This window comes from Pan troglodytes, chromosome 1, assembly GCF_028858775.2.
Source record: "Pan troglodytes isolate AG18354 chromosome 1, NHGRI_mPanTro3-v2.0_pri, whole genome shotgun sequence".
Taxonomy (NCBI): Eukaryota; Metazoa; Chordata; class Mammalia; order Primates; family Hominidae; genus Pan; species Pan troglodytes.
The window spans coordinates 41850079-42138436 of record NC_072398.2 but is presented as its reverse complement, the minus strand read 5'-3'; the positions used below and the strand labels follow the sequence as shown (position 1 = coordinate 42138436).

Genomic DNA, 288358 nt, shown 5'->3' with positions numbered 1-288358 from the left:
AAAAAACCCCATAATTTCTTTATGTAGCTTAATTTCTCTCTTTTTTTGTGGTTCGCAAATTTAGATTTTCTTTTTTTTATTTTGTTTTAGGTTCCAGGATTACATGTGCAGAACGTGCAGGTTTGTGACACAGGTAAACGTGTGCCATGGTGGTTTGCTGCACCCATCAACCCACCACCTAGGTACTAAGCCCCACGTGCATTAGCTATTAGTCCTAATACTCTCCCTCCCCCCACCCCCCCCAACAGGCCCGGATGTGTGATGTTCCCCTCCCTGTGTCCGTGTGTTCTCATTGTTCAGCTCCCATTTATGAGTGAGAACATGTGGTGTTTGGTTTTGTGTTCCTGTGTTAGTTTGATGAGGATGATGGCTTCCAGATGTAGCTTAATTTCAAACCCTAAACCCATAATCTGATTGATAAAAGAAAACAAGTTACCTAGTCACTTCTAGGCAAGCTCAGCCCAATTCAGTGATCTCTCAGTCACTTCACTCCAGATTTAAAATTTAGCCTCATTATGGAGTTCCCTTCCTTTTTGTCTCCCTTCTCTCCCCTGGGGTCCAGTCTGGAGAGAGCGGTCTTGGGTGAGGGGGTGGTCAATGTTACTGCTGAGGCAGTGAAAAGGGGTGGCCCATTATTATTTTGGTCTTGCTTTGTCACGATGCTGTGCTGGCCTTGGGCTCCAGAAGGAAATAGTTTTGTCTACTGAGATGTGACTTCCCCTGCTTGGTCAGTGGGCTTTGTCCCTGCTCATCCTGAGGGTTCTGTGGTCCACACTGTGCCCTCCTAGTCCATACACTGAGCTCCCTGGGGTGGGTCTTCCAGGCCCTCAGCCTCTCCTTGCCCACCTTGTGGGTGCAGGGTGAGTTTGGCTGATCACAGACTCCTGAGGCCTTTGGGAGATCCTGTGCAGCAGAGTCACATTTTCCCCCAACACTCTTGTAACCTCCTGTGTGCCAGTGTTCCCATATAATTGGGGGTACAATGGATATCAGCAAGACTGTGGACCACCAAAGTTCTCTACAGGATGGGCGAAGGTGAGGGCCCCTCAATCTGGAATTTTCAAGCCCACCTGGATATCTCTATCATTGTTAATCCCCTCTCCCCTACTGTAGCCTGGACTCTGCCCCATGGTGGTGGGTGGGAGGGCACCAAGACACATCAGTAACTAAGCTCTCCTTTTTACTCTTCAGCAGTCTTTCTCCTCCCCAGTTCTGGGGTTAATGTCTAGCAGGAGGATGCGAGGGGAGACAAGATATGCAGGTGCAGAGAAGAGACAAGCCTGGTTCTGTCAGATTATAGCTCCTTTCAAAGGATTCCCGATTTATACCTCTCTCCATTTGAACTCAATAGTCAAAATATTTGTAGGGTTTGTTTCTTCCTTCCCAAAGCAAGAAATAAGTTGTGTCCAGTTGTCCAGGCTGGAGTAGAAGTCAAGGCAGGTTCACAGAACACTAGTGTAGAAATTTAACGAGCGAAGGCTTGCAGGGAGGAAGGGGAGAACACTCATTAAATCATTTCTTCTCATGCTGCCTTGGTGGGGGTGGACAGGTTGCAGATTTCCTTCCCTGCTTTGCTATTTCATGATGGTGGGTAATTTACTAGATCATGTCCTGCTGCATGTTTTCAATAGTCTCCAAACCTGTCTTAGCTGACCCATGTCAGACACACACACATACACATACACACACACACACACACACACACACACACACACACCCCACATACCTGGAGCCCACTGATCCTACTGATCCAGTTTACAGAAAGGGGAAAATGAGAAGTAGAGCCCTGGGAAGAGGCAGGGAGTCAAAAATCCTACGTCCTATTTTGGGCTCAGCCACACGCCGGTGGTGTGATTGGACTCACTTGCTTCCCCTCTCGCACTGTGGTTTCCCCATCTGGAACCCAGTGGCCCTAAAATAGTACTATTTCCCAGCCCTGGGGGAGGAGGGACAGGCCAAGAGAGTCTATTGCCCAAATCAATAATAATGATGATAACAGCAGTGATTATACTTTCCAAACTTACAACACTTCATCTGCTCAACCCTCCCCGCTTCTTTTAAAGTAATCATACAAGAAAATATACCAGCAGAAGAACAGCTTCTCACTGGACTTTCCTGACTCTGGGACTCAGCATAAGTCACTGTGGAACACCTTTGTTTTGTTCCTGATTGTGCCTCTAATTGCCGAGTGACCTTTGCCAGATCACTTCATCCTGTAGGTCTGCAGGATTGTTTGTTCCATCAGAGGACAGTGCCAAATTGTTCCCAAGGCTCTTTCAGTTCTAGGATTCTGTGCTTTGGTTGAGCACTGTATTAGTTTCTGACAGCTGCTATAACAAATTAACACAACTTTAGTGGCTTAAGAAAACAGAAATGTATGCTCTTTCTGTTCTGGAGACCAGAAGCCTGAAATCAAGGTGCCAGCAGGGCCACCCTCCAGGCTCTAGACGATAATCCGTTGCTTGCCTCTTCTAGTTTCTGGTTGCTGCTGACATTCTTTGGTGTTCTTTGGCACGTAGCTATGTCACTCCAACCTCTGCCTTCATAGTCACATTGGCTTCTGTGTATGTCTCAAATAACTCTCTGTTTCTCTGTTATATGGATGGTATGTAGGGCCCACCCAGCTAATCCAAGATGATGTCCTCATCTCAAGATCCTGAACTTCATCACATCTACAAAGACTCTTTTCCAAATAAGGTCACACTTCTGGGCTCCAGAGATTGAGACATAGACAAACCTTGGGGAAGAGGGGTGGTGGTTATTTCTCGGCCTACCGACCATGACAAGCTCAAGGTCCAGGGAGATTTGAGACATGCAGGAGAGTGCACCCCTGTTCCCCAAGGGCAAGTAGTCCAATTGAGAAGTCATCACTCACATGCAATACTGTCAAGGAACAACACAAGCCAGGAGGTAGCAAGCATAGAGAGCCTGTGTAGCCTTGGGAAAAGAGCAGGGGCTCTGGACCTCGACGCCCTGGGTTCACATCCAAGCCTTACCACCTGCCAGCCAGGGAACCTTGAACAAATTATTTAACGTCTCTGGGGAAAATTATACTTACTGTATAGGTATGTTATAAAGATTAAGTATAGGCCAGGTTCAGTGGTTCACACCTCTAGTCCCAGCACTTTGGGAGGCCAAGGTGGGAGGATCACTTGAGGTCAGGAGTTGGAGACTAGCCTGGGCCACATAGCAAGACCCAGTCTCTACAAAAACAAAAAAATTAGCCAGGTGTGGTGGCACACCCCTGTAGTCCCAGCTACTTGGGAGGCTGAGGTGGGAGGATTGCTTGAATCCAGGAGTTGCAGTCTGAAATGAGCTATGATTGCACCATTGCACTCTGGCCTGGGTGACAGAACAAGACCCTATCTCCCCAAAATAAAAATCTAAAAAAAGATTAGCTATAATATGTTCAGTGACTAGCATCTAATAGGTGCTTATGATTCAGCATCAAATAAACGGGACAGCAAAAGGCAAGTGTGTGTGTGTACATGCATACGTGTCTGACACTGTCTGCTAAGACAGTTTTGGAGACTACTAGCAGCATGTACCAGAACATGATGGCGTAACTAGAGTGATTCTCCACTGAATGATGAAGGACCAAGAACAGAAAAGTGAAATGACTTGCTCCAGTTTGCACAGGAGGTCATCATACAGATGGGTCTAGAACCAAGGTTTTCTAGAAAGCATTTTCCTCCACTTCCCAAAACTTTTGCTGTCAGGATGAACTTTTTGGATGATATTTCTACAGACAGCAAGGGACGTCCGTTTACACCCTTGGTTTAGCCAGAGAATATTGGAGATGACCAAGCCCACAGGTTCACACAAATCCAACCCTTCAGGCTGTCTTTAGCTTGATGCTCCACAACCATGGGTTGACACAATCACCAACAGAGAAAGGGAAGCTAGATAGCCCTTCTTCACTCTCCACTGCTCAGCGGGCATCCCTCCACATGGATGGTTCCTTTGAGTGTGGCTTTTGCCATAAAAATGAGATAAGAGGGACAGAGGAAATGCTCTTTACTGCCAACTCTCTGCTCCTATGTACAGATCTTCACCTGAGTCAATGTTTAACCCCTGACTGGAGTCAATGTTTAATCCCAGGCCAGCCAGCCCTGCAATCCAGCATTCCTCATCTAGCCTAAAATACAGAGTCATTTTAGAATCAACCACTGAAGAATAAAATTGTGACTGAATTTGCCAAAGCTAAATAAACTCTCCCCCTTTTTTAGAGGATACTGGCTGTTTGGAATTATTCATGCTACCTGTTCCCATTAGCAGATAGTGGTATGGTGTTTGCTGACCCTAGCTGTCACTCAGTGGTAGGAGCACAGCGTTTATTCTTCCTGTTTCAGTTCTTCCTTTTGGGCTGGGGGAGAAGAGCATTGGGTGGAGACCACTGCCCTTGTTACCCAGCTGGCAATGCTGCTGGCTGGCAACATGCTTCCTTGTGAAGGCACTACTTGGAATCCCACTAGGGGAGCTGGAACTTGAATGTTCCGGTTGGCTGCATTTAGGCATGTTTTCTGGGAGTTTCTGAGCCCAGATTTATGTTCAAAGGCCTAAACCTTTTCCCAGGTGAGTCTCCCTATTAAGGGGCAGGTGGGAGAGGGAAAAGTTCATTAGAAAGACCCTGACTGTTGGTGATTCTCTAGGGGCTTCCTAGAGCCCTTCCTAAGGAGCTCGGGGCATATGGCATCTACAAATGCGCAACATTGTGTCAACTCTAAGAACAACCTTAATCAGGGAAGTCAAAGGATGGCAAGCTGGGTGGTAGCGTGCAGGGACGTGAAGAGGGAAGGAAGGCCGCTGTCAGATTAGCAGCTCTAGTCTTCAGTTGGTGTTGGAGAGGTGACTCACTGGCCAAACGTGTGCATGCAATGCTCAAATCTTTTCACTTTCCTCTATGAACACACTGAGGCCCTGCCTTCTCCTTGACCACCTGCCTCCCTGTGTCACTGCCCTGATGTCCCATTCTTCACTGTTTTCCTAGCTCAGCTGCCTCTCAGTCAGAAAGTGAAAACAACATTTCTTCTGGGGCTCCCAGAGTGGGGAGGTTGTTGGTACCCTTTCTCATTTTGGCTGGTGAAAGAGTGAAGGTAGAAACTGTGGTAAGAGCCCCCTGAGATTGCCTGTGTCCAGCCCTGAGGAGCCTGCCGTGGGGAGCGGGGAGTGAAGTGGAACATAAAAGGCCCTGGAGGCTGGGCCTGGTGGCCCACACCTGTAATCCCAGCACTTCAGGAGGCCAAGGGAGGCGATCACTTGAGGCCAGGAGTTCGAGACCAGCCTGGCCAACGTTGTGAAAAATACTCTACTAAAAATACAAAAGTTAACCACGCATGCTGGCGTGCTCCTGTAATCCCAGCTACTCAGGTGGCTGAGGTAGGAGGACTGCTTGAACCCTGGAGGTGGAGGTTGCAGTGAGCCAAGATTGTGCCACTGCACTCCAGCCTGGGCGAGGGAGCGAGAGTCTGTCTCAAAAATAAGTAAATAAATAAAAATAATTAAAAAAAAAAAAAGAAAGAAAAAGGCCCTGGAAATGGAAAGTCAGCCATGGTCCAAAAGCTCTCTCAATTCTTCTTTGGGCCTAGTCCCTACACTCCAAAGAGCTTTGATTCTCTGTTTCTGAGAGGCAGGGACATATGAGCAAACTTTTTTGAGGTTACCCAACCATTGTCCTATGTACTGTTACCTCCACACCCTGGCTAGGGAGAAGCGGAAGGAGGAAGATTTTTGGAGTAGACATCCAAAGTCAATAGGTGGAGTGTCAGGTGACAGGGCCCAGCCCCTCTCATAAGCCACTGGGGTCCTGCTGAAGACTTGCTGTTTCCTTGTTCCTGGTCTGAGCCTGGCTCTCGGCCCAAGGCTTGCCTGACAGGCAGCGATTGGAAAAATAGCCCCTGTAATCCCCTGCAGCCTGTGTTCATCTGAGCCTCAATGTTCCCATCTCTAGAATGGGAGTATGTTTCTTTTTGGTGATGTATATTGTAATTAATTTGTAGTTGTCTGTACTCCACTGGCAGAGGTAGGGAAGGAAAGTGCTGGCCCCGTAAAATGTTTAGATTAGTTGCATTTGCTAATCAGTCTGATCTTCCCATGCCAGGCCCTAAAGAAGCCATAGTCTGAATTCTTTTTCTTGAACTCTTGTCTGAAATGAAACACAGTATCTTCAGACAAATTAGAGCATTCTGAAAACACCTTTGGACACAGTAGTCCTAGCTTTCTTCCTCTTCTCTAAAGTACTCAAGGTTAGGAAGCCAGAAGTTTGCCACTCAGGGAAAGAAGTAGCCTTTGTTTGACCCTCTATGCTGACAGCAGAACTGGTAGATCTGGATAGAGGTAGCAAGTAAGTGAGCAGTGGGAACAAGGCCAGAGGTGGCAGAGGCAGAACATAGAAGAGTTCAGATCCTACTCAGCAAATGTGTGTCTTTTTGTTGTTGTTGTTTGTAGAGATGAGGTCTCACTATGTTGCCCAGGCTGGTCTCAAACGCCTGGCATCAAGTGATCCTCCTGCCTCACGCTCCCACAGTGCTGGGTTTACAGGCATGAGCCATGGTGCCTGGCTTCAATCAATGTCTTTGATGCAATGCATCCAGGAGGCAAACAGTGGTCTGCAGGCCAGGGGCATTGGCACTGGTGATCACCACATGCCTGTAGAGGTGCAGCATGGGGTTCTCTCCTAAGGCTGCCGCTTCTCTGCTGCCCACATGGGTTTCAGCTGGCCCCTTAGACAGTAGGCAGTAGGATGACAGCTCATCATACTGCTGACAGTGAAGGGAGCAGGCTGGCCCGGGAAGGCCAGCACCTGTAAACCAAGCTGTGTCACCGTATGAAAAATGAAGAGCTTGGTGGTGCTGGACCCTGAATGCAGGGTTTGTTTCTTTCTGAGTAGAATCTCCATTCTCCATTCCACATTAGTCATGCTTTCAGCTCTGGGATATCTGTACCAGGTGAGCACAATCAAATAACCTGTGTCTACTTGGCTGAAGTGCGTTATGGGTCTCTCTGTGGAGGTATCTTCCCCTAGGGCCTGACTGAGGCTGTTATTAAACTGATTTTTTATGTCTCAGACCACAGTGGGCTATTGGAGGAGAGGAAGAAACCTCCAACGTATTAGCAGAGAGCTCTCGAAAGTTGGCTTAGAGTCATGCATTTGCCCCGAGTAAGCTGAGACAGATGGACATCCCCACAAATAAAGATCTGAGCTCCTTTTATACATATGTCAGCAAGGACCTCAGGGCTGGTGCCTGAATTTTTAGCTCTAGTTCCGGCTCTCTGAACTTTTTTTTTGTAATGTCTCATTAGGCCAGGGTTGTAATAAACTAGTTAGGTGACTAAAGAGAACCAATTCCTGGAAATGATTATGAAACCTTCCATGCACGAGCCTAAGAAAGAGAGAGAGAGAAAGACAGAGAGAGGGAGAGAGAGAGAGAGAGAAAGAAAGAAAGAAGCAAACCTTTAGAGCTTTACACAGGAAGGGACCTGACCAGATACTCAGACTATACATCCAAGCAAGGGGGAAGGCAGGGGACACAAAGATCGAGAATGCAGCTGTGGAGGTGGGGTGCTTTGCATGAAGTCCCAGTGTGCCCTTTCCTGAGTAGTGTAACTTAACTTCTCTGGTCCTCAGATTTCCCATCTATGAAATGGGAATGATCACACCTACCTTACAGAAATGTTACTGTAACTGTGATACACAATGTGAAAACACCTAGGATAGTGCCTGCTGTGCAGAAACACGTTAACAAGCAGTAGCAGCATTAGTAAGTAACAGGGTAAAGAGAACTGCAGAAATGCACCCGAACCTGAGAATCTGCTTGATCTTGTGAAAATCAATGGTCTCCCTGCATCCTCGATTAGATTCTAATCCTAAGTTAGAAATCCCCAGGGAGGCTTCCCTGATTCTGGCCTAGGGATAGATGTTTGCCTGCCCCTCATCTCAGTGGTATAGGCATCATGCTAGCCGGAGGTATAAGATGAAAAACAACAGCACTGACAATACCAAGTGGTGGAGGTGGCCTCCTCTGCCAGTTTGGCCTCTGGCCCTTTAAATCAACCCTCCTGACTACTCCATGGATCAGTTAGCCCATAAAGGAGAGCTGTGAACACTTGGGGCTTCCCCGCTTCTCTCCCTGAAAGTTCTTATTCAGATCTTATCTCTGCCCCCTCCAAACTCTTGGCCCTGGGACTCTAATCTGGCTCTGCCCTGGCCTTTTGAACTCTTACCAGCTCCACCTCTGGTGGAGCTTAACTTTCCCTATAATGGCCTCCCTGCTAGAAACGCTCCTGGCTCTAGCCACGTGGCCAACACTCTTGCTGGGCTGGTTGTCTCCTCCCTCCCCTTCTTCCCCCAAGATGGGGTAGTCAGACAGAACATTCTAGCTGCTGAATTCCACAATGAAAGTATTAGAGCCGTTCGGAGGAAGGAGAGGTCCTGGAGAAAGGTGGTCAGGGAAGCCCTTGAGGAAGAATAGGATCTGATCTCCAGATCCGAGTGGGAACAAAAGAGTCCTGTACAATTTCATGGCTTAGTCCAGGGATTGGCAGATTCTGGCTCAAGGGCCAAATCCAGCCTCCCTCCTGTTTTGGGAAATAAAGTTTTGTTGGAACACAGCTGCGGTCATTTGTTTCTCGATTGCCTGGCTGCTTTTGTGCTGCAACGGCAGAACTGAGTAGTTGCCATAGAGACTGTATGGCCTGCAAAGCCTAAAATATTTACCATGTGGCCCTTTACTGAAGAGTTGGCCAACCCCTGGTTTAGTGCATCAGGCTTCCCCAAACAGTGATGTGAGGAACTCCAGCCCCTTGGGACTGCTTCAATGAAACACAATAATCCAACACATCTGGGAAACACACATAATGTCCCCATCCCGAGGTGTGAAAACCCAGGGTGTTTCACAATACACCTTCATAAAGCAAAGGCTCCAAAAGATCCTGCATAGAAGAATGTTTGTGGTTTCCCAGCATTTCCAAAACTTCATTAATCTACCAAACCTCCTTTTCCTCAGAACACCTTTTCACATCCTGAGAATCTAGCATTAGAAACAGTCTGGGTGCTGGGCCCATCCCTGCCACAAATGAGAACCAATTCCTGGAAATGATCATGAAACCTTCCATGCACGAGCCTAAGAGAGAGAGAGAGAGAGAGAGAGAGAGAGAGAGAGAGAGAGAGAGAAAGAAGTGAGCCTTTAGAGCTTTACACAGGAAAGGACCTGACCAGATACCTAGATCATAAATCCAAGCAAGGGGCACGGCGATCCAGAACATAGCTGTGGAGGTGGGCTGCTCCGAGTGGCCTTTGCTGAAGTACACACTTTGCAGAGCCTGCTCCCTCATTGGTTGAATGGGATCCATGATGTCTGTCCTATCTCCTTTACAGGGTTATTTGGGGCAGGTCATTGAGAAAGTGAACAGGAAAATAGTCTCGAGGGACGACTGCGGTATCCTTGATTTTTGACAGTGAGTTTTGCTTTGGTACAATGCTCAGCAATGGTGAAGTGAAAAAGGCCCTGAACCAAGGTCACGAGTTCTCTTTGCTAGTCCTCACAGTGCTATAACTAACTGGGTTAACTGGGTGACTTTAAACAAGCGCCCCCCACCTGTACCCTTAACCCTGTTGGGCCTCAAGTCCCTCTCTTCTAGAATGAGGGTATTAGACTAATCTCTAAAGATCTGTTAGCTCTGAAATTCTGCGATTCCATGTGGTTAGATGTGTGCAACTTCCCTACTTATCCAAAACAACAGGTTTCTCTTATAAGCCATAAAACTGGCATCTCCTTGATTTTCTTTGTACAGTGTCTGTGTTCAGAACCAGATATGAGGAGGTATTACTGAAGGATTTCTGTGCTGCTGACAGCTTAGAAGGCAGGACTAAGCCTTCTGGAAATGTCTACCTGCCAATTCTCAACTCGATATTGGTGCCTATTTTTCCTTTCTGCCTCCACCGCTCAGGCTGTTCCATCCAACAATGGAGCCCAGACAGTTTGCCAGCAGATCTGGCAAAAGAAAAGAGTGGATGTGATTCCTGGAAAGGCAGTGGGGCCTAGGGTGGAGCGAAAGTTCCCTGACAAGCATGAGGTGATGTAGTTACAGGGCAGAATCCACATAAAATTCCTCTCTTTTGTCTCCCACCTCACCCCCAAAAACCATTTTCCAGCTTCACCAACAGTCCTCCATATCGAGGATTTATAAGCAGCTGAACAAGAGGGCCTTTATGAAGAAAGCAAGAATCTACTGAAAATACCCTGCTCCTCCATGAATGTAGGAAAATCCCAGAAAATCTTGGCCAGGTCAAAAGGTCTACGGCACAATAAGCCTGGGTCCAAATGGGGCGGGATGATGTGAGGAATGGGTGTTTGCCCTTTTGATCTCAGCGGAGAAACCAGCTGCCTATGGGGTCATCTAGGGGACTCCCAAAAGGAGGGGCAGAAGCCCAGGGGGACCCAGAGTTCTTGCAGAGGAAGGGTGCCTAGAGGCCACTGAGCCCCCAAGTCAATCAGACACAGGTATTTATTGGAGTCCTACTGAGTTGGAAGTTCTCTGGGGGCGTCATGAGACAGATAAAATGCAATTACTGCCCTAAAGGAGCTTAGAATCTACTTGAGAAGGCAAGGCTGGTACACTTAAATATAATTACATGTGAGTGGGAGGCTGAGTGCTAACAGTAGTCAGAAAAGGAGCCCCCAGCAAGGGCTGGGAGTGTTGATAGGGGATTTGTCACTTTCCACACTGATTGGAAGCCTCTTCTATTTTCAAACATTCAGGAATGGAAATTTCACGCTTTTCCTAGGTGACCTCTTCCAGTGTTTCGTACACCATTCTTGAAGTCTCCTTTGAGTCATCTTGTCACCTTTGGACGTGGATAATGCTTGACTTTCTTGGGCCCAAGGACAGCCAGCCTTTCTTCCATGGGTGGAGCACCAGCTGCATCAGCTTCTCTTCCCACAGGTGGAGGAAGGATGATGGAAAGAGGCTGGGGTCCTGAAGGCCTTTGATCTTGGTCCTTCTCCCATGGTAACTGAGCAGTTCATCTTTCTGTCCCTCAGGGTCCTGGATTTCTCTCTGGGGCAGTCAGGCTGGCCCCAGCAGGAAGAGAGTCATCCTGGAGCATCTTTCTTTCCACATGGGGCAGCTGGTCTGGTTGGGGGTTCACTTCCAGAAAATGTGTCATCTGAATTAGGGTGACCCTTTCTGCCTCCTGAGCTGCAGAGACACAGAGCAGACTGTGAGGGTTCTGGGTAAAGACAGCACTGACTTTGATTTCCTAAGAACCACTCCCAACCACTGCAAGTTTTCAAGAACTTTCTGACACAGAAGCAATGGAGCCCTAGTTGGCTAGGCTAAGCCAGCCTAGCCCCTGATAGGGCTTGGACTTCGGGGCCTGGGTCTGAGAACCTTAGCCTCCTCGACTTGCTGCCAGAAAATCTCACCCTTTCTTCACTACGTGTACATATCACAGAGCCCTCACTCTAAGAGTACTTAAACCTGGGCATGTTGCTCTCAGAGAATTTTAGCTGGGCTTTGCCGAAGGGGGAAAATGCAAGGTTTGATCCCAGGTCTGGGCCCTGCACTCCTGCTCTCTGCTGCGAGGGTTGCTTATGAGGCTTATGGTTAACATAGGCATCACAGCCTTTGTAATCCTCCAGGAGCTTCTCCTTATGCTCTGGGATGCCATTGACACGTAAGTACAGAGATAATTTCTAATTTTATTGATTAAAAACCAAGGCAGTTTGGGCAGAGTGGCTCACGCCTATAATCCCAGCAATTTGGGAGGCCAAGGATCACTTGATGTCAAGAGTTCAACACCATTCTGGCCAACACAGTGAAACCCCATCTCTACTAAAAATACAAAAATTAGCCAGGCATGATGGTAAATGCCTGTAGTCCTAGCTACTAGGGAGGCTGAGGCAGGAGAATTGCTTGAATCTGGGAGGCGGAGGTTATAGTGAGCCAAGATCACACCATTGCACTCCAGCCTGGATGACAGAGCAAGAGTCCGTCTAAAAAAAAAAAAAGAAAGAAAGAAAAGAAAGAAAAAAGAAAGAAAGAAAGAAAAGAAACCAAGTCCAAGAGTGGTTAAATGGCTCAGCCTAGAATTTAGCTCTTCTACATTGAAAAGTCCTGGCAGGACTCTACCCCTACCCAGCCCTGAGGGTGTCAGATGGGAACCAGAACTCTTCTATCTAGCCTTGGGGCTACCCAACTCACAGGTCCTCCTTCTCCAGAGCTTCCTTTGCAATAGAACCAGAGCCATAAGCATAAACAGGGCCAGCATGGTAGAGACAGGAGCCAGGGTCCGAGAGCTGCTTTCATCTTCTGGAAAAGTGCTACAGTGGGGATGGAAAGAGCACAGGGGAGAGGAGGTTGGAGCTGGGCAGAAGATTAAAGACCATTTACCCACACCCTTACTTTACAGATTGGGGAGCTGAGGCCAAAGCAAATGGGCAGCCCTGGTTCCCATGGCTGGTTAGTGTCAGAGCTGGGGCTAGAATCTCTGTCTTCAGGCTTCCAAGCCTGAATCCTTTTCCCTCTTCCACCCATCTGTGTGTGGGCCCTGCGATGCCTCCCAGTGAGAAAGAGGACTAGGTGGGAGCCAGCGACTCCAGCCTCAGCACTGGGCTCTGCCACAACCTTTCCTTGTGGCTTCAGTGCATCACCCCCTCTCTCCGGAGCGCCTATTCTTTATCTTTAAAAACAGAAAGTCCTAATGAAGTTTCCAGCCTAAATATTGTCTTTCTATCATTTAGATATCACTTGAAAACCACATGGAAATACTCAGGGAGCGTTCTCACAGCAAGGCCCCTTGGGTGAGGGAGGGCATCCGATGTGTATGTCACTGTCTTGTGGGTACAAAGGGAGAGAAGTGAGCAGAGGGAGAGGGGCCTCCCTTGCATGGCAGGGATGAGGCAGATGTGGGGCCCCCCAACCGGGAGAAGGTGCCTGGGGTTACCGCTTCACGGAGGACTCCTTGCCAGGGGGTCCCCAGGGTCCTACTGCCGGGGCCTGGCTCAGTGTTGCTTGGGGACCTCTGTCTCCAGTGGCAGCATCTAGGTCCCCTGCAGCGCTTCCTTCCCCAGATGCTGCCTCCATGCTGGTCCACACATCTGCAGCTGGAGTTCCCAAGATCCACACATCTGCAGCTGGAGTTCCCAAGGTCCACATGCCTGCAGCTGGAGTTGTTTCTCCAATGGAACCCTGAGATTGTTGCTTAGAAACCGGCGTTGCTTGTGGGAGGATTTCCCAGGCCAAAGTGTCTGAGACCAGAGCTGGTGGCCCAATGGTTCCTAGGACCTTTTTGGCTGCATCAAGAGCTATCCTGACCCCCTCTATGTCCTCCCTTGGCCTATCAGCCTTGGTAGTTGTCATCTCCCTCCTGTCCTTGCTGACTCTAGCCCTGTTTGTCACCGAGCTTCTGGTGCCCTCCCAAACACCTTCTGTTGTATTGGACATGCTTCTGCTCTTTGAAGGTGGACTCTCTGGAATCGGAGCTGGTGCTTTGACAGAAACCTCTGACCAGCTGCCTGTCCCTGGAGCTGCTGGCCTGGTTGCTCCTGGGGTTTGTCTTCCCTCAGCTGAAGCTGTAGTCATGCTGGTTCCTGGAGTTGAAGCAACTGTGTCCCATGCTGTCCCCTGTCCTAAGGTCTGGGTGGTTCCTGGGGTCCATCTGTTGGCCACTGGAGATGCTGTTCCATAGGATCTCATGGTGAGCTCCCCAGCAGCTGGAGTGGCTGTGGGGAGGGTGCTGGCGGGACCTGTGTGGACAGCAGAGGGAGGCCACATGGGAAGGCTGGCAGGCCACCTACTGGATTTGGCAAAGGACACCAGGTTTAAAATGTCTGCTAAGTGGAATGCAACCTCACTAAGAGTTGCAGTCTTTGACCAATAGGTTGGATAAAATAAAAAATAGGAAAATGTTTCATTCTCCAGTTTGTGGCAAACATTCTCTTGTCTGTGGCAGACACTGACATGTTATACTCCTATTTCCTTCTCCCATGCCCACATATTTTCTATCCAGCTGTCTTGAATTCCCAAGCTGTTTTCTCCAGAGGCCCACCGCCCAGCAGGTATTGTTCTTCAAAAAAGGTAAAAGAAACACTCCACTTCTAGCAGAGCAGCCCGTTGCAGCAGGCGGCTGGAGAGCAGCATCTAATAGAACTAACCTGCTTTCAGGCTGCCTCCTGTCATGCTGTCTCCTCTGCCAAGTGGCCTTTCACAGCCTGGAGGCCCTTCCTATGCTCTGGGTGCCTGACTTGGGATCAACAAACAGAACCTGCTGCAGAGGGCCTAGGCCTGGGAGCTGTCAGATGTCTGCTGAGGGACTCAGCAAGAGTCTGTGTGAAGGACAGCCCAGTTGCAATTCTTCTGTCCTGCCTGTCACACCTCCTCTGCAGTGCTGCCGCTTCTCTGCATGTCTGAACATGCAGCTATCAGGATCCTAAGAAGCCACATTATCCCATTCTTGGAGCCGTCTCCAAATATATATTTCATGACATTTGGGGGACACAGGTGGGAGAGTGTACGTGCATTCACTGGGGAAGTTTTTCCTAAAATCTTCCTTTCTTTTGAAGGCAGCCTTCTTCTGAAATGAAAGCCTACTTCTTAAAGTCTTTGCCTTGCCCCAGCTTTTCATTGTCACTTCCCTAATGTTTCAAGCCCTTCTAGGTCTCTGAGGCTTCTCTCCCACTTTCTCCTTCCTAGAACGTGCTTCACCAAGCTTGGCCCATCAGCCATCAGCTCATACCTGCAGAGATGGTCAGATTCATGCTTAAGAACAGCATGTTGTTTTCACTTCCAATGCCGCAGAGGTAGCATCCGATGTCATCCGGGGACAGTTGGGACAGCCTCACCACAAACAAGCCTCTCTGTGGAAAGTCTGTGAGGGCCACACGGTCACGATAGCGATGGTGAGTATACTGGTTGGTGGACACAATGGTCTGGCAGATCCATCTTGGGGGCCCCAGACGGCACCAGTACTTCCTCTGGTGCCTGTTGACAGATGAGGGGGCATAATGGCACTGGATGGTGACAGCTCCTCCAGGCTCCCCTGACACCAGCCTTGAGCCCTTCAATGAATTTGGAGCTGCAGACAGAGAAGGAAGTCAAAGGAGAGGAAGTGGTGAGCATAGTCACTGTTTGGGGACTCACGAACTCTGAACTCTGCCAGAATTAGGGGTCAAGTCAGAAAATACCACTGTGAACATGGAGCAGAATCAATATAAAAATGGCAGAACTCAGCCATTGGGAAAGCAGATGTTGTCCCAAGGTATGGAAGATGAAAATGTAATCATAATCTTACCCACCCTGATAAGCTAACACTTATCCTGAGCTATCCTGGTCCATCCAGAGCCTGGGTTCCCCTGTGCTCCAATGCAGATGTTTAAAAAGATGCCATCTAAGCACACATGAGAGGGCTGAGGCAACATCTGACACTCACTCACTCAGTCACTCCTCACTGTAGATTTAGACAACACAGTCCAAACCATGCCACCAATGATAACATTAAATGGTAATCTATCATCAAAAGACAAAAATATTCACAATTATAAACAAGGACCCTTTCAGGACAACAGTGATGATTCCCTGATAGAAGGGCTCTGGTTTGCATGGAATGTAAAAGACAGATGCTAAGCAGTAAGAACATATCAGTGTTCCTTTCATCTGCAAAAGACGGGGAGTCCTGAAACACAAGAATCCCCTTCTGCTTGGTGGGTACCTGTCTGGACCAGTGGTTGCAAAATTTTTCACACTAGTCACTTTTCCATAGAAACAGAAACAACCAAATGCCACCATATAAGCACAGATGAGCAGTACTGTGAATATGTCTGCTTGGCAACAGGCCTAAGGACAATTCGTAGTTGAACCACATATATGGCCAGCTTCCTGGATGACTTAAATGTGATGGGGTGCAAGCAGAAACAAAGTTCATTCTTTCTCTCACTGCCTCGTCATACCTTCTCCGTGGACATCTCTGATCCTTGCTGAAATTTCAGGCATAATCTCATGTATGGTAGCTTTCTTTCATAATTTCTCATGGATAATAAAGAGCCCCGCCTAGTCTAAACTTATACATCCGGTCCAGTCCAGTGAAAGATCACAACTCCAATCTTTTGCCCAGTCAAAACCCTTTCCTTTCTCCCAGCTGGGCTTGGAGTCTGTCATGGAGGAGGGGGGCATGGTTGGGGTCTCTTGCTTTGCTCTATCCCTTCCCCTGTTCAAAGCTTCTGTTTGGGGATCCCTCCAGAGTTGGGCAGAGTCGGGAGAGGAGAGGTGAATGAGACAGTTGTGATCTGCCCTTGGTGCTTTCTGGGCATGGCAGATGACCAAGGCTGCCTCTTTTTTGCCTACCAGATGTATTTTTAGCATATATGGCTGTCGTTCTCTCCTTATGAGAATTGCAGGTTCTTCTGCTGGCCATTAGTGGCCACCACCCACAAGCCTATGACTTCTGGCTATCTGCCCTGCTCTGTGGTCATAGTCCCCTCTGGGTGGCCCTCTAGGTGGAGGCCCTGCATTTAACACAGGAAGTACACCTGTGTCCTGCGGTCAGAAGAACCTGGGACAAGGGGCATGCTTGTTGAGTGGCTTTCTGGAAGTTCCTCCTCTTACTTGGCTTCAAGTGAGGAGAAAGTGATGTCTCCTGTCCCCTGCGACAAGTGGAGGGGACCACAACACAGGGACATCTCTCCGACAAAGCCCTCACAGTGAGCTCTGCAGCCGCTGATGATTCTCTCCCTCCTTCATTTGGCCTGGACAGCTTCCCGCGGGGCTGTTGCTGGCACCAGCTCTATGTGTCTTTCTACAGCCCTGTACACGTGGTTCAACATCTTGCGGTAGGATGTGGATGCCTGGCACCTATCAGTTTGTTCTGTCTTTAGGACGTCTGAACCCCAGAAAGTTCAGTTTAATATCCTTGATTTGGTTTGGATGTTCGTCCCCTCCAATCTCATGTTGAAATGTGATTCCCAATGTTGAGGGTGGGGCCTGGTGGGAGGTGATTGGGTTGTGGGGGAGGATCCGTCATGAATGGTTTAGCACCATCCCCTTGGTGCTAAATGAGTTATTTCTCAGTTCACATGAGATCTGGGGCCTCCCCCCACCTCTTCTCTTGTTCCCTCTTGCACCATGTGCTGTGCTGCTCCTGTTTTGCCTCCCCTGTAAGCAAACGCTCCCTAAAGCCTCACCAGAAGTCAAGCAGATACCAGCACCATGCTTCCTGTACAGCCTGCAGAACTGTGAGCAAAATTACACTTCTTTTCTTTATAAATTACCCAGTCTCAGGTATTTCTTTATAGCACCGTAAAAATGGCCTAATATAATCCTATTGCCAGGAACAGTTAAGCAGTTTGTGGGTGCCAGAGCAAAATGAAAATGCAGGACTTCTTGTTCAAAAGTTATTAAGAATTTCAACATGGCAACAGCAGAGCATTAAGCCAAGAACCTTCTGAGTATGGGGTCCTGTGTGACTGCACAGGCCCAGGAAACCTACCCTGCCTATTATGTGTGTATTCAGGTCTAACTGCTGGAAGAGTAGAGGTCATAAATGTTATGGCTGTACTGATACTCACTGTATGTTTCATTAAACAACACACCCCAAACCATGCCACTAATGGGAAAGTTAAATTACCATTTAAATTTACCAAGTTGTGCATATTTGCAATATTCACAATTACAGACAAGGACCATTTCAGGACAATAGTGATGATGCCCTGATAAAGTGTGCATACCCCAGATTTCAGGAATTCCCCTGATCTGTATGTGAAACACTTGAGAGGAGCAGGGTTCCACTAATCAGCAGGATGGGGTGGTCTGACTTCACAGTAGAAAGCTGATTAAGAATCCTTAATCAACCCTTGCAAATGCACATAATTTTTTATTAATACCAAAGTTAAGAACCAATACCTTAAGGATTCATTTGATAGATCACTGATCAATAGCTCTTTGTTATATACAATAATTAAGGTTTGGGAAATTTTATATTAACTACCATAAGAATTCAAGACCAGGCCAGCATTTTAGGGTCAATGTGTGCCCACCTGGGGGCCCTGATGCCAACTCCCTGCCCATCCATGGAGGTGGGTGCCCTGGCTCTCATCCCCTCATTGTTACTCAGCAATCGTCTATTGCTATGGCTTCCATTAGGAGAGGCTAGGGCGCCTATAGCTGTAGGGAGCCTGACTTGGTCTGAGAGAGCCTGGGAAGTCTGAGGTCCATGGTTGAACAAAGGGAGGGTAGAGGTTGTACCTGCAAAGGAGCTCTCCTCCCGCCAGCAGAGGGGCGAGGAAGGCGTGAGTGTTCCCATGGCCCGGAGATGGGTCCTGGAGGGGAGAGAGCCCTCCCACAGCCATCTCGGATGGGGTCTTTTTTGTGGAAGGGCGAAAGAAGAACCTGCAGCAAAGGAAGGAGATGGGTCATCAGGGGGCCATCCATGTGTCCACAAAGGTACCTACAGAGGAAGAAGCAAACAGCCAGTTCCAAACCCCTGCCAGGCCAGATAGCTCCAGGCCATCCATCAAGTAAGAGCTGCCTGCCCTCCTGCAGCTTCTCCCTCCCACTGCTACCACCTTGCTGGGGTCTCAAGCAGCAGCTGCCTAGATTGGGAGGAGAGGGGTGGAGAAGAGGGAAGGCAGCAACCACACTCCCTTCCTGGACTGCAGGCCTTGAGGGGATGAGGGAGTATACCTTTAAATGAAGATTAAAGTGCTGACCAAAGTATTTAACTGGAAACTTTAAATGATCAAATTTAGAACATTTGAGACTTAAAGCAATTAATTTAGGACTATTACTTAGCAGAAAAATCATGGGCCTGCCTGAGTTGTCGTTTACTGAAAAATTTTAAAAGGGACAGCAGGAGATTAAAGAGGTGGTGTGATTTTATCACGCAGAGTGCTTACTCAAATATTGGCTACATTTTTTGTTTTTGTTTTTGTTTTTGTTTTGAGATGGAGTCTCGCTCTGTTGCCCAGGTTGGAGTGCAGTGGCGCGATCTCAGCTCACTGCAACCTCTGCCTCCAGGGTTCAAGCGATTCTTCTGCCTCAGCCTCATGAGTAGCTGGGACTACAGGTGCGTGCCACCAGGCCTGGCTAATTTTTGTATTTTTAGTAGAGACAGGGTTTCACCATGTTGCTCTGGCTGGTGTCGAACTCCTGACCTTGTGATCCGCCTGCCTGGGCCTCCCAAAGTGCTGGGAGTACAAGTGTGAGCCACCACGTCCGACCTTATTGGCTACCTTTGATTCATTAAAACTCTGATTTGTTTTTAAGCCAGTTGTTAATCCTTTTTTTGGTATTATGATGGAATTTCCATTCATTCATTAATTTATTCAGTCATTATTTATTAAGCATCTACTTGGGACTAGATTCTAGGTACTGGGTACTCTTGGCGCATACTCACTATGTTCCTCAATGGTTCCCTATTACCATCAGAATAAAATCTACTACAGCATGGAGATGGAGCCATTTGTCATCTGAGCATGGTTTATACCTGGACAGTTTTACCATACCAGCCTGTGAGGACCTTTAGGGCAGCCTGGAAGACTCAGGTCTGGTTTTGTAAGCCCTGAACCTGGGCTGGGTTTGGGACTCACCTTGTAGCAGGCACAGTATGAGGAAGAGGGGCATTTTCCATCCCGCCCTCCTGCTGGTGACCTGCAAAAAACACTCTAAATGAAAAGAGGCCTGAGAGAAGCTGGGTGAGGGTGGTGGGACTTGAGAGAACAAGCATCTTCTGGCTTTGGGATCTCGGTTTGCTCAGCGCAGGGGCTGGGTTGCAGATATCTGAGAGTAAGACAAGCACTTCCCTCCCTGAGAAAGCATGACTTTATCCTCACACTCCTAAGCATGCACATTTTGGTCACGTCCACGAGGCCAAAATGTCCCTTACCCTTGAGGGTTCTGTGTTCAGAAGAGGTGAAACTCCCTCTGTAGGATTCTAGCCTGGGCACCCACTTGCCAGCCTGGAGCTCTGAGTTTGTGGGGAGCACCGTGTAGTGGAAAGGCCACATTTGAAGTCCAAACTCTAGTTGGAATTGTGGGACCTTGGAAGGTTAGTCTCAGGGATTCGATTCCTTTTCAGGAGAATGAAGGAATCTGCAAGGGGTTGTTGTTACACAACTTACGTGAGATTGTGGTAAAGTGCCAGCAATGAGCCTGGAGTAGTCCACTTCTCTTCCTCTCCTCACCACTTCCTGTTTGCAGAAAGGGAATTGGTTTTTTCAAGGGAAGATTTCTGTTTCACTGTTAGTATGCCTCGGTTAGTAACAAGGAGTTAAAAATTAAATCTCAGACCAAGTAGCTCTCTGCACTAGGGTGCTATTCTGTTTCTTCTCCACAACTTCTAGAAAGCCCTCTCTGTCCCCCCATCCATACTGACCTTCACCCCACTGTGGTCTCTCCCACTGGCCTGGGGAGCTTCCAGAGGGGACGGCTTTGTATTTCATCCCTCTACCATCATGCTCTGAAAGGGGATCTAGCACATTGTAGATGTGAAATGCACAGCTATTGTGAACAGTAACCCTCCTCTTTTAATGGACACCATACTGATCACTACACAATGGTCTTTTACCGCTTGCTGGTGAAAAAGACAGAGATTGTGGCCGGGCACAGTGGCTCATGCCTGTAATCCCAGCACTTTGGGAGGCCGAGGCGGGTGGATCACGAGGTTAGGAGTTCAAGACTAGCCTGACCAACATGGTGAAATCCCATCTTTACTAAAAAATACAAAAATTAGCCTGACGTGGTGGCACATGCCTGTAATCCCAGCTACTGAGGAGACTGAGGCAGTAGAATTGCTTGAACCCAGAAGGCAGAGGTTGCAGTGAGCCCGTGCCACTGCACTACCACTTGGGTGACAGAGCAAGACTCTGTCTCAACAACAACAACAACAAAAAAGACAGAGATTGTACATTACACTTCTCTTGTATTCCCCAGAGGGTATTCATGGATGCTTTTTGATGGATTAAAAATCTACTCTTTGAATCTATCTATTGCTTCTGTTTCTGAGACCTATAGATTTTTGAAAAAGCAAACTAAAGTTAGCCGTTGAGTTTTTCTTCCTACTCTAATACGTTCCTCAGTACTGTTAAGGACAGGCGCTAACAGTCAATGGTTTGGCCCATGGGCAGAAACCCCCTCACTTCCCAAACAGTTTAAGCCATGCAAAACCACTGGCCAGTTTGGGACACAGGCTGTGCAGAAGGGAATCACAAAGAGGAAAACAGGGAATAGGGGAAAAGAGAAGGCAGAGGAAGTAGGAGAACAGGGAGAGAAAAGGAGAGGTAGGAGGTGAAAGAAGGGAAAAGGGAAGAAAGAAGACAGAAGCAGAGAAAAGTAGAGAGTCCATGGGGTGGCCCTGAGCTTGTTTTCCTGCAACTAGACTTGGCAAGTTGTCCCCTCAGCTTGGCTCTGCCCAGCCCTCTCCACTAAGGCCTTTCCCTGCTCTATCCAGTTTGAGCCCCAAGAATGGCCAGATCTTTAAAAGTCCATAGGCTCTTTATGCATCTTTCTGTGCCTTCGCTGTAGCAAGTCCCCTAGCTTGGGCACTGCGATGGCAGTCTCAGACCTTTCCCTGCCTTACGAAGCTTCCTGTCTCCACCTGGAAACTCTCCTGGGGTGTTTGTTCCTGCACCTAACTCATAATTTCATTAATATTCACCAAGTTCTGGCTGATTCTGGGGCTGGCACCTACACTCCCCCGGGCGAATTTTTCTAAAGCACTAAGTGCTGATGCAGCACATGTTGGGGCCAAAGTCTCTGCATCATACCATCCAGTTCCTCTGAAGTCACCGGTGCAGCAATCTCTGGGCTTCAGGGAGAAAAGCCGGCTCCGTGGGGCAATGAGGAAGCAGGAGTGTGAGATAAAATGTTTCCAGGGAGTTATCAGCTTTGATTGGAGGCTGGGAGGATAATACTCAACGGAATGTCTCCAAGTCACCCTCTCTGCCAATGACCTTCAGAAATCCTTTCTCCAGGAGACAGGGGGCCATAATTCAGTAGCCTGGGGCCACAGGCTTCTGTTACTGCACACTGCATTTTAGGGGATGAGACCATATGAGGGGACTCTCTTGTCCCTCTCATCCTGCTGGGAAGGGCATGCACCTCACCTCAGCTTCAGCACAGGCTGCTGCATGACTTCCCAGATGCCTACTGGCCCTCCGAGCCCCAGTTCACTCCTATCCCCTCCCCACATCCCCTGGGCAGCAGATAAGAAGGGAAGGAGTCAGTGTAGTACAGAGGAGAGAGCACAGAACCAGGACTCAGGAGGGGCTGCAGCAGCCTCAGGCTGCTGCAATAACTTGGCCAATGTTCTGTTCCTCTCCTCTACAAAAGAAGAGCTTTGACCGCATGTTCTCCGTGTTTCTTGTCTTTCTAACGTTTTTTTGGTTCTAAATTACCCAGGACTTCTAAGGAACCATGCACTCTGGTGGGTGTGAGCAGAATAATAGGGAGCTGAGAGGGAGCCCCTATGTTCTGGACTCTAGAACCCTTACCTGGCCTCCTGGGAAGGAGCCCACCTGCTCTGGGAAGGGCACTGAGGAGCATGTGTGATAGCTATGGCTGCAGTTCACCCCCCACATTCAGAGGCAAGATCCCAACCTCCAGGAGAAAGCGTCATTTCACCTTTTGTTCTCCGGGCTTCACTGTGGCCTCTCCATCCATCTCAGTCCAGAAACAAGATCCAGGTGGACTTTTCTTCTCCTTATGAGATGCAGGTGTTTGGACGACTTCTAGTTGCTCTTCCTTAAACCTGGAGACTGAGAAGTCAAGGTGGTATTTTGGAAAGCAGCTGGAGCTAGCAACGGAAGGTCGGGGTGCAAGGCATAGCTCTGCCACTCACCTCAAGTCACTTCTCTTTGGATTTTATTATTTATAAGAGGAAGCCAGTCCTAATCCCTTGTCGTTCTTACTGTCACTTATTCCTGAAGAACTTTTCCAGGGGTGGTAACAGTAGCTTCAAGAAAGAAAACACTGATCCATGTCCTTCCTCCTCTTGTGTCCCCTTCAGGGGTCTCAGACTATTTAGGGTGCCCCAGCTTACCAGCCCATTCAGGCATCTCCCAGACAAGTGATGCAACAACTTGGGCAGGAGGGCAGGGAAAATTCAAAATTCAGGAGAGGAATTCCCCTGCCATTTGGCTGGCAGCTGGTGCCCTCCAGCTGACCTGGCCCCTCCAACTCTCATAGAGAAGAACTTTGGGCAGCTTGGGTCACTGACTTCAGAGTTGCATGAGCTGGTGGTTACTAATTCACGTCCCTGACAAAGCATAATACAGTAAATGAGACGATCTTCATGGAAAGAGGACACTGAGAAGTGTGGCTTACCCAAATAGATGACACAGTTGAAAAATACCCCAATATTTCCCTTTGGAAAATAGTTTATGGGTTTTTTTTTTCCTTGTAAAAGATGTGATCTTCCAATCTCTGTTGGTCTCAAACTGACATTAAAATGGCTTGTACAGCTGAAGCACTCAACAATGAATGGGCACAAGGGGATGGGGGGTGCTGCAAGCTGTAATTAGGGACCTTCACTAGGACCCCTGATAGATATGATAATATGGCACCTCTGAGCCAATTAGAAAGGGCAACTCTTCCTTAGAATAAATTCAGTTGGTATATTGTTGTGTAATTTGCCATAGCCATAGATGGCAGCATGTATTCTCGATGCATTTCCCTTTCCAAATTTGAAGGCAGATTGAGGGTAGAAATTGAGTCACTGAAAGCAACAGAAGAGGAAGAGAAACAACTCTATGGGGTACTTGGAGTTTGGCCATGACAGGACAATTGTGCATAGTGTGTGCTGGTAACTGTGTGCACAGCTGTGTGTGCTGCTCTCCCAGGACTTGGTCAACAGCTTCCAGTGCTAGAGCTCCAGATCTTCACCTCCATCTATAGCCTCTCATATTAGTTAAAATACATCTACAATGTGAATGGTATCTCCTTAGTAATGGTGCTCTTGAGCAGTGCACAACCTGAAGAACTGTATACAGTGGCCTTGCCTTCCGAGACTGGTTTCCAGAAATGAGTGACCTTCATGTAGGTGGTAGAGAGGTAGCTAATGCCTGGCCAGATTCTCCCCTTCCCCTCCTCATGGAGCAGTATAGTGTCATGTTTGATCACATAGACTCTGGAGTCAGACTCCCCCCTCCTCTCAGTTAAGATCTCAGTTCTACTTTTTACTGGGAAAATGACATGGATCAGGTTACTTTTTCTCTTTAAACCTAGTTTTCCTAATCTGTTAAACAGGAGAAAATAGCACCTATCTCATAAAGTTATTATGTGGATCAAATGTGATAATCCATATAATTCAAAGTTCTTAGCATGCAGTTAATTTTCATTAAACATTAGCTGAGAATATTATTAGCTTGGCTTGTAGCAAAGGAAGCAGGTGTTTTATCATGATCAAACTCTCAAAAAAAAAATGCCTTCGACGGTTTTCTTCCATTCAAGTGTCCCCTCCCTCCCTCCCTCCGTCCCTTCCTTTCCTTTCCATTATTTTGGCATTTGAAAGATAAAAAATTCATCAATTTGTCTAGGGACACTTCTGAATTAAATTTATATTCTTAAGTAAACATTTGTCAAATTTTCACTATTTTGTAAATGTTGCTGCCATTTGCATCCTTAAGGTCATATTTTTCTGTTTTACCTACTTCTGAACACTTTGAAGACTTTTTGATTACAGAAACCAAAAATTATAGTAAAGTACAACTAATTGTAATGCACTGGTCCAGTTTCCAGAGCACCTTCTCAGAGCCATGAAGTCCCTTCTCTGAAGCTTTATGGAGGAGAAAACTCCATACTGGCTTCTTCTCTTGGGGGTACAATTGAATTTGCTTATCCAGCACAAAGCCCCAGGGGCTCCTTTACATATATATATGACACTATAACCTGATTTTAGGACTTAGACTCTGGAATCAGGCTTTGACCAGACATCAAATCTGGGAAGAGCTTTGTCCATTCCCTGTCCTCCAGCTCCCACCTCCAATCCCCCAGTTTGCAAATGACTTTGTTTGTTAAACATACACACATGAGAGTAAAAACCAGTAAACAGAAGGCTAACCCAAGAAAGAAAAGCTACTTGTGCTGTAAAACAGTCCATATGGATCTCTTTCTTCTCCAAAATGTGCTTTCTAATGTGTGATGAAGAGCAGTGGACAGAGGTGCTTTAGGTTCCCATGTGGCTCACCCAATCCTGTCCCTTTCCTTGGTAGTCAAGACTTATCCTCCTTATATGTTGTGGTAGCTTTCTGCTCGCTGTACCCACTTTGTAAGCTTTTTCTACCCTTGTTGGCTGCTGGAAAGGCACATTTTCCCTCCTAGCTCAGGTAGAATACCAAGTATTGAAGAAAACATTATTTAAAAACATCTGCCTTTGTACAAGTCCTCGATTACTTACTTAGAAACTCACAAAGGAAGGTGAACTATTAGACTTGTCAGTCCTCCAAATGACAACGGAAGAAAGTATTTGTATAGCACAAATAATCATTTTATAATGGCATTTAGCAAGCTTTTATAACCTCAACCACCATTTACCTGATAGCAAAGCTTGCAGTTCAAAAATATTCAACCCCTAAACACAGGAGGCATTCCAAAGGCAGTTAGTTGAGTGCTGAGACAGTTTAAGTTCATGTACAGACTATTGGCAAAAGCACAGAGTAAAGAATCCCAGGAGATTATTTCGTAGAGGGGAGCATATTAGCCTAAGACTTTAGCTGTAGCTCATTCTAGAATGTTGGTATGAATTGCTGTTGGAAAACATGATCAGCACCTCTTAGCATAATCTTTCTGGAGTGACTTGAGTCTGGAAATGGAAATGAATATGTTTCTTACTGGTTAAGATTATTTGGTTAGGATGCTATTTTGAATACACATTCTCCTATGATAATGAACCTCTAATGAATCTCTGGTCCTTGCAGGATGGAGGTGCCCCAAAAAAGTTAACTTGCCACTAAGGAGGCTATTGGTCTCTGTCTCCTCAAAGAATGGTGCTATTTGCGGGGGCTCAGTGTTCATCTCTGTTGCTGGTAGGTTGAATGTTTGATAGCAACAGTAACTAACTCAGCGTTGATTAGTGGGAGGCTATACTGCTTGCTGGGCCCATGCATAGCCTCTATCCTTCTGACAATGCACCTTCCTTAATGTGTCCGCTGCATTAGCACCAGGGTGGCCGATGGCTGAAGCTGGCTGATGTCAGAAAGCCAATCCATTCTGTCAACTTGGCAGTTAGTGGTTCTTCCATGGTGGATTCTCTCTGCTGAGCTTTAGCACATGATACAAAGATCTTCACACTTCCTGCCCGCTCCCTTGTCCCTCCATGTTCCACTACCCCCACCTTTCACTCTGTATGTATTCTAACATCAGGCCATTTTTCCTTTCACACAAAATAGATGACCAGGTGCACTGTCCAAGCTCTGTCCCTTGGATGGACTTTCTCCTGACTCTGTCTTTTAAGATCATTCCTTGTAGTACACCTGCTATCCACTTTCGAGTCGAACCAAACCAACTCATCTATAAACCAAGCTTGGGGTTTTCACCTGTCTGCCATTAGCTATCAAGTATGCTCTTCTGTGGCCCTTATGAGCCTGGGGAGGGGCACTTGTGCAACAGTGGTAGTTATTATGAGGGTCCGGGCTGCCTGCTTATGCAGCTTGCTGTGCTTTCAGGTTCTTGTGCTTGATCCCAGCTAAAGCACTTATAAGTCATGATGAATTGCCTGACCTTATGACTTGGTGGGTGTAATAACTCTTAGCTCATGATGGGTAGTTCCAGATGCATACTCATTTGGTATCCTGTGTTCAGGTACTGTGCCTCAACTAGGACTCAGTATCACACCAGGAGTTATTTTTCAAAAGGCACGTGATGCTCCCCTGCAGATGCCATGGCCCTGCAAAAGAGTCTTAGGGGACCACGTGACTAGGTAGTGATTCTTCCACTAGGGCTTGCCATAAGCTCTGCACAGCATCTTTTCCCACCACCTAGACCTCTAACACTAGTGAGTGCAGGGCTGCTTACAGCTAAGCCTGGACCTGCTGCAGAGGCTTTTCCTGCTCTGGGCCCCACTCAAAGGTAGAAGCCTTTCATGCCGCTAGGTGTATGGGCCAGAGCAGTATTTCCAGCTGTGGAATATGCTGCCTCCAGAACCAAAGAGGTCTATCAGATGTGTTGCTTCCTTCACTGTGGTAGGAGGTGCAAGGTGTAATGCCTTGTCTTTTACTTTGGATGGGGTTTCTTGGCAGGCTCTTTATCACTGGACTCCTAAAAATATTACCATGTGACAGGTCCCTGAATCTTCACAGGTTTGCCTCCATCCTCTGATCCACATGTCTTACAAAGGCCTCCAAAATATAGCCACTTCTTGTTCATGTAGCCTGACTAGCATGAAAGCATCAAATAATGGGTCAATGTGACATTTTTTAGGATATCTAGATGATGTTGATTCCTTTGGACTATATTATGACAGAGGACAGGGAAGTTAACATAGCCCTGGGGCGAAACTATAAATATGTATTGTTATTCGACTGTATAGATGCGGATGGTTTCTAACTCTCTTCTCTGAAGGGAATAGCAAAGAATGCATTCACCAAATCAAGGCTGCATGCCATGTACCTGAGGCTTTGCCAATCTGCTTGTAGCAGGTAGATAGACACAGTGGCTGAAAATGGGGTTACTCTTTGGTTGAGTGTGTGGTTCTTTACTGTCATCCTGCAGGGTCCACTTGGTTTCTGCAGGGGACAACTATTGAATTAAATTGAGATATCATGGGAACTGCCATTCTTGTATCCTTTCGATTCTTATGGGTGATACTAATATCCAGAATTACCCCCAACACACGATATTGTTTTATATTCACTATCTTGGCTGGGGATGGGGCAGTTTCAGATGCTTCACTTGGTCCTACTGTGATAGTTCTGAGCCCACAGGCCCAGGATCCAATGATCCAAGTAGCAAGTATATGAATCCCAATTACGCATTCAGAGACTGGAGAAATTACCACTGGGTGTAAGCTGGACCTTGGCCAGGACTTTACTTATTACCTCGCTCCCACATGCCCCACTAGTTAGAACAGTAGCCATGAGGATGCTTTGATTCTCTGGGCAACATGCCAGCTTGGTACAGTTATCTGGGTAAATGATCCTGGGTCCCTTTGGGAAGGGCTTATGGAATCTTTACTTTGTATGTTTGCTGGGGTGTTGCAGGGTTCTTTCTCCCAGAGACCTGACTGAGTTAAAGTCTGAAAACTGGTTCAGATCCAGAAAAGGCCAAAGGATCATGACATTGTATTGGGGCTACTGCTTTCAGACTCCTTGTTATCCATCCTTGACTTCTTCTAGTGGTCTAAACTAAGAAACACTCTTGTTGGTTGAGTATCCATTTTGCCTCTAGGGGAACAGTGTTCCTTTAATCATCTCCGTAACTCTGTGGGTCAGGCCTTCTTGGCTGCCAATCCAACCCCATTGTTCATTGTAATAACTTCATCCACCTGGCTTCTGCAGTTAAGTGCCACCACCTGGCTTCTTTAGCTCTGGGCCTATCATCACCATTGGTATCATTGAGTCAAATTCTCTACCTGGTTGGGTGCAGTGGCTCACGCCTGTAATCCCAGCACTTTGGTAGGCCGAGAGGGGCGGATTTCCTGGGGTTAGGAGTTCGAGACCAGTCTGGCCAACGTGGTAAAACCCCATCTCTACTAAAAATACAAAAAAAATTAGCCAGGCATGGTGGCATGCACCTGTAATCCCAGCTACTTAGGAGGCTGAGGCAGGGGAATCGCTTGAACCAGAGAGGTGGAGGTTGCAGTGAGCTGAGATTGCACCACTGCACTCCAGCCTGGGTGACAGAGCAAGACTCTGTCTCAAAAAAAAAAAAAAAAAATTCTCTACCTACCTTTCTAATCATCAATCCTGGCTTACCAAGGAGATTCCCAACTGATCTTTTCAGTCATGCTATTGTCCTTCTCACTAGATCATTCCTTTTGGGTTTTGTAAATGGTATAGTCTCTGGCCCTTCTCATAGAACGGAATCATCTGGTAGGCCTTCCAGCCTCATGGTGTGTCCACTCTAGCATGCTGACTTCCCTGAGCTTTTTTATTTCTACGTCTACTCTTTGCTGGGGTAGTGCTGGCATTTCAATCACATCAAGCTTGGGCCCTCACTTTCTCCCTGCTTTCAGGAGTCATTTGAGCAGGAAGGCCACATCACCTCCTGGGGTCCTTGCTAGGGTGTCAAATCCTGTATCTCTGGAGAGTGATCCCAAATCAGTAAACTCTTCCCTGTCCTACCTGATGCTCCCAGCTCCTTGATCCAGCATCTTCAGGATCCAGTCCTGCTTGAACTCCTCTGACTTTTGCTAGTGTAGGCTGGCTAGGACTAGCAGCTCATTTGAGGTCTTTTCTTCCATTATCAGACCCAGCACATACTCAATTGGGTTATGCTATGACATACCCCTAGTTATAAACCTAGTTACAAGGAGCAGAGATGGTGGAGAGAGGCCTGTGTATTGTCTTCAAGTAAGGTGGGGGAGGGAGTGTTGGGAAGGGAGAGAGTAGTTAGCTCTTAATAGGAACAGGTGGGCAAATCCTGCAGGATCAGAAGATTTAAAAGAATCTGGGAGTACAACATTTGGGGTTCGTCTGCTCAGATGTTCCCACCCAAGTTCCAGAGTCCGAGTGCCCTCCAAATGTCTCCATTATCTTTAGACTTAAGCCTGTAAGTGTCCATGAAATAGAAAGGGCAGAGCCAACCTTTCTTTATAGAGAGATTGTTGTGTGCCTTGCCCAACTTGCCTGAAATCACACAGAAGCCAGTAATAAGGGGGTACTCAAGGACCATTTTCCTACCAAATACTGAAAGAAGCAAATCTCCAGATTTGCTGCAATGGGACAGGCTCCATAATAATGAAGAATTTCATCTTGATTTAAGTTTAAGTTATAAATAAGTGCGTTTAAGCACTACATTGACAAAATTGCTTAATTTAAGAAGGCAAAATATCTTACTATCTTCAGAGATCATTATGCTTAATCTTTCACTCACTTTTTAAAATGGATCATACACAAGAATGCCCTAGGAAATGATGAAGTTCCACTCTATATTTCAAAAGCTGACACATAGGATCCCCAGTGTTCCTGGGGTCATCTCCTTCCTAACTGTTCAATTCATGGAGCTGAGCTTCATATTGAAAGAGAGAAGAGAAAGGGATGTTGCAGTTCCACCTACTTTGGCATGGGAGTTTTCCTCTCTAAAAGGAAGACCTTCCTTTCTCTTTAACAAATCTTTATCAGGCACCCACAGACTACAATGCTAGGAATGTTAGGAAGTGTAGTAAGACATATGTACATAGTTACTGTCCTCAAAAAATGTAGTACCTAATTGGGAAGGAATAGGAAAATTCAAATATCAAAGCAGGTCTCACATATTCAAAAAAATAAAATCTCCAAAGAGTGAGAGAAATTAATGGCCCAAAGACATTAGGAAAGGGTTCTCACGGAATCGTAAATTCTCATAGAATCACAAAGTAGGAGACCTTAGAAGTGACCTAATTCAAGTCTCTACTGAATACACAGTATCTTCAGAGACTTCTTTTAAAAGTAGGCATTCAGTCTTAGTTTGGTTATCTCCAGGGACAGGGAACTCACTCAAGTTAATTTCATTTTCAAATATTTCTAATTTTTAGGAATTTCTAATTGAGAACAATCTAATTTCTTTTAATTCCTGCCTATTGGAACTACTTTCATCTTCAAGGAGAAATACAGGATTAAATCTACTCCCGCTTCTCTCAGTAGCCTTTGAAATAGTTCTCCAGAGTCTTCTGTTTGTTCACCTTGTTAAATCAAGTTTAGCCTAAAGCTGCCTCCTTACATATTTTAAGTTTGGCCTAAGGGTTTCTCTGTACATTGTGAACTCTAACAAGTGGAAGTGTAAACAGACAGTAGCCTACACTTGTGCTAATTACCGACTTTTGGCCAATTAAATGTAGCCAACTGTTTGAACCGCGTTCAAATAAGGCAAACGCTGAGCTGTAACCAATCCAGTTGTTTCTGTAACTCACTTCCATTTCCTTGTATATCACTTTCCTTTTCTGTCCATAAACCTTCCGCCATGTGGCTGTGCTGGAATCTCTGAGCCTATTCTGGCTCAGGAGGTTGCTCGATTCACAAATCGTTCATTGCTCAATGAAACTCCTTCAAATTTAATTCAGCTAAAGTTTTTATTTTATCAACCTAAACATTTCTCATACCTTTGAACTAAAATCATAGAATATTATTGATGCAAATAGCCATCCTTTATTACATTTTCTATTTTCTGCCAATGCCCATGCCTGCCATGATCTCATTTAGGCATTGCAATGACCCCATAAGTCAGATGGTATTACTATCCCTATCATATGGATAAGAATTCTGGAGCCTCAGGGAAGTTCAGCCTCCTCTCACCATCTGAGTTGTTCCTTCTAGATGAATTTGTCAATGTGTCTTGAAAGCATCTGGGAACTGAGCCTGTAGGTAATGGTTTTTTGAGCAGGATGGTGGCGGTAGACAAAATGTACTGGAAGGAAAACATTTGGAAAAATGAAAACCTTTTAAGAAACAGTGAAAATAACCAAAGGTGATAAGGTTGGGATGGCAGTGATAAGTAGCACAAGGTCAGGTTGATTACTCTAGTGTTGGGGAGCAAGCGGATGGTGGGGTAGAGAATGAGAAAAGATAGGGGGATTAATTTAATGAGTCTTCAAGTATTTATCAAGAAGGTACTATGCACTAGGCACTTTGCTGGGCGCTGGAAAGGGATAGTGAATAAAACAGACACATCCCTTGATTGATAGTCTGCTGGGGGAGAGGAACATTAAGCCAATTAGCACAGCAAGAACTATATACAATATAAGTGATTTAGAAGTATTGGTAGGTATTAGGAAGGGAAAGAATAGGGCTCTAAGGAAGCAATCTGGGATCATTCTGGAATAGGAGAATGTGCTATGTGACCTTAAGGTTAGTTGGCCATTCTGATGGTGAGAAACCCATCTCCCAGTTCTAAGTGATACGCTCCAAGTTTGGCCAACTGTCCAGCACTCACCAGCTTCTGACTGGACTCAGAGTGAGAATCTGGTTTTAGATGGCGCCTGACTTGAAGCACCCTCTAGTGTTAAGGAAAGGAAGGTAACAGCCTGAAAGAGAGGGAATTGGGGAAAGACAAAAGAAATGAAATTGAGACTTGTTTTGGGAACAGGTGGGCTGAGGAGAAGCCCCAGAGGCCTGTGTTAACAGTGTTGGAGTTGGGCTTTACAGAGTGTGTCCCTGCACCCCAGCTGAGAAAGCAATGATGAGCCAGGAACAATTCCACTGATCTACGTGGTTTTACTCATTTACTCTTATGAGAAATTACTGGTAGAACCCTATACTACAGGTCTGGAAACTGTGACACAGAGGCTAAATAATTTCTCTAAGGTCACATAGCTTGTAAGGGGGTAAAGAACAGAGCCAAGAACCAGTGTCACTATGAAAAATGGCCCTGGCAGATCTCTCTATCCCAGTGCAGGTTTGAGATGATTTAGATGTGCTTAGCTGAGCTTTTCTTTGCAACAGCTTGCCTGGGGGCTGATAAAGAAATTCAAACAGATGTGATAAGCTGTGCTACCTGTTGCTGGGCTGATGCTGTAGACAAATCCTAATGTCTCAATGGCTTAGCACCGCAGACTTTATTTCTCACTCAAATGAAGTCCCATGGGGGGTGGCAAGGGCTCTCCAAACCACCTCTCAGGGACCAAGCTTCCTCCGTCTTGTGGCACTGCCCTCTCAACACTTGGCCTCCAAATTTACTGAGTCAGGGAAGGAAGGGAGGGAGGAGGTACACTGGCTTCATCCCAGAATTGTCACACCAAACTTCCACTGTTAATTAGCCTGAATTAGTCACATGGACCCAACTTAACTGCAAAGGATGGTGGGGAAATGGAGAGACATGGATTATTAGGAGAGCACTAAGGGTTCCCTAAAATGGGGCTGACTCCAGAGCCCAGCAGCAGACCAGCAGAGGCAAGGAAAAAGTGGATGAGCATAAGCAGTGGTTCATTCCCTCCCCCACCCTGGAAAGCAAGATAATACTCGTCGGACTGTGGGAGAACACAGCCTGTCCTTGCCTTGGGTCAGCCTGTTTTAGCTTTTCCACTCCGCCCCTGTCCCAGGGAAAAAGGAGGAAAGTTGGGAAAAGGGTCACTCCACAGAGCAATGAGAAGTTGCGCTTAGTCTCTGAAAGGGGAAGAAAAAATAATCTTTCATCTCTTGGATGTGTGGGGAGACAGTGACTGGGGAGAGAGCAGAGACACTTGAGCCCCTGGAAGTTCAGTCTGAAAATCTAATCCCTGAGGAATTTGCTGTCCTTCCTCCTTGTGGGGTATGGCTCCTGTGGTCCCCACTTTCTGGTGTTTATGCCCCTGTGTAGTCCCTTTCTTGGGTGTTGGTGAGACCTGTGACTTACATTTAACCAGTAGAATACAGCAAAGGTGATGAGAAGTCACTTCTGTGGTTAAATACAGAATGAGAAGATTGTAATGCCCATCTCTTGCAAGGAGATTCTGTCCTTTGCTGGCTTTGTTGAAGCTGGCTGTCATGTTGTGAGCTGCTCAGTAGAGAGAGTCATGTGGCAAGGAATGGAGGGCAGCCTTTGGCCCACAGGCAGCAAGAAACTGAGGCTTTCAGTCTGGTCACCCACTAGGACCTGAATCCTACCAATCATCACATGAACTTGGAAGTGGATTTTTCCCCAGTTGAGCTCTCAGATGCAAACCCAGACCTGGCTGACACCTTGACTGAAGGCTTGCAGAGGACCCAAAGCTGTGCCAGGACTGTTGACCAAAAGAAAGCAGGAGAGAAATGTGTGTTGTCCTAGGCTGCTGACTCTATGGTAGTCTTGGTATGCAGCAATAGATAAGTAATGCATGGGGGTCGGAAAGTGTGAGAGGGAAGCACATTGGTTTCCTAGGGCTGTCATAACTAAGCACTATAAACTGGGTGGCTTAAAACAGCAGAAATCTATTCTCACAGCTCTGGAGCTAGAAGTCTGAAATCAAGGCACTGGCAAGGCCATGGTTCCTCTGAAGCATCTAGGGGAGGATCCATCCTTGCCTCTTCCACCATCTGGTATCTCCAGGCATTCCTTGGCTTATGGCAACATCACTCCAGTCTCTGCCTCTGGCTTCACATGGCCATCTTCCCCGTGTGTCTCTGTCTTCTCCTTTTCTTATAAGGATATCATATGGGATTAAGGGCCTGCCGTACTCCATGTCACCTTATCTTAATTACATCTTCAATGATCCTATTTCCAAATAAGGTCATTCTGAGGGACTAGGGGTTAGGACTTCATCATATATTTTTTGGCACATTTCAACCCATAACAAGAAAAAATAAATAAAGAGAGAGAAGAGCTGACAATTGAAGAATCATCTGGAAAACAAGCACCTTCTTGATGGGCCAGGTGAACATATCCAAGCAGCCTGCACATTCAGCGCAAGGATGAGGGTCTTTGCAGGTGAGGATCTCAGAAACTGCAGGGAGCGGACCCTTCCCTTCTCTCCAGGAGCTGCTTGAAATTTGTGAACAAAAGCCTAACTTCACCAGCTGAGAGAATACCCATCCAGAGAATGGCTTTCCCCACAGCTGCCAAAAGGGTTGTGTGGCCTGCCTCATGGCAGGGGGTGGCCAAATGATCCTGTATTCTAAGTCCTTGCATTCTAAGGTACTCTCATTCCATAGTTTGGTGCTGTATTTGGAAGCCTGTCCTGGGTTAATGAATGGACCCTTTTCTCTGTCTCAGATACCGGAAGGGCCCAAAAGCTACAATACGTTTTCAACTATGGGCAGCTGCTGCCACCTTGTGCCAGAAAGACTCCATGGCTAGAGTGACCAGGGACCTCAGATCAGGACGCTACGAAGGGGCACTTCTAATAATTGTTCTGGGGCAGCAGGTGTAAATCGGGATTGTCCCAGGGAAACATATGGTCACCCCTGGGGAATGCAAGGGAACAACAGGATTTGCAAGGATTTTCCCAAGAATAAATTTGAGTTTTCCAAAATGTTCTACTTTTCTACATTTACTCTCAGCATGAAGCTTCCTATGTCACCTATGGTGGCCATCACACCTCATGCGAGGTTAACAATACGTGAAAGAGTTCTGAATTCCTCTGGCACAAAGAAGAATGAATTTCCAACTATGCCTACTAAGAGAAAAAAGTCTCTTTCTACATTGCTTTTGAACACAACGTACCCCAAACACATGTAAAGCTTTGTTCTGACTTTAAGGATGCATTTTAAATCAATAAAGGAACAAAAAGCCCAGAAAAGGCCTAACTCTCTCTCTCTCTTTGTGTGTGTGTGTGTGTGTGTGTGTGTGTTTGGTGCTTTCAAAATTGACATATTACTCAGATATGGAAAAATAAAAGTAAAATTTTTGTCTTATAATTGTTTAGTGTGGGTGCTAATTTCTGTTGGTAGCAGGGATGAGGTGACATTGCCAAGATATTTTACATGTACCAATTAATAGAAAGTTAATCTCCATTGCTCAGATCTGTTTTAGGTAAAGCAGCTAATTCAAAACTCAGACTCTAGACAGCTTGAAGGGATCTCTCCTACCCCTTCTCAAGATGGTGTCTGGGTGCAGTGGTATTGCTCAGATGTCCTTGATTCTCCCTACCCTCTGCTGAAATGCCCCTCATTCTTCTTGGTGATGAAGATGCCACTGGTTTGATCTGGTCCATGGGCATCATAGTGGCATCTGCCCCCTACTACGCATACACACGGGTCCTTGCCATTGCCTCTGGTGACAAGAGCTCCATACTCTGAGCTTCCTTAGGAACTTGGGTCTTTTCTGCTCTCTCAGCTATCATGCATCTCAGTGGGGTGCCAGAAAACTCTAGATTGCTTTCTCTCCAATATGCTGTTGTGTGTGGACCCTTGAAGTCTGCCTTCAGCATGTGCCTGTAATTGCTAGTTCCCCTTTCTTGGATCATGTTGGATGCAGCATCCCCTGCGGTGGAGGGTTTCTCCACAAAGTCTATGGTTTCCCCAAGCTCTGCCCAGTCTGTGAAGGACAGCAGCTCCTGAAGTTCTTAGACTGTCCCAAATTTATCTTGGGGATGGTTTTATCCAAGATGCACCCTCCTGCCCTATAACACCTCTTGTTAATGTTCCATCCTGGGGTGAGAAAGGGAGCCAGAACATTTCAGGTCACTCTTTGCCCCTTTTTTCCCCCTCACCCACCCAGATCCTAATCCCAGCATTAGAAGGAACTTCTTCCTTCCTCAATGGTGAGGGCTTCACTAACATCATATTTCATGTTCTTCTCTGATCAATGGTCAAGAATCTGTTCTATGATTAGTTCTCTAGCTAGCTGAAAATCCTCTCACTTTTTTTTCAACGTTCTCAAGATAGCCTAGAAAATGAAATAGGAGCTCCCCTATATTTGATGGTTCTCCCCTCCCCATGAAGCTCTGGATGCCATCAGTTCAACATTTGGGGGTCACAGGTTAATCAGAGTCTAGGATTTACCAGGTTAATATCTGAAAACATATTATTATTTTACAGTGAGAATTGCGTATTTGATAAATGTCATCAGATAGTATTAAAGGAAAAATAGTCTTAGCTAGCAATTTAGAAGATAAATTGCTCTGATTAGTTGCTAAAAAAATTCCAGATGGATTAAACAATTGAAGAAAAACCAAATTATTTTTAAAAACTAGCAGAAAATGGAAGTAAATATGTATCCTATCTCTAAAGGAGTAATTTTCTAAGTTTTAAAATCATATAAGAAAGAACATAGGAAAAGAGAAATTAAAATACTTTTTAAAATTTTGCCCCTCAACAATATATAAAAAGGAAAACAAAAGACTTGGAAAATATTTCCAGCACATATGAGTCAAGGAATGTTACATGGTTATATAACAGAAACTGTTATTCATTGCAGATTACACTGATGCCTTAAGAAAGCAATTTGTCATCTGAGCATGGTGGCTCACGCCTGTAATCCCAGCACTTTGGGAGACCCAAGCAGGTGGATCATGAGGTCAGGAGTTTGAGACCAGCCTGAACAACATGGTGAAACCCCGTCTCTACTAAAAATACAAAAATTAGCCAGGCGTGGTGGCACATGCCTGTAATCCCAGCTACTCAGGAGGCTGAGGCAGGAGAATCACTTGAACCCGGGAAGTGGAGGTTGCAGTGAGCCAAGATCGCGCCACTGCACTCCAGCCTGGGCGACGGAGTGAGACTCCATCTCAAATACAATACAATACAATACAATACAATACAATACAATACAATACAATACAATACAATAGAAAAGAAAGCAATTTGTCAATATAATCCAAGAATCTCACTATTTGGAATTTATCCTAAGGAAATAATTTTAAAATAGGCACAAGTTAGCTATGCTTTTTATAATCACATTCATGTTACATTGTGATGATCATTAGACACATTTGACTCTCCCACCAGACAATGGGACATTGTGTTTTTTTCACCTCTGAATCAGCATGCTTAGTCTGGAGTCTGGCATAATTGTAGGTGGCAAATAAATGTTGCAAAATAATTATTTCATTGTAGTATTGATATTATACTTAACGATTGAAACAATCTTAATTTTCAACAATAGGAGAATGACTAAATAAAATACAGTGTTGTCACTTGATGGAGATATTGTCAACTAAAATAATAATGAGTTTTCAGACATGGAAAACATTTTATATAATTGTAGCAAGTACGAATCTTAGAGTACATACTCAGTTGTAGCAAAAATGTAACTTTCTTTAATTTTCTTTAGTAACATTTACATTCCTTTTCAAGCCCCATTTTGACTAGTGGTCCACCCCGGTGTGTGTCCTGTTATGCTGATTCTGGGTAATCTCAGGCAATTCAAAGTCCTGTTGCCATGCCCTATTCCCAACTGCTTGCGTTTTCCCTGGGGTAGTACCTAGTAGTTTGTCATTACCTGCTCCGATGGGCATCCACCAGGATGGGATGTCTATTGACTTCTTTCTCTTTGACCGTTGATCCATGCAGGACCTGGATTGTCCTCCGTTCCCTAATACAGAAGTTTTTCAGGCCAGCCTCTGACTTAGCCACATTCCATCTGCATCATCACATCACCCTGGCGCTGCGGGGAGTTCTGAGAGGTTGTCTTGGGTCCTCAGGTCCTAGCTGGGTCACCTGTAGCCTTTGCTGCTCTCATATGGTGCTAAGTAGAAGGATCTCTGTGACACATGTCATTTCCCTAGGCTCTTTTCATGGTGGGAGTTTAGGCCATATCCGTGGGGTTCCGGGGGTGCAGGCCAGGTGGGGAATGGACCCCAGGATATGCTCTTGCTCTTCTTTCTGATTCTCTGCAGCTCTTCCCTAGTTGGCAACTTTATCAAGGCTTTAGGGGTGAGGAAAGCTGGCTCTGACTGTTCATTTACTTCCAGATGCCTTTGTCTTTGGCCTGGATCTCAGCTGTGAAATTCATAACCCAACATTCGATTGCTTTATTATTTGGTTCTGTTGTAACAACCCTCCAGAGACAGTCTAGGCAGAGCTAAGATGTGAAACACAACAGCAGAAGCCAAAATAAAAATGGAAGCCTTGATAAATGTATCAAAATATTAGTCTACTATAAAATGCAAAAATAAACAGAACCTCAGAACTTTGTTATAACTGTGTGAACGTTAGGTATACGTATGGGCAAATACATGCAACAGGGAAAATCTTAAGTTAATTGTGTTAATCAAGAGAGAACGTGGATTTTTTTTCTTTAGCAAATTTCCTTCATATTAGTTATGTGTAAATACCAGCCATGTTGTTTGTGAAAAAGCTTAATCTATTTTACCTCCAATAATATAGCGCCTTCTTAGCCCCCTTATTGCCCATCTAATCTCCCATCAATCCCTGATGTGGCTTTTTCCTTCTAGTAAGGCCACTTCTCTTACTCACAACCTGCTTACACCATCTTCCAAGACTTTGTTTAACCCAGTGGTTCTCAAACTTTAGCTACATCAGAATCCCCTGGAGCATTTGTTGAAATACAAATGGCTGGGCTCTGCCACCAGTTTTTCTGATTCAGTAGGTCTGGGATGGAGCCCAAGAATTTGCATTTCTAACAAGTTCCCAGGTGATGCCAATGTTGCCAGTTCAGGGACCACACTTTGCAAACCACTGGCTTAGCCACACCTTTTACCTGAAATGTTCCTTCTATTTGCCTTCTTCTTTCCTCTCTCCCTTGCTTTTATAAACATGTCATGATAACCTAACATGCATAACTGGCTTGAAGCACACCTTGAAGAGCTTTGGATAGTATTAATCGATTTATTCACGTATTCCATCCTACCTTTTTCTCAACAAAGTCTCAGAACTCTGATTATTTACTCTGCACCACCCCTACTACATATATAATATAGTCAGTGCTGTATTATTTTGGATTTATCAAAGCATACGTTTGCAATTATTTCATGCAATTTTTCTCTCCCTAATCAGCCCTTTGAGGCTCAAACAGGCTATCGTTCTTTTCCTCCGTAGCAGGCACAGAACCAATGTTTGCTGATGGGGCTCACTGAAGGACGGGCATATCATTTATTAATAGAGCACTGGCTACAAAACCTGTCCCATCCAGCTGCTCTGCTCCACCCTTACTAGTCTTATGGAGTTTCCCCTCACCCTGTCCTTGTCGGGCAGTTTGCCTGTTCTCCTTTTGCAGTGAGTGAGTACCTCTCCCAATATATCCAAACCCAGAGACAGCTGTACAGAGATAGGTGCAAACTACCATTTTAAAATGGATTTCATTATAAAGGTAATAATATCATTTCACAGTTGTATATTCAAAAATACACAAAAACCAAAGAAGTAAATTTAAATGTACCCATAACCCCGCCACATCAAGACACACAGTTTTAATATCTCAAGGTTTACGTCTCACACATATTTTCCCACTAAATTAGACCAATCTGTAAGTACTGTTTTTCAACCCATGTTTTTTCATTTCCCAATATATCAAAGCTTATTTACTGATGTCATTAACCTTCTTTAATATCACTTTTAGTGGTTACAAAGCATTACATCATATACAGAGACTATAAGTTATTTAACAAACTCCTTAGTGGTTAATAACCAATCATTTGCTAATATAAATAATGATTCAGTGAATATCCTTATTCATTCCTCTTTGTATACCTGGCAGTGTTTTTCCCAAAATCACATTTCAATGGCTTTGATGCGTATTGAAAAATTGCCAGCCAAAAACTTTACACTGCTCTCAGAGGTATATATAAAAGGCCTCTGTAAACCCTCACACGGTGCTCTCAAACTGTGGGACCTTGCCAATCTTATCAGTGAAGATGGCGTCTTCTTTTAATCTGAATATATTTCATCACTTGGGGAATGAATTTCAAATGACTGTTGATTATTTGTATTTCTTCCTCTGTGAATTGCCTGTTTTGGGTCATCTGCTTGGTTTTCTATTTTTTGTTTTTGTGACAGCAGACTAAGTTATATATTTCAATATGATCACCAAGACACAAGAGATAAATGACCCAGAGTGAGATGAGAGGCAGATATGCAGAAAATTCTACAAAGAGAGCCAGTGAGGTGACTCTCTGCACTGAGGATGAGAGAGGGTGGTGGGTGGAGATTGGGAGGTGGTAAGGCAGATTTCTTTGCAGAGAGCTGTGCTGAGACTGGCCTCCCTACCCCATTGAAGGAGGGGTGGTGCTTGCCCCTTGCCTCAAGTCTAGTGAGATGGGCTTCAGTTGACTGCTTAGAGAGTGCGTGTTCCCTGCCGCTAGGACAATAGCTAACTCCCCACTATGGTCATTAGGGAGGAGATGAGGCAGGTTACCTAGCTGCTTTGGGAGTAGTGTGAGCCAACCAGAGTTGCTGTTACCCTGAGATTGGCCTGCATCTCAGATTCTATCCAGGCAGAGAAAGTGAGCTTCCTGTGGACCAGAAGTGGAGGTGACTGGTTCAGGAAGGGGAAACACACTGGAGCCATTTTCAATCCCACCCCAAACAACTTCTGCAGTAGGCAGAATAATCGCCCCCAAAGATGTTCCCATCCCAATTCCTGGAACCTGTTGATATGTCACCTTACCTGGCAAAAAAGACTTCCCAGATGTGATTAAGAATCTTGAGGTGGGGATATTGTCCTATTATTGGGGTGGTCCTGATGTACTCACAAAGGTCCTTAAATGTGGAAGAAGGAGGTAGAAGGATCAGAGAAGATTTTCCCATAACTTTATTTTATAAATATTATATGATATATACTTACAAATTTCTGCTATCATATTGTATTTTACAAGAACTTTGTCTTGTTTTCTAAATCTCCCTTCAAAAACATGTAACATTCTATTCTTGATTCATAGTTGCAGTATCTCCATGTTTCCAAGGATATTAATTATAGATTTTTAAAAAATTATACAGTTTTCTTGTAATTCCTGCATCATCTCTATTTTCTCTGAGTTCCTTCTTCTGGATTCTTTATTTTGATCTCTGGCTTTCATTTTGGAGGCTTTCCACGAATGTCTAGTGTTCCTAGTATGTGTGTTCGTATTTCAGACCAAGGCACCTAAATTTTGCTTGGGTTGTGCATATATGCAGAACTTGTCAATCAGCAGGCTTCACTGTTGGGCTTTTGGTTTTGGTGCTTTGGCATTTTTTCAGCAAGAACCCAAGCCATTTCATCAGAGGAAACCCCCAAATTTAGTACCAGCAGTCATTTTCTCTGGGGTTAATTGGTTTCCCTAGAGAAGCTTCCAAAATCTTCCAATATCCTGCCTGGGGGTGTTTCAGAGGTTGGGCGTTGGGGGTGTCTGAGCCTCTCTGCTAACATTTTTGAAACCAAATGGAGAAAGAAGCTGGAGATTTCACTATTCAGTGTAGACTACCCACGAATCCTCCAGTTCTCAGCTGAGGCCAATGTTTCTGAGTTTGGAGTTTGAAGTGTATCTGTTGTAAATTCCCCTTGGGTAGAAAACGGCTTCCTCCTGAGGTGAAAGGGAGGTAATCTTCTCAGTGCACAGACTCGTAGTCAATGGTCTTATTTTAAGCTGTGTCCCTCAGGCTCACCTCTGCGTACCATGGTCCTCTAATCCCGGAGCCTTCCATGGCTTTAGCAGCTCAAACACTTGCTTCTCACTGAATTCCTCTCCCTGCAGGCCTGGGTTTCCACATCTCCGCCCTGCTTGGTCAGTTACCCCTCATTTCACCTGCTTCTCATTTTCCAGTATTTGCCAGTTCTCCTTTTGCAGTGAGTGAGAACCTTTCCCATCTCTCATCTGCTATCATCCGCTTTTCTGTTTCCTCTGTCCTTGTGAATTTCTCCTTTTTTTATAAAAAATGTTGGGACTTTTTAATGGGATTTGAGGACAAAGTAAAGATAAAATATTATATCTAATACACCATGTTTAAGTAGAACTTGAGATTTTTCTAGATGAGAACAGTTTTATTATCTTGCCATGCCATGGCTAGTGATGAAGAATTCTTGCTGTCTCTCTAGGCCAGTGTTGGGGCTCATACGCCAATACCCCAAAATGTGGTGCTTTGACGTGCTGGACCAAAGAGGCAGCCTTAACATGTCTTTGACCTTCCACCTCACCTCATCTTCTGTCTCTCCCAAAGCGCAGAATCAAGTTGTTCTCTGAAGTCTCTTTATCTACCTAAAAGCCAAACCTGCCAAAGAACATGTCTACCGTCCCTGAGTTTTTATGAACTTAACTCATATAGTAGGAAAAAAACCCAAAGTCTGTTGATACTTGGATAGATGTTTGTTGCAAACAACTGTTTGTTTCGAGGGCCCAAAAGACTTTGTCCTGGGCTACTGTATCTTCTTCAAGTCCATTCATTTTCCCTTAAAAATCATTTTTTACTATCTCTCAAAATACCACGTTTCCTCCATCTCTCCTTCCCCTGTGAAGAAAGGTTATATAAACATCTGTACCTCAGTGGGTTATTGGGTAATCATTCTCCTGCCATTCCCCCATGCTATGCAGCTTAAAATAAAGTTGTGTATACCTTTTCTCCTGTTAATCTACCATTTGTCAGTTGATTTTCAGTGAACCTTCAGAAGGCAAAGGAGAAATTCCCCTTCACCCCTGCACCAGCAATCATTGTTAGCTGTGGGGTTTGCTCCTGGGATCCAAGAGCATGTGCTTTCCTAGACATTAGAGGAGGCAGGGTCCCAGGTTATCAGCTTCTGCAGAAATGGTACTTAGCTGCCACACTTTATAGTTGCAGGTTGTTCTAGAATTTAGTAAATAAAATAATTCACTTCCGGTCATTTATTTAATCTTAGGATTAGACTTTGTTTTGTGAGTCTTTGAGAAGATTTAGTAATATACTTAGGGCACTTAAAAAGAAGACTAGGGAATCATTGTCCAATAAGTCACTTGCATTCAAAAACACACTGATGAGCGGTTAAATTTTATTTCCTAATCCAAACATTCAGTTTAACCTCATTTACAAATAAGTTAATAACTGGTATATTCGTTTGCCTAAGTTGCCATAACAAAGCACGACCAACTGGATAGCTTAAACAATGGAAATGTATTTTCTCACAGTTCTGGAGGCTGGAAATCCAAAATCAAGCTGTCGGCAGGGCTCTGTTTCTTCTGAAGATGTCAGGGAAGGATCTGTTCCAGCCCCTTCTCCTAGCTCTGGTGGTCCTTGGCTAGTGGCAGCTAACTCCAACCTTCACATGAGATTCTCCCGATATGCATAACTACCTGTTCAATGGGTGTTCTTTTTTTTTTTTTTTTAATAAGAGCATCAGTTATATTGGATAGGTGTCCAGCCTATTCCAATGTGATCTCATCTTAACTAATTACATCTCCAGTTACAGTATTTCCAAGTAAGGTCACATTCTGAGGTACTGGGTGTTAGGACTTCAGCATATGAATTTCAGGCATGCACAATTCAATGTATAACAAGTAGAAATGTTGAAATTGTAAAAAAGAACATCTGGCTAATAGAAAATAGCATGCACCCTGGAGACCAACTGGATTGGAATTCTGGATATGACACTTATTATGTGTGTTTAAGCAAGTTGCCTAACTTCTCTGTGCCTTGGTTTTCTCACCTATTCAGTAAGAAAAGCGGTATTCCTCCTGAAAGGTTGTTTTGAGGATTAGCTGAAATAATCAATTAAAAGCATCTCCAGAGCACCTGGCACACAATCACTGTGCAGCAATTGTTGCTATCATTATTTTTCTACCTAACTTTGGAAGAGTATCTGAGTGTTTCTCCCCTACATAGCTATTGTTTACTGGGGGTCTCCAAGTATTTATAATTATGCACCTCATGACCTAAAAATTTCTGAATATGCATGTGCTTTGTGTATGTACACAGAGATATACACACATACATACATATACACTTTCTACTTTCCTAATGTATTATATGCATTAGAATATACATACAAAGCAAATAAAAAGAATGAGATAAATGGAATTTTGGACATTTTCTCCCATTACTCCAGTGGCTCTTTCTGTGAACCCCAGTGGGTTGACCACTCTTGACAAGGATAGAGAGGCCAGCACCTATCTGTGTGATCTCTGCTCTTGTTAGACACCAAGTGACTACTGGTCAGCTTCCCCACAGTCCATGCAATCTCAACCCAGTTCACTCTACAGAGGCAAGCCCAGCAGCCTGGGCCATGATCTCTGGATGTCCTGATAAACTCAAAGCTCCCAATTTTTTTTTTTTTTTCTGCAGTGGTGCCATCTCAGCTTACTGCAACCTCTGCCTCCCAGGTTCAAGTGATTCTCCTGCTTCAGCGTCCCGAGTAGCTGGGACTTGACAGGTGAGTGCCACCATGCCCGGCTAATTTTTTGTATTTTTAGTAGAGATGGGCTTTCACCATGTTGGCCAGGCTGGTCTTGAACTCCTGACCTCAGGTGATCCGCCCGCCTTGGCCTCCCAAAGTGTTGAGATTACAGGCGTGAGCCACTGCGCCAGGCCTTTCTTCTCCTTTTTCATTTTCATTTTTTTTTTCTTCAACTTTTATTTTAAGTTCTGGGGTACGTGTGCAGGATGTACAGCTTTGTTACATAGGTAAACATGTACCATGGTGGTTTGCTGCACAGATAAACCCATCACCTAGCTGTTAAGCCCAGCATCCGTTAGCTATTCTTCTTGATAGGCCTCGACAGGCCCCAGTAAGTGTTGTTCCCCTCCATGTGTCCATGGTGTTCTCATCGTTTAGCTCCCACTTATAAATGAGAACATACAGTGTTTGGTTTTCTGTTCCTGCATTAGTTTGCTGAGGATAACTCAAGCACCCAACTCTAACGGACTGTAGCTTTGGCATAACAGTGGATATAGGACTTTGTCCTGGGTCACATTTTCCCAAAGTCTTAAGGATAATATTAGACTGCTTGAATCCTGCTTTTTGCTGCACACCTTCCTCCTGGAGCCCTGGAATGTCTTGCTCCAGTAGGTATTATTAACTCACAAGACCTGCTGCATAGCTGTCACCTGGGGCACCACTGTTTTTCTGAGTGAGGGCCACTGTTTCCTGGGTCCCATGTTTTCCTTTCCTTGCCTCTCTCCCATATTTGCTGTAGCACATTGTTAATGATTTACTAACCAAAGAAGTTTTGATAAATACATTTCTCCAGTCTTTGCATTTCTAAAAATATCTTTATGACTAAAACAAGGTTGACCTAATGGACATATATTAAATATTTTACTTCACTAAAAACAAAACAAACAAACAAAAAAAAACCCACGCACTCTTTTAAAGAAAAACTCCAAATTTTCAAGAATTGGCCACCATCATATGCCATAAATCAACTTTCAACAAATTTCAAAGAATCAGTATCAAACACATCTCATTATCTATTGCAAAACAATTATGTTAAAATTCAATAACAAAAACCTATTTTTAAATAGTGACATATTTGGGAGTTTTAAAAAAGACCTTTAGATATATCGAGGATTAAAATATAAATAATAATATAAATTATAAAAATATTTAAATTAAAAAAATACTGTTTCAAAACTGAAGTAGAAATTTGTGGGAAATTTATAACTTTATATTGCTTGTATTAGAAGAGGAGAAAGGCTGAACATGAAGTAATTAAGTTGGATTAAGTATCCAAATAAATGGTGGCTCATGCTTGTAATCCCAGCACTTTGGGAGGCTGAGGTGGGCGGATCATGAGGTCAGGAGTTCGAGACTAGTTTGGGCAACACAGTGAAACCCCATCTCTACTAAAAATACAAAAATTAGCTGGGCGTGGTGGTGGGCTCCTGTAATCCCAGCTGCTCAGGAGGCTGAAGCAGGACAATCGCTTGAACCTGGCAGGCAGAGGTTGCAGTGAGCCGAGATTGTGCCACTGCACTCCAGCCTGGGCGACAGAGTTAGACTCCGTCATAAAAAAAAAAAAAAGTATCCAAATAAAGATGTTAGAAAAAGAATCACAGAGGAAACCCAAGGGAAGGAGAAGAATGAAAATATGCGACAATGCTATAAAAAATGTCTTAGATAAGATATGTAAGACAAGAACAACATTTATGGAATAGAAAAAAATGTAAAATGAGAGACCCAACAACATCAAAGTAATTAATAAAACTTTGACAAAATCATTCAAATAAGGAAAGCAAAGGTACCCACAAAAAGTGTCAGGAATGAAAAAAGGGGCTAACTAATGAGATAAAAGATAATAGGGGAATGTTATAAATAACTTTACACCAATAAACTTGTATTCTTAGGTGAAATGGACAAACTTCTAGGAAAAAAACCTGGCAACAATTGCTTCTATGTGAAATAGAAAACTGGAATGGTTTTATAGCTACTAAAGACGTTGAATCATAAGGAAAACCCTGTGCCCAAGCAATTATACAAGTGAGTTCTACCAGGTGTTCAAGAGACAGAGGTAGAAACTCCAAATTTACTCAAATTCTTACAGAAGATAGTGGGAGGGGTAATATTCCCAAATTTATTTTATGAGGCTAATGGAACATGGATCCCTAAACTGTATAAAGACTGTCTGAAAAAGAAAAATTACAGATCAGTCACATTCATGAATATAGAAGAAAAAAAAAGAACCTAAAACATTCTGGATATAATCCAGCCATGTTTTAAAAAATTAATATATGAGCTGGGCAGGGTGGCTCACACTTGTAATCCTAGCACTTTGGGAGGCTGAGGTGGGAGGATTGCCTACGCTCAGGAGTTCAAGACCAACCTGGGAAACATGGTGAAACCCCATCTCTAAAAAAAATACAAAAATTAGCCGAGTGTGGTGGTGCACACCCGTAGTTCCAACTACTCAGGAGGCTGAGGTGGGAGGATCGTTTGAGCCTGGGAGGTTGAGGCTGCTGTGAGGTATATTTGCACCACTGCACTCCAGCCTGGGTGACAAAGCAAGACCCTGTCTCAAAACAAAATTAATATATAGGTCTATTCTTGAAAGTTATATTGAAAACTGTATTAGTGTAATTTATCCCATTAAGAGATTTAAAGAGATAATCATCTCAGTAGGTTTATAAAAAGCATTAGGTGACATTTAACATTTATTTATTGTTAATAAAAAGCAACTTCTTAGTAAACTAAACGTAGAAAGTAATTTCCTTGACCTCAGCAAGGAAATCTGCTTTTAAAAATCTACAGTGAAACATCGAAAGTATTCTCATTAAAGTCAGGAACAAAATAAAAATTGCAGTGGAGGCTTTAGCCAGCTCAACAAAGCAAGAAAAATAAGAGAAACGGTATAAGAATTAAAAAGGATAAGATAAAACTCCCATTATTTGCCAATGATGTGAATACCCACATAAGAGACCACAAATGATCTACAGATTTATTATTAGAATTGTTAAGGTAGTTTAGCAAAGCCCACAAATATAAAATCAATATACAAATATTAATTTCATTTCTACACCAAAAATAAGCAGAAAAATACCATTTTAAAGTTTTTCAATTATAAAGAAAATGATATCTAGGAATGACTCTACCAAGAGATATGCAGGTCTTTCACATGGAAAACAATACAAATTTTGGAAATTTATTAGCGAATCTTTCTAAATAAATAGAAAGACATAATATATTTGTGGGAAAGGGAGATCAATTTGGTGAATATGTATGTTTTCTCTGTCTTAATTCTATAACATTACAGAAATTCCATTCAAAAGCTTAACATGGTTTTATATGGAATGAGACAAGCTTACTGTGAAGTATGCTTAGAGGAGCAAAGGGCCAAGAGTATCCAAAACCATCCTGAGGAAGAACAAGATTGTTGGTGACTGTAGGACAGCATGTTCTCTATGACATCAAGATTATTGTAAAATTGGCCGGGCGCAGTGGCTCATGCCTGTAATCCCAACACTTTGGGAGGCCAAGGCGGGTGGATCATCTGAGGCCAGGGGTTCGAGACCAGCCTGGCCAACATGGTGAGACCCTGTCTCTACTAAAAATGCAAAATTTAGCCAGGCGCAGTAGTGCGCACCTGCAGTCCAAGCTACTCAGGAAGCTGAGGAAGGAGAATCACCTGAATCCGGGAGGTAGAAGTTGCAGTGAGCCAAGATTATGCCACTGCACTACAGCCTGGGTGACAGAGCAAGACTCCATCTCAAAAAAAAAAAAAAAAAAGATTATTGTAAAACTAGAATAATTAAGACAATGTGATATTAGAAGAGGATGGAAAAATGAACAATGGAAAGGATAAGAGAGCCCAGAAACAGCCCACATATGGATGGAAACTGTATATGAGAGGGGTGACATTGATGATATTTGTGCCCACAGAGGAAAAAAAAATTAAGTCCCTAATCCACACCATACACAAACACAAAATTCAGGCCCCTTCCATCATGTGAAGACAAAGTGAGAAGGGACCATCTATGAACAAGGAAATGGGCCGAACAAGGAAATGGGCCCTCACCCCACACTAAATCTGCTGACATCTTGATCTTGAACTTCACAGAGCTGTAAGAGGTATATTTTATTGTTTATAAGCTAAAAAAAATCCAGATGAATTAAGAATTCGAATATAAAAGACAATAAAATTAAACATTTAGAAGAAAATATGGAAGAAGTTTATGGCTTCAAGGCAAAGAAAGGTTTCTTTAAAAGGATAAGACACAAATCACAAACTAAAGGAAAAGTTGGATACATTTTAATACATTAATACATTGTATATTTTTGAATACATTGAATAGTTTTATACTGATTCTGAAAGTATACCATGAAGAGAAGGGGAAGAAAAGCCACAAATTGGGAGAATATGTTTGTAACACATACAACTGACAAAGGATTTAGATCCAGAGTATAAGAAAAATACCCACAAATCAATAAGAAAAATAAAAATAAACCAAGAAGAAGATTGGTAAAAGACATCTCACATTTCACTGAAGAAGAAACCTATATGACCCAGGATCATAGGAAAAGATGGTCAGTGAAAAGAATAATCAGGAGAACACCAGTTTAAAAACCACAGTGAAATTAATGCAGGAACAGAAAACCAAACACTGTATGTTCTCACTGACAAATGGGAGCTGAACACAGAGTACATGTGGACACAAAAAAGTGAACAATAGACACCCAGGCCTGCTTGAGGGTGCAGCATGGGAAGGAGGCGAGGATCCAAAACTACCTATCAGGTGCTATGCTTATTATCTGGGTGATGAAATAATCTGTATACCAAACTCCCTTGACACGCAATTTACTCACATGACAAACTTGCACGTATACCCCCTGAACCTAAAATAAAAGTTGGAAAGAAAAAAAAAAAGCAGATTTAAAAATAAAATAAAATAAAAAACAAGAAAACAATTCTTTAAAATGCTACTTAATTCCTTAAAATAAACAATTGTTTAGAAAAATATAGCAGAAGATAACATGGAGCTTGGTGTATATTTTGGAAGGGCTAATGAAAAGAATATATTCAAATTTCCATTTAACCTTGTATTGATCATGTATAAATCTACTGTTGTATAGGGATTCAAATCACGAAAAGGATCCTATTGAGGCTATATCTAACTAGATGGAAGAACAGAGTGTTGGCCATAAAAGTTAAAAACTTGCTAATGTATTTCTTTATCTCCTTCAGTAAAGTGTATAAAATATTCAAGAATGTATCCAAACCTTGCACGGACTTGCTTATGTTTCTGGTTTTACCACTTATTAGAGTGTAATTTGGGTAATAGGCAATATAAGGAAAGGACCACAATAGTAAAATCAGAAGATTCAAATTCTGGTCTGAGATCTGCATATTGTTTGTCTAACCTTTGGTAGTAACACCACACTCCGTGCCTCAATTGCAAAGTTGTAAAGAAGTGACTACCTTATTTAATTCATGAGGCTTTCTGAAGCTCTAGTAAGATAATACAGGTAAAAATAAATAAATTAGCAAACAAATACCACAATGAGAGAATATTGCATACTATTACATTAGCCAAGATTTTAAGAAATTTGATAATGTCTCCAGTTGGAGATTTAGAGAAACAAAAACTCTTAAACACTAAGGTTAGAAGTGACTAAGAATGAGACTTTGAGAAACAATTCCGTATTCACTAAGAAAGTTTAAAATGTGCTTATTTTATGACCTAGCAATCCCACCTCTGAAGAAGCTCTTTTTTTTTCTTTTTTGAGATGGGGTCTCACTCTGTCACCCAGGCTGGAGTGCAGTGGCACTATCTTGGCTCACTGCAACCTTCACTTCCCAGGCTCAAGCAATCCTTCACCTCAGCCCCTCCGAATAGCTGGGACTACAGGAACATACCACCATGCCTGGCTAATTTTTTTTTTTTTTTTGTATACTTTGGTAAAGACAGGGTTTTGACATGTTGCCTGGGCTGGTCACAAACCCCTGAGCTCAGGCGTTCCACACGCCTAGATCTCCAAAAGTGCTGGGATTACAGGCATGAGCCACTGTGCTCAGCCTAAAGAAGTGCTTGATCCTCTATACCAGATGACCTGTAGAAGAATATTCGCAGAAGCATTGTGTATAACAGCCCAAAACTGGAGATAAACTGATGTCCATCAATCATAGAATGCATTTTTAAAATGTGGTATATACATAAAATGGGTAAACAATAGTCACAGGCATCCACGTGAATGGATCTCAATGGGTAAACAATAGTCACAGGCATCCACATGAGTGGCTCTCAAAACAACATTTGAACCCTCTTATGTTGCTGGTGGGAATGTAAAATGGTGTAGCCACTTTGGAAAACAGTCTGGCAAGTCCTCAAAAAGTTACACGTAGAGTTAATAATTGGCCCAGCAATTCTATTTCTAGGTATTCTCCAAGAGAATCAAAATATATATTCATGCAAGAGACTGTAATGTTCATAGCAGCATTATTCATAATAGTTCAAGAGAGAAAACAACTCAATTGTCCATTAGCTGAAGAATGGATAAACAAAAATATAGTATATCCATATAATGGAGTATTATTTGGCTATAAAAATGAAGTACTGATACATGCTCAGTATGACTGAACCTTGAAAACAAGCCAAGTGAAAGAAGCCAGACACAAGAGGCTACACATTGCATGGTTCCATTTACAGTCATATGTTGCTTAACCATGGGTATATGTTCTAAGAATTGTGTTCGTAGGCAATTTCATCATTATGTGAACATCACAGAGTGCACTTACACAACCTAAATGGTATAGCTTACTACATACCTAGGTTGCATGGTATAGCCTATTACTCTGAGGCTAAAAACCTGTACAGCATGTTACTGTACTGAGTACTGTAGGCAACTGTAACACAACGGTAAATATTTGTATATCTAAACATAGAAAAGGTGTAGTAAAAATACAGTATTAAAATCTTATGGGACCAATGTTGTGTATGTGGTCCATTGTTGACCAAAATGTTGTTATATGGGCACATGACCACATGCAAAATGTCCAGAATAAGCAAGTCCATAGACCCAGAAAGTAGATCAGTGGTTGTCAGGAGTTAGGCTGAATGGGAGTTAGGGAGTGACTGTTAATAAGTTTCTATTTGGGGGTAATGAAAGTATTCTGGAATTAAATGGTGGTGATGGTTACATGATTTTGTGAATATACCAAAAACCATTGAGTTGTATGCTTTAAAACGTGAATTTGGGGCTGGTGGTGGCTCACGCCTGTAATCCCAGCACTTTGGGAGGCTGAGGTGGGCAGATCACAAGGTCAAGAAATCAAGACCATCCTGGCCAACATGGTGAAACCCCGTCTCTACTAAAAATACAAAAATTAGCTGGGTATGGTGGCACGTGCCTGTAGTCCCAGCTATTCAGGAGGCTGAGGCAGGAGAATCACTTGAACCCAGGAGGTGGAGGTTGCAGCGAGCCAATATCACGCCACTGCACTCCAGCCTGGTGACAGAGCAAGACTCCGCCTCAAAAAACAAACAAAAAAACAAAAAGGTGAATTTGATGTTATGTAAATTACATCTTAATAAAACTGTTATTTATAAACAATGTTGAGTGAAAAAACATGACACAAAATAATACACAAAGCGTGGTTTCATTTATATAAAGATCAAAAATAGAGAAAATCTAAACAATGCAGGGCTAGCTACATATGTGAATGAGTATAAAGAAAATCGAGGGAATAAATAACACAAAATTTGGGATAGTGGTTACCTTAGGAAGAGGGAGAGATGTGGTCAGGAAGGGCCACAGGAGAGTCACAAAGATGGCACAGGATCTGCTAATATTCTATCTTATGCTTGGTGGTGGATGGATCAACCAGTTTTCGTAGCATTTTCTAACAGTACATATTATTCTTTAAAGTGAGTTTAAACTCTCTCCCTCTCCCTACACACACACACACACACACACACACACACACACACACATGATGTATATATACAGTGAGTCTATCATCTATCTATTTGGATATACACATATTTATTTATGTGTATATTTCTTAATTTCCAAAAATTAAATCTCCTTCTTCATTTGGGTTTCTGTTCTCTGTTCATCCGTTGTCACTCCTCCATTGGTTTCATTCCTTTCAAGCATTTGTTGACATCTCCCGTCTGTTGATAACCTCTTTACTGGTCTCTTCATTGCTTGGAGTTGATATATTTTAATCCTGTTTAATTTGGAGGGAATCTTTGAAGGGAGAGGAGAAAATGTGTACAGCAAATCCATCATTTTAAATCAGAAATTAGGTTATCTTTCAAATAAAATTAATAAGAAAAAGAACCAAGGCTTATTGAATACTAACTAAGGGCGATTCTAAGAACTTTGCATGTCTTATTCTGTTAATCTTCACAACAACCCTATGAGGCAAGAGCTTTTATTTTTTCCTGTTTTACAGATGAGGAAACTAAGAGACCAAGATGGAAATAATTTGTCCAAGATATCAGAGATAAGCAGGTGGTGGAACCGGAGTGTGAATACAGTCAGTCTCAATCTAGGAAATATGCTCTTAACAATCAGGTGACATATGTATGTGGAGAGAGTCATTCAACCCAAAGGTCCTACAAGCAATGGTGGTAGGTGAAAGAGCATAAAACCTGTACCCAGCTGAAGAGTGAAAAATCAGCTCAGAATGAAGATATAAAGAGCAGCCCTGCTGTTAATCAAGCTGGAAGGACAGACACAGATAAAGCCAGCTGCAACATTAACAGAAAACATTGTTTCTCCTAAAGTCACGCAGCAGCTGCAAAATGTCATGAAGCCTCCCTTTTTGAGTGATGACTACTGCTGTCTTAGCAATGACGCTTGTAGGCCCACTTTGCTCAAATGGGTCCTATTATTGGGGATATCCAATTGCTAAACTGCCCTAGCTTCATGACAGCATCCAATCCCTAGTAATTTCCATATATACTAATCCTGTGTCCGAAATGGCAATGAATTCAGAATGGATCCCCACTTCCCTGAGACTCACCTCAAAATCCTACAGCAGGACACCAAACCTTACATGAGATGTGTCCCTGCCTTACTCCTGCTGAGCATCATTCTACCGTTCCTTTGGAATGCCATCCCTCGCTGCATTGAGGCAATATATCTGATTTTGTTGGATTTCAGGTGTGTGCCTGGTGGTCTTATCTCAGGAGCACCGGGCTGGTGGAAGAGATGGTGATTGTTATCAGATGGCATGATGGTGACAGTGAGGGGGAGGCAGACCCAGGGCTTGAGAAGGACAGAGGACAGGTGAGCATTTCCTCACCCAGGACAGGCCAGACGTGCTCCCTGAACTGTTGCCTGTGCTGGGTGTTTGCCATCAGCCATTTTTCCCTCTGATTTTATCACTTCCAATATAGGTATGTGCATTAATGTAGGTATGTGCATTCTTAGAGATTCACTCCTTTGGCTTACACTAACGACTTTTCTTACACAAAAGACCTCAGTGAAACTTGGGAGAGAAGGCAGTTCTTGGGGAGGAGAAAGATTGAGACTGGGAAGGCACATGTAGCTGCTTTGTATTTTACCCTCTGGTTGGCCTTAGTACCCTCTTTTTGCTTGGTCTCTGGGCACTGAATCCTTCTAGGAATCTTCTCAGTTTTAGGCACTGGTTTTAATCCTGCCTGAGGCAGTTGCAACCACCTTTTCTGAGCTAACAATCTCCACCCCCTTACCTAGGAAACACCTGCAACTTTAGTCAGATGGAACTTCCGGGTGTCTCACCTGGGAGAGAGAGCTATGTAGCCCTTAGGAGGAGTTCAGTGTTGTTAACCTAGTGCAGCAGAATTGTGAGTGGGGCTGAGCCTCTGCCTCAGCCTCAACTCCATTGGGGCTGCGGACAGGAGGGAAAATTGGGGGTGGGGAACTCAGCCTTGCTTGTTGGAGCACTATTTTCTAGTTAAAAAGTTCTCAGGGCTTTGATGGCCACAGATGAGTCACTATGGATATAAGGTTTATTATTATTATTATTGATATTATTATTAATGCTCTTTTACATTGGTATTGTGTTTTTAGCTTTTCTGAGAACCTTCATCTTGATTTTCTTTGTCTCCTGTGAGGTCTACATAACAGGAGTGATAATTTCCCCATCTCATAGTCGAGGAAACCAAAGCCCAGGGAAGTTATGGGATTTGCCCACATTGGTGACAAAGTGAAAGTCCAAACCAAAGTATCTTGACCCTAGCAACGAGTAACTCCAATTTCTCACACCAGAAGAGGAGAGTGTTGAATAGTGAGTGTTGGGAATCCATCTGATCCTAGTATGTTTGAACTGTGAATATGGCCAAACTTTAGACCATTGGGTCTTAGTGGGTGGAACTAGAGGAACTGGAAACTGGTTCTTGTTTCTCCATCTATCACACAGAACCTACCTATTAATCCCATCCCCAGAAGCCACCCAGCCCCAAAGAAGCAAATGGAGCAATGCCTGGGCTCAGGTTATGTAAGCAGAGGCTGGGCTGCCGCCAGCCCTTTGGGCAGGAAGGGGTGGAGGAGGGCCCTGCCTCTGCCCTTCAAAGGGTGAGTGTGAGACAAGAATGTGGAGAGGCCACTCTCAGCCAGGCCAGGTGGGTCTTGGCCTTGGAGCCAGCTCTGAACTGACAGGTTCAAACCAATCTGTGGCTTAGCCTGCACTTCAGAATGGGGTGGTGGTTGAAGGTTTGTTTATTTGTTTTGGCCTTATCCCCACACCAAACCAGAATGTCCCATTGAGAAGGCATAGAGTGGATAAGACAGGATGCAGTGGGTCAGGACCAGCGTGCATCAGGAAGTCAGGAAGAGAGGGTGCTCAGAACTGGAGGGTGCTTCTGCCCCTTGGAGCACAGGCCCCTGAAGTCATTTTCAGGCCCACACTCTGGAGTCTTTATCGGGAGAGTTTCAGGCATCAGTTTCCTGTAACTCCATTCTGTTCTCCTGCATCACCCTTGCTCTTTCATTTTTCTTCACACAGCAGCCAGAGTGAGCCTCCAAAAACACAGACCTGATCATGTCACTCCCAGGCCTAAGATCCCTAATGGCACCCCACTGTGCATCAAATCTGGATTCCTCAGCAAGGCCAGCAAGGCTCGAAGCAGCCCGCCTTCAGCCCCACCTTGCCCCCTCTCCTGGCTGCTTGTTAAGTTCCAGTTTCTGAACAGGGCCCTCTGTTCTCTCACCCAGGACTTTTGCACCCTGCTGTTTCCACTGCCTGCCATTCCCATTGTCCCCTTCCTTAAGCTCTTTCCCCTCTCTATTCCCACTTAGGTTATTCAGATCCCGAGATCTGAGCTCAGGATCTTCTGCAGAGAAATCTACTCTGACACAGTAGCCTGCATTAGGTTCCCTCATGGGCTCTCAGAGTACACTATGCTTTCCCTATATTGCATGTATCACAAGTGTAATTTACAATTACTGTTGTTACTGTCTGTCTCATTTGCTGGACTGAATGCTCTATGAGGACAGAAGCATTTTGTAGTTCTTTTTTTTTTTGAGACAGAGTCTCGCTCTGTCATCAGGCTGGAGTGCAGTGGTGCGATCTCGGCTCATGCAACCTCTGCCTCCCGGGTTCAAGCGATTCTCCTCCCTCAGCCTCCCAAGTAGCTGGGGCTACAGGTGTGCGCCACAACGCCCAGCTAATTTTTTGTATTTTTAGTAGAGATGAGGTTTCACCATGTTGGCCAGGATGGTCTCTATCTCTTGACCTCGTGATCTGCCCACCTTCACCTCCCAAAGTGCTGGAATTACAGGCATGAGCCACTGTACCCAGCTTGTAGTTTTATTCACTGTAATATCTTCAGTACTGTGGATGAGTGAGTCAATTTGATTCAATTTAATAACTAACACTCAGATTCAGCAAAGACTTGCTGGGCACCGGCAATGTGTCCAGCATGGTGCACTTCCATATGAACTCTTAATTAATTTAATTTCCACAAATTTGATGCTACAGTTTGGAGTCCCAGGGCTAAAGTTATCACATTAGATTATGAGAATTAGATGAGCTCATATATGTTGAAAAGCATAGGCCTGGCACAAGTAGGTAATCAACAAATATTTATTCAATGGACAAATGTGTTAACAAAGCAACCTTCTGATAAAGAAGTTAAATAATTTCTTTTCTTTCTTTCTTTCTTTTTTTTTCTTTTGAGACAGAGTCTTGTTCTGTCACCCAGGCTGGAGTGCAGTGGCGCGATCTCAGCTCACTGTAACCTCTGCCTCCTGGGTTCAAGTGATTCTCATGCCTCAGCCTCCCGAGTAACTGGGATTACAGGTGTGTGCCACTATGCCCAGCTAATTTTTGTATTTTCAGTAGAGACCGGGTTTCACCATGTTAGCCAGGCTGGTCTCAAATTCCTAGCCTCAAGTGACCCACCCACCTCGGTCCCCCAAAGTGCTGTCATTACAGATGTGAGCCACCATGCCTGGCCAAATAATTTATTTTAAAGCTGAAAAACATAGGATTTCCCAAATCACATAGGTTATAAGCGCTAGACCTGGGATTTGAACCCAGGCCTAGAGGTGTGAGTCCAGATCTCATCCCGTCACCACTGAGCTCTCCTGGCCTGATGGGGAACTCAAAGAGGTAAAAGACCTTGGTTTGTTTTCAAGGAACAGGCCGTACAGTTGAAGAAGATAGGCACATAGGAAACAACCTGAAGACATAGTTTCCTCTGATTTCAAGCCAAGGAAATTGATATGGACAGTGAGTGAAATTGGAAATCAGAGAAGAGAGAGATCCAAGGAGCAGTGAGGGAAGCCTCCAGGGAAAGAGAGGTGGGAAAGGACATTCCCGGAGGATGAGATGACAGAAGCAAGAACAGAAAGGAGCAAGTCAGTATGGATGGGTACGCCACCTACTGGACGATGCACGTTCCGAGTTAGGAGGAGAGGAAGCCTGGGGAGGAGAGGTGGTGCCAGGAGCCACAGGACCTGCATGGCAAAGAGAGATGCCACTGGGCTTGGCAATGGGAAATCATTCCAGATTTCTGACCAAGGGAGCAGTCTGGTGTGAGTAAAGTTCAGGGAAGATCAGCCTGAGAGTGTTGTGTGGGATAAACCGTAAGAAAGAGGAAATAAAAGGAAGGCAGGGGAAGCGAAGAGGGAGGAAGAATAGAAGAATGGAGGGAAAGAATAGTAGCATTTGTTGTCCACCTTGCAGGTCCTTTCCAAAAGACAGCTTGTTTAATCTTCTCAACTACACTGCATGGTATGTATTATTATCCCAGTTTTGCAGATAAAGAAGCTGGAGTTAAAAGAGTTGATTAACTCGCCCAGGGTTACTTATCTAGATAGAAATCAGAACTAATGCTTGAGTGTTTTGCCTCCAGATCCAGCAAACTTTCCTCTATATTTCAAGGTACAGCTGGCAGGGAGCCTAGTTAGGAAGTTACTGCAGCAGCAGGGAAGTCATAGGGTGGTGGATTTGGGTACAGAGACTTTCCTGAGCTAAAGTAAGTATGCCCACCTCCAGGGCCCAGCTCTAAAAGCCTGATGGTGGGCACGTTGAGGTGGACTTTGCTCTAACAAGTCCAGCAATGAAGTCAGGAGCAGTGAAGGGTCCATCCTAGGAAAAGTGTCCAGTGTGGAGCCACGTGGAGAGGAGAATCCAAAGCAGAGTCTCAGGAGATGCAGTTAGAGCCGGGGAAGCAGCCTGGGCGGGAAGTCAGGGCAGCTAGGTTTTAGCCCTGGAAGTACCACTCTGGGACTTTGGGTCAGTCACTTAGCCTCCAGGAACCTCAGTCTCCTCATCTGTAAAATAACATTTAAAATCTAATCTTCCTTATCTTTTTCGTTTTGAGACCCAAATGAGATTGTGACTATGGAGGTGGTTTTTTTACTCAGGAGTTCTGGGCTTGTGGAAGAGATGGTGATTGCTATTAGGTGGCAGGATGGTGACAGTGAGGGGCAGGCGGACCCAGGGATGGAGGAGGACAGAGGACAGGCAGACATTTCCCCACCCAGGACAGGCCAGATGTGCTCCCTGAGCTGTTGCCTGTGCTGGGTGTTTGCCATCAGCCATTTCTCCCTCTGACTTTATCACTTCCAATTAATTCGTTGCTCACTTACGAAGTTCCCACTCTCCTTAAATCACTGAGATGAGCAATTCTTATTCCAATCTTCTGAATACCCTTCCTTTTACCTTTCCTCTTCACTGAATATCCAAAGAGCTAGTGAGATAAATCCATTGTGCCTTTGGCAAAAAGTGAGTTACCAATATCCAAATATGAAGACATATTAAAATTCTTTCACATTTCCCCCAGCCCCCAGCCTATTTCTCTTCTCCACCAAATTCATCACCTGTGACACATTTGTGTCATCAATTATAGGTGTAGCTCATCCAATTCAGTTGTAGAAAGAAGAAAAAGGCACAAAAATGTTTATGCTGCTGGTTAAGTTAATGTGAAGCATTTTACATGTTGTGGGGGAGGGAGTACATTGCTATGCATTGGCCGACACAATGGCTTATAAATTTACTTATTGCAGAAAATGCATTAGTGGGTATAGCTATTTTCATTTATTTGTACCAAAGTCTCTAAAGAAAAATAAAAGAGCCAGTGTGTTGCTCAAGTGCATGTGCCATTCTTACAAAACACAATGACCCCTAGGTGTCTGGATGTACCAAATCCATCCTAGGCATAAATGCCATCTAAGGCAATAGTGCTCACAGGTGTCTTTGGGACATGTGTCCCTACAGATGAGCTGGGGATGTTCACCTTCCACCTCACTGTCTGTTGCCTGTGCACACTTGTTCAGCTCTGAACACTTAGGAAATACTATGAGTTTCTCTGGAGATCAGGGCCAGAGAGGCCAGTGTGGGGCGGATCCTAGACACAAGATTAGGCCCATGATATGGGGGAAGATAGAGGGGAGACAGAGAGGTTGAAACACCGAGGGCTGTCAGAGAGGTGGGAGAGCAGCAGCCCACATGGAAAGACAGCCCCAGGGGAAGACCAAAAGGGACGTTACCCTGGGCCCAGAGATGAGGGTTTTACTTCGTTGAAAATGAGACACACTCCAGGAGAGCATTCTAAATACCCTTGACTCTCCCATTACTGTAGCCGAGTTGCGTACTGTCAGTTTATTTGGGATATTCTCTACTCCTTGAAGGTGGGGACTCTGGGAGATGACAGAAAAGCTGAGCTCTCCCAGGGCAGCCAGACATTTGGACAAGTGGCTTATGAGTAAAGCACTCCTTACCCTTGTATGCTAGGAATTCGCTCTTGGATTAATCCCACATGAATTTACTGAATTCCTGAGCAGAGAACAATGAACCCAGTCATTTGTGATGAAGCCACAGAAGGGATCACTGGGACTCCTGCCAGCCAAGTCTATCTGGGGCTGGACTTGAGTGACGAATTGGGGCTCGGAAGACTTCTATTTCATGGATTCTGCATTTGTTTTCTTTGTTTATCGGTCCGTTTTCATGCTGCTGATAAAGACATACCCAAGACTGGGCAATTTTCAAAAGAAAGAGGTTTATTGGACTCACAGTTCCATGTGGCTTGGGTGGTCTCTCAATCATGGCGGAAGGTGAAAGGCACGTCTCACTTGGTGGCAGACAAGAGAAGAGAATGAGGAAGAAGTGAAAGAAGAAACCCTTTAAAAAACCATCAGATCTCATGATACTTATTTACTACCATGAGTACAGTATGGGGGAAACTGCCCCCATGATTCAGTTATCTCCCACTGGGTCCCTCCCACAACATGTGGGAATTATGGGAGTACAATTCAAGATGAGATTTGAGTGGGGACAGGGAGTCAAACCATATCAAGGGGCTTTGCCTTTTTAAATAGTTTTCTATATAATTCTCTGGAAATAATTCTCTGGAAATTCTAGCCTTAGCTCAGCTAAACCAATGAGGAAATAAGTATAGTCTACACTTGGTCAGGGGCCCCTAGAGGGCAGGATGGGCAGAGGCCAGGCATGAAAGTGATGGTAGCCATCCCAGAGTACCAGGACAGAGGTCAGGTGAGGAGCTGGGACCATTAGCCCTGGCTGGCCTGGAGTCTTTTGCTACACCTCCTGGGTTTGTACCTCCATGCTTTGGATGTTTATACCTCCATGCTTTGTACCTCTGGATGCTTTGTCCAATGGCTGGCAACAGCCCAGAGGGTTGGAACTGGACATAACAGAATGCTTAGTGGTCGTCAAGGACCCCCAGACTCTCTCTGCCTTCAGTGAGACCATCCCTCTCCCAGGCAACACAAGGCTCCCCTATCTCCCATCTGGGATTGGCCACCTTGTCTAAATCCAGGCACATGTGCTGAGTCCTGATGCCTCTGTATCCAGAAGGAAGCTGGGCACAGGGCAGTGCTGAGGCAAAGGAAGGGGGCTGGTGCTGACACCAAAGGGACAGGGAAAGGAGCACATTCATTTGTTCCTATACGACTGAGAGATTTCCCCTGTGGCCCTCCTTCCTATATCCTTGGCCCCGGCGGTGGCAGTTCTTCCCTAACTCCTCTTGACTATATTTGACTTTAGCCCCTAAATATTCCTCTGCACCCCGTTAATAAAATCCACATTGCCCAAACAATGGCTGATAATCTGCAATACAGTTTCTCCCTCTTCCCAGAGCCATTCTTGACCAATTACTCCTGAAACTAGCTGAACTTGGCTGACCCCCTCTCCTGCTAAAGCCTAGTAGGAAATTCTTCTCTCCTGCCCCAAGTGAGAAGGGAATAAAGGCTCTGCCAACAGTGCTCTGGAAGATTTTCTTCTGCAACGGACTCTGCTGACATGGTGGGTGCAGCATTGCTGTGAGGGTCCATGACTGGCCCTGCTGGCTTCCTTGGGATAACATGGCCCAATCCTGGAGACAGTGTTCTATCTATCCCAAGAAAAATATCCAGGGGGAGAGGGTGGGTGGAAAACATGAAGAGAGAGAAAGGGGAGATCCTTCTGGAACTCTTAGAGGGATCTGAAAGATGTCAGGGAGGTCAATTCTAGAATCGTGGGAGATGGGCCTGCTGCAGTACCACATCCAGGAGCTGCCCAGGATCCTCTTGCAGCTTCCCACCGCTGTGCCCTCACCAGCCCTCTTCAGCCATCCGTACGGAGGTGGCTTCATCTTCAGCATATTGTGCCCGTGTCTCAAGCCAGCGCGCCTTACTCAGTGCCACCATTTTTCTGTAGAGCTGCCCAACATCTGTGTCATTTTCTCTCCTACCTTCTACCTTGGTAAGGCATCTGAAAAAACAAGGGGTTCCCTATTAACTACTGCTTCCTGTTCTTGCTTTCCCTGAATGGAATCCAAGCTTATCTGCACAGAGGAAGAGTGTGCCAAGGCCAAGGTCCTATCAAAGGGACTCTGTTCCCTGAGTTAAACATTGGTCCTTTGTTACCTCCCTGCCTGGATGCTTCCAGAGGTGGGAGGCCTCCTAGAGCCTCCAGTTTCGGTTTGAGGCCTCTGAGTGCAATGGTTCAGGAAAAAGGAAAGGCCCAATTAATGGGCAAGAAAAAACCCAGGGACAGGTTGATGTGATGCATTTGCTCAGGGCTTCCTGCCCGGGGATGAAGGATTTTACATTTTCCTTCCTCCCTTGTACACCGAAGCCTGTTGAAGAATGCTTTCCCCCTGCTTCCCAGATTAAGCACACCATCCTTCAAAATGGAGTTCAACATCCTTTGGTTTCCATCAGCTTCCTTTGATCAGCTCCTTCAGCACTCTATTCCTCATCCCCTCAGTGATTATGCAGCCATCTGCAGTGCGTTCATTTGCCCTCGTCTTTCCGTGGCGTTTCTTCTGCGTGCTCACCTCTGGCACTGGAATGCTTTCCAAGGGCGCAATGCCTGTCTTCTCCATTTGACTGAGAGCTCCCTTCTTTTCTACTCAAAGCCTGAATACACAGCACACCTTGTTCTTTAAATGTTTGCTACACACTGATTCTAGCCAAGCCTCTCCCAAGGATAGTGTTTGAAAGGTCTCTGTGCAGGAGATATTAACTCAGCAAAAGGAAGAGAAGTTAGAAAGTTAGAGAGGCAACTCCCACTTTCTCTCTCTCTCTTTTCTTTTGCTCTCTCACTTTCAGGATTGGAATAAGTAGCATGCTATTTCACATATATATATTTCACCTATAGTTCTGCCTTGGCTATAGTAAATGATAGAAAATGAGTTTGGTTGGATTCCTCCAAGCCCCGAAGGCTATTGCCTGTTGCAGTAAGGAGGAAGGGTTTTTGAACCTAATTAACCACCTCCTCTCCTGACATCCCAACTCCTGTTACTGAGAAGTGAACACGTGGGAGGAAGAGTTTACCCTCGGCCCGTATACTGCTGTCCAAGCCCCAGACTAGTTTAACACTGACTCCACCGAGGAAGGACAGCCTGTGCCCAAATGCAGGCCCCTCTACATTCCTTTGGGTCCTTTCTCCATTTCCCATGTTTTCTACTAGGTACAAAACTCCCACATATCCTCAGCCTTTCACAGAGTGTGCCTTCTACCTCCCATCCTGATTGAAACACACCTCCCCAGCCCTCCCACCCCACCTATGTCAAGGGGCTGGGCTGACACTGGAAGGCAGTGTCAGCTCTCCCTACCCCAGGCCATTCCAGAACATGCCTTTTCTGCCCCTGTAAGTGTAGCACTGCTCCTCAGTGCTTTGAGAGAGTATCCTAGAGTTCCTTTTGAGCATCCTTCAGGTACTGCCAGCTCTCCCAAGTATTGACTGGATACTGGAGTGGTTTTCACAGGTTCGGGGAATTAGCAAGGATGCGGCAAGAGCTGTAGGTTAGCTTAATCAGGCAAAAACTGGGGCAATTGTTCAGAGCAATTACTTTCTGTTGAGGATGTTTTCATATAGTAGCTATAGAATGGTGGATGAGGCAGCCCTGGTTGAAGGACCAGGGACTGAGATAACTTTGCACTCCTCTGAACCTGAATCAACTCAACCTTCCTTTTTCTGAACCTGCACTTTCCTGAAGAACATATAGGTGTCTTTGACCTCACTGGGGCTCTCAGCATCACCACATATTTTTTCTGTCATTGTTCCAAATTAACTTTATTTCTCATCCCTTCCCACAATGGCTCTTCTGTACCTTCTCTTATTAAGCTCCTTACCCTACCCTCTCCTTGCTTTCACGCTGCCTCCAAATTAAAAGGGAAGATGCAATCTATTAGGAGGGAACTTCCTCCATTTCCCACCCTTTTCCCACAAAGGTTTGTTTTTTGTTTTTTTTTTTACATCTCTCCATCCTTTCCTTCCTTTTGTCTTTTTGTTTTAATTTTTTTCTTTTTTTTTTTTTTTTTGAGATGGAGTCTCACTCTTTCACCCAGGCTGCAGTGCAGTTGTACGTCTCAGCTCACTGAAACCTCTACTCCCTGGGTTCAGGCAATTCTCCTGTCTCAGCCTCCCCAGTAGCTGGGATTACAGGTGTGTGCTACCATGCCCAGCTAATTTTTGTGTTTTTAGTATAGATGGGGTTTTGCCATGTTGGCCAGACTGGTCTCAAACTCCTGACCTCAGGTGAACTGCCCGCCTCAGCTTCCCAAAGTGCTGGGATTACAGGCATGAGTCACTGCACCTGGCCCATCCTTTCCTTCTTCTCCCCTGACCTGGAAAAGTTGCTGACCCTCTTTCCCCAGAAGAATTTATTCTTGTTCATTAGATCTTGTCTCCTCTACTTTTCCTTAGGAGCCTTCCTCTATATGATCACTTTTCCTATATATTTAATTTTTTCTCTATGGACGCTTTCCTTCTAACATATAGTCATGCTCGAATCTATTCCATCTTAAAGCAAACAATAAAAAAAAACCCTTCTGTACTCTTGTTCACATTTTTTTATTCAATTTCCCTAGCTTTCTTCCCTAGCTAAGCTATAAAGGGAGGGAAGTAGATTTAACTACACTCACTGTCTTCACTTCCATTGACTCTACAACTGGCTAAAGTTGGTTTTCATACTCGGTTCTTCTCTGAAATTGTTTTTGCTGAAATTATTAGTGACCTCTTAATTTCAAAATCCAATAGAAATGTTTTAGTGCCATCATATTTGATGTGTCTGGAGTACTTGGTATTGTTGACCAGGTTCTTTTCTAGAAACTCTTTTTTCCCCTTAGCTTTCAAAATCTCTCTCTGAATAGTGGTGAGTACTATGCAGAGAATTCAAGAGTGGTACTTCATAGTACCACATAGGAAAGATCAAGTGTCATCTTTAGCTTCATCATTCAGCAAAGGCCTCTCAGAAAATCTGAAATTTAATCTAAAACGTAAAGGATGAGAAGGAACTAGCTACGTAAAGACGAGGAGAAAAGAACTCCAGGAGAAGGAACAGCCAAGATAGAGTCCCAGAGCTGGGACAAGCTTGATGCATTTAAAGGAGAACATGAAGACAGATCTGAGAAGGGGGCACAGGAGAGAGGCCTGAGGCCCAAGAGGATGAGAAGGCAAAAGATCCTGAGGAGGAGTACACGGTACCCAGGAGTCAGTGTTTCAAAATGAAGGGAGTCGTCAATTGTGTCAAATGTGCAGAGAAATAAAGTAAATGCGAGTAAAGCAGACTACTGGATCTGCCAACATGGATGTCATTGGTAACTCTGACAACATGGTCTTGGGGGCATGGAGGGGAAAGATGCTTGGTTGAAGCGGGAGGAGGAGTGAGGTTCAGGTGAGAAAGGAGAGGTTGTGTTTATTTCAAGGAACATTTCCAGAGGGGAGCAGAGAGATGGCTAGGGTGCTAGAGCAGTGCTGTCCAACACCATAGCCACTTGCCTAATTAAAAAATGTAAGTTTATGTTAATTAAAATTAAATAAAATTAGACATTTAGTTCTTTGTCACACTAGCCAAATATCAAGTGCTTGAGGGCCACATGTGAGGAGCAGCTACTCAATTGGGCAGAGCAGATAGAGCATAGTTTTATCATTGCTGAAATTTCTGATGGACAACTCTGCTGTAGAAGATGTGGGGTTAAGGAAGGTTTTAATTTTTTTGTTGTTGTTGTTAATTTTTTAATTTGAGAGATACTAGACAGAACAGTGATCAAGTAGAAATTGGGGGTGCAGTTTTCTCATTGGACTTCTCTTTATTTACCTCCCTTTAGATGTCAGTGTGCCCCAGAGATCCATCCATGAGCTCTGTTCTTCTTATTCTACCCATCCTCCCTAGACAGCCTTATCCATGTTCATGATCAACTGTCACCTACATTTAGTGGCTCTGTTATCACTTCTCCCCCATGAACTGCAGACCCGCAGTCTACCTGCCAGGGGCCATGTCAACTTAGAAGTCCCACAGCAACCTCAAACTCCGTATGCCCCAAACCAAACCTCCCTTCTTCCTGGTCCTACCCCTATAGAATATTCATGAATTCTGTCTACTTGTTCAGACCAGCAATGTGGGCATCATTTTGAGCTCCTCTTTCTCCTTTAGTCTTTACATCCAGTCAGTCACTAAGCTGCTGGTTGGTTTGTGGGCACATTTAGAATTGTGCACCACCTCCATCTTCACTGATTTATTTAAATTCTCACTTGGACTGTTGGGAGCATTGTGGATTAGCTAGCAGAAGACTCACATCCACCCCTTTCTCCTAGGCTGGCCTCTATTAGAGAGGACAAGACAGGCTTTCTTACAGCTAGAGATGGCTTGTGATGTAATTCTGGTCAATGAGACAGAAAAGAAAGTCTGTTCAGAAGTTTCTGGGAAAGACTTTGCTTTCTTATTTAAAAAGACAGATATGGATGCTCCCAGTATTTTTTCCCTTCTTAATCCTTTGAATGCCAGCAATATGACTGGAGCCACCATCTTGCAATTGCAGAAGGAAGGCAAAGAGAATTCCTTTGCCTCTGCCCTGAACAATGCCCATAGCCACCTACCCTCATATTTCCCAGTATGGGAGAAAAAGATAAATCCCCTTTTATTTAAGCCACAGAGGGTTCTGTTACTTGCAGCCAAAAGCATCTTTGACTGATAAAGGCTTCTAGCTGGTTTCTTTGTTGTAGTATCATTGCAGTATGTTCCATTATCCACAGCCTTGGCCAGAGCCTTTACAAAATGCAATTTTGACCTTGCTACTTCCCTGCTTTAAATCTTCCATTGACTCTCCACTGCTCACAGGATAGAGATCAGACTGTTCTGAATGGCACATAGGCCCTCCACAGTCTCCTGTTGCCTGCTCCTCTGGCCTCATCCCTGGGCACTGTACATCACAGACAGTTCTCCAGATACACCACACGTCTTTGTGCTTTCTTGGCACATGCTGTTTCCTCTGTCTGGAACACCTCTTCTTTCCAGGTCTTTCCCCTCCTCTTAGATCCCTACCCTCTATGGTTCTATATCTTTATATCTTGAATATAATCATACCTTATTGTCTCTTTCTCTTGCTAGACTACGAGCTCCTTCATTTTCTGGGTATGTCTTATTTCTCTTTGTTTTCCTAATATTGGATAGAGGGTTTGAACTCAGGAAACTGAGAAACGAATGAGTGTGCTGAACCAGGGGCCGTGATTCTGTCTCTAGTTTTGCTTCTTGTAACCCCATGAGCTCTCTGAAACTCATGTTCCTCATGTGTAAAACATGGGTAATTCTATCTTTGTTGTTTGAGGTGTCAATGAAATTATTTTTATATGGCAGATTTGTAATAGCCAAACAGTACTGGCCTTGCTGAGAGGTCAACCCAAGTTCAAATCCATGACTCCAATAATTACTAACTTATGAACTTGGGCAAGTTGAGTAAACTGTCTGTGTCTTGGTTCCCTAATTGACAGAGAGTTATATAGAAATGTGTGGGGCTGTTATGAAGCTTACTTGAGATACTGAATATGAGAATTCTTGGTTCTAAGAGGGACTCAATAAATGTTTAGTTGAAGTGGACATGGAAAGAGGGGATCTTCAGTCTTGATAAGATCCTACTTGGGATGCCCAGTTCCTGGACAAGAGCTGTGGTCCCCATGCTGCTGGGCAGCCAAAGCCCAAACCTGTGCCTGCCTCCTTTCACTGTGCAGACAGTAGGCACCATGCCAGCAGCTCCATGCAGAGCTGCACTGGGTCTCCGTCCCTAGGTTGGAGGAATAAGAAGAGTCACGACCATCTGCACAGCACTGAAAAGATTTCCCGATGCATCCATAAATATATATCTCATGTACGTCTCGAGCATTCAGCAAAGGCTTCTCAGAAAATCTGAAATTTAATCTGAGACTTAAAGGATGAGAAGGAACTAGCTATGTAAAGATGAGGAGCGGAGAACTCCAGCAGAAGGAACAGCCAAGGTAGAGTCTCAGAGCTGGGACCAGCTTGATGCTTTTAATAAGAGAACATGAAGACAGATCCTTCAGGAGCCCCTGCCTAAAGGATGGGGGCAGGAGAGTCACTCAAAGAGGAGATGACAAATATTTCCTCAGATCCAAGCAACTGAACAGAGCCGGGAACTAATCCAAAGGAGGCCTTCACAGAGTCCTGCCTACCCACTAAAGCAGAGTGTGGCAGGGTTGGTGTGAGCTGGAGGAGGTGTTGATGTTGCAAGTCAACTTGTGCTGTAGCCTCAGTCCTACTTTCAGGCATGAAGGCCCAGGAGGTAGAGAGCACTGTACTCTCAACATGTCCAAACACAGACCCATGCAGGGGACTCCCAGATCTGAGCCTCTCGCCATGGTCTATGTCTCAGTGAGTGGTATTAGTATCCATCCAATCACGAAGGAATGAAACCAAAACATGACTCATGACCTCACCCTCTTCCTCATCCTCAGTAATAGGTCCACCAAATCATGTCAGTGATGAACATCTTCAAACCTTCTTTCTTTTCTTCTTTCTGCCACCACCACAGCTGCACAGTGCCACACTGCCTCCCTCCCAGACTACAGCAGTAGCTTTCTAACTGTTCCCTTCACACCCATCCCAGCCTGTCTCAGTCCCCTCCCAACCCAGCCACCAGAATGATCTTTCCATCTGTAGAGATGTACAGAGTTTGGCGCAGCAACTCTCTTCACGTAAGAGGAATTTTTTGAAAAGTCTCTGGGGGTTGACGCTCAGATCCTAAGAGCCCTCAAGTGTCGGGTGGAGGTGAGAAGGATTTGCTGGTTGTGCTATAAGTTGGAAAAGAAAAAGAAAGGGTGGAAGGGGAGGTGATGTGAGGCCATGTGGTTGTGATAGGTCCCCCAGCATCCCCTACACTGACCTTCAGTAAAAAACTCAGAAAATAACAAACTGCTTAACGAAACCTGATTTCCCATGGGAATCAGTGAAAGGCCTGGGCTTTGGGTCTAGACCAATAGTGAGCGGAGACAGAGACGGTGGCTTGGGGACGGCAGAGTGTGGATTGGGAAGGAGGCAGGTGTGGGGAGGCTCCGAAGCAGCACACACAGATGCAGATAGGACAGAACTGTAGGAGGCTCTTAAAACTGGAGGAGGGCTTTGACTGTTTCAGTTCTGAGGAATCTAGGTGCAGGCTAAGATTAACCAGTCCTGATGGGGGTCCCAGTTGGCATCTGAATTACATGTCTATATGATAATAATATGAATAGACACCATTTATTCAGCAGTGTGCTATGGTTTTTTTTATATGTAGTATCTCATTTGATTCTATTTTCATAACAACTGCAAGGGGTAAGTATTATTATTGCCTTACTTTACGAGGTTCCATCCTGTTATAATCTAAGTTCGTTTTTTCTCCATTTTTAAGATAAACAATAACTGTAGGGCAGCATAAAGTTCCCTGAACCACACAACAAAGAAAGTTAAAAGATGCAAAAGGTAATCACCGAAAAGGAAACTGAAGTGCAGAGACCCTGGCAGCCTGGCTCCTGAGCCTATGCTCTTGGCTACTGTGTGTTCTCAATCTCTCTTCCCTCCCCTCCTCTTCCCTCCTTTCCTATCTTCTTCCATCTATCCACTCATCCATCCATCCATCCATCCATCCATTCATCCATTAAGCCTCCATCCATCTATCCAACTATATTTCTGACCATATCTCTCTCTATATATACATAGTTGGAGGTAGATATAGATATAGATATAGATGTAGATATCTAAGTTGACATGCCAGAGGCCATGTCAGCTTAGAAGTCCCACAGCAACTTCAAACTCAGTATGCCCCAAACCGAACCTCCCTTCTTCCTGGTCCTACATGTATATATATATATACATATATATATATATGTGTGTGTGTGTTTATTTCTGACCATAGATATAGATAGGTAGATAGAAAGAAAGGAAGAAGCATATGTATCTCCAACTATAGAGATAATTCCTCTTTAGGTGGGAGGTTGAATTACAGAACCTAAAAGTTTCCTTTCCGTTCTCAAGTTCTCTGAGGTTTAGTTTATTTTAGACTATATTTTGGTTATTTTTGGCAGGTGTTGATCTTCCTAACTTGTTTGGATTTACCGAAACATACATTTCAGGGCTAGCATGGATCTAGGAGAAAGACCAAGTCCCTCATATTGAGAGTGAGAAGAAGTGACCCACTAAAGCTCACCTGGTCCAGGCCTCTGCCTGTTTCACATTATTTTGAATTCTGGATACGTGGCAAGTGGTGATAAGGACAACAATCCAACTAGGTAATGAGTAAGAGAGAATGACAGCCTGGAATTAGAGTGTAATCTGTTTTTACCACATGTGTATGCTAACAGTCAGTGATGATTTTGACAGTGGTCATGACTCCAGCAATTCACAGGTCCCTATACCTGAAGAGATTTAGAGACCTCATCCAATGCACTTCTTGCCTCCTGATAACTAATGCCTGATTCATTCCAGAGATGAACAAATTTAAAAGAACGTGCTATTTAAAAGAAAAAAAAGGAATTTTAAAACCTTTTCTAGCTTTTATTTCTTTCTGAGGAGTTCCCTCCTGTTATATGCTTATTTTTTTTTACCTTCATTTTAAAAATAAATAACTGTAGAACAGCATATAGTTCTCTGAACCACACAGCAAAAGAAAGTGAAAGGAAGCAAAAAGAAGCTTGCTCTATGGTCATGGGCAGTAAGAGACTGATGATACAGGAGAAGTTGGATTTGAGGATATGAAAGCTGGAAACAGCTGGTTCAGGCTGCACCAGAACACACACATTACACCCATGCCAATTGCTGTCTTTTCAAACTCCAGGAAGCCTGGCGTGGGTGAAGCTGAGTCACCTGGAGGCTGTGCCGAAGCCTGGTTGTGCCGTAAGTTTTGTGTGCAGCAGGCTCTATCTTTCTCTCAGAAGTGAGTTGGGTGAGCCCTTGGTATCCAACCCTCCCTACAGTCACCTGCTTTGAGAAGAAAAAAATAAGACCCAGAAGGTAGTATTATCATTTATTGAGTAGCTACACTGTGGCCAGAACTAAGCTTTACATGTTTTACATCACTTATTTATCTCAACAATCTTGAAAGGATGGTATTATTTTCCCCGTCTTATAGGTGAAGACTCTGAGGTTCAGAAAGTTAAAGTGATATCGCCAGGGTTCCTGACTGGTAAGTGATGGAGGCTGAATTTGAGCCAGATCTATATGCTCCATCATCACTCTCCTGGGGAAAAGAGCCTAGATGTGTTCTATCTGCATTCCTGCTTAGATTCTGCATGACTTCTCCTGTCCATCCCCTTGGCACCCTCTCCTCTGGTCCATGAGATTACAGCTTTGCACACTGACAGGAGGGTCCTTCTTAGCCTACACATACAACCAGGTGTCAAAGGATGGAAGGGTTCATCTCACACACTCACAGACCATGTAGACTATTCAATCTACACCTCCAGCTCGAACTCAGAACATTGACGGGAACCTGCTCTTCAATCTTTCACCTTCCCTTTCTCCATGAAACGAACGTCAACATTCACACAGCAGCCCATCCCCAGCCTACAGGGCGGCCCCTGCCAGATCATGCTTCCCACTGTGGAAGAAGTCATGTACGAGTGAGTGGGCTCATCGGTTGACCTCTGTGTGAGATGGCACGTGGTCCTACCCTGCAGAGTCAGAGCGCAGAATTCCAAGTGTAGCACAGGTATGGCAATTCAGAAGAGCAGCTGTCAACACATCTGAGGGCACAGACCCCCCTATCATGCCAGGCTGGGAGAGGCCACTCCTGTATTTGGCAGGTGGCTTGTGCCCAGTAGCATCAAGGCTATGGCAGGGTATAGCAGAGATCTAAGGCCAAGTGGAAGTAGAGCTGTTGCTTTGATTTTGAAAATCAAATGAATGGCCTTTACAAACTTCCACCCACAATTCTTTGAAAAGGGATGAGTAACTCTGACCCTACTCTTACCTCCCTCCCCATCAATTCAAGCTGAATGAAGAGAAATCCTATGTGGATACACAGATACAATGACCTCAGCTCTGTCTAGCACCACTTTCAGGGAGGCGGATGTCCTCACTGGGCCCTCTTGCATCTCTTCAAAATGGGAATGACCAAGTTTGGATTTATTATTCTATTCTTGAATCCCAAAGACCATCCTTAGAGCAAAATATGCTCCTTGAAGGATGAGGATGTGGAGAAGCACGGTATCTTTAAAAAACAAGGGAAGGGAGTCTCAGATTAAGAAAACTGGAGAAATGGGCATGTCAGTAGGATGAGGATGCCTAGTGGCAGGTGCAGGATGTCTGTGACTTTGTTGTGTGTGGGAGAAATGACCTTTCTCAGGATGTGGGAATATAATAGGCTGTACTCCTGATGACCTTGACCATCCTAATCACACTTGTGTGATGCCAGGGCCCCAGGTTCCACCCAAGTTTTACTTTATAGCTATTCCCAAGTTTCCCTATTAATCAAGAAAATTAATGAATAAGGAATAAGGTGATCATTCTTCAGGTTATGGGTTGAAATAGACACAGAAATCAACTCAGCTGAATATAGCATGTGGAATCAGTCCTCCAGAAGGCAGCTTTCTCTCTTTCTGGGGGTGTATAATAAGACATAACTTGGCTGGTTGTGGGAGTCCTCATCAGCCGTGACAGACCAAGTCCTCACCCATGGCCAGGAATGAGGCACAGGCTTTTGGATGTGCGTGTATGAGCAAACGTACACAGAAACCGCCACACCCACACCCCACATACCATGACAGGGTGGAGTATTTGTTGTCCTTATGTTAACCTTGTCACCATTTTCAGAAATTCTGGGCTTTGATGGTGCTGCGTCCATCAGGACACAGTCCAGAAATTCTCAGCAGCCTTAAAAGGCACCTTTCCAGCAACATTCCCTTCATCTGCCCCTCACATCTGGGCATCCTGGACTCCAAGCAGTTCACAGCCATAAGTAAGATTTACTTCCTAAGGGGAAGCAGGAGTCATGTCTGGCCATGTCTCACCTCCAAGCTTGTATTTGCAAGCCCACACCACCCACCCATAATACCCTCTTTCGGCATTTGCTCAAGCTGCACAACTTGGTCAGGGAATTTGAGGGGAGAGGTGTTCTGGTTAATGATGAGTTACCATATAGCTATCTTCCAAAGATAAAATTAAAAGCCACAGCAATAACTATTAGTTTGAACAATATTTAATCTCTGATGCTTCAGAAGGCACTTTGAGATCTTGAAGGGCCTTAGGGTTGAGTCTTTGATGGTGACTATGGCTCCTTAGGGTGCTGTGTGGATGTACAAGAGCACTGGCTAAGGAGAGGTGGCAGCATGCAACAAGGGTAAGAACCTCAGCTCTTTCCCTAAATGGCAGGCTGACCCGGGGTTAGTCACTTCCCTTCCCCAGCAGCACTGCGTCAGAGCTTCTCTGAGGCCCCTCTTACCTCTGATATTCTATTAAGACTGGCAGAGGATGTATTGTGTGGGTTTTCTATCACTGGAACTGAGAAAAATTTAAAACTACCTGCATCAGCACAGAGAAGATCTGAAACGGTTCTTGGGTGTTTATAAAGCCCATGGGCTGGGCTCCCATCTTGATGTCAGCCCAGCCCTGGGGTCAGTGCAGACTGAGATACAGAGCAGGAAAGCAGGAAGAACGGGAGTAGCAGAGTCAGGGACCACAGCACAGTTGGTGATTGAATTTATCAAGCCTGTGGAGAAGGACTCTCCCTGGTGGAGGTAGTGGCATAAATATGTGGTCACTTATCCTGCCTTCTCAGACCAACAAGAGCTGTTCTGCTATCAATCAACCGAGAGATTGGGTTACAGGGACGTATCCTGTCTTTGGGACTGGTGATACTGAGAGGGCAGTGGGTGAAGAGATAACGAATCAGCTCCTCTTAGCCTAGGCCTTGTCCAGAAGGCTGGAACTGAGAGAGGGATCTGGCAAGGTATGAGCCAGTCTCCATCCACTGTAGGGATTCCAGGAGGCCCATATTTCATGTGACCCTGCATTTGCTGGATATAACTTTTTTTCAAGTCATTGACACGTCCATTGTCTCATTTGACTTTTCGTCTCAGGCATGGCCAGCCCCTTCACTCAGCTCTCGCTAGGCTGGACTCTACCCAATGTAAGAAAACATCTAACAAGAGCAGAATTCTGAACAGTGACTCATTGTGTTATATCAATAGCTTCAGTGATGTATCCAGCGGCCCCCCTTCACACAACACCAAACACACACACACACACACACACACACACACACAGCCTCTTGTGGAGATCACCTTCAGAATGATCCACATGGGAACTCAATGGCACAACACTGAATATAAATGTATGCTTGGACTCAAATCTCTCCCTCCCATTCATCTTGAGCCCTGAGTTGCGTGGTGGCAAAGGATCCCAAGTGGAGCATGTGTCTCTTCTTGTTCAGCCAGGACAGGGTCTGTACTGGTCGCAGAGTCTACTCCTTCAACAGTCCCAGCTTCTTCAGGGCCTCCCTTCTGTGTTCATTGGGGACACCCTTTGGGGAGATCTTGACACTGACACAGGGGGGCCGAGGAAGCTTGTCACGGCTCTGTCCTTGGTAGGACAGGTGCTTGGAGCTCTGCTCCTGCTCCAGGTCAGCCAGCTTGCCTACCTGGATACCTGCAAAATCTTTCCCCGTGCCCAGGGAGGCCGGGCGGGGCCGAGAATTACGTAAGACACTGGGCGAGATCTTGTCCAAGAAGGAGCCCTTTCCCAGAGAAGTGCTGGTTTTGGGGCTGGCATCTTTCTCAGATGAAAGGTAGCTGCTCAGTCCCACCCCTGAGCGCTCCAGAGTGTTGGACTTGAAGTTCATCTGTCTCAGGCCAGGGGTGTTGCTCTCCTGGAGAGTCAGCCCTGACTCTGGCTTTGGTGGAGTCAGGGCACTGTTTGCCCTCGGGGCCTTAGGGATAGGAATTGGCATAGATTTGCTAGCTGCAACATTGCCTGGAGCTGGAGACTTCATTGGCAAAGGTCCCTGAGCTGGACCTGGAGCTGGAGCCGGAGCTTGAGCCAGAGCCTTCCCAGCAGCAGGAACAGCTGCTGAGGCCTGGGCTGGAGCTGCAGGCTGAGCCAGACCTGGAGCTGGGGACAGATGCTGGGCCCGTGTCTCCTTGGGTCTGATGGAGCTGGTGGGCTTACTTAAGTGGAGTCCAGGCTCATCTTGATCCTGGGGTAGCCCCAGCTTCTCTAGAGCTTCTTTACGTGCTTTTCTCTGCTCTTGCAGTGAACAGGAGATCAGGCCAGAATCTCCAGGGGCAGCCTCAGTGTGGCGGGACAGCCAGTGCTGGGGGTCACTGTGGAAACTGCTTCGGCTGCTCTTCAGAACAATATTAGGTGGCAGCTTCCGGGGCTTAGGGGTTGTGAGGGGAGCTAGTCGGCTGTTTGGGTCCTCCCCTGATGGGAGGGGAGCATCTTCAGCTCTTGCATTCTGAGGCAACCCTGCAGGAGGAGGCTGGGGTTGTTGTGTGTACCCGGTTGAGCCTGTTTCCTTGGCTTTTTGGGACATGGCTTCTGAAGGAGTCTGCTCTCTTTCCTGGGAGCTGGATGGTGTGTGGAGCTGGGGTGTGTGGAGCTGGGGTGTGTGGCCCTGCTGTCCTGGCCCCTCAGGCAGGCTGGCTTCCCTACACTGCTCTGGCTGGATGTCCCGGAAAGCTTCTGGCGGAGGGATGAGCACCACGTCCAAGTCAAGGGCAGCCTCCTGGGGGCTGGCAGGTGCCTGCCTGGGTTGGCTGCTCTGGCTGACCTGTTCTTTCTCAGGCTCTGGCGCAAGCCTCCCCGGTTCTCCAGGGGTGTGACTGCTAGCCTGGGTGGTGCTTTTCCTGAAGTTCTGGCTTCTGGCAATGTGGATATTCCTAGGGAGGCTGTAGGAGCCTGACCTGAGGCCTAGGCCCTGGGGCTCAGGAGGATGGGATGAGCTGGACTCAGTTACTGTCCTTGGCGCTCGTCCTTGCTGAGTGATGGTCTCCTCTGGACCTCCTGTGAGGGTCAGAAAGAACATAAAAGAGTGGACAGAGGTGAGGGCCCTGCTGCAGAGGGGAAAGCAATGACTTCCTGAACTCTGATCCCAAACTAGCAATGAATGGGTTTTATTTTGTCTTGTTTTCTTTGCTTTTACAAGAGCAGCACTTTTGTCTGGATATCATTTAGACTAATAGATCAGTAATAGCAGATCCAGGGCCAGGCGCAGTGTCTCATGCCTGTAATCCCAGCACTTTGGGAGGCCAAAGCAAGTGGATCATTTTAGCCCAAGAGTTCGAGACCAACCAGGGCAACATAAGAGACCCCCATTTCTACAAATAATAATAGCATATCTTTTTTTTGACTGAGAATTAATTTTTCATGATGGGCGGCAAGAGAGTGACCCCTGATTGCTCTAAGTTATTGACTCGACCTCTCCCCAGTTTTCTACAGAGGCACCAGGGTTGGAGATAAATTTGGGACAGTTCCTTCTAGCTATTTTGGGCCTCCCAGATAACTGAGCCCAGTGCAAGCCTCTGAATAAGTGATTTGCTCTTGATTCAACCAGGCTTCTGCCTTCTACTTGCACTTTCTATGAGCATGTGGATAATTCTGTAATAGCCATAGTGTCCCCACACCAGAAAGTGACTCCTTTCCTTCCAGTGAGCTATGCAGGTACATCAGGCCCCCTGGGCCAGTGAATCAGCCTCATGGAGCAGGAAAGCCCTACGTCCCCATTTATAGCTCTAGCTCCAGGGAAGGTCTAACTAATTGTTAATAAATATTTGCTAAATGAAACAACACAAAACTGCAGCCCCAATACCAGCGGGACTGTCCTCAGGAGTAAAAGGCTTCTCACACCCTGGGACATGTGGCCCCACACTCATGGCCACACTTGTGTGTTGTTTTGTTCCCCTTCTGCTGAGCCTGAACACCACTGGCTTTCCACGCTCTCTAACGAGGGCCTCGAGGTGCTTCCCACTGCAGCTGGGGAGCCCTTCCTTCTCCTTATCTCTCCTACCCTTGTCCTCTGTGTCACCCAGATTAGCTCTCTAGACTGACTCAGTCTCTCCAGAGCCACCCACCCAGCCCTCCCTGACTCCCTCCCCCGCCTCTGCGGTCATATCTCTTTAGAATTTTTCCACAGGAGAATGGGAGCTGGTCAAACCCCTTTCCCTTCTAGGGCTCTGATACTTCATAGACAGACATAGGAAGCTGGCTTGCCAGGGGTCCCTCCTTCCCTCCAGGGACAAGGCTCTGTTCTAGCCAGGAGAGTGGTGAGGAGTGTGGCTACACCTTCTTCTGCCTGTGACCCTTGGGGTAGAGGGCAGGCGAGGTAGAAAGTGGCCGGAGGGGACATATTGATTTTCTGGGTTTTGCTGGGGTTCTACCCCAGAGGGTCTGCCTTACCCCGGGGAGTGGGTTGGGTTATGGGCAGTGCTCGGAAACCTCTGGGAGTTGTGGCTGGCTCAGACTCGTCAGTGGACAGTCCGCTGTCAGCCTCCGTGTCCAGTGAGCCAATGGTCTCCTCCAGGAAGAGCAGACACTCCTTCTCTTCAGCGGACAGGAAGTCGTAGCTGCTATCACTCTGTTGGGTTTGGGGTTGAGGGCGGGGGCGGGGAGGCGGGGGGAGGGCGAGAAGAAGAACAGGAGAGGGAGAGAGAGCTGTGAGAAAGCGCTCCCTCCGCAGAAACTGGCGGGGCCTGAGAACCACCCTGCAGAGAGGAAGGAATGCTGAAGAGCTGGAAACCTTTCCCTCCTGCTACTCTGCAAAGCTGCTGGAGTTGCCTCCTGAAACTGTAGGCACCAGGCAGGACAGAGTCTGTCAGGAGGCTGGCCCACTAGCGCCCAGCTCTGGAGCTGGGCAGGCACATGGCAGGGACATTTCTTTTGCTCAGTCCTGGCTTGAATGCGTAGGGGCACAGATTAGAAGCAGTCCCAAGTTTCAATGTTTGACAGCCTTTGTCAAACATCTCACTTTGAGCACCTCTGATTTAGCTCCAAATAAGAAGTGCAACATAACAATTTGACCTGAAACTTCAGTGGTATTGCTTTTAACTTTTAAAAGTACTTCTGCATACTTGATCTGGTATGTCAAGGACAGTATGAGGAAAAGCAGGAAATGCAGCCAGCTATGAGCTGCCAGGCCAGTAGGAACTGTGGCATGACTGGCCACAGATAAATGTACTAAATGATTTGTACTTGACTTTGAAATGCATTCCATACGGGAATTTTTCCCCTTGTACATTTACTTTCTTGATGACATTTGGCTCTGGCTAATGTTCAAGTAAGTGTGCATTTCTAAAGCAAATATTAACTTAAAGGGGGAGGTTGGTGGAGAAACTGGATGGTATGGGAGGAGGGAAAAGCAGCTTAGTATTAAATATTAAGTAGATCTTAAAGTAGATCATATTCATTATGAGAGAGTACATAGAGGTTTTTGGAAGAAAATAATAATGGTCATCTCAGACAGTTACTGTCTATGTTGTATGGGGCTAGAAGTTTGCTGGAATAGTTGCTCTTCCACAGAGGAGGTTGAAGGGAAAACAAAAGGGCAAATTGGAATATAAGAAATTTGGGCCAAGTCTCTTCTTGGCATCTCCACCCCTTTTCCTAATATTTGGGACACTTCAGAGTTGTATATTCTTCAGGCCCACTCAGATGGCCAGGGAAGATTTTGAGACAGCTCTAAAAATATCCTGGAGGGAGGGGAGAGGGTTGCAGAATAACCCTTCCAGTTGCTTCTGGAACTTCCTTTCGCATGTGGGCCTACATGTGAAAGGAAGCCCCAAATATAGCCCCTGGAAGCTCTGAAGCTGACTCCAAGAGTTTCTTGAAGAAAAATATCTTTATTGTCCTCTTCCTCCTAAAATAGCCTTGCCAAGGATAAGCTGACTCTGAGTTTCTCCTTCATGAATGATTCACTTTGAAAACCTTTAATCCCTGTCACATTCTGTGTCCAGTGCTATGTGACTATTCACGTTGGCCTCAGCCTAAAAGACATAGAAAGACGTCTCCACAGCCCCATTATCTAGGGTCAAAATGAAATTTGTATGATTGTCTGCACTTTGGATTTGTGCATGTGTGTTTCTTTCTCTACTCTATTTTTACATATCAAAATCCATTGGTTGTCTTAAACATCTTGACATTCAGTAGACACCCTTAAATTTTCAAATACCTCTATAGGATACAATGCAAAAAAGCATAAATTCTCCAGGATTCTTATGTATGTGACAAGCATGAACAACAAATGTTTGCGTCTGGATGCAGCACAGATTTACTCTTTCACACCAGCCTCACAACAACTGAGATTTAAATTCATGCCCAGAAAAATTACAGTTTATTAAATGCCACTCACAAGTAGCTAAACAGAGTGACTTTGGAAGATTCTCAGTCTCTGCTCCTAGAAAGGCTGACTCTTTTCTATATAGAGGCATATGCTAGGTGCTTTACCTGTATCTCATTTACTCCCCACAAATTGAATTGGGTATGAACAGTAACTATCCCATTTGAAAACCGAGGAGGCTAAAGCTTAGAGAAATTAAGTAATTTGCCCAAGGTCATACAGCTTATAAGTAGAGAACTCAGATCTGTTTGGTTCCAGAACCTAGGCTCCTAATTACCTGTTTTCTTTGATCTTTGTAAGAGACTAAAGTAATGCTGCTCATTGCAGAGAACTTCAATAATCCATGTGCTACAAGAATCTATGTTCTGGTTTCCACCATGACCTCAGATTACAGGCCTACTCTCTCTGCTCAACCCAACCCCCAACCTAATGAAAATCGGCGGAAAAAGTCTCATTTGCCCAGTTGCTCTCTAAGGTCATCCCATCCTATTCTCTATAGAGCCAGGGCTGACTCAGGCAGAAAGCACCCACTGGTGTTGTGAATCACTCCCCAACAATGAAAGAGAAGGTGCAGTGAGCCAGGATGGGTGGCAGGAAAGGATAGGGCAGGGCAGGGCAGGGCAGGTGTGCAGAGAGCAGACCAGGTTGCGGGAGGGAGAGTATTACGTACAGATCCAGAGCGGGTGGAGGTGCTGCTCATCATGCTGTCACAGCTGCCGACACGGGTCACGGGTTCTGAGCCAGGCCCCGCTGGCCACAGCTCCCTCTCGGGCATCGCCCGAAACAAGGCACAGGGATGGCAAAGGGGGCTCCTAGAGGGGAAGCGAGCGGAAGTGAACAATGTCCCAAGCCGGGCCTGAAAAGAGAAGAATCAAAGCCACACGTGAGCCGAGGCTTCGGCAAGGCTCTGCCCAGGCCCTGGGCGGCATGGCGGGAAGGACACCAAGCAAGCAGAGAGCTGGAAGGGGGGCATGAACAGCCACTGCCTGACACCCCCGGCCTGCATGGAAGGACCCTGAAGCTGGCTTAAATACATGCAGAAGGACAGACTTAGTTGGTGGAGAGGCAGTCTAGTCAGAAAGAAGCTTCTACTACTTCTCTTACATTTTTCTCTGAACCAAGGAGCTTAATCTACATTTTCATTACTATAAGCAATAAATATTACAGGCGTCAATACCTTGGGTTCTGGAGTTAGTTGGGTCTGGGCTCAAATCCCAGTTTAGCCATTTACAGTTATGTGACTTGGGGCAAATTACTCTGAGTCTGTTTTTCCTCATTAAATAATGTTAGTATAAGGATTAAATGAGAGAACAGTTAGCACAGTTTAGTTGGTAGTAAACACCCTAAGACCTCATGAGTCAATAATTAACTATTATTGTTCTTGTAACAAGAAAAAGACAAGATCTATCTAGGATCAAACTAAATTGAAACAAGAGAAACAGGATCTCAGAAAAGAAGGATTCTGGTTTGATGGGAGACTGTAGACTTGAGAGAAGAAACAGGTCCCTTAATAATACCTACCTCATGGGGTTATTGTGAGAACATGTAAAACACTTTGCACAGAGCAAATTGTCACCTGCTATCACAGTCAATATCATCAACATCATCACAACCACCTCTACGATACCCATCTTTAACTCCCTAGCCTGGAGGCATAAACAGGGCACCTGCAGTGGTTGACACAAACCTATTTTCTTTCTAGTGAATCTCTTTCTTTCTAGTGCCTCTGTTGTTGCACATATTCCCAATGAGATTCCCTAGCCTATGTCAAATGAACAAGAGAAATGTCCCATGTAGCTTCCTCCCAACTCTAATTCCTTAGGGAAAAAAAGTTTCAATGTCATTGTAACAATAGTAGTAGCAAAGGATGGCAGTGCCATCTTCCCTCTGAAAGTCCCAAGGATTTTGATGTGGCTGTTTGTGGGAAATACTCCACTGGAGATGGCAGGCCAGAAGTGAGTCTGCTATGTTAAAATGAAATTCTAAAAGAATTAAGATGAAAAGACAGTTCCAAGATCAAACAGAGAGTTGGAGGAGAGCCAGAATTAGAATAAAGTTTGTCTGATTCTAAATCCATATTTTCCTTATAATGCCATCCTATATTTTCTTTCATCTTTCCAACCCTCCCAACACTAGGTAAAATGTCCTAGAAGAAAACATGATCTATTTGAGATCTGGAGGCTTGGGCTTTGGATGCCAGGGCAGATGTTCTCTTGGCCTCTGGTAATAATTGCTTCCAGTGCCAAAGTCAAGTTTGGGCTGGGTTGGGTAAGTCAGCTTTCCATCCCTATAGAGCTGGCAAGTATGGAGCCCCAAGGAGCTCCTCTTCTGCTTGGGAGGAGTCTCTTAAAAGGGGCAGGTAGGGAGGGGCAGAACACTGGGGGGAAAACAGGAGAGATCCCTAGTGAGCCAGACATCTGGTTCATAGGGGTCCAGATCCTCCTAGGAGATAAGGAGGGGACTGGAGGGGCAGAGACACCAAAGAAGCCCAATGATAAATAAATGTGGGGTGAGGAAGCTCTTAGCGTTTTTTCATGAGGTTAACTCCCCAATACCCAGAAGCTCAAAGAAACAGGAACATGAGAAATCATGTGGATGAAGTTCAGTCATCTCAGCTACCCACTCCATGAATGATGCCCAAGTTCAGGGAGGACTAACCCATTCCTAACATTTTGTAGGGTTGAGGCCACTATAGCAAAGGAGTTCCATCTCTGTGAGTCTAGGCACACAGAAAACACTCAAAAAATGCCGAATGAATGAACTTGCCATCTGTTCTAGGGTCTATTAGGTTGAGCTTTTGGAAGGCTTCTTCTTGGTTTCTAACCTATTACTGTGAGCTTTTTCTTAAATATTTAATTTCCTAGATAATATATGGCTCAGTGAAATTTGGGCAATGTTTTCAGTTAAACTAACATTTATGAGCACCTAATAATAGGCACTGGTGTTACAAAACTGTATAAGACAAAGGCATTGTTGTCAAAAAGTCAGTGTAGATCTAAGGGTCTAGTTTTGGGTTCCAATTTTCTTCTCTGTAAAATCAGGGCAGTAAATATTTAAAGTGACTCACTGTAATTAACATCATATTCTCTATGAATGGGTGAGCCGATGCTGCCTCTTACTTTCAGAGAAAATTACTACCCTTGTGCTTCTAAGTATGCTTTAGACTTTACAGAGATTTTCTAGTCTCTCTTTCCTACCAGGGAAGCTTATCACACTTTTGTTTCAGAACCTAGGATGTCTTCAAGTAGCTGGAAGAGATAAAAGTGGTAGGAAAAGCACTGCTTCACAAGAACACAGCATGCCATAGCTTGCAAAGTACTCTCAGATATGCTAATTCGATCTTCAGCATAATCTGGAAACATAGGCAGGATGTGACGTTTTCTTCATTTTACGGGTGAGAAAGTTATGGCTCTTACCACTAGCCCTTCCTAAGGGAAACAGGGAATGACCTATACATGCATATACAGGGCAGCCCTCCACACAGCATTTCAGGGACTATCTGGATGCAAGAGGGGCATGCCCCCGAGAATGGTTACTAGCCACCCCTGACTAAAATACTAAAAGCCTTAAAACCCCCTTCTCCTTCTACTTCATACCTTAAACCCTGCAAATTATCTGCTTCAGCTTTATACTTCCAGACCAGTGTATTGCCCCAACAGCAGATATTTCCACAGTAAAGAAATGACACCAACTGCCAAGGAAGATCATGTCTTTAGGGATTACATAATTCCTGCACAGAGGAATCTGAACCTGAAACCAAAGCTGAGTGAGGCGCTGTCACCTCATCTCCATACCTAGTTTTCTGACCTAAAGAATCTGAATGGTGAAAGCTGCATTTCCTTTCACCGACTTCACAACCTTGAACCTTGGGGCTCTTTCAGGGCAGCCATTGAAACCCTGATAAGAAGACTGAGAAACAAACAAAACACTCAAGGTGAGAGTTTGGTATCTTTTAACCCTTGACCTCTTTGGGAACTTAACGGGAGGAGGGAATGGGTTAAGAAATATGCAGCACCTATAATCAGGGCCACCCATCCAAAGACACATTAAATATTAACTACTCCACTGACTAAAATACTAAATACTGACAAGCCTTGGAGGAGAGGAAATAAAGAACAGTTCAAGTTCTGGTATCTGGAGACGGTGGGGTGGGGAGAGGGCTCCAGCTCCATTCCAGGTTGGCTTGTCTGTACCTTCTAATCAGACCCAGGTCCCTCTCATCCTCCTCCCACGAACCCCCCACATGTCCTCCAAGAGCTTTGCCTCTCTGCCTACTAGTCAAAGAGGTTTCCTGTCTTTCAATCCAGGTGTCTTTGCTTCTTGTTGACTACCCAGAAATGTGCCTTGGGCTGGAAAATATCCTAAGAAAAATAGCAGAAAGACTAAAACTTGCACAATTTGCATATCCGTCTCCATGAACACATGGGCAAGTTTCTGTATGTGTTTAGGCAACATTATCATCTTCCCTTTCACCAGTGGGTTTGAGGGAAGGAGCAGGTAGAAATACCCTCTGCATAGGAGAGCTTTGTTAGACACTGCCAGTGGTCTTTATTCCTAAATTCACCATCTAGGGCAGCCCTCAGTCTGTGAGTGTGGGGTGTTGGCTCTGTGGTGTGAGGTGAGCTCAAGCCTAAATCTCCAGTTGCCAGGACTGGAAAACCCATATATTCACTCAGGGCTGCGTGTGCCAGGCCCTTGAGCCTGGCACTGAGGGCTTCCCACTTCCCTCTTCTCTGCAGCAGGAGGAAAAGAGTCAAAGTTAGGGACCAAAGGGTTAAACCCCCCAAGATGGATAATGGAGAGGCAACTTGCTACTCTGACTCGACTCCTACATCTGCCTTCCTTCTGCAGGTAAATCTGCCACACAAACTGCCAACTGGGACACCTGCAGGAAAACAAACAAAGCCACCACCCTGGTCTGCTTCTCTGTCTGTGGACTCTGCCACACTACCTTGGCTTGAGCCCCACTTGGAACTCTAACTAGACTTGACATGCAGCCACGAAATATTCATGTGGGTGAGGCTCGGCACAGCCAGGTAGCTTTCTGTTTGCCAGTCTCTGTGTCTATTAACAGGCAGAGTCAGAAAGTTAATTGAGTAGAACCCAAATAAACTTGACTTTGCAGCTAGATTATCCATGGGTTTTCCAAAGATGAGCTGGTAGCTGGAGTTGAAGTTTTCTCCATGTGCCCAAACCTCATATCCCTTTACAAACAACCTAGTACAGCTCATGCCTAACACACCTGTACACAGAGAGCTCCATTATCACACGAGCATGATCAAACACACACACACACTGCACCCATTATTTAAATAAAGATCGACACCAAGTTGGTAAAGCCACGGGAGAATTTCCTGTTACAGTCGCTATGGAAAACCAAGATACTCTCCCCCATTTTGACTCCCTCTATTTCAACTGTTCTTTTCTAAAATCACAACTCAATTTCAATTGTTCAGAGATGGAAATTTCCGAAACAAATCTATTTTTTTTTCTTGTTGTTTGCACAATATGCCTATCCAACCTAAAGGGATAAATGAAAAAGAAGGTGCCTCCCAGCCCCAGTCTCCACAAAAATACTACAATCTCAAGTTGCTACCAACCTGATCTGATCCCAGAATGGACTCAGAGAGTTGAGGAACAGAGAGGAAATCTCCCTAGCTGGGGTATAGAGGGACACCTCCCCTCCCCTGTAGCTCTGATTTCCCATGAAACCCCTTCCTCTTGCTATAGGATAAGCAATAGTTGGTTAGTGATTAACTCACCTCCACTGGGTTGGGGGCTGAAGAGAGAAAAGAAATACCCTTTTGTTTCAAAGGGCAGAGATGGAGACAGAGGCTGCTTCCCCTGCCTCCTACTGTTTTCTTCTCCTTTTGAGCTCCTCCTGACTTACCGAGACAGGTAAATGCTTCATCTGTGCTGCCTGGCCCCCACCCTGCCACTGACTCAGCCAATCCTAGCCTCCCCTCCCTACCTCTCATTCCAGCTGTTTCCTCAGGGAGGGAATGGGAGGGGAATGAGCAGGGTGGTGCTGTTCCCTCTTAGCCAATCATCTCCTACCCTCCCCTTTCCTGTTTAAAGCTAATAAAGAGCTCTTTAAAAAACGAGGGCTGGAAGGAGGAGGAGCTGGTTTGGGCTGAGACTGGAAGGACAGGTGGCAGGGAGGGAGTAGGCAGAGATAGTATATATATTTAATGTTGATATAAAGGAAAGCAGACAGTCCTCTGGGCAGTGTGCTTTTCCATAGGTCTATGTGAAACAGGTTTTTCATCTAGAACTACCTTCTTCCACTTGGAGCTTAGTTTTCCCCTGAATTCTCTAAGCTAAACTCATTTGTGTTCAGTTTTGCTGCTAGCTTTTCTAGATGTTGAAAGTCACTTTCTTCCCCAAGCCTACTCCTAGCTCATAAGCCTAGCAATTCCATTCATGTCCACTGAGGAAGGTGTCCCCAGGCTAGGGATGCTGTAGTTGGGCCAGTCTCGCCCCAGTGCTTGCCAACAATCTCCTTGGCCTAATTTATTTCTGGGGGAAATAAAACCATTCATCCCCTAAGAGGTCCGTGTCCTGATGAAAGAGTGACTGGACAGCTTGAAAGGAGAGAGCATGCACTCTGTCATTTGGTCCTCTGCTCTCTTTTGGCTGTTCACGGAAGGTGGCAATACATATTATGAAATAAAAACAAAACAAACTACCAACCAGTTTAGCAACTCTTGTCTCCTTTCATGGACTGATACTTGGAATTCGTAGGGAGAAGAGAGTAGGTAGAAGAATCTACTATTTTTGGGAAGAAATTTCCCACCAGGTACAGAGACCACTCTTAACAGATACGATTTTTGCCTGGAAGCTGGTTTTTCCTACAGGTAGATTATCCTTGATAGGTATCAGGATTTGAGGTATTCCACTTACTAGCATTAAAAGGTCAGGGAGAAAATTTAAAATCAATGTACACAATAATTGCCAAAATGTATTAAGCTCTTGCTATTTGCTAGGTATTGTGCTGAGCATTTTCATGTATCTTTTAATTTAGTCTTTAACTTAAAAAAGTAGGCATTTGTTAATATCTAAATTTTACAGGGAGGTTAAAAATCTTTTTCAAGGCCATGTAGCTAGGAAGAGGCAGGGCAGAGATTTTAATTCAGGCAGTATAACATCAAGGTTGCTATGAATCAGCATAATGCCAATCCGCCTCTATTTTGGAAGGAATCTCAAGTGGGAATCATGAAATACACAGATAATTTGCAAGTGTAATTCTAGCAATTAGATTCGTCCTTTTCTGTTTCATTTCCTACTTAAAGCTATTAATATGTTTTATAACAAGATGACACATGGCTTTCATCTTTTCTCTTTCTGTGATCATGGTTGGATAGGAAATAAAAAGGGCAGTGATCCTGGGGCCAAGGTAAAGATGAAGTGGAGCAGGACTAATGGATGGGAAGGAGGTTGGAGGAAGCCTGGGATAACCCAGTACCCTATCAGCAGCCTATGGATATCACAGCTGAATGAGCACTTCGGGCTATGACCTCTCTCCCTGGTGTGTCATTCAAACATATATGATGTCATAATACTAACAAAACAGGAAGGGCATCTCCAAATCAGCAGTTCAGTGCAACCAGAGTCACACCCATGGATGAAGTCAATGAAGTTGATCTAGCTCCATAGGTGTGTGATTTGAACATTTGCTAAAAAAATGAATTGACTTATGAGAATTAACTTCCAAGAGGATAGTAGGCAACAGTCTTATTTGTGAACAGACACAGTTTTTCAGTTATAATAAAATTAGGATAACTAGGAGGAACCCCTATCTTTTACCAGGTAGAAGCAGGGACATAGACAAAAATCATCTTTCTCTTCCTCCCTTTCCTCTCAAAAACGTTATTTTTTTTGTAAATTATGAAATATTTCAGATACACTGACATAACAAACATAACCGTACCTAACATCCAGTTCAGGAAATAAAACATAAACATCACAGTCGAAGTTACTTACAAGCCTTGAGCCTCCCCTCCCCGCAAACACATATATGTCCTAGCTGAAATAAATCACTATTTCAAATTTTCTTTTTCCCATTCTCCATGTACTTAAATGTTTTCCCTGGAATTCATATTGTTTTTGCTTTGTTTTATTTTTGCTTAGAAATATACCAAGTCTCTAACATTCCAAGAGAGTTGGAAAGGAGGCCTGGACTACAGAAAAGGGAGGATTTCCAAAGTCAGTCAAAAACCTGAAAGAATAAGACTTCCTGGTTGATATAGGTCATCATTTGAGGGGGGTATGTGTGTCATTGCTCTTAGTATGTAAATGCCTGTTTGATGACCAGACTCTGTGGAAACTAATTATAGCCCAGCTCACCTGACTCATCTGTTCTCTCCTTCTCCATTCTTGCATGCTGTTGTGGTCATCTCTTTGACTGTCAGAGGCTAGTTTATGATTTCCTTTCTCAGTACAACCTCCCCACTTAGGCACCTCCCTTCCCCCTAAGTGCACATGCAAGGTGTGTTAGTCCATTTGCATTGCTATAAAGGAATACCTGAGACCTAGTAATTTATAAAGAAAAGAGGTTTGGCTGGCATGGTGGCTCATGCCTGTAATTCCAGCACTTTGGATGGCCAAGGCAGGGGGATTGCTTGAGCTCAGGAGTTGGAGACCAGCCTGGGCAACATGGCAAAACCCTGTCTCTACTAAAAGTACAAAAATTAGCCAGGTATGGCAGTGCACACCTGTAGTCCCAGGTGCTCGTGGGGTGAGGCGAAAGGATGACTTGAGACCGGGAGATCAAGGCTGCAGTGAGCCATGATTATGCCACTGCACTCCAGCCTTGGTGACAGAGCAAGACCCTGTCTTAAAAACAAACAAACAAGCAAACAAACAAAAAAAAACAAAAAAAGAAAAGAGGTTTGTTTTGCTCATGATTCTACAGGCTGTACAGGCATGGTGCTAGCATCTGCTAAGCTTCTGGTAAGAGTCTCAGGAAGCTTACAATAGTAACAGCAGGTAAAGGGAGAGCAGGCAGTGTCACACGGTGAGACAGGGAGCAAGAGAGAGGAAGGAGGTGCTAACATGCGTACTCAGTATACATTTATTAATATTTATTTTATTTGCTATAATGACTCATTATTAACAATAGACAGGGCCATGGAACATACACTTATCACATAGTACGTTAGTCTGTTTGCATTGGTGTAAAGGAATACCTGAGACCTAGTAATTGATACGGAAAAGGGGTTTGGCTGGGCATGATCTCATGTGAGAACTTAGAACTTACTCATTACAAAAGGACAGCACCAAGACATTCATGAGGGATCTGCCCCCATGACCCAAACGCCTCCCATTAGGTCCACCTCCAACTTTGGAGGTCACATTTCAACATGAGATTTGGAGGGGACAGAACATTCACACTATATCACATGGCAAAAACTCTAAGCATGGCAGACTGAATAGACTGTAATCGCTTGTCTCCTACCTGCTGGTGTCTTGGTTCCCAGAAATGTCATGTTTAATGGTTGACTCCACATGTCAGCATTTCCTGCTCTTGCTTTTGATTTGGTGTTACTGGATTCCTTTGAGTCACTAACATCTTTATGTTGATCGCATAACAGGCAGATTAGTACCACTATAAATTCATGAGTAACAACCTCAAATGGGTACTTTATACTTCAGGCAATTACTACTTTTCTCTAGGAAGCTGGATTTCCCATTTTCTGAGACCACTCTTTTTCTCTCTCCATAAACTGTCTACCTCTCTTTCACTCCATTTTCATATAACAACTTTGTCACCAATTTTGAAAGCTTCAGTATGACAACAGTAGTCAAGAGGCAGGAATGCCACATTCCCATCCCCAAATTTACAAACCTAACTTCCTTTGCACCCATTTTCTTCTTTTTCCCTGTCGGTACAACAACAAAAACCATGTTTTTCCTATAAAATCCTGTCATCCATTATGTGTGCTCTGAATCTCATTTCACCAACTCTATCCCTGTAACCTTCTCTCCTGCATCATCATTTTGACCTTTCTCCTAAAATAATTCCCATCAGCTTTTTAAAATCTGCTGTCAGTTACCACACATCCAACTGCTTGTTAACTAATTTGTTAAAAATTACTTGAAAGTTAGCAGCTTACTAACTTCCGAAATGTTGTCGCTATTATTTACCCCACTATCTCTTTGTCCTTGAGTGTAATTCCATTACTATCATTTTACTGAAGTTTTGGGAGAGTGGAGGTTAGTGAATATGTTCAACTTGTTATCTTTAACCAGACATCCCTATTTACTCTTCAACTCATTTCTATCTGGCTACTTTCTCCTTGACTCCCCTAAAACAGATCATGCTAAGGTCGTCAATGAACTCCAGTTTGCCAAATCCTATAGACTGTTTGAATTCTTCTCTATCTTGTCTTTCTATAACATCCAACACAGCTGGCCACTTTCAGTTTTTTTAAAAAACTATTTTCTCTTGAATTCCATGACATAAAGTTCTCTTGCTTCTCTAATCTCTCCTGAACCCTCAGTTATCCTTGGTGGCTCTTTCTTCAACTAACTTTTAAATGCTAGTTCTTCTTCCCTTACCTGGCTCCTTAAATGTTGGGAGTTACTTGCAGCTTGGTGCTGAGTCTTCCTCCCTATATACACTCTCTCTACCTTCTCTCTTCCATCCACACAGCTTTTATCTATAGGTCAACAAGTCCAAAATTTAGGTCTTTGTCTTTAGATATATCTTTTGAACTTCAGATCTGTAGATGCCTACATGGTCTCTGCTTTCACATGATTCACAAACATCTCAAACTTAACATGTCTTAACTCTTTTCTTCTCTATTCTCTCCAAATACTTCCCCCCTTCATCTTCCATGAATCAGTAAATGTCACTTTTTCCTACCAGTTGATTGAGTAAATATTATTCCACATCACCAAGTCTTGGAGATCCTATCTCTAAATTATATCTTACATCTATCCTCTTCTCTTGACATCTACCTGGCCCAAGCCATCATCCACTTATTAGCTGTTTGTCCTTGAGGCAGTTTAAACTTTATAATTCTCAGTAATCATATCTATAAAATAGAGATGATAATAATAGCACATAACTTATAGAGTTATTGTGAAGATTACATGAGATAATACATGAAGAGTGCTGAGTATACTGTGAGCACTCAATAAATGCTAACTATGATAATGCTCACCGTCATCACTTCCATATGTTACTGTAGTAGCCTCCTCCTCACTGGTAGTCCACTTCCACTCCGCCCTCTTCAATCTCTTCTCCACAGGGCAGTTACAGTAAATTTTGAGGAACATCAATCTGATGCCTTCCTTAAAATGCTTGAATATCCTCCCAATGATCTTAGGATAACTTTATTCCTTTACAGGAATAAACTTCATTGACTTTGTTCATTCACATGTTCATTCATTCAACTATATATCGAATGTCTATTGTAGATCCAGCCCCTTATTAGGTGTTAGGAATACAACAATAACAAAAGTCACAACTAGTTCCTGCCCTTGTGGAGTTTACAAAGTAATTATGGGCACAAACATAAAATAAGCAAATAAAGCCTGTTAAATATGAATTCGAGGAAATGCTTAATATAGCTTATAGATGCTGCAAATCTGGATCCTTGCCTGCTTCTAATACTTTATTTCATGTCCCCTTCTCCTGTTTATCATACTGTGACCAGACTGGTCTGAAAAATATTTCATTTCCTTCTGCAACATCATGTTTGCAAATGCTGTACCCTCTATTTGAAATGATTTTAGTTTTCAACTGATTAGTTCTTATTCATGCTTCAGATTTCAGCTTAAATGTCACCTTCTCAAAGTCTTTCCCAGATTCACCAATTTTAATTCGATTCTCCCACCCAATTGTTCTTTTCATAGCATCTGTATTTATTTTTCACATCAGACAGGTGATGTGCTGATGTCATAACAAGGTTTGAGAGAGTCATCACATCCCACACGTAAGTGCAAAACCCCAATCATCACACTTATGAACTACAAAAGGATCTCATAGCACTTGTATTTTTATTTCTTTGTAGTGTTGTTTTTTCTTTCCCTCCAAATTATACCCACCACCTAGGGAAGTTCCTGGCATGACATTAGCATTCAGAAATGTTTATTAAATGAATTAATATTATTGCAATCTTGGGGTATTTGACACCATATTTTGCAATAAGTAAAAGCTCAATGAGGATTTGTTAAACCATTTAACAATTTTCCGAGATAAATTATTACCTTAGCTTTTCCTAGCCAAATTCAAGATCATTTTCTTGATCTTCATTGTAAGAGTAAGAAAAACAAGGCTAGATCTTTGGATGTTAAAGGATGAACCTAATGAGAGGGTAACTTTGGCAGTATGTCAACATAATGCAAAATCTGCTCCTTAGTTTTGTAGGTTTAAAAACTCAAATTGATCAATGTACTCCATAATATTAACACTCTAGGAGAGGTAATTCAATCCAATAAAATTCATTAGAGAAAGAGTTATCAACCCCAATACAAAATAGTTAAGTCATAGTGGAAGAAAGTTTGGAATTCCAGTAACTGTAAAATTTTGTCCATAATTAGGAATAGTAATTTTATGAAATGTCCTACATAACAGACTCTAAAAATAGATTCTTATTCCATAAAAAGGACATTTCTATTTAATTCAATATAAATATCCGACAGAATGGAAATGAACTGTGTTAGAAAAATGTTTATGGTTACTTGATAAAGTGACTTTTCCTATTGGACAGTTCTAAATAAACCCTGACAAATTCTTACGAAACCCTTCTTTCCTCCATTGTTGACAGAAAAATTATTACATCATTTGTTTCATACCTGATATTTCCAAGATTACATCTTTTAAAAAAAAAAACCCACGCTTTTATGGTAGTTGTTTCTTGATTATCTTAGAAAAGGTGCTGCTGAGGACTTCCACTTCCAGGAATGCTGGACTGGGTAATTCAGACAAACTCTCCTGCTGTTTGCAGTGTAGAGCCAAAAAGATAGTGAAGAATTTGGCAGGCACTAAGGACACAGGCCTGGATCAAGGTGAGGATAGGTCTGGTGTGTTGTGTCCAACATTTGAGGCCAGTCACTTTTCCTCTGGAGACATTTGTCTGTTCCAAAATGGGTGGCTGAGATGCTGAGAGGCTGAGTGGTACTTCTGACAGCTTAAGAGAACAAGGAGAACAGGCATCAGAGTTCAGGGTCCACCAATTAATGTGCTCTAGTGAGCCACACTCACTGCAGGTTGGGACCTCAGAGAGCTGCACCATAGGAGTGAGCATGAACTCTTCCAACACTAGCGTGGGGACTAGCTGTGTTGGACTTATAAGTTATGGTGATGTCTATACACTCAATGAGATAGGTAAGGGTTATTGGGAATAATTTTGTCTACATTTTGTACTTAACTTCGGTATTGATTTCAAACCTGACTCCTGAGTCAGGAGCAACTCCAAACAACTCCAGATTAATAGCTTTTCGGCTTATTGCAATGATTCAACAGGGCCATCTTTAGGGTTTTAGAACATGGCCAAGTCATTATGACATCTGCTCCAATACCTCAAGATTCACTAATGAAGTCCTCCAAGTGAATACAGAGAAATGCCACAGGAATAAGATCAGAAAACTTCACTTCGTGTATGGAAGGAATTCTAGGAGGTCAGAGGGCAGAGAAGTTAAAAGAGTGGCAGCTACTAAAGCAAAGAGAGAGAAGGCTATTCATTCTTTGAGAGCTATTAATAGTTTCTTAGGAATTCTTGAATTCATTTTATGAGGAAATCATAAAAGTTTCAGTGGGCTTAGGGGAATATGTTTGTGTCTTGTTTTCGTCTGGTAAATATCCTCAAAATTTATAAACAAAATAGAGACAAAGACAATCCAAGTCAAAACAAAATAGAAAATATATTTGAAATGCCTGCTTTTCTGTTCTTGAATGTCTCATTCAGGCTTAGAGATATAAGATAAGCATAGATACTTACCATCCAGTAAGTATACACTTTGCCAAATACATGTCCTGCTTTGTAGCCTTCACCACATAACTAAGAGCACAAGCCACTCTTTTTCTAAGCTCTAATGGGATGGTAAAGAGGACAGAAAAAAACTACGTTTTACTTTTTGTAGTTATAACTAGCATTTAAAACAGATTTTTTTTTTTTTTTTTGAGACAAGAATCTCGCTCTGTCGCCTAGGCTGGAGTACAGTGGTGCTATCTTGGCTCACTGCAAGCTCCGCCTCCCAGGTTCACGCCATTCTCCTGCCTCAACCTCCCAAGTAGCTGGGACTACAGGCGCCCGCCACCACGCCCGGCTAATTTTTTGTATTTTTAGTAGAGACAGGGTTTCATCGTGTTAGCCAGGATGGTCTCGATCTCCTGACCTCGTGATCCACCCTGCCTCGGCCTCCCAAAGAGCTGGGATTACAGGCGTAAGCCACCGCGCCTGGCCAGATTTTTTTTTTTTTTAATTATACTTTAAGTTCTGGGATACATGTGCAGAACGTGCAGTTTTGTTACATAGGTATACATGTGCCATGGTGGTTTGCTGCACCCATCAACCCGTCATCTACATTAGGTATTTCTCCTAATGCTATCCCTCCTCTTACACCCCACCCCACTGACAGGCCCCAATGTGTGATGTTCCCTTCCCTGTGCCCATATGTTCTCATTGTTCAACTCCCATTTATGAGTGAGAACATGCAGTGTTTGGTTTTCTGTTCCTGTGTTAGTTTGCTGAGAATGATGGTTTCCAGCTTCATCCATGTCCCTGCAAAGGACGTGAACTCATTCTTTTCTATGGCTGCATAGTATTCCATGGCGTATATGTGCCACATTTCTTTATCCAATCTATCATTGATGGGCGTTTGGGTTGGTTCCAAGTCTTTGCTATTGTGAACAGTGCTGCAATAAACATATGTGTGCATGTGTCTTTATTGCAGAATGATTTAAATCCTTTTGGTATATACTCAGTAATGGGATTGTTGGGTCAAATGGTATTTCTAGTTCTAGATCCTTGAGGAATCGCCACACTGTCTTCCATAATGGTTGAACTAATTTACACTCCCACCAACAGTGTAACACGTGCCTATTTCTCCACATTCTCTCTAGCATCCGTAAAACAGATTTTAAGATGATAGGGACCTAATGACTTCTAGCACTATTTCTCATGCAAAAGACTACCTCCATTACTAATGTATTTTGATAGCTTTCATTTTCATTCTTGTTAGGTTTTTAATGTAAGTTTACTTTGCAACAATATCTATCCTTTTTTAGTCTGAGTTCTTTCCTCTAGGGCCTCAGAGAATAAATCTAATTCATCTTTTATACATGTCCCAAAATTTGAAGTTAGCTAACATGTCAATCTCTTCTTTTCCCCCTCATTTCTTCAGCCTCCACGACGGCCATCAAACCTGTTTTTCACCACATTTTACAGGTAAAACCCACATCCAAACCTCCAATGCAACATGACCAACATTAAGACTATTGCGGCCAGGCGCAGTGGCTCACGTCTGTAATTCCAGCACTTGGGAAGGCTGAGGCAGGCGGTTCACGAGGTCAGGAGATCAAGACCATCCTGGCTAATGTGGTGAAACCCCATTCCTACTAAAAATACAAAAAATTAGCTGGGCATGGTGGTGGGCGCCTGTAGTCCCAGCTACTTGGGAGGCTGAGGCCAGAGAATGGTGTGAACCCGGCAGGCGGAGCTTGCAGTGAGCCGAGATCACCCCACTACGCTGCAGCCTGGGCGACACAGCAACACTCTGTCTCAAAAAAAAAAAAAAAGAAAAAAAGACTATTGCTTCCTTTTTCCTGCTCTTTCAAGTATTAAAATGCAGCTATTTTTGCAACCTAAGCCATAGTACTCTATTCGGATCAGAATTAGAATTAAGTACCATTGCTTCATCTTTTGTCAAACCAACTATAAAGCCAGGTTTTCCCTCATGCTGAACTCACATAATGGATTGTTTAGAATTCAAGGGCAGGACTTCACATTTAGGAATATTCAACGTTAGGATTTTTTGGCTTGTTGAGATTTTTGAATTGTCATTCATTGTTCTACAAATCTTCTCTGGATTTACATTATCTGTAAACTTAATAACTGTAAGTGGTGAGTGAAAATGAATTGCATGAGGCTAAGGACATAAAACTGGTATAAGCCATAAGAGATCTCTCACAAGTTGATTAATGGTTCATTTAAACCACCATGGTGATAGCCACGATTCCCAAACTTTTTTTTTTTTTAAATCATGCATCAGAATCGCCTGGTGGGCTTACTAAAATTGATTGTTGGGTCTCATCAATTTCTGATGTCCTTCTGAGCACTTGCATTTCTAACAAGTTCCCAGGTAATGTGATGACCAACTTTGGGAAGCATTGCTTTATGGGCACAATTAATTATTCAATAAGCTTCCATCACACAACCCAACCGATTCTTTATGAACCTTGTAATGTGAAGTTTGGCTTGACTTATTCTTATGTTGGATGTATGCTGACCCCCAGAGATATATTTTATGCTGCTGTACAAACTGATTAGATATTATTATACTTCCACGTCCATAATTTTAAAGCTTTCAATGAGAAAGAATGGGTTAAATAGTTTAGTTTAGTTAGGGAACCTGAACTCTGGCCAATTGTAATAGCCACAGGGTTGCTTCAAATACATGTTTAAATGTTGACATTGCCAAAGATGAAATTAAACCCTCCTATAGTGATGTTGCTGTTTTCAAACAGATCTAAGTTCACAAAGATTGCAGTCTATTAGAAAATAAATATTAAGCCTTTCCACACTGACAACTTGTCAGCAACAAATATTGAATTACAACTTGTAGGATTGGATTTAGAAAAAAATTTAGTCAATGAATGGGAATTTCAACCTTTCGTTGTTAAGGAGAAATACCTTAGTTTCTCCTGTCTCATTCATTGAGTCCGCCTAAAGGGTGATATTTGGCAGATTTTGGTACCTTAGTTAAAGATTCGGTAAGCTTTTGATAATATGTATATTGAGTAAAATAGCCGTTCAGTGGCCATATCTGCCCTGATCCCAAAATATACTCAAACAACGTTTTCACTTCATTTATTCCTTTGAAACAAGTCACTTAATACAGCATTTAGATATTTAAAGTCATACACCTCATAAATAAAATCAATGCATCTTAATGACAATGGCAAAATCACATAAGAGTTGTAGAAAATGAAGTTAGACATCTTCCAGGTAGCAGCAGTGCATTACTTCAAAAAATGCTGGCAAGTAGGCAAAACATTTTTAAAACAAGAAAACACTGTCCATCTGCATTAAGAAAAAATATTTTCTTATGCTGTTTTGCCCATCCCTACTTTTTCAAGTCATATTCTAAAGCTCTAATTTGACGGTCTTTACTTGTGGTTTTCTTTTTGTGTTAGGAACCTCTGTCTCTACTGCATTAATACAGAAACTATAGGAATATTGTTGTTCTCTAACCCTTTTCACAAGCTATTCATATTCATTCTGTATTTAGGCTGAATTCAAATTTTTTTCAAGGAAAAATACTATTCTGCTAAGTACATATTTCCTGTAAACAGCTGGAGTCCTGAATGGCACCAATGTGACTGGAAAACTGACAAAAATTAGGTCCCCTGGTCCTTTAAGTAACTTACGGGCTAATTACATAGCCTATACCAGTTTATAAAGTAGACTCATGTAATTATATTAGAAATTCTGAGCCTAAGATGATCCTTTCTGTTTACCTACAACTTAATCAAATTATATCTTCACCATTCCTAAACTCCTATATGTTGGTTAGTACTTTTAAAAACATATGTATAAAAGGGCATCATGGCAAAATGCTTATAATTCATGGTTTCATACTTTAATGATAAGCTTTTTCACCTATGGCCATGCTACATTCTATGACAAGAAATGGGGAAGAAGGGTTGAGTTGACACAAAGGCATTGCTTTAAAAATGTTTGGAAAAGCGTAATTCATGACTAGGAATGCATCTATTTGACAATCTCTTCTTTATCAGTGGTACTTTGTCCTCTTGGCCCTTTTCTCCCTTCACTCTACCATGAGGGGGTTACCAACCTCCTTTAAATGTGTATGAATCAAGACCTAAATCAGCACCCTACAATTCAACATCAATAATAATTTTAAGTCAAATATTCAAAGCACTGTAAGCAAAATGCTAGATAATTTTGAGAAAAATAAACACTCTCCCACAACCAGCGACACTTAATATTCTTTTTATGTGGAATGAAATGTGCTGAAATACTGTAACATAAGAAAACAGCTTTAGTTAATAAACTAGCTTATTCAAATCAAGTGTTTCACTTTGGACTTAAAATGATGCCACTTGTATAGGACACGTTTAAGGCCTCTGACTCAAAAATCAGCTTCCTTATAAGTCTGCTTGGAAACAAGTTTTAAGGATCAAATCTTTTAGAAATTATCAGTCATCTCTGCACTACAAGGACAAATTTGAATACTGCATTGTATAATAATACAAGATATTCACATTATAATAATAAGTAACATTTTTAATGCTAGGGCACAGACCATACTCCTAATAGTTACTGAAATTGAGTTCTACTGTTATCAAAACACCAGAATGTTGTGCCAATAGATACACTCTACACTGATGGCAATCTTTGATTAAGAAGAGCTGATGGTTAGTAGCTCAAGAATTGTACTTTAATGTCCTTAATTAGATCCCTAGAGGGCCAACATGTAAACTTTTATTCCATATATATGTTTTAAAGTGCTGCAAACAAATGTGTCTCCACACATGAAAGAACATAATTCTTAGTATGTTTAGGAAGGCCACCTGATTTGTCAAAAAAAAAAAAAAATCACTGTTGCTTAATCTTGCATACTTCCCATTCCATTTTTTTTTCCAAAAAGATGTAAGAAAACTATGTTTAGCTTAGGGCAACTTGCAACACCCACGTTTTAATCCCTCCACAGAAGGAATAAACTAGAGAAGCAAGTTAGGCATGGGCATTTAGGGACACAGACAAATTAGATAGATAACATAATGTTAGTTAATTCCTCATTATTATTTTGCTGGGACTTCATGGAATAATCAAGCGGCATGACTACATTAGTTGTTAAAAACAGGGTCAAACTGACCAGCAGTCAAGCGTCAAGGGTACCACTTGACTATGCTAATTTCATGGGAAACAATGAATAAATCAACCATGAACCATTAGCAAAAGATGGAACACACTAATGTCTTCACTTGGCTAATACATCACAAAATTTCCAGGTATGTTAAATTTTAGCTTCTGAAATCACTTTATTCAGGAGTGAATCTTCATAGTACTACACCTGACCTTTAATCCAAAGACGAGTAAGAGAAAGGAAGAAGGGTGGGGTGGGAAAGTGAGGTCTTTATTCACTTTGCCACTAATATAAACTGTCATTTTAATTTTTAAAAAAATTCCTCTATGGCAGGCAAAAACTCAATGAATAGGAAAGATTTCATTCTGCTCTAGTACAAAACTTAAGACATTTAATCCTCCTGAAAGTTGTAAGTTCATAGATTTTCAAAATTCCCAAGATGAGAATTTACTCCCTTTAATAACTAATTCCAAGAGTTTAATAAGCACAGTAAAAAATGAAAAAACAAACAAACAAAAAGCAAACCCCTGTAAATTCTGTGAGGCTTAAAAGCTTGAGTTTAGAATGAGCAAAGGTTTAGGTTTTTAATCCTCAATAATTAAATCAGATGGTCCACAAATAAAGCTTCACCTTGAATTTTCCAGGATCAGAACACTAAAGTACTAGTGCTAAATTTCAGCAGACTAAAGAGTCATTTTTGAAAGGAATTTGACAGAGTATCAGTGTCCAGCCGGTAAATGGACAACCTAGATAACAGATAAAATAGAATGAAATAAGATCCCCTGAATAAGTACTTGACACTTAATATGTAAACAAAGCCCTTACAATGAAGGGGTTTAATTCTGTAAAATATCAGTGTTCTATTCCTTTCCATTTGTTAAATTTACCCACTGTAGAAAATATATACTGAATTTTAAAGTGACAGAAACTTATGTTGGAACATATCAAACCATATGACAGAAACATATCAAAACATGCCTGGCACAGTATAAATTACTCAATAAATATTTGTTGCATGAATAAACTTCTAGATCTAAAGCTGTAGTAAGCAAATGTCAACTCTGTGTCCTGAAGTAGCAAAGAAAGGAAGGCAGGCTTTCTGAGTAATGATGCATAAAGCTCAATTTGATAATTGTTATCTAGTGGTATATTCTTAATTTACAGTTTTAAATTTAGTATTTTCTGGGAGAAGTAAAAAAGATACAAAACTAAAACCATCCAGATCAGATGAGAGTCAGGTGTGGAGAGATTTTCAATCCCATTAATTTGAACACATTATGATTGCCAAACATTAAGTATCATAAGCTCATCAGTGCTATTTTTAAGGCTCAGTAAAATAGAAAACTAAACACTTTTAAGTTATGCTGACCATAACAGCTTATATTGTCTAAAATAACTATGCACACAAAAGGTACTCAAGAAATGTCATCTGACGATTTCAAACAAACTTTGTGAATTGTTCCTTAAAAGTTCTTTTCTTTTATATTGTTCAAATGTTCCTTAATTTTATATGGCCACCTTCACCAAGTGAAACTGCTAAAAATAAATGTCAATTTTAAAACATTTGCTAGGAAGATATGCTGAAAAAGATCCAAGTGCTTTAAAGTATACCACTGAATTTCTAAGTGAGATACTTAATAAAAAATGAGACCAAAATAACAAAACTTCACAACATTAAGCCTCTTCACATTATGTGAGATAATACATAACAAATTATAATTTAGCATCCCTGATCAGAATAATTAAGAAAAGAGGTAGAAAACTTTTATCTGGAAGATCTTGTAGTGAAGCTAAGTTTTAGAGGGTGTGCCTTGCGGATTAGTCCACTAAACAAATGGCTACACATCTAGTACTAGGAAGAAGCAGAATTCTGAGAAAGCTGCATAAGGCAAGGATTTACAATTTTTTCTATTTTGGAAGTGAAACTAGCTCGTTCAACAGTATTACTCCAATTACTTTAAAACTTCAAAAATCCAAGTAAAAGATTGCAGATAAGCAAAGTGCTAATTTGCAGAAATGTGAAATTATTTAAAATAACTTTAGTGGAGGGATAAGGCTAGCACAAAAGCAAACACTCTTTAGGTGTGCAAAAAATCTTACAAAAACCAACCCAAAGCAGAGCATTATTACTTGAAAAAAAATTTTTGGAGGAAGTGCTCTTAACAAAAAGCTGAGAAAATTAAATCCCCCCGTTAAACTTTACACAAATGAAGAAAAAACTGAGGACTCGAATTTCAAGGAATTTCAATTAAAAAAGTACCCTGCTTAACTTTAAAATGTTATCCGATGTGACAAAGACCAATACATGAATTGCATTAAAACACGAGGCCAACGGTCTTTTAAAGCTTCAGGAAGCTGCTCAGGCACCTTTTCCCTCATACATTCTACGTTTTATATGCTAGAGATCTTAAACAGGGCACAATCAGTTCCTGTTTTGTGATAACATTCTCAAGGATGAGACTCATCCCTGTAAAAATTGCTTGTGATGTACTTATCAGTGGTTAAGCACACATTTATAATGTCTACCAAATTGCAATATAAAATCAGTTTGGACAATTCTGAGTATTTTCATTTGATGAATCAATTCATAATTTAGAAACTTAACTCATTCAGTTTTTAAAAAGACTCAGTTACTGGAGACACTGTGGTAAATGTCCAGTGGACTCACAGGAGGCCTTCCACATTACCCAAATTGTGATGCTTTCTTCTTCAAGTTAAAGCTGCTGGGTGCTAGTTTATAATACTCAATCTCAACCTTCAGGTCAGTGTCAGTAGGTGGCAAGGATCACCTATTCTGTCACTCCAGCAGAAAGAGGCATGTATGTACAGTTTACCACTGTAGACACACATCTGTAAACTTGCACACTAATTTTAATCTTAACAAGGAATTTCAGTGTCTTAGTGGTTTTAAGTTAAAAGGATGGTTCAAGCATTGTATCCTTTGTTCTTTAGGGTTACGATAGCTTATTGGAAAACCCAGAGCCTTCTGGATGTGTGAGGTAGTAGGCTTCAACCCTCATTCATACATAGGTCACACTTCTCCAAAGTTGGTATGGCCTGTCTCCTTGGCATGTTCCCTTGCTTCTGCTTGTCCAGTTAATCCTTTCTGACATACCATGCATCTCAGGGTGAAGCGGTTGACATCAGTAAACTGTCTCCTTCTTCTAGCTTCATCTGCTAATTCCAGTGCTTGTACAAGAACAATATCATCATTAGAGGAGAAAATGGTCAGAGGAGGTGTATCTGGATCAGGGAAGTTACGTTGAAGTGGATCATAGTGGATGCCATCATAAATAAGCAGAACCCTTTTGGTATATCCTGCATCTTCCCCAAAACGATCAATTCTTACTGTCTGTGTATCCACTACACATATTTCACATTGGTAAAACTTGGACAAAATCGATATCTCTATTGCTCCTCCCCAAGTGTCATCCCTTTTGATCCAGTCACAGTACTCTTGATTTGTTTTTCCCAGTATTGCCTCACTATAGAAGTCTGGATCGCTTGCTACAATTTGTGCTATGAGGCGTCTCATCTCAGGGGCACAAGCTGGATTCAAGACTCCTCCTTCGACGACATAGTACACACTGGTAAAGAGGCAAGAGTTGTCTGCTGGGACCACGGTTCTGGTAAGGACAGGCAAAGTTTCCCTGACGTAACTAGAAGCACCACGTTTAGTAAATGCAGGTGAACTTCTGGGCCTGGTTTGGTCTTCTTCAATGATCAGCATGTCACCTGTTAAAAATAAAACAAATCCAGATCTGCAAAGAAATTACAGAAGAAACCGAGTGTTCTCTAGCCAAGTCTGTAAATTACAAACTGAAGGAGTTAAAGCATAAAGTGGGGTTACTAAGGAGAATACAGTTTTGCAAGTAAGTTACCAGTAACAATCTTTGTTCACTGAATTTTCATAAAGATGAAAAAAGAACAAAAAACACTTGAGGTTGCATCCCAATTTAGTGAAGGGGTCTGGAGTAAACAACTTCAAGCTTACCTAAAAAGATACATTTCAAAAACAAAATTTCCTTTCCTTATACAGTATTTTACAGAAGGTGCTCACTGCAGAGTAGGCCGCTAGGGGGTTCTCCTTCTCCGGAAACTTATCTACTCTATTGAGTGTTTACAACATCCTTGATACAGCAACTGAAAGCTTTTAATTATAAACACTGATGTTCAAGTTTTGATATGGCACAGAAATAACTGCTGCTGGTTAGAAATTGAAAGAGCTTTCAGTGGGTGTTTTAAAAGCTAACTCGAAAATGAGTATGCCTGTCAAACGAAGTATCTACGAAGGGGACTGCAAAAATGAATCAAGAAAAAAAAAATCCTGCACCCTTGAGATCTCATCGGTGATATAGGGAAAAAGAGACATAAGGACAGAGAAAATAGGCCCTACTTCTTTATATTTTTGTGGACGCCGAGGGAAAACAAAATGGGATAGTTTCAAAGCCGACCAGAAAGCGGAATGGGGAAGGGGGTCTTCAAGGCTTTGGGTTCCCTTTCAACCCTGTGTCAAGACAAGGAGTTGCTAGACACTTGCCCTGGCCCCCGTCAGAGCTCTCTGTTCTTTGATCTATCCTCGCCCCTGGCCTCAAAGCCCCCCCGCCGACCCACAGCCACCTTGCCTTGACTGGTGTTCTGTTCTCTCTCACGCCCCTCTCCATCCTCCCGGGACTTTCCCTGGCCCCAGCCCTGATTCCTTACCAGATTGGATGGGCAAGTCTTCCAGAATGGTATCCCCATTGCTGAGATCCAGGCACTCGGGAGGGTATCCGACGAGGATTCGCTGACCGCCGGGGGCGATCCCGGTGATGGCGGCAATTTGGCCCTGGAGTTCCCGCACCCGGGTCCGGCTGGACAGCCCCTGCAAAACATGGGTGCCGTCCTTGGCCTTGCAGCGGAGCCGCCACATCGTGTCGGTCCGGCTGCCCATAGGCCAGGCACCCGCGGGGCCAGCTTTGGTCCCGGCAGCCTGTTGGGAGACGCCGCCGGGTAAACCAGGCGCCGGGTGGACTCCAAAATGGCGACCTTTAGCGTGGCCAAACATCGCGAGAAGTTGCGAGTGGTTGCAGTTCTCGCGACGCTTCGGTGCGGCTTCTGCCTTAGTACCTTAGCAAGCGCGAACTCTTTTAAAGTGACAGCTGATTTTTCCCCCACCCTCAGAACGAAGATGTAAACCTCCGTATTCCTAAAGGACAACGGGTCTTGCTACCTATAGAGCGAGTGAGGTGCCCTCCGCGTGGGTAGCATATATGCTCAAGAAAAGAGGGCGGGGGAAGGAGTTCCTGAATGAAGGTCTGGAGATTGGAATGTGACCTTGCACTTAGTGAGGTCGGAAATTATTAAATTGGGGCTTCCACACTACACCCAGACTACACCAGGAGAAACAGAATCATAGTTCACAACGCAAACGAATGCCAGGAATGGTCAGTGAGTCAAAGGACCAGTCAAAAACAATCACACTTGTGACTAGACTCGTGGCTGCATTAAACATTGACTCATTGGGGTTCCAGGGGCCGAAAGACTGGCCTTTCTGCCTCCCTGGGACTGTGCTTGAAAACGTCTATTTGCCACATCAGAAAGCACAGTATGAGGTCAGCATCTGGGCCCAGGGCGGCTGCCTCATTCAGGTGGTGGCAGTGTAAGGAGGAGTCATGTAACGCGTGTCATCAGATTCCAGTTCAGTTCCTGGGCATACAAATATGAAGACTTCATTCCTGCCTTCATTGTAACAAGTATTCACTGCAGTTGGGAGACAGGGTGGGGTGTGAGACACACAGCCACTGAATTTCAAAGCAACGTGATAATGCTAGATTATCTGTACCTTTTCAAACGTGTATGCCTAGAACCCAGGACTGTGCCTCGCAAATAAAAAGTGTTCAACAAATACTGGCTGAATGAATAAAGACAGAGTTGTATAGACATAGAGAGGGCAACTAGAGCACTCTGGGAGTTGTAAAAAGCCTTAAAGAGGAGATAACTGTTTGAACTTTTGGAAGAATTAGTTTAATTCCCAGGCGAAGGAGGAATAAAGACATCCCTGAATTTATATCTCTCTTTTCCAAGAAATCCATACTCATTGTTCTTTATCCAGCCGGGATCCAGACAGCAAGTCCCACTTGCCAAGAGTGGGTTTATCAAGCATCAAACGGGCCCGCTGGGGCAACTATGAAAAGTGTAGTTCACTTGGTGCAAACTCACCTCCACTGTAAAAGACTTTGCTTCTGAATAAATTATATGTAATGTTTCCATCTTTTCACATCTTTCATGACTCAATTTTTTTTTGCTGGTGCAATTTTCCTCCTTGGTTCTTCAAGACGACTACAACGGGTGATACAGTCTGGGTTAGGGGGTAGGTAGGAGGGAAGGTAGGAGTGGTTAGAAGTCCACCGGGGTGGCCGGGCGCAGTGGCTCACACCTGTTAATCCCAGCACTTTGGGAGGCCGAGGCGGGTGAATCACCCGAGGTCAGAAGTTCGAGACCAGCCTCATCAATATGGAGAAACCCCGTCTCTACTAAAAATACAAAATTAGCTGGGCGTGGTGGCGCATGCCTGTAATTCTAGATACTGGGAGGCAGGAGAACCGCTTGAACACGGGAGGCAAAAGTTGCGGTGCCAAGGTCGTGCCATTGCACTCCAGCCTGGGCAACAAGAGCAAAACTCCATCTCAAAAAACAAAAACAAAACCAAACCAAAACAAAAAAAAAAACTCCAGTGGGGTGTATGGGTGGGTCCAGGGAAGCTTCTGGTTCAACGATGAGAGTGATTGATTTTCTTAGGTTACAGCGTCTGACCTGTGGAGCCGGGTATGTATACACCCTAAGGCATAATTAGCTCAAGTGTTGTGGTAGTTTATTCTAGCAAAAACATCTTTAAAGCTTACGTTCCCATTTATGGATCTAATGAGGTTCTGCTGGGATTCAGGAATGAGAGCGTTAATCTTTGCAGCATTTTCTCGTCACCCGGCACACCCCCTCTCAAGACGCCTACCGAATAGTCTACTCTCGCGAGAGTCAGAAAAAAGTCAAGCTTTTTATTAACACCGCCCCCAGCCCTATTAGTTACCAAGCAACAGTGCCACCAGGCTCTTCGGCGCTGGGAAACTCGGGAGCTTGTGATCTCTCTGGTTCCGACTTCCAGCCGCCTTCCCGAGCCAGTTAGGCGATTGCGACCCTGCCCCGCCCCCTGGGTCCTGCAGGCGCCCGATTGGTGGATGATTCTCTCCAGGTGAGGACCTACGCGCGAGGGGGCGGGGCCAGACGGGCTCACATGATTTGCCGGCGACTGTAGCGCCGGCCCCGGCCACAAGCTGTCGGCTCGATTCGGTCGCGTTACAGGGGAGGCGCCGGGGCCAAGGCAGGGAGGGATCTTAGGAGAGATCGTAGGGTGAGCCACAGCTGCGCAGCCCCGGGTAGGGTCTAGCGGGGCGGGATGTGGGGGCTGCGTGCCCCCGGATGAAGTGCGGGGCGAGGTGCTGGTCCCCAGGCATGGCAGGCAGCGCGGACGTTCTGGGACCGGGAGCCACAGCCTGTGTTTGGGTTGGAGGATTTGTGTGGACAGTAAAGGAATCGTGTAAGGCTCTTGAAGGCGCAGGATCTTCCGTCCTCACCAGCCCCCTGTTGTCTGAATTGGGGGCATGAGCTCAGGACTTTCCCACTCCAGTTTGAATCAGGGCTTACCCCTCTTCCTGAGGTGACCTTGGGGAAGTCATTTACCACCTCAGCGCTCCGGCGTTCTTTAGACTGAGTCCCGGGGGTAACTAGGGAGAGGGCGCGGAGCAGGGCTTGAGAATGCACTAGAGGAGAAATGACGACGTGCTAGGGCTGTCTTGGGGTCCAGTTACTGCTTTTCCTTCAGGGAATATGTTCGAGATTTTCCCACGTCCCTCACTTTTTTTCTTTTCTTTCTTTCTTTCTTTTTCATTTTTCCTTTTTTTTTTTTTTTTGACAGTCTCGCTCTGTCGCTAGGCTGGAGTGCAGTGGCGCGATCTTGGCTCACTGCAACCTCCGCCTCCCGGGTTCAAGCGATTCTCCTGCCTCAGCCTCCCGAGTAGCTGGGACTACAGGCGCGCACCACCACGCCCGGCTAATTTTTGTATTTTTAGTAGAGACGGGGTTTCACCATGTTGGCCAGGATGGTCTCTATCTTTTGACCTCTTGATCCGCCCGCCTCAGCCTCCCCAAGTGTTGGAATTCCAGGAGTGAGCCACCGTGCCCGGCCTCACTGTTTGCAAAACTGAGTCCTACCGTTAGATTGGAGTTAATTTCCTGGTAATGAACTTCGTCTATACATAACCCACCCCACCCCAACTGCTGCCACTACTCTGCCCAGATTCTTAAAACTAGAATCTGAGGTCATGAAACCTTGAGCAGGACACTTAATTCGATGAATCTCAAATTTTCAATCTGTAAAATGAGAAGAAATAATGGTGGCAAAATCTGCCTAATTACAAGATTATTGTTAGGACTGAAGAAGATAACGTCTGTAAATATAGACTCGTAAGTCAGAAGATAAATGTAAGGTTCTAGTGCAACTCTTTTTATAGGTGAGGAAACAGAGGGCTAGAGAAGTAGCTGCTAACTGGGAGAAACAGGACTGAACTTGCCTCTTGGCCCAGGGTGTTTTTAGTTATACCACACGGATCCAATGCACTGACTTTTTTTTAAGTTATGTCTTCTTTCTTCCCCTTCCCTTTTTTACATTCTACTTCTCTGTTTCAGACATCTGAAGAGCTGCCATGTCTGGGGCATCTTCCTCAGAACAGAACAACAACAGCTATGAAACCAAAACCCCAAATCTTCGAATGTCAGAGAAGAAATGTTGTGAGTTCTGGCAGAGAGGAGGGACTGCTCTCTCTCAGCATTTTATCTTGGGAATATAGTTATAATCCTGGACTCTGCTGCTTGGTGGGAGTGATAAATAATTATTTGACATGGAAATTTAATGCAAAGTCTCCAGGGTGGAATGTCCTGTCTAAAACAAGTAGACTTAGTGAAATGTCTGTTCTTGGGGCTTGACTACTGGTGTAGTCCAGCAGTTTCTTACTGCTTTCTTAAACTGAATCTCTGTCTCCTGGGATGTTTGCACACTGGCTTGCTGATGGAAGTTAGAACTAACATTATTGTACACACAATGAGTAAGGCACAGTTGCAGGTGCAGGAATTACTTGGAGCTGGTAATGTTACCAGCTTTATCTGTTGGGCTGAGTTTTGGGAGAGTGCTGCTCATTGTAGAAATTGCAGATGGGAGCCAGTGCTGCTTGGTTTCCTTCCTACAGGCCTGAGGGGAATGAGCCCTGACACTTGGCTTCTCACAGTGTCTTGGGCATCTTACTTTCTCACAGGTTTAGCCTTTGTACTTTGTAAACTATTTTCCCTATAGGTTCATTTTTTTGAGGACAGCTTTCACATGAGCATTTTCATTTCTATGCCTGTCTTTTAGATAGAAACAGCAGGAGGGTTTGCGAGGAGATGAAGCATCATTTCCTGTCCCCATGCATCTGTATTTCTAAGCATCATAGGCTGCATAGCTTCCCAAAAGATCTGGGACTCTGTTCCCCACATATTTTGGGGAACTTCAAGGAATGCTAACTCTTGCCTCTGCTTCTGGATGGCACCATTCCTGCAGAATCCTGTCAGTCAGTTCTTCTCACTTCAGTGGTTATATATATATATATATATATATATATATATATATATAACCAGTTAGTCAAGGAATATATATATCTCAGCAGGTGGAAACAGCCGACCAGCATGAGACCGGGAATTATCTCATGTTCAAAGCTTTTCCCAGAGCCTCGACCTTGATGTCATGCCCTTGTCAGTTTCATGATTGACAATGATAATCTCTCTTCACCTAGCACCCATGGAGCCTGCTGGACAGAAGCAGCTGGCTGGATGTGATACTGGGGTTGGCAGAGTTAGGGTCTACAATTAGGGTCTCTTTTCTCTGCCAGGGCAAGAAGCCAGGTGCTAAGGGCAGAATACCCCATGAAAGATAACTAGTATAGCATGATGTTTGAGTATAGCCTCTGGAGTCAGACTGCCTGAGTTTGAATCCCGGGTTTATGATTTCTTAGCTCTTGAACAAGTTGCTAGTTCTCTCCGTGCCTCAGTTTACTCCTTTTAAAAGTGGGAGTACTAACAGTGTCTCCCCCAAGAGTGATGTGAGGATTAAATGACTAAATGTAGGAAGGCGCTTAGAAGAGTGTTGGGCATATATCTAATGTGTGTTATTTTTCACAGGTGACTCAATCTGCCTGTTGTATTTATTCCTGAAATGTTTATATTGAATCATACTCAAATGCTGTATTGGAAGCTCACTATTTAAAAGAGGGCTGTGAATAATTATTTTTTCAGTAAAAAATGTTTTCTTCTCTTATTTGACAATATTGTAACCCAGATTTGGGGATCTAGGATGCACCTCTTACAGGGAGGTACACTCATGTTACTAGGGTGCTTGATCCAAAAGAGAGCTGGGGCTGGGGGGCAGGATTGATAATTGTGGGAGTCTCTGACTACACGATGCCCTGTGTCAGTCCTTCTAGCTTTGCTTTTTTCTCCATGGTAGGAATCTCTTCTACCTGCTTTCCTAACTCTTCTGTAGTTCCTTTGCCTTGAGGGCTTTCAAGTCAGGGAAGCAGTAATCCCTGGTTTCTTTCCTGTCTTCTAGACTCTAATTCCTGCTCTGGGCTCTAATCTCTTTTTTTCCGTACTCTAGTTTCTCTAAATGCCTTTTTCTTCTCTAAGAAGAAGAAGGTGTCCTAAAGCCACTGTGATTTATTTACCCTATTCTCTAATCACGTCACAGTCGGGCTGTGAGACTGTTGCAGACATAGTCAAAGGAGAAAATAAAGTTATGAGTATATGTGTTAACTTACTTCCTTTTCCTCTGCTATAGAGCTGTACTTTGGAGCTGGTTCACCTGGCAGCTTAGTGTTCACATCAGCGGCTGCTTTATTAATAGCTTAACCGTTGTTCCCTTGCTGCTCATTACACCTGTGTTGGCTAACTTTGACTCCGGGAAGTGACTGGGCTTGAGGATTTCAGGGCTGAAGAATGACTTTAGGGAGCCAAAACCTCCGAAGGAGCATTACTGGGACTTCAACTGCTCCAGGGATGGGGCGAAGAGGGGCTACTGGCCGAGGTGTCTTTACGGTGCTCAGAGGACTGGTTTCAGGGCTTATGAAAGCAGAAATGGAGGGCCGGGCGTGGTGGCTCACGCCTGTAATCCCAGCACTTTGGGAGGCCGAGGAGGGCGGATCATGAGGTCAGGAGATCAAGACCATCCTGGCTAACACGGTGAAACCCCGTCTCTACTAAAAATACAAAAAAAAAAAAAAAAAAAAAATTTAGCCGGGCGTGGTGGCGGGCACCTGTAGTCCCAGCTACTCGGGAAGCTGAGGCAGGAGAATGGCGTGAACCCGGGAGGCGGAGCTTGCGTGAGCCGAAATCGCGCCACTGCACTCCAGCCTGGGTGACAAAGTGAGACTCCATCTCAGGGAAGAGAAAAAAAAAAGCAGAAATGGAGAAATCTACATGCTTTTTTTTTCTTTTTCTTTTCTTTTTCTTTTTTTTTTTTTTTTTTTTTTTGAGTAGTTCTGGAACAGACAAATTCTTCCATGTACCTTTCCCTAAATACAAAAGCAATGTATGTTCATAAAAAATTCAAACTACAGAAAGGATTTAGAAAGCGAAAAGTAAAAAACTCCTGTTTCTTCTAAGTTTGATTCTTCTAGACATCTTATTCTGGTATATCCTATTAATAAAGGTAGGTTCATATTGTTCATATTCTGTTCAGCTGCCATTTCCTTTTTTATTTTTTTAAACAAGTTACTGTCTTGTGGACATCCTTTTAATGTTGATAAATGCAGATTTACCTCATTCTGCATTGTATGGATATGCCAGCTTTCCACGGATAGGCATTTAAATTGTTTCCAGTTTTTCATCATCACAAAGAGTGCTGCAGTGACCATTCTTACATGTACACCTTTGCACATTTGTGACAGCAACTTTTCCTACAGAAATAATAGAAAAGATAGACACATTGGAAATGTTCATCAGTATTACTAGTTTGCTCTCCTGAGAAGTTCTATATTGTAAGCTGTTTTCAATATTTTAAGATATTTGATGGAAATTGGGCAGCATCAACTATAGCCATAGTGGTTAACTGAAACATCAGCTTTCTTAGTGTTTGACCGTAGTTATATGAACTTGGTTATTTCATGCGTGTCAACGGGCAGGAGATAATCAGCAGTTCTGACTTCTGATGAATAAAGATAAAATGTCACTAATGAAACATGCTTTATGGGCAGCATATTTCTAAATATTAGGCCTCTTTAGAGCCAATAAAAGAAGACGACCTGGGTCTTGAAAAGGCTGGGAACCATTGCTCTCCTAGACCATCCTTCAGGATTAGAATGGAGAGCAAGTTGTGTTTACCGTGAGGGTACCTTTGTCAAGTGCTGACATGAGGCACAGGAGCTGGCAGCTGGGACTGAATGGGCAGTCATGAGATCAGGAGACTGGTCAGAACCCTGACCTTGACTGTCTATTGTGGGACCATGGGCAAAGCTCTTAATTTCTCCAGGCTTGAGTTTTTCTATTTACATGAGGGAAGTTATCAAGTCCTCATTTTTTTTGTAAATCTTTTTTTTAAATACATTTATTTATTTATTTTGAGACTGGGTTATGAGACTGGCTAATTTTTATATTTTTAGTAGAGATAGTGTTTCACCATGTTGCCAAGGCTGGTCTCAAACTCCTGGGTTCAGGTGATCCACCCACCTTGGCCTCCCAAAGTGAGGATTACAGGCATAAGCCACTGCGCCCAGCCTCAAGTCTTCATTTTATCTAAGCAAGTTTATGAAAGGAAAATGAGTTTAAGTTTGAGAAAAGGAGTTGAACCTGGCTTAAAGAAGGTGGAAGAGAATTTCAGGATTGAAACAGTTTTCCATTGTCTATCAAGAGATGGGTTACATTGTCTCTGAAATTAATCAGGTGGCAGTGGCAGGTGGTTTTGTTTTTTAACAGGCAGGACAGAATGTTCCTACTTTTGCCAGTGTGGTAATTTGAGATAGGAAGTGTGGTTTAGTTTTGTACTCCAGAAAATGAGAAGCCCTGGTTGTAGCAGGTGTGCTTAAGTGTATTCTGGACAGAGGCGAGAGGTGCGTTGCTGGAGGGCTCTTGGGAGGTCCCAGTGGATGCAGTTTTTTTTGTTGTTGTTCTTAGCATTCTCTGTCCACATGGGTAAACAAGAGCAGCTGGTTCCCTGGTTGCCTTCAGAGCAGCTCCCAAGTATCAGTTCATTTTAAACTTTAGGGAGGGTAATAGGACCTTCGGGGGAAGTGCCTAATGGGCTGGAAGGTGCAGACAAAGCAGGCCTAGAAGTGCAGGTAATGAGCCAAATCATGGGGGATTGAGAGCAGGCATTGAGCCGAGTTGGAGAAAGTGAAGACTCAGGGGATTTTACTACTTAAACCTGAGACAGCTGATCCCATGCAGAGGCTATCTGCTTGTTAGGGGCCAGTGATCAGGGATTAATGCCAGCTGAGGCTTCAGGGTACAGTTTGCTTGCCTTTAAGCTCCCTATTTGAACACAGATGAAAATCACTTATGTTGCTCCTTTACCTACCTTGGAGGGGCTCCTGCTGAGACTCGGGAATTTTCCATGTGTGCAGTGGGTAAAGGACTAAAAGCCAAGCCCTCTGACCCCAGGTCTGGGCCTCCATTTCTCCCTCCTCACCACTAGGGTCACTCTGAGTACTTCTTGCCAAACACCCTTAGGAAACTTTTCCTTCCGAGGGTGGTTCTCTACCTGGGCCCCTCCTCCCACTTCTCCATTGAGATCTTTCTACATTTATTTCTCAAAAAATGAAAGTCATATTTCCCATCCAAGTACCTCCATTTTACAGAACTGTTTCTTAATCTTACAAGGTCCCTTAGTACCAGGCAGAGGGGCAGCCGCAACTTGCAGGGCACCTTCTGGGAAGCAGTGGTGGGAAGTGGGAGGTGAAGGTATTTCTTCCTTTTTCCTCCATCCTGTGCAGGGCCTTCCCTCATTGGAGCCGGCAGAGCCTGAGCTATCCCAGATGACCTCAGTGTGGTTTTTGGCCCCGGGACAGTGGCCGGCAGCAGTTCAGGTCCTTCTCCCACCTCTCCTCTGCAGCAAGATGGGCCGGGAGGAGCCAGCCCCTGTGAGCAAAGTGATGAGGAACCTCTTTTTATGGAGAAAAGCTGCAAGGAAGCACAAGATCTGTGTTCTTGTGCCAGCTGTACCCTTGACTCATTATGTGTCCCTAGACAAGTCACCTGTCCCCTGAACATGTAGTTTGCCCTGCCTGTCCAGTGAGACTTATCTCTGCAAATGAGCATTCCTGAAGTAAGTTAATTTACTAAGGAAGGGTAGACTGAGGACTGTTAATGCTTCTCAATTGTCTTGCTTTTACGTGGGCCATGGTGGCAGATTGGCCCTGATGCCCTTTGTGGGCTGGCTCTACCCTGAAGCTTCCTGAGGTCTATTCAGAATGTGTATCAAGTAAGCTTTGCCAACTCAATCTCACTATGGTTTAGAAATTCTGGCTTAAAGAGGAGCTCATGACCTGAGTGAAAAGGCCAAAACAGCTTGAGGCAGGGCTTTTTGCAGTGGGCAAGCTAATTCTTGCCCATGGTTCTGAAGGGATGAGTGGGATCCTGGAGACAGAAACTCTGTTGGACCTATTATAGGAGCCAGCTCAGTTCTGCACTGGTAGAATCTCCAAGCATTAGACCTTCCTTCACGGCTCTGTCATTTTTATATTTCTAGGCATTCTTATGTTAAGGATGATGTCATTGTTACTTTTCTTTCTTTCTTTCTTTCTTTGAGACGAAGTCTTGCTCTGTCGCCCAGGCTGGAGTGCAGTGACGGGATCATGGCTCACTGCAACCTTGAACTCCTGAGCTCAAGCAATCCTCTTGAGTAGCTGGGACTATAGGTGCACACTCCCACATCTGGCTAAGTTAAATATATATATATACACACACACATACACACATATATCTTAAATATTATATATTTAAGATATATATTAAATATCTTAAATATTATATATTTAAGATATATATTAAATATCTTAAATATATATATTTTATATATATCTTTATATATATCTTTTTATATATATATATATTTTTTAAGAGACAAGGGTCTCTCTATGTTGCCCAGGCTTATCTTGAACTCCTGGCCTCAAGTGATCCTCCCACTTCAGTCTCCCAAATTGATGGGATTACAGGCATGAGCTGTCATGTCTGGCTGCAGCATGGTTATTTTCTTTCTTATCCTTGCTACTTTTTTCCTCTTTCCACCTTGGGTACTGCAGTGAAGACCTCAGACATGTGGGAAAGGCGTATCTTGGTTTGGGCATTTTCTGGAAGCCTGCATAACCTTTTAACTCTATTTCAGGAGGCCTGCCTGATATCGCCTTATTTGTCTTCCCAGACTTGCTGAACCTTTGCTCCACAGGTTTATGAAGATAAAATGAGATTATGACTATGAAGTTCGTAGCTCAGTGTATAAACCTTACTAGACCCCAGCGGGGCTGGGTGCCTCACGCCTGTAATCCCAGCACTTTGGGAGGCTGAGGTGGGTGGATCATGAGGTCAAGAAATTGAGACCATCCTGGCCAACATGGTGAAACCCCATCTCTACTGAAAATACAAAAATTAGCTGGGCATGGTGGCGGGCGCCTGTAGTCCCAGGTATTCGGAAGGCTGAGGCGGGAGAATCACTTGAACCTGGGAGGCGGAGGTTGCAATGAGCTGAGATCACGCCACTGTACTCCAGCCTGGCGACAGAGTGAGACTCCGTCTCAAAAAAACAAACACCAAAAAACCTTACTAGGACTCTAGTCATTTCGTTTTATTTTGTTTCATTTCCTTCTAGCATGGGCCTCCTACATGACCAACTCCCCGACTCTGATCGTTATGATTGGTTTGCCAGCCCGGGGTAAAACCTACGTGTCCAAGAAACTAACACGCTACCTCAACTGGATTGGAGTCCCCACCAAAGGTAAGTGTGGCTCATTCCCTAGGAAAGACAATTATTAGTTCCTGGGCCTCACAGGTCTCTGGGAGACTTATTCTTCCTGGCATCAATGCTATAGGGTGCTTTTGGCAGAAATAGCAGTTGCTTTCTGGTTTACTGGAGTTATTCTCTATTCCCAGACTTGTCTCCTCCTGGCGTGGGTGGATTGGCCTAGTTTTGAGGGAATGCCTTTGATAGGACTGTTAAGATTTAGATGAGCATAGGGCTGTACCTTTTCAGAAGCCTTACATGGACATCATCTTATATAACCCTAGCAGTGTCTCTGTGAAATAGACAGAGTGGCTGAGGAAATTGAAACCTCAGACAGCTTAAGACTTGTCCAAGGTCTAGAAAGTCAGGGCTTGAACCCAACTCTTTTGACTCTTAATCTGATATTGTTCCCAACCTACCATGCTGCCGCTTTTTTCATCCCCTTGGTCACTCCGACATTAGGCCAAGAAACAAATCCCATTTGGTGGGGCCATCATATTATTTTGCTGCTGAAGGATTTGGGTGTCTTCTACAGTGTTTAATCTTGGGGTGTATCGGCGTGAAGCAGTCAAGTCCTATAAGTCCTACGACTTCTTTCGGCATGACAATGAGGAGGCCATGAAGATCCGCAAGTGAGTCTTGTTTAAGGCCTGATCTCCAGGTCAGCTCTTTCTTGGCCGTCATGAGACTTGGTGTGACACGGCTTGGTTTCATCTCAGTAAATATCTTATGGGGAAGTTAAATGGAAGTTATCTGATGGGCAAGTGACCTTGGGCTAGGGTGGTCAGAAGAACAGGGCTCAGGGTGATTGATACCTGTGTGCTTATAGGAGAAGTCTAAAGAGGGCTAAGATCTGTGCATTGGGGCAGGGGCAGGAGGGGGTTATAGGATGGTGTGAAAACCCTCAGTGAGAAAGTTGAAAGATCTAGTTAGAGAAAGGTTTTGAACAGTGGGAAACTAAGTGGGCAGGGATGTGACTTCTGTAGCCACCCAAATGTTTGTGTCTCTGACTGTTTGAGCTTAGCTCTCCTTGCTGGTTTCATTTGCTCTTATGGCAGACAGTGTGCTCTGGTGGCGCTGGAAGATGTTAAGGCATATCTCACTGAGGAGAATGGTCAGATTGCGGTAAGCTTTATCTGCTGCTTCTTCTTTCTGGTCCCCACCCTTGCAGCAGCCTGGCTACCCAGCCCCACCTTGAGTCTGCCCTGGTGGGGTTCCGTTTCTCTGTTCCTGCTCATTTACCTTGTGTACTTTCTTCACAGGTGTTTGATGCCACCAATACAACCCGGGAGAGGAGGGACATGATTTTGAACTTTGCTGAACAGAATTCCTTCAAGGTAGGATCTGACTCCATGCTGGAGGAAAAGGGATGAGTAGAGGTGGGGAGTCAGGCTACGGGCATGGATCTCTCACTCTAGTGGGTGAGGATAGGATGGGATATCTGAATCTCTTCTCTCAGAGCATTCCCCCAGTCCTTGAGTGTTTTCATTCAGGTCCTTTCTCAGACTGTTAGCCTGTATGTTTGAGGCCCAGGGGCTGTGGTAAGAGCTATGAGGAGGACTTGAGGGCCACTTTCATGAAGAAAATCCTGGGAGATGTGGTGGCTGGGTGGGGTAGATGAGCATGTGCTCTTAATTAACAGCCTGGCATTTTTGACTTGCTTATCACTGCCTTCTCTCCATGGCCAGGTATTCTTTGTGGAATCCGTCTGTGATGATCCTGATGTCATTGCTGCCAATATTCTGGTTGGTGACACCCCTACATATCATCTCCTCTTCACCTTTTGTGCTGTGTGTGTTGTGGGGTGTGTGTGTGTGTGTGTGTGTGTGTTGTTGGGGAGGGGTGTTTTCGTAATGAAAGAGAGAAATAGACATGTTTAACATCACAAAGAGATCTTTTCTATCTGCCAGAGCCCCATCTGGTACTTCTACACTCTTCTCTTGGGAGAGGAAACTGAGGCTTTAAGGAATCAAGTAAGAATTAGCTGTTGAATTGAAACCGGGGTTTAGGTTGTAGGATTCTTGGCCCTGTGCTCTAGGTATTATCTGGATGTTGAGACCTAGATGTTGGAATAGATCAGCCGGGCACGGTGGCTCATGCTTGTAGGCTCAGCACTTTGGGAGGCCGAGGCAAGTGGATTGCTTGAACCCAGGAGGATCACCTTAGCCTGGGAGGTTGAGGCCACAGTGAGCCGTGATTGTGCCACTGCAGTCCAGTCTTGGTGACAGAGTGAGAACATGTCCAGGGAGGTTGAGGCTGCAGTGAGCCATGATTGTGCCACTGCAGTCCAGTCTTGGTAACAGAGTGAGAACATGTCTCAAAAAAAAAAAAAAAAAAAAGAATAGATCAGACTCTTCATTTCAGGACTTACCTACAGGAAGGTTATCTCCCCAGCAATTGTCCAAAGTTCTCGTCAGTGTTCTATACATTGAGCTCCTTATTCCCTGTGGGGTCACAATGTAAGCCAGTCCCCATTGGATGGGTTGTGCTCTGCTGGACCGAGTAGATATCTGAACATGGTCTTATGCAGGTGCTCTCCCAGCCGTAGGAACTTGGGATCATCTGAGGAAGAGGCATCTGGTCCCAAGTCAGGCACTGGGGTCATGCACCCTATTCTGAGTGGTAATAGGGAAACATTGGAGCCTGTTCTGTTTTCTCAGGAAAGTACATAAAGGGATTGGGGCCCAGGAGCAGCTTTGGCTGCGTGACTGCCTCTGTCCTTCAGCCAAGTGCAGGCACATGACTCCCCAGTTGTCTTAACTTTTTTGGTTGCCAGGGTCACAGGACGGGGCGGGGCGGGGTGGGGGGTACTCAATGAGTGGAGTGCCAATGTTCCAGTGAAAGGCGACATTTATGGACTTCTTTTTCTTTTTTTTAGCAGTGGCTATTTGTAGGAGGACTGTTACGAGCAGACCTCTGATGAGGCCTTTACTGGTTCCTATGATTTCAGGAGGTTAAGGTATCAAGCCCTGACTATCCTGAAAGGAACAGAGAGAACGTGATGGAGGACTTCCTGAAGAGAATTGAATGCTACAAAGTTACCTACCGACCTCTTGACCCAGACAACTATGACAAGTAAGGTTTAAGGCCATGGTTTGAAGGGCCCAAGGCAAAGGTCTCATCTGGGAAAATAACCTTTCTCCCTGAGTTCTCTAACTTCCTTCTGATAATCTAGATCTACAGTGTTAACATCATCCCAGAGAAATAAGGTATGGATTTGTGGCTTTTATGTGGATTGCATCTTGTACATGAAAAATTGAAGTGGTTGGTTTTGTTTTGTTTTGAGACAGGGTCTCACTCTGTCACCCAGGCTGGAGTGCAGTGGCAAAATCAGGGCTCACTGCAACTGCTGCCCCCGGGGCTCAGGTGATCCTCCCACCTCAGCCTCCTGAGTAGCTGGGACCACAGGTGTGCACCACCATGCCCGGCTATTTTTTTTTTTTTTTTTTTTTTTTTCTCTCCAGTCTCTAGAGCATGATTTCCTCAATCTCAGTATTATTGGCACTTTGAACTGGGTAATTCTTTGTTGTAGGACCTGTCCTGTGCATTGTAGGATGTTCAGCAGCTTCCCTGGGCTTTGCCCGCTAGATGCCAGTAACACCTCCAAGCTGTGACAACCAAAATGTCTCCAGACATGGCAGATGTTCCCTGGGGGACACGGTCATCCCTGGTTGAGAATCACTGCCTCATATCTGAATGGGGGTGTTGTAGGATACCCTTTGGAGATGTGTCATCAGTTTCTAAAGTTTATATATATTATATGATATTTTACATATATTAATGCTTGTGTGTATATCATGCATATTATAGCATAACATATATATTACATATTGCATATTTTTTATATCTGTCTCTCTATCTCTGTCTATATATATATAACATGCAAAGCCCTCAAGAACATGCCTGACTCAGAGAAATGTCTGATCAATACCAGCTGTTGTTACTATGGAAGCATTTGTTGGCAGTATGGTGTAGACTATAGATTAACTTGTCATGTGTGAGGTATATGAGCCATAGCAAAACCAAGTCCATGTTGAAGAAAGATGGTGTACACATGGAAATCTGCAAGAATGTGGCCTCATGAAAGAGCATGCATTCAGGGCAGTTAACAGCTCTATTCATATAATACAGACCTGCAGCCAAGCAAATGGCACATTTAATGTGCATGGCACACTTAATACAGTGGTCTGTTTAATGTTTTGAGCCTTTCAGTTCCTTCAAGTGGGTTTCCCAGAATCCCCTTAATTCAGAGGCTGAAAACCACCTCTAGATATGGCATAAAGTATTCTTCAGTTGGAACAAAGTCCCACCTAGAAAAACATACAGAAGATCTACATATATATACATGTGTATGTTTGTATATGTTATCTCTGGTAGTAGGGTGATGCGTGATTTGCACCCTTCCATCATTTTTTCTGATTTTTTGAATTAAAATAAGCACTTATGACTTTTTTTTTGAGATGGAGTCTCTCGCTCTTGTTGCCCAGGCTGGAGTGCAGTGGCACGATCTCGGCTCACTGCAACCTCCCCCTTCCTGGGTTCAAGCAATTCTCCTGCCTCAGCCTCCTGAGTAGCTGGGATTACAGGCACCCGCCACCATGCCTGGCTAATTTTTGTATTTTTAGTAGAGATGGGGATTCACCATGTTGGCCAGGCTGTTCTCAAACTCCTGATCTCCTGATCTACCCACCTTGGCTTCCCAAAGTGCTAGGATTACAGGCATGAGCCACCACGTCCAGCCACACTTATGACTTTTATAAAGAGAACAATCTCATGTTGGCCTCAAAGCAAGCAATGTCTGAAAGTGTCTTTGAGAGAAGCATGATTAGGTAGATGCAGGGAGTATATAGACATTTCTGTCTGTGCTTCTGTTGCCTCTTCCCTTCCCCTCATTGCTCATCATGCCATATTCTGGCCAGGTCTTAACTGCCTCAAAAGGGGCCTATTCTTCTCACCAAATTTTGGGCTTAGCAAAATCTTCAGGTCATCTAGTCTAGCCCCTGATGGGAAGGCTGAATTCTGTTTATCCTATTTATCTACATTACGTGTCACACTACAGGCACTGAGGAAATGGTACAAACTTACTAGAAGTTCAGGAAATTGTACTTCATCTTGGTTTTAAGGAGTAATTAATCTCCTACCATTTGGTTCCATAAACGTGGGTGTGACAGAGGAGGGGAGGAAGAGCAGCTGTGAGCCTGCAAGTCCCTATAGAAATCCTTTTCCCTCTGATTCTTATTCTCAGATTTTCTTACCTAGGGAATTTTTTTTTTCCTTTCCTGTCCCAGGGATCTTTCTTTCATCAAGGTGATAAACGTGGGCCAGCGATTTTTAGTCAACAGAGTCCAGGACTACATCCAGAGCAAGATAGTCTACTACCTCATGAATATCCACGTCCAGCCTCGCACCATTTACCTTTGCCGGCATGGAGAAAGCGAGTTCAATCTCTTGGGGAAGATTGGGGGTGACTCTGGCCTCTCGGTGCGGGGAAAGCAGGTGAGTAATTATTCAGCACACTGGATTTTCTATGAGTAATTATTCAGCACACTGGATTTTCTAGGCTTAGAGTTAGAAGGGCATGGCTGAGGTCATATATTTTGTCTCCTTACTTAAATCCCATTTGGACGTAGGCTGTGGTTTCATAGTCAGGCAAGTGCTCAAGGTGTGTTCTTGCTCACTGCGTCTAGCTCTGTGTTAAAGAGTAGATAACTTTGACCCATTTCTGCTGTGATCATTCAACCATCAGATATTCATTGGGCACAACTTGTGTACTTAGCAATGTACAGGGTGCTCCAGTTAAAGTTCATTTCCTTTTGGGTTTATATTAACTATGTAGTACCTTATGGATTTTGACCATGGTTATGCACGTTGTCCCTTACAGGCCAAGTTAGCAGGCTTTGTGTATGTGTGTGTTGAGTGTGTGTGTGTGTGTGTGTGTGTCTGTGTGTTTTCTTTTTACCCTTAATTTTCATGTTTAAACCCCAGTTTGCCCAAGCTCTAAGGAAATTTCTGGAGGAACAGGAAATAACAGACCTCAAAGTGTGGACAAGCCAGTTGAAGAGGACCATACAGACTGCTGAATCTCTCGGGGTGCCCTATGAGCAGTGGAAGATTCTGAATGAGATTGATGCTGTGAGTAGGAAGCTCTGAAGGCCCAGAAAAGCCAACAAGAGTCTCGTCTTCAGGCAGGAACTCTCAGAAGTCACTATTTAGACAGTTTTATCTAGGAAACTACAACCAACAAGTAAAAACTCTGAGGAAGCTGACTCTATGGCCAGCCCGGGGGCTCAGGGAGGACAATTGCACCCCTAATCAGGGGTTTCCTGCCTGATTCAGTACCTGTGCCAATCATGGGACCTAAACCAATTTTTGAGCCAGCCTTTCTGGCACCTGGGGAAAGTAGGGCTAACAAGGACTCATTTTGTTCCTTTGTATATTTGCCTCCTGGGAAAAATAAATAGCTAACAACCCACTTCTTTGCTTTCTGCTTAGATCATTTGGTCAGCTATTCAGGAAAAGTTTTTCCCAAAATTTCTCTTGGCTTTCTCTCTTCTTGAGTACAAAAGTAGACATTTCTTTCTTTCTTTCTTTTTTTTTTTTTTTGTGAGACGGAGTCTCGCTCTGTGGCCCAGGCTGGAGTGCAGTGGCGTGATCTTGGCTCACTGCAACCTCCGCCTCCTGGGTTCAAGCAATTCTCTCCCTCAGCCTCCCGAGTAGCTGAGATTATAGGCACCTGCCACCACGCCTGGCTAATTTTTGTAGTTTTAGGGGAGATGGGGTTTCACCATCTTGGCCAGGCTGGTCTTGAACTCCTGACCTTGTGATCCACCCGCCTTGGCCACCCAAAGTGTTGGGATTACAGGCATGAGCCACCGTTCCCGGCCAACATTTCTTTTTCTTTCCTTCCTTCTACCCTTTTATTTTTCATGCAAGGTCTCCAGTCCCTTCAGTTTCCCTCCTTCTCTGCTTCCTGTTCCTTTTAGCCTCTTGACTTTCTTGACCTGTAAGTTCCCCCCAGTAGTAGGAGAATGTGGTAGCTTGAGCTAGAGAAGTTGCCTCTTTCCGGCAGTGGTCCTCACCCGGTGAGTCACAGACACTCTGTGACACTCTGGTCACAGGCAGCTGCAATACATGAAAGGACCCAGCACAGTGCCTGGCACGTACTAAGAAACTAGCATTCTTCAATGTCATCTTCCTTATTTGGGATGGGGCTGGTGTGGTACAGTCTATCTCTTCAAGCCAGCTTCAAGTGGCTTTTTGCAGGGTGTGTGTGAAGAGATGACCTATGCAGAGATTGAGAAACGGTACCCAGAAGAGTTTGCACTTCGAGATCAAGAGAAGTATCTGTATCGATATCCTGGTGGGGAGGTAAGATGCCCCTGTCATGTGAAGTGACTGCCTAGACCCTTGCTGAGTGTTTAACTTTAATTTGGGGGAAGGATTGAATGTGATTTGGAGGGTCTAGGCATCATTTATCTTCCTTCCCTTGGGTCATTTTGGTTTCATTCAGCTTAGACAATCGAATGCCTCATTAATTGTTAAGATTCCCAGGGATAAGGGTGACAAGGCATCCTCTGTTCAGTATGTTTTAGAATCAACACAATCATTTTTACTTCTTTTTTTCCTTGTACTCTCTCAATCCCACCCCCACATAAGTAAGTGGAGTCACCAAGTAAATATATGGGATAGGAATTATTTCCCTATCATCTTGAGTGTTTTAGGCTATTTCCTTGTCTAAGTGGTTTCCATACTCTAGGGATGTGTGAGGCAAAAGTAAATAAAACTGAATGGCAGAGGTACAGGAAACCCCTAGGAGTCTCTTGTCTCACTGCCTGTATTAATCTGTGGGAAGAAAAAACACACACACACACAGGTTGAACTCACACTTCGTCTTCTTAACCTGTAGTTTTCTTGGTCTAAATATTGCTTTTGAAAGATCTGAGTTTTCTCAAGAGATACCAGGGCTGGGGGCAGTTAGCAGGTGATGTAAACTCACTGAGCCTCCAGAAGGAAAGCCAGCTGAGGAAGAAGAAGTGGCCCTTAGTCTCCAAGGTCCAGCCACTGACTTGGCTGCCAGCTTGCACCTGGGCTCCTGCCAGTCTGCCCCATTTCCCTCCACAGTCATACCAGGACCTGGTGCAGCGGCTGGAGCCTGTCATCATGGAGCTGGAACGTCAGGGCAATGTCCTCGTCATCTCCCACCAGGCTGTCATGCGCTGCCTCCTGGCCTACTTCTTGGATAAGGGCGCAGGTGCCTTTGAGGGAGGGGCTGGGAGACACATCCAGTGGGAGAGGGCTGGACTTGCAGTGGCACCAGGATTCCTGGGAAACAGACCTCCCTGTCTCCGCTCAAATTAGAGTACTTTCTCCAGACAGCAGTGTGGGGCTCCCAGCAGCCACTGAGTCAATGACTTGCTGAGTTCACTCTGCTGCTACGAAAGCTTCCAATGGAGAGTGGCTGCTGCTGGTGCTCCTTGATCCTGCCTGGCTCAAGGGCCAGTGTCATGCTGACACTCCTGGCAGCATCAGGACAGTGGTTGAATATTCCCAGCCTGCCACGCTGCCTACTAGGAGGGTGGTATCTTAGGAGCAGCAGTTGTTTCTGGGTAAGGGCAGTAAGAAGGTGCCGTTGACTTCTTCCATACTTCACTTCCCGATCTTCGGGAGCTCCTGGGAAGCCTGCATTGTGGATGCTGAGCTCAGCATCCTGAGCTGCTGGGAAGCTGTTGTGGTCAGACCTTATTGGCCTTTGCTGTACCCAGGTGACCCCCTTCCATTGGGCTCTCTGGCTACAATACTTCCTGTTTTTGCCTGCATGGAAGGATCTAAGATGGCCTTTTTTCCTGCCTTAGCCACTCAGAAGTTTGGGTGGCTTTGTGGTCTGGGGTTTAAGGGAGGAGTTGTACAACTCTAAGAGGTGGTCAAAGTAAGGGAAACTCATTATGAGCTCTGTAGATTCTTTCTTCCACTAACTTGACCTTACTCCATAATACTAAGAGACTTCCTTTGCCTGGTCTTTCTGTTTTCAGATGAGCTACCATACTTGAGATGCCCTCTCCATACCATCTTCAAACTTACTCCTGTGGCCTATGGTAACTATGCACATAGGGGCTGACGGGAGCTGGGAATTGAGGAAGGTCAGAATTTTCTCTGAAGTTTGTCTAGAGTTCAGCTTCATTATCCCTATATACCAGGGAAGCTCCATCAGTGCCTTCTGTTTTGAAAGGGATGTATGCATGACTGTGTGTATTGCAGAATGCGTATATTCCTTTGTGGTATACTTTCCCATAACTAAGGAATTTTCCATTGAACCTTTTTCTTTAAGTCCTCTCTTTCCTCTGTTTTCTCAGGGTGCAAAGTGGAAACAATTAAACTTAACGTGGAGGCTGTGAACACGCACCGTGACAAGCCAACTGTAAGTATTTTCCCACGATGAACACACCAGTTTCCCTGCCACCTTGAGTCTTTGAAGCTTTGACATCAAGAGTCTGGGGTTTCTTTTATGTACAAAAGGGAAACAGATTCAGAACTTACGTCCAAACGTAGTTTGCTACGTCTGAAACTGATGTTGGAATTATTTTTTTTTTAAGTTAGTACCCCTTTCATGAGTCTTAACCTTGAATGTTGGCTCCTGGAAATCCAATTAAATATGGAAAGTGTTTGGCTGAAGTGAAATGCAAATTACTACCCCCCTCCAACCCCAAGTGTCCCTTTAGAAAGCAGAGTCCAGAGGAGCCTATAAGGTGGGGGTCAAGAGGTGTAGGTTTGTTCCTAGGTCTGTCCCTGGTAATCTGTGTGGTCTTCAATAAGCCCCTTCCTTTCTTTGGGTCTTTTTCCTGCTTTGGAATGTTATGCTTAAGGAGCTTCTCCCTTTTAGCCCCCTGATGCTAGGAGGCCAGGCCATGGGCCATGCCCTGTGAGGGACCCTGTGTGCAGAGGAGCAGCAGTGAGGGAAGCTGTTGTGGTTACAAGCGCATTATTAACCTGTATGAGTGAGCTTTTGGCTTGGCTTTCATTTGTGTGGTGTCACTCCATTTCCAATCAGAACAACTTCCCCAAGAACCAAACCCCTGTAAGGATGAGAAGGAACAGCTTTACGCCTCTGTCCAGTTCGAATACAATAAGGCGTCCAAGAAATTACAGTGTTGGGAGCCGGCCCCTCAAGCCCCTCAGCCCTCTCCGTGCCCAGGACATGCAAGAAGGGGCCGACTAGCCGAAGACCCAAGTCAGCATTCCGGTGGTGTAACTGTGTGTTTCCCTCCAGCCCTGGCCTCCTGCCCTTGTCACTAATCACCAAGGAGTCATTAACTTCCTCCCTCTACGCCCACCCCTGACACTTCACCATTAATCTTAACACAGAACATGAGGTTATGTGTTTATAGGACAACTTAGGCTGTTCTTCAGTTTGAAACATCTTTTCACCCAGGGGCAAGTTAGCAAATTGAGTCTTTTAGGACAGATTCTCAGATGGGATGATCTGGAGGAGGAAAAAGATACACTCCCTTGGGGCTGAGCATGCCCCACACTCTTGGATCTTCTCTCTGTTCCCTGGTGTCTTCACTAATGTCCTCATGTTGGTGAAGTGTTGGGGGATGGAGGGCGGGTGAGCAGTTGGGGGACAAAAAGTCTATTTTTCCTTCACTTTTGTCTCTTCAATGTGTGTTTTCCTCACACTCCTTACCTGACTGCTTTCTTCCCCCACTTTCATGTCCCCTCTGGATTGTCCAGTGTAATGCATGGCATTGTGGTGTCTGTCTAGGAAGGAAGGGGTGATTGACAAGAGACAAGTCTGGCCCAGTTGATGCTTTCTGAAGAGGGTCTAAATGGATCTGGACTGGAGGAGTCTTTCCTTTCCTTTCTCCCTTCCTCTCCAGCCAGGTCCTGCAAGGGCCAGCCCAGGCTACAGAACATCCACAGAATATTCTGGAGCTTGCAAGTAGACATAGGGTGAGAGTTCTTGCCTCCTTTCATGAGAAACAGTCCTAAGTCTTCGATGCCCTGGGGGATTCTGGCTCTGAGCATGTGGGAAATGTCTTGGTTTTTATTTTTAATTTAGAGTCAGGCCTGGGTCTTTTGAGGTCTGCAGAGTGGGGTTTAGGAGAGTAGGGGGGGGCTCTAGCTCTTGCAGGGCTCTTAGAGAGCAGTCATGTCTTTTCTCCCATGGCTCTCAGGTTCTTTGCCAATCACAGCAACTTTTCCTGCCAAAGCCAGTATCCTCTGGGGCTGTTTAGAAGGGCAGTTAGATTCAGGAGTCACCACTGATGTTTGAGTTGCTCAAGGCAAGAGGCAGAGAAGAGTTCACTAAAACTGCTTATTTTTGAATAATTTCAGCACACTGTCCTTAAGAAGAAAGAAACATCAAAACAAAATAGTTTTTACATGAGCATTTTTTTTCCCAAATGTGGAAAAGCTTGATGATGAATTTAATCTCTCTCATTGGAGTATTCTTTTGTTCATAAAGAGAAACTATCTCATCTTGATGTCCAGAGAAGTCCTTGGAACCCTGTGGGATCTAGCTCGTAACTGTTTGTATTTCTCTATTCACTTCTGTCATTTCATTTTCTTTGTAGGGTTAAACAGAAAATCTTTAGGGAAGAAATTCTTAGCCCCTTGATGACCATGATGGCTTATTCTCTTTCCCAATTTTGCATGCAAAATGTACGAATATATGTATGTTTTTCTGAGCGGCAAGTTTAGGGTTCTCATGGGATTTTAAAAAGTGATAGGTGACTCCCCACCTTAAAGTTATCTGCTGGTCTTTTAGAGGTAACCAGTGAGAAGGAGTTAGCTATTTTCCAAGGGTGTTTTCATTTGGTAATGGAAGACTTTTTGCTGTGGTTCTCATCCAGGAGTATTCCTTAGAATCCCCTTTAGAATTGTTGAATCATAAACATGCCTGTGTCCACCTTATGCTTAATACTGACTCAGAATCTCTGGGATCTGGGTCTGGACATGCATGTATTTAAGTAGCTTCCCGGATGATTCTGATTCATAGCTCGGGTTAAGAACTCCACCTTAGGAAGTTAGGTGGAAAAATACTGGATAGTAGTTTCTCAGACAAAAGTGTCAGCCTAGGAATTCTGAATTCCTCATAGTCCTGAAAGGACAGTTCTTTGGGTTTGATGTTTGAGCAGATCATAATGTTAAATGATATAACCCCCTGGAAGGCAGGCTGCTGTGTTTTAGAGGGTTATTCTAGGTTCTAGTCCCATCTTTAACCCTTTACATTGCTGAGTGATGTAGAACAAATCACTGAATTAAATAATTGTCTCTAGATAGCAGCTGGGGATTTTAAGCACCCTGGAGAGAGGTGCAGACCCTGCAGGATGATAAAGATTGTCATCACTGGCAACTGACTCCTGACCCCGAGTCCTTTACTCATATGTCCCAAGTAGGATACCATAGCCAGCTTCTAAAGGCTGCTTACCTAGATTCTTCTCAAAATTGTGTCCAAGATGTTAAGTAACCTGCTATTCCTGTTTAGTGGTTACATAATATGTACTTAGTGTCTTTGTGGAGCTTTGGGCTGGTGGGGGCAGGGATAGGGGAAAGATAAACAGAAGTAGAAGAAAAGGTCCTTGTCCAGAGGAAGGTTATTTTAAGAGACAGGACATGTAATTTATAACAAATGGACATTTGCAATATAGCAACAGTCTGAGTCTAGAAGTGTTCAACCATCACATCGCTTCTCCTGACTTTTCTGTTGTCCTATGGCTATGAGACTACAAGGATTGGGGGATGGGGATGCCCCCACCACCACCAGTGTGAGAATGAGATATGGTTGGGGAGGCGTGTTTGGCACTTTTACAAGTTTGCATTGTCCACATTTGCTTGGATGGTGGCATCTGTAGCCCAAATGGGCATTCAGTCTTTTCTTCTGCTGTGAGGTGAGAGTAATTCAGACCTAATGAATGAGAAGAGGGAGCACTTTGATCCACAGACTTTGGATTAACACTGTACCCACTCTTAGCAAAAGGGGACTTCTCTAACAAGCTAGCATTGTGTTAACCTGTCATTAACCCAGCATTAGAGACAGGTCACTGGGATGTTCATTCTGGCTCTCAGCCTGCCGTTATTTCCCCACTCTCCCCTGTGCTAGTTCGCTTTCTCCAGAAGACGAGCTGAGGTGGTCTTAGCCTCAGATAGGACATGAGAAATTGGAATTTGGCAAGCAAGGGCTTCAGCATCCTTTAGTTTCTAAAGCAAGATCCCTTCAGAGAAGTCTAGCAGGAAGAAGCCAGGAGAATGTAGAATGGAAAAGAGCTCTTACTCCAAATTTTAGAGAAGTTTCAGCTCTACTTCTCATCTTTTCTCTCCTGGTCTTACTTGAATGCATGTTGGTAATCTGTATACATTACTATGACTGTGTCTATCACAAGTCCTACAAAATAAAAATGGACTTAAAAGTACTCTCTGCTGAGGCTGTAAGTTTTGTTTTGTGAGAAATAGGTAAAGACATTAGCATTTAATCTACTGGAATAAGCTGGTTGCTGTGGCTTATACCTGTAGTCCCAGATACTTGGGAGGCTGAGGCAGGAGAATCACTTGAGACCAGCCTGGGCAATATAGTGAAACCTCACCTCTAAAAAAGTTTTTTATAAATTTACTTGTCTAAAGTGGGGAAAGGGAAATTATTCTGTTTTCTTATTCTTGCTTCAAGACTATGACAGATTTGAAAGATAATTCTAAAGCAGATTTAGAGAACCTACTTCTCTTCTTATCTCCTAATCCCTAAATTGTAATTTAGCTCTTATCTGTATTGTTGTTTTGTTTTGGTAAAGGGATGATTTTTACACTGAGTTTTAAAGTAGAATAAGAAAAGCTTCTAAAAACTTGCATTGTGCTAGGGATCTGCCCTATATCTTTGCCTCTGGTGTTTCGTTGTTGTTGTTATTGTTTGTTTGTTTCCAAAGAAGTTGGAGTTAAGGACACAATATATGTGTACCCCTAGACTGAATGGGTGAGTATTCCATATGAGGATCTGGGTAATCCTCTTTGCAACCCACATTTGGTCTTCAGAGACCCTGGCATTTTGAAGAAACATATGATATAGCTGTTTGGAAATAAATTCATCTATGTTACTTTTTTTTTTTCTTTTTTTTTTTTTTTTGTGAGCAGGAGATCTTAATTGACAGAAACTCATTGGTGGTTGGAGTGGCCAATGGGCAAGGGAAAAAGTATCCAGTAATCAGAAGAATTGTATCTGGGTTATGTAATCTTCTGCACATTCCATTGTCTTTGCCAAGCCCAGAAGCCATGTTGTGTTCATTGTTAAGAAATTTGATAGATTTACCCAGCTTTTCTATGTATTTTGACTTATTGAAAATATGTAACAACTGAGTCAGGTTGCAACACTGGTGGGGTAGAATCGACTTTCCCTGAAGGTGACACAGATATCAGAATTGTGTCCAGGGATTTAATTTAGACCCATACTGTCCAGGAGACTGTCTCTAGTTGGAGCTCTGTGCTGACTGACTGACAGACAGACTTTAGTGTCTGTGTGCTGACTGACAGACAGACTTTAGTGTCTGTGTGCTGACTGACAGACTCTAGTAGTGTCTATATGTTGACCAACTGATAGACTAGTAGGATCTGTGTGCTGATTGACTCTAGTAGGATCTGTTTGTCACTGACAGACTGTAGTAGTGTCTGTGTGCTGACTGATAGATAGACTATAGTAAAATTTGGGTGTTGCCTGACTAACGGTCTAGGGTCTGTAAGCTGACAGTCTGCCTGCTTTCTGATTGTATCCATTGAAGTGTATGTACATTATGGTAATTCTCTGTCTATTAAATGTGTCTAACAAAGAAAGGAATTAAGCACTCCACATGTTTTCTTTATAGGGGAGTTCTGTACACTATGATTTTAAATAGATATTTCTTATATAGTCGTGGCCAAATTCTCATTATTTTGTACAAGATAAAGGTTATGCATCACTTTTATGGTATTTTGTGAACTCAGCTAAGGGAATGCCTGTTCAGAGCCTGGAGTTGTTACCTTTACTTGAAGCCATCTCATCCAGTCCCCTGCTTTAGGGCAGGACTTCAGTTCCACTGTTCGTTTCTGAAACTTCTGTGTCCCCAGCTTACCCTGTTCTGGAATGTTGTATTCCATTGGACAGGGCTGCTATTTTTAGTCAGCCATGCATTTGGATTTTACGCTTAATCTAGTAAGTAAAAATGAGAAGAAAATTTGGCATTTAAAAATTGATTTTAAGGGTTGGCAAAAGTATTTTTTCCAGTAAGCCTTTCACTGGATATCTGTGACCAATATTTACCTACGCAATGTTTTTGTATCTGAATTGCTTATGTACGTTTTTTATTATATTGACCTAACAAGAAGATCAACTTATGCTGGTATGGTGATGGTTTTGCTATGGCAAAATCAAAGGGCTGATCATACATGGTGCCCTTTGGGAAGGGGGATGGTGTGGGGCTGAGCACCTCTGTGTTGAATGGGAATGGGTCAGATTGGGAAGCCTAGGAAGAGAGTTCTACTGTAGATTTCCTAGGCACTGCTCTGTTGAAATAGGAACATAAGTCTTTAGCAACATTCTGATTTAATCGGGTGACACTGATAACAAAGTATGCCACTCAGATCCATTTAAAGTGTGCATAACTGTATTTGAAATGTGTTTTTGTGTGCGTGTGTGTAGAATGGGTAAATAAAATTGTTGAGTAACTTGAACCTATCAGAAGGCTTCTGGGTTTTTTGTTTAGTATTTTCAGTTGTGTTTCCCATCCCTTCCCCACCCCTAAAACTTTGCCTCATGCTGCACAAGGATTCAGACTCAGACGAGCCAACAGAAGTTCGCACTGTAATTGAAGACCATGGTGTAGCCATGGCTCTCTTCTGCCACCTTCTGGGGAAGACAGGAAGAACATTATGGAAAGCACATGAACTTCAATAGTTGTGTGTTCCTGTTGGCACTTATGCAAGAATTAAGAAACAATTACATTTCACTGCACTGTGCAGTATTCCCATTAGCAACATGTAACTCATATTATGTATTATAAAGAAAACTTTTGGAGATTTTTTAGCACTTAGTGGACTGTTGTTCCTAAAATGTGATTTGCCCATTTCTAAAGAGATTATGGTCAAGGGTATAAAACAGCATTTAATTTTTTTTGAGACAGGAAATACAGATAGGGTTGTTTTACCATTCTCATGCCTTATTCCTTGTTACCTTAACAAAGACCAGAAGCTCATTAGAAATGCAGAATCCCAGGCCCCATCCCAGACCTCCAGAGTCAGAATCCTCATTTTACCAGGACGACCAGGTGATTCATATGCACATTTAACATTTGAGAAGCACTGTTCTAGGGGAAAAATTTCCCACAAGGTAAAATGTTAGATGCCAGTTAATGGGAAGAAGTTGATCTGCTCTGATGACTGGTTTCAGAATGGACTCGTATAACTAAAATAGTAGGGACCCTCCTCAGAAGCCAAGTAGCCCCTGACTACAGTGTCACTTTATTGGCATGGTCTTTTGGCTGACATAGCCTACACGATATCCTTCTACCAGAGGGATCCTGACTGCTCCTGCTTCATGTCTTGGGTATGTAGCTTATGGTCCAGGTCTGAAAGGAGTGCCTGGTCCAATATGGTCACGAGGTCAGCTCCTCAGGGAAAGAAGACCATGACTACGCCATTCGGGTAGTCAAGGTGTGTGTGTAGGCACGCCAGTGTGTTCATGCATGTGTATGGATGTGGGGATGGGGAGGTTGAGGGAGGAGGGAAGGTAGGGGAAGGATTCTGTTCTACTTTTATGTTCGCTGCTTGGCGGTGCTGTAATAGCTTTGTGTCTCTTCCTCTCTGGCTCATAGGCAGCAGAGACCACACTGGCTGTGCGCAGACGCCCCTCCGCAGCGTCCCTCATGTTGCCTTGCTAATGATGTGGATGTTCAGGCCTCACCTCTCCAAACGACTGGGATCTACTGAAAAGCTTTGGATGTCAGCTTCACAGAGGCTAGAACAGGAAGTTAAGTGGGAACTGGACTTTGGGGGCCACCAAAACGAGGCCTGGAGAAACGTCACCATATTTCCTCCCCTCCTGCCTAATGGGAATATCAGTTACACTGAAAAATTTAACTTCCCTGTGCCTCAAAACATTTAGCAACCTGAACCAGTGACTTTTTGTCATCTCTGTGCTGAGTTTGGTCCAAGTTGGTCAATCTCATTCTGTATAGGCATTTAACATCCTACCTGTGACTGTCTGCATCCTTTGCTGGCTCTTTTTTGCCCAAAGTGCAAATGCACTTCTTCAGATTTACTTTTCAAGTGAGAAGGTAAGAGCTGGTCTCTGCCACTGTTCCAGGTGAGCAGGCTAGAGTCTAATATACATATGCTAGCAGTTACTATTTGCCACATTGGAAGCAAGAGACAAATCACCAGGTGAAAGGAGGGTCTTCTGAGAAATTCAGTCCCTAAAACATCTTTTCTGCCTTGATAGAAGAACAGTGTCAGTGGCAACCTTTTCATTTAGAGAAGTTTTTCTTGTTCCAGGCCCTTCAGGACAGGATCTGACTGCAAGACTCCCCAAAATGGGTACCCATCTTCTAAGTTCCCTTTTATAGCTACTGTACTTTTGACTTGATGCATGTGCGTCTCATGCATCAAGATGGGGCTGATGTGGTTCTCCTGGGTGGTTGGGAATGTGGGCTAGACAGAAAAGTAGAGTGCCATTTATATCATGTGAGTAAGTCAAGAAAGCTCCTTGAGAATCAGCCCGATCAGGGAGTGTTTTGGCTTCAGAACAGGTGGAAGGAGACACGCCCCTCTGGGCTCTGTTACCATGATACAGTCCTTGAGAGAGCTGTGGCTGTGACTTGGAGGGCAGTAGTCTCCTGATACCTGCCTCTTGGCCACTGGTCACTATTGTGGTCACTGGTCTCTCATATAAAAGTGAGGGTGGCGGGGTCATGGACCAGCGCCTCAGTGCATTAGTCATTTGCTTTTCCTTACAGACAAATCAGATAACTCTTCCCCAGTGATTGTCAAATGTATGAATGTATCTCTGTAAATGTGGTTTTGACATGTCACTGTTACTGAAGGAGAGTATGGAATCCCTACAGGATATTATATCTTGCAAGGAAAGTCTATTTTTTTAAAGAATAGTATGTTTTTAGCTTTACTTTTCTTTCTTTTCCTTTTCACTCAAATGCTCACTTGCTGGGCAAAAGGGTGAGTAGCAAGAAAAGTAACGATATGTAGCTTTTCTCAAATGGTTCTTTTATACTGTGGATGATACAGGACTCTGTTACCTAAGATGTGATAAGCTGGGCTGCAGGCGGTTCAGCATCCAGCAACTAGAAGCTGCTTTTCTATGTACAAAGCTGCCTTCAGGAAGGCTCCTTACCCTGTAGCAGATGATTTTCATCTGGCTGCCTAACGCATGCTGTACTATAATGATTTAGTTGTGATATGGATTTCTCTCTGCATCAAAAAATGTCTTTTGATGATCAGACAATGTTTATATTTAGTTATTTATTCTATCCATGTAAGACATTTTTGAGTTTTCATGTCACTGTTTGCATGTATTTAATCAGAATGTAATATAATTTATGTTGTCAGGTTTTTTTCGTTTGTTTGTTTGGGTTTTTTTGTAGAAATTTAGGTAGTTAGAGCTTTTAAGTCTAATGTCATATTAAGTTAAATTTCCAGAATGTAGATATCTGTCTTCTGTAAAAGGAAAATAATGATGTTAAGGGACAGTGAATTTTTTTTGAATACTTTGTTTCTCATTGATTTTTATTGTAAGTGTAAACCAAGAGATGCATTTCTCTGGAGAAATGTTTATCTCCTTGATTAATAAAATCATGCTAAAATACATGAGTAATATGTATTGCTTTTGTAATAAGAACATACAATAAAATTATTTTTAATTAAAAATGCAATTTTTAAGATAACACACGAAAAGATAACATTTGGTACATTATATGTATGCAAAATACTAATAACATTGTCTAAAATGTGTTTGAAACTAGCTTCTTTAAGATGATTTTCAAATTATTAGATTATATGTATATTTCCAACTAGTGATTTTAACCAGTTCAAGTTTCATCAGCATTTCAAAATGATATCAGTAAGATCGTGACTACCATGCATTACTGACATCCTAGAGTTTCATTTATTTATTTAACAAATATTTAGTGACTACCCATTAGTTGCCAGGCAATGACTAAAACAAAGTCCCTGACCTTTGTCTAGAGTTTATTATTGGAAAGGAAAGGTTAACAGCAGGTTTGTAACCTAACCCATCTCTTTCTACTGGGGATGCTTTCCCCCTCATGAATGACCTTGACCAAATAATGTTGGATAATGGTTACATAAATGTATATGATAAAGTAACTTGGAACAATCTTTTGGGGTCAGCAGCAATAGAGATAAAATGAAATGTTCATAATAACAACAGAGGATTTCCAAATTCTTTAAGTTCAAGGGTTCTTCTGATAGAATGAAAATGACTTATGAATTCTCCAATTTGAAAACAGGTGAGAGACAGTGGTTATGTGTACTGATGAATACATTGAGCTTTAATAATCTAGCTGGTGGGCTGACAGTAATGAGGATGTGGTGTCAAGGTTTAATTTCCTTGGAAATATCTCCAGGCACTTCTGCAAGTGTTCTCTAATTCAGCCATCAAGGCACCATTTGTAAAAGGCTGGGGTGTCTGGAATCATTCTCTGGGTTTTACAGAGAGGTAAATGAGCACCATTACTGAGTCACACACCTCAACACTGTCGTGATTTTTATAAAGCCAATAATACCTCAGAACAAGGTAAATGTTAAGACCCAACAGACACATGCCACACTGTTTTAAAATGTTGCTGGTAACTTAGCAAAGATACCAGCATTAGAAAATGATTGCTCAGCGAGTACTTCAGTGTAGGGTGATGGTCATTATTTGCCTTTCTCCTGTAGGTGTCATCATTACACCATTTCTTAAACCTCTCCAGGGTCTTCACTTAGGACTCACTGTGAGGAGCATCAACCTTCAGGTTCACTAGCTTGCCCTGGCTATTTATTTTTTATTTTTGTAGAAATAGGGTCTCACTATGTTGCCCAAGCTGGTTTTGAACTCGGCAGGAGGTGATGAGCCCATGGGCACTTCCTGTGGCAGTCTGACAATGGCCCATCACCAAGGTTTATGGTCTCTAGAAGTATTTTGCACCATCTAACCTTCATTCATTCTCTTGAACTCATTTGAGAATTTGACATGCTAAGGACTCTCTACCCAGAAAAAGGTTGACACATAGGTTTTGCATACAGTTTAGGGAGGTCATGACCTGAAACCCATTCTTGGACCTCAGGGTAGGAAACAGGAGCTACGTAATACTGTCCATACTCTCTTGTCCGTTTCTCTCCTTTAACATGTAAAAGAAAAAATAATCCAGTGACATGCATTTGATACTATTTAAGCGGAGGAGGGGAATATATGATGTACTGGAATTTTTTTACTGCACACTGGGATATTTAAGAACGTGGTTTTTAATGAGATAGCATCACTGTAATCATGGAGAGTAATATTTTCTTTCTCTTAAAAACATCAAAGCACGGTCTTTCTTCTTTTATTCTCATCAAGCCAATGTCAGCTGCATTCCTTCAGCCCTTTACAAGCAGAACAACTATGCTTCTGAATTCCCAAAGGCATTTAAATGCCTTTTTGATTGTATGCAACGCTCTACCTGTAAAAATCAGATTAGATTCTATAGGAGAGTTTCTCTGCAATTAAGCAAAATAATTTCAGAAGCATAGGAACGCTTGGGAAGCAGCACTGCAGCTCTAATGGGGTCTACTCTCAACAAGTTTAATGCCCTTCACCGAACATCCAGCCTACTTTCAGAGAATAACTTGTTTATCCATTTGGGTTTCCGTCATCACTGATATGTTTGCCTCTTCATTGCCATTCAGTTTTCACTTCCTAGGTTCTCTCCTCTTTCCCCCATTGTCTTTGTAGAATTTATGGATGGGAAGGGAAACTGTGTCAGAGTATGCTTTAATAAAGTCTGTTAAATATTCTTTTCTGAATTTAAATTCCTGAGTCATTTCACTCAAACTCTGTTTCAGATTAGAGGTGGTTTCAGCTGTGGATTTCAGTAAATCTAAAATAACAACTCCAAGGGCACATTGGTTCAGGCTGGTAATCTCAGCTCTTTGGGAGGCTGAAGCGGGAGGATTGCCTGAGGCTAGGAGTTCAAAACCAGCTTGGGCAATATAGTGAGACTCCCCTCATCTCTACAAAAATAAAAAATAAATCAGCCAGGAATGGTGGTGCACACCTGTAGTCCTACCTACGCGGGAGGCTGAAGTGGGAGAATTGATTGAGCCTGGGAGTTTGATGCTGCAGCGAGCTATGATCATGCTACTGAACTCCAGCCTGGATGACAGAGTGAGACTCGCTCTCTCTCTCTTTCTCTGTCTCTCTCGCTCAAAAAGAACAATGTGTTGGATTCTACTTCATAGAGGAAGGTGGCTACTCCAGTTGCAGAAAACATGTTTACACTCTGGCCAGCAGGAAGGAAGAAGGCAACAGGACATACCAGCTTCTTTTAAGGATATTTCCCTTCTCATATAACCCATAAATATATACACCTACTGTAAAGTTAAAAATTAAAAAAAGAATATTTCCTAGATTTTGCAAACACACTTATGCTTATACCTCATTGGTCAAAATGTAGTCAAGTGGCTACATACAGCTTTCATGCAGGCTGGAATATTTTTATTCCAAGTGGCTTTGTGCCAGTTATAATTAGGGTTTAGTTACCAAAGAAGGGTTCAATAGCTATTGAAGAAGTAGCAACCTGCCTTAGTAGGTAATTGAAACATTGTAGCAGGTCTGAAGGGCTATAACAAGGTGAGCAGTAGCCTTTGAGGAGTTAGGCTGCCATTGCTTTGTAAGAGAGGAAAAAATTATTTTTCCTTCTACCCTCCTAGGTTCTGTGCCTGGGACTTTGTAAATTAGACTAACAAAACAGATTGACAAAAGAAACCCAAACAATTTATTAATGTGTGCAGCACACCCCACCTGGGAGGAACCTCATGATGAGTAACTCAAAGGGGAGTTAGAGCTTAGATTTATATAGCATCTTAACAAAAGAGCAATAACTTTGTAGAGAAGTGACAAGACAAAGGAAAAAACGTTAAGTTTCTAGGGCTGCAAATTTTGAGAAGGCAAATACCTGAAAGAAACTAATGGAGAAGGTTTGTGTAGGTCTGTCTTGACACTGACTTCTTTGTGGACATAAATCTCCCTCTGGAGAAAGGACTTACAGCAGTCCTCATTCCTCAGAAGTTTCTGCTTAGAGTCATCTAAGAGATACTCCAGGAAGGCTTCTTTCTGCTTCCATTGCATCTCATTTGCCTGCAGTTCAAAATAATCTTTATGCCAAAGAGGCATATTTTAAGGTGACTTATTCTTGTCCCCTAAAACTTAGAGTAACAATGCATCAACTCTGATCTTGCCACAGTGCAGGTCCATCTAAACTCATAATTAAAGCTTATTCTACAGTGTTTCATGCACAATTTGATTTTTAAAAATTCTTTTTAAAATTTACATTCCCATGGAATCTGCCTAAGGCTACTTTTCGCAAAGCTTATAGCTTGCAGTGAACGCCAAGAATGAGTTCTCAGAAAATTCCAGCTGAGCGCGGGAGGGAGCAGCTCTTCTGAGGAGAGTCCGCCCCAATATCTGCCCACCATGTATTCATTGAAAGGGCTTGTTAAACCACAAACATCCACCAGATGGCTTTTTGAGGTCGGGTTGTGAGACACCTGTGGCCTTGTCAAAGCACTCAAACCTCATTCTCAGGAGGCTGTTTTCAGCGTTCCTTATCACACACTCCACTCCTTGTCCTGTTTTCAGGGTCAAGGAATTATAGTCTCATGCACAAATAACATACACACAGTGCCTCAGCATTTTTCCATGCCCCAACCTCAAATGCCTTGTACATAAGTTTGAGTATGAGGCTGTGCGCCCCCCACACTTTTCTGGCCCAGGTTGTTTTGGTCAGGCATTGGGGAAACATCAACCCAACGAGTAAAAAACATTAAAAGAGCAATTTAAATCTTTTCTGAATTCTCTTGACAAAGACCAAAGGGAATCCATTCATGACACCCTGTAGAACTTCTTAAAATAGTCTTTCCTGAATTCTCTTAAAATCTTACACACACTGCAATGTGTGTGCCCCTTTTATAACTTCCCACAACTCTTCCCCCAGATTGGGCATTGCTGACTTTTATATTTCTACTCCTCCTTCCTCACCTCCTGATCTCTTCCTTTAACTACCATCTGCCCATTTCTTTGTGTTTTGTTGTTATTTGTTTTTTTGAAACAGGTTCTTGCTTTGTTGCCTACACTGGAGTGCAGTGGTGCAATTACAGCTCACTGAAGCCTTGATCTCCTGGACTCAGGTGATCCTCCTGTCTCAGCCTCTCAAGTATCTAGGACTACAGGCACATGCCACCATGCCTGTCTAATATATATATATATAATTTTATTTTTTATAGAGATGAGGTCTTGCTATGCTGGTCTCGAACTCCTGTGCTCAAGCCATCCACCTGCCTCGGCCTCCCAAAGTGTTGAGATTACAGGCGTGAACCACTACGCCCAGCTTGCCCATTCCATTGTAAAGCAATGAAGCCAGTCTGAGAACAACAGTTTCACCTGATCTATTACCCCAGTTCTCCAGGAAACGATCTGGCATAGATCCAACTATCTTTTAATGTTCAAAGGAATAGAAGAGCCTGCTAATGCTCATTTATTAATTTGCCTAATTTTGGATACACATAGTAAAATATATAAGCCTGTAATCTTTATTTACTCTTGTGGTGTAAATATTCACCCATCAGGAGCCCCAGGAGGACCCTGTCCTGGAGCTGAGGGTAAGCCCTGAAGAATATGCAGGCTTGGAAGGGGAGCAGAGGGAGGCAGGAAGGTGGTGAAGGGGGAGGTGTTGGGGAGAGGAGGAGGGAGGCAGAGAGAAGAGGAGAAATTCCTCTGTCTCTGTCTCTCTCTGATTCACTCTGTCAGTGTCTCCTCTGTCTGTCTTTTGTCTCCATCTCTGTCTCTGATGCTCTTGCTCGTCCTGTGGGGAGAGAGGGCTGAGGAGGGAAGAGCGGGGTTGGGGCAGGGGGACAATGGCAGTGCCAGGTGGACACTTGTCCTTCAGAGTCCCCAGACACCCCTTCCTAAGCATCTCTATCTCTCTGCATCTATCTCTGATTCTGCCTTTCCCCCAAGACCCACCATATTACTCTCTTTCTCTCTCTCAATCACTCTCTGTTTCTTTCTTTAATCTGTAATTCTAAAATCCAAAAACCTTTGAGGCAAAGTTTTCTTCTAATTCATTTGACAGAAAAAACCTGACCCAAACTTTGTGATGCTATTTATTGTCTCTATAGAGCCCACTTAGTGTGAATATTTTTGTATTTTTATATTTTATGGAGAAATATTAGTAAGACAATAGTATAAGCGATATGGTTTCTAAAGTCCTATAGTTCTGAATCTGAAGTAAGCCATTAAGATGAAGAATTACTTGCAATTATTTCCTGTAATACATGTTCTATTTTATGTCCATATTTATGTAGGGCTAAACTAGATTTTCCTTCCTTTTTAAAATAATTTATTGTACAAACATTCTGTATATAAATCTATAAAAGATACTGAAGAACATGCATTCCTCAAGAAGTAGAACATGGGGTATGTAAATAAAAATTATTCAAAGCTTAGGATTAGCAAAAAGAGATCACTGGAGTAAATGCTCAATGGATTCCTGGGCATTTTCTAGCAGGCCCTCTGGAGATGATCAATTCACAGGAGTATGTGACTCTGACTGACTTTATTTAAAGTTGTTTTAGAACTCTTTAAGCATAGAGGTTAATTTGCAGTAAATTTATAGGAATGCAAATGATTCTTATCTGAGAACAATGCAAATGATTCCTGGTTATAGTAGAGCAAATATACTTTGTCCATTTTGTTTTAATTACTTTCCACCAGGTAGAAAAGCCAATTGCAAATATTACAGTTTGTTACTCTGTAGGATATTAACCAGTTTTGTATCTATTGGAAAGGTCACTTCAGAATGCTTTTGACTGACTGACTATATGCATTCCTATTCCTCAAATTCTTCTTTGAACCAGTTGTAGCATCTGAATGTTTCCTCATTAATTAATGAGTTGAATTAAATCTTTGATATATATTCATCTTATATTTACTTGTGTCATATTTTTAACTTTTTGAAAATCATGTCTTAGAGGGTGCTTACACTATAGGAATTTGCATATTAGTTAAGAAAAGATAAGACATAAAAAATCATAAGGCAGCATGTGATAAATGGCAAGTGATCATATGGATTTTGGGGGCTGTGGTAGAGTTTCTGGATGACTGTTTTTTTCATTTATTTCTGCATTACTTTCATTCATTTAACAGACAACTGCTTTGCAATATGAAGCACCGTGGAAGGGAATACAAATACAAATCAGACACAAACCCTGTCCTGGAGTTAGCAGTTTCCTGTGGGAATAAAGGGGAGGAAAAAAACACCTTTCCTCTACCATATTGTATTCAGTGGCTGGGACCTGCAAATTAGACTAAGACAGATTAACAGGAGAGAAAATTCTATTTATACATGTAACTTGAGTACATGTGGGAAAACTCAGTGATAAGTAATTCAAAAAGTTGGTTAGAATTGGGGCTTATACATCATCTTAATAGGTGAAGGTGGGGAGAAGAAAGGCACTTACAAGAAAACAGATTATTGGCCGGGTGTGGTGGCTCATGCCTATAATCCCAGCACTTTGGGAGGCCAAGGCGGGTGGATCATTTGAGGTCAGGAGTTCAAGACCAGTTTGGCCAACATGGTGAAACCCGATCTCTACTAAAAATACAAAAATTAGCCAGGCATGGTAGCGCATGCCTGTAATCTCAGCTACTCGGGAGACTGAGGCACAAGAATGGCCTGAACCTGGGAGGTGGAGGTTGCAGTGAGCCGAGATCATGCCAAGACACCATCTCAAACAAAAAAGAAAACAGATTATTTTTTGGAAAGGTAAGTGGGTTTTCAGGGGAAAAGTAGGAAATTAGAAAGTTTTGTGATAATGTTTGTGTATATAAGTACGAGTGTTCTTTCTGTCTCCTTCAAGGCCGTGAAATTTCTCTGGAGAAGGAATTTGAAATATGCTTTACTCATGCTCTCCCCTCCAGGACAGACCTACCCTGAAAAGGAATTTATGGCAACCTTATCTCCAAGGTTGCTGCCTTTAGACAGATAAGGAAAGCCCCCAAAATCTCTGTTCCTTTCCATATCACTGAATCTCAAATATCTTCAGCTTAAAAGAATCTTAATGCCAAATATTTGGGGGTGGCATATCCTGATTCCTTTCAGGAGAAAGACATAGATTAATCATCACAAATAGTAATAATGGATGGGGAAGAGAAGAACATTTGCAAACTTACTGTGTCCTTAATGCTTTATTATTCTATTAAAACCTGAAATTTTGTAGGAATTTTTCCCCAGTTCCATAATTACAGCACAGAGAACCAACCAAGTGTTATAGTAGTCACAAGCAAGATGATATGGGATCCCTCAAAACAATTTTACATGCCTTAATTCCTGAGACCAAAGCATTCTCCTCACCTCTCTCTTTACTCATTTGGTTAACTCTGGACTCAGGCCAAATCCTGTCCCTGGAAGAGCCACAAAGTAGGAAGCCTGGGTACAGGCCTGGCAAGCGAGAACAATGTGTCACTGCAGGACTTTGGAGCTCTCAGCTTTGGAGTCAGTTAAGACCAGTTCCTTGCTGGGAAGCCCTAACTCTGGAGGGACAGAGACAGGTAAGGTTAGTTTACTTCCTTGAGCTTTCGTCTTCAGTGCTGCTTACAGCCTTAGGATATCTGGTATTCAGGAAAGGAGGATGAGGTAGCATTCAAAATTGTGTTCTACCTGGGCAAGAACCAGGGATTGACAGCCCGTTCTCTTTCCCCAGTGCTGGCCAGAGTTACAGAAGTTGGACTGTAAACATTGGCAACTATTGACAGAAGTCAAGGTCATGGCAAGACCATTTGGCCCATGTTTGTTGGGGAAGGATAAGCCTGCGGTTCAAAAAACTGGTCAACTGGATTTGGATTCCCAGAAACCAGGAAATTTCTGAAACTGAGTTTTAAACCTGGCAACTCTTTTACCATCCCTTTGTATTTTTGCAGTTCCTCCCTATACCAGCTTCCTTACAGCTGTTCTGATTTCCTGTCGTAAGATTTTTTCTTTTCATTTTCTCCAGGGAGGGTAAATCAATATAACCTCTTCTCTAGAGAGGAGGTGGTTAGGTTGGTCTTAAGCGGTGTTAGAAGATCTATTTTTTTTCAAACCAGGTGTCTGAGCTGGGTGAATTCCAGCCTGGGGAGAGGACTTTGATCACCAGATGTTTTTTTGGTGTGCGTGCTGTCTTATGGTTGCGTGGCGGGTTTCTGCTTCAGATGGTACGTATGTTTTCCTTCAACTCAGCTTACAGGCATTTGGTGTCCGTTTGCGGTGTTTTGAGGAACTCTGTCTAGGGCTTTAAGGAAGTTTACATTTATAATATCTTTATTCTTCTATTGAAATCTCAAGTTGGCCTAATGCTCTGCACTCAATAGGAGCTTAGTGTACATTTAATGATAACCCTGATCTCTGAAGTGGGTGGTTACTGTTTACTTTCCCTTTCTGTTCTGGGAGCAAAAAGAGTACCAATTTCAAAATCCTGGGAGGTCTTACTTGTTATAAACTCCAGGATCGCTATTTGGGTAGGGGACTATTTGTTTAGAAGTTGACAACTTGTGGTTGAATTTGAGTAAAATTCCTGTTATACTTTTGAAAATAAAACTTTGGAAATCCGGCCGGGCGCAGCGGCTCAAGCCTGTAATCCCGGCACTTTGAGAGGCCGAGGTGGGCGGATCACGAGGTCAGGAGATTGAGACCATCCTGGCTAACACAGTGAAACCCCGTCTCTGCTGAAAATACAAAAAATTAGCTGGGCGTGGTGGCGGGTGCCTGTAGTCCCGGCTACTTGGGAGGTTGAGGCAGGAGAATGGCGTGAACCCGGGAGGCAGAGTTTGCAGTGAGCCGAGATCGGGCCACTGCACTCCAGCCTGGGTGACAGAGCGAGACTCCGTCTCAAAAAAAAAAAAAAAAAAAAAAAAATTGGAAATCCGTTGGAAGGGAAGGACATGGATGTACATGGACATGGAAGAGTGCAGGAATCAGGATCAATAATCCAGCAAAAAGACATGAGAATGGGGAAATCTGATAAGGGTTCTCTGACAGCACATGATATGCCAAGTGAATCTGTTTTCTTTTTCCTTCCAGCAGAGCACTGTCCAGAACTTCCTCCAGTGGACAATAGCATATTTGTCGCAAAGGAGGTGGAAGGACAGATTCTGGGGACTTACGTTTGTATCAAGGGCTACCACCTGGTAGGAAAGAAGACCCTTTTTTGCAATGCCTCTAAGGAGTGGGATAACACCACTACTGAGTGCCGCTGTAAGTTAGATCTTTCTGTATCTTTGCCCATATTGATATCCTGTTTTACTCCTTCACATCCTACTTCCTGTAGGCTGTGGTAAAACTTTATAAGAAAACAAAAATTCTCAATTTCTAGGAGACCTCTTTTAAAGCACTCCAGTGGAGGAGCTTCTCTTGGAAGCTGTATGATCAGATCTTGATCAGTATTAATTCAGTTGAATTAACAGAACCAATTCCCTCTATGGGAAAGAAATAATTTCTTCCAGATATTAGAACTAATTTTTTTTGCTATAATTTGTTTAACCTTATATTGCTTTAAAAATGTTTATGTTATGGAAAATTTAAAATGTATACAAAAGACAGAAGAGTCAAATTCACTCATATAGACTCATCACATAATTTCATCAATTATCCACACATGATAATCTTGTTTCATGTATATCCTCACTTTATTATTTTGAAGTAAGTGCATTGTATCATTTTATTTCACCTATCATATAACTTTTGAACTGGGAATAGCTTATATTCTCAGTTTACCAATGTGATAGTTGAGATCCAGCTGACTTGCTCAAGGTCACAAAACTCATTTCTGGTATCCTCTGTGGAGATGGGGAATAATTAATCCATATCCTATTTATTACTATTATTTTTTAAAGAATAGTTGCATTAGTTCTCTTGTATACCTAGAGTACAGCACACCGATATTATTATCCTTCATTCATATAACCAAACTCATATATCCCTGTGCATTCTCTCCTGTTTGTTTCCATGCCATGGGAAAAAGCACAACAAAATAAAAAATGCTAAGTAAGTGTATATTTGGCTGGTTGAAAGGGAAGGAAATACTTGCCTCAAACATAGTCTCACTATTTTGAGCCATGCTTAATATAACAGTACAATAAACATACGATTGGTAACTTTCAGTTACGTGATTAATTACTTTCAGTTGCCAATTCATGTTGTTCTTGTGCATGACAAAGCTCTTTTGGGCTGTACTTAGGTCAATCTCCTCTTTTTTTCAATCTGCATTGATATGGTAGTACCATGTACTTCACTCAATTAAAAATGTGCAGTATTAACTCTAATTTGCTGTTTTCTCACTGAAGACTGAGGAGGTCTGGCCTTTGCTGTGTTGGGCTTCAGCTTTGCCCTTTCAGCTTATTGCTTATTTTCTTCTTCAGTGGGCCACTGTCCTGATCCTGTGCTGGTGAATGGAGAGTTCAGTTCTTCAGGGCCTGTGAATGTAAGTGACAAAATCACGTTTATGTGCAATGACCACTACATCCTCAAGGGCAGCAATCGGAGCCAGTGTCTAGAGGACCACACCTGGGCACCTCCCTTTCCCATCTGCAAAAGTAGTAAGTACAAGAGAAGCCATCAAGGATCCCCAAAATACTGATTAGTAGTCTAAACTTAGACATTTGCCACATCCCTGGGATGCTTTTCTCTTTTTTTGTATCAGAGACAGGCTTAAGATCTAGCAGACAGCCATGAAACAAGTGGAGCTCACGGAACCAAATCTCACCTCAAGAGAATACATTCCATTGCAATGAACAGCATCCAAAGCACACATTTTTCCTTCTCAGATAGGGGTCCTGTCCTACTAGGTGTAATGTAGGGTAGTTTGGAGCATCGACTATTTTATTTCTTAATTTCAAGACAGTGACTTTGTTTGAAAAGTAAACACAAAACAGGGGAAAAAGATCATAACTCATCTATTGCAAAATTATCTACAAGAGGCTAAAGACCCTCTTTCTATCACTACAATTCATATCTCTCAGAGTTAGTAAATTGGGTGTGTTTATTTCATGACTTTTTCTTATGTTTATACAGACATTTAAAACAAACACACACAAATAAAATATTTAAATTAAATAAGCATTAAATGCCATTTTGTGTGTATGTATATGTATAAATATACCTACAGAAAAGGGACTTGCTATACATATTTTTAAATTGCTTTTTTTCATGTAACTATATACATGGCCATTTTCCTACACCAGTCCATGTAGCTCTATTGCCCGCTATTTAATAACTGCATATGTGTATGTCGTAATTTATTATATGGCTCTCATATTATTTTAATATTTTTGCTATTTGGAACAATGCTGAAATGAATATTTTATACACACACATATTCTTATGTCTACGTTGTTATTTCTTTCTTTCTTTTTTTTTTTTTTTTGAGATGGAGTCTTACTCTATTGCCCAGGCTGGAGTGCAGTGGTGTGATCTCGGCTCACTGCAACCTCTGCCACCCAGGTTCTAGCGATTCTCCTGCCTCAGCCTCCCGAGTAGCTGGGTTACAGGTGTCTGCCATCACGCCCAGCTAATTTTTGTATTTTTAGTAGAGACGGGGTTTCACCATCTTGGCCAGACTGGTCTTGAACTCCTGATCTTGTGATCCACCCGCCTCGGCCTCCTAAAGTGCTGGGATTACAGGCGTGAGCCACCGCACCAGGCTACTACATTGCTATTTCTATAGGATAGATTCCTAAAATGATTGCTGGATCACAGGATGCCATTATTTGCAGAATATACCTCAAATATCCAAGAAAGTCTACTAAAATATTTAATATATACTTGGACACAAAATAAATATTGAAAAAAATCAATGTTTTTATTTTCTATTAATAATTGTTAGTTGAATTTGAAATGTAAAAATAATTCTATTCACAAGATCTATATGAAAATTTACTGAAAGATATAAAACAAGACTTGAATGAAAGAAAAGACATGCATGATCCTGGATGGGCAGACTTAGTATTACAGTGCAATGCCTCCCAGGATTTTAAATTCAAAAATATGAAAAAAACATTAATTAAAGAATCTCATCCGGTAGGATACACATCTAACATTGTAAATATTTTTGGGAAAATGATGAATGATGTATACATTTGACTGGATCAAAGGGAAAGGAATACTTGCCGTATTAGATAGTAAAAAATACTACAAAGTTACTATGAGCACAATATGGCAAACTGTAGGTACTACAAATTATATATCATTAAAATAGCAAAGTATAGGTACATATAAGTAGAACAGATTAAGTCAGGAGGAAAAGTCTTCAATAGTGATGGAATAATTATCTATTTGGAAGAAGACAAAGTTAGGGCTCTAGCTCACAGCATATTCATAATACATTCCAAATGGATTTTAAATATATAACTATAGAAAGCAAAATTATTAAATCATTAAAAGAAAACATGAGATAATATATTTATTACATTGGGATGGGGAAAGCCTTCCTAAGCAGTTTCATAAAACTCAGGAAGTCATAAAGGAAGAAAATGGGCAGATTTAATTAAATTTTTAAAAGAAAAACTTCTACATACTAAAAGACATCATATTGAATAAAGTATTTGCAACATATTTGATGGTTAAAGAGTTAATGTTTTTAATAAACAAAGATCCCCTAGAGATCAGTAAGGAAAAAAACAACCCAATAGAAAATAATCAGTTGGGTAAGGACAGGCAATTCCAAAATAATGGCCCTAAACAGCACTTCTATCTCCTGATTATATGAAAGGATATTGAACATTACAAATGATTATAGAACTGGAAATTAAAATTAGATATACATCTTTTACTGATCAGATTAGCAAAAAATGAAAAGATGGATTTAATTTAATACTATTCATGACCTGAGGAAATAGCCATTTACGTCAGTGAGAGTGTAAAGTGCTATCACTATTTGGATGTATTTTGGCAGTAGCTACTAAAATAATAAAAGCCAGGCGTGGCAGTGCATACCTGCAGTCCCAGCTACTTGGGAAGCTAAGGCAGGAGGATAGCTTGAGTCCAGAAATTTGAGGCCAGCCTAGACAACACAGTGAGGCCTGTCTCTAAAAAAAAAAAAAAAAAGAAAAAGAAATAATAAAGACAGGCAGTTTAAGAGCACAAACTATATATGCTCTTACATGAGGGAATTTGGGGTTATTTAAAACTTGCATACATACTATTATATATACAGTTAAATTACATGCATATAATAGCATTTTATGTCATTAGCTTGACACAAGTTTAAAGTATTTCCTTATTTCTTCCAAACATTTTCTGGTTTACTCTCTTTTAATTCAGTAGTTTCTATCCTAGCTCTTAACCACAGGATCCCTGTCTTTTTATGTCACTTCATTATCTAAATCTAGGATGAGCTCCCTAGGTTTCTGAATAAACCAGATTCTTTCTGTTTATTCTGTTTACCACATCATCTCCTTCCGTTCAAAATTGTACTCATAAAAGTTACCAGAACTCTGGTGGACTGGAATCCCCCAAACAACTCCTGGAAATTCTTCTTGCTTTCCTCTATTCAGCCTTTGAGCTCAGTCTCTGAGCTTTAAAAAATTACAGTGTATTAACTGCATAAGTAATATTAATACACCTTTGTTGTAGAAAAATATAGAAAATAAAAGACGAAACCAATTACGTACAAGCCATCTAAGGATAAGGGCATTAAGTATTTTGGCATATAACTTTCCATACTTTTTTCCTGTGCTTATGTATGTGTAACCATGATTTACAAAAATAATATTATACATGCTCTTTCATGATCTGCTGTTTTTACTCAACCATTTGTTTAGAAGACTTTTATGTTTCAGTAAATATACACCTACATAATCATTGTTAGCCACTATTTTTGATCGACATGTTTAGTGTCCTGTGGTCTCAGAGCTGACTGGGACCTTAGAGATGATATTATTTAACCTGCTTATCTGATAATATTAGGAAGGAAGCCAAGAGGAGCAAAATGGCTTTAGTGCTACATAGCTAGTGGAAGAGCCAGTATCAAGACTCACAACTCCTAACACGTCATCCTGCTTTCTTTCCACAGTTCCACAGACTCGTCCTCTTCCCTTCCCGCCATGTTCTCCCCTATTTCTTTTTCTTTTGAGACAGAGTCTTGCTCTGTTTCCCAGGCTGGAGTGCAGTGGCAGAATCTTGGCTCACTGCAACCTCCGCCTCCCAGGTTCAAGCGGTTCTCATGCCTCAGCCTCCCAAGTAGCTGGGATTACAGGTGCGCACCCACGCTGGGCTAATTTTTGTATTTTTAGTAGAGACTGGGTTTCACCATGTTGGCCAGGCTGGTCTCAAATTCCTGACCTCAGGTGATCCACCCCCTTCAGCCTCCCAAAGTGCTGGGATTACAGGTGTGAGCCACTGCTCCCACCTTCTCCCCTTTTTCTGATACTCTCTTTGATATAGTTTGGATGTGTATTCCTGCTCAAATCTCATATTGAATTGTAATCTCCAGTGTTGGAGGTGGTGCTTGGTGGGAGATGACTGGATCATGCGGGTGGATTTCTCATGAATGGTCTAGCACCATCTCCCTAGGTACTGTCCTCATGACAGCGAGTGAGTTCTCATGAGATCTGGTTGTTTAAAAGTGTGTAACGCCTCCTCCCTCTCTCTCTTGTTCCTGCTCCTGTTATATGAGATGCCTCCCTCCCCCTTTGCCTTCTGCCATGATTGTAAGTTTTCCGAGGCCTCCCCAGAAGCCGAGCAGATGCCAGCACCATGTTTCCTGTACAGCCTGCAGAACTGTGAGCCAATTAAACCTCTTTTCTTTATAAATTACCCAGTCTCAGGTATTTCTTTATCACAATGCGAGATGGACTAATACACTCATGTTTCACAACTCTTATCCACAGGGCATGTCAGCTTCCACTTGAGCTCACACGCTTCATCTCCTCTCTCAGGGAGTTATTTCTTCAGCCTTCACCTATGGCCCAATTTTTCTTTTCTTGTACATTAACAATTAGCTTCTCTACAACTTAAAATTTCTTTCCTTGAGCTCCTGCTGTCAGATAATACTCCCAAATCCCTACTAACTCAGAAGATGGGCTGGGGGAAAGCTCTTTCCCATGGACAAATATGATTTAGAAGAGAAGGAAATGAATGAAGAACAGGTTTCCAGATCCCGCAGGTGTTGCTGTGAGGATGTCAGGTGCTGGCGCAGGTGTTGCTCTGAGGCTGTCAGGTGCTGGCATAAACAGCTGCAATTAGGGGTGCTGTTCATTGAGCATGCCTGGCCCTCATAACTGTGACTTCTATACTCGTTTCTCGCAGGGGACTGTGACCCTCCTGGGAATCCAGTTCATGGCTATTTTGAAGGAAATAATTTCACCTTAGGATCCACCATTAGTTATTACTGTGAAGACAGGTAAGTGAACACAGCCTGTCAAATGCCAGATCTTGCCCCTTGGCAGCATTGTTTTTGGGAATAACCCAGTCTGTGTCCACCTGGTCATCTGATTTCCTACTGCTGCAGGATTCTAAGCTCATTCTGATTTTGAGAGCTGCTTTGGCCCTCTGCTAGCTCTCCTCAATCCCTAGAAGACAGACTGATCCTACTAAAGTATCCTACTTACCCCAATGCAAGTATCTCTTTTTCCTCTCTGCCAAGACAAGATAAATTATTTAAAATGAATGGATTTGGCTGGGCGTGATGGCTCACACCTGTAATCCCAGCACTTTGGGATGCTAAGGCAGGCGGTTTGCTTGAGGCCAGGAGATCAAGACCAGCCTGGCCAACATGGCAAAACCCTTGTCTCTACTAAAAATACAAAAATTAGCTGGGCGTGGTGGCACACTCCTGTAATGCCAGCTACTCAGGAGGCTGAGGCATGAGAATCGCTTGAACCCAGGAGGCAGAGGTTGCAGTGAGCCTAGATGGCACCACTGCACTTTAACCCAGGTGGAAAAGTGATACTCTGTTTTAAAATAAATAAATAAATAAAATTTATGGGTTTTTTGTTTTTTTGTTGTTGTTATTTTTGAGACAGTGTCTCCCTCTGTCACCCAGGCTGGAGTGCAGTGGTGTACTCATAGCTCACTGCAACCTCTGCCTCCTAGGCTCACGAGATCCTCCCACCTCAGCCTCTCTAATAGCTGGGACTACAGGCATGGGTCACCACGCTTGGCTAATTTTTTAAGGTTTTGTAGAGACAGGGTCTCCCTATGTTGCTCAGGCTGGTCTTGAACTCCTGAGCTCAAGTGATCCTCCCACCTTGGTTTCCCAAAGTGCTGGAAAGTGCTGGAATTACGAACATGAATCACTGTGCCTGGCCTAAAATGTATGTTTTTCTAAAAAAAAAAAAAAATCAGAGAATATAAATACTAAAAAACAAACATAGAAGTGCAGAAATATAAAGACTTAGTGTATAGACCCTTAAAGCCCCCTAATTAACTCAGAGTCATGTGGCCTCACTGGCATTTCGATCTCGTTATATACCTTCAATGCACTTTGCAGGCAACTCTCATATTTTTCTAATGAAAAGCAATTGCTCCTTTTTAGCCCCTTCGCTAAGATTTATTTGCAGGTGTCTCTCATTTTCTACTCCTTTTTAGAGCTTAGATGCCAGATGCCTTTTTAGGTTATTGAATGATAAAGTGCTTCTATCACTCTCCCCACCCAAAACCTGGGTGTGTAAAACACCTGATTCAGAATTTCTCACTTCTCTATGTTTTATGGGTTGACTCATCACTTGGGTCCTCTCCTACCTCCAGGAAAATGGTTTTACTTTGAACTGCTTTGTAATACCGAGATAACTTAAGCATGCATTGAGGCTCAAGGGCAGGGAGGTGGATTCCATCACAGCATGAAATACTGAAATACAACTACACAAAACCAGTCTCCATTACCCAATTCAGAAAGTGGAAAAGCTAAGCGTTGTTCTAATTTCTGTTCAGGTACTACTTAGTGGGCGTGCAGGAGCAGCAGTGCGTTGATGGGGAGTGGAGCAGTGCACTTCCAGTCTGCAAGTTGATCCAGGAAGCTCCCAAGCCAGAGTGTGAGAAGGCACTTGTAAGTAGGAGGCTCATATCTGTCTTGTTCACAGCTGGATCTCCAGGGCCTGGCATCACTCCTGGCATATGCTCAGTATATATCTGTTTAATGTGGGACATTTTGCTTTTGAATGGGTTGGCCTTGGTCTGGCTGTAGAAGGGACTCATAAACTATTAACTCACATTTTTATAAATGGAAGTTGGAAGTTCCCATTCACTACCATCATCACAAATACCTCATGAGACCCTGTTGGTAGAAGTTGTTGTCTCATGTGCCTTATAGAGCAGTGGTTCCCAACCTTTTTGGCACCAGGGATGGGTATCATGGAAGATGACTTTTCCACGGATGGGGGTGGGGAGAGTGGGGATGGTTTGGGGATGATTCAGATGCATTACATTTATTGTGTACTTTATTTCTATTATTATTACATTGTAATATATAATAAAATGATTATATAACTCACCATAATGTAGAATCAATGGGAGCCCTGAGCTTGTTTTCCTGCAACTAGAGGGTCCCATCTAGTTAGGAGTGATGGGAAACTGACAGATTATCAGGCATTAGATTCTCATCTGGGAGTGCTGGGAAACAGTGACAGATCATCAGGCATTAGATTCTCATCTGGGAGTGATGAGAGACAGTGACAGATCATCACGCATTAGAATCTCATCTGGGAATGATGAGAGACAGTGACAGATCATCAGGCATTAGAATCTCATCTGGGAGTGATGGGAGACAGTGACAGATCATCAGGCATTAGATTCTCATCTGGGAGTGATGGGAGATAGTGACAGATCATCAGGCATTAGATTCTCATCTGGGAGTGATGGGAGACAGTGACAGATCATCAGGCATTAGATTCTCATCTGGGAGTGATGGGAGACAGTGACAGATCATCAGGCATTAGATTCTCATCTGGGAGTGATGGGAGACAGTGACAGGTTACCAGGCATTAGACTCTCATAAGGAGGGGTCAACCTAGATCCCTCGCATGAGCAGTTCACAATAGGTTTCACGCTCTTATGAGAATCTAATGCCACCGCTGACCTGACAGGAGGTGGAGCTCAGGCAGCAATGTGAGCAAAGCAGAGTGGCTATAAATACAGCTGAAGCTTTGCTTGCCTGCCCGCTGCTACTTTCTGCTGTGTGGCCCAGTTCCTAATAGTCCGTGGACCAGTACCGGTCTGTGGCCCTGGGGTTGGGGATCCCTGTTATAGAGCAAAGCACATAAGCACAATGTGTGAGAATTGGAAAAGTCTCTAAAATTCTTCTAGGTTCCAAAACTAAACAAACAACACTGAACAGATCCATTTTCATTGAGATTCTTCTTTTAGTTCATATTTATTACTGGGATAATATTAAAAAGTATATTTAAGCCAGAAAATATAAACGATTTGCCATGTTGAAAACCCAAATCTTTACTTAAGCTGGCCTGGTTCTGAGCCCCCATTCAGAGAGCTAACTGCTGCCCACTGGCTTCAGAGTATATAGCTGGGTCTCAGTCCTTATGTTGTAACTTGTGAAAAATTTTCTTTTTCCAGCTTGCCTTTCAGGAGAGTAAGGACCTCTGCGAAGCCATGGAGAACTTTATGCAACAATTAAAGGAAAGTGGCATGACAATGGAGGAGCTAAAATATTCTCTGGAGCTGAAGAAAGCTGAGTTGAAGGCAAAATTGTTGTAACACTGCAGCTGAGCAGATGTAATAGAAATAAACCTATGAATAAATTTTCTTCTTGGTTCTGAAATTGGTTTCAGATTTACCTCTTATTGGGCTGAAATTGCCAACTGCAGTTGTATAATGCACCGTGTGTGTGTATGTGTGTGTGTGTGTGTGTGTGTGTGTGTTCTCAGAATGTGAAAAGGCCAAATGTAGTGGTTGTCTAAGGCCAGAATTAGCAACATATTATTGGAGAATAGAGGGCTTAATTTCCAGTCTGTAAGGAGAATGGAAAACTCTGATCTCAGCCGAGAGAGTAACTCGTATTTTAACATGAGACCATGAATTATGAAACCAAAACTAACCGCAACTTATGAGGCAAAAATTAACCTTCCATTTTGGAAAAGATGCTTAGAATAGTTACATCCTTAAAAATGACCCACTGGGACAGAAGGAGAGCTAGGACCCAAACTCTCCTCCCAGTCTTGCCCACATCTGGCTTATGGAAACAGGTTTCCAAATCTGCAGGAAAATTGCTTACTGCCTCCTGAATGAAACCTGGTCCTGCATGATAAATTAGAGATGGTGCAACACAAGTGAATATATTTCTTCTCTTTTTTAGAAACAAAAATTTTATATTATTTTTTACTTACAATTCTCCTTTTTTAGAGGGTAGAAGAAATAAGAATCCTAAGGCTTTCAATCAAAATGTCATACTGAACTGGCATGACAAGCTTCTCCCACCTCTCGTCCTGACTGCTACCTGAAACACGTAGGATATCTAGATAAAGTGCAACCAAAATATATGAGCTGGCATGTCAAGCTTCTCCCACCTCTCGTCCTGACTGCTACCTGAAACACGTAGGATATCTAGATAAAGTGCAACCAAAATATATAAGCCAGCTTGAAATAATGGAAAATCGCTAGGTAAAGTTATGAAGGGGAATAAGAGATGCACTCTTGAGTACCCCAGAGTCTACTAATAGACACAAGACATGTACACACGTAGCATTATTTTAGAGTGGTTAGAATGAACTAAACATTTTTCAGACAACAGTGGGCTATGAGAGCTCGGATGAGAGGAGGTTCACTTCTGTCTGGGAGGAGGAGGCAGGAATATTGTCAAGGAAGAAGTCACAGTTATTTGGGCCTTCAAAAGTAAGTGAGAATTAGAGACAAAGATTAAAGAGCTCATTCCAGTTGGAAAGAATATTTGAGAAATGGAGTAAGACAATAATAAGATTTAAAACAAAAATTTTTTTTTTTGAGATGGAGTTTCGCTCTTGTTGCCCAGGCTAGAGTGCAATGGCGTGATCTCAGCTCACCACAACCTCTGCCTCCTGGGTTCAAGCGATTCTCCTGCCTCTGCCTCCTGAGTAGCTGGGATTACAGGCATGCGCCACCATGCCCGGCTAATTTTGTATTTTTAGTAGAGACGGGGTTTCCCTATGTTGGTCAGGCTGTCTCGAACTCCTGACCTCAGGTGATCTGCCCGCCTCGGCCTCCCAAAGTGCTGGGATTACAAGCATGAGCTACCACGCCTGGCCAATAATAAGATTTTTAACCAAGTAAATTCATTCCTAGGATTAATCTAACTGGAGGAAAATGATTTGAAATTGAAGCTACTTCTTATTTGTATATATTATCTATCTGGGAGGATCTTATGAGCATTTGAAATGTCTACTCTTAGGAAAATTTTGAACAAATTATGGTACTTTAAATGTAATGCAGACCTATATGGTGATAAATATGAGGAAGTAGAAAATCTTAAAAATACAATCTTAAGTAAAAATAGAATATTTAATAACAAGGGCTTATGATTGCATTTATGTAAAACCTTTATTCTTGTGGGAAAGGATTAGACAATAATAGGCACAGATAAAAACATTTGTCTTAGAATATGAAATTATAAGTGTTTATTCTCTTAAAACTTTTTAATGTTGTAAAATGAATTTTTAATAATAATTTTAGAAGGCATTGCACAGAGGCAGAAAAAATGGGATATGTTTAGGAACTTGCACATAGCCTGGACTGGCCTAGATGAAGCATGGAAATTGGTGAGAGAGAAGGTGGCTGGAAAGATAAGTCAAAGCCAGTTTATGGAGGGTTTTGAATGACGTGCTAGAGAATATACACTTGTTTTTGGTAGGCAGAGAATATACATTTGTTTTTTGGCAGTCAGACCATGAAGACATGGAAGCCTTGCAAACAAGGAAGTAATAAGGACAGAACATAAAGAAAGATTTCTCTCACAATGTTGGTTGTAGTATTGGTTGATGAGGGAAAAGAACTAAGAGAAACCAATGAAAGGACTCCTACAATAGTCCATATGGGAGGCATTATCAACCTGAACTGGTTTGGTGGCAGCAGAAATGAAAAAGCAGCAGCAGACACGAGAGGTATTGAAAACTTGTATCAAAACAACCTGTCAACTAATCAAACATTGAAGGGTGAGGGAGAGGAAGAGTTCAAAAGTGAATCTGAAATTTTATTCCCGAGAACCAGAGGTCAGAAAAAGCTGGGGTCAGAAAGTGAAGCTTGTTGGCCGGAAATGAGAAATTCCTCTTTGGATGTGCTGAGGGTGAAGTGCTTGCAAGATGTCCAGTGGGAAAAAAAAAAAAAAAAAAAAAAAAAAAAAAAAAAAACCTAAGAAAGTAAGTCTTGAGTTTCGGAGAGTAATCAGAAATAATAATGTAGTGCTGGCTAGTCTTCTTACTGGTAATAGTTAAAGCTGTGACAGAAGGCAAGATCATTAAAATTGCGAAGATAATTTTTTTTAAAAAAGAAGAGCCTGAGATATATCTATATTTAGGAATGAGAAGGAGGAAGAGAAGGTAACAATAACTAAGAAAGAGAAATTAGTTAAGTTAAGGGAATCAGGTAAGTTTAGTGTCATGGAAGCCAAAGGAGAAGAGAGTTTCATAAAGGAAATGATCAGCAGTGACAAAGGCTGCAGACAGATCCTAAGAAATGAATTAAAGATATTTTGGACTTGGACCTAAGGGCGTGCCTCAGAGAGACATGTCAGTAGAAGAGTGGTAGAAGCCAGATGGGAAAGCAACAGGTGGAGTGATGAATGAGAAAGAACAGGCAGGTAGAACAAGTCACACCTTTGAGAAGTTCAGCATCACACTAAAGAAGAAAGGTGGAATTTGAGGTATTGGCAAAATTGAAGGGACATTTCAGGATGAGAGATGCATTGAAAATGAGGCAGGAAAAGAAGAAACAATTCTCCTCGGAATGAGGAGTGAATAGGAGGGAAAATTTGACATTGATGAAGCTAAGGTAGAATGATTTTTAGTAAAGCAGGAGGTAAGAGCATCTGCTGAGAGGGAATGTGACAATTTGGTGACCTGGAGAGAAAAATCTGCAAGAGTCACTGTGGAAAGTAAACGAAAGGACTTCAATACATTGGAAAACGGTACTTTAAAGAAATAGCAGCTTTAAAGGTGATATTTCTTCCAATTTAGTCTCAAGACTGTGCAATCTGGAATCCTCCTCTATCTTCATTCTGGTCAAATCAGTGTCTCACCTTGGTGACCTAGCGCATGGTTTCTTTACATCTAATATCCTTACCACTTTTATCTAATAATTTCTACCTTTTATCCAAATCTCACATCTTCTGTAAAAACTTCCTTGATTAACTCAACCTGTTGTAGTTTAGTTCCTTTTCTGAAACTCTTCTGGGACTTTTAGTATTTATTACAGAAAAAGTGAAGTTCTCAGAAAGAATTGCCTTTTAATAGCAATCTTCTGAGCACACAAATCTTAACCTTGAGGATTAGTAGCTTAATTGGACAATGTAAGTGCTTGTGGTCTTTTTAGATCTATGCGAGAGGAAACATGGCCGGTCCTTCATTGCGTTCTTCTGAGCGCACTGGATAGATCAATTTTTGGAGGCCCTCTGGTGCCTGACATGTAGTAGCAGTTAACATTTGCTGAACTCCAAATACGTTCTAGATAACTCAGCACATAGTGGAAACCCAACGCATGTTTGAAAAATTCCCCACCTTTTGTAATTCCTTGGGGTGGGATAGAGACGAGCTCTGGGCAAGAATATCAGTTTTCAAACTCCAGGAAAGCATACTGGACCTAGTGTCATGGAAAGTGGATCATTTTTGCGGAGGCTCTCTGAACCTCGCAGTATCCAAGGTTTCCAGGCTAGCTGGACTGTGTCTTGCATAACCCTTATGTGTTTATGAAAAGAAAAAAGAATTCTGGCTTCAAATTCAAATTACCTTTCCACTTAGGGGAAATGGTTGGCAGAGGAGAAAATAAACGATTGCGACATGTTACGAAGAATGAGGACTAGCAAAGAGGAAGGAGCTTAGGTAAACAGTGCTGCTTTATTTCTGCTGTTAATCATTCATTGGGCCCGTCAAAAGTTTCTGCCCATCTATTTCCATCAACCGTCCTTGACCAGCCAACCACATGGCTGAAATTCAGGGACTTTTTGGTGGAGCAATTACCAGTCAACTTCAGGGTATTATGATAAACTCTGATCTGGGGAGGAACCAGGCCTACATAGATCAAGGCAGTTTTCTTCTTTGAGAAACTATCCCAGATATCATCATAGAGTCTTCTGCTCTTCCTCAACTACCAAAGGTCGGTGGACTACTAAACCCTTGGGGAAGCTTGGAGGAAAGGCTGGTGGTTTGGCCCTTTAAGGAGTGCAGGATTAGAAGGATAAAACAGAGACAAAAGCTTGGAGGTGTTTTCAGCAGAAATCTTTTCAGGAGCACTGTATTAGGGGGATGTAAGACTTGAGACGTACTTTAAACCCTATCTGAGCCTCAAGTTTTAAAAATTATAAATGGAGGAATAATATTGCATTCTAATAAAATCAGCTAAAGAAGAAGAGGTGTAAGGTGTTGCTCTTGTTACTGTATCTAAAAGACAGATGTGTTGGTTTGTTGATCTTTCACCACCTTCCCACATCAGAGTTGAGGCAAGGGGTCAATCAGACTTTTCAAAGGGTTCACAGGAAGCTTGCTTTTCTTAGTCTACATTCTGAAAACTGGGGCCATTTCTATTTTGAGATTTGATTAACCACTCCAAATCTCCTCCACCACTGACAGCAAAGATGTTTAGATTTGGTAATAAGGAGGACACTGGCCAGCCTCCAGTTGGTCTCTGAAGCTAGCAGGCTTAGTCGTCCTCATCTTCTTTACTTTCTTAATTTGACGATGCTGATAACCCTTCCTTCTTGAAATTCTCTTCTTCCTTGGTTGGCCAGGATACAGTACCATTCTGGTCCTCATTTTAATTCTTCAACCACTTATCTCTTTGCTGATTCCTATTCTATCTCTAAATATGGTAACACCAAAAGAATAAAAAGTAGACTACAGAAGAGGCAGAAGCATCAAAGAAGGTTGGCATTAAGCTTAGAGATATGTTTGAATGTAGTATGAGCACAGAATAAAGGGGCTGATAGAAAAATAAAGAGATTTGGCCAGGTACGGTGGCTCACTCCTGTAATCCCAGCACTTTGGGAGGCCGAGGCTGGCGGATCACCTGAGGTCGGGAGTTCGAGACCAGCCTGACCAACATGGAGAAACCCTGTCTCTACTAAAATTACAAAATTAGCCAGGCATGGTGGCACATGTCTGTAATCCCAGCTACTTGGGAGGCTGAGGCAGGAGGATCATTTGAACCAGGGAGGCAGAGGTTGGGGTGAGCCAAGATCGTGCCATTGCACTCTAGTCTGGGCAACAAGAGTGAAACTCCATCTCAAAAAAAAAAAAAAAGAAAAAGAAAAAGAGATTCTAGGAAGGGTGGGGAAAGTGTGGGAGCCAGTTCTTTCTGGAGTTTGTAAGTGATATAATTGAGAGCCCAGGTATAGGGAAGAAGACACTCAGCCCGAGACTGGAGAAAAATACTATCCTTTCACAAGGTATCTGCATTTTAAAAGGGGGAAGTTAGACAAAATAAATATTAACTTAAAAAGTAACTTCTCATGGAAGGAGAAATTTGAGGACTAAAGATTTTTCCAGTGACTCTCAAATTGCACTGCATTGCTAAGTGCTGATAGTATTTTTCACAAGGGACCCGCCATGCTGACTAAAGTTCTTGAGTTGGTTCCATTTCTGCAGGAATTTAAAAGATGAAGTCCTTGAAATATGAAAGTTGGCTAGAGTAGTCTCAGCTTTTCAGTGAGCAGTTACAGAATTGCAGAATTTGTTCATCTAGGTTTAATGTCATTATTTTAGAGATGGAGGGAACTGATATCCAAGAAGCTGATATAGCTTCTTCAAGATCACAGACTTAGACTGTGGTATTGCTGGAACTCCAACTTGGGTCTTCTCAGCTCACAAGTTCTAGCCTCCATTCCCATACTCTGTGGCCAGCTGGTTTCTGCTGAGGGACCACCAGGAGTAGTTATGGTGAACTGCAAATGCCGTAGTTGGAGAAGTGTTAGGATGCATCCTGATGGTTTGTTAGGGAAGTCTAGTCACTGTATTATCTCTCTTCAAAACTGACAAAGCATTTCACACACATTATTTCATTTGGTCCTCAGTGAGACAGTCATTCTCACTCTAAAGATAAAATTAAATTGACTTTCATTCCTTTTAGATTTATTATTGTTTATTCTGTCTTATTCCTTCCTCCGTGTAAGTTTTTTTTTTTTTTTTTTTTTTTGAAACGGAGTCTCGCTTTGTTGCCCAGACTGGAATGCGGTGGTGCAATCTCTGCTCACTGCAAGCTCCGTCTCCCGGGTTCACAGGCCATTCTCCTGCCTCAGCCTCCCGAGTAGCTGGGACTACAGGCGCCCGCCACCACGCCCAGCTAATTTTTTGTCTTTTTAGTAGAGACAGGGTTTCACCGTGTTAGCCAGGATGATCTCGATCTCCTGACCTCGTAATCTGCCTGCCTTGGCCTCCCAAAGTGCTGGGATTACAGGCGTGAGCCACTGCACCCAGCCTCCTCTGTGTAAGTTTTAAGCTAGTTAAATTCTGGTGCTCAAATTAGGTCTTTCTAAAGGCAGTGCAAGAAATCTCTGCGAAATAAGGAGGAACTCTTTTCTCTTCCTCTGCATCTGCAAAAAAGCAGATGATAATCTGCGTGACAAAACTGACCTTGCAAATGTTTTTTTTTTAACAAAGGAGTCGCGGGGTTATATAGACCAATTACAATACCACGTTAGAGATGGAAAGTTGAATAAACACCTTCCTTGTCTTCAAGGAATTCACAATGTATTTCGGGAGGCAAAAGCAAATAGATAGTTAGGATACAAAACAATGCTACAATTAAGGTATTAGCCAAGTACTAGAAGAACAGAAAACACTGGCATTTCATGATGAAGTCAGGCAATGCTTCACCAAGGACGTGACATTTGATCTGAATAGTGAATAAAGGAATAGTGAGTAAAGGAGAAGTTGGAGGTAAGAGCATTAATGCATGGGAGACATTAACTGCAAATGCTTGCAGGTGTTTTTTAAAAAAATCCTGGCTGTGTATGGTGGCTCACGCCTATAATTCCAGCACTTTGGGAGGCCGAGGTGGGAGGTTCACTTGAGGCCAGGATTTCAAGACCAGCTTGGGCAACATAGTGAGACCCCTGTCTTTACAAAAAATTAAAAAATTAGCTGGGTGTGATGGCACGCTCCTGTGGTCCCAGTTACTGGGGAGACTGAGGTGGGAGCATCATTCGAGCCCAGGAGGTTGAGGCTGCAGTGAGCTGTGATTGCACCACTTCACTCCAGCTTGGGTGACACAGAGTGAGACCCTGTCTCAAAAAAGAAATCCAGAATGTTTTTGGGGAAGGGTAAGTGCCTCCTTGAGACTGAAGCATGGTGTTCTAAGTGAGAAATGATGGGAAAACTGGGACAGATAGGGGAACCTATGGAAACTGGGAACCATGAATGTTTTTAAGCAGAGTAACAACACATAAATTGCTTTTTAGGGACATAATGGCATCAACATGGAAGCTGGCTTATAAATGTTTGAAGGCTTTTGCAGTGGTCTAGGGTGAGGGGAAGGGAATTATAGGAACCTAAACCTGGACTATGGAAGTGGAGTGTAGGAGAGAGTGGCAGATTCTGGTGCCGCTGCTATGACCAACTTGATAGGACTTGACGACTCTGAATAGTGCAAGGAGGTGAGACAGAGGAGGCAATAATGACTTGGATTTCTAGTCTGGGAGGCTGGGTGGAGATTGTCACCTTCACTGAGACAGAAAGCACAGATATTAAGTAGTGTTGGAGGAACATAGTGAATTTAGTTTGAAACATGTTAAATTCAAGGTGCCTGGGAGATACAAATGAAGTGATTGGAAATATTGATTTGAACCTTGGGAATTTTAACTTAAATTATTATTATTATTATTTTTTGCTTAAATGAGAAATCTAACAGAGTCAAAAAGTTTTAGTTTACTTTCAAGTTTGCAGATAAAGAGGAAAGTGTAATAATTATTTCTGGATTTGGCAAGGAAAACTCACAAGCACTTATAACTTTCAGTAAACAGAAATGTTTATTTAAATATTATTCCAGAAAAAAAAATTCACTAAGATAACCAGTCAGAATTACACTTTTCTGAGGTTAAAAGTTACTGTCATGTGGCAGAGCAATCATCTCTAAAATCCAGGAACGACTCCTTTGTTAGGAAAAACATTTGCAAGGTCAGTTTTGTCACGTAGATTATCATCTGCTTTTTTGCAGCTGCAGAGGAAAAGAGTTCCTCCTTATTTTACAGAGATTTATTTCATTGCCTTTAGAAAGACGTAATTTGAGCACCAGAATTTAACTAGTTAGCAACCAGAGTAAAGAAGACAAGCCTGAATAGCTTAAAACTTACATGGAGGAAGGAATAAGACAGAATAAAATAATTATTAACAATTGAATTTATGGAGCATGGAAGTTTTTGCATGAACCAGAGACGATTAGGCCCAGAGGTCTGTGGGTGATTCATTTTATTTATTTATTTATTTTTGAGACGGAGTCTCTCTGTCGCCCAGGCTGGAGTGCAGTGGTGTACTCTCGGCTCACTGTAAGCTTTGCCTCCCGGGTTCAAGCGATTAACCTGCCTCAGCCTCCTGAGTAGCTGGGATTACAGGCGTGCACCACCACACCCAGCTAATTTTTGTATTTTTAGTAGAGACGGGGTTTCACCATGTTAGTCAGGCCGGTCTTGAACTCCTGACCTCGTGATCTGCCCGCCTCAGCCTCCCAAAGTGCTGGGATTACAGGCGTGAGCTACCGCGTCTGACCTGTGGGTGATTCAGGTATGATGATTAAAGTTATGGATGTGGATGACTTCCTTTCAGGAAGATAGTTGAGGGCAAGGGAAGACAAAGCCCCAGGACAGCCCCAGAGGCCCCAGCATTCCTCTGCTGTGCATTACACATTAGATCTCATTGTACCAAAGGCCACAGTGGAGACCAGATCCAGGGCTTCTAGCCGGAAGTTCAGTGGATGTTCCTCTGCACTGGGGTGTAATTAAAGTCCCTGGTGATGCAACCATTTATTGCAATTTTAAATCATTATGATGACAATGTTTTGACATCCAGGAGTTTGGCTTCTGACAGAGTGACATTCCAATGCCAATTCTATGAAACTCTTCCTTATAATTTCTTTTGAATGTTTACTATGTGCTGTCCACACACCATGCCAAGCCCATCTCAGAAATTCCGAGATATAATTACAGTTATCCTTCTTATTTTATAATAAAGGAAACTGAGGCTTAGAGGAGCTGAGTGTTTTGTCCATGGGACTCGGTTCCCATGTGGTAGAGCCAGGACGCCAACTCACATGTTCTGGGTGTGACTCCAGAGCCCATGCCCAAGGTCTTGGCCACACTGTCCTCCTCTGTCCCCAGCTCTGTGGCCATGGCCTAGGTGTGAGGATGAAGTAAAGGGAGTGAAATAACTTCCTCATCACAGTGTAGGGTCTGCATTTGTCTGTATCTCCTGTCATAACCTGTGGAAGGAGGAGAACCAGTTTTTGCCTAATGCTTCCCTCCTTCACTGTCCTCCCTTGACTAGTTGATGATATGATGACTTCGGTTTAAGAATGGAAGAGCCTAGAGTAAAATTATTTGGGCCAGTTCTCATTAAAATACAGGTGTTTGCCTTGCTTTAAAATCAGGTAAAATCAGTCCTTAACAAAGCATACACTGTAAGGGGAGACACTGATATGGCACAGTACTACTTTTCTTTGGAACACACGTTATCACTAGGAGCTTTTGGATTTAAATTCAATGCACATTTTGTGAGCACTTTAACTTCATGAGGCGCAGGCTAGGTACTATTGTGGGGCAGAAATAAATGGGAGCATACTCTGTCATTTCAAGAATCTTGTGGTTTAGTGGTGAAGGCAGACTTCAGATGTGAGTTACAGACCAAGTCCGAATCAGAGTTATAAATACAAAATTGTACTTGGTATGTGGAGGCTTGCTTGGATAGGAGGGAATGCTGGAGAAGGGACTGGCAGAATGAGTAGGAATTAAAGAGGAAAAAGAGAGAGGGTAGATGATGTGGACAGGAATGGGAGATAGGAAAGTGCTGGGAATGGTAAGGAATTCTGGTTGTCCAGGATAGCTGGAGCCTAAGGGGTCAGACCACAATACCGAAAAGTTAGTCATCAAAGCCAATTGAGTGAATGCCAGTACTTGAAGGATCAGTTCATAGAAATAAATTTGCTGAATTTATCAAAGTATCAATTTATCTAACATTGTTTCAAGAAATATTCATTTTGGAGGCCAGGCATGGTGGCTTATGCCTGTAATCCCAGCACTTTGGGAGGCCGAGGTGGGAGAATTGCTTGAGGCCAGGAGTTTGAGACCAGCCTGGGCAACATAGTAAGATCACATCTCTATTACAATTTTAGAAAAGAAAAAGAAAAAGAAATCATTTTGAATATTCAATGAGTATAAATATATCCTTTTTGAATGTAGCTAATGAATACATATTTTAGCGGCATTTAAGATATTTTTCTTCAACTTCTTGAAGCTAATGATTTAATCTTATGGTTGTATTTTTGTAAATATAGTCATGAATATTTTTCTGAACATATTCAACATATATATTTTTCTTGTGAATGTAATAACAACTGCAACAATTCCTAGGGGAAATTTCCACTTTCTACTCTTATCCTTTTGATTTTTCATAGTCAATTCTATTTTGCCACCCCACTGGTGTTTTTAATCTCTTTCATCAATTTCACTGAAATTCAATAAACACAACAAATCTACTCATTGTCAAAAATTGAAGAAACTTTTTCCCATAGTTTTCATAGTTCATAACATATCTTATTGGGTGGGAGAAATTTGTCACATTTTATGAATTTCACAGATGATGAGTGAGGTGGTTTTCATGATATGCAACCTGCCTGGCTCTCAGCTGTCTCCAGCTTCACAAGATTGTGAGGGCAGAGAGGAGCATAGAGTTAGGAAGGAGGATAATGGGAAAAAAGAGGGGGAAACTGAGTAGAAAGGGGAAGTATGAAGGCCCAGAATGTTGGTCCTGGCTCCTCCCAACCTCTCTAGACCACCTGGATTCATTCAGTACAAAGTCTGTGAACACATTTCCAGTAAGTGACTACAACTGGTAAATTGCTCGTTAGGTGAATTTACATATTGGCAGAATTGCCCCGGTGGGGATGTATAGAGCTCATGGGACAGGACGTGTGTGACATGGGGTTCCCACAGCTGACAACAGGTGGAGGGATGGCTTCATCAGAACTAAGTTTTAGAAAGAGAAGAAGCTTATGTGAGTCTTTACTCAATGAAGAAATTAGACTCCACAAAGTATGAAGGGCACTATAAACTTCCCTTCTCCCACACAGTTTCTCTCCAAGATGTTTCAGTCCCACATTATGTAAGACTGTCCCATATTACTGAGACCAGCTTTATGTTGAGGGACTGAACATTACCTTAGATATACATTACATTACATTACATTACAGTCCTACATTATGTGGGACTGAAACATCTTGGGGAGAAATATTGATTGAAGGGACTCCCTTTACCTAAATGTATATGGGCTTTGTATGAATTATGGATGCATGAGAGCGTCCAACCATCTGGATCTAACAAAGATGTCAAAGTAAAGGATGAAATTCACTATTTTATGGGAGTGAATTTGGTTAACTTCATATATTCCTTTGAAGACAAGGACTATTTCTTTTCTTAATTTCTTTTTATTTTTATAGATTTACAGTACAGAGATTTTTCAAAAAACTAAAAATAGAACTCCCCTTTGATTCCCACTATTGAGTATCTACCCAAAGGAAAGGGACTTTTTCCTAATGCAAACTTAGGATATGTTGTGTTCTCCAAAGGGAATGGGAAGTGGTGATGAAGATTAAAAAAAAAGTCCTTACTAATTTTGCTTTAAACGAGTCTATATAGTCTGATTTAAAAATAAAAGTGCATTTGCCATGTATATTTTTCATATATGTATATGTGTGTGTGTGTGTGTGTATGATCATTTTTCAAAACTGCAAATTGCTTCATGGTTTATTGCCTTTGTCAATAGTTCTCACAAGGAACTCCCAATACTTCTATACGGCGACTCAACTCTTTCTCTCTATCCCATCATTTTCCTGCCTTTTTGTTTTTTTTTTTTTTTATGTTTGTACCTTTCCTCTAAGTCCTCTGTCATTTCTTTGTTAGATCATCTGGCCAATTGCAAGTCTTCTCACTCAACCTCCCTGTTTCTTTCCTCTAATCCCTTTAATCTATCTTGTGCATGTCTGCCATAATGATCTTAAAGCATAATAATTGTGTCATTCCTCAGCTTAAAAACAAACATTCACATCAAAAACAAGCACTTTTATTCCCCAAGGAGTAAAGTCTATGAATTTCCTAAAGTTGACATTTACATCCCATTCAGACACATCTGTAAACTGTCCCTTCTCCATCTCAGACATTTAGCCAAATTGGAATATTATCTATTGTTCCCTCAACATGCCCTGCATCCATTCTGCAGTGTCTTCAGTATACCTAGTGCAGATGCAGTCTCCTCTGCAAAGCCCACTCCCTCCCTCCACTTGGAATCAATCTCTCTTCTGAGCTCACAGCTTCTGCAGAGGCCAATCCTTATTGTCTTGTGCTGTAACATTTGTGCTCAGGGGTTTTTTTGTTTTGTTTCCACTCCAGGCTGTCATTTCCTTGAAGACATGGATCCCATAACATTTATTCTAGTGCTTTATGACAAGTTGGAATTCAATGACTATTTATTAAATTGAGTTCTTTCAGCAGAAAAACATCAGCGAAGCAGCAGGCCATGCACCCCCCAAAAACTCCATCTGGGGCTCTTCATAGAAAAAGGAAAATGGCAGCCTGGCCCTTCTCCAGGCTGTGGAAAGTCTCTGATCCAATTCTCTTCCAAATGACCTTGATCGCTGCTCTGTTGCCTGCTGTTCTTGGTGAGTAGTGGGAAACAAGCTCAGATCAGCAACAAACAATGAAGATCATCTGTGCATTCACTTTTAAGGCTAAAAAAAATGATGACTGAGCTTCTAGCAGAGACCCAGCTTCATCAACAAGTGGTTTATTTGACAGGCTAGAACTTAGGGAAATTTGCTTTACACATAAAGGAAATAGTGTTCTAGACACTTTCCCCTAGATTTTTATTTCTCCAGGAAAGAATTTCTCTCCCAACCATCTATATGGATGATAATATGGACAGATCTATATTATCTATTACTATGACTAAACAATTTCCAGTGTTTGTGGGTTTATTCAGGGGGTGCTTAAAAAGTAAATCAGCCTGGTATTTAATTCTTGCAAAAAAAGCAAAGTTAAGATTTTTATGCTTCAAGGGCTCCATGCTTCTTCCTCCATATCATTCAAAATCAAACAGATGTAAAAAAAATAAATTAAAAATGTTATTTTTACCCATTTCCCAGCCACCCTGTTTCCCTTCCCTGAGGCAACCAATGTTATATAATGTTATTTGAATACAATAATATGTTTTTGTTGAGGCAACTTGTAGTGACTTCTGACTTTGCACAGATGCATTTGAGTCAGCAGATATGGGGAGTCAGGTTGGTGAAGTTCATGTCTTTCTTCTTTTTCAGATAAATTCTCCCATGTGTAGTAGAGAAGGGAAAAAAATTCTGCCTTTTATCATTATTGTTTATTGTTATCATTGTCATTATCATTTGTGAACAAATATATATTACTGATCACTCACTAGGTGTATTGAACAGAGAGTATAATAGGAGTTATGATTTTTCTTGACTAGAGGTGAAAAGAATGATCCCTGCTCTAAACATCACACTACAGAAACAATAAGATGCTGTGTCCCAAGGTATAAGTTTTGGTGCTCCTTCTCATTTTGGTGTCCAGGCAATTGTGGTCCTCCACCCACTTTATCGTTTGCTGTCCCGGTGGATATTACGTTGACTGAGACACACTTCAAAACTGGAACTACTCTGAAATACACCTGCCGCCCTGGCTACGTCAGATCCCATTCAACTCAGACGCTTACCTGTAATTCTGATGGCGAATGGGTGTATAACACCTTCTGTATCCGTAAGTATCAACATTTATTTTTTTCCTTTGCTTTTCCTATCTTTGGAAAGTTGTCTCAGAAACTAAATTTTCTGAATCTTTAGTCACTAAGAAGACAGTTTGTCAATTACTGATTTCAATGTACATACTTGTGGCATTTTTTGAAAAACAAAGCAAAACAGAAAAGTTAGGGGTAGTTAATTGCATTGAAAAATAACTCTGTTCTTTTTTTTTTTTTTTTTTTTTTTTTTTTTGAGACGGATTCTAGCTCTGTCTCCCAGGCTGGAGTGCAGTGGTGGAATCTTGGCTCCCTGCAACCTCTGCCTCCTGGTTTCAAGTGACTCTCCTGCCTCAGCCTCCTGAGTAGCTGGAATTACAGGCGTGCACCACCACACCTGGTTAATTTTTCTGTTTTTAGTAGATACAGGGTTTCACCATATTGGCTAGACTGGTCTCAAACTCCTGACCTCAAGTGATCTGCCTGCCTCGGCTTCCCAAAGTGCTGATATTACAGGTATGAGCCACTGGGCCTGGTTAGAAGTCTATCCTTTATAAAGTAATCCACCAAACACTTCTTTCAAGAAAAGAACCACAAATTTCATTATGATCTACTGAAAATCAGATTCACTTTTTAAAAAATTATAAAAAAGGTAGGTGGCTAGAAAGAGGCAATGCAGTTTTCAAAAGAACCTCACTCAAAATATTTGCTGTGTTTTGAAGAAAAGTTATGATTCACTGTCAGTTGGGAATGCATTCTGTGATGTTTTCCAATAGTAGGGGTATACAATCAATACTTTCTCTTTTTCGTTCCTTTTGTGACATGCATTTTTGAGTGGCCTAGGTTCTAAGTACATGCCATAGACATAGAATGAAGCAAAGCTCTCCCGTCCCTGGTCAGCTTATTAAGTCCTGGACCACGTGTTCTGCTGCTGCAATTATTTAACTGGTCATTTTTCTCTATTGGTAAAATGTACCAGAAAAAAATGGGATCAAATTTTGTATTAATTTTGAGGTGAGTCAGGGTTAGAAATAAGTTTGAATCTAAATCTCTCCGTGTTTCTGGAAGCAGAGGTGAACCTTGGTTAATTTCTTTTCTTTTCTAATGCCATATCTGTGAGTACTTGGAAGTACTAATCAGCATTTAAATTTTTCTCCCAGACAAACGATGCAGACACCCAGGAGAGTTACGTAATGGGCAAGTAGAGATTAAGACAGATTTATCTTTTGGATCACAAATAGAATTCAGCTGTTCAGAAGGGTGAGTGTGAGGTAATCTATGAACAATTCTTTTATATTTATTTTAAAAATAGCTGAAGTGTTCGTATATTTCAAAATTTAAAATGGTGTAAAAAGATAGACGTTGAGAATTCTCATTTCCATCCTATCTCCATACACCCCATTCCTTCCCGTCCTCAAGCAAAGATCTATTTTTATTGGTTCGTATGTATCTTTCTAGTGTTTCCTTATATAAATACAAGCTAAGAAGTTAGCATATATTCTTATTTTCCCCCCTTTCCTCTAATGAACCTAGTATTGAATCTTGCTTTATTGTTTACTTATCAATGTATACTGGAGATATTTCCATGTTTGCGCATAGAGAGTTTCCTCATTAATTTCTTTTTACAACTGCATAGAATGTTGTTGTGTAGTTGTGTCATGGCTTTGCCATCCTTGTGATGGATCCGTGGATGTTTCTAATCTTTTGCTATTCTGAACAATGCTCTGAAGTATTCTCTTATATGTGTGTCATTTTATACATACGTAGTTACATCTGCAGTGTAGCTTCCTAGAGGAGGCCTCTCTGGCTCAAAGAGTATGTATATTTGAAAATTTAAAAGATATTGTCAGACTGCTTTCCCTAAGGGTTTCATGGTTTTGCAGAGTATGTAAATGTCTGTCTCTCCATAAACTCTCCAACTGTGTTGTCAAACTTTCGAAAACTTGTCAAATTTTTGAATTTTTCCCAATGTAAGAGGTGAAAATAAAATCTCACTATAGTTTCACTGTACATTTCTCTTATTGTCAGGGAGGTTGAGTATATTTTTATATGTCCAGGGGATTTTTGTATTTATTTGTGCACTAGTTAGCATGTTTGATGCCTGGTTGTTGTTTTTTTTTCCTTAACTTGTTGAACTTTTTATTCTTAAGTTTCAGGATGTATACATTTAGACATACACATGAGTCTGTGCATAGCAGGATTTAGGCCTCGATGCTGATATATACTGTAACTTTTCCCACTGTGTGTGTGTGTGTGTGTATATGTGTGTGTGTGTGTGTGTGTATGTATATGTATAATGTTTTTGACTTGGCTATTGGTATTTCTTCCCCTTAAGGAGAAATTATTTGTATTTATGTTGTTAAATTCATCAATTTCCCTTTTAGAAATGGCTTTTGGATTTTATGTCTTAAGGCCTTCCCCAATATAAGGTTTTAAAAAAATTGCCTATATTTCCTCTACTTCTTTTATATTTTCATATTTTTTAATATTCAAAGCTTTAATTTATTTGGAGTTAATATACAGTATACAGTATGAGGTACAGATTTTAGACTATATCTTTTCATATTGCTTTCCTGTTACGCCAATACCACTTATTTAAAAGTTTGCCTTTACTGATTTAAGATGCTCTTTGATACTATATAAAATTCATATACTTATCTAGGTCTATTTCTGGACTTTCTATTCAATGCCCGTATTTTTTCTGTACATTTATGTATGCGTTTCACAGTCATTTAATAATTGAAGCTTTATAATATGTTTTAATAGCCAATATGGGTAGTGCTATCTTATTGCTCTTCTTTTTTGAAGTTTTCCTGACAGTATGTATTTATTTTTCTATAAGAACTTTAAAGTTAGACATATTTTAAAATCAGTGTTAGATTAGTTTTAAAATTAATTTTAGGTGAAGTGCAGTGGCTCACACCTGTAATCCCAGCACTTTGGAAGACCAAGGTGGGAAGATCTCTTGAGTCCAGGAGTTCGAGACCAGCCCGAGCAACACAGGGAGACCTTGTCTCTACAAGAAATTAAAAAAATTAGCCGAGTGTGGTAGCACGCACTTCTAGTCCCAGCTATGCAACAGGCTGAGGTGGGAGGATCACTTGAGCCTGGGAGGTCGAGGCTGCAGTGAGCCATGATAGTGCCACCACACTACAACCTGGGTGACAGGGCAAGACCTCATCTCGAAAAATAAACTGGTAAAATTAACTTTAGGAGAATAGATATTTTATAATGTTGACTCTCTCTAGATAAGAATATGTTACCGTAGAGAAGGCAAAACTATTCCTCTACCCTCTTAGGGTCTCCACCAGGCCTGAGAATTAAGTTGACATGAAACAGATTAACAGGAGAAAAACACACAGGTTTTATTTTAACAAGTACATAGGAAACTTCACAGGAAAATGAAGACCCAAAAAGTGGTCTTTGTACAAAGTTTCTTTGTACAGATTTCTCTTGGCCTTGACTCCCTGCCCCTGGTGATAAGAGTGTTCTTTTCCTTCAGGTACAGGGAAGGTATCTTTCCTGTGAGAGTTTCATGTCCTGCCTTCAGGAAGAAAAGGGGAGGTCAGAGTGCCCTTCCTGCATCTTGCTGTGTTTCAAGTGCTTTTAACTCAAAAAACAATCTTTATGCCAAACTGGTCTATTTTGGCATATTCTGCTACCCTTTGCTATGCTTTCCTCAGTTTGTCTTAGTCTTTTTTCCCTTGTTTCTTCATGTGTGTTTCAGCTTTCCTCACATAGATTTTGCATTTCTTGAAGAGTTTAAACCTCTGGCAAAACCAAACAAAAAATGTTTTTGGTATTTTAAATGGATTATTTATCCATTTTGTATTGTAACTAGTTTATCTATCATCTATCTATCATCTATCTATCTATCTATCTATCTATATCTATCTATCTATCATCTATCTATCATCTGTCTATCTATCTATCTATCTATCTATCTATCTATCTATCTATCATCTATCTACTATTGATTTCTGCATGTTAGTTTGATATCTCAGCTAACTTTCTAAATTTATTATGCATTAGTTCATTCTCATGCTGCTATGAAGAAATACCCAAGACTGGGTAATTTATAAAGAAAAGAGGTTTAATTTACTCACAGTTCCACATGGCTGGTAAGGCCTCAGAAAACTTACAATCATCGCAGAAGGCAAAGGGGAAGAAAGGCACCTTCTTCACATGGCGGCAGGGAGGAGAAGTGTTGAGTAAAGGGGGAAAAGCCCCTCATAAAACCAACAGACCTCATGAGAAACTCACTCACTATCGCGAGAATAGCACTGGGGTAACTGCCCCCATGATTCAATTACTTCCCACTACATTCCTCCCATGACACATGGGGATTATAGGAACTACAATTCAATATGAGTTTTGGGTGGGGACACAGCCAAACCATGTCATATTATTTGTAAAAATTTAAAAAAATTATTTCAGTTGAATTCTCTTAGGATTATCTGGTTTGTAATCACATCATTTCAATGATTCTTTTACCTCCTACTTCCCAATTTTTAGATTTCCATTTTCTTTTTCTTACCTACTTACGTTAATTATGTCAGTCAGGATTTACCTGGAGAAATAGAACCGCAGGATTTATTGTAGGGACCTGACTTGACATAGGTGTGGGAGATAGTTAAATGGTGTTTACAGGAGGTTGTTCCTTCAATGTCTGTTGCTGTGGCCTGAAGTAAGCAGGGCAGGGACTCAGGAAGGGAAGATAGACATGAACTGAGTGCTTCAAGGACAAACTGGAACCTGCAAAGATGAGCGAGTAAAGCCCACCATTGTAAACTGGAATTCATCTTGTTCTTTCACTGCCCCTTAGCCTTCAACTTCAAAAATGGATATGTCCTGTAGAAGTTGTCCGTCACAGTGCTAATGTACTTGGATCAGAAGCCAGGGTACATGAAGGAGGAGATCCTGCAGGAGCTGGCTCTGCTGTGGCCTGGTTGAGCCCTCTGCTAACAAAGTGATAGAACAGAGAAACAACAGTGCTTGTGAACTGCAGTCACATCCTGTGCTCTGCCCTGACCTTTCTAGCATATGGAGTATGGCTCTACTAATTCACATCTACCATCTTTTATGGGCCATACTAACTTGGCATTATGTATGGAAGATAATTCTGGGAAATATAATTACAGCTTAGCTAAGTTGACACAACATAAATCTACCACAGCTCACTCCTTGTCAAATGTGATATTTGTATACACTAGTTTTAACCATACTTAGCTTAATTTCCAAATAAAGTCAATAGCAAAGTAATACTCACATTTTACATAATGCAACTATCCCTCATACACCCAAAAACATGGAAATTCTTTTCCTAAAAGAGAATTCCCTTTGAGCTGAGTCATATCTCCCCTTTGATATTCTATAACTTAAATATTGAGATGTAAGGTAAGCTACTACAAACACATCTTATACAGTAGGGGAAGGAAAGGGGTAAAAAGAAACACAATTAATGTAATGTCCATTTATATTAAAATAAGAAAGAAATATTCACAACTTTTATGATCCTTGTTTATGCAACTGGTCATGTGGTTGTAGCAGATATTTATAATGACGTTTCTGTTACTTATTCCATATTCTCTTTGCCCTCAGCAAGCACTTCATCTGACGTTGGTTCCTTGCCCAATGGGGTCACCTAAACTTTTATTCTTGAATGGTCTGGGCCATCAGCAGTCCTGCCTGATTTGGGTTATTATAGTTTTTTGTTGATTTTAATTATAGGGCATTGGAGTGTAAGGGGGTGCACCCAGTATGTCTGGGTGCCCTGCATTCCAGACATACTCATCTTTACCATCACTGTGCAGAAGCAATCTAATTTTTCCCTTCATTATCAGGATTAGTCACACCAACCATCAGAGTGGACTCCTTCTTTGCCTTACCTTCACTTGCATGAGGGTCCAGAGTTGACAGGTCTCAACCTCCAAGCTTAATTTAGGGTTTTCAGGTAAAATACAGGATGCCCAGTTAAATTTGATTTTCGGGTAAGCAACAAATAATTTTAGTGTATGTTCCATGCAACATTTGGATCACACTTAAACTAAAAAAAGTGTTCATTGTTTACATGAAATTCACATTTAACTAGGCACCCTGTATTTGTATTTGCTAAATCTGGCAACTCTAATTTTTGGAACTCTTGCTGCGTCCCCCAGTAGAAGCATTCTTCCACTGAAGACTTCCAAACTGACTGGGCCAGGTGCAGTGGCTCACGCCTGTAATTCCAACACTTTGAGAGGTTGAGGTGGGAAGATCACCTGAGCCCAGGAGTTCAAGACCAGCCTGAGCAACATAGCGAAACCCATCTCTAAAGAATAAAAAAATTTAAAAAACAGAAAATAAAAGAAATAAAAAGACTTCTAGATTAATCAAGAATGTTACTTATTTTTATGTTTTAAAATTTACAGTTGTTTTATGGCGCATCATGATATACAATCAACTTTCATTAATATTTCAACAGGCACTGGAATGAAGGATTTTCTTTATTAGTAGTATATAGAGTTTGCTATATACACATCAGATTTACTTTCTTTTTTTGAGACAAGTTCTCCCTCTATCACACAGGCTGGAGTGCAGTGGTGCAGTCTTGGCTTACTGTAGCCTGGACTGCCCTGGCTCAAGCAATCCTCTTGCCTCAGCCTTCTGAGTAGCTAGGCCTACAGGCATGTGCCATGATGCCTGGCTAAAGTTCAAACTTTTGTAGAGATGAGGTCTTGTTATGTTGCTCATGCTTGTCTAGAACACCTGGGCTCAATGGATTCTCTTGCCCCGGTCTTCCAAACTGCTGAGATTACAGGCATGAGCCACTGTTCTCAGTCAGATCTACTTTCTTGATAAGTTGTTTTGAATATTTTATTATGCTTGTCTTTATATACCTTAAGCATGAAGATAGGAGTTAAAGTAAATTAATAATTTTATAATTATTTTAACCATTATAAAATAATTTAATGATAATTAGCATATTTTGATTATTTTTCTTGTCTCATATACTTCTGTTTTATTAAAATTGCTGCTACATACATATTTTGCTACATAAAGATTCATAGCTCTTCACTGAAAATCAAAATCTTTAACATATAAAGTACCCATTGTGTGTCATTTAATAATCTTGGTTCTGATGTCCAACTTATGGGATATTAAAATTATTATCTTTGGTTTTCTTTTGATTTGAATTTGCTTGGTATAATTTTATGCTGTCTTTTATTTTTAATCTGTCTGAAACACTTTTAGGTTTGTCTCCTGTATATAACAGAGCTGAATTTTCTCCAATTAAAAGCTGTTTTTCTTTCATTAGGAGTTTACATTTATTGATGTGAGTGATACTTATAGACTTGGTTTTGTCATATTATTTCATATTTTGTTATATATGTATGTGTATATTTATTTTCTATTAAAAATATATGGTGGTATTTCGGAAGGTTCAAAATTTGTTTCTAGTGGTGACCTATATACATTTTAATTTATATAATATCATTATTCCTCTTTATCTTTAGACAGTTTAAATTGGTTCCTTGTTATAAACAATAAACTTATCTTGTATTCTTCCCCCTCCTTCATCCCTTCTATCTTCCCTACCAGTAAATTTGTATCATTTGTATTATCTTAGTGTTTATTTTGTATTTAACATTAATGTGAAATATTCATATGTGTCTATGGTTGCTTTCACTCTAAACTTTGCAAATGATCAGGCAATAAGGGAATTTATTTTACCCTCTCTTCCCTGTCTCTATTTTTTCTTAGTTATACTATTTCAGTGCTGTCTGAGCATATAACATTTATATTTCCTTCAGTCACACTTAAAATCACATTTGTTTTTTCTTAGATCTGCATGTACAATATTTGCTACCATTTTTGTTTGTTTTGGCTAAAGTTGCCATTGTCATCTCTTGGTTGGCTGTAGTTTGTCCTATGGTGGTTTCCAAAAAAAAAGTCCCAAGTGAAAATTATTCTTTGAGTTCTTCCAAGTTCAGATAATATATCTGAGGCATTGATACCTAGAAGATAATGGGGCTTGATATAGTCCTTGGCTCATCCTTTCTTTTCTTGGATGTCTTATAGGTACTGCTGCACTATCTTTTGCTAGTGAATACTACTGATCTGAAATTTCTTCTCATATGGCTTGATCTTTGTTTGACTATCTAAATTATTTTTCTTTATCTTTGAAACCTAATACTTTCACTCTTAGTTGTTTTGGTAGAAATCACTTGGTTTAATTTTTTGCTACTATGTGATGTGCAATTTTAATATGTAGATTGACGTATTGTTTTATTTTAGTAACATTTACTTGAAATATATATATTTTTTGAGTCAAGGTCTCACTCCCTTTGCCCAGGCTGGAGTGCAGTGGCACGACCATGGCTCACTGCAGCCTCAACTTCCTGGGCTCAAGCAATCCTCCCACCTCAGCCTCTCAAGTAGCTGGGACTACAGGTGAGCACCACCATGCCCGGCTGATTTTTGTATTTTTAATAGAGATGGGGTTTTGTCATATTGGCCAGGCTGGTCTTGAACTCCTGGTCTCAAAGAATTCACCTGCCTCAGCCTCCCAAAGTACTCGTATTACAGGTGTAAGCCACCACACCTGGCCTGAAACAAATTTTTAAAAAGCTATTTTGTTCTACTTGGATTCCTTCTTTAGGTTATCCAATTAAGCCTATGTTGATTCTCTTTTGCTTGTTACCTATATCTATTAGTTTTCTCTTATCTTTTCCGTTTGTTTCATTTTTGTTGATTTTCTCATTTTTATCCTCTGTTTTCCTTATTGTGTATGGCTTCCATAAGGGAAAGTGAAAAGAATCAGAACTAAGATGCTGTTGGAACACTAAGGTGTTCCCATTGAAACAACCAGAAACAATATTTTGCACTTAGTCTCTGGGCTAGGTTGGAAAAACTACATTTTAAAGAAATTTTAAAGTAAAGAAATACTTAATTGTAGTTGTAGTTGAGATATATTTTCTTGAAGTTATTATTCAATAAATTCCACAGGATCTTAGATTGCTGAAGGTGACATTTACTTTAGTGTTCTATCACATTGTAGGTTTATTCCTTGATGATGCTACAATTTGATATCATTGATGATTATCAATATCCTTGATGATGCTACAATTTGTAATCATTCATATCTTTTGTTTTTTTCTGTTAGCATAAGATAGAGGGCAGGAAGACGAACTGAGGAAAGAGTAGGACATATCAAGAGCCGTAAAAATGGAAGTGGTGAACTGAAAGCTAATGATGTATGGGAATAAGACACCCACCTGGAAGTCAGAGGAAGCTTCAAGCCAAAGATGGGGAGATTGTGGACTCAGTAATGTAGCTGGTACTCTCACCCAGAGACAACCACAGAACACGCTGAAGCCAGCCTTTTATTGTTGTGCTTGAGCTCTGGATGAACTGCATTCCTGATCCCTAGTAGATGCTCAGTAACAGATTAAGGAATGAGGGTCCAAAGGAAAAAACACACGCATCTCATTGCAGTAATGAAATTTTACTGAATGGAGTGCTTAATGGGAAATGATATCCAAGAACATATGATTTCCTTATTTGAATATTGAGTAACAATTCTATTTGCTCAGACCTCTTTAATTTAATTTAGGGTAGGAGGAATTCCATTAAAATCTTTGATCTATCTTACTCAGATTTTTCTTAATTGGCTCAACCACTAGTCATTGTGAAGTCCAAGATAGAGGAGTTGGCTGGAGTCATCCTCTCCCACAATGTGAAAGTAAGTAAAGACTCTTCTGACTTGACTATCAATTTAAACTCTGTTAGGTAATAAAGTCCCTGTGCATCTTTACAGGTATGTGTACCTTCCATTAGAATTTGCATGAATTTTAGATTTATCATGATGCCTTCCCTGAGTATTTCTTTCTCTTCACTCACTTACCTCAGTTGTCAAGTGTAAGCCTCCTCCAGACATCAGGAATGGAAGGCACAGCGGTGAAGAAAATTTCTACGCATACGGCTTTTCTGTCACCTACAGCTGTGACCACCGCTTCTCACTCTTGGGCCATGCCTCCATTTCCTGCACTGTGGAGAATGAAACAATAGGTGTTTGGAGACCAAGCCCTCCTACCTGTGAAAGTAAGTCATAATGATGAATTCTGCATCAAAATGTTTGCTCTCTTTTGTTTAAAAGAGAAACAAAGGTAAATTTATTGGGGGGCAAATGGAAAATTCAAAGATAAACTAACTATTGCTCTGACGCAATCGTTTATTTGGCCACCTGATACTTATTGCATGTTGGTTTAGAATATAAAAGCCATAAAAATGGGAGTGGTGAACTGGGAGCTAACAGTATATGGGAACAAACAGCAACAACATCTCACTGGTTTGGTGAAGTAAAAGTTTATTCTCATTTATACTGAGTTTGTTCCATGTCCAGGAGACTCTCCAGGGCAGCCGTAGTCTGTGTTAGCTTAGCAACTAGCTCAGCAAGCCAGGTTGCTTTGATCTTATGGCACCTCCATTTCAAAATGTGCCTTCACAGTCTCTTCAGTAGACAAAGAGAGAAAGGCCAATTGTGTCCTGGCTAAGAGCTTTGGCCTGGAAGCAACCACATATCACTTTCCATTACAGCCTTTTGTCTCAAACTAGAGAGTAGCCTCAGAGGACTGGGGAATGTAGCCTTGGTCTGTTCAAGAAGCGGAACTGAAAATATAATTTGCACCTATAAGATGAAACACATATGCCTGTAGGGCAAGCAAAACCTAAGTGCCAGAAGGGCAACAGGACAAAGCAAGTGATAATTGAGTCAAAAGATATGTTAGTTAGTGTGCTAGTCTAAGGAATCTTACTTTATTACTAAGTTTACACAGTATTGCTTACTAACCCACCACAGGACACAATCAGACGAGGGGCACAAAAGAGCAGGATACTGCCAACAGTGCAAAATGCCTGGAGTTAGATCTGCAACAAGTGAAAGCGGCAATAGCTGAGGGCAGAAAAGTGGGCAGGGGCCAGGTTATGAAGGGCCTTGTGTTTCAGTCTCAGGCATTCAGAACAATCATGGAGGGGAGACTTTGAAAGGCTTTAACAAGGGGAATAAATGTGCTGCATTTTAGAAAGATAACTCTGGCTGTGGGACAACAACCTGAAGTGGGACAAAACTTAACTGACAGTCACCTGCTATGGCTTGAATGTGCATCTCCAAACTCATGATAAAACCTAAGACCCAATGTGATCGTTTTAACAGGTGGAACTTTTGGGGAAGTGATTAAGTCATGAGGGATCCACCCTCATGAATGGGATTAGTGCCCTTATAAAAGAGGTTGAAGGGAGAGCGCTAGTCTCTTTTGCCCTTCTGTCTTGTGAGGACAGAGCATTCATCCCTTCCCCCATGTGAGGACGCAGCAAGAAGGCACCATCTTGAAAGGTGAGAGCAAGCAGACATTGAATCTGATGGTGGCTAGATCTTGAGCTTCCCAGCCTCCAGAACTGTGAGAAATAAATTTCCATAATTTATAAACTAGTGAAAGTATTTTGTTATAGCAGCAGGAACAGACTAAGACAGCACCTCCAGCCAAAAACTGAAGGTGGCTTCAGCTGTAGCATGGCAGTGGGGCTGGACAGAAGTTAAGGGATTGTAGAGGAATTAAAGTAGCAGAATTGACAGGATTGGATGACTGCCAGGATGTGGGTGAGGGATGTGAGATAGGGGGTGGCTTGTTTTCTGCTTGTTGGGGCATGGGTCTCTGATCCCCTGGGCTGCCTCTGCACTATGTAATTACCATGGGCCACGGACCCATAACCAAAATCATCTGGGAAATTAGGCCATTATACTGAAAGTTTTGGGGGCTTTGGAAATATGTTTCTGCTGGGTTATGTATAACTGATTTTTATTGGTAGGGAAGTTGGAGGAGCTATCCACAGTCATCTCGAAGAAGGGCCAATGTAATGAAAACTCATTTTAAAAGCTGAAATTATATATTTTATATATATACACACACACATACATATATGTATATATAAATATGTATTATATCAAATATAAAAATATATAATATATAATACTATTGGTATAATGTTATATATTCTATAAGACTATATTATAGAATATATAAAATATATAATAAGTATCATTAACAAAATATAAATAATTTCAGCTTTTAAAAGCCTCAGTAAAATGAGTTTCCATTACATTGGTCTTTCTATGAGGTAATTGTGGATAACTTCTTCAACTTCTCCACCAATAAAAACTAGTACTGAAAGGATTACATATATATATATATTATATATACAGATATATATGTATGCGTTTGTGTATGTGTATTCACTTTAAAATGTTTCCCTTGTATCTACTTGACATGCACATTCATCAGGCATTTGTGTTGCACTTGTAACTGGATTAGCAGTGGCAGTAATATCCTTATTACCATCTATCTTTTAAAATCCACTTGTCTTTTCTCATGATTCTTTAGAAATCACCTGTGACAAGCCAGATGTTTCACATGGGGAAATGGTCTCTGGATTTGGACCCATCTATAATTACAAAGACACTATTGTGTTTAAGTGCCAAAAAGGTTTTGTTCTCAGAGGCAGCAGTGTAATTCATTGTGATGCTGATAGCAAATGGAATCCTTCTCCTCCTGCTTGTGAGCCCAGTAAGTATGGACTGTGACAGAATTTCAATGTTTGGCATCTAAAGGTACCCAGTACTGTTAATATGGGTATACTTGCATGCATAGGCCTACTATGAATTACAGTAAAAATTTACATCTAGATCAATAATTTCCTTTATTTTTTTCTTATTGGAAAGAAGAATGATTTTAATGCACTCTGCAAGGTCATATATTGTCACATAAAACTGCCACATACCACAAGACTGTGCACATTCCAACCTTAAAAGGAGGTGTTAACATTGTAGATACTATGGATTTGTATACTTATTTCAATAATTTTATGGAATTTGATAGAAAATTGTCTTATTCTGACAAAATCATTATATTATTATAATTACTTTGAAAGACAAATAATAAATTGTCCTGAGGAAAAATGCCTTTTATAACTTGTACAAAAGTATTGTGTGAACTGGTTATGATTCCAACACTCTGAAGTTATAAACTCATGTGGATTATTAAAAATAATGACAATAGTAATAATGATAACTTGGCACTAGACTAGGTGCATAACAAGGATTAACTCGACAAATCCTCCCAACAATTGTGGGCACTATGATTATCCTTATGTTACAGATGAGAAACTGTTCACAGAGGTTAAAAGACTTGCTCAAGGTTATACAACTGGTAAGAGAAGGAAGCCACTGATGCCTTGTGCTCTAAGTTTTGCCCTCACGAAATGTAAAGAACTTCTGGGGATTTCTGGAACAGTGGTGGAGGAGTTTGGGGAAACCTCTCTCCTGAAGAGGTATCCACCAAGCTGGTCAAAATTAGCAAAGAAAACCATTCAAGGTCTCTGGAGAGTGATCAAAGGGATTGCAACAAACCGAGAAGCATTTATTCAGCAAAAATATGGAGACTTGATAGGAACAGTGGGAGGACATGGCATTAGAACTAGGGGCTGCAACAGCTGTACCTTGCAGGACGATGTTTTCTGTGGGCTCATCCCACAAGTGGCAATTCCCATCTTCTCCAGTTCCCTAGGGTAAAAAAGTTATTTGGGGTGGATTTGGCAGCCAGTGAAAATTATATGACAGTATTTTTCAAAGATCCATGCTGTGGAAGTCGAATATTGAATCGGTGGCAGCAAACATGCATCAGTGTCTGTTCCTTCACCCCTAACTCCGATTATATGGGGAGGATCTAAGTGGGGCAGCTGGTAAGAAGTCAGTCCCCCCTTTTTCATGGCTCTATGTTGCACGAGAACTATTCCAGTTGGCTCAGCAGCCAAGTGGCATCTCCCATCTTCCCCAGCTTCCTAGAATGGAAGAACTATTATGGGTAGGTTGACAGCTATGAATATTGGCAGTTATTATTCTCTCCAGCTCTGTGCTGTGGAATATGTGTACTTGGTGGTGGGCGCAGCTGGGTGGCAGTGCCAGTTCCTACTTCCCCCTTTTCTCTTCTCACAGCTCCTACACCATAAGAAGAACTCTAGTGCAGTGCCTGGGAAAGAATGAGTTTTCTAATTTCCCCCAGCTCCTGATCTATAGGACAGACATTCTTCCAGGGCAGATTTGGAGCAAGCTTCAAAGACTGTAAACACTCTGCCCCTTTCAAGGAACTTTAATTGGATTAGACTGTGAAGCATATTATGCCCCAGGGAGTTGCTGAAAAAAGTAGAACAATCAGATAAAAATTGCTGGCGGCCAATGGTTGTATGTAATACCAACAGAGGTAGATCACCCAAAGTCTCAATGAGAAAGAGACAGTCAAAGAGAAAACCACAGTTATCTCTGGCAGTTAAAAAGACTGTGTACATGCCCAAGTCTGTGCTGTCTGAGGCATGCTGTTAGATGTTGCACACTTTGAAGGAAACAGACTTAACTGAACTAGTCCAATTATGTCACTAAACAAACAAGAAAATGAGGAAACAACAACAGATCCCAAAGGTGGTAAGGGAGAATCAATATCCAAAGTTGCTGCAATGTATTATCTAACTTGTCCTGTTTTCAAAAAAAAAAAAGTGTCAGATGTGCAAAGAAACAGGAAAGAGTGACCCATGTAAAGGGAAAAAGCCAACAATAGAAACTGTTTTTGAGGGAGCCCAGAGAATGGACTTAGCAGAAAAGTTCAAAGAATCACAAAGCAGCTATTATAAATATGTCCCAAGAACTAAAGGAAACATTATTTAAAGAATTAAGTAAATGTATTATGACAGTTTTATCAAATAGAAAATATTGATAAAGATAGAAATTATTTTAAAAAGAAAATGGAAATTCTAGAGTTGAAAAACACAGTAAGTAAAATGAAAAATTCAAAAGAGGAACTCAACAGTAGATTTGAGTTGGAAAAAGAATCAGTGAATTTGAAGATAAATTGAGATTATGCAATTTGAAGCACAGAGATGAAAAGAATGAGGAAAAATAAACAGCATCAGAGAAATGTAGGACACCATTAAGTGTACCAACATATGTATAATGAGAGTCCCAGAAAGATGAGAGAAAGAGAAAGGAGATAAAAACCTATACAAAGGAAAAATGGCTGAAAATATCACAAATTTGACCAAAAAAAAAAAACCCAAACAAAAGAACAAAACAACGCATTAATCTACATATCCAAGAAGCTTGTTGAACTCAAGTAGGATATTGCAAAAAGATCTAGACCTCGAGACATTATAATCAAAATGTTGAAAACCAAGAATGAAGAGAAAATCTTGAAAGCAGCAAGAGAAGAGCAACACATCATGTACAATGTAATGCCAGTAAGATTAACAGCTGATTCCTTATCAGAAAGAATGGAGGCTAGAAAGCAGCTAGATGACACATTCAAAGTGCAGAAAGATAAAAACCTCAACCAAGAATCCAACAACATATTTTGCACTTACATATATTACAAACTGCATAATATATTTTTATAATTATTGTTTTATATAATTTCATGTTTCATGTCTTTTATAGTAGCTGAGAGAAGAAAGGAGGGCAAGTATATATTTAGAGAGTTTATTATGTTAATCTTCTTATTCTTCATTTCTGGCTCTCTTTATTTCTTCCTGTAGATTCAAGTTACCATCTGGTGTCATTTCTCTACTATAATACAGCTTTGTTCCCTCCTACCTTTCTTGTGATGTTATTGTCAAATATATTGCATTTCTGTATGTTATAGGCTTAATAATGCAATTATATACATATTGTTTTATGCAATTGCTGTTTAAATCAGCTAAGAGAAGGAAGGAGTAGTAATATATATTATATTGTGTTTCAAATTACTGACATAATGACCTCTGCTGATGCTCATTATTTTACTGTGTGGATTCAAATTACCATCTGGTGTCAATTGCTTTCAGTCTGAACAATTTCCTTTAGCATTTCTTGTAAGGATAGCCTTCTAGTAACAATCAGATACCACTTCACATCCAGCAGAATGGCTGTAATAAAAAAGATAGACAATAACAAATGTTGGTGAGGATGTGGAAAAATTAGAACTCTCATACACTGCTAATAGGAATGTAAATTGGTGCGACCATTTTGGAAAAGAGTTTTTGCAGTCCTGCTGAAGTTTAACTATGGAGTTACCATATGACTCTAATTACCCTCCTGGGTATCTACCCAAGATAAATGAAAACATATGTCCACACACAAAAATTTTACATGAAGATTCATAGCAGCATTATTCATAATAGCCAAACAACCCAAATGCCCATCAACTGAATAATAAATAAACAAAAAGTGGTTTATCCATAAAATAGATTATATCATTGGGCAATAAAAATGAAAAATAAAAAGTACTAATGTATGCTACAACATGGATGAACCTTGAAAATATTATGCTAACTGAAATAAGCCAGTCACAAAAAGTACATGTATTGTATGATTCCATTTATTTAAAATGCTCAGATTAGGCAAATCCATAAAGAAAAAAATAGATTAGTGGTTGTCAGGACCTAGGGGGAGGTGGAAATAGGGAGTGACTGATAATGAATATGAGGTTTCTTCTTGGGTTGATAAAAATATTCTGAAATTAGTTAATGGTGATGGTTGCACAACTCTGTATATACTAAAAACCATTGAATTGCACATTCTAAATGGGTGAATTTATTTGTTGTGACTTTAATCTGAATAATGCTGTTAAAAAAGAACTTTTATATTCCATTTCAAATGTCTGAAGATAAAATGTAATAATCATCCAACGTGGTAGATGTTTGCATTATATTTCCATATCATATGAATCAGTAGCATTGGGAAAGAGAGAAGAGGACAAGATCCAAGGCCCAGGCTCAAAAAATGTTTGGAGCTTGGTTTTTTTCTTGCCAAGTCATTCCTAGTATCATCTGGATGAGGGGAACGGCTCCTGTTTATTTTCCCCAATCAATCAGTAAACATAGTTAGATTTGTTTGTGACAGTTTTCCTGCCATGCTTCAGTTCAGAAACTAAAATCTCTGAAGTGTAAAGAAGAGGAATGAGAATTAATATTATTATACTTGGCACAGCACATGGAAACCACTTGGGAGTGCCCTTAGTGAACAGCCTTTCTGGAGGTGTGCACATTTGAGCTAACGTCCATGTGTGTTTTCTGATGTGGTTGATACATCAGGCCTTGCAGGCTGGTTCCAGGCTGAATGAACGTATGACCCCCTTTGATAGGACAGGCTTATTGACTGCTGTGGCAGCCCTAGTAATAGTGTCCTTTTGTTCTTCTTCTTCTTCTTTCATGAGTAGATAGTTGTACTAATTTACCAGACATTCCACATGCTTCCTGGGAAACATATCCTAGGCCGACAAAAGAGGATGTGTATGTTGTTGGGACTCTGTTAAGGTACCGCTGTCATCCTGGCTACAAACCTACTACAGATGAGCCTATGACTGTGATTTGTCAGAAAAATTTGAGATGGACCCCATACCAAGGATGTGAGGGTGAGTTTTTGTTTTTTAATATTTTTGTATATTAAATGTCCAGTATGTGCTAGGATTCTCTACCTTAAATGAATATAATTTTATCCCTCACAACAAGTTTAGAATTAAGTTAATTCAACAGATTAGTAAACTGTTAGTGCCAGAAGGGGACCATAAACATGTTACAGTTTGAGGCACTGAGAAATTGTAACCTTTCCTTATCCCAGTTCAGAATCAAATGAGAAGTAGACACAGAAGTCAAACATTATGCAGATTATGTATTAGTTTTCTTACTGGTAAAACTAGAATGGAGAATACAGCTCAACTATTGTCAGAGTCAGGCTTCCTTCATAGCCCTTACCTCCCCAGTATGGGCTTTGGGGTGTTTGGCAGAAGACAAGTTTGTGAAACAGTCATGAGCGTAACCAGCTGCAGGGTGACTTGTGTCTCATGTCTCTTGAGCCATGAGATGGCAGGGCTTCCTGATCTGCCTCTAGAAGACAAATCCTGACTCGTGACTGAGTATTCTCACTTCGTAAGGATAGAAAGGAGACTTCCTCCAGTTTCTCTGGTAGGAGACGCACCTCTTTTATTTGTGGAAATGAGTGAGGGACTGAACGACAAGTGGATACTATTTTATGAGCCTCAGTGGAACAGACAAGAGAGGAAGAAAATGCTTTCTTCTATCCATCTATCAGAACCTTGCCACTTTAGAGGTGAAGACACTGAGGCCAAGAATACAGGGAATTTTATGCTGCATATCAGAATTTCAACAATCTGTGAAATGCATAAATAATGAAAAGTGGTAGTTTAGATCAACCTGTCAGAAGATTACTTATTTCATATTAAGACTTAACAAAGTTTAATTGCAGTTATTCAGACTCATTTTGGGGAAATAGAATAAAAGATTTTAATAAAAGGACTGAATTAAAAATATACTTAATAAAACTTACCGCCATTACTTAAATAACAAAAAGTATTGCTTATAAATGTTTAAAAACCTCCTTTATAGTTGTATTTAGGCTAGGTGCGGTGGCTCCTACCTATAATCCCAGTACTTTGGGAGGCTGAGGCGGGAGGATTGCTTGAGCCCACGAGTTTGAGACCAGCCTGGGCAATAGAGTGAGACCCTTGTCTCTACAAATAATTTTAAAAATTAGCGGGATGTGGTGGCACACGTCTGTAATCCCAGCTACTCAGGACGCTGAGGTAGGAGGATAACTTGAGGCTAAGAGGCCAAAGCTGCAGTGAGCCGAGATCATGCCACTGCATTCCAGCCTGGATGACAGAGCAGGACCCAGTTGGTTACATTTATTTGATCCCCTATGGTCTTATTGATTTAATTATTTAATAAAGAATATTTTTAACCATTTTAAAAGCAGGAGTGAAGTAGTATTTATCCAAGTTATGAAACCTGATCAAATGTGAATTTAGACTCATGACTTACATATTTAAAAGTATTTTCTGCACTGCAAAGCATTTCATAAATATTATTGTTGTTATAATATCCAAACCACATGATTGCTGAATATTTTTATTATAATTCCTAAACAAATGAGCACTGGAAGTGTTTGAGTATGTCCAAAAGACCCCATTTTAATACTGGTTGAGTTACTGACATGGAGAATGTAATATTTTATTCTGTTTTGATGTTTTCTCTTACATCAGACAATAGCAAGTTTTTTCTTAAAGTATTTCTACTAATGAATAAAAAAATATGTCCCTATAGCAGCTCTTACTGTACTAAAAAATTAAAGAATTTGGCCAGATGTGGTGGCTCACATCTGTGACCCCAGCACTTTGGGAGGCCGAGGTGGGGGGACCACTTGAGGCTAGGAGTTTGAGATCAGCCTGGGTAACATAGTGAGACCCCTTGTCTACCAAAAAATTAAAAACTTAGTGGGTGTGGTGGCACACACCTGTAGTCCCAGCTACTCAGGAGGCTTAGGTGGGAGAATTGCTTGAGCCCAGGAGTTTGAGACTGTAGTGAGCCATAATTGTGCCCTGTACTCCAGCCTAAGTGATAAAGCAAGATCTTGCCATTTAAATGGCTATTTCTCTCAAACTTTGCATCAAAAAAGAAAAATCCTTGAAATAAGCAGTAATTTAAATTTTTTCGTATGCTTTAGCTCTTAGGTGGATATAAACTTTTGAAAACTTTCTTCTTCCTTGTGACTTGAGAAGTATAAGTTAATAGAGAGTTTAATAATGAAGCCATAAGTAAATGGATGTTGCTTGTCATTGCCCTTGAATAATTTTGAAAATTTACATTTTCATGTTGGTTAAATTTTTTAAAATATTTTTTATTTTTTAGAGACAAGGTCTCACTCTGTTGCCCAGGCTGGTCTCAAACTCCTGGGCTCAAGCAATCCTCCCATTTTGAACTCCCAAAGCACTGGGATTATAGGCATGAGCTACCACACCTGGCTCTTCATATAAGTTTAATCCAACTTTTCATTTTGGAGGCTCCTAATGAAATGCTTAGTTGGAAGGAAATAACTGGATTAGAGGACTTTAGCAAATAAGGGGGGAAAGAGCAGACTTGGAGTGTCTTGGGTCTCCCTTTCTGTTTCCCCAATCTCTCTTCAGTGGTGAGATCGTCCAAAGATGGAAATGAGGTTGTTAGCCATAGAAGCTTCCTCATGGTGATTTTACTAACCATGCACCTCACATTTTATTTTTCAGCGTTATGTTGCCCTGAACCAACGCTAAATAATGGTGAAATCACTCAACACAGGAAAAGTCGTCCTGCCAATCACTGTGTTTATTTCTATGGAGATGAGATTTCATTTTCATGTCATGAGACCAGTAGGTTTTCAGCTATATGCCAAGGAGATGGCACGTGGAGTCCCCGAACACCATCATGTGGAGACAGTAAGAGTTCATAGAATTATCTTATTCTGGGAGTTTCTTCATATCAGTGTGATGGAGATTATTAAGAGAAGGTTTAAAATTAGGTAAAAAAATTCATATACCTTGCATGATTCTTGGAATGGGTCCAACTTTCTCCTTCTTCCTCATTGTGTGTTCCCTTTCTTTTGGCCTCTTCAGTTTCCTCTTTTCTGAATCAGTGAAAATAGACAACATGTAATAGATAAGCTGGACTTTTCAAGTAATGTGTTTTTGTTTCTTTGTATTATTCTCTTTCTTCCCTTATTTCTGGTCCATATGTCTCAATCTGCAGAAGAAGAACTGTCGAAATCTATTGAATCTGCCTTTCTGAACTTGTTTCCTTCTTCTTCCTCAAACAGCAGCCTTCTGTTACCTCTGAGCCCTCCAGTCAGACCATCACCCAGTGTAGAATGCCTCCTTCTGCTTCTCCAAAAGGCTCAAGTGGGCCAGGCATGGTGGCTCACACCTGTAATCCCAGCACTTTGGGAGGCTGAGGTGGGGAGATCACCTGAGGTCAGGAGTTCAAGACTAGCCTGGCCAATATGGCGAAACCTGGTCTCTGTTAAAAATACAAAAAATTAGCCGGGCATGGTGGCGTGGGCCTGTAGTCCCAGCTACTCAGGAGGCTGAGGCAGGAGAATCACTTGAACTCGGGAGGCGGAGGTTGCAGTCAGCCGAGATCACGCCACTGCATTCCAGCCTGGGCTACAGAGCGAGAATTTGTCCCAAAAAGAAAAAAAAAAAGGCTCAAGTGTTAACGCATTCCACCCTCCTCCCTTTGTGTTTGATATCTCTATCTAGCAATGGCGAGGGCTCATTACCCCTATTAGGAGCCCAAAGTGATCAGGCATTAGTTGCAGCTTATCCATCAATAGGAAAATTCCTATCTCCCACTTGTAGAAATGTTCCCACTTTGCCAACCAGGTCTTTTAAACCTGCAGGTCCCAGAGCTTCAGAGATGTGAAGCACAAATTTCCCAAGTAGGTCACTTAGAGTGGTAGCCAATGGGGCCACTCATGCTTCCATCTCCTGGTTCCTGGACCCATGCATTTATTTTACTGGGGACCCAGAGCCATATAAAAGTCGATATGATTCAAAATAAATACAGCATTTTGGAAGATAGTATCCCATCACTGTCAAGCATTGCCTCCCAGCTGGCACTTCAACTGTGCCTTTAATAGGCCATTCAGTGTTTTCACAGGTTGGCAGGTTCTGAATGATGCAGTATGTGATTTGAGTAGTGGATTCCGTGAGCATGGTCCCAACAACACACCTTCTTTGCTGTGAGTGAGTTTTCTAGTTGGATGTAGTGGATCCTGTGCCAATGCCAATTGTTCAGACACTCTATAACCCTTAAGATGATCGTGCTGACTGAGGTTCTGCAAGGAAGAAAGGCAATCCCATGCCTGCAATATTTGTCTAGTTCTATCAGAATACACTTCTCTTCCTTTCATGGTAGAAGAGGTCCAATGTAGTCAACTTGCTAGGAAGTGGCTTTTTGGTTGCCTCAAGTGATGGTATCATACTAGGGACTTAGCATTGTTGTTGGCAGGTTGGAGATTCAGTGACAACAGTGAGCCTTGGTGAGTGGGAGCCCATGCTGTTGGGCCCATGCTTGTCTTCCATGCATGCCACCACAACCACTCTGCTCCTCTTCCTCTTGTGCCAGCACCCATGAGGCCAATAACAGAGAATGGCTTACTTCAACTGGCTGAGACTTTTTTTTTACTTGGTTGTTTAATACCTTTTCTACTGGGGATGCTTTGGTGTTAACACACAAAATAAAGATCTTCACACTTCCTGCCCACTCTCATATGTCCACTTACCTGCTCCTACCCCAGATCTCTTTGTGCCCAATCTTCCAATCTTTCTTCTTACAGGACTAGGACCTTGACCAGACAAGCCATTCATTCCACACCCTGAATCCTAATTTAGCCTATCCTTAGGCCACTTTCTTTGGGTGCACCATCTATAGCACTTCCTTTCAGGAAGATTACCCCTTACAAATTGTCTTTCAGGACTGACCTTGATTGGGCTGTAATGCAGCTTCCATTCATTTTAGCTTGTACACACCAAAGGAGTGAAGGGCATGCCATTTCAAAATATGCTGAATTGGTATGTTGAATATTTCAAGTGGAAAACATTAGAGGAATTGGAGTTTCAGAAAGGGCTAGCTGTCCTGTCTCTTTTTGCATGCACGAGCCATAAAGATTGCTCTGGGAACAGTACCCTCCCCCTACTAGAGCAAGAAAATCGCCCTCATCACCAGAGACTGGGAATTAGGGGCTGCAGTGGACCTGAATACTAAACTTCCCAAAGTAGTTTTTATCTTCCACTAGTTTTACAGCCCTTCCCTATACATCTCTTAGTGACTCTCCTAGAAATTTATTGCTCCTAGCCAAATCCTCTTTTTCCTGTCATTTCTTCTTAAATTTATTGTTCTTTGTTTACAAAGTATAAAATATCTTGCTTTGGCCACTTCTTCAGACTTTACCCTCTTGGGAAGATCCCCATGTATGTATAAAATTTGTGTACTTTTCCCTTGTTAATCTACCTAGTGTCAATTTGATTTCTAGATCCAGCTGAAGAGCCCACATAAGAGCTAAGGGGATTAGGGGTGGAGGTGATCTCTCACTTCTCTACAACACATACTGTGAACCCAAAATGTCTGAGACAGGTCTCAATCAATTTAGAAAATTTATGTTGCTAAGGTTAAGGACGTGCCTGCGACAGCCTCAGGAGGTCCTGATGACATGTGGCCAAGGTGGTCGGGGTACAGCTTGCTTTTATACATTTTAGGGAGACATAATACATGTAAGATTTATACTGGTTTGATCTGGAAGGGTGGGAGAACTCAAAGTGGTGTCGGGGAAGGAGGAGTGGGGCTGGGCTTCCGGATCATAGGTAGATTTTCTGATTGGTAATTGGTTGAATTATTATCAGAAGAAAGGAATATCTGGTTTATGATAAGGGGTTGTGGAGATATGTTTTGTTTTGTTTTGTTTTGTTTTGAGACAGAGTTTCTCCCTGTTGCCTAAGCTGGAGTGCAGTGGTGCGATCTCGGCTCATGGCAACCTCCACCTCCTGGGTTCAAGAGATTCTTGTGCCTCAGCCTCCCGAGTAGCTGGGATTACAGGCACATGCCACTGGGCCCAGCTAATTTTTGTATTTTTAGTAGAGACAGCGTTTCACCATGTTGGCCAGGCTGGTCTTGAACTCCTGACCTGAAGTGATCCGCCCACCTCGGCCTCCTGAAGTGCTGGGGTTACAGGCATGAACCACCGCACTGAGCCATAAATGTTTCTTATTAGATTTAAGATCTGTGTTGGTGTTAATGTTGGAGGGGTATAATGGGGAATGTCCAACCCTCTCTTCCAACATGGCCTGAACAAGATGTTCAGGTTAACTCTGGAATGCCTTGGCCGAGAGGAAGGGTCCATTCAGATGGTTGGGGGACCTTAGAAGTGTATTTTTGGTTTACAATACCAAAAATATTTATCTGTGAACCACGCTCAGAGTTTTCCCCATCCGGACAGTTTGGTTATACTGGATAACTGGTATAGCCACAACTGTGAGCTAAAGAAGAGGCACTCCTGCCATAGTGGCTGGGCACAGGTAGGAATTGGGTTTTCTGTTTGTGCAGCTTGCCTGTGCCACCTTTTACTGCCCATGCTCAATCCCAGATGCTCTACTTCCATCTTATAATGAATGGTTGCCTGCTTATAACCTGATGGGTCTGACAGACTTGGCTCATGATGGGTGATTCTGGCTGCATGATCACTTGATGACCCAATGTTGGGAGCTTTCTCTATCAGGACCTGGTAACATGCCAAGAGTTATATTTCAGAAAGCATACAGTCCTCTACTGCAGTGCATGGCCTTGCTTCAGGATCTCAAGGATCTATGGTGTAACTGTCCTGTTGACATTTACATCTTTTCCTACTACAACCACCTTCAAATACACTAGGCTCTACTGGGTCCTAAGGCTCAAGCAACAGGATAATTTCACTGCAGACTAGACCTGCTGTTGAGCACTTTCCTAACATGGGCCCCGCTCAAACCTGGCAATCATTTGTCCCCTCTAGCCTATGGGTTGGAGCAGTAACCCCAGTATGAATTATGCTGCCTCTAGAATCTGAAAAGTCCTATTTAGGTGCTGTACTGCATTCTTCAGAGTGGGATGTGCAATTTGCAATAATTTGACTTTAGTTTGGATGGGATATCTTAGTGTTCCCTGAACCTTGGACCTTTGAAAATTTTATTGATGTGGCAAACACCTGACTCTATTTTTTATTATATTTTTTACTTTGGAGCATCATCATGCTAATACCTCTTGCTTATCTGGGGGAATTAACATGATGCCATTGATATATTGGATCAATGTCATGTTCTGTGGATATCCAGACAGTCAAGATATATTCAGACTCTATTATGACATGGGCAAGAGGGTTATCATAGCCCAAAACCTGCAAATGTACACTCCTGACACCTTCCATGTATATGCAAACTGTTTCTGCTAGGAAAGGAAAGAAGGGCCTCTGCTGAATCAGTGACCTCGTTTACTTGAAGCCACATTAATCTGCCCTAGCAAAGATACCACATCTGGTACAATGGCTGCAATAGGAACTAAAATGTGGTGTCTTTTTTTCAGTGGTATACTGTAGTTCTTCAGAATCCTTCTAATTTTTGTAGTAGACAGATAAGAATTTAATGGAAATATCACAGGGATGACCACTCCCATGTCTTTAGCTATTTGAACGGCACTAATTTTCATGTTCCTCTCCCACCCCTGGGAGATATTGTGGTGGTGTTTTTTTCTTTAAATTTACTTTATTTGCCTTGGGGAGAGGGTGAGATGGGTGGACAGTATCAATTGCTTTCACTTGGTCTTCCTGCATAAGATGGCTCTTACCCCGCAGGTCAAGAACCCAATATAGGGGCTGGGCCAACTACCAATTTTGTCTATTCTGACTATACTTTCAAGGATAAGGTAAATGACCACAAACTGGTCTAATAGGAGAGCCATAATGGTTCCAGGTATCAATGTCAACTCAAGCCCTATGTGCAATAATTTTTGAATTATTGTACCTCTTTTATCAGTGCAGTTACCTACGTAAATAAACATAGGTCCTCTTGGAGGACTGGCAGATTCATTACTGTGCAAACCTTCCAAGATTTTGTAGCATCTTCACTCCTGGCAATTGGCTTCATCTTCAATTAATGATTACCAGGCTGGAAAACTGTCCTAGGTTTATATATTGGGCAAAGGATTGTGACTGTTTATTGGGCCAAATGCTGTTGGTCCCTTGATCATCCATCCTTAATTTCTTTTGATGGTACAAATAAAGTGTATATTGTTGTTGGCTGCTCATCTGTTTTCACCCCTAAGAATGCTATGGTTTAATCTTCATAACTCTCAGGCACCCCTGGTTGCCTCTCTGACCTTGCAATTCATTATAATGGTTGCATTTATTTAGCTTCTGAGGCATATGAGCAGCTTTCTGACTGCTATGGCTATCAGTGAACCTTTTTCATTAATGACCTTTTTTGTCATCAGCTCCAGCATTTGATGCTGGTTCTCCTCTTTTCAGGGAATTCCTTATAGCTTTGGTAAATATTGTTCCCTCTAGGACTTCCCATGTGGCATAACTACCTGGTGCGTTTTTCAGTGTACACAAATGTCCACTCCAGCATGCTCACTTCCCTGAGTCATTTAATCCCTTCTTATACCATCTGCCATGGCAATCCCAGCATTTCAGTCTGACTTATTGTGGGCCATCAGCTTTTCCATGCTTCCAGGAGCATCTTTTTATAGTACTTATAACTGCCATAGTCCACTGGTATAGTACTTTGTCCGACATTCCTGCTGCTCTGCTTTTTTTTTTTTTAACTTTCTCATGCAGTGTTTGTGGACCTGATAGTGTTCCCTTTCAGAGAAGTGCTCTGCACCATGTCCTCTTGACTATTTCAATGTTCAAGTCACCATATTCATTTATCCAATGAGCTCTTTTCTATAGTTTTTTAAAATGCAATATGTTCTTCTTGGGCATGGATGGACAGTATCGATTGGGGAGCAATGACTCAGATTGTGGATGATATAACATCCTTACAATTTCTCACAGATGCAAATCTCTGCATTTAGCCTGAAAGTGACTAAGTGTACTATGAGTATGATATGACCTAAGGCTGAATTCAGCCTTCATGCCAAAATGGTTCCTAAACAATGGAAAGTTGAGTGAACTTGTCAATAAGACGAAGGAAAACCTAAGGGCTATATCTCTAGCCTTTCTATGGTTGCCCAGCTTGAGGCTTACAGGAGGAGAGCAGAAGTGTCTGGGTTTGGCTACGTGCTCTTACAGGCAGCGAGGATAGAAGGACAGAATGAAGCCTCCTACAAACTACACATATTCTGCAATGTGCTACTTTATACACTTTACAAGCTAATGATCTCTCACTTTTCTGTCTCTCCCTCAAGTTTGCAATTTTCATCCTAAAATTGCCCATGGGCATTATAAACAATCTAGTTCATACAGCTTTTTCAAAGAAGAGATTACATATGAATGTGATAAAGGCTACATTCTGGTCGGACAGGCAAAACTCTCCTGCAGTTATTCACGCTGGTCAGCTCCAGCCCCTCAATGTAAAGGTAACTCCAGCTTCCTTTTCAGCTCAAGATTAAGTGGGTGGACATGTCCTGAGAGCACTGAGAGCTAAGTTTCTTCCCTGTCAGAGGCAGCATGAAAACATTTGATTTGATTTATATTAAATAATCAATATATGCAAATGGTACCCAATGCAAAAACTACAAAGGGCACACACAAACATTAATGTCCTCCATTTCTTTCTGCCAATCACAAAATTCAGCCTTCTTGGGGCAGCCCATACCGGGTTTCTTGTATATTTCCAGAAATATTCTAAAAGTATCACATTTTATCTTAGTGTACCTGTGGCCTGTGGCAAAGTTTCCATAGAAACTTGCTCTAGTATGAATATAGGCTCCCCTGAGTGAATTCTAAATATCATGAGTGACAGTTATTTCCACCAGAGTCTCGTGCAGGGCATGCACCACCTGCTATGATATAGATGGTGTGTGTTGGTGTGAGGGGTCAGGGAGGGTGAAGGGGGACTCGTAGTTTGCAGCAGTTGTGGGGACAGGAGGAGTTGAGATCAGGTCTGATTTTTACATGCATAGACGTTTGCTGTCAACATGCATGACTTTGCTGTCAAAAACTTCAGTATTTATTTGCCATCATTGTTTCTTTTGTACACAGGAGAATAATAGTCAAGAAGGAAATTTTTTTTATTATACTTTAAGTACTGGATGACATGTACAGAACATGCAGTTTTGTTACATAGGTATACATGTGCCCTGGTGGTTTGCTGCACCCATCAACCTGTCACCTACATTAGGTATTTCTGCTAATGTTATCTCTCCCCTTGCCCCCCACCCCCCGACAGGCCCCAGTGTGTGATGTTCCCCTCCCTGTGTCCATGTGTTCTCATTGTTCAACTCCCACTTATGAGTGAGAACATACAGTGTTTGGTTTTCTGATCTTGTGATAGCTTGCTGAGAATGATGGTTTCCAGCTTCATCCATGTCCCTGCAAAGGACATGAACTCATCCTTTTTTATGGCTGTGTAGTATTCCATGGTGTATATGTGCCACATTTTCTTTATCCAGTCTATCATTGATGGGTATTTGGGTTGGTTCCAAGTCTTTGCTATTGTGAATAGTGTTGCAATAAACATACGTGTGCATGTGTCTTTATCATAGAATGATTTATAATCCTTTGGGTATATGCCCAGTAATGGGATTGCTGGGTCAAATGGTAATTCTAGTTCTAGATCCTTGAGAAATTGCCACACTGTTTTCCACAATGGTTGAACTAATTTACACTCCACCAACAGTGTAAAAGCATTCCTATTTTTCCACAACCTCTCCAGCATCTGTTGTTTCCTGACTTTTTAATGATCACCATCCTAACTGGTGTGAGATGGTATCTCACTGTGGTTTTGATTTGCATTTCTCTAATGACCAGTGATGATGAGTATTTTTTCATAGGTCTGTTGGCTGCATAAATGTCTGCAAGAAGGAAATTTTTATACTTAGAATCTTGCAGCAATCAAAACTGTGAGTGACAGTTACCTCGTTAGTTGGGATTCTGGGGTCACATACCTTCTTTTAGAAATATCCTGTCATGGAAACAACAGATGCTGGAGAGGATGTGGAGAAATAGGAACACTTTTACGCTGTTGGTGGGAGTGTAAATTAGTTCAACCATTGTGGAAGACAGTGTGGCGATTCCTCAAGGATCTAGAACTAAAATACGATTTGACCCAGCAATCCCATTACTGGGTATATACGCAAAGGATTATAAATCATTCGACTATAAAGACACATGCACATGTATGTTTATTGCAGCACTATTCACAGTAGCAAAGACTTGAGACCAACCCAAATGGCCATCAATGATAGACTGGATAAAGAAAATGTGGCACATATACACCATGGAATACTATGAAGCCATAAAAAAGAATGAGTTCATGTCCTTTTCAGGGACATGGATGAAGCTGGAAACCATTATTCTCAGCAAACTAACGCAGGAACAGAAAACCAAACACCACATGTTCTCACTCATAGGTGGGAGCTGAACAATGAGAATACATGGACACAGGGAGGGGAACATCACACACTGGGGTCTGTCAGGGGGTGGGGGGCAAGGGGAGGGATAGCATTAGGAGAAATACCTAATGTAGATGATGGGTTGATGGGTGCAGTAAACCACCGTGGCACATGTATACCTATGTAACAAACCTGTAGATTCTGCACATGTACCCCAGAACTTAAAGTATAATAAAAAAAAGAAATATGCTGTCATATTATATGAAAATGTTATTACTTTGAGCAAGTGTCTTAATGTATCTCAACTGTCTCTTAGATAAAATGGGAATAATAACAGTGCTCATTTCATAGGGCTGCTAGGAGACTTAAATGATAGCAACATAAAGTGCCTAGCAGAAGTCTGATAGGTAGTCATACTCAATAAAATGCTAATATGAATGTTTTCAAATGAAGAGAAAGATAGAACAATTAGCAGAACTAAATACAGTTCATTCTTATTATCCGAGACTGTTATCATGTCTTTCTTCACAGATTTACAGATTTCTTAAAAATATGTTTCCATTACAGCTCTGTGTCTGAAACCAGAATTACTGAATGGAAGGTTGTCTGTGGATAAGGATCAGTATGTTGAGCCTGAAAATGTCACCATCCAATGTGATTCTGGCTATGGTGTGGTTGGTCCCCAAAGTATCACTTGCTCTGAGAACAGAACCTGGTACCCAGAGGTGCCCAAGTGTGAGTGGGTAAGTGGCACAATTCAAGGAAGGTCTGTGCTGTCAACCCCTAAAAATGGTGGCATCCCCCAGAGCTCTGTACCACTCAACAATGGTGAAATCTGACTTGTCAGGATTCATTTCTGAGCCACTCCCACTCAAAGAAACTCTTTTTGTCTTGAAGCATTCTGGTAAGTTAGGGGTGGCAAGTTCTCCTGTTCTCACTTGAGAACAGGAAAAACTGAGCCCTTACAGAGCAGGGTTTCATAGACCCAGTAGTACTGATTTCTAGCTTAACTTTTGCTAAGCTATATAATATATTGTTGTTCCATTTCTGGATGGTCAGCAAAAACAGCCTCTGTTACCATGGGGGCCTTCTGGACAGCTGTCTCAGAACAGATCCATGTTCCCCTGGGGAAGACTGTGGTGGGACCCAAGTGATTTCTTGTTTTCCCAGCCTCAACCACCAGTCTGAGGTTGGTCTTGGTTCAATCCTGTAGTCCTTCCACTGAGCTTCTCAATCACACCCACCACTTATATCTTTTAGGAGACCCCCGAAGGCTGTGAACAAGTGCTCACAGGCAAAAGACTCATGCAGTGTCTCCCAAACCCAGAGGATGTGAAAATGGCCCTGGAGGTGTATAAGCTGTCTCTGGAAATTGAACAACTGGAACTACAGAGAGACAGTGCAAGACAATACACTTTGGATAAAGAACTATAATTTTTCTCAAAAGAAGGAGGAAAAGGTGTCTTGCTGGCTTGCCTCTTGCAATTCAATACAGATCAGTTTAGCAAATCTACTGTCAATTTGGCAGTGATATTCATCATAATAAATATCTAGAAATGATAATTTGCTAAAGTTTAGTGCTTTGAGATTGTGAAATTATTAATCATCCTCTGTGTGGCTCATGTTTTTGCTTTTCAACACACAAAGCACAAATTTTTTTTCGATTAAAAATGTATGTATAAAAAACTATTTTGTCTTTGTGGTCATTTAGGACTCTGTGAAATAAGCGTCCTTAAAAAACCCATAATATAAAGTTAATATATTAATACATTTGTTTTACTGTTTGGGCCACAAATAATAGGTACTTGGGGTTTTTTTTTGTTTTGTTTTGTTTTGTTTTTTGAGACAGACTCTCACTCCGTTGCCCAGGCTGGACTGCAGTGGCACGATCTTGGCTCACTGCAACCTCCACCTCCCAGGTTCACACAATTCTCCTGCCTCAGCCTCCTGAGTAGCTGGGATTACAGGTGTGTGCCATCATGCCCAGTTAATTTTTGTATTTTTAGTAGAGACGGGGTTTCCCCACTTTGGCCAGGTTGGTCTCAAACTCCTGACCTCAAGTGATCTGCCCACCTTGGCCTCCCAAAGTGCTGGGATTACAGGTGTGAGCCACCATGCCTGGCCATACTTGGGTTCTTATCGTGGACAGACTGCCTTTACTCCACAGTTTCATGTGTGCACAGCACTCATGTCCTCCCTGGTGAGGTTAAATGTCAACACACCCTCAAAGCCTCCCCCATTCTCCCGCTCTGGGGGAGTCACGCCTTCCCCTGAGCCCCTGTGCACATTGTCTCTTTGACTTATGCCACATCTCCACTATTGCCTTCCATGAAGGAAGTTTACTTTTGTGTCTGACTTCCTCATTCCAACCCCAGAGAAGGAACTTCTAAAGACAGATGAAGATGAAGCCCACATGTCAGTCCTCTGCATATGCTCAATTCTTCTGTCTGATTTGGTCACCATTTTCCTTAATATTAAGTTAAAACAGGTTGAGCAACTGCCCCACACAGGAAGAGATATCCCATATCAAACTTCCTTATATCTCTGGGTACTCTAGGAACTTTTATTCCTTTAAGTCATCACTTTTTCTGACTCTTGCTTCCTGTGCAGTCTCTTTCTCACTCTTATCCCAGCTCCTCTGGCTGTCTTTTCTCTCCCTGCACACAGAACTCTGGCCTTTTGAACACTGGCCTTTTTGGCTTAATTTTCCCAAAATTATGTGAAGGAAATGGCATTATGGCAGGCTTTCACTGAACTTTAGACGTAACAGAGGAGGTGGCGCTTTTGGAGAAACCCACTGCTATAGTTTGAGTGTTTGTCCCCTCCAAACTCATGTTGAAAGTAAATCCCCAATGTGGAACTATTGAAAGGTGGGGTTTTTAAGAGGTGACTGGTTCATGGGGGTTCTGTCCTGATGAATGGATTAAACCATTCATAGATGAATATTTCGTGTGCTAATGAGAAGAATGTGTTTTCGCAGCTGTTATCACAGAAGTGGGACTGGTGGCTTTACAAGAAGAGGAAGAGAGACCTGAGTTAGTATGCTCAGCCCCCTTGCCATGTAATGCCCTGTGCCACCTTGGGACCCTGCAAAGTCCCCACCAAGAAGGTCCTCACCAGATACCGAGCCATGGCCTTGGATTTGCCAGCCTTGAGAATTGTAAAAAATAATTTTTTTTGTTTATAAATTACCCAGTTTCAGGTGTTCTGTTATAAGCAACAGAAAATAGACTAAGACATCCACTTAACATCAAACGTATCTATCCATGATCTTAAAAGCCATTACCTACTAGGCTACTAGGCATTTCTTGGTTTAATGTTTATTTTTGAATTTCCCCTGATACAAGAATTTGTGAGCAACTAGTTTCCCTGAAAGGTGGTTCCAGAAAACACTGTGAGTGAGTGGGCAGTAAGATGGAGAAGGGAAGAAAGCCCATGAGGGAACATTGTTGAGGGGGTTATTTCATTGCTAACTGGGACTCAATCATGCTGGAAGCATCTGAGAGCATGTAGAACCCAACTCTGAGTTGTCCTCCTCAGGAAAAAGACCTGGGTATTTTTCCGCCTATTCTCTTCTCTCACTGGTGAAGTTTTGCTCCAGTAGCAATGGCTCCCAGACCCAAGGGATCTACACTGTTGGCTGGCTGAGCAGGCTCCAAGGATGGGGCTCACCATCAGTCAGAGAGACATGGGTAGCCAATGACACCTATGGGACCATTCGCAGTAATCTCTAGAGTAGGTCAAGGCCATATGGCCAGGATACAGATGGACTCTTCTACAGCTGCCTTTTCTGTATGGTCCCATCTGTTGACTAAGCACAATGGCATCAGCCAGTCTCTACTGGCTTACAGAAATATCACTAACTTTTTTGTATTAATGTTGAATCTTGCAACTTTACTGAATTCATTTATCAATTCTAACAGTTTTTTATGGAGTCTTTATGTTTTTCTAAATATAAGATAGTGTCATCTACCAACAGGGACATTTTGACTTCTTCCTTTCCAATCTGAATGCCCTTTTATCTGCTTTTGCTTGTCTAATTGCTCAGACTAGGATTTCCAGTACTATGTTGAATAAAAGTGGTGAAACTTGGCATCTTTGTTTTGTTCTAGACCTTAGAAGAAAGGCTTTCAACTTTTCCCCATTTAGTATGGTATTAGCTATGGGTTTGTGACTTAATGGCCTTTTTTGTTTTTAGGTACTTGGTATAATTTTGATTTCTAAAAATTTGCTGTGACTTGTTTTATGGCCTAACATAATCCTGGAGAATATTTCATGTGGTAATGAGAAAATGTGTTTCTGCAGCTGTTAGATGAAATGTTCCATAAATATCAATTTGTTCCATTTGGTATAGTGTGTAGTGTAACTCCGAAGTTTGTTTGTCAATTTACTGTATGGATTATCTGTTTATTGCTGAAAGTGGGGTGTTCAAATCTTCTAGTGTTATTCTATTGCAGTTAATCTCTCTCTTTAAGTCTATTAATATTTGCTTTATATATTTAGGTGCTCTGGTGTGGAGGGTATATACATACACACATACATACACAAACACAACTGTCATATCCCCTTGCCATATTGACTTCTTTATCATTCCATTTATTACAAAATAATCTTCTTTTTAAAAATTGTTTTTGATTTGAAGTCTATTTTATCTAAGCATGTCTACTCCTGCTTTTTTTGGGTTGTTTCGCATTGGTTACTTTCTTCATCCTTTCACCTTTAGTGTATGCATGTCTTTACAGGTGAAATGAGCTTCTTGAGGACAGCATATAGCTGAGTCTTGTTTTTTAAAATCCATTCTGCCACTCTATGTCTTTTAATAGGATAATTTAACCCATTTACACTCAAGATTATAACTGATAGCTAAAGATGTACTATTACCATTTTGTTGCTTATTTTGTTTTTTTTTTTTTGAGTCTTTCTTTGTTCCTCCCTTACTCTTTTCCTTCATAGTTAAGTCTTTGTCTCTAGTAGTATCTTTTGATTTCATGCTATTTATTTATTTTTAATTTATTTTTAAATTTTATTTTATTTTAAGTTCTGGGTTACATGTGCAGGACATGCAAGTTTGTTACACATGTAAATGTGTGCCATGGTGGTTTGCTGCACCTATCAACCCATCACCTAGGTATTTTTTTTTCACTGCTAAAATATTTTATTTTAAAATGTACCACAGTGAATGGATGTATCCATACTGGTTTTTATAAATGTACACACGCACATCCATATATTCGACAAAGTATATATATGTACTGGCTAAAGACCTATCCAAAAGAGGAAATATTTCTAGAAAGTTCATGTGTTTATACTTCATTTGACAATTAAAACTTACTTATTTGAACTGAAGTTTCAGTTGCTTAGCAATGACTAATAATACCAATGCCTGTCAATAATGACAACTAAATTGAGAACTGTAAATTTCACTGCTGTGCCTTGGGTCAAAATCTTCAATGATGGAATCCTAAATAAGTAACAGTTATTCCTATAATGGGGTATATATTCAGAAGGAATAAATATCTGCCACTATTACCAAAAGACTGTTCTCTGCAGAGCTCAAAAAAGTATTATGCCACAATACATCATTTGTATTTAAAAAGGATCTCTTGTTTAGATGCCACTGCAGATTCTGCTTTTACTAAACAGAAAGGCAGCACCCCATTTCTTTATTGTAAAGGAGGGAAGTCTTTTATAAAAAACTCTTTGAAGAAGTTTTGGTAGTTACGTTCAGAGTCAAACACAGCAGCACTTTATTAACAAGGACAGAGTAATATAATCACAAGGAAATACTTGTAAGTCTAAATTAAATGATATCTTGGACAGCATAAAATGAATAATAACAAGGGCAGGCATCTCAATGTGTCTGTCTCACAGCTGTTCAATGTCAAAGTAATTTGTAAGTGAGGAAAGACAAGAACAACATTTACATCACAAATTGACTGTAAAATACTTCATTACATTGAGAAAGGTAATCAATGGTCAAAATCCACAACCAGAAGGAGATACCATTTGAGTATCTATCAATGGGCCAAACAGACCTGTTAGATTTTAATATTGCCTGGTATGGAACTCAGATACTGATTTCCTCTCTATGTAGGAAGCCAATGTTCATGTTCTTGATAATAGTCCTTAATCTTTCTGATTGAGGCAGTCCAAACCCATCTGACCTCAGAACACTAGGTCTAAGAGTCAACTTCTTACATTGATATATTTTCCTTGAGTTCTTTCATGGTGCTGTATCAGTATGTTACCATAATCTGAAAATGATATGGGGCACAAAGGAGCTATATATATATCTGAAATTATATATATATATATATATGAAAAGTATCCCATATTCCAGTATCACATGACAAAAAATTTATGGTTAAATTATTTAAGACATTTACTTTATTTTTCTTGTGGCCATCCATTTAATTAAGTGAAGAACATCAGTGTATTAAGAAGGTCCCTCTTTATCACATGATATTTCAAAGCAGATATTTAGGAATGCTCAGAAGATTCCACTTTCAGTTGCCTAAGGCCTCCTAAGACATAATTTAAAGTGAGACTTGAACAGAAACAAGTATCTTCTGACTCTAGCTGAAATCGTAGAAATAGTTTCTGTTTAAATCCTGGGAAACCTTAGATAAGGTATGTGAAACTGAAAAAAGATCGAATCAGCACACACAGATAAAGGATACAACAGATACCAAGATGGGTAAATGCCCAATTATTTTCAGTCCTCATAATCTGTACAAAGCTATGAGGCAACCAGTAGGCCATATCTCACTAGGTAGCCTTTGAGGAAGATGTTTCCCTATTTGAAACACAAGAAATTATGAAAATATGGAGATGAAGAGGGAGCAGTTCTGTGTTTCTTGCTGTGTTACCTTTATTATATTCCTAGTGTCACTGAGACTAGTTTAAAAACAGCCTGCAACAAGAATATTCTCATCACCAACCACCTTTTCCACCTTTCTTCTTTTTCTGTTGCTGCTTCTTTTTTGTTGCTGGAGCCCCTGCAGGTTTCTGACCCATCACCTAGATATTAAGCCCTGTATGCATTAGCTATTTATCCTGGTGCTCTCCCTCCCCCTGCCGCCTAACAGGCCCCAGCGTGTGTTGTTCCCCTCCCTGTGTCCATGTGTATGTGTTCTCATTGTGTAGCTCCCACTTATAAGTGAGAACATGTGGTGTTTGGTTTTCTGTTCCTGTGTTAGTTTGCTGAGGATAATGGCTTCCAGCTCCATCCATGTCCCTGCAAAGGACATGATCTCATTCCTTATTATGGTTGCATAGTATTCCATGGTGTATATGTACCACATTTTATTTATCCAGTCTATCATCGATGGGCATTTGGGTTGATTCCATGTCTTTGCTATTGTAAGTAGTGCTGCAATGAACATACACATGCATGTATTTTTATAACAGAATGATTTATATTCCTTTGGGTATATACTCAGTAATGAGATGGCTGTGTCAAATGGTATTTCTGGTTCTAGGTCTTTGAGGAATCACCACACTATCTTCCACAGTGGTTGACATTTATTTTTTAATGTATCTACTATAAGTTTTTGTGTTGTGGTTTCCCTAAGGTTTATAAAAATTTTATAGTCATAACAGGTTATTTTAAACTGACAATTTAACTTCGATCACAAAGAAAAGAATGATAGCAAAAACAAACTCTTCTTTAACATCACTCCTCTCCACATTTTGATGTCTCTATTTCCATCTTTTTATATTGCCTGTCTCTATTGTTGCAGTTATTATCTGTAATAGTTTGTTTTATAGTCTTCATGCTAAAGATATAAGTGGTTGAGTTTCTACAGTTATATTATTCTAAATTTGTCTGTAAACTTACTTTTACCAATATGTTTTATACCTCCAGATGTTTTCTTCTAATACGTTAGTGTTCTTTTCTTTCAGACTGAAGAGTTCTCTTTAACATTTCTCTTAAAACAAATCTGGTCTTGATGAATTCCCTCAAATTTTGTTTGTCCAGGTAAGTCTTTATCTCTCATTCATATTTGAAGTTAGCTTTGCTGGGTACTAATATTTCTGTTGGACTTTTTTCCTTAGTACTTTGAATATATCCTTCCACTCTCTCTTGGCCTGCAGAGTTTCTGCTGAGAAATCTGAAAGTTGTATTGGGGCTCTGTTTAATGTGACATATTTCTTTTCTCTTGCTGTTTTCAGTATTCTTTCTAGGTCTGACATTTGATAATTTCATTATGCTGTACCTTGGGGAAGAATTCCTCTTTGGGTTGAAGTGGATTGGTGACCTCTGAGCTCCATTCATAGATGAGCTCTGAGCTCCATGTACCTGAATTCTACAATCTTTCTCCAGATATGGGGATTTTCAACCATTATTTTCTTAAATATTCTTTCTAGGCCTTTTTTGTCTCTTGTCTCCTTGCAATCTCCTATTATGCAGAGGTTTGTTTGATTGAGTCCCATAATTCTCATAGGCCTTTTTCACTGCATTTTATTCTTTTTCCTTTTTGCCCTCTGATTGGTTAATTTCATATGTTTTGTCTTTGAGCTTGCTGAATCTTTTTTTTTTTTTTCCTGTCACTCAGGCTAGAGTGCAGTGGTGCAACCATAGGTCACCGTAACCTTGAACCCCAGAGCTTAAACCACTCTCCCATCTCAGCCTCCTGAGGAGCTAGGACTACAGGCATGCACTACCATGCCTGCCTTTTTTAAGAGACAAGGAGTCTTATTATATTGCCGAGGTTGGTCTCAAACTCCTGGTCTCAAGCAATCCTCTTACCTTGGCCTCCCAAAGTGCTGGGATTATAGGCATAAGGCACTGTGTTAGGGCCCAGGCTTGCTGATTCTTTCCTTTGTTTGATCAGGTCTGCTGCTGAAGTTTTCTGTTGGGTTTTTCAGTTCAGTTATTGCATTCTTTATTTCTAGAATTTTGATTTGGTTTTTAAAAGTTGTTCCTAGGCTGGGCATGGTGGCTTAGGCCTGTAATCCCAGTGCTTTGAGAGGCCAAAGGGAGAGGATGGCTTGAGCCCAGGAGTTTGAGACCAGCCTGAGCAATATAGGGAGACCCTGTCTCCACAAAAAAATTAAAAATTAGCCAGGCATTCTGGCGTGTGCCTGTAGCAGTCACTTGGGAGGCTGAGGCTGAAGGATCACTTGAGACCAGAAATTCAAGATGGCATTGAGCTATGATCATACCACTGCACTCCAAGCTGGGTGAAAAAGTGAGCCCTCCATCTCTAAAAAACAAACATCAAATAAAAATTGTTCTTATTTCTTTGTCAAATTTCTTATTTTGTTTCTGGATTGTTTTATAAATTTTATTTAATTTTCTATCGATATTTTTTGTGATTTCCTGAATTTTTAAAAGAGGGTTATTATTAATTATTTCTCAGGCAGCTCACAGATCTTTAATTCTTCAGGGTCTATTACCAGAGCTTTGTTCGTTTTTTTCCCTGATTTTTTTTCAGTCTTGTGTCTTTACATTGATGCCTGTTCATTCGAAGAGATGGCCACCTCTTCCAACTTTTGCAGGTGTTCTTTGGTGATGTTAGACTTTTATTACTTAACATTAGAACTTTATTTGCTGGCCTGTAGTTGCTTCCCATTCTGGAAAGGATTTATATTGAGCACCAGAACTTAAACACTTCCCTGGAACTAAATCACCACCCTTTCATTTTTTCCCAATCTGGGGAAGACTTATTGTGAGTACCAGAACTTATAGCTTGCACAGGAACTTAAACACAGACCTGCAGTGGTTTCCAGGTCTGGGGAAGACTTAAGAGAGCACCAGAACTTCATCACTGACCTTTCAGTTGCTTCCAGGTCAGGGGAAAGTTCCATGTAAGCATCTGGGCCGTGTGGGAAATCTGACCAGGGACTCAGGCCTTCCCATGGGTTGTGTCCCATGAAGCACTATGGCACTATCCAGTCTCCTCTGTGTGATGCCCAGCTGATTTAAATGCGGAGTAGCCACCAAGATCCACATGCCAGTCCCCGTGATAAGCACATTTTCCCCCCACTTGTCTTCAATTCACCCCAGGTGGTTCAGTCCCAGTGCTTCCTGTGGGACAGGACAGCCATGGGCTTCCCATGAAAATTCCCAGACCAGTGGGGAGATAGAATGTCCACTTCCAGTTCCCTCCTTCCATCTTGGAAACTGTGGGTCCAGGGAAGTTCTCTGTGAGTGGCGGTTATGCCAGCTTAGGGGAGAGGGTGGCACAGTCTAAAATGGCCATTTCTATTACCAGTTGTGTTTTTGTTGTAGGGGCTTTCTCCTCTTCTCTCTCAGGTTCTGGTGAATTCAAGGTGGTGTTCTTGTCTTTGAATAGTTACTAGCTGTACTTTTGTGGGGAGGAGTGGTGCTGAGGATCTTCTATTCCACCAACCATAAATGAACTAATTTCATAAATAAAATTAAAATTTCCACTATCCAGAAAGTCACTTTCCACACCATTTTATGAGTGGATAAGAATGGGTAATTATGTATGTGTATATTTTCATGTTATTAACATGCTTAAACAAAGATCCACCCCAAGTCTCAGTCTTTAAGAGTACAGAGAAAACAGTTGAGGTTTTTAAATATTAGCCCTTTATTTTTCCTTTCTTACCATTCTTTACTAATATAAAGGAGTAGTGTTGACTTATTTTCACATAGATTTAAATTATCTTTCCATTCTTTAATTTATCCTTTTATTTAAATCCCTTTTAAAAATTATTTAAAATAAATATATATATATTCTAACAAATATTAAAACAATAAAGGTAGGTATAGAGAGCTTACCTCCATTATATTACCCATTTTTCTCTTTCCATTTTAAATTTAAATTTCACATTTAAGATTTTAACTTTGTACATAATTCTATAAATTATAAACCATGTTAGAAACGCATCTATTTCTTGACCTATCAACTTTATTTATCTTTAAAATTAAGATACATTCACGTTTAACAAATTAGCATATTATCTGGTGCACACAGTTCCCTTTCCCTACTCCCAGAGAACCACTGTCATATCTTGCAACATTTTTTTCCTGATATTTATGTTCATATTTTAAGGCAATGTTTTTCTATTTTTCTTAAATTATTCATTTTAGCTGTTATCTATTGATTACAGATATATATTTAATCATCTTCTAATATACCACCTGCTTTTCCTTTTTGTTTCAATATAATTATTGCATAATTTTGGTTACATCAATAATAACTTTTACATGTTATGACTATGCAGTATACCAAATAGCGTTTTGTGAGTATGTTTCATTGCTTTTGTTTTAATACATTGTCTATAATGTCCTTTTCCAGTAACGTTTGTTTGCTTGCTTGTTTTGTTTTCTATATTTCTATTTACATTTCCTCCTAAATGCGCCAAGAGATTTTTCAGTCTACCAAATCTATTCCAAATGTTGAGATATCATATGCTTTATCAATTCCTTTCTTATTCTTGTGTGTCTTTCTGCCAAAGTCCTAGAAACAGACCTTGAAACAAGAATTAAAGTGTAGGTAATTTGTTTAGGAGGTGCAGGAAACACCAGGAGAGAAAGGCAGTGAGATATGGAAGGAAAGTCAACCAAAAAGGATACGTTAGCAAGCTAGATAGGATGACCACAGCCTCATCCCAAGGGACACTGGTAAAGATGGTGAACTCGCACCTCAGAGTAATCATAGCTAAGGGTAGGGAGCTGGGATATTTATACATACTTCCATCAGTTGTTAATCGAGATCTGCTTCTGCAAGATGTTATCTTCAGTTTATCCTGCTAATTGCAAATCAGAGTAGCCTTCGATGGTTGTGGAAAAAGCCTGGGTAAAAGGAAACAGATATAGGCAGTTGGAAGTTGTTTAGAGTGTGCTAAAGTGGCAGGGCGCTGGTGATACTGACAGGACATTGACAGGGGCTGCTACACACTACAACAAGCAATGGATGTTCTCAAATCTGTAGACTCGCCTTCCTGCCCTGTCTTTACTTTGTTGACTCATGTTCTCTTTCTTATTTCCTCATTTTATTGGAGCACATCCTCCAGGAACTGCCTAAGAAATGATGTATAGGAAGTAAGCTATTGAGTGAACTCCTATATTCTTGAAACTGTCATTATTTTCACACTTGATTGATAGTTTGGCTGGGTGTAGTAGGGTGGGTAAAGTGTAATTTTTCCTCTCATTTTAAAGGAATTTGTCTACTGTTTTAATATATTCCATACAGCTATTGAGAAGTCAAAAGACATCCTGATTTCTGACCTGATTTTTCCTCAACACTGGAAGCTTTTAGGATACAATCTTTACTCATGGTGTTCTAAAATATCATGTAGGTATACTTTACTGTATGATTTATTTTTATTTATTATGCTAATTCTTGATGGACTCTTTCACTCTATAAACTCATGTTCTTTTATTCTGAGAAATTTTCTTAGAAAATGTTTTCAGTAACATTTCTTCACTGTTTTCTCTTTTCATGGAAACCAAAATCATTTGATATTGGACCTCCTTGTTAATTATTGGATTTAGTTATGTTTTCTGCCCTCATTCTTACCTTCAATTCTCCAAACACTTTTTTGGAGGTTTCCTTGACTTCATTTTTTTTTCTGAATTTTTCAATTTCTTTTAAGAACACTTTCTAACATTTTCCAAAGAATTTTAAAAAATTGTTTTCTGTTTTTAAAAAAATAGTAATCCTGTTCTTTCCACCTAGATTCATTATTGTCTCTGTGGAGCTATTTTGCAATAGAGAAGTATGATTTTGCTCCCTGCAAACCTCTGTTAATGATCATTGGTCAGCAGTTGTTCTTTAAGAGTAAGGCCTAAATAATCTCATTTAAAGTTCTGTGTATGTGAACAAATTTTGCTGGCAGCAGGCTTACTTGCAGCATGATGGGACAGTGAGGCATCTTAAATTAACTTGTGGCTATAACAGAGAGTGTTAATTGTTTTCCTGTATTAACCTCTATTTTCACTTTAAGTAATAGAACCACTTCTACCATTTCAGCAGGGCACAGGGTTGCTCAACTAGTCCCTCCCTTGGAGCAACCTCCCAATAAATGCAACATGCTTGTCACCTTCTTAAAAAGGAAGCTTCTTGCTCTCTTCTTCCTCTTCCATACTCTTGAGGGCTGAAATGCTGATAGGGTGCCTGAGAGCCAGCTTCTGCCTTTTTGAGAAGGACAGCATCCTAGGGGATATTAAAGCAACAAGGAGAAAAGGCCCTAGTCCCTAGTTGACCATGTTGAGCAGTACTGCCTTCCATCCTGACTGGGTTTTTGCCTCCGAACTGTTTTTGAAAGAAAAATAAAGTTCTACCTGCTCTAAGCCATTGAGTTTTTGGTTGTCCTATCTCATGACAAGTATAGGACAATGAATATCCAAATACTGATGTTTATAGGTGTCTTCTTTGTTGCTGTCCAGTTGCTCCAGAGAAGGAACTTCTGTGGTTTTTTTTGCCTGTTTACAACTTGAGTTTACAACTTAAATTTCTCCTGTGCAAGATGAGGCAATTACTGCTTCTGTACTTTTTAAAATTCTGTTTCTCCCTCTATTCCTCAGGCTATTTCCATCACCACATTACTTTTGCACTATCAACATCGAGAGAACTTTCTTTCCTGAAATGATTGCTCCTATCCCTAAAAGACACAGCAGTTGCGTTTGTCTGCTTGCTTTAAGTTAAATGTTTTTCTTTCCACTATGACTAACTAGTTCATATATTTCCTTCAGAAGTTCACCCACAGTGGTGCTGAATAATTACACCAGGAGTAAAAAATGTATAGGTTATTTGGAATGTGAATCTGGTGCTAAAGTTTAGTTGAGCCTGAGAAAAGTCAACTACGAAACCCCTGCTGCCAAATATTCTTCTTTGACCACAAGAAAATATATTAAAATGAAGTGAATTCTTTCTATTCCAGGTTTAATAATTGTGGGGAGAAAGCAATTGGAAAGCTAGAGGCTCGGCTCTGCCCTAAAAAAGTTATAACTAAAGAGAGACTATTTTGATTCCATTACCATTTTATATTTATGGGCACTAAAAAAGGGGGATGCTATTTTCTAATATTTCTCTGAATTTAGGAATTACCCTTCCTAGTGCTGTTTCTGCCAATTTTAACCAATAAGTGACCTTCTGATACCAAGTCTATTTGCATATTTAGGGATATAGTGAATTCTCCTTTATTTAAAAAATAATACTCTTTATTCAAAATGTAAATACATTGAATAGATTATGTAATTAAAAATTATTTCCATAAAATTATTTTCCCTCAGAAACTTTATATGCCATCTATCTCAATACCAAGTAGAAGCTTATTACAAGTTTTAGATTATCCCAAAATGTCTGAGTCTCAGCCTGGGTCCAATCAGGAGACAGAAACCATACAATGATTTAAATAGAGGAAATTTAATATACGGAATTACTAAACTCTGATAAAAAAGTAATTATAAAATTTAAGAAAACTCTGTATGGTATTCTAGGGCTGAGGCAAGGTACTCAAGGGAGACAAACTGCAATGAGGTGCCCCTTCCCAAGGCTGGGGTTTAGACTTCATTAAAAAAGGTATAGTAGCAATCCACTGGATGCCAGAGAAGTTCACTAGTTGCCTGGACAAGAGCTGGTCTGTGGTCATTGGGCAAGTAGAAACCAAATATCCAGAATAGAGGCAGAATATAGGTGAGCTCCAGCTGGTGGCTATATGCATAAGCCTGCAGATAGGGTTGGGGGTCACTGGAACATGAGCTATCTGTGAGGGGAACCACAGATAGTGGCCAGATGGGCAGGTGTGCAGAAAAGTGACCCCAGTAGCAAGCCTTCAAGGCAGAGAAAGCACATAGGCAAGTAGGTGGCCGGGTGTGAGGGCATGAAGAGGGAGTAGGGGTGCTGTTGTGGCAAGAGTCTTGGAGAAGTATCCATCAGAAGAACCACGGGGAGGTGATAGCCAGCCTGGTCCACGACTGCAAGATTGCCAGGGGATAGTGCATTCTGGGAAGAGGGCCTGGGGCAGACCACCCCCGTATATCTTACTAACCCATCATGTAGCAGCAGGAAACAGCAGGAGAATCCTTGCTTCCTGCAATGTCCCTCAAGCATCCTCTAATGAGAATATTAAACATCATTCTCACTGTAAAGGATTAATACTTAAGGGAATTTCATCCATTATCACAGAGCTGTAATAAACGGTTAGTTTGGATGTGAGAGGAAATGCACTGATAACTGGCACGGCACGTATAACTTAATGATGCTAAAATAAAAATGCAAAGTCAAACTACTCAAGGATTGCTTACAGCGAGACTTATGGAAGAGGAAGTACAGGAAGAGTAGCAGCAAATTCACTAAAATTTAGACTTATAAGCAATTTTGTTGAGTTTATTTTCAGTCAAGGAAAAATGATTATATATTTCCTACTAGTTGATAAAAAGAAACAGTTCTGAAAGAGGAGCTTATTTTCACTAATTAAAATAGAAAAACTTAAAATAGAAAATTAAAATTTATCCCATGGGCCATTTAATAAGAAACAGTGAATAACATAATTAGGACAATGCCAATAACATGGACAATAGCAAAGTTGTTTTTCAAATAGCCAAATATACCAGCCTTTAATAAGAACTGAGTTGATCTATTAAAACATAAATTAAGACTGATGCTTTTACAAGAAGTTAAGCAAGCTACTGATATCCAGGTACAGCTACTAAAGCTTTGTTTTGAATCAAAGATAGACCCTGGAATACATAGAAAAATGAATGGATTTCGTCTCTGTTAGACTAGTGATTCCTGCATTTGCTGAACATGAGAATAACTTCAGGCATCTTAAAAATAATTCAGGCATTGAAGCCTCATCAGATATATTTGATTAGGGGATTGGGAATCTGCATTTTAGCAAACACAGATATTTTGGGGGAGCTGCCTCACTCAAGGTGGCAGTCTTTCTCTGGGACACCCACATTTATTGATTGGTTGGTGCAGTGGTACAAAAGCCCAGCTTTACTTAATCCTGGACACCTTTGAAGGGCCAGTCCAACTTTAAGGATGCTCTGAAGTCTCTGATGCAACTGCTTCAAAGTTTTGCTTTTCTGTCTTCCTTCTCATTCTTCCTTTACAGACAATGTTCCTGTAAGAACGCCTCAATAAACCACTCTGCATGCACATTTATATTTCTTCTGTTTTGATTTACTTGTTTGTGTTCTTTCCTCATGTGTTTGACAATTTTATTTTTAAATGATTTGTAAAGAAGGCTTTTATATTTAAGACATGAAATTTTAATTGTTATATCTGCTTTAATTATTTAATTGAATTTTTTTTTTTTTTTTTTGAGATAGGGTCTCGCTCTGTCATCCAGGCTGGAGTGTGGTGGTGTTATCATGGCTCACTGCAGCCATGACCTCCTGGGCCCAAGTGATCTTCCTATCTCAGCCTTCTGAGTAGCTGAGACCACAGGCATGCACAACCATGCCCAGCTAATATTTTTTATTTTTACTTTTGTAGAGACAGGGTCAGGATCTCCCTATGTTGCCCAGGCTGGTCTCGAACTCCTGGGCTTACAGGATTCACCCTGTTGGGCTTCCCAAAGTGTTGAGATTACAGGCATGAGCCACTGTACCTGGCCTTAAAATTTTATTATTCTTTCATTTACTTAATAGTGTTTGATATATTGGAGATTTAAAAAATTGTATTCAAATTAAATATTTTTCCATTTAATTATTTCCACCCTCACTCTAATGCTTAAAAACATTACGCCTATTGGGAGGCTGAAGCGGGTGGATTGCCTGAACTCAGGAGTTCGAGACTATCCTGGGCAACACAGAGAAATCCTGTCTCTACTAAAATACAAAAAATTAGCTGGGCATGGTGGCATGCACCTGTAGTCCCAGCTACTCGGGAGGCTGAGGCAGGAGAATCACTTGAACCCGGGAGGTAGAGGTTGCAGTGAGCTGAGATCACCACTGCACTCCAGCCTGGGTGACAGAGCCAGACTCCATCTCCAAAACAAAAACAAAAACAAAAATAAAAACAAAAAACATTGTAACCAAAAAGTATATGACTCTCTATGGACATTTAGTGCTCCCAATGGACTTATTTAAAAACAGGAAATCAATAGTTAAAAGCAATCCTCAAGGATTGTCCAGAGTTAGTTCTATGAGCAGGAAGTACCAGAAGATAGAACAGGGACAAAATGAGAATCAAAGCAGACTGGGGATTCTTACCCCTACTTCCCAAGTTTGTTTTTTAGTTAAAAAGAAAATACTGAAAAATTTTATCAGCAAATGTATAACTGCCCTCATTTCTCAATTGCAAAACTGTGAGAGGGTCTGATATAGGTGTGTGCTTAGTTTTAACCAAGTCCCACTTCTGAATCCAAATCTTTCAACAGTGTTTGAACACTAAAATAGTATGAATAGACATGTTATGATCCAGCATGTAGAAAACTATGGTCCAATACTGTACAGTATTTCCTATTTTATCCAGCTACTCAGTTTCTTTCCCCCTCCAAGATACATCCCTAATTTATTCCAGAAAGATTTTACTTAACATGCCAGTCCTCTCAGTCTGTCACCACTTCTTCTTACAGAACTTGTTTCCTCATTCCTCACCTCATCTTGCCCTATTCCTCCTTTTCAAATGCCATCATTCTCTTGATTTGTAGCAATCACCTTTTTTCTGTTATTTATAGTTTTATAAAATAAGCATGCATCCCTAAATAATCTAGCTGAGTGTTTGTTACTTCTTTTTATATATGAGATCATGCAGTATGTATTATATTTTGACTGATTTCTTTTGCTTACATTTGTGAGATTTATGTTGTGTCTAGTTGTTATTTATTCATTTTTATTGCTATATATTATACCATTCTGTGACTGCACTATAATTTATGTATCCATTTTATTAAGGATACAATTTAGATGGCTTTAGTTCTTTGGTGATTACATAACTATGAATATTCCTATACATGTCTTTTGGTGTACACGCTGGTTGTATAATGTACATATTCAACTTTCATAGACAAATTTCCAGAATCTAGATTTATATCCTGGCTATGCTGCTTAAAAGTGATACGATCAGTAAAATACAATTTAGATCTTTTGAAATAATCCAGTCAAGGGGAAAAATAAATAAATACTAGTAAAAAAGAATGAAGAAAGCCTACATGTGTTTTCATGAAAGTACTAAACTCACTAGGAAGGTAAATTTACAAATCACACTTAGAATACTCCAGTGATGTTATGGTGCTGTGTAAATCTCTCAATCCTCTAGTATAAATGTTTAAAGTCAAAATAGTCAAAATGACAACAGCTACAATTAGTGGCTAAGGAACACAGAATAGATAAAGTAAATTAGGGCAAGAAAAATATAAATTGCGAGAAAGGCAGAAAAAGTCTAGAGTATTTTTATGCAACCAAAGTTAAGTTGATATCAGCTAAAAATGGTCAATATGAATATGGGACTGTTTATGTTTGCTGCACGGTTAACTACAAAGAAAGAAATTACAGCAGGCACACAGATAAGAAAGAGAAAGGGAACAAGTTAAACACCACAGAAAACCACCAACAAGAGAGGAAGCAACAAAAAATGAAGAAAGAAACAGAGAATCTATATAACAACCAAAGCAATTAGTAAAATGGCAAGAGTCCTTACCTATCAACAGTAACCTTGAATGTAAATAAGTTAATTTTTTATATTGAAAGATACATAGTGGCTAAATGAAGAAAACTACAAGATCCAATGACGTGCTACCTATAAGAGATTCATTTCATGGTTAAAGTCAAATATAGACTCAAATTGAAGGGATGGAAAAAGATATTCCAAGCAAACAAAAACCTAAAGCAAACAGGAGTAGCCGTACTTGTATATAATAGACTTGAAGTTAAAAAAAACTGTAAAAAGGTCATTATATAAAGATAAAAAGATCAACAAGAGTAAATAAGAATTATAAATACATATGCACCTAATCCTAGAGCACCCATATATATAAGCCAAATATTGTTAGACCTAAAGAGAGAGATGGACTGCAATACAATAATACTAGGGAACATCAACATCTCACTTTCAGCAATGGACACATTATTTAGAAAAAAAAAAAATCAACCCAGAAACATCAGACTTAAAGTGCACCATAGACCAAATGGATCTAACTGACCTTTACAGAATATTCCACACAACAGCTACAGAATACACATTCTCAACTGCACATGGAACATTCTCTAGGATAGATCAGATGTTAGGCCACAGAACAAGTCTTGAAAAATTTAGGAAGGAAGAGATCATATCAAATAGGTTTTCTGATCACAATAATGTGAAACTTGAAATTAACAACAAGAAAAACTTTGGAAACTTTACAGATACATGAAAGTTAAATGACATGTCCCTAAACAACCAATTGGCCAAAAAGAAATTAAAAGGAAAACTAAAAGATTTTTTGAGACAAATGGGAATGACAATACATTATACCCAAACCTATAGGACACAGCAAAACTAGTTCTAATTGGGATATTTATAGTAATAAACACCTACATAAAAAAGAAGAGAGATTTCTAATAAACACCCCAAGGAACTAGACAAACAAGAACTAACTAAACCTAAAATTGGTATAAGGAAGAAAATAATAAAGCTCAGAGCAGAAATAAATGAAAAAGACATGAAAAAAAAAGAGGCTGGCCGTGGTGACTCACGCTTGTGATCCCAGCACTTTGGGAGGCCAAGGCAGGCGGATCACGAGGTCAAGAGATCGAGACCATTCTGGCTAACACAGTGAAACCCCATCTCTACTAAAAATACAAAAAGTTGGCCGGACATGGTGGCAGGTGCCTGTAGTCCCAGTTACTCAGGAGGCTGAGGCAGGAGAATGGCGTGAACCCGGGAGGTGGAGCTTGCAGTGAGCGGAGATCGTGGCACTGCACTCCAGGCTGGGCAACAGAGCGAGACTCCGTCTAAAAAAAAAAAAAAATTGAAAGAGCAATAAAATGAAGTTGGGATTTTGAAAATATAAACAAAAATGACAAACATTTAGCTAGACTAAGAGAAAAAGAGAGAATACTGAAATAAATAAAACAGAGATTAAAAAGGAGACATTACTACTAATACCACAGAAATAGAAAGTACTAAAAAGATACTATTATAAACAACCATATGCCAACAAATTTGATAAGATAGAAGACATGGATAAATTCCTGGATGCATACAACCTACCAAGATCAAGTTATGAAGAAATAGAACATCTGAACAGACCAATTAAAAGTTGAATTGAAGAGAAAATTCAATCAGTAATAAAAAGTTTTCCATCAAATAAAAGCCTAGGACCTTATGTCTTCGTTGCTGAATTCTACCAAACATTTAAAAAAGAACTAATACCAATTCCTCTCAAACTATTCCAGAAAAATTGAAGAGGAGGGAATACTTACAAACTCATTTTGCAAAGCTAGCATTACTTTGATTCTAAAACTGGACAAGAACACAAAGAAAAAAGAAAACTATAGGCTGATATCCCTGATAAGCATCGATGCAAAGATTCATAACAAGATACCAGCAAACCAAATCCAAGAGCACATTAAAAAAATTATTCATTATGATGAAGTGGAATTCATCCCAGGGATCCATGGATGGTTTATCATACTCAGATCAATAAATGTGACACACTACATTAACAGAAAGAAAGAAACATGATACAATCATTTCAATAGGTGCAGAAAAAGAATGTGACAAATTTCACATTCCTTCATGACAAAAACTCTCAACAAATTAGTATAGAAGGTATGCACCTCAATACAATAAAGGCCATATATAAAAAACTCATAGCTAACATCATACTGAATGGAAAAGCTTCATATACAAATGGACCAATGGAACAGAAGAGAGCCCAGAAATAAACTTACTCACCAAAAGCCAACTGATTTTTGAAACAGGTGAGAACACATACTGGAGAAAAGACAGTCTTCAATAAATGGTGCTGGGAAAATTGGATATTCGCATACAGAAGAATGAGACTAGATCCCTACCTCTCATTATATACAAAGTCAACTCAAAATGGATTACAGACTTAAATATAAAACCCCAAACTACAAAACTACTAGAAGAAAATATAGGGGAAGTGCCCCACATCATTGGCCTATTGACTTAAATGGACATGAGTTGGCAATTCATATAATTAAGGACAGATGGCTATATGAAACCATCTCAACTTACCTAAGGTTTCAGAACAAAAGGTGAAATCCTATATTTCACTGCAAGTTAATTTTATATATCACTTTGGGTCATACTTCTTAAGTAACTTGTTTCTGAAGTAAACTTAGGATATGTGAGGGTTTTTCTCATTCAGGGGGTAAGAATGACTTTATAGAGATCTCGCTTTGAAGAAGTCTCTGATTAATGAATGACTGGAACCAAGAAACATAACAGTAATACTACTTATTGTTTGTGGTTGTTGGTAAAAACCATACTTAAAAAATTCTGAATGACCCAACGGATTTTTGCTTTTGTTGACAGTTGCCATAAGAAAATCATATAGATGGATGGATAGATATAGATAGATATATGATTCATAGAGACATCTCCAACTGTTTTCCTCTGTCTTGTCATTTTCTTGCTTTTCTTAAGCTTTCTCTTTCTCCTATAACTCTTCTGTCATTTCCTTGTTCAGATAATTTCCTTGGCTCACTTGGCCAATTGCTATAGTCTTCTTAACCAATCTCCCTGTCTCTTCTCTCTGCCTCTTTCAATCTACCTTGTATACATCTGCCATAATAGTCTTTCAAAAACACAGTAATCATGTCACTTGAAAAAAGTGTATGTATATTCCCTAGTTTCAAGCTCCCAATCTTGGTATTGAAAACCTGATCAAATCCAGTTCTAACCTGCCTCTCTATCTTTAACTATCATCTTCTATCAGGAATTCCTTATCTTCTAATCAATCTGAAGTACTAATTACTATTTTCAAGAAATAACCTTTACCTTCTCACTGCTGTGCTTTTACTTAATTTTTACTATTGCCATAAAATATTCCACATTTAACACTCCAAATTTCACAGCAATATCTACTACCTCTGTACAGTTCACCCCAGATCTCTGGAATTTACTGGTCTCCTGAATATGCTCCTGTTACAGAAAATACAAGCTATCTTTTATTACAAAAATTTAACGCCTTTTCTTCTACATTTGATTATAATCTCCTTGAAAACAGTTCCCATTTTATTCTTCATAGTACTTTATGACAGGTAAGAATTCAATGACTGTTTATTAAGTTGAGTTCTTTCAGCAGAAAAACACTGAAGAGGCATCAGATCATGCACTCCCAGAGACCTCCACTTGCACTCCTTGAGGGCTCCACCCTCGATAGAAAAGGAGAAATCGCAGCTTCACTCGTCTCTAGGCTGTGGAAAGTCTCCAATTCAACTCTGTTCCAAATGATGCTGGTCACTGTTTTGTTGGCTACCATTCTTGGTAAGTAGTGGGGAGACAGGCCAGATGACCAGCATGCAACTGAGTTCATCACACACCCTATTTTAAGAGGTGTCTAAGAGATCTTTAACATTATGGAATATATTTGACCACCTGGAATTTGGGAAACATGCTATAAACTAAAAAAAGAAAATCTTGTTTTATAGACCGTCCTGATGCTCCCTTTTAGAATTTTTCTCTCCAGGAAACTCTGAACAACTTAACATTGAAACAATCATGACTTGTAATAAATGTGTATTATCTGCCAGCCTGGCCATGAACTCTCACTGCCTGTGTGGTTATTTAGAATGTAGAAGGGGTTGGTATAATTCTTCTGGGGATTTGGAAGGTCACTCAGTACTTTGTTTAATTCTTGCCAGGGAAGTAGAATTAAGATTTTATTTTTCAAGGGTTTAATGATTCTCCACCTTGTGATGCTTTTGAAAAATATTTTATTTTTTAACAGGCCATTTATTCTAAATCTAAAAGTTCCAAAAGGACATAAATGAAATGCCTCCTCATCCTTGACTGAGGCAACTAATCTTGCATAATGCTATTATTAGTAGAAAATATGTTTCTGCTAAGGCAGGAGGTAGAGTCATATGGCATGGCATAGCCACCTATATTCTGAGCAGACAGATGTGGGCAATCTGATAGAATGATGAAAATTAAGTCTATTCATTCACTTTCTAATAAATTAGCACTTATACAGTCAAAGATGGACAAACTTTTCCTGCCTTTACTCATTATTGTTGTCATTATCATTACTCAACAAATGTGTATTATTGATCACTTACTGCGCTCATTGAACAATGACACAATAGGAGTTATGATGAAAGAGAAAATCATGGTCTCTGCTCTAGAAAACTTAGTACTCGGACATCGAGCCATTGTGTCCCAGGATATAACTGTTGATGTTCCTTGCCATTTTTTTGTGTGTGCAGGTGACTGTGGTCCTCCACCCGAGTTACCATTTGCTTTTCCAATAAATCCGTTGTATGATACTGAATTCAAAACTGGAACTACTCTGAAGTACACCTGCCACCCTGGGTATGGTAAAATCAATTCAAGTCGACTGATTTGTGATGCCAAAGGCTCGTGGAACTATAGTATCTTTTGTGCAAGTAAGTATCAACATTTATTTTTCTCACCTTTACTTTTTTTCCCAGAAAGTTCTTTTAGGAACTTAATGAATTACTTAATTCATATGAAAATCTTCTATCAAAACAGTTCAAAATTAACATCATCTATAGTATTTAGAAGAAATCAGTTGGGAATACACTTGGACATATTTTTCGAACAGTTAGAATATAGCATCTGCTTCCCTTTTCCTTCTGTTTCCCTGTGACGAAGGTCATATATTTTCGAGAGCATACATTTTTATGGACAACTGGTCAATAAATACATCCAGTATTATCACAGTGGTCTAACTGAGCAAATGAAACTAAGTGAAGTTTTTTTTTCTCTTCTTAAAATGTGTCAGAAAAATGAGATATATGTTTATATTTTTTTTTCTCAAAGCAAAATATTAACGAGTCAGAATAAGAAATAAGCATTGAAAAATATCTCTAGGTCTATCTGGAAGCAGGAGTTAAAGTTAGTGAACCAGACTTTTTTTTCCCCTAATGTTCTATTTTGTGAGTAATTGGAATCACGAGTCATTATTTTAATTTTCCTCCTAGAGAAACGATGCAGAAATCCAGAATTAATCAATGGGATAGTAGAAGTTAAAAAAGATCTTCTCCTTGGTTCAACCATAGAATTCAGCTGCTCAGAGGGGTGAGTATAAGGCAACCTAGAAGCAATAATTTCCTTTTCAATTAATTTTTATAAGGAGTTAATACATTTATATGTTTCAAAAATAAAAGTGGCATAAAAAGGTATACATCAATAATTCTTACTTCCACCCCATCCTCATTCATCCCATTTCTCTCTGCCCTCTGACAGAAAATGACATTGATTAGTTTCAGATTTATCCCTTTAGTGTTTACTTCTATAAATACAAGTGAGTACAAGTATTTTTGTCAATACTTTTCCCTCTTTATTATACAGAAGATACCTGACTGCATACATCGTTTCGAACCCTGCTTTTGTTTTTTTCACTTACAACATTGCTATGGACTGAATTTTTTTGGTATTCCCTCAAAATTCATATCTGAATTCCCAGTGTGATGGTATTTGGAGATGGGGCCTTTGGGAGGTCATTAGGTCATGGGAGCGGAGTCCTCATGTGGGGATTAGTGTCCTTATAAAAAGGTGTGAGAGAGCTTTCTCTCTCTGTCTGTCTCTCTGTCTCTCTCTCTCTCTCTCTCTGTCTTTCTCTCTCTGTCTCTGTCATGTGAGGACACAGCAGGAAGGCAAACCATCTGCAAACCAGGAAGTAGGCCCTCACCAGAACCTAACTATGTTGGTACCCTGATCTCAGACTTCCTAGCTTCCAGCACTGTGAGAAATAAATTTCTGTTGTTTAAGCCATCCAGTCTATGGTATTTTGTTATAGCAACCAGAAATAACTAAGACAAATATGTACTAGAGATCTTTGACATTCATGCACCAAGTGTGTCCTCATTCTCTCTCTCTGTCTGTGTGTATATGTATGTTTACAGCTGTATAGTTTTCTAACGCATGTATCGTAGCTTATCATAGTTTATTTAATGATTCCTACTGATGGATTTTTGTGTGTTTCCAATCTTTTCCTGTTACATACAATGTCCTGATGCATACTTTTTATATATGTTATGTTATATATATTAATATAGAGAGATGTTTGTAGGACGAATTCCCAGAAGTGGGATTGTTGGATCAGAGAGAAGATGCTTTGAAATTTTGCTAAATATTGCCAAATTGCTCTTTATAAACTGTAAAATTTTGTAACGTAAACAAACGCCTGTGTCTTTACCTCTGTGATTTACTATTTTTGAATTTTTTGCCTATTAAAAAGAGAAAACAAAATCTCTGTATAGTATTTTTTAAGTTTTTTATTTTTTTCAGACCTCTCAGGGGTGAAAAACTTTTTATTTTGAGGTAAGTATAGGTTCACATGCAAATATTAAAAAAATACAGAAAGAATCCATATCTTTCTCTAGATGGCCTTTGCATTGTCTTGGCATCATTTATTAATAAGTCTACATCTAATCCATGTGAGAGAACATCTTTTAAAAATACGTATTTAATTCTTCAGCGTATATTAGTCTTTTTTAGATGTTCTATTCAATGCTTTTAGTCTTTCTGTATATTCACACAACCAGTTCCTTTCTCTTGAATTTTTAGTGTGCAACATCACTTAGAGGTATCCGCCTGACTGTTCTGTTTTTATAGAGTTTTCCTATGTTTGCTTGTTTGTATTTCTATATGAACTTTTAAATTGGTTGATTTTTACTTTTAATCAATTGTATTAAGCTTTTAAATGAACTTTAAGAGAATAGACATTTTATGATCTTGCATCTTGCCAGCCAAGACTTTCCATTTGTCCTAGTTGTCTATGTGTGTGTGGCTGTGTGTGTGTGTTTCAGGACTGTTTTAAAGTTTTCCCCATTTACATTTTTCAATTCTTATGTTTGGTCTCTGCTATCTTATTTTATTTTTGTCTTATTTTTGAGATTGCAAATGGTGTCTCTTCTTCCATTATATCTCCTAACAATTTTTATTCGTATATATGGAAACTACTTATTTCTATATATTAATATCATATCTCAGCTAATGCCTTGAATTTCCTTATTACTTATAATAGTCTATCAGTTGGTGATATGGCTTGGCTTTGTCCCCACCCAAATCTCATTTTGAACTGTAGCTCCCGTAATTCCCACGTGTGGTGGAAGGGACCCCGTGGGAGATAATTGAATCATGGGGGGGGCGGTTTCCCCCTTATTGTTCTCATGGTGATGATTAAGTCTCACGAAATCTGATGATTTTATAAGGGGTTTCCCCTTTCACTTAGCACTCATTCTTTCTTGCCTGCTGCCATGTAAGACATGCCTTTTCCCTTCCGCCAAGATTTTGAGGCTTCCTCTGCCACGTGGAACTGTCAGTCCATTAAACCTCTTTTTCTGTATAAACTACCCAGGCTCAGGTATGTCTTTATCAGCAGTGTGAAAACGGACTAATACGGTCGGATTTTCTTGGGATTTCCAGATATGTAATTATGTCATCTGAAAATAATGATTCTGTTATTTTCTCTTTTCCAATTTTTGTATTTCTAATTCCTTTTTCTTATGTACTTATGCTAGCAATTATCTCAAATAAAAAATTGATACCAGTTATTTTTCTCTTATACTTGACTCTAGCAGAAATGAATAGCATTTTCTTCCTAAATTTAGTGGAGCTGTAGCTGCACTGATTCCTGTTATATTGAACATTTTTGGCCAAAACTAATTGTTGATTATTTTTCAAATGCCATTTTAGTGACTATCAAGATGATGGTTTATTTTTCTTAATAGATTTATTAATATCATGTATATATTAGTCTGCTCGGGCTTTCATAAAAAAATACCAAAATCCCACGGGCTGGGACAGTTCTGGAGTCTAGAAGTCTCAGAACAAGGTCCCACAGGTTTTGGTTCCTGTTGAGGGCTCCCCACCTGGGTTGCAGATGGCTGGTTGTCTTCTCACTGTGTCCACACATGATCTTTCCCTGGTGTCAGCATGAGGGTGCAGGGACTGCAAGTGGGAGATCTTTGTGGTGTTTTTTCTTATAAGGACCCTAATCTTACTGGATCAGGGCTCCACCCTTCTGAACATTAATTACTTACTTATGCAAATATAGCTACACTAGGGGGTTAGGGCTTCCACATATAAATTTTGAGGAGATAGATACATTCAGTCCATAACAAGTTATTCTATATTAATATATTTCCTAATTTTGAAGGATCCTTTTATTCTTTAAATAAAACTATACTATTTGGTCATTGTATAATTTTCTTTTTAAAGTGTTCCTGGACTCTGTTTGATAATATTTTATTCAGGAACTTATTATTGATATTCAGAGTAAATTTTTTTTTAAAGGCAAAAGGTCCTAGAATAAAGACTGGGACTTGTCAAGAGCAAGAACAATGAGATGATAATCAGGAAGTTAGGAACTTATGAGTTCCTAAGGAACTCTCAGGTTTATGAGAGTAAGCCAAGCTCTAGAAGCCAGAAAAAAGATTCAAATTAGAGGTCAGAGTACTAGTACACATCAGTAATGTGTCTTGCTCATTTATTTAAAGGAAACTACATAACAAACTCAAGTGAACCACTTACTTGTTTTGAACTGCTTGATTTATAGCTTGTTAGGGAAAGAGTGTAAGATTTAAGACAAGTCCTCAGATTTTAGGTGTAAAACTTGTTGTGTTCTCTTTTTATTCATTTTGGATGGGTACCATGTGATACAAAGAAAAAGCTTAAGTTGCTTAGACAAGCTAGAGCATTTTAAAATTGAACAAATAAACCCTTCGCTTGATATGAGAAAATGTAACTGCAAGTTGGCCTAAATGGTAATTAGTAATCAAGACAGCATTATTTTTTCATTTTAAAATATTTAATAAAAATTTGTTTCTTTTTTTCTTTAACAGGAGAAAATTACAGTGTTTATTCATGCAACATACATGTGGGAGAGCTTGGTGATGAGTAACTCAAAGGGAGTGATTAGAATTTGGGGCTTATATACCATTTTAGTAGGTGAAGGGAGAAAGGCACTTATGAGAAACAAATGACTTTCTAGAAAGATAAATACATTTTCAGGAGAACAAACAGGAGATAAGAAAGTTAGTAAAAATATATATGTTTTAAATGTTTACTTTAGGTTCAGGGGTACATGTGCAGGTTTGTTATATAGGTAAACTCATGTCATGGGGATTTGGTATGCAGATTATTACATCACACATGTACTAAGCATAGTACTCAATATTTATTTTTTTCTGATTTGTCCAAAACCTCATAGACAATTTATGTCTAGAGTAAATGAATTCCACTAAAATGTTTGACCTATCTTATTTAGATTTTTCTTAATTGGCTCAACCACCAGTCATTGTCAGATCCAAGGTAAAGGAGTTGATTGGAGTGATCCTCTCCCAGAATGTGTAAGTAAAACTTTTTTTTTCTGACCTGACTACAAACCTAAACTACTTTAGGTAATAACACTGCTGTGAAATCTCACTGCTTCTTTTACCCTCCGTTAGAATTTGCATGAATTTTCGATTTAACCCAATGCCTACCCTGAGTGTTTCTTTCTCTTCACTCACTCACCTCAGTTGCCAAGTGCGAGCCCCCTCCAGACATCAGGAATGGGAAGCACAGCGGTGGAGATCAAGAATTCTACACATATGCCTCCTCTGTCACCTACAGCTGCAACCCCTACTTCTCACTCATAGGCAACGTCTCCATCTCCTGCACCATGGAGAATAAAACAATAGGTGTCTGGAGCCCAAACCCTCCTATCTGTGAAAGTAAGTCAGAATGATTAGTTCTGCTTTGATCTCTTTTATTTGTTTAAAAACAAAAGGAAGGCATATTTATTAGGGAAGATGGAATGATTCAAAGAGAAACTAATCACTGCAATGATGGAGTCATTCATTTGTTCAACTAATCTTGTTACATGCTGTATCAGTCAGAATAGCATAGGCTGTGCTGCAGTAGTAATCAACACCTAAATCTCAAGGCCTTTATATAGTAAAAGTTTTTTTCAAGTTTCTTCTTAGTGCACTGCTAGCCTGGGAAACTCCCTAGGGCAGCTGTCACTTATATGGTAATCCAGATTGTTTAGATCTTTGACACCTCCATGTCAAAACTTCCACAATTAGTTCAGCGGGAGAAGAGAACAAGGAAAGTCAGTCTCTGGCTCTTCAGTTCTTTGACCTGGAAGTGACATATATCACTTGCCATTACAGCCTTTTGACCAGAACTAGTTCCTTATTTCCGCCTAATACAGAATAACCGGGAAACACTGTCTTTTGTTTACCTTACAATAACTGGAAGTATGGGTGGACACTAACAATGTCAACCATGCATGCCTAAGGAGCAAACAAACCACCAACACCAGCAGGTAATAAAGGTAATAAAACACAATGAAAGAAAGTACTTTCCCTTGGCCTCTCTATGGAAGCCAGAAGAGATGTTATGTCAATATCAGTAATGATTCAGCTTGCTGGTTTAGGACATTATTCTTTACTGCAAATAAAGTGCCTAAAAACCATAGTATCACATATTGTTTTGACTCAGTACAGGACACAGCCAATGCCGGGGTGAGAGAGAGCATAACAGTGAAAAGACTGCAAGAAGTGGAAAAGGCAGGAGCTGAGGCTGGATAAGTTAGTAGGGGCCAGGTTACGAAAGCTTTGTGTGTCACTTTCAGGAGTTTGGAATGAAAGAAAAGGGAAGACATTAAAAGGACAATGTGAAGTGAAACAAAACATAACTAATAGGCACCTGTTGCAACCTTTCAGCCAGGAAGTGAAAGTGGCTTCAACTGTAGCCACAGCAGTGAGCCTGGAGGAAAGTTGAGGAAGTATAGAGGAATTAAGATGGCAGGATTGACAGGACATGATGACTAACATGATGTGGGGTGAAGGCGGCTTGTTCTCTGCTTATGGAGGTGCAGCACAGATTTCCCGATACCCTGGCTGCCTCTGCATGACACCATATCATTACCATGGGTCACTGACCCCCAACCAAAATCATCCAGGAAATTAGGCCATTTAATGGAAGGATTTGGAGACATTGAGATTTGGACTTCAGGGTTTAGATATTGCCCATTCTTATTGATGAGAAAGTTGGAGGACTTTACATGACTAACATGATGGGACCTCATTTTGCTGAGGTTTCTGGCAACTGAAAGGAAGTATACAAATCTCCAAAATGTTTTCTTTGTTCAGCGCCTATTAAATATATATTTGTATCAGGCCCTCCTTGAAGCCATGCCAACAGTTACAGTCACATCTTTACTGCCATTTCTCTCTGATAACTCAGATGTCTTTTTGTATGCTTCTTTAGAAATTGTCTGTCGTCGACCACAGATTCCAAAGGCAATCTTTGTTTCTGGATTTGGACCCCTCTATACTTACAAAGACTCTACTATGGTTAACTGTGAGGAACGTTATATCCTCAGAGGCAGCAGTTTAATCTATTGTGAAACGAATAATGAGTGGTATCCTTCTGTTCCCTCTTGCGTATCCAGTGAGTATGGGCTACGATGGAGTTCCAATATTTGGATCTAAAACTATCCTGACATATAGGTGTGGCATGCTCACAGGCACAAGCCAACTCTACTCCCAATAATCATTTTAAGATAAATTAATACTTTTCTTGTTAAAAGGAAGATTTTTTTGCTAATAATCTCTTAGTGCTATTGGAAGAATTCCAAATATATAGTCATGAGACCAATGACTTCATAGATATTGTAGACTTATATATTTGCTATAAAAATTTTCCAGGAGACAATAGTAAAGTGTTTCAGTCTAACAAAATCAATGTATTATGAGAATTTTTTGAACAATGGAAGTAAGATCCCTTTAAGACAGTTCTTTTTTATAATTTGCACAGAAATGCTCTATGGGCCAATATTGGTCTTGAGACCTTCATGTTGTAAATACATACGGATCATTTATAACATTAATGATTTATTGCTAACATTTAGTGAGCATTTTCTATGTTATAAACACTGTTCTAAGTGCTTTACATCAATTAACTCATTCAATATTGACAACTATTCCAAGAAGTTGCTATTTTTTATCCAATTTTAATGGTGAGAAAACCGAAAAAGAAAGATTAAGTAACTGGCACAAGCTCACATAGTTAATTGGAGGTGGAAGCCACCACTACATTGTGGTTTATCTAGTCTCTTCTGCTATCACATGAACTTAGGTGCCATTCAAAATGTGTAGTAATGAAATTCAATAAATACACAATTTGACAGACACATATCCTCTCCTTGATTCACACTGACCTTTAGCATATTGTTGAATAGAAAAAAAAAAATACAAGACGAAAGGCCCAGCTGCAAAAGTTATATGGGGCTTGGTTTGAGGCCAAAGCATGAAGTTGCAGATGATAGTGTCATGATGTCAAGAAGAATGCCTCTTATTTTAATTCCCCATTAGGCAATGAGATTAGAAAGTCATTCTCATCTTGGAGCAAATTTTTGCTGTGTCTTTCTAGTGATCCTAATTCTTCCCCTGAAGACCAACCATTCTAAAGTGCAGTGATGTAAAAGGAAAACTAAGCTCCTACAGAGTTGACCCAGCACCTAGAAACTGTCCCCTTCCTACACCATGGCATGCTTCTCAGTACAGCCTCTCCAGTGGCACATGCATTTAGTAGACACATGCACTTAATAGACACTAGTCTATTGGGCAGTGGTGCTGCCGAGTCTTTTTCTGGAATTCCCATTTAATCTTTACCATCTCATTTTTTGCTGAATGACTATGTTATATCCCTTTTTTGTGACAGGCTCATGAGTCACTCTGCCATTCCCAGTAACACGTTTCTTTCACCCTTGTGCTTTCTTTATGAGTGAATGGTTGCACTGACCTACCGGACATTTCCTATCTTCCTGGGAGAGAAATGACTACAACCTAAGTGATCACGAAATATTTGAAATTGGAACTGAGTTGAAATATCTATGTAAACCTGGCTATAGACCTGTTTTAGATGAGCCTCTGACTGTGACTTGTCAGGAAACTTTGACATGGACATCTTCCAATGAGTGTGAGAGTAAGAAGACTTGAACTTTGTTTTGTGTATATATGTGTGTGTATCTTCTTTGATATTGAAAATGTTGAGCACAATCCTTGAAATTTGCTGAGACTTGCTTCACTTCATAGCATATAGTTAATTTTTATAAATGTTCTGTGTGCACTTGAAAAGATGCATATTTTGCAGTTGTTGGGTGCAATGTTACATATACATCAATTAGATCTAATTTTAATGGTTTTGTTCAAATCTATTTCCATATTTATATTTATTTCTTGTCTACTTGTTCTCTCGGTTACTAAAAAAGTTTTGTTTGTCTTTTATCTTTTCAGAGTTTTTGTTTGTTTGCTTGCTTCCTTGTTTTGAGATAGGGTCTTGCTCTGTCACCCAGGCTGGAATGCAGTGGCATGATCTCGGCTGGATGCAGCCTCAACTTCCCGGGCTTGAGCCATCCTCCTGACTCAGTAGCTGGGACTACAAGTATACACCACCACACCTGGCTCATTTTTGTATTCTTTGTAAAGATGGGGTTTTGTCATGTTGTCCAGACTGGTCTCAAACTCCTGGACTCAAGAAATTCACTCACCTCAGCCTCCCAAAGTGCTGGGATTACTGGTGTGAGCCACCACACCTGGCCATCTTTTTAGTTTTTTCAAATCATTTTTTGCTTTGTGTATTTTGAGACTACATTGCTAGATGCATACAAATTTAGAATGATATATTTTCCTGATAAATTTCACTTTTTATCATTATAAAATGACTCTATTACTATAACTGTTTTATCTTTAAAATTCTACTTTTACATTAATATAGTTCTGACATCTTTATTTGAGTTAGTGTTTACATGGTTTATCCTCTTTTAGTCTTTTGTTTTTGTACTTTCCGTAATTGTATATTTTAAGTGTATCTTGGAAGCAGGATAGAGTTGGATATTTTAATCCTACTTGACAATTTTCATTATTTAATTAGAGCACTTGTCAGTGTACAGTTAGTGTAATAATTAATATAATTGAATTTATATCTACCATCTATTTGCTATATACGTTTTTTGTTTTACATTCTTTTTTTTCCCTTCTTTTGAATTGATTTTAAATTTTTTTCCATTTTTTTACCTGGTATTTACTTGGTATTTATTTACTTTTAGCTCTTTTTATGATGTTTATACATAATTTACTACTTTTGCCTCTTCCCAGGCAATGAAAAGCCTTAGAAACCTTTAACTTGATTTATCCTGCCTGACTTATATGATTTTATTTTTCAATTCTAAATGTGTCTTAAACTCTGCATTATTATTATCATTATTACTATTGCATTATTATCTTAGTAAATCCAATTAGTTTAGATTTGTTCACATAATTACTATTTTATTCTCTTCTGATTCTTCAGTCATATCTGTTATCCCTTTCTTTTGCTTCATAAATACTCTCTAGTTTCTTTTAGTGAGAACCTGTTGATGATAAATTTCTCTCTTTGTTTTTCTCAATGTGCCTTTATTTCACCTTAATATTTGAAGATATAGTTGCTGGATATAAACTTCTAGATTGGCAATTATTTTCCGTGGTCATGTGAAAGATTTCATTCCATGGTCTTCTGCCTTTCATTGTTTCTGTCAAGAATTTTGCTATTAGTCATACTGTTGATCATGTGAAGGTTTTCTATTTTTTCTGATTGCTTTTAAGATGTTCTTGCCTTTATTTTGTGGCAGTTTTTGTCTGATATGTCTGGGTTGGTTTCTTTGTGTTTAGCCTTTTTGAGATTTAGGATATTTCTAGAATATGAGGTTTGATGCCTTTCACTGATTTTGGAAAATTTTTCAACTTCAAATACTTCAATATTATAAATAAGTATTTTCTTTGAGTACAATTTCAGCCCTATTTTCACTCTTCTACTGATACTTTGGCTACATTTATGTTAAGCTTTTATACTGAATCTTCTATATTTCCTGTGCTCTTACCTGTGTTTTTACTTTTTGTTTCTCAGTATTTTACTATGAATATAAATTAAGTTCACTAATTCTCTCTTCATTGATGTATTATCTGATATTAATTATGAGTTGAATTCTTAACTTTATTGTTTTTTCACTTTCAAGATTCCCATTTGTAGTGGATTTGTAGTATTGATATTGACTTTTCTACCAAAATTCTCAATGTTGTATTTTATTTCCTTCTACATAACAAAGCAAAGTGGCTTTTAAGTCAATGTTTAGAACTTCATTTTCTGGATCCTCTCAGATCTGTTAGCATTGTCTCTTGCTTTCTTTGGCTTTTTAATAACCTTGTCTGGTCTCCTGTTTGCTTGTGGCAGGTAGTAAGGGGCATTAAGGGCTTTGAATGACCCAAATCCAATCAGGGAATGTAATGATACAAGCCTGGGCTTCAATACTTATTATAGATAGTTGGTCTATTTTTGGTTTATTCTTACTTCAAGGTATAGTTCTAAAGATTCCCAAGAACTGTGGGTTACCAGCAATCAATCCCCACTACCACACACACATTGAGTTCTGATCAGCTTCTTAGCCACTAAGTTGTATTTTGGGGGAGGAGAATTATTGTATACTTCTAGATATATATTAAAAAGCAGCTCTACATTCCTGGTACACATTGGGTATCTTTCTTTCTCATTAAAAGAACAACTAAGACAATTAAGGTCTTAGCACCTGAATTCTTTCTTCATGGATTAACTGCCCCCACTCCCCACCATGTTTTTCTACTTGTTATCAAAGAGAAGGTGAATCTAAATTGCTTAGCTCATTACTGCCAAAATCAACACTTCGTTTTAAGGACTTCTAATGAAGAAACACGGTTGGAGGGAAATTAAGTAATAGCACTTCAACCAAACAATGGCAGAATTTGGAGAAGATGCTTGGTCTAACTCTTCCCTCAACTTCTTTGTTTCTTTCTTTCTCTTTCTCTCTTTAAATTTTGGCAAAAGCACTTAACATGAGATCTACCCTTTCAATAAGTTTTTCAGTGTATAATATAGTACTGTTAATTATAGGCACTATTTGTACAGCAGATTTCTAGAACTTATTAATCTTGCACAACTGAAACTTTATACCTGTTGAACAACTGGGGAGTTGTTTCCCCTCCCTCCTCCAGCCTCTGGCACCCACCATTCTACTCTCTGCTTCTATGAGTTTGCCTTCAGATATTAACATCTTCTATAAGGTGGAATCAGGTCTTCAGCCAAAGGTGTGTCCCCCTGATTGATTTACTAAATGTGAATAACATTTAAAAATTTTTAAAAAAATTTTTGTGAGTACATAGTAGTTGTATATATTTATGGGGTACATGAGATATTTTGATACAGACATGTAATGTTGAACATTTTTTAATCCATCAGGGGTATGTTGCCCAACACCAGATCTGGAGAATATCAGAATCATAAATGAAAGGAGGTATTTCACTGGTAGATGTGTCTATGCCTATGGAGACTATATTTCATATATGTGTGATGAAAGCTATTACCCTATTTCTGTTGACGGGGAGAGTTCATGCCACACAGATGGCACATGGAAGCCTAAAATGCCAGCATGTGAGCCAGGTAAGAATATTGAGAGAACCTGTCATAATCATTTCCTAGATTCCCCAAATGATTCCACTTGGTTCCACAAAAGATCGAAGTACTTAAAACTAACTGAATTTGAGGTTGTTCCTCCAAGAAGCATTGTGCAAAAAGGATCACAGATACACATCACTAGCACCATGCAAGGCAGCTATAGAACAAAATATGTTGGAAGACAAACTTACAGGAGAAATTTTCTTTTAAGAGAAAAAAGTAGAATTGATGAAGTCTTTCAGTCTCATTTTGTCATTTTCCTGCATGTATACTGACGTTTTAGTAAAGAGGGACACTACCTCACAATGCTCCATATTTATAAGTCAAGGGAGAAAACATGATTTACATATTGTGTAATAATGGAAGCTCCAGGTTGAAGAAGTGCTCTGTTAGGGAGAGTCTTGAAGCCTAGCGGCTGACGGTGTCAGCCTTTTCTTTCCTTGCTTTAACTCAGACCTACTGAACCACCTCTCTGTTGAAATACCACGAAGGAGAAGAAATAAGCATCTAAGGTGATAAACATCTGTCTCTTATCAGGATAAGACACTGAAAATGTTATTATTATGGAAGTATCTTCATTATGAAAGACTCTTCACATCAACACGATGGTGATTACTCGGTACTATAGTTTGGGTTTCTCTAAAAGCAAAGCTTGAGAAAATGACTTGGGAGCCAGTAGTTTATTTTGGAGGTGATTCTAGGAGGTAGGAGTAAGAGATGAGGGAGAGACAAGGGGAATCAGCAAAGGTGACTATTATAAGCAGCAGGGGCTCAATTCTTTGGGACCACAGAGAAGTGTAAGGAATGCCTTTCATAATTATCTATCTGAAGGATGGGAGACTGGGACATTTATCCACTACTTTCTGTTGCTCATTGGTTTAGGGTTGCCCTAAAGGGCAGTAACCGCTTCAGTAATTTAGTCAGTAACTGAGCCTCAATTGCAACTGTGCTCTTTCAGCTGCAAAGGAGGCTCCAAAGTAAGACTGACAGATTCACATTGAATGCTTTCTGTAGAACATCATCAGCGTAAATCTAAGCTTGTGTAAAATTATATATTTCATCTGCGACTGTAGTCAGAAGTCCAAAGGGACATGGCATGGGTACAAAGCATTTGTTACAATATATCCTTTGCACCACTCGATTTGTTTATGTCCCATTAATTAAACTCTATTAATTTAAGTAATCTACTGCTAACAAGTGTTATAAAAGGAAAGAACAGACATTGTGTATTGGAATAATCAAACAAAGCTTCATGGAGAAGTGGGACTTGAGATAACAATTAGAGAAGGTAAGTAGATGCTAATAAAGGGGAGTCCCAGGAGGAAATATTAATATATAGAAGTGGAAATGTACATGACAAGTTTAGGGAAGGAGGAGTTGACTAGTTTGGTTAAACAGAAATAGTGCTAGATGGGGCCCAGTGCGGTGGCTCATGCCTGTAATCCCGTAACTTTGGGAGACTGAGGTGAGCGGATCACCTGAGGTCACGATTCGAGACCAGCCTGGCCAATGTGGTGAAACCCCATCTCTACTAAAAATACAAAAATTAGCCGGGTGTGGTGGCGCATGCCTGTAATCGTAGCTACTTGGGAGGCTGAGGTACGAGAATTGCTTTAACTTGGGAGGCAGAGGTTGCAGTGAGCCAAGACCATGCCACTTCACTCCAGCCTGGGTGACAGAGTGAGACTCCATCTCAAAAGAAAAAAAAAAATAGTGCTAGATGAATTTGAAGGATCTATGAAAAAGGCCAATAGAGGTATTTGTATTTTTTCATATGTCCATGGTTTGTTAAAGATGCTGATTATTTTATTTTTAGAAAATAGAGCATTTTAAAATCCCCGTCGCTTAGTTTTAATCTTCGGAGGCAATCATCCTTCAACACAGGACTTCCTTTGACATTCTCAGGGCTCTAAATTTGTTGCAATTTTTCATTCAAGAGTTCCTGAAACTTGAAAGTTCCCTTCTAGTGTGACTACCCCAGCATTTCATATTACTTATGTCAACACTGAAATCATTGTTTAAATTGTAAGATATGGTAATTATGTTCTTATGGTGTTGTAGTTATGGACAAGATTGTTTGGGGATCCTGCAGTTATTCAGGGCCTTTACAACTATTCCTTTACTTAGCCTTACTTCTATTGAGAATGATTTTCATTTAATATGACTCTCTATGGTTGAATTCATGCTTTCGTACCAAAGCTCATTTAATTTCCCTAAGCAGTGAAATATTTTAGTGATCATGTACACAAAAACCAAGAAACGTCCTACAAAATGGAGAATTCTCTCAACCCAAGAGTTGCTTTCATTCACATCAAGCTTTTCTCTAGATTCTCAGCCTGAAAGCAGTAGAAATGTTGAGTTGTGTCAAGATACCCTATGGAAAAAGGATTTGGATGGGAACATTTGAATCTCCTACAGATCATTCAGATTTGGGGAGATTAATCTGAAACTATGAGTTCATGCTCTCCTCTCTCTCTCATCATCCAAGTTTGCAGTTACCCTCCCAGTATTGCCCATGGACACTACAAGGAAGTTATTTTAATAACTCCTTATCCTGAGGCTACATATGAATGTGATGAAGGATATGTTTTGGCTGGATTTGCTACAATCTACTGCAAGTCTTTTCACTGGCAACATGCACCTCCTCAATGTAAAGGTAACTCCAACTCAACTCATAATCCATAGAAGATAGAATTAGAAAATATTAATGGCAATGTTTCCTATTAATCAAAGGCAGCATAAATTTTGTCTTTATTTATTTATTCATACTATTTAAATTATGCCTGATATATTTTAAAAAGTAATTGACAGGTATATTGAAAATGAACTTTACTTCCTACTCCAGTCTTCCAAAAGCATAGCTTGCCCTATGTTCAGAGAGAACCACTACTACCAGGTTCTTATGTGTCTTTCCAGAATATGTTGAGACAGTATCTTTTACCTGAGAATACCTTTGTGGCTCTAGTTTTCATGAGAATCCTGAGTTAATTTCAACTACTCAAGAAAGAGGAATCTCAAGTGTTAATTCCCAAATTATGAAGTGTTGGAAATCTCCACAAAAACTTCATGATGGTCACCATTTCCCCATGATAGTTACATTTCCACTTTTGATTACCTGATGGTGGTGCTGTTGGTAAACCTGCTGTAGAAACAAGACGAATCAAGTAAGGCTCTGTCTCTTGATTGTGCTTGGAGCTTTCATCATTCTGCTAATAATCACCACTGGCTCTGTTTAACCCAGGAAGATTATGAAGCAAGAACAATGGAAAGTACATATCAAGAATCCACAAATCAAGGCTGTGGGGTGCAGCAATTGAGAGCACCAATGCTTACCACTTATAAGCTATGTGATACTGAGGAAATATTTAACTTTTCAGTTTCCTTGCTGGTAAAATTGTGATAATAATAGTATCTAACTCATAGATCGGTAGCGAGGATTAAATGAGATAAGTAAAAAATTTAGCACATAGACTGACATATAGTACTTGTTCAATAAATGCTAATTATTACTGTTATAATTATTATTAAAATAAAAGCATAGAACAACCTGCAGGACCAGAATATAATTGTGAATACAATTTTGTATCCTTTTTATTATCCAATGCTGTTATGACGACTTTTTTTGAGAAACAGTGTGATCAAAAATACATTTTCATTACAGCTCTGTGTCTGAAACCAGAAATAGTGAATGGAAGGCTGTCTGTGGATAAGGATCAGTATGTTGAGTCTGAAAATGTTACCATTGAATGTGATTCTGGCTATGGTGTGGTTGGTCTCAAAAGTATCACTTGCTCAGAGAAGAGAACCTGGTACCCAGAAGTGCCCAGGTGTGAGTGGGTAAGTGGCACAATTCAAGGAAGTTCTGTGCTACCAATCCCTAAAAATAGTGGCCTCTTCCAAGGTTCTGTTCCGGTTAGCAATGGGGAGATCTGACTTTTGTCAGGAAGCATAAGTAACTTACCACAATTAGCACTTCCAAACTTGCATGGTGATAAGCCAAGAGAGACACATTTTCCTGCTCTGTGTCTAGAGCCCAAATCTCTAGACTTGAGAGTCTATTGACCCAGATGTCCTGACCCCTAGCTCTACATTTTCTACAATAAATGTTGTGCATTTGTTCCATTTCTGGTTGGTCCTCAGAACCATCCCTCAGTTGTCCTTGTGGAGGTGCTTTGCATCTCCTTTGGAGCCCAGCATCTTTTTAGCTTCAACCTGCTTGGTTGCTGCTCAAGGACAGATCTGGGCTTGGCTTGCATGTGAACACTTGCTAGGATGCACGGTCTCTCCTGATTTCCTATTTGTTCCTCAGGTCAATCTCCCTTTTGCCAGTAATGACTCTCAGAATGTACTCATCTTTATAGCAGCATGATTTATATTCCTTTGGGTATATACCCAGTAATGGGATGGCTGGGTCAAATGGTATTTCTAGTTCTAGATCCCTGAGGAATCATTCTTAGCAAACTATCGCAAGGACATAAAACAAAACACTGCATGTTCTCACTCATAGGTGGGAATTGAACAATAACACTTGGACACAGGAAGGGGAACATCAAACACCGGGGCTTGTTGTGGGGTGGTGGGAGGGGGTAGGGATAGCATTAGGAGATATACCTAATGTAAATGACGAGTTAATGGGTGCAGCACACCAACATGGCACATGTATACATATGTAACAAACCTGCACATTGTGCACATGTACCCTAGAACTTAAAGTATTAAAAAAAAAAAAAGAATGTACTCCCATCCCCTACTCATTTCTTTAAATCACTTTTAGGAGGCACCTGAAGGTTGTGAGCAAGTGCTCACAGGCAGAAAACTCATGCAGTGTCTCCCAAGCCCAGAGGATGTGAAAGTGGCCCTGGAGGTGTATAAGCTGTCTCTGGAGATTAAACAACTTGAAAAAGAGAGAGACAAATTGATGAACACCCATCAGAAATTTTCTGAAAAAGAGGAAATGAAGGACTTATTTTTCCCTTCAAATCAACATACAGAATCTTCATTCATCCACCCTACTCTTCCTTGAGCACCATCACTCTCATAAGGGTCTGGGCTAGGAGAACTTTCTTATTACTGCCAGAGAAAATGTGTAATTATTGGTAATTAGATTATTGGTAATCTAGCCTTTTGTAGCTCAAATGTCCAGTTTCCTGGACTTGAAGTGCTGGTTAATTAAATAATTATTTACCAAATATCAGTTTGTATTGTCATCTTGGTCAATATGTTGCATAAATATGACACACTCCAGTACACAAATCCACTACCTAAAGTTTCTGTAATTAACTTTGCCTCACCTTTTTCGTACCTCAGAAAGAATGGAAGCCAGGAAATTCAAACCATGTTCATACCATAATCTTTATCTGAATGCCTTTACTCTGAATCCCGCATGTGCCTACCCTTAAGCTACAGAAAAGGATACAAAACTCAAAGGATTTTCTGTAACATTACAGACAAAACCATTGTCTGTTTGATGGCCCCTGCCCATTAGTAACTCATCGCTTTACCCCTGCACAGAATTCCACTCTTCTCACTTTTAACAGCACTTTCAACAGATTGGGCTTGCATGCTGCACTACTTTATAGAAATGGAATCATCCATTATGCACTCCTTCATATATGTTTTTTTCCTTTAAATATTATATTTGTGAGATTCATCCATGTTATACATAGTTGAGGTTCATTTATTTTCATTTCTATTTAGTATTCCACCAGTGTATGAATATATCACAATTAACTTATCTATCCTATTGTTGATGAACATTTGGGTTAGTTTTAGTTTTTTGGCTATCATGAATAGTGCTGCTACAAATATTTTTGCAAATGCCTTTTGCTGAATATTGACATTTTTTTCTCCGCATATACCTGAGGATGGGATTGCTGGCTTATAAGGTGTGTGTATGTGTTTGTTCAGTTTTCCAAAGCTGTTATAGCAAAACACACTCCTGCAGAACGTGGAACACTTGCTATTGTTAATTGTTCTTTTTTTTTTTTTGAGAAATTCTGTTGGGTATCACATTGTGCTTTCAATTTGTTGTTCCCCAGTGATTAGTGAGGTTGAATTACTTTTCATATGTTTATTGACCATTTAGATATTCCTTTTCTGTCAAGTTCTAGTTCAAGTCATTTACTCATTTTTCTATTGGATGATTTACCTAGTTCTAATTTAGTTGCAGGAGTTTTTAATATATTCTGGACAAAAGTCCTTTGTGAGATATGTACTGCAAATATCTTTTTCCTGATCTATGGCCTGGCTTTTTTTACTTTTATAAAGTTATGTGTTTTATAAACATAAATTCCTAATTTTAATGTAGTACAATATATCAAGTGCTTCCTTTTTGATTAGTGTTTTGTATCCCATTTAAGAAATCTATGCCTACCCCCAAATCTTTGCCCATGTTTTCTTTTAAGATATTTAGAATTTTACTTTCACACCTAGAACTATGATCCACCCATAACTGCTATCGTGTAAGGTAAAGGACCAAGATTCATTTTTTTCCATATGGATATACAATTAATCTGGTATAATTTATTAAAAAGACCATCCTTTCTCCCATTGCTCTGTAGTGTCACTTTGTCATAAGCCAATTAGCTATGCATATTTGATGTTTGTTCTTGACTCACAGTTGTTAGCCCTTGGTCTATTTGGCTATCTTACACCAATACCACAATGTCTTCTTTACTAAAGCTTCATAATGAGCCTTAATATCTGGCAATGTGGGTCCTTCTCCTATTCCTCCTCCACCGCCTCTTTAGATTACATCGACAACTTTGCTCCTTTGCACTTAAATGAATTTTAAAATCAGCTTGTCAATTTTCACCAAAATTCTTTTGAAATTTTTATTAGAATGCATTTGATTGATGTATGAATTTGGGAGGAATTGATATCTATACAACATTGTGCCTTCTAATCCATAAACATGGTATTTTCCTACATTTATTTATATCTTTTATTTATCTCTAGCTTTCAGTGAAGAGCTCTTATACATCTCTCATTGAACTTACCTCTAGGCACCTGGCATTTTAAGTTTTACATTTATACAAAAATCTTTTAATATAATTTTTGGACAGTAGATAATTGTTTTTAATTGTTGATATTTTATTTGATAATCAGCTAATTCTAATTAATTTTTTATATGTCTTTGGCTTTTTAAAGTTCCTAATTATGTCACCTGTGAGAAATGACAGTTTGCCTTCCTTCCCACTCCTACCATTTATCTATCTATCTATCTATCTATCTATCTATCTATCTATCTATCTATATATCTATATATCTGCCTGCCTGCCTATCTATCTATTTACTTAGCTAACATTCTATTCCCATGAATGGGACTGCAATTCAACGTACAATGGAAGTGAATATAGCAATTGTTCACGTCTTCTTATTGATCTCAAGAGAAAAACTTTTAATGGCTCACTATTATGTAGTATATCTATGGCCATACCACCCTGAACATACTCGATCTTGTCTGATTGAGAAAGTTTCTTTTCATTCCTAATTTTCTAAGAGGTTTCCATTTTTATCATAAATTGTTGTTGAATTTTATCAAGTATGTTTTCTGCATCTAGCGAAGTTATCAAAAACATTTTTTCTGTTAATGTAGAGGATGCTGTAATGTTATTTGTTGCTGCATAATAAATTACCCCAAAACTTGCTTAGTGGCTTAAAATGGTAACATTTACTTTGTTCATAAATCTGCAGTCTGGGCAGAACTTTGTGGAGGTTGACTTTGCTCTACTCAGCATCAGTAGAGGTGTCTCATAGACTGGGAGCTGGAATCATCTAAAGATTTGCTTACTCACATGTCTGGTATCTGAGCTGGGAAGACTTAACAAGCTGAGGGCTAGAACAACTGGGACTCCTCAGGCATCTCTGCCTTTATGTGATATCTGCCCTTTGGTTTACTAGTCTGGCCACTTCAGAATAGCTCCAACTATCAACTACTATTTTAGGAAATATATCGTATCCTGGCTGGGTATAGTATCCCACGCCTGTAATCTCAGCACTTTGGGAGGCCAAGGTGGGTGAAACCCCATCTTGAGGCCAGGAGTTCAAGACGAGTCTGGCCAACGTGGTGAAACCCCATCTCTACTACAAATACAAAAATTAGCTAGGGATGGTGGTGCATGCCTGTAATCCTAGCTACTTGGGAGGCTGAGGCACGAGACTCGCTTGAACTTGGGAGGTGGAAGTTGCAGTGAGCTGAGATTGTGCCACTGCACTCCAGCCTGGGTGACAGAGCAAGACTCTGTCTCAAAAGAAAAGAAAAGAAAAGAAAAGAAAAGAAAAGAAAAGAAAAGAAAAGAAAAGAAAAGGAAAGGAAAGGAAAGGAAAGGAAAGGAAAGGAAAGAAAAGAAAAGAAAAGAAAAAAAAGAAAAGAAAATATACCATATGCTATAGGTCTATACTCCAAGTTCATAAGGCATTCTTTCTTAGCTTCTTGGGCATTCAGTAGACCATTGCACTCTTTCATAATGTCAGCTGCTTCTGTGATGGAATACCACATAGGACCAGTGAATCTCAGGAACATCATTTCATTGACTTATATTATTTCATCATCAAGTGAATTCCTTGATCAGAAGTAATAATGTATGTCCTCCCATAACAGCAAATAAAGCATTTAGCAAGTCCGCAGATGGTATGGCTGCAAGAAGCCTTGCCATAGGGATGATAAATCCAAATCCATTCAAGAATCTACTGCTGCAGAGGCAAATCACTGTATCTTCCATGATAGGAACCCAAGTGATTGGCTGGCCTCCCTTGGATATGGTACCAAGATGGATGTTGGTAGATATAAATGCCAGCTTTCTTAATCCACAGGTAGGCAATCTCTGAGGCATGTTCTACACTCTCTACCTGAGGTTCCTTAAGGGGTTTAGCTTCAGTAAACCACAAAGGTAACTTGCTCGCCAATGTAAACTGTATTTATTTTCTTCTCTCCCATTTTTACATCCTTATTCCTTTAATGGTGTATTCTAGGATCTCATAAATTTCATAAAGTTCTTCCCAAGGACTGCATCTTGGTGGGCTAAGGCAAGTTCTTTTACATTCACATATTTTGTTTATTCAGTAGGGGTTGATATGGTTTGGCTGTGTCCCCACCCAAATCTCATCTTGAATTGTAGCTCCCATAGTTCCCTTGTGTTGTGGGAGGGACCTGGTGGGAGATAATTCAATCATAGGGGTGGTTTCCCCCATACTGTTCTCATGGTAGTAAATAAGTCTCATGAGAGCTGATAGTTTTATAAGGGGAAACCCCTTTTGTTTGGTTTTCATTTCTCTCTTGCCTGCCACCATGTAAGACATGACTTTCACCTTCTGCCATGATTGTGAGGCCCCCCCCAGCCACATGGAACTGGGAGTCCATTAAATCTCTTTTTCTTTATAAATTACCCAATCTCTGGTATTATCAGCACCATGAAAATGGACTGATACAGGTGTTAATATGATTATTTCATGGTGAGTTGAGCTATAGGAGTAAGGTTTTATACCTCATTATTGTCAACCCAATTTCTGCTTTTCTTGTCCTTTATTTAAGACAATAAATTCCTATTTTTTTGCACTTTATTTTTTCCATTACTGCACAAGCTTAAAATTTCTATACTGGAAATATCATAGAGACCATTCTAATTCCAAGCTCTTCTTTAAACATATGTGGAGATGAAGGCCTGGGTCACAGTGTCATGACTAAGCCACATGATTCTTGGTAGGTTATACGAGGATTTGGTCTCCTGATAAAATGGGCAGTTCAGAGTCTTTTCCACCATAATAAAAGCAGAAAGTCCTTAGGCATACTCTCCTAAGTGATAGGCACAGAGTTCCACATAAAAAAGCTTAGTCTGATTTCATTAAATGCAATTAGTTTGACATAGTGAAAAGAGCTTGGGATTTGAATCAGACTTGGATTCAGAATCTGATTTTGCCACTGATCAGAAAGATTTAGAAAAGTATACTCAGTCTTTCCGAATAAGTTTCCTCTATAAAATATGTCTACTAATATCCATGTTATAGGTTTGCTTTAAGAAATTAAATGCAATAATTTATGTAAAAGTTTGGAACATGTTTAATAAGCAGAAGCTGTTTCTTAAAAACAATATTCTACTTAACTATTTAAATGACCTCTTTTATCTACATAGTCAGATTTTATTTTAGTTCCTGTTTATCAGATGAATCAAACCACATGATGGGTTCATTCATTTTCCTTTCTTTCTAGGAAGGTTGAAATTCAATTGTGCTGTCAGCAATATTTACAAAGAACTCCACCCATTTATTTCTGGGAAATGTTCCTCTTTATTTTTGAGAGTTAAGCACTTTGGTTGTTATGTGCCTATTATACTCATTACCGCTCAGCTTGGTGTTAAAGGTCATTTTTGGATATTTTTTCAGCGTTCATTGTCCTCTGTGGATGAATATTTGTGTATACTCAAGTAACAAATATACATAGCTTCTCCAAGGGGCAAAATATGAAATCCAAGCTGTTATCTTCACCTTTTCACTTCATGGAGACTAAAAGAAATAATTCAGGCATATGACTTAGGTAGTTATTAATGAACCAGTCTTAACCCAGATAGTTATTAATAAACTAAGTCCTAGGTTTAACAAATACAACTTATTGTTAACGTTTTACAACTTATCTTTTTGTGCTTTTGTCAGAGATATAATACTGGAAGGGAAGGGCCTCTACTTGGATCCAGCACCACTGAAAAGTTCTTAAAGTCCTCATGATCCTTTCTATATTTATAATGCTTCATCCTCTGCCATTTAATTTTCCACACAGGCTTTATCTGTGCTGTACACACCACTCTGAGAAACTTTCCTTTACTTTCCAATTAGTGTGGATGAATAATTAGATATCATAGATACATCGAGAAAACATAAATATTGAGGGAGTAATTGTTTGAACTATATTTTTGGATTTTTTTTACAATTATAAACTTGCATGCATTCTCTATTCCACTTAGGCTGTGGAGTGTTTAGGAAGAACATTTAACTATAGATTTTTTGAAATTTTTACCTGCCTATTGGGAGATCACAGTAGTGACTGAAGATCTGACACCTCTGGGAGATGGTGTAAAACATGTCTCAGCATCTCACCCTGACACCTGAAAAACATGACACACATCTAAACTGTGCCTTGATTACTTGGAAATAAATGATGTATATACGTAGACAACAAGCAATCAAGTGCCCCTGATAACAAGGGAAAAAAAGACAGTGAGAAAGTCTTGTGGTAATGAGTATAAATATCCACCAAATCCCAGAACTCTCATGTCCAGCTCATATTATTCCCCCAAGATCTGGAGCTTTATTGGATTGCTCCCTATTGGTCTTGTCCTGAACCTGATCTACCCAACTCTGCCCTGCCCTTCAGTGACTCAAAGCTGTGGCCTTCCCAAGACTTAGTTTCTTGGTTCAGGTATCAATTTACTAGAGATTTGGAGCACCAACTTTCATCTGATTTAGGGTGTCTGAGAATGCTGAGCCCAGTGCTGTGTCTGAGATTCTGCACAATGCCTCCCAAGTTGCAGGGAATCTTCCCAGCACTGCCTCCCCAGGGTCCTGTCTCTTCTGCGGTTTCTAGCTGTCCTGTGGGGTGAGTACTGAGGTTATGGGGAAGAAGAGAACAAGAGGGGTAGTTTAAATCAAGATATGGTGAAGAATTCCTGGTTAAAAATTAGTGCAGTATGATCAAATGGCAATAATTTGGTACAATTTTGGAGAAATACAATGAAGTACATTATTAAGAAATATATTTAAATAGTTTTAGTTCTTTTGATATAATCTTTAGTTATTTGGAAAGCAAAATATTATATAAATCTTTGAGAAGCTGATCTAACAAAAACCTTTAGTTTTTATATTAATGTATGTTACATAAAATTATGTTTAAATGGATACTGTCAAATAATTTAAAATTAGCTATTCTAAAGGATTGATTTTTTCTACTGCATTAATAATTGAGTAGAAGATTTTTGTCATTTAGAAAGGAAAATTTTATGTTGTTACAAATAATGAGTGCATTTACTAAAGTAAAATTATAAAGCATTGAGTAAACTGAAAACATTATATAGGATGTAAGGTATTTTATTGTAATTTAGGGAATAATTCTACCTTACCAAGAGCACTGAAAGAGTCTGTGAGAACTTGTAGGTCCCACTAGCGTAGTGCTGGTTATACATGCAGATGTAATTGTTTTAATTTATAAATTAAGAATGCTAATAAAAAGTAATTTTTTTCTTCTGATATGATTTCTTTTTTAAAAGAAAACTTTCCTAAAAGTATTAAAAAAAAATTTTACACACATCCCTTATGCCATCTATCAGAACACTTAAAGTAGAGCATTTGCATAGAATTTCAAAATCACTCAACAGAGAAGAAAATATTTCACCAATAGCTATGTCCATCTCTATGGTGACCATATTTCATATTCATGTGCTGTCAGGGATTTTCCCAGTTCTGAAGATAGAAAGATTTTATGCTGATCAGAGAGAATGTGGTGTCCCACAATGCCATTCTGTCATCCTGGCAAAAGCATTGAGATAATTTGTCAAGATTAATTTATCTTTTTCTTTTTAAAATTTCAATAGTCTTTTGGGGAACAGGTGTTTGGTTACATGAATAAGTTCTTTAGTGGTGATTTCTGAGATTTTGGTGCACCCATCAACTGAGCAGTGTACACTGTACCCAATGTGTAGTCTTTTATGTCAAGATTAATTTCTAGTGCCCCAGAATGATCCCATGTTGTTCATCCTTTGAACTTTCTCAGTATCACAAGGTGACTTCTGAATTTCTTCTAAGGAGAATTTTAAAATGTTTTACTTTGGAAGAGGTCTTTTTTTTTTAAATCAAAATAATGGATATTTTAAGGGAAACTCTAAGGTTAAATGAATTCCTTTATCCCGGGTTATTCTTCTCTCCTGGAAAATGAAATGGCTAAATTTGTGATTCTTCCAAAGCCATACTCCACTCCAACCCTCTTACTGTTTTCCCTGGGCACCGTTACCGTGACCTTCCAGGTCTCCTCTTGTTTCTGAGGCAGTGAAGGTAGACTATGTCTAACAGGTCACAGAGAGTTGTTCCTCCGGGTTTCTCCATATTTATCCCCTGTTCTTCTAGTTCCTCAAAATCCTACTTTGCCTGCAGTGTCACTTATGCCCAAATCTTTCACAATCTGGTTTCTAAGTTTGCCTCTTTTTCTTCTGTCAATAAAAACTTTCTGCTGCCTTTAAGCCTTTGCCTAAACCATTACTCTAACATGAAAAGCCTACCCACATCTCACCCATTTAAGCAGATTTCAATCTAAACTTCAAAATATATATTTCAAATCTCCTCCAAGAAATGTTATCTTATCCTTTTCTGTGTTGGTTCTCTCTCGTTCCTTCTTTCTTATTATACCCTTCTTGCTGGCTTCCCTTGTCTTTGGATATTACCATAAGCTGACTGGTATTATGGTTTTGCTATTCATGTGGTTATGACTTATTTTCCTTACAGTATCCAAAGATGTGCCTTGATGTCTGCTGAACAGTCTTATGGGGGTGAATTCACATAAGTGTTTGCTGGACTCATCATAAAAAGACTTTTCCTAATAATGCGTTTGATCTGAGGCTCAGGACATTTCATTTGTGAGCCCTAGACTTATACATGGGTGAACATTTATTTTGAACCTATCATGTCAAAAAGACACAAAGATACTTGAGACATGTTCTCTACTGTCAAAACAGAAAAAAATTATTAATAAGGAGAGTATAACTCAGTTGTTAAATAGCAGATAGACAGTATAGACTGAAGCCATAGAGGATGTGAACTTTTGAGCAAAATAGACCTCAGTTCCAACTCTGTTTCTGTCACTCAGTAGCTGCTTAACATAAAGCAAAGCTCTTCTCCATGGAGAAGTTTTCTTCTTTAAAAGGTAGGGAAGATGATAATGAGTATCTGTTAGGGGTATTGTGATCATTGGATGATATAATATATATAAGGTGTTTCAATTATGAATATATTATGTCTGTAGTATCATAGTATATATGCTATATGTAGCATACATATACTATGTAGGACATATACAGTGTCATAGAATACACAGTATTCATACTATACATGTGTATATATAAAAGATAAGTAATATACATACTATACATTCATATATATAAAATGTGTGATATATGCAATGTAGTATAGACTATAGTAAGATCTCAGCAAGCAGTTGGATATGATATATAATCTCTTCCTAATAACTGCTATAGGAGCTTACAGAAATAAATGACGACTGCTTGCTGGAGAAGTAAAGAGAAGCCTTCACACAGAGCATTTGGCACTTGAGCAGCAAGGAGAAAAGAAAGGATGCCATTCTAGGTAGGAGAGACGATATGAGCACAGGTACCCCTGTGAAAATGTGTACGATGTATTTGGGGACCAATGGCTAGGTGGATTAGTCTATAAAGAGGACAAATTAAAAAATAGTGATGATTAAGGTTGAAGGATCCATGAGAAAGGCCAGGAGAGGGTTTTCTAAATGCCCATGTGTAGATAAATGTTTTAAATTTTTATTCCCAGTAAATAACAATTCGGAAGGCATTATTACTTGGTTTCAGCCTTAAGAGAAAATTCTTACCTTGGCATGGTACTTTGTCTGACATTCCTGCTGCTCTATTCTGTTCAACTTCCTCATGCAGTGTTTGTGGACCCTGACAGAGTTTCTTTTCAGTGAAGTGCTCTGTGCCATGTCCTATTTATTTCAATGTGCAAGTCACCATTTTTATTATTCCTATGAGTCATTTTCTAAAATATCTTAAAATGCAGTAAGTATATTCTTGGTGAGGATGAATAAACAGTTTTTTTTTCTAATTTTGTTTTAGTTGCAGGGGTACATGTGCAGGTTTGTTATATAGGTAAATTGCATATGGGGGTTTGGTGGACACATTATTTTATTGCCCAGGTAATAAGCACAGTACCTGATGGGCAGATTTTTTATCTTCTCCCTCCTCCCATCCTTCACCCTCAAGTAGGATCTGGTGTCCATTGTTTCCTTCTTTGTGTCCACATGTACTCAGTGTTTAGCTTCCATTTATAAGTGAGAACATGCAGTATTTGGTATTCCATTCCTACATTAGTTCACTTATAACAATGGCCTCTAGCTCCATTCATGTTGCTGCAAAGGACATGATTTCATTCTTTTTATGCCTGCATAGTATTTCATGGTGTATATGTACCATATTTTCTTTATCTAGTCTACTGTTGATGGGCATTTAGGTTGATTTCAAATCTTTGCTATTGTGAATAGTGCCGCAGTGAACATACACATGCATGTGTCTTTATGGTAGAACAATTTATATTCCTTTGGGTATATACCCCATAATGGGATTGCTGGGTCAAATGGTAGTTTTGTTTTAAGTACTTTTGGAAATCATCAAGCTGCTTTCACAGTGGCTGAACTAATTTACATTCCCACTAGCAATATAAGTGTTCCCTTTTCTCTGCATCCTCACCAGCATCTGTTATTTTTTGACTTTTTAATAATAACCCAAATGGACAGTTTTGATTGGGGAGCAATGACTCAGGGATTGTGGATGATGTAACTTTCTCACAGTTTCTCACAGATGCACATCTCTGCATATAGCTTGCAAGGGACTAAGGGTAGCATGAGTATAATATGACTTCAGGCTGAATCCAGCCTTCATGCCAAAATGGTTCCTAAACAATGTCAAGTTGAGTGAGCTTGTTAGTAAGATGGTGGAAAATGTAAGGTCTATAACTTGAGCCTTTCTACAGTTCCTCAGCCTGAGGCTGACAGGATGGCCACACAAGTATGAAGGTTTAGCCAAGTGATTTTATGGGCAGAGAGGATGGAAGGACAGAATAAAGCCTCCTACAAATAACATGCATTCTGGGATGTGCTATTTTGTACATTCTATAACCTCGTGCTCTGTCACGTTTGTATCTCACCATCAAATTGCAGTTTTCCCCCTAGTTTTGCCCATGGGCATCCTAAACAAGTTAATTTATGCAACTGTTTCAAAAATGAGGCTGTATGTAAATGTAATGAAGGCTACACTGTGATCAGACAGGTGAAACTCACCTGCATTTCTTCCTGCTGGTCATCTCCAGCTCCTCAATGTAAAAGTAACTCCAGCTCCCTTTTCAGTCCATGACTACGTGGGTGGAACTGTCATTAGAGCACTGAGAGCAAAGTTTCTCCTCTGCTAGAGGCAGCACAAAAACATTCTATTTGATTTATTTTAAATAATTTATATATGGAGATGATACCCAATGCAAAAACTACAAAGGACATCCAGCACCTATATTTCATTTAGGAGTCCCTGAGCAAGCACTCCCAGGCAGAAAACTCATGCAGTGTCTCCCAAACCCAGACAATGTGAAAATGGCGCTGGAGGTGTATAAGCTATCTCCAGAGATTGACCTACTGGAACTAGAGATACAAGGGAAGATGATACACTCTGGAAAAATAACTATAATTTTTCCCAAAAGAGGGAAAAAAAGATGCCTTGTGGCCTTGTTGCTTTCATTCAATACGGATCACTTCTGTTTTGCATCTCTACCATACCTTTAGCTCCAATTTCATGGTGATTAATATTCACATATCAGAACTACTTTGTCTTTGTAATCATTTAAGAGCCCAGCAAATGAGAGTCCTAAAAAACCCACTTCATAAGTTAATACTTTTATTTTACTGTGTAGACCTTAGAAGTGCATACTTGGCTTTCCACCAATATGTGTCCCTGGACTGCCTTTACTCCACAGTTCCATGTGTGCACACCTCTCAGGTCCTCTATGTTCAGACTAAACATCAACACACCCTCAAAGACTCTTCCAATCTTTCTGTTTGAGGGAGGCATGCCCTCCCCTGAACTCCTGTGCATGTTGCCTCTTTCATTCATGCCACATCTCAACTGTTGCCTTCCATGAAGGGGATTTTCATTTGCGTTTGACCTCCTTGTTTCAACTCCAAAGAAGGAACTCTAAAATAGGGATGAATATTGTCGTGGGTTGCAACTGGCTGGGGCCAGCCTTGCGGGTGGTAAACAAACTTACCAAGACAGTCTTAGGTGAAGAAAGGCAGGTTTATTACAAAAAATATTAAAATACGAAGATATGTTGCAAGAGAGCAACGGGTGAAGATGGCTGAATAGAAAGAGCTCCGGTCTGCAGTTCCCAGCGTGATCGACACAGAAGACAGGTGATTTCTGCATTTCTAACTGAGGTACCTGGTTCATCGCATTGGGACTAGTTAGACAGTGGGTGCAGCCCATGGAGGGCGAGCTGAAGCAGGACGGGGTGTCGCCTCACCCGGGAAGCACAAGAGGTCGGGGGATTTCCCTTTCCTAGCTGAAGGAAGCCATGACAGACTACCTGGAAAAACTGGACACTCCTGCCAAAATACTGCACTTTTCCCAAGGTCTTAAGCAACTGGCAGACAAGGAGGTTCTCTCCCATGGCTGGCTTGGCAGGTCCCACACCCATGGAGCCTTGCTCACTGCTAGCGCAGCAGTCTGAGATTGAACTGTGAGGCAGCACCCTGGCTGGGGGAGGGGCGTCTGCCATTGCTGAGGCTTGAATAGGTAAACAAAATGGCCAGGAAGCTCGAACTGGGTGGAGCCCACTGCAGCTCAACAAGGCCCGCTGCCTCTAGACTCCACCTCTGTGGGCAGGGCATAGCTGAATAAAAGGCAGCAGACAACTTCTGCAGACTTAAACGTCCCTGTCTGACAGCTCTGAAGAGAGCAGTGGTTCTCCCAGCACGGTGTTTGAGCTCGGAGAATGGACAGACTGCCTCCTCAAGTGGGTCCCTGACCCCTGTGTAGCCTAACTGGGAGACACTTCCCAGTAGGGGCTGATAGACACCTCATATAGGCAGCTGCCCCTCTGGGACAAAGCTTTCAGAGGAAGGATCAGGCAGCAATATTTGCTGTTCTGCAATATTTGCTGTTCTACAGCCTCTGCTGGTGATACCCAGGCAAACAGGGTCTGGAGTGGACCTCCAGCAAACTCCAACAGACCTGCAGCTGAGGGGCTTGACTGTTAGAAGGAAAACTGACAAACAGAAAGGAATAGCATCAACAAAAAGGTCATCTACACCAAAACCCCACCTGTAGGTCACCAATATCAAAGACCAAAGATAGATACAACCACAAAGATGGGGAGAAACCAGAGCAGAAAAGCTGAAAATTCTAAAAATCAGAGTGCCTCTTCTCCTCCAAAGGATTGCAGCTCCTCACCAGCAATGGCACAAAGCTGGATGGATAATGACTTTGATGAGCTGACAGAAGTAGGCTTCAGAAGGTTGGTAATAACAAACTTCTCCAAGCTAAAGGAGGATGTTTGAACCCATCAGAAGGAAGCTAACAACCCTGAAAAAAGATTAGATGAATGGCTAACTGGAATAAACAGTGTAGAGAAGACCTTAAATGACCTGATGGAGCTGAAAACCATGGCATGAGAAATTCATGATGCATGCACAAGCTTAATAGCTAATTCGATCAAAAGGAAGAAAGGGTATCAGTGATTGAAGATCAAATTAATGAAATAAAGTGAGAAGACAAGGTTAGAGACAAAAGAGTAAAAAGAAATAAACAAGACTTCAAGAAATATGGGGCTATGTGAAAAGGCCAAATCTATGTTTGATTGGCGTACCTGCCTGAAAGTGATGGGGAGAATGGAACCAAGTTGGAAAACACTCTTCAGTATATTATCCACGAGAACTTCCCCAACCTAGCAAGACAGGCTAACATTCAAATTCAAGAAATACAGAGAACACCACAAACATACTCCTCAAGAAGAGCAACCCCAAGACACATAATTGTTGGATTCACCAAGGTTGAAATGAAGGGAAAAGTGTTAAGGGCAGCCATAAGCCCATCAGACTAACAGTGGATCTCTCGGCAGAAACCCTACAAGCCAGAAAAGAGGGGGGACCAATATTCAACATTCTTAAAGAAAAGAATTTTCAACCCAGAATTTCATATCCAGCCAAACTAAGCTTCATAAGTGAAGGAGAAATAAAATCCTTTACAGACAAGCAAATGCTGAAAGATTTTGTCACCACTAGGCCTGCCTTATAAGAGCTCCTGAAGGAAGCACTAAACATGGAAAGAAACAACCAGTACCAGCCACTGCAAAAACATGCCAAATGGTAGAGACCATCAACGCTATGAAGAAACTGTATCAATTAACAGGCAAAATAACCAGTGACCATCATAATGACACAATCAAATTCATACATAGCAATATTAACCTTAAATGTAAATGGGCTAAATGCCCCAATTAAAAGACACAGACTGGAAAACTGGATAAGGAGTCAAGACCCATCAGTGTGCTGTATTCAGGAGACCCATCTCATGTGCAAAGATGCACATAGGCTCAAAATAAAGGGATGGAGAAAGATCTACCAAGAAAATTGAAAGCAAAAAAAAAAAAAATAAGCGCGGTTGCAATCCTAGTCTCTGATAAAACAGACTTTAAACCAACGAAGATCAAAAGAGACAAAGAAGGCCACTACATAATGGTAAATGGATCAATTCAACAATAAGAGCTAACTATCCTAAATATACATGCCCCCATACAGGAGCACCCAGATTCATAAAGCAAGTCCTTAGAAACCTACAAAGAGACATAGATTCCCACACAATAATAATGGGAGACTTTAACACCCCACTGTCAATATTAGATCAATGAGACAGAAGGTTAACAAGGATTTGAACTCAGCTCCACAACAAGTAGACCTAATAGACATCTACAGAACTCTCCACCCCAAAGCAACAGAATATACCTTCTTCTCAGCACCACATCACACTTATTCTAAAATTCACCACATAATTGGAAGTAAAGCACTCCTCAGCAAATGTAAAAGAACAGAAATCACTACAAACTGTCTCTCAGACCACAGTGCAATCAAACTAGATCTCAGGATTAAGAAACTCACTCAAAACTGCACAACTACATGGAAACTGAACAACCTGCTCCTGAATGACTACTGGGTACATAACAAAATGAAGGCAGAAATAAAGATGTTCTTTGAAACCAATGAGAACAAAGACACAACATATGAGAATCTCTGGGACACATTTAAAGCAGTGTGTAGAGGGAAATTTATAGCACTAAAAGCCCACAAGAGAAAGCAGGAAAGATCTAAAATTGACACTCTAACATCACAGTTAAAAGAACTACAGAAACAAGAGCAAATAAATTCAAAAGCTAACAGAAGGCAAGACATAACTAAGAGCAGAGCAAACTGAAAGACATAGAGACACAAGAACGCTTCAAAAAAATCAATGAATCCAGGAGCTGGTTTTTTGAAAAGATCAACAAAATTGATACACCACTAGTAAGACTAATAAAGAAGAAAGGAGAGAAGAATCAAATAGACACAATAAAAAATGATAAAGGGGATATCACCACCGATCCCACAGAAATACAAACTACCATCAGAGAATACTATAAACACCTCTATGCAAATAAACTACAAAATCTAGAAGAAATGGATAAATTTCTGGACACATACACCCTCCCAAAACTAAACCAGGAAGAAGCTGAATATCTGAATAGACAAATAACAGGCTCTGAAATCGAGCCTGGACCAGGACCAGATGGATTCACAGCTGAATTCTACCAGAGGTACAAAGAGAAGCTGGTACCATTCCTTCAGAAACTATTCCAATCAGTAGAAAAAGAGGGAATCCTCCCTAACTCATTTGATAAGGCCAGCATCATCCTGATACCAAAGCCTGGCAGAGACACAACAAAAAAAGAGAATTTTAGACCAATATCCCTGATGAACACGGATGCAAAAATCCTCAATAAAATACTGGCAAACCGAATCCAGCAGCACATCAAAAAGCTTATCCACCACAATCAAGTTGGCTTCATCCCTGGGATGCAAGGCTGGTTCAACACATTCAAATCAATAAACGTAATCCATCACATAAATAGAACTAATGACAAAAACCACATGATTATCTCAATAGATGCAGAAAAGGCCTTCAACAAAATTCAACAGGCTTTTATGCTAAAAACTCTCAATAAACTAGGTATTGATGGAAGGTATCTCAAAATAATAAAAGCTATCTATGAAAACCCACAGCCAATATCATACTGAATGGGCAAAAACTGGAAGCATTCCCTTTGAAAACTGGCACAAGAAAAGGATGCCCTCTCTCACCACTCCTATTCAACATAGTGTTGGAAGTTCTGGCCAGGGCAATCAGGCAAGAGAAAGAAATAGAGGGTATTCAATTAGGAAATGAGGAAGTCAAATTGTCCCTGTTTGCAGATGACACAATTGTATATTTAGAAAACCCCATTGTCTCAGCCCCAAATCTCCTTAAGCTGATAAGCAAATTCAGCAATGTCTCAGGATACAAAATCAATGTGTAAAAATCACAAGCATTTCTATACACCATTAACAGACAGAGAGCCAAATCATGAGTGAACTCCCATTCACAACTGCTACAAAGAGAATAAAATACCTAGGAATCCAACTTACAAGGGATGTAAAGGACCTCTTCAAGGAGAACTACAAACCACTGCTAAACTAAATAAAAGAGGACACAAACAAATGGAAGAATATTCCATGCTCATGGATAGGAAGAATCAATATTGTGAAAATGACCATACTGCCCAAAGTAATTTATAGATTCAATGCCATCCCCATCAAGCTACCAATGACTTTCTTCACTGAATTGGAAAAAAAAAAACTACTTTAAATTTCATATAGAACCAAAAAAGAGCCCGCATTGCCAAGACAATCCTAAGCCAAAAGAACAAAGCTGGAGGCATCACGCTACCTGACTTCAAACTATACTACAAGGCTACAGTAACCAAAACAGCATGGTACTGGTATCAAAAGAGATATATAGACCAATGGAACAGAACAGAGCCCTCAGAAATAACACCACACATCTACAACCATATGACCTTTGACAAACCTGACAAAAACAAGCAATGGGGAAACGATTCCCTATTTAATAAATGGTGCTGGGAAAACTAAACTGGCTAGCCATATGTAGAAAGCTGAAACTGGATCCCTTCCTTACACCTTATACAAAAATTAATTCAAGATGGATTAAAGACTTAAATAGTAGAGCTAAAACCATAAAAACCCTAGAAGAAAACCAAGGCAATACCATTCAGGACATAGGCATAGACAAGGACTTCATGACTAAAACACCAAAAGCAATGGCAATAAAAGCCAAAATAGACAAAAGGGATCTAATTAAACTAAAGAGCTTCTGCACAGCAAAAGAAACTACCATCAGAGTGAACAGACAACCTACAGAATGGAAGAAAATTTTTGCAATCTACGCTTCTGACAAAGGGCTAATATCCAGAATCTACAAAGAACTCAAACAAATTTACAAGAAAAAAGCAAACAACCCCATCAAAAAGTGGGCAAAGGATATGAACAGATACTTCTCAAAAGAAGACATCTATGCAGCCAACAGACAGATGAAAAAATGCTCATCATCACTGGTCATGAGAGAAATGCAAATCAAAACCACAATGAGATACCATCTCACGCCAGCTAGAATGGCAATCATTAAAAAGTCAGGAAACAACAGATGCTGGAGAGAATGTGGAGAACTAGGAATGCTTTCACACTGTTGGTGGGAATGTAAATTAGTTCAACCATTGTGGAAGACAGTGTGGCAATTCCTCAAGGATCTAGAACTAGAATTACCATTTGACTCAGTAATCCCATTACTGGGTATATACCCAGAGGATTATAAATCATGCTACTATAAAGACACATGCACACGTATGTTTATTGCGGCACTATTCACAATAGCAAAGACTTGGAACCAACCCAAATGTCCATCAGTGATAGACTGGATTAAGAAACTGTGGCATACATACACCATGGAATACTATGCAGCCATAAAAAAGGATGAGTTCATGTCCTTTGCAGGGACATGGATGAAGCTGGAAAGTATCGTTTTGAGCAAACTATCACAAGGACAGAAAACCAAACACTGCATGTTCTCACTCATAGGTGGGAATTGAACAATGAGATCACTTGGATACAGGGTGGGGAACATCACACACTGGGGCCTGTTGGGGGGTGGGGGCCTGGGGGAGGGATAGCATTAGCAGAAATAGTTAATGTAATTGATAAGTTGATGGGTGCAGTGAACCAACATGGTACATGTATACCTATGTATCAAACCTGCACATTGTGCACATGTACCCTAGAACTTATAGTATAATAATAATAATAATAAAAACAAAAAAACTAAATATGCAACAACAGGTGAATGGATAAGCAAATTGTTTTGTATCCATACTAGAGAATGGCTGATTTTAATGTATGTGATGTCAATGAGTCTGCAGGATTCCTAAACATTTGAAAATTGGCTTTCTGTGAGCTGGTATATGCTGACTGTAGCACACCACTGGATATAAATAATGTATATATGAAAAAAAAAAGAGCAACGGGCAGTGCAGCTGAGAGAAGGCTGTCTGCCAAGAGGCAGGGGCTGGAGAGAAGTTCTACAGGGTCATGCTGGAGGGGCTATGTGTGGAATGAGGTATTTGGGAATAGGATGTTGTGCCAGAGAGTTGTTTGTGGCTAGAATTTCTCAGAAGAATTGCTCTTCCCCACCCCAGGGCCCCCTCCTCATTGTTGCTAACCTATCTTCTCAGGACTCCACAAAGATAAAGCCCACATGTCAGTCCTAAGCATATTCCCAAGGCTTCCATCTGATTTAGTCACTGTTCCTTAATATTAAAATGGCTTGAGCAACTCTCATACACATGAGGAGAAACCCTGTATCAATCCTTATGTCTCTCAGTACTCTGGCGTCTATTCCTTCGAGTCATCACTTTTTCTGACTGTTGCTTCCTGTGAAGTCTCTTTCTCATTCTTATCTCAGCTTCTCTGGCTGTCTCTTCTCTCTCTGTACATAGAACTCCATGGGGGAATACCAGCCTCTTTGACTTGATTTCTGCAAACACACTCCATGGAGGCAATGGCGTATGGCAGGCTATCATTGAACCTCAGCTATAACAGAGGGGCTTGAACTGTTAGAGAAGCCCACTTAACATTGAAGCTGTCTGTTTATGGTCTTGAAAGCCATTGCCTGCTCCATCTGCTAGGAATTTTTGTTGTTGTTGATATTTATTTCGGGTTCCCCTGAGACAAGGATTTGTGAGCAACTGGTTTCCTTGGAAGGGGGTCTCAGAAAGTACTGATGGGCAGTAAGATGGGAAAAGAAGGAAAGCAAAAGAGGAAACATTGTTGAGGAGGTTCTCGTACTGCTAAGAGGGGCTCAAGCATGCTGAGAACCCGCTGAGAGCTGGTGGCACACTCAACTCTGAGTTGTTCTCCTCAGGATGAAGACCTGGGTATATATCTACCTATTCTCTTCCCTCACTGGTGAAGTCTTGCTCTAGCAGCAATGGCTCCCAGACATGAGGGATCCACACTATTGGTTCGTTGAGCAGGCTCAGAGGATGGGGATCATGGTTAGGCAGACAGACATGGGTAGCCAGTGGCTCCTAATGGGCTGTCTATAGCAACCTCCAGAGTAGGCCAAGGGCACAAAGGTAGGGAAAAGATGGTCTCTTCTACAGTTGCCTTTTCTGTGTGGTCCTATCTGTTGACAGGTTGTTCTAGTCTTCCACTCTCTCCCTACTCATATCTCTCATTTCCCTTTGCCAGATCCCTGAAACATTGTGTTTTTCATTGCCTCTAATACAATTGTAAAATTAAATTGATATAATAGCTTTCACGATTTGAGGTCTGCTTCTGGGAGGTATTAATATCTTAGCATTTCTGGCCTTCTCTGTAAGAAGGCAGAGTAGCTGTCAATGGTTCTGGTAAGAGCCTGGTCTAAATGAAGCAGATTTGGGGAAGTTGGAAGTTGTCCAGAGTGTGCTGAAGTGGCAGGGCCCTAATGATATTAACAGGACATTGACAGGGTCTGCTACACACTATAATATACAATGGATGCCCCCAAGTCTGTAGGCTCACCTCCTTGCCCTGTCTTTGCTTCTTGGACTCAAGTTCTCCTCTTTCTTGACTTATTCATTCATTGTACTGGAACACACCCTCCAGGAGCCACCTAAGAAATGATGCACAGGAAGTAAAATTTTGAGCTCCAACATATTTGAAACTGTCTTTATTCTCACACTTGATTGATAATTTGGCTGAGTGTAGAAAATTGGGTTAAAAACAATTTTCTTTTAGAACTTTTAAACAGTATCTTTTTTTGTATTACAGTTTCCAATATTATAGTAGAAAAGCCAGAACCATTTTAATTCTTGATCATATAGGATGTTTTTATCCTTGTTTTTCTGTAGGGAAACTCATATTTTATTCTGAGAAATGTTGTTGGTATAGTTTTTTTTTTGTCTTCTTTATATTTTTCTCTTATTTTTAGAGAAATCTTACTGGTCAGATATTGATCCTTTTTGTCAATCTAGTAATTTTCTTAAATTTTCTCTCTTTTTCCCATACATCATCTCTGTCTCATCCCGTCCCCACTTTCTTTGGGGATCATTTCTTGATTTTTTATTTTAAGCATTTTCAAAAATATTCCCTTCATTTAAATAAGTATTCTGTTTTTTATGGATACAGTGCCTACCTATATTTCTCAGAGGATATTAATAATAGTTTCTATGGAAGTTCTATTCTGCTCTCTGCAAACTTCTGTTGATGATGGTTCTAGGTTATATATTCATTTTAAAGAGTGAGACCCATATCACTGATTATTTAAGTTCTATGTACATGGTGAGATTGGGCAGTGAACTACTTTTTTCTTATTGGCAGTTGTAGCAGAAACTGCTGATTGCTTCCCAGTATCCATTTCCCGTACTTGTTTAGGTAATACAACTACCCTCACCCCTTTGAATATCAGCAGGGTACCTGCTGCTCTGTTAGATGCTCCCTTGGAGTAACCTCCCAATGTGCACAACTTCCTAGTTACTTTCTTAGGAAAGAAGTCACTTGCTTTCTTTTCTTTTCTTTTTTCTTTTTTTTTTTTTTTTTGAGACGAGTTTCGCTGTGTCGCCCAGGCTGGAGTGCAGTGGCACGATCTCGGCTCACTGCAACCTCCGCCTCCCGGATTCAAGCAGTTCTCTGCCTCAGCCTCCCGAGTGGCTGGGATTACAGGCGCCCACCACCACGCCTGGCTAATTTTTTCGTATTTTTAGTAGAGATGGGGTTTCACCATCTTGGCCAGGCTGGTCTTGAACTCCTGACCTTGTGATCCACCCGCCTCGGCCTCCCAAAGTGCTGGGATTACAGGCATGAGCCACTGCGCCCGGCCCCACTTGCTTTCCGCTTCCTCTTTCCCCCCGCGGTGGGCTGAAGTGCTGGCAAGAGTGATGGTGAGTCAGCCTCTGCCATTCTGAGGACAGTTCCTGCGGATGCTAGAGTAATGAAAGGGAAAGCATTTGGCCCTTGGATGACCTTGTCAACTTGGGTCAGAGCTTGTGACTGTTCTGAATGCACTTCCATCTCTGGACTGTCATATGAAAAAGAGAGAAACTTTTGCCTCGTTAGCCGTTGTGTTTGAAGTGTGTTTGTTATAGCAGCTTAGCCTATGCCCTAACAAATTCAGAGGGATACCCAAATATCAGTTTTTACTGGTATCTCTTCTGTTCTGTCCAGTTTCTCTAGAGAATGATTCTCCAGTCTCCTGCCTGCTTATTTATTAACTTGAATTTCTACCGTGCAACAAAGAAGATTACTGCTTCTATTTTCCTGTGGAACTCTGCTTCTCCCTCCACCTAGCACCCTGTTTCTGCTACAACGTTACTTTTGTATTGTCAACTTTAAAGCATTTACATTCTTTCTTGAAACAATTGCTCCTATTTCTAGAAGGCAGAGTCATTGCATTCATCAACTGCTTTTAGGTGACTTGTTTTTCCTTCTATTATGACTAGTTTATCTTTGTATTTGCCTCAGAGGTGTGTATACAGGATGTGCTTAATAATTACATCATGGGCAAACAGTACATGAAATTATGTGAAATACTAACTTGGTACTAATACAGTCCAGCAGAAGGTCAATTACAAAATTTCTGCTGCCAAATATTCTTCTCTGACTATAGGGAAACAAACTGTAAGTATGTGATTCAGTCTCTCTCCAGGCTTAAAAAAAGAGCCTAGGAAAAAGGAAGCTGCTTAACTAGAAACTTTCAGATGAAAAATTATATGTGAATGGTGACTATGGGTTGAGCTGCCATTTTGTAATGTGGGAAATTAAGGTTCAGAAAAAGAATAAAGGTTTCCAATCCAGAAATAGCCCTGTGAATAGCTACCAGTCCTGTGTTCACATGACTTTTACCAAATTATCAATTTTCTAGACACTGATAATTTTAAGTTTAAAGATATGATAAATTGTTCCTCATTATAAATATTAATATATAACCAATAATGGATATTTATACTGAAAAAAATTTTTCCAAATTTTATTTTTCCATTTTTTATGTCTACCTCAGTACCCAGTAGAAGCTTAATAATTTCAAAAAGTTTAAATATATTAGTTTGTAACAATATTTATAACTTAAATGTGCTAAAATAAAAATGGAAAATCAAAGTCATGTAAGAGAGATAAATTTCCCTAAATTTAAATTTATACAGTAATTGTAATCGAGTTTATTTTGAGTCAAATTAAAATGGGAACTATAATGTATCACATATTTACATTGTTTGACAAAAATAAACATATCAGTTCTGCTTACAGGAGAAACATTTTTTCTTGTTTTGAAAATAGAAAGCAATTTTCTTGCATGAGTTATTTTACAAGGGACAGTGAATAACATAATATATAATGCCTTTAACTTCAGTTGATAAGTTCTTCAAAAAGCTAAATATATCAATCCCCTATAAAACTGAGATGATGAGACATGTTGGGGGGTGGAGCCAAGATGGCCGAATAGGAACAGCTCCAGTCTACAGCTCCCAGTGTGAGCGACGCAGAAGATGGATGATTTCTGCATTTCCAACTGAGGTACCGGGTTCATCTCACTGGGGAGTGTCAGAAAGTGGGTGCAGGACAGTGGGTACAGCACACTGAGCATGAGCCGAAGCAGGGCGAGGCATTGCCTCACCCGGGAAGCACAAGGGGTCAGGGAATTCCCTTTCCTAGTCAAAGAAAGGAGTGACAGACGGCACCTGGAAAATCAGGTCACTCCCACCCAAATACTGAGCTTTTCCAATGGTCTTAGCAAATGGTACACCAGGAGATTATATCCTGCGCCTGGCTCGGAGGGTCCTATGCCCACGGAGCCTCACTCATAGCTAGCACGGCAGTCTGAGATCAAACTGCAAGGCGGCAGTGAGGCTGGGGGAGGGGCACCCACCATTGCCGAGGCTTGAGTAGGTAAACAAAGCAGCCGGGAAGCTCGAACTGGGTGGAGCCCACCACAGCTCAAGGAGGCCTGCCTGCCTCTGTAGACTTCACCTCTGGGGGCAGGGTATTGCCAAACAAAAGGCAGCAGAATCCTCTGCAGACTTAAATGTCCCTGTCTGACAGCTTTGAAGAGAGCAGTGGTTCTCCCAGCACACAGCTGGAGATCTGAGAATGGACAGACTGCCTCCTCAAGTAGGTCCCTGACCCCTGAGTAGCCTAACTGGGAGGCACCCCCGAGAAGGGGCAGACTGACACGTCACATGGCTGGGTACTCCTCTGAGACAAAACTTCCAGAGGAATCAACAGGTAGCAACATTTGCTGTCCACCAATATCTGCTGTTCTGCAGCCTCCGCTGCTGATACCCAGGTAAACAGGGTCGGAGTGGACCTCCAGCAAACTCCAACAGACCTGCAGCTGAGGGTCCTGACTGTTAGAAGGAAAACTAACAAACAAAAAGGACATCCACACCAAAACCCCATCTGTATGTCACTATCATCAAAGACCAAAGGTAGATAAAACCACAAAGATGGGGAAAAAACAGAGCAGAAAAACTGGAAACTCTAAAAATCAGAATGCCTCTCCTCCTCCAAAGGAACACAGCTCCTCACCAGCAACGGAACAAAGCTGGATGGAGAATGACTTTGACGAGTCGAGAGAAGAAGGCTTCAGATGATCAAACTACTCTGAACTAAAGGAGGAAGATTGAACACATGGCAAAGAAGTTAAAAACCTTGAAAAAAAATTAGATGAATGGCTGACTAGAATAACCAATGCAGAGAAATCCTTAAAGGACCTGATGGAGCTGAAAACCAAGGCACAAGAACTACGTGACGAATGCAGAAGCCTCAGTAGCTGATTCAATCAACTGGAAGAAAGGGTATCAGTGATGGAAGATCAAATGAATGAAATGAAGTGAGAAGAGAAGTTTAGAGAAAAGGAATAAAAGGAAATGAACAAAGCCTCCAAGAAATATGGGACTATGTGAAAAGATCAAATCTATGTCTGATTGGTGTACCTGAAAGTGACAGGGAGAATGGAACCAAGTTGGAAAACACTCTGCAGGATATTATCCAGGAGAACTTCCCCAATCTAGCAAGGCAGGCCAACATTCAAATTCAGGAAATACAGAGAACGCCACAAAGATACTCCTCGAGAAGAGCAACTCCAAGACACATAATTGTCAGATTCACCAAAGTTGAAATGAAGGAAAAAATGTTAAGGGCAGCCAGAGAGAAAGGTCGGGTTACCCTCAAAGGGAAGCCCATCAGACTAACAGCGGATCTCCTGGCAGAAACTCCACAAGCCAGAAGAGAGTGGGGGCCAATATTCAACATTCTTAAAGAAAAGAATTTTCAACCCAGAATTTCATATCCAGCCAAACTAAGCTTCATAAGTGAAGGAGAAATAAAATACTTTACTGACAAGCAAATGCTGAGAGATTTTGTCTCTCAGGCCTGCCCTAAAAGAGCACCAGGCCCGCCCTAAAAGAGCTCCTGAAGGAAGCACTAAACATGGAAAGGAACAACCAGTACCAGCCACTGCAAAAACATGCCAAATTGTAAAAACCATCGAGGCTAGGAAGAAACTGCATCAACTAATGAGCAAAATAACCAGCTAACATCATAATGACAGGATCAAATTCACACATAACAATATTAACCTTAAATGTAAATGGGCTAAATGCTCCAATTAAAAGACACAGACTGGCAAATTGGACAAAGAGTCAAGACCCATCAGTGTGCTGTATTCAGGAAACCCATCTCACATGCAGAGACACATAGGCTCAAAATAAAGGGATGGAGGAAGATCTACCAAGCAAATGGAAAACAAAAAAAGGCAGGTGTTGCAATCCCAGTCTCTGATAAAACAGACTTTAAACCAACAAAGATCAAAAGAGACAAAGAAGGCCATTACATAATGGTAAAGGGATCAATTCAACAAGAAGAGCTAACTATCCTAAATATACATGCACCGAATACAGGAGCACCCAGATTCATAAAGCAAGTCCTTAGAGACCTAGAAAGAGACTTAGACTCCCACAGCATAATAACGGGAGACTTTAACACCCCACTGTCAACATTAGACAGATCAACGAGACAGATAGTTAACAAGGATATCCAGGAATTGAACTCAGCTCTGCACCAAGAGGACCTAATAGACATCTACAGAACTCTCCACCCCAAATCAACAGAATATACATTCTTTTCAGCACCACACCGCACTTATTCCAAAATTGACCACATAGTTGGAAGTAAAGCACTCCTCAGCAAATGTAAAAGAACAGAAATTATAACAAACTGTCTCTCAGACCACAGTGCAATCAGACCAGAACTCAGGATTAAGAAACTCACTCAAAACCTCTCAACTACATGGAAACTGAACAACCTGCTCCTGAATGACTACTGGGTACATAAAGAAATGAAGGCAGAAATAAAGATGTTCTTTGAAACTGACGAGAACAAAGACACAACACACCAGAATCTCTGGGACACATTCAAAGCAGTGTGTAGAGGGAAATTTATAGCACTAAATGCCCACAAGAGAAAGCAGGAAAGATCTAAAATTGACACCCTAACATCACAGTTAAAAGAACTAGAGAAGCAAGAGCAAACACATTGAAAAGCTAGCAGAAGGCAAGAAATAACTAAGATCAGAGCAGAACTGAAGGAAATAGAGACACAAAAAACCCTTCAAAAAATCAATGAATCCAGGAGCTGGTTTTTTGAAAAGATCAACAAAATTGATAGACCACTAGCAAGACTAATAAAGAAGAAAAGAGAGAAGAATCAAATAGACGCAATAAGAAATGATAAAGGGGATATCACCACCGATCCCACAGAAATACAAACTACCATCAGAGAATACTATAACCACCTCTACGCAAATAAACTAGAAAATCTAGAAGAAATGGATAAATTCCTTGACACATGCACCCTCCCAAAACTAAACCAGGAAGAAGTTGAATCTCTGAATAGACCAATAACAGGCTCTGAAATTGAGGCAATAATTAATAGCTTACCAACCAAAAAAAGTCCAGGACCAGATGGATTCACAGCCGAATTCTACCAGAGGTACAAGGAGGAGCTGGTACCATTCCTTCTGAAACTATTCCAATCAATAGAAAAAGAGGGAATCCTCCCTCACTCATTTTATGAGGCCAGCATTATCCTGATACCAAAGCCTGGCAGAGACACACACAAAAAAGAGAATTTTAGACCAATATCCCTGATGAACATGGATGCAAAAATCCTCAATAAAATACTGGCAAACCGAATCCAGCAGCACATCAAAAAGCTTATCCACCATGATCAAGTGGGCTTCATCCCTGGGACGCAAGGCTGATTCAATATACACAAATCAATAAATGTAATCCAGCATATAAACAGAGCCAATGACAAAAACCACATGACTATCTCAATAGATGCAGAAAAGGCCTTTGACAAAATTCAACAGCACTTCATGCTAAAAACTCTCAATAAATTAGGTATTGATGGGACATATCTCAAAATAATAAGAGCTATCTATGACAAACGCACAGCCAATATCACACTAAATGGGCAAAAACTGGAAGCATTCCCTTTGAAAACTGGCACAAGACAGGGATGTCCTCTCTCACCACTCCTATTCAACATAGTGTTGGAAGTTCTGGCCAGCGCAATCAGGCAGGGGAAGGAAATAAAAGGTATTCAATTAAGAAAAGAGGAAGTCAAATTGTCCCTGTTTGCAGATGCCATGATTGTATATCTAGAAAACCCCATCGTGTCAGCCCCAAATCTCCTTAAGCTGACAGGCAACTTCAGCAAAGTCTCAAGATACAAAATCAATGTACAAAAATCACAAGCATTCTTATACACCAATAACAGACAAACAGAGAGCCAAATCATGAGTGAACTCCCATTCACAATTGCTTCAAAGAGAATAAAATACCTAGGAATCCAACTTACAAGGGAAGTGAAGGACCTCTTCAAGGAGAACTACAAACCACTGCTCAATGAAATAAAAGAGGATACAAACAAATGGAAGAACATTCCATGCTCATGGGTAGGAAGAATCAATATCATGAAAATGGCCATACTGCCCAAGGTAATTTATAGATTCAATGCCATCCCCATCAAGCTACCAATGACTTTCTTTACAGAATTGGAAAAAACTACTTTAAAGTTCATATGGAACCAAAAAAGAGCCTGCATTGACAAGTCAATCCTAAGCCAAAAGAACAAAGCTGGAGGCATCATGCTACCTGACTTCAAACTATACTACAAGGCTACAGTAACCAAAACAGCATGGTACTGGTACCAAAACAGAGATACAGACCAATGGAACAGAACAGAGCCCTCAGAAATAATGCCGCATATCTACAACCATCTGATCTTTGACAAACCTGACAAAAACAAGCAATGGGGAAATGATTCCCTATTTAATAAATGGTGCTGGGAAAACTAAACTGGCTAGCCATATGTAGAAAGCTGTAACTGGATCCCTTCCTTACACCTTATACAAAAATTAATTCAACATGGATTAAAGACTTAAATGTTAGACCGAAAACAATAAAAACCCTAGAAGAAAACCAAGGCAATACCATTCAGGACATAGGCATGGGCAAGGACTTCATGTCGAAAACACCAAAAGCAATGGCAACAAAAGCCAAAATTGACAAATAGGATCTAATTAAACTAAAGAGCATCTGCGCAGCAAAAGAAACTACCATCAGAGTGAACAGGCAACCTACAGAATGGAGAAAATTTTTGCAATCTACTCATCTGACAAAGGGCTAATATCCAGAATCTACAAAGAACTCAAACAAATTTGCAAGAAAAAAACAAACAACCCCATCAAAAAGTGGGCGAAGGATATCAACAGACACTTCTCAAAAGAAGATATTTATGCAGCCAAAAGACACATGAAAAAATGCTCACCATCACTGGCCATCAGAGAAATGCAAATCAAAACCACAATGAGATACCATCTCACACCAGTTAGAATGGCGATCATTAAAAAGTCAGGAAACAACAGGTGCTGGAGAGGATGTGGAGAACTAGGAATGCTTTTACACTGTTGGTGGGACTGTAAACTAGTTCAACCATTGTGGAGGTCAGTGTGGCGATTCCTCAGGGATCTACAACTAGAAATACCATTTGACCCAGCCATCCCATTACTGGGTATATACCCAAAGGATTATAAATCATGCTGCTATAAAGACACATGCACATGTATGTTTATTGCAGCACTATTCACAATAGCAAAGACTTGGAAACAACTCAAATGTCCAACAATGATAGACTGGATTAAGCAAATGTGGCACATATACACCATGGTATACTATGCAGCCACAAAAAAGAATGAGTTCATGTCCTTTGTAGGGACATGGATGAAGCTGGAAACCATCATTCTCAGCAAACTATCACAAGGACAAAAAACCAAACACTGCATGTTCTCACTCATAGGTGAGAATTGAACAATGAGAACACATGGACACAGGAAGGGGAACATCACACACTGGCGCCTGTTGTGGGGTGGGGGGAGGGAGGAGGGATAGCATCTGGAGATATACCTAATGTTAAATGGCGAGTTACTGGGTGCAGCACACCAACATGGCACATGTATACATATGTAACTAACCTGCATGTTGTGCACATGTACCCTAAAACTTAAAGTATAATAATAATAAAAAGAACAGAAAAAAAAGTAAAACTGATATAGTAAAGCATCAGTCAGCATTTATATTTTTGTAAAACATTCAGCTATTGAGATCCAGGCAGGTGTATACTGGATATCTAATTTTATAACAAAGATAGACCCTGGAATACAGAGAACAATGAATGAATAGTATCTCACTTAAACTAGAGGTCCCAAAATTGTCTAGTTTTACATTTATGTCCATGAGCCATTTGAATTAATTTTTGTATGTGGTGAAAAGTAAGAGTCAAGAATCTTTTTTCCCCCTTATATGGACATCCAAGTGTACTGGCATCATTTGTGGAAAAGACTACCCTTTTTTATGGAATTACCATTGCAATTCATCTATAACCAAGTAACCTTTTATGTATTGGTGTATTTCTCTAGTCTATTTTTTCCATTGACCTATATGTCCATTCCTATGCCAGTTTCAAAATGTCTTGACTATTGTGGCTTTATAATAAGCCTTCAAATCAGAAGTGTGAGTTCTTCAGCTTTTTTTTTTTTTTTTTTTTGCAAAATGTTTTGGTTTTCTAGGTCTTCGGCACATCCATGTACATTTTAGAAATAGCTTTTCAATTTCTATATAAATATCTACTGGGATTTGGATTAGAATGCTTTGACTCTAGATCAATTTGGGGAGAAGTGACTTAATAATATTGTATATAAATCCATGTACATGGCATATTACTCATTTTCTTTGATTTTTTTCATGAATGTTTTGGAGTTTTCATCTGCCATGCACCATAAAAAGCTTTAATGTATGTCCTTTTAAAAACTTTTTATTTTGAAATAATTATAGATTCATAGAAAGTTATAAAAATAATATAGAGAAATCATATATGTGTCTATATAATATATATAATACATACATACATATATATCATATATATGTGTATATATAATATACACACATATATAATACATACATACATATATATATATATATATATAAATACAGAGAAATCCCATGTACCCTTCACCCAGTTTCCTCTCTTTGGTTATATCTTATGAAACTATAATATGATACCAAAACTAGAAAATTGACATTGGTTTAATATGTGCTTATGGTTCTATGCTATTTTATCACATGCATAGACTCATGTAACCACCACAGCAATCAAAACACAGAATTATTCCATCACCACAGAGATTCCCCCTTGAGCTACTACTTTAAAATCACACCTGGCCCTCTCCCCTGGCCCACCATTCCTAACTCTGGCAATTAGTAATCTCTTCTCCCTCTCTATCATTTTGTCCTTTTGACAATGTTTTACAAATGAAATCACACAGCATGTGACCTTTCGAAATTTTATTTTCACCCAGCATATTGCCCTTACGATGGTAGTGCTTTTTAAATTTCAAGTTCCAATTGTTCATTGCAAGTGTATAGGAATATAACTGATTTTTGTATATTGATCATGTATCTGTGGCCTTATTAAATTTTCTCATAAGTACTATTAGGTTTTCTATAAATTCTCTGGGATTTACTACATAAATGATCATGTTGTTTGCAAATAAAAGGTTTTATTTCTACTTTCCCAAACTGCATGCCTTTTATTTATTTTCCTGCTTTATTGCATGGGCTATATATTCCAATAAATGTATTGGTGAGAGTAGAGATCCTTGCCTTGTTCCTAATCTTAAACTTCTGTGTTTCAGCATAAAGTGATATTATTTGTAGATTTTCTGCATGGGGTTTCCTACCTCAATAGTTCTTTTTCTAAAGGTCAGGGAATTAATGTGAGTGTCCCACCAACTACTCTACATTGGGAACCATGGAAATGACCACCAGGTGGGCCATAGACACAGTGGAGATGGACATGAACTATGAATCCTTTTTTGCCTGGCCCCTGTATCTCCTACTTGAACTATCATACTTTCTGTTCCCAGGTACCACAGGTAGCTCAAATCCAACAAGTTTCTAAAAAGCACAGTGACCAATTACTTAAATCAATTACTGAAGGTTCCATTGCGGAAGGACTAGAGAATCACTACTATGTATACCTACTGTGGGGTTGCACAGTGCTTCCTCATATGGACCTGTTCTCACTTACTGCTGAGGAAATTGTCAGGAAAAAAAAGGGCAATCAGCAAGGTAAAAGGCAAGAGATCATGATTTTCTATTCTAAAAGATCTTAGAGTCTTCTATTCTAAGAGATCATGAGCCTGGAGTGGCCAGCCTCAGTCTTTGGATTGTTCATTCTTGATCTCTTTTTACATTAAGCAATTACCAGACTGGAGGGCCCTTGCCCTTAGGAACACCATATACTGTAGCCTTCTTCAAAGACTCCTACAGGTCAGGACATCCTCACCCTCCCAGGCTGCAATCCCACCTTGCTGCCCTAAATGCTTCACTCTTAAGGAGGCACTCACTCACAGTGTCATACAAGTGCAGAATCAGTACTTGCACAACCCCGAGAGCAAGTGCCTCCTTAAGTTTTGCATCCTAGGCACATTTTTTGAATCATGTCAGTCCTGACTATGCTGTCCAAAACAGGATTTTTCACCAACCTTTTGCTTCTGAAGATTAAGTAACTGCTATAAGCCCTGCTACTCTGGAATCTGTTATCCTCATTGCTATTGGGCAGGCAAATTTGGTAATAGCCCATCCTACCATAAGATGCAGCCTACAGAGGGCCAGCCACTATTGAGTTTTGCAGTGATGTTGGTCCCTGTCATGGGTGTATTCCTTGTTGGCTTGTTAAATGGTACATCCTCAGGGTTCTCATGAAGAAAATAGCTGGTGGGTCTATGGCCTTATAAAATAGATAGTTCTAACAAAATCTAATTCTCTGACCCTGTGATTTCTTCCGACTTAGTTTGCCATGGCAGTTCTGGTATCTCTATCCCATTTAATATTGACCATTATTTTTCTTAAGCATCATATTAGAACTGACTCCCAGGGCACTTGCCAAGGTGTTAAATCCTGTGATATGGGAGGTTGCCCCTATGCTGATAAACTCTACCTTATCTAGCTTTAGGATCCACTCCCAGGCATACTCTCCCAGTTCCTCAGGATCCATGCCCAGGAATAATCTCCCTGTTCCTGGCAACACATGCTAGCTAGATCCCATGGCTCCTGGGTTTAATTTCTCTCTTCTTTTAGCAGGGACAGCACTTTCTCAGTCAGTTCACACTGAGATTTGACCCCAGCTATTGGCCTGGTGACTAGTGATAAGTTGGGGACAGATCTTGAGGAGGGCAATTATGGCCTTATATAGCACCTGCTTAATTTGATCCTCTGCATAGTGTATAAGCATGGGGAAAGGACACTATTATAACAAGGTAAAATGGGCCAATTATCCATCAATTAGACAGTAGGAATAAGGTTTTTATTTGAAATATACTGCACAGTGTGGTGAATATAGTAAATAATAATGTAGTGTATATAAGGGCCCTGAGTTTCAGTAGGAGACTTGGAAAGGCTAAGAATTCATCCTTTGTTGAGGTCCTGCTGTTCTTTTTAGGTAAGGTCCTGAGCCTGGTCCTCAGCATAATTAACCCTCAGCTACCTGAGATAAGAGTTTCTTTCGATAGTAACGAGGAGACCTTCTGGCTTTCACCCTTGTATTTGCATTGTGATTGATTGCTTTGTGCCTTCATTTTCAGTTAAGCGGTGCTACTCAGCCACCCAATTTCACAATCCCTATTATTGCCATTTCCATCCTACCTCTCAAATGCCAGAGACATGGCACAAGCCAGTGCATCTTCCCCATCTACGTTCCATGACAGCTCACTGGGTAAAAATGTGAATAGTTGCCCTGCTACAGCAAACGGGGCTATCGATACTCCTCCACCTTTTACAAGTGATGGGGTCTTGATTGCCAGTTGGCTGGTGGGTGATACAATTCAAGAATCCCATCCTTAGAGTCTGCTTCCTAGTTCCAGGTGCATGTGAATTTTTAAGAATGTGCCCTTCAGGAAGAAAAATAAAATTTAAAGAAATGAAGCAGCCAAATAGGGAGGGGAAAGAACTGAGCAAGAACATGTTCACAGGAAATGCATAGCCTACACCAAATCAACAGGGGCTTGAGTACAAATTGCATCACAGGGTCATACAGACTTGAGTCAAGGGATTAGGGCTCTTGTACCCCAATACCAGTACGACATTGGTTGCTTCTTGGGGGGTGGGGCATAACTTCCTTGGTACATCAGGATTACATGGCTCCTATTATAACAAGGCATTCTCTGCAGAATGTCACAGGTATAACCCTTTAACTGCAGCACCAGCAGCAACTGGAGGGTGAGCATATCACTGGGTAAAACCCAACTGTGTTCATTTACTCCCAAGTGGCCCAGTCAGCAGACTCACAGGTAGTCATTTTGGCCAATGAGTGAAAATTATTTTGGTATAATGAAAAATCTTGGATTTTGGAATCATTCTTGGGCAGAATTTGGCTTAGTCACTAAAATATCTGAGAGATTTAGGGCAGCTTACATAATCTAGCTGAACCTGTCTCCTCATCTATGCAATGAGGAAGATTAGAGCCATGTCACAGGGTTGTTTGAGATCAATTATGATAATTTATGTAAAGTTCTGGTACATCTCATGCTCAAAAATTAAAGCCAGGTTAACAAACCTTCTGGTTAATCATTTAAATTACTTATTTATTTATTTATTTTTTGAGACAGCGTTTCGCTATGTTGCCCAGGCTGGAGTGCAGTGGTGTGATCTCACCTCACTGTAACCTCTGCCTCCCAGGTTCAAGCAATTCTTGTGTCTCAGCCTCCCAAGTAGCAGGAATTACAGACTTTCACCACCACGCCCAGCTAATTTTTGTATTTTTAGTATAGACTGGGTTTTTCCATGTTGGCCAGGCTGGTGTCAAACTCCTCGCCTCAAGTGATCTACCCGCCTCAGCCTCCCAAAGTGTTGGGATTATAGGCATGAGCCATTGCACCCCGCTAAACTACTTTACTGTGTTCCTCTTTCTAAAGGAAGAAACCACTTAGTGGATTTGTTTTCTTTTCTCTCTAGAAAGTTGAGATTTAACTGTGCTTTCATCAATATTCCAAAGACGTTTGCTCAGTTATATTTGGTAGTTCTATTTATTTTTGAGAGATAAGCATTTTGGCTATTATTGGTATGTAGTAGTCATTCCAACTTAACTGGGTAATGAAGATCACTTTGGGACAAATTCCAGAATTTACTCTCTTGTTCGAACAGCAGTCTTTGTCTCTTACAGGAACAGAAACCCACGGCTGGTGGGCAAAAGATACAACTCAGATTGGTGGTTTTGTCTGTCTCACTTTAAGAGACTAAATTTAGGAAATGGTCTGGGTGAATAGCTACGTAGTTCCAGATAGCTAAGAGAAATTTTGTCCTGTGGTTATCTTCCCGTGAAGAATAACAAATGTGCCTTTCAAAAACATATCTTTTGTTGCTTACAGGCAAAATGCTGGGTTTCACTCTGAACAAGCACCATTGAGATATTCTGTAAGTCACAATAAATCTTCCTTTCTTCCTAATTTATCATCCTCAAGCATTTAAATTTCAGGGCAAGCTTTTTCTGTGCTGCAAGCACAAACTAGAATAGTTTTCAGAGTAAGATAGTATCACAGAGTGAATCATTTGGTACATCAGAAATTCCAGGAAGTAGGAAAAAGAAGTTCCCACTTACGTATATTTCTTGTAAGAGTAATTATTGTTTGAACTAGATTCTTATTTTTAAAAGTAGAGACTTGTTTTACTCATTCTGGCTGGACTGTTTAGAAAAGTTTAACTTTGCAAACTTTAAAAAAAATGTTCATTCTTCTATGGGCAGTTTATCTGCCTCGGTGAGGATATTGCTTCCTGGACAGGAACTGCTTCTCAGCCTGGCCTTTCATGCTGCGACCTCTCCTTCCTGGAGACCCACCACTTACCCTGTGTGACAGGAGCTGCAGTCCTTTTGCCTTTTGCTCTTGTTCCCTCAGAGAAGAATTATGCATATACCCAGAAAGGGACTCATCACTGGCCCCGCCTGAACAGTGATAAAGTCTTAGGGAGATACATACAGAATCTCAGAGGGTGGCCCAGACTCTTCTCCCCAAGAAAGGGCCATATCAGCTCCCCTCTGTCAGAACTGTGCTCAGCATCTGGTCTACCAGTCACACTCCTTGCCCCTCCCTTTCAGTGACCCATTGTTGGGACTTTGCCAAGGCTGAACTCCTTGGCATAGGCATATTTCAACGGTTACTTAGAGAACTTTTCTTCCTCTTGATTCAAGGTATTGCAGAAGGCGGAGCCCCATTGTGTCCCCTCTGAGACTCTGCCATGTCCCTCAAGTTGCAGAGCTTTTTCCCAGCACTAGGCTGGGAAATATAGTCAAATGGTGGTAGTTCACAAGATTTTCGAGAGAATAAAGTGACTATGTTATTAATAAAAATGAAGAATCTTAAAATGTCAAGGAAATTGTTCTAATTTAGATAGAAGCTGTTATTAGGTCTAAAACAACAAAGTGTTCATATGCAAAAATCTTTGCAGAGCTGCTTTAGAAAGGAATAACCTTTAATTTTTAAATCAATTTCTTATATTTAAATAAATATTCCTAAATGCTTAAGACACAATTATTTTCCAATTAAGTTAGTTAAACCATCTACAATCTCAGTTACTAACTGATCAGAAAAAATTTCCATCCTCCAAGCACAATATACTGCCTGCTATCACAAATTCTGAGTGAATTTGCTGAAGTAAAATTAGAGCACTTTGTAAACTATAAAGCCTTATACAAATGTAATGAGGCAGAAGTTTAAATAATAATAATGATAATAAGTACTGCATTTATTTACTTTAAAAAAAGTAAAAGCTAAGGCCCAAAATGTGGCAAGGCAAAGGTTAAAAAAAAAAGTTTTCCTTTGCCTAGCAGCTTATTCTAAGGATAGTTATAAGATAATGCTGTCTGAATAGCCAAGGCCAAAGGAATGGGTTCCAAACACCCCTCCATTTTAGAGCAAGGTTAAACGTAAAAAAAAAAAAAAAAGACAAATGCTTTTACTGTTACTCTTTCCCCAGGCTTCTTGAGCATTATGTTTCACAAATGTCTATATTTAGCCAGTTTTTATTTTTCTTTCGATGCAGCTACAAGGTCACCAGCTATGCAAGGTCGCAAGTTATGTTATAAATTAAGTGACCTGTCACTGTATAATTAACTGCTTTTGTTTTGCTTTGGTAAGGCCGCTTATAAAAATGCCGCTCTATTTTTATTCAATGCACAGCCTTTGGATATAAATCCTCTGAGCCGGTGCATACCTAAAAATAAACAAATCCTCCTGTACTCCGTATTGGTCTCTCCGTTCCTCAGTTTACCACAATGTTTATGGCAATCACGAAGGGAATGAAGACTGCAGGCTTACTGTCTCCTTTGGGTCTGGGGGTTGGAGCCTGGGCCTTGGGAAACCTGTGACCCCAGGCGCTGCTAGGAGAACTTCAGCCCAGAGGGGAGATCAGCTCTACCGTGACCTGGCGTCCCCTACCTAGCAGTGCAACAGAACCTAAAAGGAGCTACAGGACGATTTCAGAAACCGGACGCTTCAGGAAACGTGGTAAGGTTTTGGGAGCCCAAGGCAGGACCCGTCCCTTGGATGGAAGGGGAGCCTGATCACCTCCTGGGGTGTGCCGAATAGTCCGACCCACAGGGGCTGGGTGCCAGGGGAGTGGCTGGTCAATTCAGATGAAACTCACACCCCGCCAAGACAGGACGAGAGTGGCTTGCTAAATCAGCTAGGAATCTGGAGGTGGCAAGAGTGGCTCACCACCCCAACTAGGAATCTAGAGGTGGCGAGAGTGGCTCACTACCCCAGTTACAAACATGGGAACTAAAAGTGTGTGAAAGTGTGTAAATGGAGGGGCCTAATTAGTCACAACAGCTGCGAAGTGGGGAGTCACAGATCTCTTAGTGTGGACTGTGTGCTCCAAGAAAGTGTGGGGCCGACTAAGACTAGTGTCTATCTGCATAGGGCTAATAGGAGCTGCGCTACAGCTCAGAGTTGTAGCAGGAATAGGGAAGTCTCCAAAGCCAAGCAGCATCTAAAAGTTTCTCCATTCCTCAGTTTACTGCAACAGTAACACATTGTTATTCAAATATAGGGAAGTTTTTACGAATGAATGAGAAATGTATGAGATTGAGAGAACTTGCCAGAACTGGTTGAAGAGCTGTTGTTATGGAAATTAATGATTGTTATATTATTTAAATGGAATGTCCTTTTAGCAAAGTTGTAGTTTTCTCTGTCATTAGCCAACAATGTTTCTTGAGAGAACTAATTTTTATAACATGTTAAAGTATTTATAAACATATTCCCTGAAACAGCTATTGTAGCATCAAAAATGGAGGATTTGGATGGCTTAGGGGGGAAATCTTGACCCAAAAATAATAGCTGGGTGCTCTTCTGAGAGCTGGTAGATTGATATAAAGTGCTGAAGCCATGCTTTTTTGATCATTGAGGAAGAAAGCGTGATTTATTAAGGAAGCAACTGTATTTGGAAGATAACTCTTCACATCAGAAGCATGAAAACTATTGAGGGATGGTGTTAATTTAGGTAACAGTGTCAGTACCGGATAAAGAGGCCAACTCCACCTCTGAGTTCCCTTCTTATATTCTGAGGAAATGGAGGAAGACTTTCTCCAATCTGTCAACAAGTCTTTGAATTATTTCTCCATGTTCCTACTTATTTTTTCTTTTATCTTCTGGTCCCTCAAATCTTCACATTACTTCTGATCCCAACCCCCTGAAAGGGTGTTTAATGTCTTGTCAGCCTTAGCCTCCCTTTCTGATCCTACCTCCCACTTCTCTTGCAACAGCAATCTGATGCCAGAGTTGCCTATCGCCTCAGTATATTCTACCTCTCCCATTTTTTTCAATGACTCAACTTTACTCACCCTTGAAGATGTACCTCCCCCTTACTCTGTGAAGCCTTCCCTTGACAATCCAGTCCTCTGTTCTGTCACCACCTTCTCCTATAGAACTTCTTTTCTGTCCTAATCTTCTGGCACTTGTGTGACTGGTTCTATGGTATGACTATTTATATGGCTATAGTTTAACTTTTCAAATACATCACAAGTATGTCCCTTAATATTACCCAAAAAGCCTAGCAAAGAGCTCTACATATGTATTTATTTATTTATAAAAATTAAAAGCTATGTTTTCTATTTCTATGGAGGTGTTTAATCTGAGGGTTAGGAAAGGCTGTGTGGAGGCTGTGGACTTATATACAGGTGAATTTCTATTCCTCGCTACAAAAACAAACATTTCCTTTGGACTGACTGTTGCTATGCTTTCTGAGCTCCCCTAAGTTGAAACTTTGGGAGAAGAAGTGAGAGAAACAATGTTTGACTTGAGCTAATCCTTGGCCTCCTGGGTGCTTCCGACTTGCTCTTTCTCTTGTATTTTGTGTGTGTGGAGGGGTGGGGATGGGGTCCTCTACCATCACTGAGGATCTGTTAACAATTCCCTGGGTGTGGTCAAACCCATCTCCAATTCTGGTTGACCACTTGCTTTTTCCTATCTCCTCGATATCTGGTGACTCCTAGAGGTTTTGTTTTTGTTTTATTTTGTTTTTACTGAGGTCTTCCTTCTACCCTGGTGGCTCTTTTAGACACCTGAAGACAACTCCACCATGAATTACTTTCTCATGCATCTGATTTCTAATCCCCTGGAAGTACTCACCCCTCCATTTTTCTGAATAACATCTGGAGTATAGGTTATTATACAATCTCAAAGCAGCAGAGATCTTTCATTTGTTCCCACTATCAGAACCACTGGACAGCCCATCTTTTGCATTTTAGATTTCCCTGGCAGAAGTCCAACACTAATCCACTGTGTCCCCCTGTCCAAACTGAGAGGAGCCATATTAGGCTTTTTCAGTGGGCTCCTTAGAGTCCCTCTCTCAATGTGAAGGAAAAGTGCACCCACACATTTTCCTCATGCAAGTGATGGAATGGGGCTCACAGGAAAACAAATGCTTCACTACAAAAAAAAATCCTTCCCAAATATCCTTAAAATATCTTCTGTTTCTGTCATTTCAATGTTTTTTATTCAGGTGAGGGAGATAAGAGCTTTCTAACCGGTTATGAGTCACCTACTTCATCAGTGAGAGAGGGTTACTTGACTTTGCAAATAACAAGAATATTGTTTTTCAGCCAAAACTTCCATTTTACAGCCTTTTACACCTCTGAAGCTGCCACATAAAGTACTTACCCAATGCTTTCTATAGAGAGCAGAAAATAGTAGTATTCTAAGAAGGAGCAGTGGGTTTTGAACTGATAGAAGCCTGAGTTTAATCTCTAAGTTTCATTCATGTCACTGGCACTTAGTAACTGTGATCTTATGCAGAATAACTGACCTCTCTAAGGTTGTGTTTCCTTTTCTGTAGAATAAATATATGATAAACATATATAAAATGCAAGTGGCTAAGAACTCAAAATATCATTCCTATTGAGAGCCATAGGCAACCACAGGCAGGAATGATCACCGCGTGCCAGGATTGCATGTGGAGAAAGGTAGAGAGCCTTGTAGTAGGGCAAATGGCAGAAGAAAAGGCACAGAAGTGAGAATGCACATGGCTTAATAGGAGAACACTGAACCGGTGAGAGTGCCTGAGAACAGTGCACACATGAAGGAGTAGTTCCTGGTGAGGATGGAGTCCATGAGAAAGGAGCCAGCAGTTTTAATTTGCTTTTTAGCAAATAAGTTGGAAACAGCTTTAACTTAGATTCAGTCCTTACAGGAACTCTTCCCTTAGTGTGGTGCTTTATCAACATACTCAATGCTCTAAATTTATTAAATTGCACTAAATCTTGTCTGCAAAACTTTTGGCACTATAGATCATTCCTTTACTGACAGGCTAACTCAACAACTCAACATTGCATCTTTCTTTCTTTCTTTCTCTCTCTCTCTCTTTCTTTCTTTCTTTCTTTTTTTTTTTTTTTTTTTTTTTTTGAGGTGGAGCCTTGCTCTGTTGCCCAGGCTGGAGTGCAGTGGCATGATCTTGGCTCACTACAACCTCCACCTCCCAGGTTCAAGCGATTCTCATGCCTCGGTCTCCTGAGTAGCAGGATTATGGGCGTGCTCCACCACACTAATTTTTGTATTTTTAGTAGAGACGGGGTTTTGCCATGTTGGTCATGCTGGTCTGGAACTCCTGACCTCAAGTGATCTGCCCACCTCAACTTCCCAAAGTGCTCTTTGCATATTTCTTACTTCCAAATATGCCATTGTTTTGCATTGTTTCAACAAACCTCTCTCCAAAAATTGCAAAATGATAAAACATTCTCTTTGTGGAGGGGGTGGTAGTTGGAAGAGGTGGGGGGACTCAACCGGATTCATTCACTCTTTACCCATTTTCAAAGATAATCAACTCTTTTTAAAAAAGCTTATTAGAATATAATACACATATAGAAAAGTATACAAAGTGAAAATGTACAGCAACATGATTCATCAAAAATCAAACACCTAATGAAAATGTCACCCAGGTAGAGATGTAGGACATTGCCAGCCCCCAGAAGTCCCATGGGGGCCCTCCCATTTACTACTTCATCCTTCTTCAAATGTAACCATCATCCTGATTTGCAGAGTAATCATTTCCTTATTTTATTTATACTTGTCCTGTAGCTTAGTTTTGAATTTTTAAAAGCTTTAAAAATGGAATAGAATTATACATTCATGGTCTGTCTGCTTTTGCTCAATGTATTTGTGAGATTCACCCATTTTTTTGTAAATAGTATCTCATTCATTTTTATTGCTGTCTAGTACTCCATCAGTTGAATGTACCATAATTTACTTATCTTTTCTAGAGTTGATGGATTTTTAGGCTCTTTCATGTTTGGTCACATTACAAATAATGTTGCTGAAAACATTTCTGAGCTTGTCTTTTAGTGCACATGTTTGTGTATTTCTGCCAAGAAAATATCCATGATTGTAATTGCCAGGTTCTAGGAGATAACCACAAACTGTTTTTGGAAGTGGCTGTACCAATTTATATTTCCTTAGGTAGTTCATTGGAGTTCCATTGTGTCCTACTCATGAAAACTTTGGTATTATCATAGTTTTCAATTGTAGACATTCTGGTGAGTGTGTAGTGATTTCTCATTGTGGCTTTTATTTGTATTTCCTGATGACCCATGTGATTAAGCACCTATTAATATGTCTGTTGACAATCTGTATAGCCCCTCTATAGGAACATCTATTCAAGTCTCTCAGCTGTTTTTAAATTGCACTGTCTGCTTTTTGAAAATTAATTTGTGGCCTTTCTTTTTATTTAGCCTCATGATTACTGAATATGATTCTGTTTTGGAGTAACTCCCTGTGGCTAAATTAATGCTTTTGTACCCAGAAGTTCATGAACAGTGTAAAAGTTTACTGGTTTTGTCAAGGAGATGAAATGTACATCAGCAGTACAATAAGTTAATGACCTAGTTCTGCATAACGAGAAGGGTCGCTCACTGAATTGTTCATTAAATGAAACTCTAGCTCATTCTCCTCTACCTTCTCTCTCACCATTCAAGTTTGCAGAATGGTTCCTCCCATTGGCCATGGGTCCTAAGAAGATGTGAGATCATTTTTTATTCTCTACTACTCTGGTGCACTGTCACTGTGATGATGGATATGTTCTAATTGGAGAGGCTGAAGTCACCTGCAGAAATTCACATTGGTCAGCTCCAGCCCCTCAATGTAAAGGTTAACTCCAAACTTACTGAGGGCCCTTGCTAAGAAGGTAGAGCCTCTATGAAAGGTCAAACAAGAGTCTCCTCCTAGACAGAGGCAGCACTTAGAAATTTACACTTTACTTATTTATTTAATTTGCATAATTAATATATACACATGGTACAATATTTTAATAGCATGAATGATCACAGTTTATCACTCTTGAACACTACTGTTATCAATGTATCTTTCAGAGGTCATCTGGAAGGCCACTTTTTGCTTGAATAAAAGTTTTGATTTAAATATAACATACTACAACACTGTGTCCAAATCTTAGGTGTACAGGTCAATAAATTATCACAAAGTGAACCCACCATGACAAACTACCACTCAAGTCAAGAAGCATCACCACTACCAGCATCCCAGAAGTGTTCCGTGTGCCCTCTCCTAGTGACTCCCCAACTTTCCTTCCCAATTAGTCTCACCTCTAGCATCACAGATTAGTTTTATCAACTTTTTAGCATTATATTTAGATTGGTGCAAAAGTCACTGCGGTTTTTGCCATTACTTTGAATATAAAGGAAATCATGTATGTATTCTTTTGTGCCTGCCTTCTTTACTCAGTATTATGTTTTTGAAAATCATCTATGTGTTCTTGCATGGGGTGATAGCTTATTCATTTTCATTGTTGTATAATCTTTGGATAAACATAACACATTTTATGTATCTTATAAAAGTTTAGGATTTTCATGTTATAGGCTATTATGAACAATGCTCTTATGAACATTCTTGCACATGACTCTTGATACAAATGTGCAAATATTTATGTTGGGAATAAACTTAAAAGTGGAATTGCTATTTCATAGAGTATGCATCTATTCATCTCTTTTTTTTTTTTTTTTTTTTTTTTGAGACAAGTTCTCATTTTGTCACCCAGGCTGAAGTGTAGTGGCATGATTATAGCTCACTGTAACCTCCAACTCCTGGGTTCAAGGGATCTTCCTGCCTCAGCCTCCTGAGTAGCTGGGACTACAGGCATACACCACCATACCTGGCTAATTTTTAAAAAGCTTTTTGTAGAGATAGGGCCTTTCTTTGTTGCCCAGGCTGGTCTTGAACTCCTGGGCTCAAGTGATCCTCCTTTACCTGCCTTGTCCTCCCAAAGTGTGGGATTACAGCTGTGAGCCACCACACCCAGCCATATATTCATCTTTAGTAGATAATGCCAAATTTTGTTCAACGGTGATTGCAACAATTTAAATTTCCACAAGCAGTGTATGAGTGTTCTAATTTTGATAAATAGAAGTTCTAAGTTCTAATTTAGTTCTATTTATAATTTTTTTCCTTGATGTTGGCACCTTTCATATCCTGTTTAAGAAATATTTGCCTACAGCAAGGTCACAAAAAATATTTCCTTATGTTATTTTCCAGAGCTTTATTGTTTTAACTTTTCATATTAGTATCTCCAAATCACTTGGAATTCCTGTGTGTTTATGGTGGAAAGTAGTGGTTAAAATTTGTTTTTCTCCAACGGCTATTCAATTAATCATATAGCACTTATTTAATAAACTATAGTTTCCACGCAACTCTGCAGTGTGACCTTTGTTATAATTCAAGTGTCTGTATATACAGGGTTCTGTTAGTGGACTTAGAGATACAATTTTTAATTTGAGAGTATCAGTGAGGATTTGGCAAAATTTTAGTGGGCATCTACTTAAGTTTAAATGAGGAATCCTGTGGGTAAATTCCCAACATCTTTGAAGTATTCGATGTCTCCATTAGAAACCATGCATGCTCCCACCTTCCCATAATGAAGTTGACCTGATAGGAGATTTTTGGTCAACCACAAGGATAGGGTCAACCTTTTTTTTTTTTTTTTAACTAATCTATTAATAGCAACTCAAGGAGCTAATTCCCCACACTGTCTCCATTTAACACAGCAAGATATTAAGAATATGAGAATAAAAATTATATACTTAGGACCATGAAAAGATCAAGGTTTGGAAATACTGTACTAATTTTGAAAACTCTGACTCTAGGACCGCAGTGCCTAGGTTTACATCATAATCATGCCACCCAAAGGCTATGCAATATTAGACAAGTCACACAAACTATCTGTACCTAATTTTTCTCTTTAGCAAAATGGAGGTAATAATGTTTTGCATTAGTACTTACGTTGACATATAGTATGTGCAATAACATTATTAGCATTATTATTAATCTTATTGTTATAATCATAAATAAATGGAGGTAAAGAACAACTCTCAGCATCCCATCCAGGTATAATTTATCAGTGTTTCATAACTCTCAATATTCTTACTATTATAAGATCTTATTCTGAGAATCATAGGATGATCAAAATTGTGTTTCCATTATAGCTCTGTGTCTGAAACCAGAGACAGAAAATGGAAAGCTGTCTGGGTAAGGATCTGTATGTTGAACTTGAAAATGTCACCATCCAGTGTGACTCTGGCTATAAAGTGGTTGGTCCTCAAAATATCACTTTGGTTGGTCCTCAAAATATCACTTGATCAGAGCACAGAACATGGCAGGCACCCAGAGGTGCCCAGTTGTGAGTGGGTAAGTGGCACACATTTCAGGGCATCCTATCCCATTCTAAAAATGATAGTCTCCTCCAGAGCACTGTCCTAGCCAACACCAGCGAGATCTGACTTTTGGCAAGATTTATTTCGGGCACATCACTTACAGAATTAGCACCGTCACCTTCGAAGCACTTTGGTGTGCTTAAGGTAAGCTCAAGAAGGACCACACCCCTAGATAGGAAGGTCTCATAGATCCAGCTGACTTGACCCCCAGTCTCATACTTTCTATAATAAATGCTATGCTTTTGCTTCATTTCAGATGGGCCCATCGGAATTGTCCCTTCTGTCGCTCCTAACGAGGCCTCCTGGGTGTTGTCTGCAGCGTTGTTCCTTCCCTGCTTCACCAGCTACTGATTGCTGCCTGACGGCCGAGGGAGAATACTTTGCTGAGACCCTAGTTTCTTTGGGATTTTATTCATCTGTCCTGAGGAGGGTTTTGACATTCCGGTTTTGTGGTCATCAGTGATACATCCAGAAGAAATCTTACATATTCGGATTTCATTTGGAGAGAAGCCTCTCAAAAACTATCGCTTTATTTCATTTAGGTAATCTCTGAAGGTTGTGAGCAAGTGCTCACGGGTAGAAAGCTCATGCAGTGTCTCCCACACCCAGAGGATTCGAAAATGACCCTGGAGGTGTGTAAGCTGTCTCTGGAGATTAAACGACTGGAACACGTGTGAGACTTTAAGAGGAACAATGCCAGTTAGAAACCAGTTAGGAAGGATTTTCCTTCCCTTTCCCCACAAAACAGAGAAGCAGTTATATTTCTCTCTTTAGCAATTCTGTGTTTCTCAAGTACTATTATTTACTGGGGAAAAATATCTGTGCTTAGGAGAATTCACTAATATTCTTAGTGGCACCGATCATATGAAACAATTCATAATTTTTGTCTTAGTTCAGTTTAAGTTCCTGCTTTCCTGGATTTGGTGGACTGGCTGAATAAATAATTACCTATCAAAAATCAAATTATCTTTGTTTTCACTTTGATTTCTGAGTAATGAAAAATTAGGGCTCTCTGCAAGTCATTTTCTGATGTTTCTCAGATTAACTTACTTTTCTACTTTATTGTGTATGTTGTCCTCAAAAAACACATACTTGCATCCTTTATATGAAATATCTTTACCCTACATTTTCATTTCCTACTCTTCCTGACCTGTATCAGATCAAATATGCCATCTTCTTCTGAGTCTCCTCCATTCTGATTACTAGTATTTCTCTAGAGTAACTTCTTGTTTCCACTTTATACTTAAGGGATATTTGGTTTTGTTTGATATCCCTTTCACCCAATAATAACAAGCTTGAAAGTTATTCAAGCCATTCAAGATGGCTTGGCCATCTGCAAGCCAAGGAGAGAGGCTCGGAAGAAAACAAGCATGCTCATACCTTGATCCCAGACTCCCTGCCCCAGAACTGTGAGAATAAGAAAAACCAAAACTCTGTTGTTTAATCCCCCTAGTCTTTGATATTTTGTCATGGCAGCCCTAGAACACTGATATGGACACCAGTAAGAGAGTGAAAGGCAAGCTATAATCTGGAAAGCACTATTTGCAAAGCTCATGTCAAACTAAGGGCTTGTGCCCCCCAAATATAAAGAACTTTTACAAATAAATTTTAAAAGATAATCAACCCACCAAGAGAATGGAAAAAGACCTGAAGAACTTTCACAAAAAATAATATCCAATTGGTTTTATAACCAAGACATAAGAAAACTTGGTTAACTTCATTAGTCATTCGGTAAATTAAAATCAAACACAAAGTACAATTTCAGAATTCATACTCAGAAGAATAGCTAAAATGATAAAATATCAAGTATTAGTAAAAATGTATTCCAACTGTAACTCTGAAAACCTGCTGGTGAAAGTATAAATTGGTCCAACTGCCTTACAAAATTCTTTGGCAACTAAGCTGAACATACGTCTACTCTATGATCCAGCAATTCTACCCCTAGAGATTACCTCTCAAAAATGCATCCATATCTATTCACCTATGGACATGTGTTAGAATGTTTATAGCAGCCCTATTTACAATAACCCCAAACTGGAAATGATCAAAATGTTCATGAGTAGTAGAGGATAAATTAATGGTGATACATCATATGATGAAATATACCGCAACAATGAAATGAATGATTATACAGACGAATTTCAAAACAGAAAGTGTTTAGTGAAAGATGCCAGATACAAAAGATGTACATACTGTTTTGTTTCATGTATGTAATGTATAAAAACAGGCAAAAGTAATTCATAGTGTTTAAGTCAAAATAGCAATTTCCCCCGGGATGGGGGTATGAGGAAGGCTTTGGAAGTCCTGGTAATGTTTTGTTTCTTCATCTGGGTGATGTTACATGGGTATGTTCAGTGTGTGAAAAGTCAACTAGCTCTGCATTTCAGACAATGTGCTTTTTTGCATGTAAAATATTATTCAATAAAAATTAAATTAAAAGTTGTAAAGAAGGTGAGTCTTCTTTTTTTTCTTTTTTTTTTGAGACAGAGTCTCACTCTGTAGCCCAGACTGGAGTGCGGTGGTGCAATCTCAGCTCACTGCAACCTCTGCCTCCTGGGTTCAAGCGATTCTCCTGCCTCAGCCTCCCAAGTAGCTGGGATTACAGGCATGTGCCACCACACCTGCCTAATTTTTGCATTTTTAGTAGAGACAGGGTTTCACCATGTTGGCCAGGCTGGTCTCAAACTCCTAACCTCAAATGATCTGCCTGCCTCGGCCTCCCAAAGTGCTGGCATTACAGGCGTGAGCCATTGCACCTGACCAAGGGTTTTTTATACCCCACTGATCTCGGTGCGGGGTAATGGCTGTTCTTCCCATTGACGTAGAATATCCTTACCCATAATGCAGTCCGATATAGGAGAAATTGCTATATTCCTCACAACAGGATTCATCTTTTCAGTGGTTATATTGGCCACATTTTTTTTTTGTTTACAACTACACCTGATATCCCCAAGGTTACTCTGTCCCCAGTTAGGTGGAAAATGTGAATAAGTCCCAGAATCTGTAAGTTTCATCTTCACTGTTTTGGCTCCCTGCAGGAAAGAATAACCTAGGTGTTAGATTTTGTTGGTTTTTTGTCTATATTATTCCAATACTATTTCTCTGGACCAGATTCTTGGAAGCTAAAGGTATAGTTTTCATGCCCCATTGGTAAGGTCTACTTCCATCATGCCTCTCAAAGTGATATGGTTTGGATTTGTGTCCCCTTTGCCTTCCACCATGACTGAAAGTTTTCTGAGGCTCTCTCAGCAGTGCTTCTTATACAGCCTGTGGACTGTGAGCCAATTAAACCTCTTTTATTTGTAAATTACCCAGCCTCAAGTTTTTTCTTTCTTTCTTTCTTTTTTTTTTGTGACAGAGTTTCGCTCTGCTGCCCAGGCTGGAGTGCAGTGGTGCAATCTCGGCTCACAGCAAGCTCTGCCTTCTGGGTTCACACCATTCTCCTGCCTCAGCCTCCCGAGTAGCTGGGACTACAGGCACCTGCCACCACACCTGGCTAATTTTTTTTTGTATTTTTAGTAGAGACGGGGTTTCACCATGTTAGCCAGGATGGTCTCGATCTCCTGACCTCATGATCTGCCCACCTCGGCCTCCCAAAGTGCTGGGATTACAGGCATGAGTCACCACGCCCGGCCAGTCTCAAGTATTTCTTTATAGCGGTGTGAGAACAGACTAATCCACGGGCTTTAGCTATCTCATAGTATCACATCTCTCCCCTTCATTGTCCTGTTTCCTCACAGAGACTTGGCTATAACGGGCATGGGGTCTTGCATGAATCCCATTGTCTATGCAATGATAGTATTTACAGTATTGACAAACGTCAAGAGGAGGCTCTGATGGATGGGGACATCAGATGCTTGGGTAAATCAAAAGATACAGAAATATGGGAGGACATTATCAAGGTCTGGATACAGGCAGAGAGATTAGTCACATTTTCCAGATTAGTTTCCAGGCAAGTTTCCAGCTTTCAAAGTCTTCACAGCAGATTCACAGTTGAGATGATTTTATCTGAATGAGTGAGAGCCTCATAAGAACTTTGGAAATGCAAATATTCCCTTCTAAGCATTGCCTTATAAGACTAGAGCAATTCTAGACACGGGCTGCTTTTGATGTACGCTAAGCCAACTCAGCCAGGTCACGTGTACCTCATCGATATACACAATGACTTCAGGTGTAATGACTCAGCTTTCCTGGCTGATATAGCCCACACCCAGTACACTCCTTACCTAACACTGGGTAGTTACTCAAATGTCTCTTGACATCAGACTGATAGCCCATTAAGGCCTACCCTATATTTATTCTCTGTACCTGAGTCATTATGTGTTTCTTAAATTGAACCAATGTCTTCAAGCCGGAAAACCACAGTTTCTTCACATCTTCCCTTTTCCTTATATCTAATCACTCATTTAATTCATTTCCTTCTTACTTTGAAATGTTTTCGAGAGAATGGAAAAATGTTTGTGTTAGAATTATGGGATAATTTCTACAATATAGGTCTATTTTTAAAATTTCATTTACCCCAGTTCCAACTATTATTTGACCCAAAATGGATCTTCATCCAGTCCTTTGACTCTTGTACTTCCATTATTCTTCACGTCTCGTTTTACCAAGAAGGGTTAGAAATCTTTCAAACAAGCATGTTCAAGAATGATTTTTAAACAGGAGGTTGAGAGCCCATGCAAAGAAATGACTATAGAAATCAGTGACATAATCTAAATATATCCCCAATTCTGTCATTTCTAATCACATTTACACTATCACCCTGGCCTAAAACACCATCACTTCTGGACTAGATTACTACAATAGGCTTCTGGCTTTAGGCTTCTTCTCTTACCTCCTCATAGCAGTCATGGAGAGCTCAAGTGGTTGTTCCTCTACTCAGAATTCTTGATTAGTTTTTTCTCAAAGACTAATTTTATATATTATTTTCTGACTTCTGTCATTTCTGAAGAGAAGTCAGCAGTTATTCAAAGTATTCCCTGTATGTAAGCACTGTCTTTTTCCTGGATGCTTTTAAGATTTCCTCTTTATTTTTGGTTTTCAGCAGTTTGACTATAATGTGCCTAGGCATGGTTTTCTTCATATTTGTTCAGCTTGAGTTTCACTGAACACCTTGAACCTATAAATGTACCTCTTTTCTCAAGTTTGAGAAATCTATTTTTTCAGATAATTTTACTACTTCATTCTCTTTTTCCTCGTATTATGGAACTCCAATGACATGTTTATTTGGTTATCTGATATTGTCTTATAAGTCCTGAGTCTCTGTTTTTTATATAAATGCTTTGTCTTTCTCTACTTCAGATTGGACAATTTCTATTGATTTATCCTTAAGTTCATTGGCTCTTTCCTTTCATTTCCATTCAACTGCCAAGTTCCTCCAGTGACATTTTTATTTCAGAGGGTACGTTTTAGTTGTAGAATGTTTTGATGCCTTTTTTTTTTTTTTGAGATAGAGTCTCACTCTGTAGCCCAGGCTGGAATACAGTGGCGCGATCTCGGCTTACTGCAACCTCCGCCTCCCAGGTTCAAGTGATTCTCCTGCCTCAGCCTTCAGAGTAGCTGGGACTACAGGTGCATGCCACCATGCCTGGCTAATTTTTTGTATTTTTAGTAGACACGGGGTTTCACCATGTTAGCCAGGATGGTCTTTATCTCCTGACCTCGTGATCCACCTGCCTCGGCCTCTCAGAGTGCTGGGATTACAGGCTGTGCTTGGCTAATGCTTTTTAATATTTTATTTTCTACTGAGATTTCTTATCTACCTATTCATTACCAAGCATATATACCTTTACATCAGTGAGCGTATTTATAATGGCTGTTTTAAAAAACTTGCCTGCTAATTCCAACATTTGGATCATCTTAAAGACAGTCACCATTGACTTTCCTTTCCCTTAACTGGAGTTCAGATTTTTCTAGTTTCTTCATATGTCCAGTAATTTTGAATTGTATCCTGGACATTATAAATGGATTCTATTATATTCTCCCCAAAAAGAAAGTTATTTTTGTTTGTACTATTTTTTGTTTTTCATTTAAACAGACAACTAACTTACTTGCATCCAACCTGAAAACTCTCTCTCTCTGGAGCAGCCCAAATCTCAGTTTACTTCTTTTATCCTTAGCTGCTCTGTTTTTAGTCTGTCCTGCTCATGGGTGATTCAGAGATCAGCCAGAGATTTGGGCAGAGTTTATACACAGGATGGGCTCTTCTCTTTGGTTCTTTAATTTTTAGGACCCCCATAATTTTCTAGTGGCTGTTGCTGCCCAAAGCTCTGTTTTTTTCAAACCAGGAAGGCTTGGTTTTGTCTCAGAGTTTTAGCCATGCCACATCATGCCAACTTTGATATTCTCTCAGGCTAAAAGGCATAACAAATGGGAAGTTTGATCTATGGTGTCCCCTTCTTCTAAGACTTATTGCTCCTTTAGAATGTATGGGCTTCTGTTCACTTTCTGGTTCCCTAAGGTAGGATTTTTGCTGTTTTCTTCCCTATTTTATTCAGAGTTTAGAATTGCTATCTGTGGGAGGGTGGGACCAGCAGACACTTACACAGCTATACTGAAAATGGAAGTCTTCATCCTCTTACCCATATTCAGTCTTTTGAGCTTGCAGAACATGATGTTCCCTCTTCAGACAAAACTTTTCTCCTTGGTATTTTCATGGCTCACTCCCTCGCTCAATTCAGGCCTTTACTCGAATGTAACTTATTCAGAGAAGCCTTCCTTGACCATATCATCTAACGTGTGCTGCCCATCCCACCTCACACCTTACCACCCAGCACATTACTCTGTGTTATTTTTCGTCATACTACTTCTTTCCCTGACCTTGTATATATTTATTTATCTGGTTTACATTTATTTTTCTCACTAGACTATAAGCTCCTTGAGTATGGCATTTTTTGTCTGCTTTGGGTAGTGTGGCATTCCCAGCACCTAGAATATTGCTTGGCTCATCATAGGGGCTCAAGAGATATTTGTTCAATGATTAGCTCATATTAGATGCTTAAAAATACATCTACACACAAACATGTACAACCAATTTTTTATGAAGGTGCAAATGTAAATCAAAGGAGAAAGGATAGCATTTTTGAGAACAACTGAACATCTACAGGCAAATAAATAAATAAATCTTGATGTAAACCTCATACCTTATATAAAAATTAACTCAAAATAAATCCTGGACTGAAATTTGAAACATAAAACTAGAAAAAGAAAAAAAACACATGAGAAAAATCTATGAGATCTAAGAATTAAGTGTAAAGTATAAAACTATAGCACTTACAAAATCTTGGGAAATAGCATAGGGGTAGGCAAAGATTGTTTAGATTTGACACCGAAAGCGCACTCCATTAAATGGAAAAATTGATAAATTGGATCTCATTAAAAGTACTCCGGGGTCGGGTGTGGTGGCTCACACCTGTAATCCCAGCACTTTGGGAGGCCAAGGTGGGTGGATCACGAGGTCAGGAGTTCAAGACCAGCCTGGCCAAGATGGTGAAATCTCCGGTCTCTACTAAAAATACAAAAATTAGCTGGGTGTGGTGGCACATGCCTGTAATCCCAGCTACTCGGGAGGCTGAGGCAGAGAATTGCTTAAAACCCACAAGGCGAAGGTTGCAGTGACCTGAGATCGCGCCACTGCACTCCAGCCTCAGGGACAGAGCAAGACTCCCTCTCAAAAAAAAAAAAAAAAGTACTCTGGTACACCCATACCCCAT

At 41.1% G+C, this 288358-nt stretch overlaps 6 protein-coding genes, 1 long non-coding RNA gene and 1 other non-coding gene across 26 annotated transcripts; 5 read left to right on the top strand and 3 right to left on the bottom strand.

Annotated features, from left to right (window-relative positions):
• Positions 1–10488: 10488 nt before the first annotated feature.
• FCAMR (Fc alpha and mu receptor) lies at positions 10489–23161 on the bottom strand. 3 transcript variants are annotated; one of them, XM_009441382.4, is made up of 9 exons: positions 22829–23161; positions 22612–22745; positions 20112–20180; positions 19581–19641; positions 18238–18381; positions 14738–15076; positions 12947–13748; positions 12205–12323; positions 10489–11199 (listed from the first exon to the last, which is right to left on the bottom strand). In XM_009441382.4, the coding sequence occupies exons 2-9, from the start codon at positions 22648–22650 to the stop codon at positions 11039–11041; spliced, it is 1734 nt and encodes a 577-aa protein (XP_009439657.2). In that variant the 5' UTR covers positions 22651–22745; positions 22829–23161; the 3' UTR covers positions 10489–11038. The 3 variants fall into 3 exon arrangements, with proteins under 3 accessions (XP_009439657.2, XP_054530256.1, XP_063666223.1); XM_054674281.1 differs by having other exon boundaries at positions 22612–23161; XM_063810153.1 differs by lacking the exons at positions 19581–19641; positions 22612–22745; positions 22829–23161 and adding an exon at positions 20366–21618.
• A 63761-nt stretch (positions 23162–86922) lies between these two features.
• LOC129138148 (uncharacterized) lies at positions 86923–98122 on the top strand. The gene is made up of 2 exons (XR_008541180.1): positions 86923–86979; positions 94678–98122. It is a non-coding gene; the product is annotated as an uncharacterized LOC129138148 (long non-coding RNA).
• On the bottom strand, positions 91205–91311 carry LOC112207494 (small nucleolar RNA U13). Its single transcript, XR_002941930.1, has one exon. It is a non-coding gene; the product is annotated as a small nucleolar RNA U13 (small nucleolar RNA).
• A 2806-nt stretch (positions 98123–100928) lies between the features above and the next one.
• YOD1 (YOD1 deubiquitinase) lies at positions 100929–105875 on the bottom strand. The gene is given in 4 exon segments (NM_001280313.1): positions 100929–102120; positions 103090–103249; positions 104587–104725; positions 105452–105875. Coding segments are annotated over 3 exon segments (915 nt in total). The 5' UTR covers positions 104638–104725; positions 105452–105875; the 3' UTR covers positions 100929–101416.
• On the top strand, positions 105482–131652 carry PFKFB2 (6-phosphofructo-2-kinase/fructose-2,6-biphosphatase 2). 9 transcript variants are annotated; one of them, XM_054659908.2, is made up of 15 exons: positions 105482–105613; positions 107107–107208; positions 114305–114430; positions 114972–115068; positions 115495–115561; positions 115699–115773; positions 116125–116181; positions 117387–117511; positions 119725–119932; positions 120422–120568; positions 121700–121804; positions 122558–122687; positions 123466–123528; positions 123787–123851; positions 131263–131652. In XM_054659908.2, the coding sequence occupies exons 2-15, from the start codon at positions 107124–107126 to the stop codon at positions 131326–131328; spliced, it is 1416 nt and encodes a 471-aa protein (XP_054515883.1). In that variant the 5' UTR covers positions 105482–105613; positions 107107–107123; the 3' UTR covers positions 131329–131652.
• Positions 131653–141175: 9523 nt separating this feature from the next.
• On the top strand, positions 141176–152464 carry C4BPB (complement component 4 binding protein beta). 6 transcript variants are annotated; one of them, XM_009441392.4, is made up of 7 exons: positions 141176–141269; positions 141804–141911; positions 142780–142950; positions 144114–144290; positions 148999–149092; positions 150622–150736; positions 152260–152464. In XM_009441392.4, the coding sequence occupies exons 2-7, from the start codon at positions 141854–141856 to the stop codon at positions 152398–152400; spliced, it is 756 nt and encodes a 251-aa protein (XP_009439667.2). In that variant the 5' UTR covers positions 141176–141269; positions 141804–141853; the 3' UTR covers positions 152401–152464. The 6 variants fall into 6 exon arrangements, with proteins under 6 accessions (XP_009439667.2, XP_001166306.2, XP_016793106.2 ...); XM_001166306.7 differs by having other exon boundaries at positions 141177–141269; positions 142777–142950; XM_016937588.4 differs by lacking the exon at positions 141176–141269 and adding an exon at positions 141503–141683 and having other exon boundaries at positions 142777–142950.
• A 4319-nt stretch (positions 152465–156783) lies between these two features.
• On the top strand, positions 156784–197483 carry C4BPA (complement component 4 binding protein alpha). Of its 4 annotated transcripts, none has more exons than XM_514156.6 (12): positions 156784–156981; positions 165575–165741; positions 166667–166852; positions 167990–168089; positions 176468–176553; positions 176721–176912; positions 179249–179431; positions 184106–184300; positions 186965–187153; positions 193647–193817; positions 196362–196537; positions 197055–197483. In XM_514156.6, the coding sequence occupies exons 2-12, from the start codon at positions 165600–165602 to the stop codon at positions 197226–197228; spliced, it is 1794 nt and encodes a 597-aa protein (XP_514156.3). In that variant the 5' UTR covers positions 156784–156981; positions 165575–165599; the 3' UTR covers positions 197229–197483. The 4 variants fall into 4 exon arrangements, with proteins under 4 accessions (XP_514156.3, XP_009439670.2, XP_016793199.2 ...); XM_009441395.4 differs by having other exon boundaries at positions 156868–156981; positions 165572–165741; positions 197055–197371; XM_009441396.5 differs by having other exon boundaries at positions 156880–156981; positions 165473–165741.
• Positions 197484–217956: 20473 nt separating this feature from the next.
• LOC743313 (C4b-binding protein alpha chain-like) lies at positions 217957–236473 on the top strand (the record flags this gene model as incomplete). The annotated part of the gene is given in 11 exon segments (XM_016949909.3): positions 217957–218164; positions 219106–219285; positions 219844–219873; positions 224389–224583; positions 226127–226309; positions 227643–227678; positions 227681–227845; positions 231167–231367; positions 233871–234038; positions 235044–235219; positions 236157–236473. Coding segments are annotated over 11 exon segments (1791 nt in total), but the record flags the coding sequence as incomplete, so codon positions are not given.
• Positions 236474–288358: the final 51885 nt, after the last annotated feature.

What these genes read in the sequence shown, in the direction of transcription:
- FCAMR (XM_054674281.1), bottom strand. Translation starts at nt 22,650, where the DNA reads ATGGATGGAGAGGCCACAGTGAAGCCCGGAGAACAAAAG. An exon ending in GCACTTTACCACAATCTCAC is followed by an intron (nt 19,642 to 20,111) that starts GTAAGTTGTGTA and finishes TGTTTTTTGCAG; the next exon opens with GTCACCAGCAGGAGGGCGGG. An exon ending in AAGGAGTCCTCCGTGAAGCG is followed by an intron (nt 12,324 to 12,946) that starts GTAACCCCAGGC and finishes TCCCCACTGTAG; the next exon opens with CACTTTTCCAGAAGATGAAA.
- PFKFB2 (XM_016920497.4), top strand. Translation starts at nt 107,124, where the DNA reads ATGTCTGGGGCATCTTCCTCAGAACAGAACAACAACAGCTATGAAACC. An exon ending in GACCCAGACAACTATGACAA is followed by an intron (nt 117,512 to 119,724) that starts GTAAGGTTTAAG and finishes TTCCTGTCCCAG; the next exon opens with GGATCTTTCTTTCATCAAGG. An exon ending in TTCTGAATGAGATTGATGCT is followed by an intron (nt 120,569 to 121,699) that starts GTGAGTAGGAAG and finishes GGCTTTTTGCAG; the next exon opens with GGTGTGTGTGAAGAGATGAC.
- C4BPB (XM_001166306.7), top strand. Translation starts at nt 141,854, where the DNA reads ATGTTTTTTTGGTGTGCGTGCTGTCTTATGGTTGCGTGGCGGGTTTCT. An exon ending in CACCACTACTGAGTGCCGCT is followed by an intron (nt 142,951 to 144,113) that starts GTAAGTTAGATC and finishes TTTCTTCTTCAG; the next exon opens with TGGGCCACTGTCCTGATCCT. An exon ending in CAGAGTGTGAGAAGGCACTT is followed by an intron (nt 150,737 to 152,259) that starts GTAAGTAGGAGG and finishes TTCTTTTTCCAG; the next exon opens with CTTGCCTTTCAGGAGAGTAA.
- C4BPA (XM_514156.6), top strand. Translation starts at nt 165,600, where the DNA reads ATGCACCCCCCAAAAACTCCATCTGGGGCTCTTCATAGAAAAAGGAAA. An exon ending in GAATTCAGCTGTTCAGAAGG is followed by an intron (nt 168,090 to 176,467) that starts GTGAGTGTGAGG and finishes TATCTTACTCAG; the next exon opens with ATTTTTCTTAATTGGCTCAA. An exon ending in AGGTGCCCAAGTGTGAGTGG is followed by an intron (nt 196,538 to 197,054) that starts GTAAGTGGCACA and finishes TATATCTTTTAG; the next exon opens with GAGACCCCCGAAGGCTGTGA.